This window comes from Melanerpes formicivorus, unplaced genomic scaffold (assembly GCF_026170545.1).
Source record: "Melanerpes formicivorus ecotype bairdi unplaced genomic scaffold, bMelFor1.0.p_v2 SCAF_245, whole genome shotgun sequence".
NCBI lineage: Eukaryota > Metazoa > Chordata > Aves > Piciformes > Picidae > Melanerpes > Melanerpes formicivorus.
Window position 1 is genome coordinate 119,497 of NW_027142597.1, and position 221,633 is coordinate 341,129.

At 54.4% G+C, this 221,633-nt stretch overlaps 2 protein-coding genes across 5 annotated transcripts; both read right to left on the reverse strand.

The window, feature by feature from the left end:
- Nucleotides 1–1,928: 1,928 nt before the first annotated feature.
- On the reverse strand, nt 1,929–7,550 carry TMEM51 (transmembrane protein 51). The gene is given in 4 exon segments (XM_068169923.1): nt 1,929–2,936; nt 2,938–3,091; nt 6,379–6,820; nt 7,134–7,550. Coding segments are annotated over 3 exon segments (756 nt in total). The 5' UTR covers nt 6,723–6,820; nt 7,134–7,550; the 3' UTR covers nt 1,929–2,678.
- A 20,455-nt stretch (nt 7,551–28,005) lies between these two features.
- KAZN (kazrin, periplakin interacting protein) lies at nt 28,006–158,250 on the reverse strand. Of its 4 annotated transcripts, XM_068169927.1 has the most exons (9): nt 158,184–158,250; nt 157,035–157,212; nt 50,664–50,855; nt 39,849–39,985; nt 37,773–37,943; nt 36,702–36,891; nt 35,639–35,769; nt 34,741–34,791; nt 28,006–33,182 (listed from the first exon to the last, which is right to left on the reverse strand). In XM_068169927.1, exons 1-9 carry the CDS (start codon nt 158,247–158,249, stop codon nt 33,015–33,017), a joined length of 1,284 nt encoding a protein of 427 aa, XP_068026028.1. In that variant the 5' UTR covers nt 158,250; the 3' UTR covers nt 28,006–33,014. The 4 variants fall into 4 exon arrangements, with proteins under 4 accessions (XP_068026028.1, XP_068026030.1, XP_068026031.1 ...); XM_068169929.1 differs by lacking the exons at nt 157,035–157,212; nt 158,184–158,250 and adding an exon at nt 141,818–142,120; XM_068169930.1 differs by lacking the exons at nt 157,035–157,212; nt 158,184–158,250 and adding an exon at nt 65,885–65,933.
- Nucleotides 158,251–221,633: the final 63,383 nt, after the last annotated feature.

Consider the following 221,633-nt stretch of genomic DNA (forward strand, 5'->3'; position numbering starts at 1 on the left):
TCATGTCATGCCCCCAGCTCTCCCCCTGCCTGAGACCCTGGGAGAGGTGCTGCTTTGCCACCCTGCTTCCCCATGCCATGACCTCCTGGCACTGAACCTTGATGAACCTTCAACTCCCAGCTGCCTGGACAAGGAGTCTCCCTTCAGCACCCCAGATTTCTTCAGCCAGCTGTCCCCACACACACATAGGAGATGACTTCCAAGGGGCTGCACCACCTGCCCAGCCTCTCAGCAAGAACCACACGGGGCCCTGCACCCCAAATCCCTCACCCTGGGCTGTATTCTTCTGCTGTTTGGGTCCTTGCCTTCAGGAAGGGAGTCCCTTGGCTCATGACACTGTTGTGGCCATCTGAGGGCACAGCAAAGTGAAGTCCCTGGCTTACCCCCACAGATATCAGGGACTGCAGCCTGGGACCCAGGGCCCCCCAGAGCCTGGGGTGTTGGGTGATAGGTTGGATTTGATGATCTCTGAGGTCTTTTCCAATCTTATTGATACTGTGGACCAAGGGCCACCAAGAGCCCAGACCCAGGGCCACAGGTTGGACTTGATCTCTCCTGTCTTTGCCAACCTTACTGCTTCTGTGAGCTAAGGGCTACCAAGAGCCTGGACCCAGGGCCACCCTGAGCCTGGGGTGTTGGGTGATAGGTTGGATTTGAGGATCTCTGAGGTCTTTTCCAACCTTATTGATTCTATGGACTAAGGGCCCCCCCAAGTGCAGCCATCACAGAACCAAGCAATGCATTGGGTTGGAAGGGACCCTTTAAAGGTCATCTTGTCCAATCCCCCTGCAGCCAGCAGGGGACATGCCAACGGGATCAGGCTGCTCAGAGCCTCATCAGGCTTTAAGTCTTGAATGCCTCCAGGGATGAGGCCTCCACCACCTCCCTGAGCAACCTCTTCCAGTGTTCCACCCCCCTCATAATAAACTTCTTCAACCATTCTTCACTGACATCTCTTACTAGTCTTCATTTTGGTCCCTTGGACTCCTCTCACACCTTGTCTCAACCCTGCTGCCAAGTCAGCCTCTGCTCAGCAGCCCAGAACAACCAACACCTCCACAGCAGCAGCCCCCCCACCCCCTCCACCGGCCACAGCAGCAGCCCAGAGGCTGAGGGCAGAATGGCCATGCCAACATCTGCTCCAGATGTCCCAAGAGATTCTCCCCTCTACCAAACCCATCAACATTCAGAGCACAGAAGCCAGCCCCTGGCTGAAGGTGCTGCTGACTTAGTATCATAGAATCAGTCAGGGTTGGAAGGGACCACAAGGATCAGCCAGTTCCAACCCCCCTGCCATGGGCAGGGACACCCCACACTAGATCAGGCTGGACAGAGCCTCATCCAGCCTGGCCTTAAACACCTCCAGGGCTGGGGCCTCGACCACCTCCCTGGACAACCCATTCCAGGGTCTCACCACTCTCATGGTGAAGAACTTCCTCCTCACATCTAGCCTGAATCTCCCCACCTCCAGCTTCATTCCATTCCCCCTAGTCCTATCACTACCTGAGATCCTGAGCAGTCCCTCCCCAGCCTTCCTGTAGCCCTCTTCAGATACTGGAAGGCCACAATTAGGTCACCTGGGAGCCTTCTCTTCTGCAGACTGAACAGCCCCAACTCCTTCAGTCTGCCCTCACAGCAGAGCAGCTCCAGCCCTCTGCTCATCCTGGTGGCCCTTCTCTGGACACCTTCCAGCACCTCCACATCCCTCTTGTAATAGGGGCTCCAGAACTGGATGCAGTACTCCAGGTGGGGTCTCACCAGGGCTGAGTAGAGGAGAATCACCTCCCTCGACCTGCTGGCCACACTTCTCCTGCTGCAGCCCAGGATCTGATTGGCTTTGTGGACCCATTGCTTTGCTGGACGCCTGTGGAGCAGCACCCACCCCGGGACAAGCTTGGAAGCCTTGGGGAGGGCCAACCACACACACACAAGGTACAAAACATTTATTTAGAACAGGTCTGCTCACAGTCATTTCACCTCCTGGCAGTGATGCCCCTCAGCTCCCAACCTCCTTGGACCTCTCCTCTCACCTCAGCCAGCCAATCCCTTTGTGCTGGAGCACGAAACGAGCGAGGCAAGAAATCCATCTCCTCCCCGGAGAGCGCAGGGCTTGTTTCAGTCCGCTTCCCACCAGCAAGCACAGACCTTGGCAGGAGCTGGGGCTGGCCCTGGCCCTGGGCCACCATCCCAGCCCTGGATGGGAGCAGGGGGAAAGCTGCAGTGCTGCTCTGGCAACGCAGTTTCCCTTGCTCAGAAAGAAAAGGCACCGAAACAAGAGGGACGTTGGCCCTTGCCCACCGGTTTGGGATCAGTTGGGTGGTTTGGGACCAGCCTGGCTGGCACAAGGAGGAGAAGGGGAGAAGATGCTTTCACAGAAGCACCACCAAAGACCCCAAACGACCCTTTGGGTACCTCCAGCCTCCACTGACTCCAGAGCAGCAGGCTCGCTGGCGTTCAGCTTTCTCTCCCCGCAGCCTTTTGTCAAGCTCCAGCCTGGGAAAAGCTTGTCCTGGCCCCGTGCCACACAGCCAGCAAGTCCTCCGTGCCACAGCTCCCAGAGAGCCCCGACTGCTGCTCCACCCACACACCAAGCCCCTTCTCAGTGTGCTCGCCTCCAAACCCCCTCCCCCCCTCCCAGCAAACCACCCGGCAGCATCACAGCCCTCCTCTCCTCTCCCTTAAGTCATGTGCTGGCTGCCCGGCACTTTGTCCTGGATCTCCTCGTACTTGGGCGGGGGGGTCAAGGGCTCTATGGTGATGGGAGCGGTGCTGTTCCCTTGAGCGATGTTCAGCCTGATGTCCTTCAGGTGCAGCTTCTCCGACTTGATCCTGCGCACCTTGAGGGGCTTGAGGCGCTTGCTGGGGCGGGAGCCGTGCCGGCCGGGCTGCCGCTCCGCGCCCGGCTCCGCGCCCGCGGCCCCCGGGGCCCTGCCCGCCCTCCTCCGGCCCCGCCAGCGACTCGTAGGAGGGCAGCGAAACGCTGAGCCTGCGGCTCCGGTCCGAGTCCCTGGGCTCCGAGTAGCCTGCGCTCATCACCTCCTCGTAGCTGGGGACGTAGTACTGGGAAGCTGTGTCCTCATCCTCCTCTTGGCTAGAGAGGGGAGAAAGAAAAGAGAAGCAATAAGGTTGGAAAAGAGCTCAGAGCTCAGCAAGTCCAACCCGTCACCCAACACCGAAGGGTGGTTGTAGCCAGGAGGGGGTTGGTCTCCTCTTTCAAGCAACCAGCACCAGAACAAGAGGACACAGTCTCAGGCTGCACCTGGGGAAGTTTAGCCTGGGGGTGAGGAGAAAGTTCTTCACAGAGAGAGTCCTTAGCCATTGGGATGTGCTGGAGGTGTTCAAGAGGGGACTGGAGGTGGCACTTGGTGCCATGGTTTAGTCAGGAGGTCTGTGGGGACAGGTTGGACTTGCTGAGCTCTGAGGTCTTTTCCAACCTGGTTGACTCTCTGACAGATTGCAGCCCCACCTCTGCTCTCCAGCAGGGTTTTATTGTCTCCTGCCACACACCAGACTTTGATCATCACTTTCTCTGCCTACAAACCCTCTTTTCTTTTCCTGATTGTGCAGCAGAGATCTCTTCCTTTCATCACCCTTTGGTTCTTGGGGCATTTGGATGCCTCTTGGGTCAGGTTGGGTATCCACCTCCGGTTTTACTGCAGAGATCCAGCTCCCATCTAAGCCCCCATGTCCCTGCACACTTCCCTGGGTGCATTCCTGGCTGCCAAGGACTTCTCCTGCAGCTTGTGTTTGCTCAGCCCATGCCTGCTGCTCTGTCAGCTTTTGCTCTGCTCACTGGAGGTTTCCCCCTTCAGGCAAACAGGAGAGCCCAGCAGACTTTCACCAGGTCTAAACTCCATCCCCAGCCTCAGGCTGCTCAGCACTGGCTGCACCTCCTACACCTCCTGCCCCTCTCTGGGCTTGCACAGCAGTGCTCCTGCTGCTCCTCAGCGTTAACCATTAACCACTGCTGCCCACAGCTCCCTCTTGGCTGCCTGTGCACCTCCAGGAGCGGCATGGTTGGCAGCACTGCCTTGGCCAAGGCTCCATCCAGCCCTCAGCTGCCAGCCAACCCTCCCTTCCCCCACCAACACAGCTGGAGTCACTCCTTACAACCCTGCCTGCACCTGAAAGCAGGAGGTGTGCTTGCCTTGGCTTCAGCACACACTGCTCTGGAGCAAGTCCAGAGGAGGCCATGAGAATGATCAGGAGCCTGGAAGCCCTCAGCTGGGAGGAGAGGCTGAGACAGCTGGGGAGGTTCAGCCTGGAGAAGAGAAGGCTCCAGAGAGACCTTCTGGGGCTCATAAGAAAGACAGGGAGGGACTTCTCCTCAAGAGACGGGACAAGGGGTGGTGGGTTCAGTCTAAAAGAGGGAGATCCAGACTGGAGAGAAGGAAGAAATTCTTTATGCTGAGGGTGGGGAGACCCTGGCCCAGGTTGCCCAGAGAGGTGGGAGGTGTCCCAGCCCTGGGAACATTCCAGGGCAGGTTGGCTGGGGGGCTCTGAGCAACCTGCTCTAGCTGCAGATGTCTGCTGGCTGCAGGGAGGTCAGACTAGATCCCTTGGGAGATCCCTTCCACCCAAACCCTTCCACGCCTCTATCAGCCTTCCCACTGACCTCTACCAGCAGCTTTTGGCTTCACCCCTGCACCCATCCCCGCTCCCCCCTCGCCTTCACTCCCGCACCCAATCCTGCTCCCCCCTCGCCTTCACCCCTGCACCCAACCCTGCTCCCCCCTCGCCTTCACCCCTGCACCCATCCCCGCTCCCCCCCTCGCCTTCACTCCCGCACCCAATCCTGCTCCCCCCTCGCCTTCACCCCTGCACCCAACCCCGCTCCCCCCCTCGCCCTCACTCCCGCACCCAACCCCGCTCCCCCCCTCGCCTTCACTCCCGCACCCATCCCTGCTCCCCCCCTCGCCTTCACCCCTGCACCCAACCCTGCTCCCCCCTCGCCTTCACCCCTGCACCCAACCCCGCTCCCCCCTCGCCTTCACCCCCGCACCCAACCCCGCTCCCCCCTCGCCTTCGCTCCCGCACCCAACCCCGCTCCCCCCTCGCCTTCACTCCCGCACCCAACCCCGCTCCCCCCCTCGCCTTCACCCCTGCACCCAACCCTGCTCCCCCCTCGCCTTCACCCCTGCACCCAACCCCGCTCCCCCCCTCGCCTTCACCCCCGCACCCAACCCCGCTCCCCCCTCGCCTTCGCTCCCGCACCCAACCCCGCTCCCCCCCTCGCCTTCACTCCCGCACCCAACCCCGCTCCCCCCCTCGCCTTCACCCCTGCACCCAACCCCGCTCCCCCCCTCGCCTTCACTCCCGCACCCAACCCCGCTCCCCCCTCGCCCTCACTCCCGCACCCAACCCCGCTCCCCCCCTCGCCTTCACTCCCGCACCCATCCCTGCTCCCCCCCTCGCCTTCACCCCTGCACCCAACCCCGCTCCCCCCTCGCCCTCACTCCCGCACCCAACCCCGCTCCCCCCTCGCCTTCACTCCCGCACCCATCCCTGCTCCCCCCTCGCCTTCACCCCTGCACCCAACCCCGCTCCCCCCCTCGCCCTCACTCCCGCACCCAACCCCGCTCCCCCCTCGCCTTCACTCCCGCACCCATCCCTGCTCCCCCCTCGCCTTCACCCCCTGCACCCAACCCCGCTCCCCCCTCGCCTTCACCCCCGCACCCAACCCTGCTCCCCCCTCGCCTTCACCCCTGCACCCATCCCCGCTCCCCCCTCGCCTTCACCCCCGCACCCAACCCTGCTCCCCCCCTCGCCTTCACCCCTGCACCCAACCCCGCTCCCCCCTCGCCTTCACCCCCGCACCCAACCCTGCTCCCCCCTCGCCTTCACCCCTGCACCCATCCCTGCTCCCCCCTCGCCTTCACCCCTGCACCCATCCCCGCTCCCCCCTCGCCTTCACCCCCGCACCCATCCCCGCTCCCCCCTCGCCTTCACTCCCGCACCCAACCCCGCTCCCCCCCTCGCCTTCACTCCCGCACCCAACCCCGCTCCCCCCTCGCCTTCACTCCCGCACCCGACCCTGCTCCCCCCTCGCCTTCACTCCCGCACCCAACCCTGCTCCCCCCTCGCCTTCACTGCTACACCCAACCCCGCTCCCCCCTCGCCTTCACTCCCGCACCCAACCCCGCTCCCCCCCTCGCCTTCACTGCTACACCCAACCCTGCTCCCCCCTCGCCTTCACCCCTGCACCCAACCCCGCTCCCCCCTCTCCCCTTCACTCCCGCACCCAACCCTGCTCCCCCCCTCGCCTTCACCCCTGCACCCAACCCTGCTCCCTCCTCGCCTTCACTCCCGCACCCAACCCCGCTCCCCCCTCGCCTTCACTGCTACACCCAACCCCGCTGCCCCTCCCCAGCCCCTCACCTGTCCTCCTGCTGGGAGGGCTCCACGGACACCTGCCGCCGCACGTGGACCATCTCCTCCTGGCTCTGCCTCTTCTTGTCGCGCAGGTTGAGGCAGATGGAGAGCAGCAGCAGCAGCACCCCCGCCCCCACCAGCACGTAGGCCACCGAGAAGGTCTTGCTCCTGAGCACGGCGCCGCTGCCGCGCTCGGGCTTGCTGCTGTTGCCGGCGGGGGCGGAGGGCTTGTCCGGGGAGCCGAAGCCGGGCACCAGGTTCCAGACGGCCATGACGATGCCCAGCACCAGCATGCCCAGCCCGATGGCCGTCAGGGCGTAGTGCGAGCCGTTGGCACGGGAGTGAGCCATGGGGGCTGCTGCTGCTGGGGGCTGCTGCTGGCCTCACCTCCCAGGGCTGCAGCCCTGCTGGCATCCGTGCGGTCCCCTCCCCGGGCTGGCAGCCAGCTCTGGGCACAAGGGGGAGAGCAGTGGTCAGAGCGTGCTGGCATGCAGAGGTCACCCAGGGAGGTTGTGGATGCCCACCCCAAGCCCCACTTTCCTCCCCTTTTCCTTCTTTCCTTAGAATCAATGAGGTTGGGAAAGACCTCAGAGCTCAGCAAGTCCAAGCTGGCACCCAGCACCTCCTGACAGCTAAACCATGGCTCCAAGTGCCACATCCAGTCCCCTCTTGAACACCTCCAGGGACAGGGACTCCACCACCTCCCTGGGCAGCACATCCCAATGGCCAATTCCTCTTGCTGGGAAGAACTTTGTCCTCACCTCCAGCCTAAACTTCCCCTGGCACAGCTTGAGACTGTGTCCTCTTGTTCTGGTGCTGGCTGCTTGCCTGGGAGAAGAGCCCAACCCCCAGCTGGCTCCAACCTCCCTTCAAGGGAGTTGGAGAGAGCAAGAAGGTCTCCCCTGAGCCTCCTCTTCTCCAGGCTAAGCAATCCCAGCTCCCTCAGCCTCTCCTCACAGGGCTTTGGCTCCTTGGCTCCTTGGCAGTCCTTGGCTGCATGGAATCAGAGAATTGTTTGGGTTGGAAAAGCCTCCCAGGATCATCCACTCCAACCAGCAGCCCAACCCCACCATGGCCACCAAACCATGGCCCCAAGTGCCACAGCCACAGGTTTCTTGGACACCTCCAGGGATGGGGACTCCCCCACCTCCCTGAGCAGCCTGTGCCAGTCTCTGACCACTCCTGCAGCACAGAAATTGTTCCTAAAATCCAACCTCACCCTCCCCTGGCACAGTTCCAGGCCATTTCCTCTCATTCTATCACTTAATGCAAGTGAGAAGAGACTTCCCACTGAGCAGAGCAGGATGGGCCACAGGGGGGGAACTGATCCTGCACCTGCTCAGCTGAGTGCTGAGTTGCCAGGACTGGAGGTGCTTGTTCTCCAAGGATAAACCTGTGGAACCACATCTCCTGGCACTCTGCCTCCTTGACCTGAGCTTGAGCTCTTGGAAGCTGTGAGTGCAACCCCTTCCCAGCTGAGCCACCCAGACCCCTGTGAGCAACCCAGACCCCTGCAAGCCATGGCTGAGTAACCCAGACCCCTGTGAGCCACCCAGACCCCTGCAAGCCTCAGCTGAGTAACCCAGACCCCTGTGAGCCACCCAGACCCCTGCAAGCCATGGCTGAGTAACCCAGACCCCTGCAAGCCATGGCTGAGTAACCCAGACCCCTGTGAGCCATGGCTGAGTGACCCAGACCCCTGTGAGCAACCCAGAACCCTGGAAGCCCCAGCTGAGTGACCCAGACCCCTGTGAGCCACCCAGACCCCTGCAAGCCCCAGCTGAGTGACCCAGACCACCAAGGTTGGAAGAGACCTCAAAAATCATCCAGTCCAACCTGTCACCACAGACCTCATGACTAAACCATGGCTCCAAGTGCCACATCCAAGCCCCTCTTGAACACCTCCAGGGATGGGGACTCCACCACCTCCCTGGGCAGCACATCCCAATGGCCAATTCCTCTTGCTGGGAAGAACTTTCTCCTCACCTCCAGCCTGAACCTCCCCTGGCACAGCTTGAGACTGTGGCCTCTTGTTCTGATGCTGCCTGCCTGGGAGAAGAGCCCAACCCCCACCTGGCTCCAACCTCCCTTCAGGGAGTTGGAGAGAGCAAGAAGGTCTCCCCTGAGCCTCCTCTTCTCCAGGCTAAGCAACCCCAGCTCCCTCAGCCTCTCCTCACAGGGCTGTGCTCCAGACCCCTCCCCAGCCTCGTTGCCCTTCTCTGGACACCTTCAAGCCTCTCAATGTCCTCCTTCAACGTCCTGGATCACCCAGTCCAAGCCCCCTGCTCCAGCAGGGCACCCACAGCAGCTCACCCAGCAGCACAATGGTCAAGGCAGGGGTTGGAAGCTCTCCACACCAGGAGACTCCACAACCTCTCTGGCAGCCTGCTCCAGGGCTCAGCACCCTCACACCAAACAACTTTCCCCTCCTGTTCAGATGGAAGCTCCTGGGTGCCAGTTTGTGCCCAGTACCCCTTGGCCTGTCCCTGGGCACCACTGACAAGAGTCTGGCCCCATCCCCCTGACACTCTCCCTTCAGATATTGATCAGCTTTGATGAGACCCCCTCTCAGTCTCCTCACCCCCAGGTTTCTCAGCCTTTCCTCCTCAGAGGGATGCTCCAGGCCCCCTCAGCATCCTCAGTTTGAGCCTTCCCCAGGCAGCAACAGCTGACTGTTTGCCTTACCTCTCTATCCCATCCTCAGGGAAGTTGGCATTCCACAGGCATCAACCAGCTGAAGATTTCATTGGCAAGCCTCTCTGCTGGCTTGGGGGCAGGAAAGGGGCACTGCCCCCACAGCAGACAGACAGTGCCAGTGCCCCATGGGCACCTCACCCCTGGGCCAGCAGGGTTGAAGCTGCTGCATCATCTCTGTGCCTGAAAGTTTGACGTAGCTGCTTGGCTGTGCTGCCCTGCAGCCTGGGCAATCAGATTAGAGCAGCAGACCTGCCCCCTGACTCTGTCTCTCCATCAAATTAGCTCTCCTATTGCTGCTTCAGCCATCACCCTGCTGCCCTGACGTCAGACAAGGGAGCTGCTGCTATCTCTGTCTTGATCAGGCATCCCTGGCGCTGTCTGCAGCAGGAGATGGATGCTGGGACTTGAGCCTCAGCACTGCTGAGGATGCACCTTGAGCACTGGCTTCAGTTTTGGGCCTCCTCACTCCAAGGAGGACATTGAGAGGCTGGAGAAGGGCAAGCAAGGTGGGGAAGGGTCTGGAGAACAGGGCTGGGGAGGAGCAGCTGAGGGAGCTGGGGGTGTTGAACCTGGAGGAAAGGAGGCTTGAGGGGAGACCTGCTGGCTCTCTACAGCCCCCTGGAAGGAGGCTGGAGCCAGGTGGGGGTTGGTCTCTTCCCCCTAGTATCAAGAGAGAGGGTGAGAGGAAATGGCCTCAGGTTGCACCAGGGAAGGTTTAGGCTGGATATTGGGGAAGCATTTCCTCACCACTGGACACTGGCACAGGCTGCCCAGGGCAGTGGTGCAGGCACCATCCCTGGAGGTGCTTGGAAGGCATTTGAATGAGGAGCTCAGGGCCATGCTCCATCAGCTGTGTCCAGGGAGGTGTTAGGTTATGGATGGACTCAAATGATCTTAAGGTCATCTCCAAGCAGGCAGTTCCAGGATTCTGTGAAAGCAACCCCAAATCCCCCTGTGGCAGCCACCTCCAAGGGGGCATCCTGAGCAGGCCACAGAGATGCTGGCCCTCCTGGATGGATGCAGCCAGGCAGGAGCTCCCTGCTCTGGGCTAGCAGTGGTTTAATAATCCACAAGGGAATTTTCCTCCCTGCTCCACTGCAGTCTCCTGCTGGGCTGAGCACCCAACCCTGCTGGGCTGAGCACCCAACCCTCACCCACAGCCCTTACTCCTCTTGGCAGCCTCACCACCAGGCTGCCAACAGCTCCAGCCCCCAGATCCCCTTCCCTCCACTTGCACCACGGAGGCTTTCCTGCCCCCAGCCCTGGCAATGATTTACCTCAGGATCTCCAAACCATTCAACTCCAGCAGCACAGCTGCAAAGCCAGAGGCAGCTGAACCTCTCCACACACTCAGAGAGGCATAGAACTGCTGGGGCTGGAATAGATCTTTGAGACCATCAAGTCCTTAGGGCTCACAGTGCCACCACTACTGCTAAGCCATAAGCACAAACCCACCTCCCCCAGCACCACCTCCATGTGGTCTCCTCAACACCTCCAGGGATGGTGACTCCACCACCTCCCTGGGCAGCCTGTGCCAGGGCTTGAAAACCCTTTCCTGGGAAGATTCTTTTCCTGACATCCAACCTGAACCTCCCTTGGCCCAACTTGAAGCTGTTTCCTCTCCTCCTGCCACTTGCTGCATGTGAGAAGAGACCAACTCCCCACCTCACTCCAACCTCCTCCTCTCCACGCTCAGCTGAGCTTCCTGCACCTCTCCCCAGCTCCACACAGGCTGCCAGAGCCTTTGTGGCTCCTCATGGGACACACCACCTGTTAATTCAGCAGGGGAGGGCTTGGGATAAACCCCTTGAGCACCACAACCTTGAAGGCTTTTGACATGGGCACCCAGGAAGGAAGGCAGCAGACAGCATCTCCCCCTCCTTGGGAGACCCCAGTGCCAACAGCCCCACTGCATAGGCACAGAGCCAGGATCAGGGGGAGAGCCTGGCACAGGCTGCCCAGGGAGGTGGTGGAAGCCTCCTGCCTGGAGGTGTTTGCAGCCAGGCTGGAGGTGGCTGTGAGCAACCTGCTGTGGTGTGAGGTGTCCCTGCCCATGGCAGGGGGTTGGAGCTGGCTGAGCCTTCAGCTCCCTTCCAACCCTGACAATTCTATGATCCCCTGGGCTGCTCTAGCCAGAAACATCCCTGCTGCTCCTGCAGGTACAATGAAGGGCCAGAAAATACTGCCTGAGTGCCCCCCTGCCCTGCTGGGGTTTTGCCTCCATGTGGAGCTTTGGGTTGCTGGGGGGTTGAGCCCTCAATGTAACGAGGGCTCTGTGCAAGGTCACTGCAGGAGTGAGCCTGGGAGGATGCCCTGCAGCCATCAATTAGCAGGGAAGGTGTTAATGAGAAGGCAGGCTCACAGACTGCACTGGGCTGGAAGGGACCCTCAAAGGTCCCCTTGTCCCACCCCCCTTGCAGGCAGCAGGGACACCTCCAACTAGAGCAGGCTGCCCAGGGCCACATCAAGCCTGACCTTGAACGCCCCCAGGGACGGAGCCCCAACCACGTCACTGCTCCAGGGAGCACTTCCCGGAGCTCCTGCTGAGACACCAGCCCCAGAGAGGTGACTCAGGAGGAAGCCTGACACCCATGGCTGCCCAGGGCAGCACCCACGCTCCCCTGTCCTCTGCAACCTTTGGATTTTTCCCCTGCTGTGACATCACCTTCCTGCTCCTGCTCCCGCAGCACCACCTCGGTCACAGGACCAGGAGAGATGAGTCTGCAGTTCAGGGAGCAGGTCAAACCCTACCCACAGTCACAGGCCCTGCACTGAGCTCCAGGGCTTCCTTGCTCCTGAGGAGGAGTTGGAACATGCTCCTGGAACACGGCTTGCAGCATGCCAGCACGCAGAGATCCGTCCCTGTGCATCCCCTGCCTCCACCAGCTGCTGTGCAGCTCCAGCCCCAGGCTGCAGAACACGGAGGAGGAAAAAGCCTTCTCCAAACATCCAAGGAGCCTGGAGCCTGCTGCACATCCCCTTCCATCAGGGGATCAGAGCCACAGCTCATCCTCTTCCCAAGCTGCTCCCAGGGCTGGGGCTGGTTCAGCACCTGCCTACCTCTGCCCACTTTACCCCCACAAGGTCCTCCAGCTCCTTGCACAGAGTCACAGAACACATTGGGCTGGAAGGGACCCTCAAAGGTCATCTTGTCCAACCCCCCTGCACTCAGCAGGGACAGCTCCAGCTAGAGCAGGCTGCCCAGGGCCACATCAAGCCTGACCTTGAATGTCTCCAGGGATGGGGCCTCAACCACCTCCCTGGGCAGCCTGTCCCAGCCTCTGTTTAGGCTGGAAGAGACCTTCAAGGCCACCGAGTCCAACCGTTAGCCCAGCACTGCCAGGTCACCACTAAACCATGCCCAGTCCTGCCCAGCTGCGCAGGCACAGCCTCCTCCAGAGAGCTTTGTACTTTCTGGAGGTGTGGCAGAGAGTCCCAGAGGGCTTGGCCCCAGCCTCAGGTCAGGTGAGGTGCTCAGAGATGGAGTAACACTGCAGCCCAGGTTTCAACCCCTCTGCCTCACCCCAGCTCCTGGGCACAGCCAGCCCCACATCAGCTCCTCAGCAGCAGTGCCAGCACGGAGCCACTACCTTCATCTTCAGCCCTGTGCCCAGCCTGCCTTCTCATCAACACCTTCCCTGCTAATTGATGGCTGCAGGGCATCCTCCCAGGCTCACTCCTGCAGTAACCTTGCACAGAGCCCTCGTTACATTGAGGGCTCAACCCCCCAGCAACCCAAAGCTCCACATGGAGGCAAAACCCCAGCAGGGCGGGGGGGGGGGGGGTCAGGCAGTATTTTCCTCTGTTTCTGGCCCTTCATTATACCTGCAGGAGCAGCAGGGATGTTTCTGGCCAGAGGCAGCCCAGGGGATCATAGAATTGTCAGGGTTGGAAGGGAGCTCAAGGCTCAGCCAGCTCCAACCCCCCTGCCATGGGCAGGGACACCTCACACCACAGCAGGTTGCTCACAGCCACATCCAGCCTGGCTGCAAACACCTCCAGGCAGGAGGCTTCCACCACCTCCCTGGGCAGCCTGTGCCAGGCTCTCACCACCCTCCTGGGGAACAACTTCTTCCTCACAGCCAATCTCAATCTCCCCACTTCTAGTTCTGCTCCATCCCCCCCAGTCCTATCACTCCCTGACACCCTCAAAAGTCCCTCCCCAGCTTGCTTGGAGCCCCCTTTGGATCAAATCCCAGAATGGGTGGAAAAGGTCTGGAAGATCATCTTGAAGATGATCTTGAAGATCATCAAGTCCAACAATTAATAGGTGAGGGGAGAGAAATACCCAGAGCCATCAGGCTGAGCTGGGCACTGCAGCACTGCTGCCAGCTTGGCCAATTCCTGCTTATGGCACCAAACCCCCAGCCCACTTCAAGCATCTCTGCTACAAGAGTGCTCAGGCACTGGCACAGGCTGCCCAGGGAGGTGCTGGAGCCTCCATCCTGACCAGTTCCTGCTTATGAGACCAAACCCCCAGCCCACTTCAAGCATCTCTGCTACAAGAGTGCTCAGGCACAGGCTGCCCAGGGATGTGCTGGAGTCTCCATCCTGGCCAGTTCCTACTTATGGCACCAAGCCCCCAGCCCCTTTTGAGCTTCTCTGCTACAAGAGTGGTCAGGCACTGGCACAGGCTGCCCAGGGAGGTGCTGAGTCCCCATCCCTGGAGGTGCTCAAGAAGCCTGTGGCCATGGCACTCTGGGCCATGGTGGGGTTGGGTTGATGGTTGGTCTGGATGATCTTGAAGGTCTTCCCCAAGCCAAGGACTTCTGTGACTGCTGAGGCCAGAGGCACAGCCCTGTGCAGCCACATCTCTGTGCAGCCACATCTCTGTGCAGCCACATCTCTGTGCTTCAGCTTCCTGCCAAGAGCACGCAGGAATTCCCAGGAATGCACCACCCCCCCCCATCACTCCTGGCGTTCCCCACGGACGTTTCCAGACCTACTTCCCCCCTCTCTTTAATTCACTTCGGGCTTTTAACGACTCCCTTTCAATTACAGCTCCCGCAGACGGCACCGGGCGAGCAGCAGCCTTTGCTTAAAGCCCCGGAGAAGGAGCTGCCCCCACCCTGAGCCGCTGCCAGCCCACCCCGGGAGGGCAGCCCGGGGCCCCTGGCGCTGCTGCTTCCTGCAAAACAAGGGCTGCACGGGAAGGCAAAGGCTTCCTGAGCCGCTCCAGGGCGCAGGATGCTGCCGCAGCCGCGCCGAGGGCCGCACGGCAGCAGCAGCAGCAGGGCTCACAGAGCGCCCAGCGCAGGGAGGACGTGCCACGGCTGAGAGCATCCCGAGGAGCTCCCAACGGTGATCGGAGGGCCGGAGAACCTCCCCTCTGGGGACAGGCTGGGAGAGCTGGGGCTGTTCAGTCTGCAGGAGGCTCCGGGGAGACCTTCGAGCAGCCTTCCAGCACCTGAAGAGTAGAGGAGAGCTGGGGAGGGACTTTTGACAAGGGCTGGGAGCGACAGGAGGAGAGGCACCTTTGTGTTTAGTTCTTTGTTTGGGGTGGTTTCCCCCCCTCCCCCCAGCTTCCCCATCTGCTGTTTCCTGCTGGAGATAAACCCATTGCTCCCAGCAGCCTCCCCATGGCCTGGGAGCCCAGCCTGCCTCCCTGCCAGCTAACACAGGCTGTCCTCCAGAGCCTTTCAGCACTCCCAGACACGAGCTTGTCTGCCCTTCTGATGCCTGCCAAAGCCAAATCCAGCATTCCCCAGGGCACTTCCCAGCCCTCCTGGATTGCTTTGAAGTCATAGAGCATTAGAATGCACCGGGCTGGAAGGGACCTCCAGGGTCCTGTAGTCAGCAGGGACATCCCTAACTAGATCAGGCTGCTCAGAGCCCCAGCAAGCCTTCAACACCTCCAGGGAGGGAGCCCCTACCACTTCCCCAGGCAACCTGTTCCAGCCCCCTCAGAGCAAAGAACTTCTTCCTAACATCCCAAAGTCACACCACAGGAGCCCCCACAGCTTGGCTCCTCTTGCTGCCCCACTGCCAGCAGCTTCACCTTCCTCATCCTCAGCCCGGATTTTCAGCAACATCCTTCCTCCCACTGAGCCCCAGCACAGCATTGCCTCACCCTGGGCTTCTCAAGCAGCCTCCAGGGAGCAGGACCCACAGCCAAGCCCCACTGCAGAGGGTGGAGAGGAGCTGAGGATGTCAGAAGGGCAAGATGGGTGATGCTGAGAGGGACGGAGCTGGCCAGGCAGCCAAGCACAAAGCAGTGCCCAGCAAGGTGGGCACCAGCATTCCAGTAGGGACAAAGGGCTGCTGGGGGAGTGTAGAACCACAGAAATGTTGAGGCTGGAAGAGACCTTTGAGATGATCAGGTCCTACCACTCACCCCGAGCTCACAAGCCCACCACTGCTGAGGCACTGCCACCTGAAGCACATCCCTCAGCACCACCCCAGCCATGCACCTTTCAAACCCCCTCCAGGGGTGGTGACTCCATCACTTCCCTGGGCAAGCTGCTCCAATGCTTGAGAACCCTTTCTGGGAAGGCACTTTTCACTCATCTCCAACCTGAGCCTCCCCTGGCACCACCTGAGGCCACCGAATCACGTCACAGCACGCTCCCTGCGCGGCTCACCCGGGACACTCAGCTGCTTCAGTCCAGCCTCAGCGCTGCCTTCTGCCAGGCAAACAACATGAAAGGCACTGAGCAGCATCCAGGAGGGGCAGACACATACCTGGGCTGCCAGAGGGATGCCTCCTCCTGGGCTCTGGACAGGCCTGTCCTGCTCTCCTGGGATCTCCACCTCACGGCACAGCCACGGCGCTGAGCCCGGCTGACACTCGGCTACCTTCAGGGCACCAAGGGCCAGACACATTCCTCCTCCCCCAGCCATGTCCCTTCCCTGAGGATTGTCCCACCTGTGTAATTACCACAGATGCAATCAAAGGCACCTCATGCACTTCCCAGTCAGTGCAGGGGAGGGTTGGGTCCACCAGCCCCACGCAAATGCCTTCCTCCTTGCCACCTGGGAAGCTTCCTGCCCTGGGCATCACACCCAGAGCTGCAGGATGGCTGCAGGATGCTCCTCTGCATCACAGCAGGATGCATTTGCTGCACCAAGCAGTGCCTGAGGTCTGCACTGGAGGAGCTTTCAGGGGTCTGAGAGCTCAGCAGCAGCTGGAGCTTGCTAACTGCAAGCCATGGCCACGGCTCCAGGTGCAGCTTCATTCCCCCCCCAGGCTCCAGCACACAAAGCTGGGGGCAGCCCACCTCACATGGGGTGTGCTCTTGGAACTGTTTGCTGCTCACACTTCCTCACCAGCCCTCCAAGCTACACCAGGCTTGGAGGTGCTCACTCCCTCCACATCACCTCCAGAAAGCAAATACCAAAGCCTGTGGATGCCACTGGTTTGGGGCACGTGGGCAGCTTTGGCACGGCACAGATGACTGCCCACCCTCCCCTCACACCTCTGCCTGCTTCTGTTCACCCAAACCAGCCCCTTTGCAAACTCAGAGTGGGGAAGACACACCCTGGGCTTCCACCTGATACACACAGGACTGGCTTAGAGGGACAGAACCACCCCAGCCCAAGCTGTCAGCGAGAAAGTCAAGAAACAGACCACCCCCACCCCACCCCCCAGTAGCTGAATTCCAGTGCCCAAAGCCTGGTGAGGAGCTGCAGGTGGGCCAGGACCAGCCAGCTTCCCCCCACTGGGCTACCAAAACACACACAGCCCCCCAGGAAACACCCACCTGATGGGTTCCCCTACCCACCCATACCTTCCAACCCAAGGATCTGGTGGTTCTCCCCTTGGCCCAGTGCTGGAACCTGGGGAGTCTGGAGTTGGGGCTGGAGAAGAGAAGGCTCCAGGGAGACCTTAGAGCAGCCTCCCAGTACCTGAAGGGGGCTCCAGGAGAGCTGGGGAGGGACTTTGTGATTGATAGGATGAGAGGGAATGGATTGAAGCTGGAGATGAGGAAGAAATTCTCTCCAGTGAGGCTGGGGAGACTCTGGCACAGGCTGCCCAGGGAGGCTGTGGCTGCCCCCTGCCTGGAGGTGTTCAAGGCCAGGTTGGATGAGGCCTTGAGCAAGCTGGGCTGGTGGGAGGTGTCCCTGCCCATGGCAGTGGGGTTGGAAGCGGAGGATCTTGAAGGTCCCTTCCAACCTAAACCATCCTGGGAGTTAATCACCCCAGCAGGCAGAGAGAGGAGGTTCCTAAAAGGTCCTACCCCAAGCCCACAGCCCAGGAGGGCGTGTGCCAGGCTGTGCACACCCCAGGTGACTAACCACACACGATGTGGGCTGCTGCCTGCTTCCACGGGGGGACTCCTTTCCAAACCAACACTCAGGACACCTTCAGAGATCCACTGGAGCCCTCCAACGCCCCAGGTCTCCCCCTTGGTGGGAACGGCAGGGCGGGAACAACCCAAACCCCCCTGAGCAGCGCTCAGGTCACAAACCAGCCAGCAGGAACCTGCCTTGTGCAGGTCTCTCTTTCTCTTTGCCTTTGTTTGCTTTCCAAACAGACTCTCACACGCACAGCCCCAACACCTTCCTGGGCACTGACGTCGTCCAGCAAGGAGCTGATGATCCGTGACACCCCTGCCACGCTGCCACCCCTGGGGACTGGCCCCAAACCCACTGGGGGGAGGGGGGGTTGGGGGTGGTGTTATCTCATCCCCTCCCCTCTCTTCCCCTCCTCCTGACACTGATGTTCCTCCAGCTGACCCTTCCCCAAAAGACAGCCACTCTTCTTTCTCCCTGCTCTCCAAGGCCACCCTGACGCCTGCAAGGGCTGAGAGGGTGCCCCCAAGACAGTGACACCGGCAGGTGACCCCCCCGTGACACCACAGCTCCCTGAGCCCTCCAGCCCCAGCTCACCCACATCCTCTTTTGGGGATGCTTTCACCTTCCTGAGCTGGGGCTGAGCTCTGTCCTTTGTTCCCAAGAGCCATGCTCAGAGGTTCCCCTTGGCTCCCCCCGTACAAGGTCCCAGCCTCAGTGCAGGGGGTCCAGACACGCCTGAGCACTCCACGACTAAACTTAACCTGGTTCTGTGCCCCATCCTGCGTCCAAATCTAACCAGGTCCTGTCCCCATCCAAGGTCCGAATCTGTCCGGGTCCTGTCCCCATCCAGGATCGAAATCTAACCCGGTCCTGACCCCATCCCTGCTCTGAGCCAGCCAAGGCTGAGCCTGACCGGTCCTGCCCTTTGTTGTGCTGGGTCTAAGCTTAACCCAGTCCCGTCCTATGGCCAGGGACGGCGGCACCGAGCTCAGCCCGACCCAGTCCCGGCTCCAGCCCCTTCCCGGTCCCGTTCCGCGTACCACGGGACGGACTCCAGCCTGACCGAGACTCTGCTCCAGCCTCTTCCCAGTCCCGTTCCTGGTCGTTGTCCCGGTTCCCGACACAGCAAGACCGAGCCTAGCCCGACCCAGTCCCCGTCCCGACCCCCTCCGAGTCTCGTTCCCAGCCATTGTCCCGGTCCCCGACACGGCAGGACAGAGCCCAGCCCGACTCAGTCCCGGCCCCGACCCCCTCCGAGTCCCGTTCCTGGTCGTTGTGCCGGTCCCCGACACGGCAGGACCGAGCCCAGCCCGCCCCAGTCCCCCCCGGTTCCCGTTCCCAGCCATTGTCCCGATCTCGGTACCGCACGACCGGGTCCAGCCCGCCCCGGTCCCTGCTCCGCACCTCTCCCGATCCCGCTGCCGGTCACTGCTCCGCTCCCCGCCCGCCCCTCCCGGGTCAGAGGGGGTCCCGGCACCCCCGGTCGGGCCCCACGTACCTCCCGGCAGCGGCGGGTCCCGGCGGTGCAGTGCGGGCCGCGCCGCTCCCCCCGGCTCTGCCCTGCCCTCCCGGGGCGGCGCTTGCAGGGCCCGGCCCCGGCGGCGGGGCGGCCCCGGGGCAGCGCAAGGGGCTGCGGGCAGGGGGAGGGCTGGAAGCTGCGGGGAGCCCGGGGCAGGCAGGGGGGGCAGGGAGGTGGCAGCGGGGCAGGCAGGATGCGAGGGGAGCAGGAGGGCGAGCAGGGCTCAGGCAAGCAGACTTCCCTCTTGTCTTCTTTCCTTCCCCATCTCAAGCACTTCCACCTGCGTGCTTCCCCAGCTCTTGCCCTGCTATGGGCGATCATAGCCCATAAATCAGTTTCACCTGTGTGCTTCTCCTGCTCTTGCCCTGCTATGGGCGATCCCAGCCCATAAATCTGTTTCACCTGCATATTTCCCCGGCTGTTGCCCTGCTATGGGCACTCACAGCCCATAAATCAGTTCCACCTGCGTGTTTCTCCTGCTCTTGCCCTCCTATGGGCAATCACAGCCCACAAACCACCCTGATGGACCCCACCTGAGAGCAGGCAGAGAGGAATTTCCTCTCCCGGAAGCCCTTACACATCGCATTAGCCCAGCCAGGGTGATCTTGACCTGTACTGACAGCACCTTCTCCACCCTGTGGCTTCCGCTGGCATCCTCCAAAAGCGCTCTGAAAGCCCCGAGGGAACTGCAGAGGGTGATGCTGGTTCCCCTTCTCCAGGAGGTCTGTGTTTCCAGGAACAAGAGTTTGACCACGAAAGGGCTGTGCTGGGGTGGCAACCGTGCAAAACTGGTTCCTTTTCCCAGGCAAGCTGTGCACGCAGGTGTGGAGGGGCCAGGCTCCAGCTCACCTCCTTCCCGGAGCTTCCTGCAGCCTGCTCCTGCAGCGCCTCCAGCCTGCAGTTCCTGCGCTCCACCGTGCCGTGGCTAAAACTCCCACACCAGACACCAGGGGTGGGCCACGGCTGGGGCTGCAGGTGGTGACCCCAAGCAGGGTCCAGACAGAGCACCCCAGCCCCCATCTCCAGTTTAAAAGCCAGCTCAAGAGCGATCTGTGCTATGAAACCAGCTCATCCCAGCAAGCAGAGCTGCTGCTGCAGCTCCCAGCTCCCAGCACTGGTGGCAAAGCCTCCTTTTGAGGAACCACAACCCCTCCAATCAATCACATCAGGGCAAAGCCAGCTTCCCCAGAATCATGGAACTGTCAGCGTTGGAAGGGAGCTCAAGGCTCAGCCAGCTCCAACCCCCCTGCCATGGGCAGGGACACCTCACACTGCAGCAGGTTGCTCACAGCCACATCCAGCCTGGCTGCAAACACCTCCAGGCAGGAGGCTTCCACCACCTCCCTGGGCAACCTGTTAGCTTGGAGCAGAGCAGCCTGAGGGGTGACCTCATTCCTGCTTATAAAGGTATTCAGGGCAGTGTCAGGAGGACAGAGCCAGGCTCTGCTCAGTGATGTCCAATGACAGCACAAGGGGCAATGGGTGCAAGCTGGAGCAGAGGAAGTTCCATGGGAACAGAAGGGAAAACTTCTTCACTGTGAGGGTGACAGAGCCCTGGAGCAGGCTGCCCAGAGAGGTGATGGAGTCTCCTTCTCTGGAGACATTCAAAACCTGCCTGGATGTGTTCCTGTGTGACCTGCCCTGGGTGGTCCTGCTCTGGCAGGGGGTTTGGAATGGATCATAGCATCACAGAACTGTCAGGGTTGGAAGGGACCTCAAGGCTCTGCCAGTTCCAACCCCCCTGCCATGGGCAGGGACACCTCACACTCCAGCAGGTTGCTCACAGCCACATCCAGCCTGGCTGCAAAAACCCTCCAGGGATGAGGCTTCCACCACCTCCCTGGGCAGCACATTCCCATGGCTAACCTCTCTTGCTGGGAAGAATTTCCTCCTAACATCCAGCCTAAACTTCCCCTGGCACAGCTTGAGACTGTGTCCTCTTGTTCTGCTGCTGGCTGCCTGCCTGGGAGAAGAGACCAACCCCCACCTGGCTCCAACCTCCCTTCAGGGAGTTGTAGACAGCAATGAGGTCTCCCCTGAGCCTCCTCTTCTCCAGGCTAAGCAACCCCAGCTCCCTCAGCCTCTCCTCCCAGGGCTGTGCTCCAGACCCCTCCCTGTGCCCTTCTCTGGACACCTTCCAGTGTCTCAATATCATCTTCCTCTTGTCCCCTTTGGAGCAGACTTCATTCTGCTCTGCTCTCACCATGCTGACTGAGATTGCTTTGCCCATCCTGGCTGGCTGGCTGGTGTGCAGAGCCTGGCTGGCTGGTGTGCAGAGCCTGGCTGGCTGGTGTGCAGAGCCTGGCTGGCTGGTTTGCCCATCCTGGCTGGCTGGTGTGCAGAGCCTGGCTGGCTGGTGTGCAGAGCCTGGCTGGCTGGTGTGCAGAGCCTGGCTGGCTGGTTTGCCCCTCCTGGCTGGCTGCTGATGCACCTCCTTCCCTCTGCCCTGCACTCTGCTGCTGGCCAATGCATTTGCATCCCTTTCTCGGCCTTATTTGCTTTCCTAGCTAGAGCAGCCACCCTGGGCCGGGTATTTATCTCTGGGCAGCTCCAATCCTGCCCTCGCAAACACTCAGCCCCTGCTCCAGGCAGGGCTGGTACCGCTCCCCGCTGTTTATCCAGCCAAATATGCAGGATAAAGGCTTTGCTTGTACGGGAACGGCAGGGAGGGAAGAGGAGCCTCACCAGGAGCCATCAGCAGGCAACAAAAGGGCCTTTCAGAGGGGCATTTGATGCTGGGAGATGCCAGGGGCTCAGGTTACCCTGCTTCAGAGGCAGAAGTTGCTCCCTGGCAGTGTTCCCCTGCTGGCTTTTAGTCCTGTCTTTTTGCCTGCTCTAAGGGAGGTGCTCCACGGGAAGGTGGAAATCAGCACTGCAAGTGCAGCCCCAGCTCAGGGTTCCTCCAAACCTTCCCAAGAGTGAGGCAAACCCTCTGCTCGGGATGACAGCTCACTTGTTGGTCACAGCAACCCCTGGCAGTGCTGCAGGCTGGGGGCAGAGTGGCTGAGAGCAGCCAGGCAGAGAGGGACCTGGGGGGAGTGGTTGATAGTAGGCTGAACAGGAGCCAGCAGTGTGCCCAGGGGGCCAAGAAGGCCAAGGGCAGCCTGGCCTGCAGCAGGAAGAGTGTGGCCAGCAGGGAAGTCCTTGTGCCCTGTGCTCAGCACTGCTTAGGCCACACCTGGAGTCCTGTGTCCAGTTCTGGGCTCCTCAGGTTAGGAAAGAGGTTGAGCTGCTGGAAGGTGTCCAGAGAAGGGCAAGAAAGCTGGGGAGGGGTCTGGAGCACAGCCCTGTGAGGAGAGGCTGAGGGAGCTGGGGTTGCTTAGCCTGGAGAAGAGGAGGCTCAGGGGAGACCTTCTTGCTCTCTCCAACTCCCTGCAGGGAGGTTGGAGCCAGGTGGGGGTTGGTCTCTTCTCCCAGGCAGGCAGCCAGCACCAGAACAAGAGGCCACAGTCTCAAGCTGTGCCAGGGGAGGTTGAGGCTGGATGACAGGAAGAAGTTCTTCCCAGAGAGAGAGATTGGCCATGGGAATGTGCTGCCCAGGGAGGTGGTGGAGTCCCCATCCCTGGAGGTGCTTAGGAAGAGCCTGGATGTGGCACTTGGTGCCATGGTTTAGCTGTCAGGAGGTGTTGGGTGCCAGGTTGGACTTGCTGATCTTTGAGGTCTTTTCCAACCTGGTTCATTCTATTCTATTCTATATTCCAGACACCTGCAGCCAGATGGCTTGTCCTGGAGGAAGCAAAGCCCCACAGCCACTGGAGTCAGCTCATGGGAGCCAGCAGATTGCAGACCTGCTAATACAGAGAGGGATTTGTTACAGTAAATTAGCTCCAGAAGTAGAACCCATCTGGGGCTGGGGAAGATGCTCAGCTTTCCTCTCCATCTTTCTGCTCTCACATCCCTGAGCTGCTCCTACATCCCTGAGCTGCTCCTACATCCCTGAGCTGCTCCTTCCCTTGGTGGTGCAGCCTTTCAGGAGCAGGGGGTTTTGATTTGCCACCCCTAGGCTTGGGGCAGATCCTGTCCTGGGCACTTGCAGCCCTCCCTGAGAAGCAGCTGGCAGCAGGGAAGATGAATGGCCACCAAAGCAGCACCTGCTGGACTCTTTCCAGTAGTTCCCTGTCCCTCTTGAACCAGGGAGCCCAGAAACGGACCCAGGGCTCCAGATGTGGCCTCAGTAGGGCAGAGTAGAGGGGGGGAAGAACTTCCCTCAACCTGCTGACCACACACAGAATACAGAATGCAGAATTAACCAGGTTGGAAAAGACCTCAGAGATCATCCAGTCCAACCTCTCACCCAGCACCATCTGATCAACTCAACCATGGCACCAAGTGCCTCAGCCAGGCTCTTCCTGAACACCTCCAGGGATGGGGACTCCACCACCTCCCTGGGCAGCACATTCCCATGGCCAATCTCTCTTGCTGGGAAGAATTTCTTCCTCAGCTCCAGCCTAAACCTCCCCTGGCACAGCTTGAGACTGTGTCCTCTTGTTCTGGTGCTGGGTGCCTGCCTGGGAGAAGAGACCAACCCCCAGCTGCCCCCAGCCTCCCTTCAGGTAGCTGCAGAGAGCCAGAAGGTCTCCCCTCAGCCTCCTTTCCTCCAGGCTCAACACCCCCAGGTCCCTCAGCTGCTCCTCCCCAGCCCTCTTCTCCAGACCCTTCTCTGGACCTGCTTCAGCCCTTCAAAAGTCCTTCTTGGAGTGAGGGTCCCCAGACTGAACCCAGGGTTCAAGCTGTGGCCTCACCAGTGTTGAGTCCAGGGGGACAATCCCTGCCCTGCTCCTGCTGATCCAAGGCAGGGTGCTGGTGGCCTTGGAGGCTTCTGTGTGCTGGGCTGGGCCATCAGGAAGGAGTGGCTTGAGCAGGACAAGAGAGGGCTTGGGGAACCCAAGAAGCAGGGCTTGAGCTTAACAGGGCTGTGGAAGAGGAGCTGTGGTGGGGTCTCTTGGCTGGCTGTGAGCTGAGCAGAGGTTGAATGGAGCTTGGCAGAGTGAGGAGCATGTGGGGAGTGATGAGAATAGGGGCAAGAGCTCACCAGGGCTGCTAAAGCTCCAAGGAAACCTTGTGAGCTGGGTATGGGGTCTGGCTGCAGCTCCAGCCTCCCAGCTGCATGGGGTGGAGGAGCCCAGCCTGTGGCCACAGGATCATGTTAGGGGCTGGAAGGAACCCTCCAAGGGCATCAGGTCCAACCCCCCCTGCCAGAGCAGGAGCATAGAATCCAGCACAGGTCACACAGGGACACATCCAGATGGGGCTGGAAAGGCTCCAGAGAAGGGTCCCATGGCTGCACCAAGCTGAGGACTGGAGCTGAGGTGGGGAGAGCTTGCAGGGACAATGCAGAGCAGGATGTCCCCAGGACCAGGTGGGGATTCCAGGGGTGAGAGGTGATGTGGGGCACTGCTGGTGCCCTGGGCTGTGTGGGTGAGGGCTCCAGAAGGCAGTGCCAGCCTGGGCTTCATGAGGCACAAAGCAGCAAGAGCAGAAGGGAAAGCACTGCAAAATGGGGCCACAAATGGCAGGGAGGGCTCAGGTTTTCAGTGCCCTCAAGCAATAAACCAGCAGCTGGTGGCCACTGACAGCAGCCTTTGGGGATCTGTGGTGCCCAGCACCCTGGGCCTGGCATCTCTCAACCCACCCCTTCCCCCCATCCCCTCCCCAACCATCCTGGTGATTTATTCAGCTGTGTAGTGTGTGCAGGTTCAGCTCCTGAATGCCAAACATCCAGCCCAGGGAGATGAGGTCAGCTGCCTGGAGGGATGGGTGAGTCAGTGCCAGAGCAGGAAACCTCCCCAAGAGTCTGCCCAGCCTCCTGCTGCAACCTCCCAGCCCAGCTTCACACCTCCAGGTGCATGGCCACAGCAGGCCAGTGTGGGGCTGGTTCTAACATCACCCAAACCCACCTGGGACCGAGAGGCCTTCTTCACACACCAGTAAAGGAGCACAGCAGTCCTCAGGTGCCCCAGCATGGAGCTGTGAGGTTTCCTTCCCTGGGTCTGGAGTCCTGGCTGGGGAATCACCATCTGCACAGCAACATTATGGGCGTGAAGGGCACCAACACCACGAGTCAGACCCAGCAGAAACATGTTGCCTGGGGCTGAGAAACCACCTCACAGGCTGCTTCCTGCATCTCTGAGGCACTGAGGAGACTTTTTCAGCTGAGGGATTGGCTGACTTCAGGCATCCAAAGGCAGCTGGCACTGGAACAGGTTGCCCAGAGAGGTGGCAGGTGTCTCATCCCTGCAACCATCCCAGGTCAGGTTGGTTGAGGCTCTGAGCAACCTGCTCTGATTGTGGCCTTCCAGGATCTGAAGGGGGCCACAAGAAAGCTGGGGAGGGAGTAGGATTCCATCACCTCATGTGGTAGATGTGAGACCACAGCTGGAGCTCTGGGGCCAGGTCTGGAGCCCCTATTACAGGGAGGATCTGGAGGGGCTGGAAGGTGTCCAGAGAAGGGCCAGGAGGAGGAGCAGAGGGCTGGAGCTGCTCTGCTGTCAGGACAGACTGAGGGAGTTGGGGTTGTGCAGGCTGGAGAGGAGAAGGCTCCCAGGAGACCTCATTGTGGCCTTCCAGGATCTGCAGGGGGCTCCAAGAGAGCTGGGGAGGGACTTTGGAGGGTGTCAGGGAGGGATAGGACTGGGGGGGATGGAGCAGAACTAGAAGTGGGGAGATTGAGATTGGCTGTGAGGAAGAAGTTGTTCCCCAGGAGGGTGGTGAGAGCCTGGCACAGGCTGCCCAGGGAGGTGGTGGAAGCCTCCTGCCTGGAGGTGTTTGCAGCCAGGCTGGATGTGGCTGTGAGCAACCTGCTGTGGTGTGAGGTGTCCCTGGCCATGGCAGGGGGTTGGAGCTGGCTGAGCCTTGAGCTCCCTTCCAACCCTGATGATTCTATGACTGCAGATGTCCCTGCTGGCTGCAGTGGGGGGCTGGACAGCCTTGAAAGGGCTTTTCCCACCCAAGTCACTCTATGAGTCTGTGAATCATAGAGTCATAGAATTAATAAGGTTGGAAAAGACCTCAGAGATCAGCAAGGCCAAGCTGTCACCCAGCACCTCCTGACTACTAAACCATGGCTCCAAGTGCCACATCCAATCCCCTCTTGAACACCTCCAGGGATGGGGACTCCACCACCTCCCTGGGCAGCACATTCCAATGGCCAATTCCTCTTGCTGGGAAGAACTTTCTCCTCACTTCCAGGCTAAACTTCCCCTGGCACAGCTTGAGACTGTGTGCTCTTGTTCCGAAGCAAGTGGTGGTGGGCACACGGGTGGCTCACCAGGGCGGCTGTGCTGTCCCCTGCAGTGCTGCAGCTCAAGGAGTCACCACAGGATGGCAGCAGCGCTGCACGCTGCAGGGGGAGGCGGCAGCCACGCAAGGGAGCTGCAGCAACCATGCAGTGTAGCCTTGGTCCTGCAGCGCTGACCTGCCTGCCCTCCCCCTGCCGGGCACGCAGTGGGGATGGAGTCAACAAAGACACAACCCTCAGCCCGGGACATCACCCAGGGGATCACAGAATCATAGAAGCAATAAGTTTGGAAAAGACCTCAGAGCTCAGCAAGTCCAAGCTGTCACCCAGCACCTCCTGACAGCTAAACCATGGCTCCAAGTGCCACATCCAATCCCCTCTTGAACACCTCCAGGGATGGGGACTCCACCACCTCCCTGGACAGCACATTCCAATGGCCAACTACTCTCTCTGGCAAGAACTTTTTCCTCACCTCCAACCTAAACATCTCCTGGCACAGCTTGAGACTGTGTCCTCTTGCTCTGGTGCTGGCTGCCTGCATGGGAGAAGAGACCAATCCCCACCTGGCTCCAACCTCCCTTCAGGGAGTTGGAGAGAGCAAGAAGGTCTCCCCTGAGCCTCCTCTTCTGCAGGCTAAGCAACCCCAGCTCCCTCAGCCTCTCCTCCCAGGGCTGTGCTCCAGACCCCTCCCCAGCTTTCTTGCCCTTCTCTGGACACCTTCCAGCAGCTCAACCTCTTTCCTGACCTGAGGAGCCCAGAACTGGACACAGGACTCCAGGTGTGGCCTGAGCAGTGCTGAGCACAGGGCACAAGGACTTCCCTGCTCCTGCTGGCCACACTCTTCCTGATGCAGGCCAGGATGCCCTTGGCCTTCTTGGCCACCTGGGCATCCTCCTGGGCTTGAGAGCAGCTGCAGAAGCAGGTAAGGCAGCCTGGACCAGGGCAAGTTTGAGCAGGGCCCAAGTGAGCAGAAGCCAACCGGCTGTGGAGCTCTGCCACCTCAGCTACTAATTGAGTAGTAATAGCAATTAAACATTGCATTAAAGCCTCCTTATCGTGGTGCCAGAGATAAGCTGGGCCTGGGCTGTGCCAGGCTTTGGCCATGCTTGGAGCAGTTCTCAGCCAGGATTTGGCTTTGCCCTTCCCTTGCAGCATGCAAGGGATGGTGCTGGGTGCTCAGGGTGGGAGTGTGGCAGCGCTGTGGGTGCAACATTGGTGTCAGGGTGGCAGAGCTGTGAGTGCAACAGTGGTGCCAGACCTGTGGGTGCAACAGTGGTGCCAGGGTGACTTCTGCCACTTGTTGGCAGAACACCTCCAGGGATGAGGCTTCCACCACCTCTCTGGGCAGCACATCCCAATGGCAAATCTCTCTATGAAGAACTTCTTCCTAAGATCCAGCTTAAACTTCCCCTGGCACAGCTTGAGACTGTGGCCTCTTGTTCTGGTGCTGGGTGCCTGCCTGGGAGAAGAGACCAACCCCCAGCTGGCTCCAACCTCCCTTCAGGGAGTTGGAGAGAGCAAGAAGGTCTCCCCTGAGCCTCCTCTTCTCCAGGCTAAGCAACCCCAGCTCCCTCAGCCTCTCCTCCCAGGGCTGTGCTCCAGACCCCTCCCCAGCTTTCTTGCCCTTCTCTGGACACCTTCAAGTCTCTCAATGTCCTTCTTAAACTCAAGAGCCCAAAACTGGACACAGGACTCCAGGTGTGGCCTAAGCAGTGCTGAGTACAGGGCACAAGGACTTCCCTGCTCCTGCTGGCCACACTCTTCCTGCTGCAGGCCAGGATGCCCTTGGCCTTCTTGGCCCCCTGGGCACACTGCTGGCTCATGTTCAGCCAGCTGTCAATCAGCACCCCACAGGTCCCTTTCTGCTTGGCTGCTCTCCAGCCACCCTGCCCCCAGCCCGGGATCTCTGCCTGCCAAGCCAATCAAAGCAGCTGGAGCTGAGCCATACTTTAAAATAAGCTTTATTTAGATTCTTTTATAATTTTATATTTGCATCCATGCCTTCAAAGATCCTTCCCCCCTCCCCCCCCCCACTTCACATGGGGAGGGGTGAAGGGGGGGGGGTTGGAGGGGAGGGGAGGGTTAGGGGTTTGGGGAGATCATAAAAAGAAAGTTAAGTCTACAGTTACCCATAGGTCATACACTAGTTAGACTTAAATAAATCATCCTCTTAGTCAAAAGGTTTCTGGGTTTTTCCTCCTGGTTTTTGAAGAATTCTGTCCTCATTTACAATTGAAACAAGAAAACAAACTGAAGCAAAAGAAAGCAAAACAAACTGAAGCAAAAGAAAGCAAAATAAAATGAAGCAAAAGAAAGCAAAGCAAACTGAAGCAAAAGAAAGCAAAACAAAATGAAGCAAAAGAAAGCAAAGCAAAATGAAGCAAAAGAAAAGCAAAGCAAAATGAAGCAAAAGAAAGCAAAACAAAATGAAGCAAAGAAAAGCAAAGCAAAACAAATCAAAGCAAAATAAACCCAAACCAAACCCAAATAAACCAAACTAAATCCAAATAAACCAAACCAAAGTAAACCAAACCAAATCAAACCAAACCCAAACAAGCCAAAGCAAAATAAACTCAAGCCAAACTAAACCAAACCAAAATGGACCAAACCAATCTGAACCAAGCTAAACCAAAATAAACTAAACTCAACCAAACCAAACTGCACCAAACCCAAATGAACCCAAATAAACCGAACCCAAATTAACCCAAATGGACCCAACCCAAATGGACCAAACCCAAATGGACCCAAATAAGCCAAATCCAAACAAACCCAAAGAAACCAAACCCAAATGGACCAAACCCAAATGGACCCCAATAAACCAAATCGACCCCAAGAAACCAAATCCAAATGGACCAAATCCAAATGGACCAAACCCAAATGGACCCAAATAAACCAAATCCAAATGGACCCAAAGAAACCAAACCCAAATGGACCAAACCCAAATGGACCCAACTGAAGCAAACCCAACTGAAGCAAACCCAACCAAACCCAAATGAACCAAACTAAACCAAACCAAATTGAATCAAACCAAATTGAACCAAATCAAAATGAACCAAACTGAACCAAACCGAACCAAACCAAGCCAAAATAAAGCCAAATGAACCAAACCCAAATGGACCAAACCCAAATGAACCAAACAAACCAAACCCAAATGGACCAAACCCAAATGAACCAAACAAACCAAACCCAAATGGACCAAACCCAAATGAACCCAAATGAACCAAGCCAAAATAAAGCCAAATGAACCAAACCCAACTGAAGCAAACCCAAATGGACCCAAATGAAGCAAACCCAAATGGACCCAAATGAAGCAAACCCAAATGAAGCAAACCCAAATGGACCCAAATGAAGCAAACCCAAATGGACCCAAATGAAGCAAACCCAACTGAAGCAAACCCAAATGGACCCAAATGAAGCAAACCCAAATGAAGCAAATGAACCAAACCCAAATGAACCAAACCAAACTAAAATGAACCAAACCAAACCCAACTAAAATAAACCAAACTAAACTGAACTAAGCCAAACCAAACTAAACCAAACCAGAGCTGAAATGCCAAAGGAAAACTACTTGGTCAGAAGAGGGAGATTTGTTCCTCTGATCTGGGCGAGTTCTGCTTTAACTTAGAACGCCACAGAGAACAACAGCAACGACAACAACAACAGAAACCCAACAACAGAAATCCACCAAAGAAAATGGATTCCAAACAAATGCCCCAAAAAGCAGCCACAGGGCAAACCCTACCCGAGGGTGGGGGTGTCCCTCACCCCTCCCTCCCCTCCCCTCCCCCCATCCCTCTTCTGTGGCTTCTTGTGCATCAATATCCTCTTGGAGGTGGAAGGGGAGGGGGCAGGAAATCCACAGGGTGAGGGGGCTTTTAATTGGGGTGATTTAAGACCACATAAAAAATAACCTCTTCTTTTTTCTTTGTTGTGGGTGGGGTTTTTTTTTGTTTGTTATCAACATATCAGAAGGGGTAGAAAAAAAACCAATAACAATAATAATAATAATAATTATAATACACTATTATTATAGCATCCTTAAATAAATCTTCATACAGTTCCTTTTCTGTTTGTTTTGTTTCTTTCTTTCTTTCTTTCTTTTTAAGAGCTTAAAATTATATGGTAAGCATTTAAAGCATAAGGTACTTGTCTTGGCATAAGCAGAGCACATGGCAGCCGAGAGGGGAGAAGCACCCCCAGGCCCTGGGGGGATAGGGGATGAAAAGGGGGTGGGGGGAGGTGTGTGGGGGGGGTGGTGTTGGAGGGCATTCCCAAGGGATGTTTGGAAGCACAAGCTCAACTTGCACTTAAAAAACTCACACACCCCCCCCCACCTCCCCCACCCCAAGTGCCATGAAAACCAACCCCCCCACCCCCACCCCCTCCTTCCTCCTCCACGGTGTAAGGAGCAGGGGTGTGGGGGGGAGGGAGGGCTTCGTACCGATTGCCCCAACCCTTTCCCCTCCCCACCCCCCCACCCTCCAGAGCAAGAAGACCCCAAATTGGGAGCAGGGGGTGGCTGGTCCTGGCCAAGGAATGTTTTGGGGGGGATATCTTGGCATTGAGATCTCCTTTCCCCTTCTCCCAGCTCCAAATTTTACTTGGAAGCAAAGAGCGAGGACTTTGGGGAAGGGGGATGGGGGTGGGGCAAAAGCAGTGGGTGAAGCCCCCCAGCTTCTCCCCCACCTCTGCTTTCCCAGCATGGATTACACTGGTGTTTTCCAAGGCCTTTTAAGTGCCTCCTGGGACAGGCAACAGCTGAGGGCCAGCAGGAGGGGCCACAGCTCTGCTCTCCTCCCAACCCAACCCCCAGCAGCAGCTTCCCAGGATATTACAGTACAAACACACCCAGTTCTGGTTGGTTTTCTTCCTTTTTGTTTGTTTTTGTGGTTTGTTTTTTTTCCTCCTCCTCTTCCCCAGCCCCATCCCAACCAAAAAATTTCTGCAATAATTTAAAAGTTCTTTTTTCTTTTCTTTTCTTTTCGTTTTTTTTTTTTTTTGAGAATAGCTCCTCTGGGTTTGTGCAAATAAATTAAAAACAACTAAATATGGAACAACAAAAAAAAAACCAACTAAAATAAGAAAGCAAGAGAAAGAGAAAGGAAGAAAAAAGGAAAGGAAGGAAAAAAGAAAGGAAGAAAAAAGGAAATAAAAAAGATAAAGAGAAAAAAATAGGAGGAAAGAGAAAAGGAGAGAGGAGGAAAGAGAAAAGGAGAGAGGAGGAAAGAGAGAGAAGAGAGGAGGAAAGAGAGAGAAGAGAGGAGGAAAGAGAGAGAAGAGAGGAGGAAAGAGAGAGAAGAGAGGAGGAAAGAGAGAGAAGAGAGGAGGAAAGAGAGAGAAGAGAGGAGGAAAGAGAGAGAAGAGAGGAGGAAAGAGAGAGAAGAGAAGGCAAAAGAAAGGAGAAAGAAGAGAAAAGAGCAGGAAAAGAAAGAAGAGAGAAGGAAAAAGAAAGAAGAGAGAAGGAAAAAGAAAGAAGAGAGAAGGAAAAAGAAAGAAGAGAGAAGGAAAAAGAAAGAAGAGAGAAGGAAAAAGTAAGAGAGAAGGAAAAAGAAGAGAGAGGAAAGAGAAAGGAGAGAGAAGGAAAGAGAAAGGAGAGAGAAGGAAAGAGAAAGGAGAGAGAGGAAAGAGAAAGGAGAGAGAGGAAAGAGAAAGGAGAGAGAAGGAAAGAGAAAGAGAAGGAAAGAGTAAGGAGAGAGAAGGAAAGAGAAAGGAGAAGGAAAGAGAAAGGAGAAGGAAAGAGAAAGGAGAAGGAAAGAGAAAGGAGAGAGAAGGAAAGAGAAAGGAGAGAGAAGGAAAGAGAAAGGAGAGAGAAGGAAAGAGAAAGGAGAGAGAAGGAAAGAGAAAGGAGAGAGAAGGAAAGAGAAAGGAGAGAGAAGGAAAGAGAAAGGAGAGAGAAGGAAGAGAAAGACGAGAGAAGGAAAAAGAAAGAGAGAAGGAAAAAGAAGAGATGAAAGAGAAAGGAGAGAGAAGGAAAAAGAAGAGAGAGGAAAGAGAAAGGAGAGAGAAGGAAAGAGAAAGGAGAGAGAAGGAAAGAGAAAGGAGAGAGAAGGAAAGAGAAAGGAGTGAGGAAAAAGAAGAGAGAGCAAAAGAGAGGAAAAAAGGAGAGAAAGAAAAGGCAACAGGCAAAACATGTTTTCCAGACCAGCCACCATCCCAACCAGCCACAGGGTCACCTCCATGGGGTTCAGCCAGGAAGACATCACAGCAAAGGAGATTTTTCCACCCCACCACCCCACCCCCCCTTTTTCTTGTTGGTTTTCCTTTTTTCCTCCTTTTTCTGTTTCGTTTCTGTTGGGTTGTGTGTGTGTGTGTGTGTGTGTGTGTGTGTGTGTGTGTGTGTGTGTGTGTGTGTGTTTTCTCTCCGAGCTCCTTCAGCTGGGCAGGTCCTTGGTGTGTCCCGTCCCCCACCAGCAAGGTGAGGACATCCCCACGGGGCTGGGCTCCGGCAGACGGAGGGGGTGGGTTTGTTTTCGAGGGGAGGGGAGGAGAGGGGACGAGAGGGAGGTCACAAGCACAAAGTGCACGAGAATTCCGGTATTTACAGAGACACAGCAGTCCTTCAAGTTTCAAGTTTTGTCACCGAAGAAAAAAAAAAACCCCAAACAACCCCAGGAACAAAAAAACACCCCCCAAAAAAATCAAACCAACCCAACCCCCCCACCTCCGGCCCGACCCCGGCCGCCGCCAACCGAAGCGACGGAGGAGGAGCTGCCGGCAGGACCCGGGGGAGGGGTCCGGGGGTTGGGGGAGGGGGGGGGAAGGGGAACGGAAAGGAAAGAAAAGGACATCAAAAAAACCAACCCCAGGGTTAAAAAACAAACCCCCCAAACAACCGAAGTGACAACACTGCATCGCTCCCAAGACAACAGGTAACACGTCCACAGGTGGGGTGGGCTGGGCTGGGGGAAGGAGGGTTATGTACAGCAGCGGCATCGCCCGGGGGGGTGGAGGGGGTCACCAGTCCGCGTCCTCCTCGATGTAGTAGTCCGGGGCCGTACCGTCGAAGAGGCCGGGGTCGAGGGATTTGCGTTGCTTGCCCCGGGCGAACACCCTGGAGATGGAGCCAAAGCCCATCTTCTCTTTCTTCTTCTTCCGTTTTTGGTCTTCCAGGTCTTCTAGAGACTGCGGGGAGGGGTTGGGGGGGAAAGGAGGGAGGAGAGGGGAAAAGAAACAACAAAACAAACCCCGTGAGTTCGGTCAGGCAGCAGCTCAGCCTCGGATCGCCTGCGATGGGGGAGGAGTGAGAGGGCTCTGAGGAGGGGACAGGCTGGGCTTGGTGAGCTTTGAGGGCTGGTCCAACCTTATTGATTCTATGATTCTGTGACTGCAGCAGGCAGAGTGTGGCCAGCAGGAGCAGGGAAGTCATCCTGCCCTGTGCTCAGCACTGCTTAGGCCACACCTGGAGTCCTGTGTCCAGTTTTGGGCTCCTCAGTTTAAGAAGGACATTGAGAGAGTTGAAGGTGTCCAGAGAAGGGCAAGAAAGCTGGGGAGGGGTCTGGAGCACAGCCCTGTGAGGAGAGGCTGAGGGAGCTGGGGTTGCTTAGCTGGGAGAAGAGGAGGCTCAGGGGAGACCTTCTTGCTCTCTCCAACTCCCTGAAGGGAGCTTGGAGCCAGGTGGGGGTTGGACTCTTCTCCCAGGCAGGCAGCCAGCACCAGAACAAGAGGCCACAGTCTCAAGCTGTGCCAGGGGAGGTTTAGGCTGGAGGTGAGGAGAAAGTTCTTCCCAGAAAGAGCCCTGTGATGGGCTACAGGGGATGGGTTTCCAAAAATATTTGGGTTTAGGTTGAAGGCAACATTAGTCTTGGCCAAAAAGCCCTCACTCTTGACTCATGGAATGGTTTGGGTTGGAAGGGACCTTCAAGATCATCCAGTCCCAATCCCCCTGCCATGGGGAGGGACACCTTGCACCAGCCCAGGCTGCTCAAGGCCTCATCCAGCCTGACCTTGAACACCTCCATATCTGGTGATGGAATTTCAAGGGATCATAGAATAGTTTGAGTGGGAAGGGACCTCTAAAAGTCATCTGGTCCAAGCCTGTGCAGCCAGCAGAGACATCTGCAGCTAGAGCAGGTTGCTCAGAGCCCCAAACGCCCCATCCCTGGAACCATTCCAGGTGAGGTTATCTCCCTCCTCTCTGGGCAACCTGGGCCAGGCCCTCACCACCCTGAATGTGAACAGAATTTCTTCCTTCCACCTAGTCTAAGTCTTTCTCAAACCATCACCCCTTGCCCTGTCAGTGCTACTGGGCTCCCTCTCCACATTTCTGAGACTTTGGCTTCTCCATTCAAGTTGTGCAGGAGGTGGTGGATGCTCCATCCCTGCTCCAGTTGCAGATGTTCCTGCTCACTGCAAGGGGGTTGGGACTGGATGACCTCTAGAGGTCTTTAAAACCCAAACCAGGTCTGTGATGCTATGAATTTCAGCTCACAGCAAGGGTCTGTCCAAGGCCACCTCAACATCTTAGGGCCAAACACAGAACAACCTGATCTAGGCTGTGCCTTAGAAACACCAAGAGCACAGCAACCACCTATGGCATCAACTGGATTGTGGGTAGAATCATGGAAACCTGAGACATCCCAGACTTGCTATTTGGGATGGCTTCTGTTCTGTGCCCCTGAGCCCCCTCCCCAAAGTGCTTCCTAGCACCAGACAGGGATTTAAACAGGGCTTTGTGTCCTACCTGTACAATTGGGTTGTGCAAGTTCTTCTGTACCGGTCCAGGGCTGTCCCCCTGTGACAGAAAGAGATGGATCCAATTCAATCAGCCCCAACACAGCCCAAGACCCCCACCAAAAGCAGCTTCTTCTGGCAGCCACATCACTGTGGAGCTGGGATGGATCATAGAATGGCCTAGGCTGGAAGAAACCTTAGAGATCATCTACTCCAACCTCCCTGCCATGGGCAAGGAAGCCTCTCAACCAGCTCAGGTTACTCAAGACCCCTGGCCTTGAACATCTCCAGGGAGCAAACATCCACAGCCTCTCTGGGCAACCTGTTCCAGAGTCTCACTATCCTCACACTGAAGAGCTTCCTGCTAAGCTCCACTCTAACCCTGCTCTGCCTCAGCTTCAGACCATTCCCCCTTAGCCTGCCTCCAGACACCCTCATGGAAAGTCCCTTTGAAGCCTCTCTGTAGGAACCCTTCAGGTCCTGGAAGTCAGCTCAAAGGTCCCCTCAGCATCTTCTCTTCTCCAGGCTGCACACCCCCAGCTCCCTCTGCCAATCCTCACAGCAGAGCTGCTCCAGCCCTTGGATCATCTTTGTGGCTCTGAGCAACCTGCTGTAGTATGAGGTCTCCCTGGCCATGGCAGGAGGGGCTGGAACTGGCTGATGCTTGAGGTCCCTTCCACCCCTAACAATTCTCTGATCACTTTTGTGACCCTCTTCTGGACTTGTCCCAACAGACCTACGTCCCTCTGCCCGTGGGGACACCCCAGGAACGCAGCTCTCCAGCTCAGCAAACCTCCAACACCCCTACCCCAACAGCATTAGGGGAAGGGGAGGGCCTGAAGCATCAGGTAGAGGGAGCAAATGGGGGGGAGCAAGACCCCCCTCCCCCCCATCATCTGGTGCCTTACGTTGCAGAGGGAGTGCGTTCGGTGCCGCGGGGAGTTGATGTCGCTGGGCGTGGAGGAGCGGTCGCCCTCGGCCGCCGACGCGTCGGAGATGATGGAGGGCTGCCGGGAATGGCAGGGGCTCACTCTGACAGCTGGAAGGCAAAGAGGGACAGCAAGGAGTTAACACAATTCTCAGGGTTGGAAGGGACCTAAAGGATCAACCAGGTCCAACCCCGCTGCCATGGGCAGGGACACCTCACACCACAGCAGCTTGCTCACAGCCACATCCAGCCTGGCTGCAAACACCTCCAGGCAGGAGGCTTCCACCACCTCCCTGGGCAGCCTGTGCCAGGCTCTCACCACCCTCCTGGGGAACAACTTCTTCCTCACAGCCAATCTCAATCTCCCCACTTCTAGTTTTGCTCCATCCCCCCCAGTCCTATCCCTCCCTGACACCCTCAAAAGTCCCTCCCCAGCTTTCCTGTAGCCCCCTGCAGATCCTGGAAGGCCACAATGAGGTCTCCTGGGAGCCTTCTCCTCTCCAGCCTGCACAACCCCACCTCCCTCAGTCTGTGCTCACAGCAGAGCAGCTCCAGCCCTCTGCTCATCCTCGTGGCCCTTCTCTGGACACCTTCCAGCCCCTCCAGATCCTTCCTGGCACAGAGGCTCCAGACCTGGCCCCAGAGCTCCAGCTGTGATCTCAGCAGAGAGGAGCAGAGATTCTGGGATCACAGCCCCCATGCTACCCCAGGAGAAGATTAGGCTGGAGGTGAGGAGAAAGGAATTGGCCATTGGGATGTGCTGCCCAGGGAGGTGATGGAGTCCCCATCCCTGGAGGTGTTTAGGAAGAGCCTGGCTGAGGCACTTGGTGCCATGGTTGAGTTGATCAGATGGTGCTGGGTGATAGGTTGGACTTGATGATCTCAAAGCTCTTTTCCAACCTGGTTAATTCCAATTCCAATATCCAATTCTACTTCTAATCCTAAATTCTCTTCCAGCCCAACCCATTCCACGACTCCATGGCCAAGGCAGCTCTGCACGAGAGCTGCTGGCCCTGCCCTGCCCCCCCCCAGGCCGTGCCCACCTTGCCTGTCGGCCGAGTGCTGGGGGTGGGAGTGGTAGAGGGTCTGCTGGCTCTGCCGGATGGCGGCGGTCAGCGGGAGGTCAGCCTGCATCACCCACTCCTGGTTGCCGTTCAGCACCGTCTCGCCCGGCATGGCCAAGGAGTGGCGCTTGGGGACGTCCTTGGTCAGCGTGGCCAGGGACTGCTTGGCCTGGGGGAGCAGGTGGGGAAGGTGGTTACGGGGGGAGACGCGGGGAGGTGTCCCGGAGCGGTGGCGCCGGCGCGGAACCCTCTGCCCCCGCCCCACAGGCAGTGCCCAAACTCCTCCTCGCTCCACACCCATGGACAGCCCAGCCAGCTCCTCTTGAGGCGTGGGTGGGGGGTGGGTGCCAGTACTGCAGTAATGCAGCCATGGAGGGAACCACGTGCATGCAGCCATGGGGGCAACCACGTGCATGCAGCCATGGGGGCAACCACGTGCATGCAGCCATGGGGGCAACCACGTGCATGCAGCCGTGGGGGCAACTGTGTGCATGCAACCGTGGGGGCAACTGTGTGCATGCCACCATAGAGGCAATCACATGCATGCAGCCATGAGGGCAATCACATGCATGCAGCCATGGGGGCAATCACATGCATGCAGCCATGGGGGCAACTGTGTGCATGCAACCAGGGAGGCAACCACATGCATGCAGCCATGAGGGCAATCACATGCATGCAGCCATGGGGGCAATCACATGCATGCAGCCATGGAGGCAACTGTGTGCGTGCAACCATGGAGGGAGCCATGCGCATGCAGCCATGGAGGGAACCACGTGCATGCAGCCATGGAGGCAACCACATGCATGCAACCATGGGGGCAGCTATGTGCATGCAGCCATGGAGACAACCACGTGCATGCAGCCATGGAGGGAACCACGTGCATGCAAAGGTGGCAGCAGCCACATGCAAGCAGCCAAGCCGCCAGCACTGGACTGCAGCGCTGCGAGCAACATTTCACTGCAGCAGAACCCGCCGGGGCTGCCCCCAGCTGCCGAGCCCAGAGCAGCAGCTCAGGGCCGCCCCCCGGGCTGGCTGTGGCGCCAAGCTCACCATGGCCAGCTCGGCCTCCAGCTCCTTCATGCGGTTGTCTTTCAGGTCGAGCTGGGAGCGGAGGGCGCTGGCGTGGTCGGTAGCCTCCTTGGCTTGCCGCCGCAGCTCCCACTTCTCCCGCTCCAGGAGGTCCTTCTCCTTGGCCAGGGCTTTCACCGCGTCCTCGCTCTCCTGCCGGGACATGGGGTGGTGCCCATCAGGAAGAGGAAACCTACTCACTGCTGCAAACCCCTCTGCCACCCCCCCCTCGGGGACCAGCCCGCTGCTGCGCTGCCAAGGGGCACCTTGGGCTGGCACAGAACACCTTGTGGCTGGGCTCGTGAAGAAGAGCGTGGCTGGCAGGCTCTCCTGCCCCTCTGGGGGCCACAGCTGGAGGACTGCCTCCAGTTCTGGGCTCCCCAGTTCAGGAGAGACAGGGAACTGCTGGAGGGAGTCCAGCGGAGGCTCCAAAGCTGCTGAGGGGCCTGGAGCAGCTCTGTGAGGAGCAAAGGCTGAGAGCCCCTGGGGCTGAGAGCCTGCAGAAGAGCAGCCCCAGAGGGGAGCTGAGCAGTGCTCAGCAAGAGCTAAAGGCTGGGGGGCAAGAGGCTGGGGCCAGACTCTGCTCAGTGGTGCCCAGGGATAGGCCAAGGGGCAGAGGGTACAAACTGGAACCCAGGAGGTGCCATCTGAACAAGAGGAGAAGGTTGTTTGGTGTGAGGGTGCTGAGCCCTGGAGCAGGCTGCCCAGAGAGGTTGTGAAGTCTCCTTGTGTCTCTGGAGAGCTTCCAACCCCCCCAGGGCATTGTGCTGCTGGGCAAGCTGCTGTGGGTGCCCTGCTGGAGCAGGGGGCTTGGGCTGGATGAGCTCCAGAGGTCCCTTCTAACTCCATAGAATTTTGGGGGTATAAAGGGACCTTTTAAGGTCATCTGGTCCAACCTCCCCACAGTGAGCAGGGCCATCTTCAACTAGTCCTGCTTTTTGACTGATTACAGACTGGATTTTGTGCTGAGGCCACTGCCATCCCCTCTGTGTCATGAGACCATAGAATCACAGAATCATAAGAGAGACCCAGGCTGGAAGGGTCATCCAGGCTGACCACCCTGCAGTCAGCAGGGACATCCCCAGGGCCTCATCGAGCCAGGACATCAGGCTGCCCAGGGCCTCGTCGAGCCTCACCTTGAATATTGGTGGACAAGAAGCTCACCAGGAGCTCTCAGTGTGCATTTGCAGCCCACAAAGCCAATCAGATCCTGGGCTGCATCAGGAGAAGTGTGGCCAGCAGGGCAGGGGAGGTGATTCTCCCCCTCTGCTCAGCTCTGGGGAGACCCCACCTGGAGTACTGCCTCCAGTTCTGGAGCCCCTATGACAAGAGGGATCTGGAGGGGCTGGAAGGTGTCCAGAGAAGGGCCACAAGGATGAGCAGAGGGCTGGAGCTGCTCTGCTGTGAGGACAGACTGAGGGAGTTGGGGCTGTTCAGTCTGGAGAAGAGAAGGCTCTGAGGTGACCTCATTGTGGCCTTCCAGGATCTGAAGGGGGCTACAGGAAGGCTGGGGAGGGACTGCTCAGGATCTCAGGTAGTGATAGGACTAAGGGGGAATGGAATGAAGCTGGAGGTGGGGAGATTGAGGCTGGAGGTGAGGAGGAAGTTCTTCCCCATGAGAGTGGTGAAGCCCTGGAATGGGTTGTCCAGGGAGGTGGTTGGGGCCCTGTCCCTGGAGGTGTTTAAGCCCAGGCTGGCTGAGGCTCTGGCCAGGCTGATCTAGTGTGGGGTGTCCCTGCCCATGGCAGGGGGGTTGGAACTGGCTGATCCTTGTGGTCCCTTCCCACCCTGACTGATACTATGATTGCATGATTTCCAAGGAAGGAGCCTCCAGCACCTCCCTGGGCAACCTGTTGCAGCGTTCCAGCACCCTCACAGTGAAGAACTCCTTCCTGGCAGCCAATCTAGATCTGCCCTTCCCTAGTCTGAATGCCCTGCCCCTCCTCCTGCCACCACGGGCCCTTGTGGACAGTCTGTCCCCATCCTTCCCGCAGGGCCCCTTCAGGTCCTGGCAGGCTGCTGCTGGGTCTCCCTGGCCCCCTGGGAGCCCACACTCACTTTCCTGTGCTGCTCATAGTTCCTGATGAAGTCACGGAGCTGCTCCTCACGGCTCTCCAGGGTGGCGTAGAGCTGCTGCATCTGACTCACCAGGTCTGTCTTCTCCACCTTCAAGCGCTTGCGGTCGGCTTTCATGGCTGTGGGAGAAGAAGAAGCTCCAAGCATGGGGGGCACAGCAGCCCCCTCACCTCCAGCCTCTTTATATCTCAAGGAAAAAGCATCAAAATTAAGCCAGGCTCCAGCTCACCTCCTTCCCAGGGGCTCCTGCAGCCTGCTCCTGCAGCGCCTCCAGCCTGCAGTTCCTGCGCTCCACCCTGCCGTGGCTGAAACTCCCACACCAGACACCAGGGGTGGGCCATGGCTGGGGCTGCAGGTGGTGACCCCAAGCAGGGTCCAGACAGAGCACCCCAGCCCCCATCTCCAGTTTAGAAGCCAGCTCAAGAGCGATCTGTGCTATGAAACCAGCTCATCCCAGCAAGCAGAGCTGCTGCTGCAGCTCCCAGCTCCCAGCACTGGTGGCAAAGCCTCCTTTTGAGGAACCACAACCCCTCCAATCAATCACATCAGGGCAAAGCCAGCTTCCCCAGAATCATGGAACTGTCAGGCTTGGAAGGGAGCTCAAGGCTCAGCCAGCTCCAACCCCCTGCCATGGCCAGGGACACCTCACACTGCAGCAGGTTGCTCCCAGCCACCTCCAGCCTGGCTGCAAACACCTCCAGGCAGGAGGCTTCCACCACCTCCCTGGGCAACCTGTGCCAGGCTCTCACCACCCTCCTGGGGAACTACTTCTTCCTCACATCCAAGCTGAATCTCCCTACTTTTAGTTTTGTTCCATCCCCCCAGTCCTATCACTCCCTGACACCCTCAAAAGTCCCTCCCCAGCTTTCTTGGAGTCCCTCTCAAGTACTGGAAGGCCACAATGAGGTCTCCTGGGAGCCTTCTCCTCTCCATCCTGCACAACCCCAACTCCCTCAGTCTGTGCTCACAGCAGAGCAGCTCCAGCCCTCTGCTCCTCCTCCTGGCCCTTCTCTGGACACCTTCCAGCCCCTCCAGATCCTGCCTGGGGCAGAGGCTCCTGAACTGACTGCAGTACTCCAGGAGGGGATAAGGCAGTACAGACCAGTGTGCATGGGACTAAAAAGGTCCTACCCCAGCTTTCTTGTAAGCCCCCTTAAAACCCTCCAGGGCTGGGGTTTCCACCACCACCTCCCTGGGCAGCCTGTGGCAGTTTCTCATCCTGGGCTGGGCTGGCAGCAGGCTCCCAGTTCCACCCCCAGCGGCGCCCTCCGAAACGCTCACTGCCCCTTCTCTGCAGCTCCTCATCATCACCCAACCCTCCAGGGAGCAACTCAGAACTTGGGGAAAGGCCACTGAGGAGCAAAATCGCTGCTGCAGCCTCAGAGCCCAGCACAGGAAAACCTGCTGCTCCCTCTCCAGGATAAATAAACCACAGCTGGGCTATTTTTAGCGGCCGGGTGAATTCCGGCAGCACTCCCACGAGCCCAGGGTGTCCCTCTCCAGCAGGGACAAAGGGGAGTGGGAGCACCAGGAGATGGGATGGGAGTGGTTCAACAGCTCCAGGTTGAAACCAAGAGCTTCTGTCCTCCTCAGGGTCAGGTGACAGGACAGGAGGGAACGGCCTGAAACTGCACCGGGGGAGGTTCAGGTTGGAGATGAGGAGATGCTGCAGGAGTGGTCAGGCACTGGCACAGGCTGCCCAGGGAGGTGGTGGAGTCCCCATCCCTGGAGGGCTTCAAGAAACCTGTGGCCCTGGCACTTCAGGACATGGTTTAGTGGCCTTAGGGATCCCACTCAGGGATCTGGAATGTGCTGCCTGGGGAGATGGTGGAGTCCCCATCCCTGGAGGTGCTCAGGAGGGGACTGGAGGTGGCACTTGGAGCCATGGTTTAGTCATGAGGGCTGTGGTGACAGGTTGGACTTGATGATCTTTGAGGTCTCTTCCAAGCTTATTGATTCTATGATTCTATGATCTTGAGTCCCCATCCCTGGAGGTGTTCAAGAGGGGATTGGATTTGTTCAAGAGGGGACTGGAGTTGTTCAAGAGGGGATTTGATGTGGCACTTGGAGCCATGGTTTAGTATCCAGGAGGTGTTAGGTGACAGCTTGGACTTGCTGATCCTTGAGGTCTTTTCCACCTTGGATGATTCTGTGATCTTAGAGCACTTGCATAGTGCAGCCCACACAGTGCAAGCAAGCAGAGGGACAAGGGGGATGTTTATCTGCTAAAAAGCAGGAGATGAAACTCTTTGGGCCAAACTCCTCTGCCATTAAGCAGCAGAGATCAATCACAACCCAGAGGACCAACAAAGCACCTGGGAAATCATAGAATCAGTAAGACTGGCCAAGACCTCTAAGATCATCAAGTCCAACCTTCAGCCCAGCACCTCCATGACCATGTCCTGAGGTGCCACTGGGGTGGGGTCTGGAGCACAGCCCTGGGAGGAGAGGCTGAGGGAGCTGGGGTTGCTTAGCCTGCAGAAGAGGAGGCTCAGGGGAGACCTTCTTGCTCTCTCCAACTCCCTGCAGGGAGGTTGGAGCCAGCTGGGGGTTGGTCCCTTCTCTCAGGCAGGCACCCAGCCCCAGAACAAGAGGACACAGTCTCAAGCTGTGTCAGGGGAGGTTTAGGCTGGAGGTTAGGAAGAAATTATTCATAGAGAGAGAGATTGGCCATGGGAATGTGCTGCCCAGGGAGGTGGTGGAGTCCCCATCCCTGGAGGTGTTCAAGAGGGGCTTGGATGTGGCACTTGGAGCTATGGTTTAGTGGTCAGGAGGTGTTGGGTGACAGCTTGGACTTGCTGATCTCTGAGGTTTTTTCCAACCTTATTGCTTCTATGATCTCCTCCTCCTCTGAACACCTCCAGAGGTGGTGACTCCACCACCTCCCTAAGCCACATCAGTGTTGCATGAGTGGCAGTGCTTGTCATTTTCCCTTGCCCACTTCAGTGCCTGTGGCTCCTCCTGGGACAGCTCAGCCCCTTTCCAACCCTGGGACTTTCCTCATTATTATGGGGTGGGTTGTTTTTTGTTTTTTTTCTCCCTGGCTTGGGAAATGACTCCAGAAAGCTTCTAAAAATGACCACAGGCAGACCACATCCAAGTGCTTTTTAAAAGGCCCTTTCCTGCTGCCTGGGTGTATTTAAACAACAACCTTTCCCCTACACAGCTATTTCCCAGGGTCTGACAAACTATGCTGAAAAGCTCATGAGAAGCTGACTGGAACCACACTGGGCTGGGATCTGGACCCTGTGGAAGTGAGTTACTGACCACACTGGCCAGGACTTGAGGACACATTAAGTGATTTGGGGTCTAGAGATGATCTAGGGGTCTAGGGATGTGATTCTCTCCCACACCTTCAGTCCTGGGTTCACTTTTCAGCCTCTCACTCCAAAAAGGACATTGAGGTGCTGGAGCAGGTCCAGAGAAGGGCAGCTAAGCTGGGGAAGGGCCCTGAACACAAGTCTGGTGAGGAACAGCTGAGGAGAGACCTCAGCACCATCCACAACTACTTCAGAAGAGGCTGGAGCTTGGTGGGGGTCAGAGCCTTTCACACACAAGTGACAGGACAAGAGGAAACAGCCTTGAGTTGTGCCAGGGGAGGTTCAGGTTGGGCATTAGGCACAATTTCTTCACAGCAAGGGATCTCAGGCACTGAAACAGGCTGCCCAGGGAGCAGGTGGAGTCCCCAGCCCTGGAGATTCTTAAGAGATCATAGTATCATAGTATCAGTCAGGGTTGGAAGGGAGCTCAAGGCTCAGCCAGTTCCAACCCCCCTGCCATGGGCAGGGAGACCTCACACTACAGCAGGTTGCTCACAGCCACAATGGTCCAAGGGCTGGAGCAGCTCTGCTGTGAGGATAGGCTGAGGGAGCTGGGGGTGTGCAGCCTGGAGAAGAGAAGATGCTGAGGGGACCCTTGAGCTGACTTCCTGAAGGGATCCTACAGGGAGGCTGCCTCACAGCCTGCAGCTGTCTCAGCCAAGCCTCCCAGTTTGGTATCATAGAATTGTCAGGGCTGGAAGAGACCTCAAGGCTCAGCCAGTTCCAACCCCCCTGCCATGGGCAGGGACACCTCACACTAGATCAGCCTGGCCAGAGCCTCATCCAGCCTGGGTTTAAACACCTTCAGGGACAGGGCCCCAACCACCTCCCTGGACAACCCATTCCAGGGCTTCACCACTCTCATGGTGAAGAACTTCCTCCTCCCCTCCAGCCTGAATCTCCCCACCTCCAGCTTCATTCCATTCCCCCTAGTCCTAGCACTCCCTGAGATCCTGAGCAGTCCCTCCCCAGCCTTCCTGTAGCCCCCTTCAGATACTGGAAGTCCACAATTAGGTCACCTTGGAGCCTTCTCTTCTCCAGACTGAACAGCCCCAACTCTTTCAGTCTGTCCTCATAGAAGATCATCTACTCCAAACCCCCTGCCATGGGCAGGGACACCTCTCAGCTAGGCTTAGCTGCTCAAGGCCTCATCCAACCTGGCCTTGAACATCTCCAGGGAGCAAACATCCACAGCCTCTCTGGGCAACCTGTTGCAGAGTCTCACTATCCTCACCCTGAAGAGCTTCCTCCTAAGCTCCACTGTAAGCCTGCTCTGCCTCAGCTTCAGACCATTCCCCGTTGGCCTGCCTCCAGACACCCTCATGGAAAGTCCCTCTGCAGCCTTCCTGTAGGATCCCTTCAGGTCCTGGACTCCACCACCTCCCTGGGCAGCACATCCCAATGGCCAATTCCTCTTTCTCCTCACCCCAGCCTGAACCTCCCCTGGCACAGCTTCAGACTGTGTCCTCTTGTTCTGGTGCTGGATGCCTGGGAGAAGAGACCAACCCCCAGCTGGCTCCAACCTCCCTGCAGGGAGTTGCAGAGAGCAAGAAGGTCTCCCCTGAGCCTCCTCTTCTGCAGGCTAAGCAACCCCAGCTCCCTCAGCCTCTCCTCCCAGGGCTGTGCTCCAGACCCCTCCCCAGCTTTCTTGCCCTTCTCTGGACACCTTCCAGCAGCTCAACCTCTTTCCTAACCTGAGGAGCCCAGAACTGGACTCAGGACTCGAGGTGTGGCCTAACCAGTGCTGAGCACAGGGACACCTTACTTGCACCTTGCTAATGAAGGGGCTGAGGGAGCAGCCCAGGCTGCAGCTCTGTGGTGCCTCTGCAGGAGCTGGGTCAGTTCTTTGTCATCTGGACACATTCAAGTGCCTCAATGTCCTTCTCAAATGGAGTTGGGGAGATTGAGATTGGCTGTGAGGAAGAAGTTGTTGCCCAGGAGGGTGGTGAGAGCCTGGCACAGGTTGCCCAGGGAGGTGGTGGAAGCCTCCTGCCTGGAGGTGTTTGCAGCCAGGTTGGAAGTGGCTGTGAGCAACCTGCTGCAGTGTGAGGTGTCCCTGCCCATGGACAGGACTCCAAGAAGATGATGGCCTTGGGGCATGGCAAGAGCAGATGTTCTCCCATCAACCCCACAGGACAACTCAGCTTTTGGTTCAGCTTTGAGAGACTGGCTAAAATTAAAGCACTTTTCCCAGCCTCCTCCATTCCCTCCCTTTCCAAACAGCTTAGCTCCTAAGCTTCAAGACTTATCAGGCATTTGAGAACTTCATTCCAAACCCAATTAATAGGGAATTAATGGAAGGAGGCAGCAGAACAAGAAGAAGCTGCCAAGGGTAGCCAAGGAGGATTGCAGTGGGTTTGCAATGCCCCTGGGGACCAGCTGAGGAGGTGAAAGGGTTTTGTTTGCCTTCATCCCATGATCCAGGGCCAGGTTTGTGTATCCCACCCCCTCAGGAACAGTTCCATCAATTTAAGAAGGACACTGAGAGACTTGAAGGTGTCCAGAGAAGGGCAATGAGGCTGGGGAGGGGTCTGGAGCACAGCCCTGGGAGGAGAGGCTGAGGGAGCTGGGCCTGAGCAGTGCTGAGCACAGGGCAGAATGACTTCCCTGCTCCTGCTGGCCTAACTACTCCTGATGGAAGGTCAGGATGCCATTGGCAATCTTGGCCACCTAGGCAGCACTCACTTGCCCCACTTAGCCTAGGTGACCTTTAAAGGTCCCTTCCAACCCAAACTCATTCTGTGGGTCTATGATCTTTCTTTAGCAGGACCTGTTGTGACAGCACAAGGGGTGAGAGCTTAAAGAGAGAGATTCAGACTGGAGAGAAGGAAGAAGTTTTTCATACTGAGGGTGGTGAGGTCCTGGCTCAGGTTGCCCAGAGAGATGGGAGATGTCAAGCACAAGCCCTGTGAGGAGAGGCTGAGGGAGCTGGGGTTGCTTAGCCTGGAGGAGAGGAGGCTCAGGGGAGACCTTCTTGATCTCTCCAACTCCCTGAAGGGAGGTTGGAGCCAGGTGGGGGTTGGTCTCTTCTCCCAGGCAAGCACCCAGCACCAGAACAAGAGGACACAGTCTCAAGCTGTGCCAGGGGAGGTTTAGGCTGGAGGTGAGGAGAAAGTTCTTCCCAGCATGAGGAATTGGCCATTGGGATGTGCTGCCCAGGGAGGTGGTGGAGTCCCCATCCCTGGAGGTGTTCAAGAGAGGATTGGATGTGGCACTTGGAGCCATGGTTTAGCTGTCAGGAGGTGTTGGGTGACAGCTTGGACTTGCTGAGCTCTGAGGTCTTTCCCAACCTCATTGATTCTATGATTCCATGCAATCAGGCTCTCCCTGTGCCCACCTGCATGGTGGCACCTGGCAAAACCTCCAACCTCACCACAAGCCCAGCAGGAGGAGCAAGAAACCCTAACCCCATGTCCTGAGTGGAAAAGTCATTCTCTCCCATGCCTCCTTTGCATTATTGATGTTCCCCTCCCACCCAGAGCCCATGGCAGAAGGAGAGGGGTGAGCCAGCAGCCCCCCTCAGGCCCAGCAGCCCCAGCAGGGTGAGACTGAGTTGGGAATGTTGGGGTGAACCCCCTTGCCCTGCCCCAGCTCTCACCCCCCCCTCCCCTGCACAGGTCGACCTCTGATGCTGTTATTTGAGCTTCCACCTCCTGCCACATGATCTGTCCCCTGTGCACTGCTCCTTCAGGAGGAGGATGGACACAGGGCAGTAACAAGACCTGCTCTGTGCTGGGGTCCTCTCACAGCCAAGACAATTAAAAATCCACCCCCCACAACTGCCTTTGGTTTCCAGGTTTGCCTCAGGAGCTGAAATCCAATCCCTCTGCACACACCAACCTGAGCAGAGCAGCCTTGCCCTGGGCAGCAGCACAGATGGAGCCACCCAGTGATGCCCCCACTGAAGGTGCCACCACGCCACACCCCCCAGAGCTCCTGTTGGTTGGCCTCAACATCTAACAGCTTCTGGATGGGGTTTAGCCACCAGGCATCTCCTCCCCTAAGGCAGGGGCTGCAGATACCAACTCCCCTCAATCCCACCCCTTTGATACTCAGTGTTAAAGCAAGAGGAAAGGAGCTCCTGTGGGTTGGCCTCACTATCTAACAGCTTCTGGATGGGGTTTAGCCAGCAGGCATCTCCTCCCCTAAGGTATGGGCTGCAGATACTAAACCCTCTACCACTTTGATACTGTCTTAAAGCAAGAGGCAAAGGAGCTGCTAATGGTCTCCCCACCTAGCCCAGAGCTCCTGGTGCTTGGCCTCAACATCTAACAGCTTCTGGATGGGGTTTAGCCACCAGGCATCTCCTCCCATAAGGCAGGGGCTGCAGATACCAAACCCTCTACCCCTTTGATACTCAGTCTTAAAGCAAGAGAAAAGGAGCTGCTGGTGGTCTCCCCACCTAGCCCAGCTCACCACCTAGCCCAGAGCTCCAAACCAACCCTCAACAAGATGCTCCGTAAGTACTCACAGAATCACCAAGGTTGGAAGAGACCCCAAAGATCATCAAGTCCAAGCTGTCACCACAGACCTCATGACTAAGCCATGGCACCAAGTGCCACCTCCAGCCCCCTTAAGTACTCAGAGTTCTCAAGCCAAACTCACTTCTCCTCTCCACTACCCTCCACAGAAGCACACTGCAGCTTCTCAGAGCACTCAGGGCTTGAGCAACCTGTGCTGGTGGGAGGTGTCCTTGCCCAAGGCATGGGGTTGGAACTGGATGATCATAGAATCATAGAATGGTCAGGGTTGGAAGGGAGCTCCAGGCTCAGCCAGCTCCAACCCCCTGCCATGGCCAGGGACACCTCACACCACAGCAGGTTGCTCACAGCCACATCCAGCCTGGCTGCAAACACCTCCAGGCAGGAGGCTTCCACCACCTCCCTGGGCAGCCTGTGCCAGGCTCTCACCACCCTCCTGGGGAACAACTTCTTCCTCACAGCCAATCTCAATCTCCCCACTTCTAGTTCTGCTCCATCCCCCCCAGTCTTATCCCTCCCTGACACCCTCAAAACTCCCTCCCCAGCTTTCTTGGAGCCCCCTGCAGGTCCTGGAAGGCCACAATTAGGTCTCCCTGAGCCTTCTTAGTCCAACCCAGCAGGGACATCCCCAACCAGATCAGGTTGCTCAGAGCCCCAGCAAGGCTGAGATGAGATGCAGTGGGCTGGGGCTTCCCCATCCTGTGGCTGCTCAGGCTCTGAGGCTGAAAACTTTTGACAGCCTCTCTTGGTAATCCGTGAACAGGAGCTGACAAGTGCAAGCTCCACTCAGCATGCCAGGGATTGGAGAGGATATTTAGAGCTGTGGTGCTGCCAGGGCTTGGAGCCAGGAGGGGGTTGGTCTCTTCTCCCAGGCAAGCAGCGCCAGAACAAGAGGACACAGCCTCAAGCTGTGCCAGGAGAGGTTTAGGCTGGAGGTGAGGAGAAAGTTCTTCCCAGCAAGAGGAATTGGCCATTGGAATGTGCTGCCCAGGGAGGTGGTGGAGTCCCTGTCCCTGGAAACGTTCAAAAAGGGCTTGGATGTGGCACTTGGAGCCATGGTTTAGTTGTCAGGAGGTGTTGGGTGACAGCTTGGACTTGATGATCTCTGAGGTCTTTTCCACCCTTATTGATTCTATGACACAACAGAGCTTTTCCCTGCTCAGGATCATCCCCCCCAGCTCCTGCTCCCAGGCTGTCCTCCTCAGACTCCTTGGCAGCTCCTGTTCTGGGGAGGGAGAGCTGCAGTGTGGCCATTTCCTCTGCACAGCCTGGGCCCAGGGCTTGCAGCGAGCTCCTTGCTGGCAAAGGAGGGAGAGCGCAGCCCTGAAACACCCAAACCACTGCAGGAAGAGAGGAGGAGACCCTAGAACCATAGAGACCTTTGAGATCAAGTCAACCACTCCCCTAGAGCTCACAATCCCACCACTGCTGCCAAGCCACCATCACCACCCTGTGTCCCTCAGCACCAAATCCACACAGCTTCTACATCCCTGCAGGGATGGTGACTCCACCACCTCCCTGGGCAGCCTCTGCCAGGGCTTGACAACTCCTTCTGTGAAGAAACCTTCCCTGATGTCCAACCTAACCCTCCCCTGGCACAACTTGAGGCTGTTTCCTCTCCTCCTGTCACTTGTTGCATGTGAGAAGAGACCAAGCCCCACCTGGCTCCAACCTCCTCTCAGGCAGAGTTGCACAGAGGGTTGATGAGGTCTCCCCCTCAGCCTCCTCTCCTGAAGACTACACATCTCCAGCTCCCCCAGCCATTCCCTCAGCCTCTGCCTTCTGCAGCATTCCTGCCAATTCCACAGGGGACAAGGAAAAGGCACCAGGAACCTCTGAGGGGCTCCACTCCAACCCACCCCCAGCTCACAAACATTTCCAGCTGCACTTCAGCTGCTCTCCTGGCTCTGCTCTCGAACCAGCCATGGAGGAATTACTTTCCAATGCTGCCAACCCTCTGCAGCCCCTTTCCCAGCCTGGTGTGTCCTGGGGAGGGAGAGCTGGGAGAGGGTGTCCTGGGGAGACCTGTTATGGGATGGGATGGAATGGAATGGAATGGAATGGAATGGAATGGAATGGAATGGAATGGAATGGAATGGAATGGAATGGACCAGACCAGACCAGACCAGGTTGGGAGAGACCTTCAAGATCATCACATCCAACTTATCACCCAACACCATCTAATCAACTAAACCATGGCACCAAACACCCCATCAAGGCTCCTCCTGAACACCTCCAACAATGGTGACTCCACCACCTCCCTGGGCACCACATTCCCCTGGCCAATCTCTCTCTCTGTGAAGAACTTCTTCCTCACCTCCAGCCTAAACCTCCCCTGGCACAGCTTGAGACTGTGTCCTCTTGTTCTGGGGCTGGGTGCCTGCCTGGGAGAAGAGACCAACCCCCAGCTGGCTCCAACCTCCCTGCAGGGAGTTGCAGAGAGCAAGAAGGTCTCCCCTGAGCCTCCTCTTCTGCAGGCTAAGCAACCCCAGCTCCCTCAGCCTCTCCTCCCAGGGCTGTGCTCCAGACCCCTCCCCAGCTTTCTTGCCCTTCTCTGGACACCTTCATAGTATCAGTCAGGGTTGGAAGGGACCACAAGCATCATCTAGATCCAACCCCCCTTGCCATGGGCAGGGACACCCCACACTAGATCAGCCTGGCCAGAGCCTCATCCAGCCTGGGCTTACCTCTAGGGACAGGGCCCCAACCACCTCCCTGGAATAGGACAAGGGGCAATGGATATAAACTCCAGCACAGGAGGTTCCACCTCACCATGAGGAGGAACTCCTTCACTGGGAGGCTCACAGAGCCCTGGAGCAGGCTGCCCAGAGAGGTTGTGGAGTCTCCTTCTCTGAAGCCCTTCCAGCCCCACCTGGATGTGTTCCTGTGTGACCTGTGCTGGATTCCATGCTCCTGCTCTGGCAGGGGGGGGTTGGACTGGATGATCTCCAGAGGTCTCTCCCAGCCCCTGTGCCGCTGTGCCAGGCAGCCCTTACCCTGCAGAGCCTCCTTGGCACGCGCCAGCTCCTGCTCCTTCTGCGCCAGCTGCACCTTCAGCTCGGTGGCCGAGAGCACCTCCGGGGCCTTGCTGCCGTGGGTCTCCTCCAGGTCCTTCGTCAGCATTTCCTTCATCTGCCGGAGCAGGTGGACCTCCTCCTGCAGCTGGGCCACCTCCTCCCGCAGCAGCGCTGGAGGAAGAGGAGACACAATGTCAGGAAGCCGCCCGCAGCAAAGCCGGAGCCAGCAGCACCCCCCCGGCCCGCAGCACGGCTGTGCACAGCCCCAGCCCCGCAGCAGGCAGCAGGAGGAGAGGACGCAGCGTTGGTGTGCCTGGCAAAGACCTCCAGGGGGGTCAGATCCAACCACTGAACCCAACACCAGCATGGCCACTAAAGGAGGAAGAGAAGGAGGAGGAGAAGGCAGGGGAGGAGGAGAAGGCAGGGGAGGAGGAGAGGGCAGGGGAGGAGGAGAAGGCAGGGGAGGAGGAGAGGGCAGGGGAGGAGGAGAGGGCAGGGGAGGAGAAGGCAGGGAAGTAGTAGAAGGCAGGGGAGGAGGAGAGGGCAGGGGAGGAGGAGAAGGCAGGGGAGGAGGAGAAGGCAGGGGAGGAGGAGAAGGCAGGGGAGGAGGAGAGGGCAGGGGAGGAGAAGGCAGGGAAGTAGTAGAAGGCAGGGGAGGAGGAGAGGGCAGGGGAGGAGGAGAGGGCAGGGGAGGAGGAGAAGGCAGGGGAGGAGGAGAGGGCAGGGGAGGAGGAGAGGGCAGGGGAGGAGGAGAGGGCAGGGGAGGAGGAGAAGGCAGGGGAGGAGGAGAAGGCAGGGGAGGAGAAGGCAGGGGAGGAGGAGAAGGCAGGGGAGGAGGAGAGGGCAGGGGAGGAGGAGAGGGCAGGGGAGGAGGAGAAGGCAGGGGAGGAGGAGAGGGCAGGGGAGGAGGAGAGGGCAGGGGAGGAGGAGAAGGCAGGGGAGGAAGAGAGGGCAGGGGAGGAAGAGAGGGCAGGGGAGGAGAAGGCAGGGAAGTAGTAGAAGGCAGGGGAGGAGGAGAGGGCAGGGGAGGAGGAGAAGGCAGGGGAGGAGGAGAAGGCAGGGGAGGAGGAGAAGGCAGGGGAGGAGGAGAAGGCAGGGGAGGAGGAGAAGGCAGGGGAGGAGGAGAGGGCAGGGGAGGAGAAGGCAGGGAAGTAGTAGAAGGCAGGGGAGGAGGAGAGGGCAGGGGAGGAGGAGAAGGCAGGGGAGGAGGAGAGGGCAGGGGAGGAGAAGGCAGGGAAGTAGTAGAAGGCAGGGGAGGAGGAGAGGGCAGGGGAGGAGGAGAAGGCAGGGGAGGAGGAGAAGGCAGGGGAGGAGGAGAAGGCAGGGGAGGAGGAGAGGGCAGGGGAGGAGAAGGCAGGGAAGTAGTAGAAGGCAGGGGAGGAGGAGAGGGCAGGGGAGGAGGAGAGGGCAGGGGAGGAGGAGAGGGCAGGGGAGGAGGAGAAGGCAGGGGAGGAGGAGAGGGCAGGGGAGGAAGAGAGGGCAGGGGAGGAGGAGAAGGCAGGGGAGGAGGAGAAGGAGGAGAAAAGAAGAGAGAATTGTTTTGGTTGGAAGAGACCTTTAAGATCAGCAGCAGCACTGCCAGGTCATCACTAAGCCATGGCCCTCATCTCCGTGGCTTTGAAACCCCTCCATGGATGGGGACTCCACCACTGCCCTGGGCAGCCTGGGCCAGGCCTTGACAACCCTTTTGGGAAAGAAATTGTTCCTCATGTCCAACCTAAACCTCCCTTGGCACAAGCTGAGGCCAATTCCTCTTGTCATAGAATCACAGAATCAATAAGGTTGGAAAAGACCTCAAGGATCATCAAGTCCAAGCTGTCACCCAACACCTCCTGACAGCTAAACCATGGCTCCAAGTGCCACATCCAAGCCCCTCTTGAACACCTCCAGGGATGGGGACTCCACCATCTCCCTGGGCAGCACATTCCAATGGCCAATCTCTCTTGCTGGGAAGAATTTCTTCCTCACCTCCAGCCTAAACCTCCCCTGGCACAGCTTGAGACTGTGGCCTCTTGTTCTGGTGCTGCTTGCCTAGGAGAAGAGACCAACCCCCAGCTGGCTCCAACCTCCCTGCAGGGAGCTGTAGACAGCAAGAAGGTCTCCCCTGAGCCTCCTCTTCTGCAGGCTAAGCAACCCCAGCTCCCTCAGCCTCTCCTCACAGCGCTGTGCCCCAGACCCCTCCCCAGCTTTCTTGCCCTTCTCTGGACACCTTCCAGCAGCTCAGCCTCTTTCCTAACCTGAGGAGCCCAGAACTGGAAACAGGACTCCAGGTGTGGCCTAAGCAGTGCTGAGCACAGGGCAGGATGACTTCCCTGCTCCTGCTGGCCACACTGCTCCTGATGCAGGCCAGGATATACTCCCACTCCAAGCTACTCCAGTTGGGTCTTTTCCCCATTAGTCCTCATGCATCATCCAGCCTGAGAATGAAATATGGGGAGTGTGTGTGTGGGGTGATTCCCTCTTATTTTGGCCAAGGTTCTCCCCCCCCATAATGTGTTTCCTTTCTGGAGGGTTTGTGGAGCAGGGAGAAGCAATTCCTCACCCCCCCCCCACCGCCAGCCCCGCCGGCAGCTGCGCCAGGAAAGCATCAAATCTGGGTTTGCATACTTGAAATGCTTCCCATCTGAAACCTGGCAACATCCCACCCTGGAAATTATTCAGCAATAAAGTCACTAACAAGGAACAGTCGAGCTCCAGGCTGGAAGTTTTGGGGGCAGTCCTACAGGGCTTGCTAAAAAAGCCAGGCAAAAAAAAAAACCCAAACCCCAACCAAAAAGGCAAGAGATGAAAGCTGGCCAAGGCCAAAAGCACCTTCCTGGGGCAGGGGGAGGGGGATGCAATTCCCACCCCCCCCCCCCCCTTCCAGCCTCTGGGAATCACAGGGTGGGGAGGGTTGGAAGGGACCTCTGATGATCATAGAGTCCCAACCCCCCGTGCCAGAGCAGGATCACCTAAAGCACATCCCAGAGGAACATCTCCAGGGCAGCCCTGAAAGACTCCAGAGATGGAGACTCCACCACCTCTCTGGGCAGCCTGCTCCAGGGCTCTGAGATCCTCAGAGTTAAGAAGTTCCTTCTCATGTGTAGACAGAAGCTGGGGGAGAGGCGAAGGACTTGTCCACAGTGTGGCATTTACCATGCAAAACCCACCCCATCCCCCCCCCGGCCACAGAAAGCCCCACACCACCCCACCAATGGCTGCTGCTGATTGCTCTTCCCTCCCCCCCACCCCCCTGCTAGCTCTTTCTCACCTCTCCTTGCAAGCTGCTTCCCCTGGGAGATAACAGTGTGCAGTTCCCAGGGGAATGATTAACCTGGGGAGGAGGACCCAGCCAGGGCAGATTGAGCAAGGGGAGAGAGATCCCCAGGGAATTCTGCAGTGTTTGTGGAGTCCTCCTCCCTGGAGGTGTTCACAACAGGAGTGGACATGGCACTGTGGGACCTGGCTCAGTGGCCATGGTGGTGCTGGGTTGGCAATTGGACTCCATGATCATAGGACAATAGACTGTTTGGGGTTGGAAGGGACCTTAAAGACCATCCAGTTCCAACCCATAGAATTCAGGCATGGCTTGAGTTAAAAGGGACCTTGAAGATCATCCAGCTCCAAGCCCCCTGCCAAGGGCAGGGACACCTCCCACCAGCCCAGGTTGTTCAAGGCTTCATCCAGCCTGGCCTTGAACACCTCTAGGGAAGAGGCATTCCAGGGAGAGGTCATTAGGGGAGAGGCATTCCAGGGAGAGGTCATTTCCAACCCAAACAATTCTGTGATATCAGTGGGAGGCCAGAAAAAAAATCCCCTCCTTCAAGAAAGGGAAACAAACCCAAGGATGGGCAACCCAGAGGGAAATCCTGCAGCAGAGAATCCCAGAGGAGACTCCTGGAGCAGCTTTGCAGAGGTCTCTCCCCAGAATCCTTCAGCAGAGAATAACAGAATCATAGAATCAATAAGGTTGGAAAAGACCTCAGAGATCAGCAAGTCCAAGCTGTCACCCAACACCTCCTGACAGCTAAACCATGGCTCCAAGTGCCACAGCCAAGCCCCTCTTGAACCCCTCCAGGGACAGGGACTCCACCACCTCCCTGGGCAGCACATTCCAATGGCCAATTCCCCTTGCTGGGAAGAACTTTCTCCTCACCTCCAGCCTAAACTTCCCCTGGCACAGCTTGAGGCTGTGTCCTCTTGTTCTGGTGCTGGGTGCCTGGGAGAAGAGACCAACCCCCAGCTGGCTGCAACCTCCCTTCAAGGAGTTGGAGAGAGCAAGAAGGTCTCCCCTGAGCCTCCTATTTTCCAGAATCCCAGAGGAGATTCCTTGAGCAGCTTTGCAGAAGTCTCTCCCCCAAAATCCCACAGCAGAGGATCCCAGAGGAGACTCCTTGAGCAGCTTTGCAGAGGTCTCTCCCAAAGCTCCTTCCCATAAGGTGCTGCAGGAGGCAGCATCCCCCAGACCACCTCATGCCCAGTCAGACAACGCCAGAAGAACTCCCCAGCATTCCTCCTCCAAAGCATGCAAGCAGGCAATTCAGTCCCTAGCTGAGCACTTGGCTCCTGATTCAGGCCAGAAACTACTAACAGATTCAAATCCAAGCTCCATAAGAAGCCATAGGCACAACCCAGAAAGGAGCAGGCAGCCAAAGCCTGGGGAGAAAGCTGAATTACTGAGCAGGAAAAGGAGGCTGAGGGGGGACCACAAAGGAGGTTGCAGCCAGCCTGAGGCTCTTTCCCTTATGATTTTACTACAGATTCATAGAATCCTGGAATGGTCTTGGTTGGAAGGGACCTTGAAGATCATCCAGTTCCAACCCCCTGCCATGGGCAGGGACACCTCCCACCAGAGCCTTGCTTTGCCAGAGAGATCATTTAAGACGGAACGAGAGGAAGACAAAAAGTGGACTGGGCTGTGCAACATCCACTGGGGTTTGGCATAGAGGTGGGGATTGCTAGATAGATTTGGTTTATATTGCACTGGTTGGGCCACACCTTGAGTCCTGTGTCCTGTTCTGGGCCCCTCAATTCAGTTCAGGATGTTGAGCTGCTGGAAGGTGTCCAGAGAAGGGCAAGAAAGCTGGGGAGGGGTCTGGAGGACAGCCCTGGGAGGAGAGGCTGAGGGAGCTGGGGTTGCTTAGCCTGGAGAAGAGGAGGCTCAGGGGAGACCTTCTTGCTCTCTCCAACTCCCTGAAGGGAGGCTGGAGCCAGGTAGGGGTTGGTCTCTTCTCCCAGGCAAACAGCACCAGAACAAGAGGACATAGTCTCAAGCTGCACCAGGGGAGGTTTAGGCTGAAGGTTAGGAAGAAATTCTCCACAGAGAGAGGGATTGGCCATTGGAACGTGCTGCCCAGGGAGGTGGTGGAGTCATCATCACTGGAGGTGTTCAGGAGGAGACTTGATAGGGTGCTTGGTTGCATGGTTTAGTTGATTAGGTGGTGTTGGGTGATAGGTTGGACTTGATGATCTCAAAGGTCTCTTCCAACCTGGCCTATCCTATCCTATCCTATCCTATCCTATCCTATCCTATCCTATCCTATCCTATCCTATCCTATCCCATCCTATCCTATCCTATCTACTCTATCCTATTCTACTCTACTCTACTCTATTCTATCCTATTCTACTCTATTCTACTCTATTCTATTCTATTCTATTCTATTCTATTCTATTCTATTCTATTCTATTCTATTTTTATAGAGATATTTTTATATTGATACATTTCAATATACTTTAATATCAATATATTTTCATATATAAAAATATATTAGATATTTACCTTTTATATTGAGATGTTTTCTATAGAAATCTATTTTTCTACATTAGATATTTCTATTTTATTTATATCTATTTATGGTATAGATGTTATTGAAATATTTTTACTATAGTTCTGTTTTTCTCTTTACATTATGTATTTAAATGTTTCAGTATCTTTATCTTTTCATCCTTATATCTCCTTCCACTTCATATAAATTTATATATATATTTACACCCAGAAACACATATATTTATCCACACATGCTATATCTATTTATATTTATATAGCTAGGAGTTTGCTGCATGCATTGCTTCCTGCAAGCTGCATTTCCTTTTTGCCATGTATAGTTGGGTTTGCTATATTCAAGCTTCCTTTATACATTTCTTTTTCCTCTCTTTATTTCTGTGATAGGTAGTTCTTTTATATATCTATCTATATATCTTTTGTAGATAGAGATAGATAGATAGATAGATAGGTAGATAGATAGATATAGAGGTAGGTAGGTAGATAGATAGAGATAGATAGATAGATAGATAGATACATAGATAGACAGACAGGTAGATAGATAGATATAGAGGTAGGTAGGTAGGTAGGTAGGTAGACAGATAGAGATAGATAGATAGATAGATAGATAGATAGATAGATAGATAGATAGATAGATAGATAGATAGATATAGAGGTAGGTAGGTAGGTAGATAGATAAATAGACAGATAGATAGAGATAGATAGATATAGTGAGGGCTGGAGCACCTCTCCTACAAGGACAGACTGAAGGAGTTGGGGCTGTTCAGTCTGGAGAAGAGAAGGCTCTGAGGTGACCTCATTGTGGCCTTCCAAGATCTGAAGGGGGCTACAGGAAGGCTGGGGAGGGACTGCTCAGGATCTCAGGGAGTGATAGGACTAGGGGGAATGGAATGAAGCTGGAGGTGGGGAGATTGAGGCTGGAGGTGAGGAGGAAGTTCTTCCCCATGAGAGTGGTGAAGCCCTGGAATGGGTTGTCCAGGGAGGTGGTTGGGGCCCCGTCCCTGGAGGTGTTTAAGCCCAGGCTGGCTGAGGCTGTGGCCAGGCTGATCTAGTGTGGGGTGTCCCTGCCCATGGCAGGGGGGTTGGAACTGGATGATCCTTGTGGTCCCTTCCAACCCTGACTGATTCTATGATACTAAGATAGTTTTGGGTTATATGGATATATATCTTTATATATTTTAATATATATTTCTATTATATATATATATTTCTATTTTATACATCTACATTTTGTATCTCTTTAGACTTTTATACATATTTCTATTTTACATAGCTACATTTTGTATATATTCAGATTTTTATATAGATATTTCTATTTTACCTAGCTAGATTTTGTATATATTTAGACTTTTATATAGATTTGGACTTGTATATATATTTAGACTTCTATATAGATTTAGACTTGTATATATATTTAGACTTAGCCTTGTATATATATATTTAGACTTGTATATATAGTTAGACTTGTATATATATTTAGACATATATATATATATATATATATATAAAATACATATTTACATACAGGTATACACATATCCCACATCTATTTTATATCTATGAGCTTGCTCTCTCTATTTCTTTTAGCTGTCTGCACTGCTTTTGGCTATCTCTACATCTGGGATTGCTATAGACATTTCCTTTTGCTACCTATCTCTATTTCATTTCTTCTCTACATTTCATTTGCCTACATGCATGTTGCTGTAAATATCTTTGAGTTTGCTACAGACATTTCTTTTTGCTCTATTAATTTCTTACATACATTTCTTTTTGCTCTCTCTCTGCATATTAACTTCTTACATTTCTTTTGGCTCTAGTTTCTTACACACACTTCTTTTCCCTCCTCTGTATTTTCACTTCTTATACACATTTCTTTTCCCCCCTCTATATTTCCACTTCTTACATGCATTTCTCTTTGCTCTCTATGTATTTTCATTTCTTCTATCCCTTTCTTCTTGCTCTCTATTTTCATTTCTTCTATCCCTTTCTTCTTGCTCTCTATTTTCATTCCTCCTATCCATTTCTTTATGCTATGTATTTTCATTCCTCCTATCCATTTCTTTATGCTATGTATTTTCATTCCTCCTATCCATTGCTTTATGCTATGTATTTTCATTCCTCCTATCCATTGCTTTATGCTATGCATTTTCATTCCTCCTATCCATTTCTTTATGCTATGTATTTTCATTCCTCCTATCCATTTCTTTATGCTATGCATTTTCATTTCTCCTATCCACTTCTTTATGCCATGCACTTCCATTGCTTCCATACATTTCCTCTTGCTCTCTATGTATTTCAATGTCTTCTACACATTTCCTTATGCTATGAGTTTTAATTGCTTCTATACATTTACTTATGCTCTCTCCAGATCTGCATTTATTACACACACTTCTCTTTGCTCTCTCTATTTGAATTTCTTATGTACATTTCTTTGGGCTATAGATATATACATACATTTGAATTTCTTATGTACATTTCTTTATGCTATAAAGAAACCTGAGTTTGCTGTATACATTTCTTTCTGCTATATATACATATTTGAATTCCTTACATACATTTCTCTGTGCTATAAAGGCATTTGAGTTTGCTGTATACATTTCTTTTAGCTCTCTCTATATATTTGAATTCCTTATATACATTTCTTTATGCCATAAAGAAAGCTGAGTTTGCTTTACACATTTCTTTTGGCTCCACACATCTTTTAGTTTGCTATACAGATTTAATTTTGCTATAGATCTTTTGCTATGTATAGCTGAGTTTGGGGGGTGTATATACATATATAGATGAGTTTGGTGTGTATGTATCTCTATATAGTTGAGCTTGGTGTATATATATCTCTATAGATGAGTTTGGTGTGTATATCTCTATAGAGTTGAATTTGGTGTGTATATCTCTAGAGTTCAGTGTGGTGTGTATATCTCTCTATAGAGTTGAGTTTGGTGTGTATATCCCTCTATAGAGTTGATTCTGGTGTGTATATCTCTCTCTAGAGTTGAGTTTGGGGTGTGTATCTCTCTATAGAGTTGAGTTTGGTGTGTATCTCTATAGAGTTTGGTGTGTGTATCTCTCTCTAGAGTTGAGTCTGCTGTGTATATCTCTCTCTAGAGTTGAGTCTGGGGTGTATATCTCTCTAGAGAGTTGAGTTTGGTGTGTGTATCTCTCTATAGAGTTGAGTTTGGGGTGTGTATCTCTCTCTAGAGTTGAGTCTGCTGTGTATATCTCTCTCTAGAGTTTGGTGTATATATCTCTATAGAGTTCAGTTTGGTGTGTATCTCTCTCTAGAGTTGAGTTTGGTGTGTGTATCTCTCTCTAGAGTTGAGTTTGGTGTGTATCTCTCTCTAGAGTTGAGTTTGGGGTGTGTATCTCTCTCTAGAGTTGAGTTTGGGGTGTGCATCTCTCTCTAGAGTTGAGTTTGGGGTGTGTATCTCTCTCTAGAGTTGAGTTTGGGGTGTGTATCTCTCTCTAGAGTTGAGTTTGGGGTGTGTATCTCTCTCTAGAGTTGAGTTTGGGGTGTGTATCTCTCTCTAGAGTTGAGTTTGGGGTGTGTATCTCTCTCTACAGTTGAGTTTGGGGTGTGTATCTCTCTCTAGAGTTGAGTTTGGTGTGTGTATATCTCTCTCTAGAGTTGAGTTTGGGGTGTGTATCTCTCTCTAGAGTTGAGTCTGGTGTGTATATTCTATAGTAAACTCAAATATATATAGATCTTTCCTTTATATATACATATATATATTTGAATTTGTTCTATACCTATATACTGGATAATCTTTAAGGTCCCTTCCAACCCAACCCATCTCTGAGGTCTTTTAAACCTTATTGATGCTATGATTCTACACAGGTGGGGGTTGGTCTCTTCTCCCAGGCACACAGCACCAGAACAAGAGGACACAGTCTCAAGCTGTGCCAGGGGAACTTCAGGCTGGAGATGAGGAGAAAGTTCTTAATTGAGAGGGTTGTTGGCCATTGGAACGTGCTGTCCAAGGAGGTGGTGGAGTCCCCATCCCTGGAGGTGTTCAAGAAGGGATTGGAGGTGGCACTTGGTGCCATGGTTTAGCCATGAGGTCTGTGGTGACTGGTTGGACTTGATGATCTTTGAGGTCTCTTGCAACCTTGGTGACTCTGTGATCCCTCCAGAGGAAGGGGGCATCACCTTGCCTGGCTGAGCCCCGGCACCACACCAGCTCGTTCCAGCCCCCCCTTCCACAGCTGTGGGCAGGGATGAAATGAACACAACTTAACCATTTCCAGGACTAATTGCTGAAAACAACCATTCACACCGAAATAATTGGCTGCTAATTGCATTTCACTTGATAGCATTAAAACTTCCACACCACTGCTGGGCCCTTGCAGCCTTTCTGCCTTAAGCACTGATGAGTGTTAACAGACAGTGTCATCCCCTCACACACACCAAACCCCAACCACCCAGATTCCTTCTTTTAATTGCACTGAACATCTCCAGGCAGCATTTTGGGGCTGAAGTTTCCACTCCAGCAGCTCCTTGCAAATCCCAGCTCAAGACTCTTCTTGGCAGCAGCCAGGCAGCAGCAAAGCTTTATTTTCTTTTCACTGGCCTTGGAGTCAGCACTGCTTTAAAACCAGCCATTAAAAGGCTTTCCCCCTCCCTCCCTCATGTAATTCAGCTGACAGGATGCTTGCTCTGTCTTTGGAGGGTATTAAAAATGGATGCAGCCTAAATGAGGAGGGTCATGGTGGTAAGCCATCAGTCTCTGAGGTGAAAGATACCCAGCAAGGCGATTTGTGCTTTGCTGGGTACAAAATCAAGGGGGAGGTTTTGAATCCAGGACATCAGCAGGAAAATGGTCAGGAGATTCTAAAGTGTGCCCTGGCTTGCAGCAGCAGTGATGGTGGCCAAGGGCAAGCAGAGGGCAAAGCCTTACCAGTGGACCAAGAGCTTAAAAAACTCATGGCTTGAGTTGGAAGGGACCTGAAAGTTCATCTAGCTCCCAGCCACTGGGGAGCAGAGAATAAAGCCACCACCCCTCAAAACCCGCACAAATTATTTGTCATGGAATCACAGAATGGTTTGGGTTGGAAGGCACCTCCAAAGATCATCTAACCCCAACCCTTCTGCCACCTTCCACCAGCCCAGGTTGCTCAAGGCCTCATCCAGCCTGGCCTTGAATGCTTCCAGGAATGAGGCATCCACAACTTCTCTGGCCTTAAAAACCTCCAGGGATGAAGCTTCCATCACCTCCCTGGGCAACCTGTTCCAGTGTCTCACCACCCTCACAGTAATGAGCTTCAAATCAAGCCAGGGATCACCCCAAAAGGTGATTTTTGAGAGACTGCAGAGATGTAAATGAAGGGGGGGGAAAAAACTGGCAGAAAGGGAAAAGGCAAAACCTTTGTACTAAGGACATCACCTAACAGACATTCACCTGTCAAGAGAACAGAATCACAGGATCCCTTTGGCTGGAAAAGCCCTTTGCTCATCCAGTCCAACCATTCTGTACCTTTACCAAGGCTGGGGCTAAGCCATGTCCCTCAGCAGCACAGCTCTGTGACTTTTAAACCCTTCCAGGGATGGGGATTCAGTCACCTCCCTGGGCAGCCTGTTCAGTGTTTGAGCACGGTGCAACCCTTCACCCCTCCTCTCCCCTGCAGAGCTTTGCCCCAGAGTACATAAACCCACACACAGTGTACACAGGCATCCACCCTGGGATGGGGAACAGCAGGGGCACAGGATAAAGAACTTCATTAGAAGGAAACAGTGATTGAACCCCTGGGGATGAGTTGAGCTATTCTGAAGAGCATCTCTTCACCTGGGGTCATTAAGAAGCTTGCGGCAAGGTTTGACCAAACTCACACATCTCTGCAAGGAGGTGGGGAGGGAAAGCCCAAACCACCAGGAACCAGGGCAGAGCAAGAGGATCAGCCACAGCCACCTCCCTGCTGTGCAAGCAGCCAGACTCTCTGCAGAGCAAGGGCCACAAACCGAAGAAACCTCCAAGTGCTGGAGTTGCAAGAAGATTCATTTCCCACCAGCGCCCAGGAGCTGCTGCTGCTGCAAAGCCAATGTGCCCAACCTCCCCTATCTACACCTGGACACCCTGATGGACTCGCAGTGGCTCAAACCCACACCCCAGGCATCATCATCTCCTGGTGGGGAGAAGCACCAGGGCCCACAGTTTGTCCATCACACCTTCAGCCAGGTCCTACTGCCGCCCAGCCCAGCTGCGTCCCTGGGTGCTGCATCTCCCACAGCGCTCCATGACCTCAGGGGAGCTGCAGGCCACCACCACTTCCCCCTGGCTGGGCACTGGGGCAAAGCCCTCTTGGGTTAATAAAATGACATTTGGGCTCCACACAGCCATCTTTTAAAGCAGAAAACTTCACACTGCCTCCCCTGCTGCTGCCACAAGTCAGCGAGCTGTCACACCCGGACATGGGCATGGACACTCCTGAGCAAGTCTGGCTTAAAGCTTTCACCCCAGCGCTGTAAACCCTTACCAAGACCGTTTCTGAGCTTCTCCTGAGGTTGGCATCAGTGCTTTAATACAGTCACAACCCCCGGGACCGGACACCCACTTGCACCACCAACCAGCCCTCGCTGGCAGGACATGCAGGGACCACCTGCCTGCGGGGTTTCTCCCTGCATCTTGGCACCCCAAAACACGCCCCCCCCCCCCAAAGGATCACCCTCAGCAAGCTGCAGCTTGCTCCCTTAGCTGCCCTGCTGTCTCACAGTACAAATGAAAGCTGATAGAAACCTCCTGTGCGCGGCGGTGGGATGGGGGTGAGGGGGGCTGAGGGATTCGGGGTGGTGGTGGGGGAGGTTGGAGGGTGCAAAGGCTCTCAAAGCCTCCTGGTTGAAAGGCAGATGGCTGGTGGGCTACGACCTCCACAACAGCTCCCCCCGAGCCGGCGGCGAGCCCTCCGCAAGCTCTCCGGCGCGCTCCCAACTTCTCCGGCAGACAAAATGGACTACGGAACGTGGGCAGCCACCCACCCGCCCTCCTCCAGGCTGCCGCGGGGTGCCCCGGACCCTCACGCCTGCCCTGAGCTTCACGCCGGGTGCGGGAGGATGCCCTGGGCATCCACGGCCACCCCTCCTGCCCGGCCCCGGCCAGCTCGGAGGCGAGCTCGCCAGCCGCCGGCGTTGTTTTGTTTCTCCCAGGAGGAAGCCAGCTCCGAGAGCACAAAGCGAGCCGGGGGAAGACAGCCACGCCGGGCTGCAGCACACACACACACACCCACCCCGCAATGAGAGGCAACAGGAGACACCACCCCCCGCAAGAGCCTCTTACCTGCGTGAGCTAAGCAGGGGCACAGCACCCTGCCCCTCGCCCCGTCGCCGGCCGCCCCTCGCCGGCCCCGGCCCGCCGAACAATAGGCCGGTGGCTGAGCGAAGCCGAGCTCGCAGCGGCACGTCCCCGGCTTGCTCTCCTCCTGCTCCGACTTCATGGCGGGGAAGGGCAGGAGCGGGGGTCCCCAGGGCCGGGGGTCCCCGGGCCGGCAGGCTCCTCCCCGGCACAGCGCGGAAGTACGGCGGACGCTACCTGCCTCGGGAATTTGACCCCTCGCCGGTCAGCCGAGTTTCCCCGGCCTGATGTCACGCCGGCAGAGGAGTGGCTATGCCCGCAGCCCAGCCGAGGGACGCGGGGGCCCGCGGCGGGCGAGGAGCTCTGAGCTCTCGCCGAGGTCCCGCAGCACGGGGCTGGCGCAGGAACCCGCAGCCCGGCCGCCGGCGGAAATGATTCGCCGCTCGCCGGCCATCGCTCCGCCACCACCCACCGGGCAGCGGCACACGACGCCCGCCCTGTCCCCGCACCGTGCCCCCACGGTGACCCACACAGTGTATGTCCCCCCCGCACCGCCTTGGCCACCGCTCCGCGGGCTGCAGGAGCCAGCCATCGAAGAATCAGAGAATCACTGCTGTTGGAAAGACCTCCAAAGCTCATCCAAGTTCAACCAGCAACCTAAGACCACCGTGGCCGCTAAGCCGTGTCCCCAAGTGCCATGGCCACAGGTTTCCGCAACACCTCCAGGGATGGGGACTCCGCCACCCTCCCTGGGCAGCCTGTGCCAATCCCTGACCGCTCTTGCAGGGAAGAGATTTCTCCTCAGCTGCTGCTGGGTGGGGAAACTGAGGCAGGAGAAAGGGAACAGAGAGAGAAGCAGCCAGCACACGTGAGGGAAGCAGATGCAGCGTTTCCTCTTGCAAAGCAGTTACTATTAATTATGATTATAATTATTATGAAGTTGTTATGTAGTTTGCCCGGGCTGGACGTGTTGCAGAACACCAGTGGCGGCAGGAGGACCATTTGCAGACCAGCTCCAAACCACCCAGGGTTGGAGCCACAAGTGAGGAAGGGCAGGGACAGGGAGCTGGTGGGATTGGAGTGAGCTAAACCCAGCGAGAGAGCGGAGTGCCCATCCCCGGAGGGGTTTCAAAGCAGCAGATGCGGTGCTGAGGGAGGTGGTTTAATGGTGACCTGGTACTGCTGAGCTAACAGTTGGACTTGACGATCTTAAAGGTCTTTTCCCAACCCAAACGGCCTGGGGACGCTTTGCAGGCAGCTGCCCCCAGACCTCTCACTCCACCTAAACCAGCAAGACCTGCCCAAAGTTCAGCACACACAACACGAGGCAGAAACCACCATATTCTGCTCCCCAACAGCTCCTGGCATGCAAAGCCTCAGGAAACCACCACAGACCCAGCTCCTCCACCCTGCAGCAGCAGCAGCCCAGGCATGGGGAAACTGAGGCACACCCTGCATGTATGAGCTCTTTGGGAAGTGGGTGTCAGAGTAGAACCATGGGAGGAGTGAGCTGCTCCCAGCTAGGAAGAGATGCAGCCATGGTCATCTCTACCAACAGCCAACCCTTGGTCAATAAACCAGGTCCTCACCCACCTCGTGACCCTGCCTGACTGCATGCCCTGCTGCTGGGCATTGTCCCCAGCCTGCCCTGCTGCTGGAGACTGAGAGGGGATTTCATAGATGTTTCTAAATATCTGAGGGCTGGGGGGCAAGAGGGAGGGCACAGGGACAGGCTCTGCTCATCTGCAGCCTGGGACAGGACAAGGGGCAGTGGATATAAGCTCCAGCACAGGAGGTTCCACCTCACCATGAGGAGGAACTTCTGCACTGGGAGGCTCACAGAGCCCTGGAGCAGGCTGCCCAGAGAGGTTGTGGAGTCTCCTTCTCTGGAGACTTTTCAAGGCCCATCTGGATGTGTCCCTGTGTGACCCTGTTCTGTCAGGGGGGCTGGACTCGATGATCTCCGGAGCTCCCTTCCAACCCCTAGCATCCTGTGAGCGGCTTCTGGTTTGCAACCAGCCCTGTTCCTCATTGCAACGAACTCCAGGGCATGCCCCGTGCTGGCACTGGCAGGGCTGGCGTCGCTGGCAGCAGGCTGCATGACACAGCCAAGGGTGTGTGGTGCCCCTCCGTTGCCCCAAGCTCTGCCATCCACCAACCTCTGCTCCTCCAAGCCCATGAAAGCTCCGCTCCCGGCCGCCGCGTCACCTCCCGTGGCTCCCCGGTTGCACAACTCCCCTCCCCGGGGATCAAGCCGGAGCCCGCCCCTGCCGACTCAGCTTCCAATGCGGTGAGGACACCACCCGGGCTCGGATCAGCCCCACGTGAGCACGGGAGCAGCGCTGGGGCTGGGAGCACCTGAGGATTGAATCCTGCTTTACAGCCAAGCGGGGTGCAAAGGTAAACTGGGAACCTCTTGGTGTGAGCTGCCGCGGCGTGGGGAGGCGCAGCGCTCTGATGCCCTGAACCACAGCAAAGGGAGGAGGTTCTCTGCGTCATGGGTGTTGCACAAAGCCCCAAGCTCCCCAAGAGCAGCTCCTCCGACCTGCCATGCTCATCTCCTGGCAGAGGAAGCCTGGCGAGGGAGCCAATCCCTGCTCCTGCTGACTAATGGTGCAACAAGCAGCACCGCTTGCACCCACGGCACCCCTCCTCGCCCCGGTGCGTGCATGCAGGGAAAAGTTCCAGCTGAAAGGGAGGAGAAACTTTCCACTTCAAGGGTTCTGGAGCCCTGGAACAGGCTGCCCAGAGAGATTGTGGAGTCTTCTTCTCTGGAGAGATTCCAAACCCACCCGGACATTGTGACCCTGGGCAAGCTGCTGTGGGTGCCCCTGCTGGAGCAGGGGGGTTGGAGGGGGTGATCTCCAGAGGGCCCTTCCAACCCCCTCCATCGTGGGATTCTGTGATGAGACAGTGCAGTGCTGCTGCTCTTCAGCCCAGCAATGCTGCCTGAGAGGACTCCCCTGCCTCATGCCCTTTGATTGCAAATCCCTCTGGAAGGTGCACAGAAGGGTGCTGGCTGATGAGAAGCCAGGTGGTGCCTTGGCTGGGCTGCAGGGTGCAGCTGGGCTCAGAGTCTCCCTCAGACAGTGGGGCTTTCAGCTGCAGTTAAATTGGGGTTGGGGTCTGGCTTTCTCCCCCTTGCTTTGGAGTGAGCTGTCAGTGGCTGGCTGGTGGCAGGGAGGGGACAGCAGCCCTGCACCGGGAGGAAGCTGAAGCTGAGTCACTTCCAGCGGATCCTGGCTGCTGGGATCCTGTGCTGGGAAGGGGACAGGCACTGGATGTCGGGCCAGGCACGTCTGGCCCTTCATCCCAAATCCCAGCAGGGAGCTGTTGGCCTCCTTCAGCCATCCCTGACCAAGATCCTTTTGCAGGGGCAGGCAGGATGCTTCCCTCTGCAGCCTGGCTCAGAAGGGCTCTGCAGATGAGACAAGACAGGGCTGACCCAAAGCAGGCAGCCTCCAGCAGAGGACAGACCTGCACAGATTCAGAATCACACAACCACTTTGGTTGGAAGAGACCTTGAGGATCACCCAGTCCAACCCTTAACCCAGCACTGCCAGGTCAGGTCACCACTACACCATGGCCCTCAGCACCACATCTCCATGGCTTTGAAACCTCTCCAGGGATGGAGACTCCACTGCCACCCTGAGCACTCTGTTCCCAGCCTTGACAACCCTTTGGGGAAGAAACTGTTCCTCACACCCAACCTAAAGCTCCCCTGGCACAATTTCAAGCCAGGTACCCCTGGAGAGGATCTGGTCCTTGCAGAGCTACATTTGACCTGGAGAACAGAGCTGTCACAGCTCACAGGATGTTAGGGCTTGGAAGGGATCTCTGAAGATCACCCAGTCCAGCCAGAGCAGGAGCACAGAACCCAGCACAGGTCACACAGGAACACATCCAGATGGGGCTGGAAAGGCTCCAGAGAAGGAGACTCCACAACCTCTCTGGGCAGCCTGCTCCCAGCCTTCTTTGGGGAAGAAATTGCTCCTCATGTCCAACCTAAACCTCCTCTGGTGCAACTTGAGGCCATTTCCCCTTGTGTTATGCCTGGGAGAAAAGACCAATTCCTACCTGGCCCCAAGCTCCTTTCAGGGAGCTGTAGAGAAGGAGAAGGTCTCTCCTCAGCCTCCTTTTCTCCAGGCTTGAACAACCCCAGATCCCTCAGCACCCTCTCAGGAGATGCTTAACCTTTCTGTGGATCTGATCCAGGGCTCTGTGAGCCTCCCAGTGGAGAAGTTCTTGCTCATGGTGAGGTGGAATCTCCTGTCTGGAGTTCCTATCCATTGCCCCTTGTCCTATCCCAGGGTGCAGCTGAGCAGAGCCTGTCCCTGCCCCCTCCCTCTTGACCATACAACCTGCACACTCCTGGACAGGAATGGACAAACCAGGAGACCTTGCACAAGGTTAGGAGTTGGAAGGGATCTGTGAAGATCACCCAGTCCAGCCAGAGCAGAGAATCCAGCACAGGTCACACAGGAACACATCCAGATGGGGCTGGAAAGGCTCCAGAGAAGGAGACTCCACAACCTCCCTCTTGACCACGCACACTGCTGGACAGGAATGGACAAACCAGGAGACCTTGCACAAGGTTAGGGGTTGGAAGGGATCTGTGAAGATCACCCAGTCCAGCCAGAGCAGAGAATCCAGCACAGGTCACACAGGAACACATCCAGATGGGGCTGGAAAGGCTCCAGAGAAGGAGACCCCACAACCTCCCTCTTGACCACGCACACTGCTGGACAGGAATGGACAAACCAGGAGACCTTGCACAAGGTCTTCTCCAGGAAAACACCAACTCAACTCCTTCCAGGAAACCCTGCTGAAGCATTTCCCCACACCCAGGGAAACTCCCTTTTCCTCCAGCCTCATCTCTCACCACAAGGAAAAAAAAAGGGATAATGAATTGAGGAGATCTGTCAGGAGAGCTAACTGCATTTTTTAATCCATTTTTTCACCCCCCCCCCCCACTCTGGATGTCCCTTCCAGGAAAACTTTTCTCCCCAGCTGACACATTTTTGTCAGACACTTCACTGTGACAAATTGGCCTTGTCAGGGAGGAGAGCTCTTGGCTGGGAGTTTTTTGGGGGGGAAGCCTCTGTCTGCTTTTCCTGACTGAAAAACCTGCTGGGGGGGGTGGTGTGGTGTGGGGGGGGAGCTTGCAAAAAGAAAAACCCCCAGAAGGTGTGAGGTGAAAGATGAATTAATACAGATCTGGCTCCAAAAAGCAGAGGTGATGATGAGAATCATCTTCACTCAGGAACTTGGCACTGCTTGGCACCTCCTCCTCCTCCTCCTCCTCTGGCATTGCTGGAGTATTTTAAGCTCCTGACACGTGCAGAGCTTGGAGTTTTTGTGGTGATTCACAGAATCCCAGCACGGTTGGGTTGGAAGGGACCTCTAGAGATCATCCACAGAGGCACCCACAGCAGCTTGCCCAGCAGCACAATGCCCTGGGAGGGGGTTGGAATCTCTCCAGACAAGGAGACTCCACAACCCCTCTGGGCAGCCTGCTCCAGGCCTCCAGCACCCTCACACCACAGAGGTTCCTCCTCATTACCAAGTGGAACCTCCTGGGTTCCACTGTGTGCCCACTGCCTCTTGGCCTGTCCCTGGGCACCACTGGGAAGAGTCTGGCCCCAGCCTCTTGCCCTCCAGCCTTTAGCTCTTGCTGAGCATTGCTCAGCTCCCCTCTGGGGCTGCTCTTCTCCAGGCTCAACAGCCCCAGGGGCTCTCAGCCTTTGCTCCTCACAGAGCTGCTCCAAGGCCCCTCAGCATTTTCCTGGCCTTCTGTTGGACTCTCTCCAGTAGTTCCCTGTCTCTCTTGAACTGAGGAGCCCAGAATGAGGATTCCAGCTGTGGCCTCAGTAGGGCAGAGGGAGAGGAGACCCTCTCTCAACCTTCTGGCCACACTTTTTTCATGCACCCCATTGGGCTGCTTGGCCATGAGGCTGCACTGCTGACTCCTGGGCAACTTAGATGTCCACCAGCAGTCCTAGGCCCTCCTCCACAGAGCTGCTTCCCAGCAGGTCAACCCCCACCCTGTACTGCTGCAGAAGGTTGTTCCTCCCCAGCTGCAGGACCCTGCCCTTGCCCTTGGTGGAGTTCATGAGGTTCCTCTGCCCAAAACCTCCAGGCTGAATGGCAGCCCAGCCTGGCAGGCTGTCACCCACTCCTCCCATCAGCAAACCTGCTAAGGATCCACCCTGCCCCTTCACCCAGGTCACTGATGAAGATGTTGAACAAGACTGGACCTGGTTCTGACTCCAGAGGAACATCACAAAGCTCCAGCTCTCCAGCTGGACTGCACTGCTGAGTCACTAAAGCCTCAAAGGAAACACAAACCCCAAGAGCTGTTCTCTGTGTCCCTCTCCAGGTCACACACAGCCACTTTGCCCTTTATCACAAGCACTTAGCTACAGCTGTCTGCACCATCAAGAGGCCCCAAAAAGCCAAGGAGTGAAGAGCAAACATCCCTGTGCCAGCTCCCACCCTCCTGGCTGCAATCTCAGCCTCCTGAGCTCATCACAGTTCTGTTGTTTTAAACATTTTATCATGACAATTCCAGTTATCATCAGAGGCATTTTCTGCCTAACAACTTCTGGCTTCCTTCTGGTGTTTGCATTCAGATGCTAAAAGGCTGTAATGAGACTCTAGATAAGGGCCCCCAAAAAAATAACTGATAGAGATCAAAGGGAGGGGGAAGAAAAAGGAAAACAAAGGGAAATGATCCATCCTAATTAGCATTCAAGGAGTAAACTTGGAACAGTGTGCTCAGGTGGCCAAGGAGGCCACCAGCAGCCCGGCTTGGATCAGCAATGGTGTGGCCAGCAGGTCTAGGGATGTGATTCTCTCCCACACCTGGAGTCCTGGGTTCACTTTTGAGCCTCTCACTCCAAAAAGGACATTGAGGTGCTGGAGCAAGTCCAGAGAAGGGCAACTAAGCTGGGGAAGGGCCCTGAACACAAGTCTGGTGAGGAACAGCTGAGGAGAGACCTCAGCACCTTCCTCCTCAGGTTAGGAAAGAGGTTGAGCTGCTGGAAGGTGTCCAGAGAAGGGCAAGAAAGCTGGGGAGGGGTCTGGAGCACAGCCCTGGGAGGAGAGGCTGAGGGAGCTGGGGTTGCTTAGCCTGGAGAAGAGGAGGCTCAGGGGAGACCTTCTTGCTCTCTCCAACTCCCTGAAAGGAGGTTGGAGCCAGCTGGGGGTTGGTCTCTTCTCCCAGGCAGGCAGCACCAGAACAAGAGGACACAGCTTCAAGCTGTGCCAGGGGAGGTTTAGGCTGGAGGTGAGGAGAAAGTTCTTCCCAGCAAGAGAGATTGGCCATTGGGATGTGCTGCCCAGGGAGGTGGTGGAGTCCCCATCCCTGGAGGTGTTCAAGAGGGGATTGGATGTGGCACTTGGAGCCATGGTTTAGCTGTCAGGAGGTGTTGGGTGCTAGGTTGGCCTTGCTGATCTCTGAGGTCTTTTTCAACCTTATTGATCCTATGATTCTATGATTTCCTTTCATTCCACCACTTGGTACAAGGAAGAAGAGCAGCCATGGAGTTGCCAGGGCTGGCCCAGCCACCCAGCTTGAGTATTGATCAGTGAAACACAGAGCTCTGAACCACTGAGCCCCATCACAATCAATATTTTCCTTTTAAAACTAACACTGTGGGGGGAGAGGGAGGGGTGGGGGTGGGGGGGACACAACACAACAACAGCTCAGCTGATATGGATTCAGTGTTGTTCTGGGTCTTACATTATTCATTGAACCTCATCCTATGTCATGCTGCAGTGAATGTATTGCCATATGTGATGACAAAGAACTGACCCAGCTCCTGCAAAGGCACCACAGAGCTGCAGCCTGGGCTGCTCCCTCAGCCCCTTCATTAGCAAGGTGCAATTAAGGTGCCCCTGTGCTCAGCACTGGTTAGACCACACCTGGAGTCCTGTGTCCTGTTCTGGGCTCCTCAGGTTAGGAAAGAGGTTGAGCTGCTGGAAGGTGTCCAGAGAAGGGCAAGAAAGCTGGGGAGGGGTCTGGAGCACAGCCCTGTGAGGAGAAGCTGAGGGAGCTGGGGTTGCTTAGCCTGGAGAGGAGGAGGCTCAGGGGAGACCTCATTCCTCTCTACAACTACTTGAAGGGAGGCTGCAGCCAGGTGGGGGCCATGGAGATGTGGTGCTGAGGGCCATGGTGTAGTGGTGACCTGGCAGTGCTGGGTTAAGGGTTGGACTGGGTGATCCTCAAGGTCTCTTCCAACCAAAGTGGTTGTGTGATTCTGAATCTGTGCAGGTCTGTCCCCTGCTGGAGGCTGCCTGCTTTGGGTGAGCCCTCTCTTGTCTCATCTGCAGAGCCCTTATGAGCCAGGCTGCAGTGGGAAGGGTCCTGCCTGCCCCTGCAGAAGGATCTTGGTCAGGGATGGCTGAAGGAGGCCAACAGCTTCCTTGCTGGGATTTGGGATGAAGGGAGTCTCCATCCCTGGAAGGGTTTGAAAGCTGTGTGGATGTGGTGCTGAGGGCCATGGTTCAGTGGTGACCTGGCAGTGCTGGGTTAAAGCTTGGACCTGATGATCTTAAAGGTCTCTTCCAACCAAAACAATCCTACAGATCCATAAATGCCTCCAGGAGAGCATGGAGGGGTCAAGAACATCAATCTCCAAGAGAACACAACTCTTTCACCTGCTCCTGATGGAGCCAAACACTTCACCATGGCTGGGAAAAGGCAGCTCAAGGACCCACTTGGTTTTGAAGCTGCACTGAGTGCTTTTCAGAGCTCCCCAGGACACATCCCGAGCTTCCTTGAGGGGATGGGGTGGATGTGCAAAGCTCTTGACCTCCCACTTTAATTGGTCTTGCTGTCCTTCCATCTCCTACCAGGGGATGGTGACACTGCCATGGGGAGGGGTCCTGGCTCCAGTGTGACATCCTTGATATCCCCAGCATCATTGCTAGAGTGCCCAGAAAGGAGGAGGAGAAAGAGAGGTGGGACAGGAGGTCATGCAAGGAGTGAAGAGGACAAGGAGAGAGATTATTGGAGCAAGATGTGCAGGCAGGGGAGCTGCCAAATGTCATTGTTTCCTCACAAGCCTCCCACTATTTATTGGGCTTGGATTCTTTTCTTTCTTCCCCTCCCAAACTCCAGCCTCTTAACTCAGATGGACTCATCAACATCTCAGCTTTCAGCTTATAAATAAAGTTCATGACTCTCCCTCTAGTGTAAGAAACAAAACCCTGCTGGGTTTCTCCTCATGGACAGCACAGAAAGCAAAGGGACTAGGAGGAAGCTTTCCCTCTTCTGAATTTCCCTTCCTAATCCTGATCCATCACTTTCAAATAGCTGGAGCTGGAAGACATAAATGGGAATAAAGCAGAGAATGGTTAAGGTTGGAAAAGGCCTCCAAGGTCATCCAGGCCAACCATCAACCCAGCCCCACCATGGCCACTAACCATGGCCCACAGTGCCATGGCCACAGGTTTCTTCAACACCTCCAGGGATGGGCACTCCACCACCTCCCTGGGCAGCCTGTGCCAGTGCCTGACCACTCCTGCAGGAAGGAAATCCTTCCTAATATCCAACCTAAGCCTTCCCTGGTGCAACTTGAGGCCATTTCCTCTCAGCCTCTTGATAGTTATGCTGGCAGACAGATCACAGAATCAGTAAGGTTGGAAAAGACCTCAGAGCTCAGCAAGTCCAAGCTGGCACCCAACACCTCCTGACATTTAAACCATGGCTCCAAATGCCACATCCAAGCCCCTCTTGAACACCTCCAGGGATGGGGACTCCACCACCTCCCTGGGCAGCACATCCCAATGGCTAACAACTCTCTCTGGGAAGAACTTTCTCCTCAGCTCCAGCCTAAGCTTCCCCTGGCACAGCTTGAGACTGTGTCCTCTTGTTCTGGGGCTGGCTGCTTGCCTGGGAGAAGAGACCAAGCCCCACCTGGCTCCAACCTCCCTTCAGGGAGTTGGAGAGAGCAAGAAGGTCTCCCTTGAGCCTCCTCCTCTCCAGGCTAAGCAACCCCAGCTCCCTCAGCCTCTCCTCACAGGGCTGTGCTCCAGACCCCTCCCCAGCTTTCTTGCCCTTCTCTGGACACCTTCCAGCAGCTCAACCTCTTTCCTAACCTGAGGAGCCCAGAACTGGACACAGGACTCCAGGTGTGGCCTAAGCAGTGCAGTGTACAGGGGCAGAATGACCTCCCTGCTCCTGCTGGCCACACTCTTCCTGCTGCAGGCCAGGATGCCCTTGGCCTTCTTGGCTGCCTGGGCACACTGCTGGCTCATGTTCAGCCTACTATCAACCACTCCCCCCAGGTCCCTCTCTGCCTGGCTGCTCTCAGCCACTCTGCCCCCAGCCTGCAGCACTGCCTGGGGTTGTTGTGGCCAATGTGCAGAACCTGGCACCTGGATGTGTTCAATCTCCTGCCCTTGGACTCTGCCCTTCTGTCCAGCCTGGCAAGCTCCCTCTGCAAATAGTAGTAATAACTGACAGGACAAGAGGAAATGGCCAGGGGAGGTTTAGGTTGGGGATTAGGGAAAGTTGCTCCCCAGAAGAGTAGTCAGGCCTTGGAACAGGCTGCCCAAGGAGGTGGTGGAGTCCCCATCCCTGGAGTGATTCAAAGCCCTGCAGCCATGGCTCCCTGGGGCATGGTGGTGGTGCTGGGCTGCTGGTTGGACTGGATGGGCCTGGGAGGGCTTTCTCAGCTGACACCATTCTGTGCTCCTCTGATTCAAGGCACTACTCAGGCCAGACAAAAGAACTTGATGTTCCCTGCCACCTGCCTGCATGAAGAAGCTGCTCAGCTGTCATTCACCTTTCCTGCACTGCCCTCACAGGACCTCTCCCCTGAGCTGTGCCCAGCGCTGGGCACTGCCCCAGAGCTGATCCTGTTGTGCTGAACAGATCAGGGCCAAGCACAACAAACCCAGCCAAAGCAGCTCAGGGATTTGGGAGGGCAAAGAAAACAAGCCAGGAAGGAGCACATGCAATTGATCCAACTCAGTGCAACCAGCAGCCTGTGGGAAAACGATGCCCAGCTCGGGCTGCAAGGTGCAGCAGGGAGGGGATGCACAGGGGTGATGGGGAAAAATGGTGCTGCAGGGACAGCCAGGATGGGAACCTGGGAACCTAGAGGGAGCTGCACAACACAATCAATGAGCAGGGATTTCTCAGGGTGTCAGGGAGGGATAGGGCTGGGGGGAATGGATCCAGGCCTGAGGAGGGGAGATTTAGATTGGCTCTCAGGAAGAAGTTGTTCTCCATGAGGGTGATGGACCTGGGCCCAGGATAACCTCATGAGGTTTAACAAGGCCAAGGGCAAGGTCCTGCAGCTGGGGCAGGGCAATCCCAGGCACTGCTAGAGGCTGGGCAGGGACTGGCTGGAGAGCAGCCCTGGAGAAAAGGCCTTGGGGCTGCTGGGGGAGGAGAAGCTCAGCAGGAGCCAGCAGGGAGCACTTGCAGCCCAGAGAGCCAAGCAGAGCCTGGGCTGCAGCAAGAGAAGTGTGGCCAGCAGGGCCAGGGAGGGGATTCTGCCCCTCTGCTCCACACTGCTGAGACCACAGCTGGAGCTCTGGGGCCAGTTCTGGAGCCTCTGTGCCAGGAAGGATCTGGAGGGGCTGGAAGGTGTCCAGAGAAGGGCCAGGAGGAGGAGCAGAGGGCTGGAGCTGCTCTGCTGTGAGCACAGACTGAGGGAGTTGGGGTTGTGCAGGCTGGAGAGGAGAAGGCTCTGAGGAGACCTCATTGTGGCCTTCCAGGATCTGCAGGGGGCTCCAAGAAAGCTGGGGAGGGACTTTTGAGGGTGTCAGGGAGGGATAGGACTGGGGGGGATGGAGCAAAACTAGCAGTGGGGAGATTGAGATTGGCTGTGAGGAAGAAGTTGTTGCCCAGGAGGGTGGTGAGAGCCTGGCACAGGTTGCCCAGGGAGGTGGTGGAAGCCTCCTGCCTGGAGGTGTTTGCAGCCAGGCTGGAGGTGGCTGTGAGCAACCTGCTGCAGTGTGAGGTGTCCCTGCCCATGGCAGGGGGTTGGAGCTGGCTGAGCCTTGAGCTCCCTTCCAGCCCTGACAGCTCTGTGATTCAGCCCCATGGATTTGGTTGCTGGGCCCTACTCCCTCAGCACTGTATATGAAGAATTTCTAGGGGTGGTTGGGAGGCCAGAGCAGCCCCCTGGAGCCAGGTCACCCAACAACAACTCCAGGATGAGGTTTGAAAGGGGAAAAACCAAAGGAATAACTGATCACTGACACACTGGACACACACCACCCCACCCAGAAAGACTCCAAACTGTTCAGAGTTGTTTTTTTCCAGAGCAAGACAGGGAGGTTTTTCATATTTCAGCTGCTTTTGTGCTGGGCCAGGACTCAGGCCAAGTCCTCTCTCCCTGGGGGCTGCCTCTGGGACCAGAAGAAATGAAACAATATCTCCAAATCAAGTTGGGAGGGAAGAGTCTCCCTCTGACAGCTCAGTGATTTCCAACCAGCAATCTCCTCTGGTGATGCTTCAAATACTCCATTAAGAAGCATCAGGAGAGGCAGGGCATGGCCCCAAGCCTTCACAGAATCACAGAACTGTCAGGGCTGGAAGGGAGCTCAAGGCTCAGCCAGTTCCAACCCCCTGCCATGGGCAGGGACACCTCACACTCCAGCAGGTTGCTCACAGCCACATCCAGCCTGGCTGCAAACACCTCCAGGCAGGAGGCTTCCACCACCTCCCTGGGCAGCCTGTGCCAGGCTCTCACCACCCTCCTGGGGAACAACTTCTTCCTCACAGCCAATCTCAATCTCCCCACTGCTAGTTTTGCTCCATCCCCCCCAGTCCTATCCCTCCCTGACACCCTCAAAAGTCCCTCCCCAGCTTTCTTGCAGCCCCCTGCAGATCCTGCAAGGCCACAATGAGGTCTCCTGGGAGCCTTCTCCTCTCCAGCCTGCACAACCCCAACTCCCTCAGTCTGTGCTCACAGCAGAGCACCTCCAGCCCTGTGCTCATCCTCGTGGCCCTTCTCTGGACACCTTCCAGCACCTCCAGATCCTTCCTGGCACAGAGGCTCCAGACCTGGACCCAGAGCTCCAGCTGTGGTCTGAGTTTCTCCTGAGGCAGATGCACTCTTCCCAGAAAGATTAATTGGCCATTGGAATGTGCTGCCCAGGGAGGTGGTGGAGTCCCCATCCCTGGAGGTGTTCAAAAAAGGCTTGCAAGTGGCACTTGGAGCCATGGTTTAGTTAGTCAGGAGGTGCTGGGTGATAGGTTGGACTTTATGATTTCTCAGGTCTTTTCCAACCGTATTGATTCTATGATTCACCTACTTGAGCCACCTTGGCAGAGTGGCTGAGAGCAGCCAGGCAGAAAGGGACCTGGGGGTAGTGGTTGACAGCAGCTGAACAGGAGCCAGCAGTGTGCCCAGGGGGCCAAGAAGGCCAAGGGCATCCTGGCCTAAATCAGGAAGAGTGTGGCCAGCAGGAGCAGGGAAGTCCTTGTGCCCTGTGCTCAGCACTGCTTAGGCCACACCTGGAGTCCTGTGTCCAGGTCTGGGCTCCTCAGGTTAGGAAAGAGGTTGAGCTGCTGGAAGGTGTCCAGAGAAGGGCAAGAAAGCTGGGGAGGGGTCTGGAGCACAGCCCTGGGAGGAGAGGCTGAGGGAGCTGGGGTTGCTTAGCCTGGAGAAGAGGAGGCTCAGGGGAGACCTTCTTGCTCTCTGCAACTCCCTGCAGGGAGGTTGGAGCCAGGTGGGGGTTGGTCTCTACTCCTAGGCAGGCACCCAGCACCAGAACAAGGGGACACAGTCTGAAGCTGTGCCAGGGGAGGTTCAGGCTGGAGGTGAGGAGAAAGTTCTTCCCAGCAAGAGGAATTGGCCATTGGGATGTGCTGCCCAGAGAGGTGGTGGAGTCCCCATCCCTGGAGGTGTTCAAGAGGGGATTGGATGTGGCTCTTGGAGCCATGGTTTAGCTGTCAGGAGGTGTTGGGTGCCAGGTTGGACTTGCTGATCTCTGAGGTCTTTTCCAACCTCATTGATTCATTGACTCTTTGCACTGATTTCCACCCCCAGGATAGGCTGCGAGAAGGATAAACAACCCCAAGAGGCAACAAACAGACAAACAAACCAACAAACTCCTTTTGGTTTCCTTCACCCTCGCAGCAGAGTCCCTGCAGGCTTCCAAATATTTGATGCAATCAGGAAGCAAACAAAAGCAGCCCCAAAATGACAGCTGAGAGGGAAACAGTCTGGGAAGCTTTAACCTCCAAAATCTGTCTCGGAACCGCGGCTGCGATTCCGGCAGGCGAGGGAGGGAGGGAGGAGGGAAAGAGAAGCTGCAGTGGTGTCTGCTTTGGTCTGCCAGGTTTAGGATAGGATAGGATAGGATAGGATAGGATAGGATAGGATAGGATAGGATAGGATAGGATAGGATAGGATAGAATAGACCAGACCAGGTTGGAAGAGACCTTCAAGATCATCCAGTCCAACCTATCATCCAACACCACATAATCAACTCAACCATGGCACCAAGTGCCTCATCCAGGCTCTTCCTAAACACCTCCAGGGATGGGGACTCCACCACTGGACAGCACATCCCAATGGCCAATCTCTCCATGAAGAATTTCTTCCTAACATCCAGCCTAAATCTCCCCTGGCACAGCTTGAGACTGTGTCCTCTTGTTCTGCTTGCCTGGGAGAAGAGCCCAACCCCCACCTGGCTCCAACTTCCCTGCAGGGAGTTGGAGAGAGCAAGAAGGTCTCCCCTGAGCCTCCTCTTCTGCAGGCTAAGCAACCCCAGCTCCCTCAGCCTCTCCTCACAGGGCTGTGCTCCAGACCCCTCCCCAGCTTTGTTGCCCTTCTCTGGACACCTTCCAGCAGCTCAACCTCTTTCCTAACCTGAGGAGCCCAGAGCTGGACACAGGAATCAAGGTGTGGCCTGAGCAGTGCTGAGCACAGGTCAGGCTGACCTCCCTGCTCCTGCTGGCCACACTCTTCCTGCTGCAGGCCAGGATGCCATTGGCCCTCTTGGCCACCTGGGCACACTGCTGGCTCCTGTTCAGCCTACTATCAACCAGCACCCCCAGGTCCCTCTCTGCCTGGCTGCTCTCAGCCACTCTGCCCCCAGCCTGTAGCACTGCCTGGGGTTGCTGTGGCCAATGTGCAGCCCCTGGCACTTGGATGTGTTCAATCTCCTGCCCTTGGGCTCTGCCCATCTGCCCAGCCTGTCGAGGTCCCTCTGCAGAGCCTCTCTGCCCTCCAGCTGATCAACTCCTGCCCCCAGCTTGGTGTCAGCTGCAAATTCATTGATGGTGGACTCAATGCCCTCCTCCAGATCATCAATGAAGATGTTAAAGAGCACAGGGCCCAGCACTGATCCCTGGGGCACACCACTGGTGCCTGGCTGCCAGCTGGCAGTGGCACCATTCACCACCACTCTCTGGATGGGGGTGGGGGGGGGGTCTGTGGTTGAAAAAAATCACACCAGGAGGCTGGAGTTAATGCTGTGAAAATTCCAAGTGCAGAGGGAATTGGATCCCAGGGGAGGAATCACCTCGTGGGACACACAGCCCTGTGGTGCTGCTCAGCCCTATTGATTGCCTTGGAGTGGAGGGGAAGGAAAGAGCAAAGAGTCAACCAGGAACCCAAAACATCTTCAGTAACTCAGCCAGTCCACTTGCATCGACAGGAGCAGCTCTCAGCAAGTGATGAGTGAAACTGAGTCCAGTTCTGGGCTCCCCAGATCCAAAAGGGACAGGGAGCTGCTGGAGGGAGTGCAGTGGAGGCTCCAAAGCTGCTGAGGGGCCTGGAGCAGCTCTGTGAGGAGCAAAGGCTGAGAGCCCCTGGGGCTGAGAGCCTGGAGAAGAGCAGCCCCAGAGGGGAGCTGAGCAGTGCTCAGCAAGAGCTAAAGGCTGGGGGGCAAGAGGCTGGGGCCAGACTCTGCTCAGTGGTGCCCAGGGACAGCACAAGGGGCAGTGGAAACTGGACCCCAGGAGGTTGCATCTGAACAGGAGGAGAAAGTTGTTTGGTGTGAGGGTGCTGAGCCCTGGAGCAGGCTGCCCAGAGAGGTTGTGGAGTCTCCTGGTGTGGAGAGCACAGCCAAGCAGCTATGTCAAACTTTCAGGCACAGAGATGATGCAGCAGCTTCAACCCTGCTGGCCCAGGGGTGAGGTGCCCATGGGGCACTGGCACTGTCTGTCTGCTGTGGGGGCAGTGCCCCTTTCCTGCCCCCAAGCCAGCAGAGAGGCTTGCCAATGAAATCTTCAGCTGGTTGATGCCTGTGGAATGCCAACTTCCCTGAGGATGGGATAGAGAGGTAAGGCAAACAGTCAGCTGTTGCTGCCTGGGGAAGGCTCAAACTGAGGATGCTGAGGGGGCCTGGAGCATCCCTCTGAGGAGGAAAGGCTGAGAAACCTGGGGGTGAGGAGACTGAGAGGGGGTCTCATCAAAGCTGATCAATATCTGAAGGGAGAGTGTCAGGGGGATGGGGCCAGACTCTTGTCAGTGGTGCCCAGGGACAGGCCAAGGGGTACTGGGCACAAACTGGCACCCAGGAGCTTCCATCTGAACAGGAGGGGAAAGTTGTTTGGTGTGAGGGTGCTGAGCCCTGGAGCAGGCTGCCCAGGGAGGTTGTGGAGTCTCCTTGTGTCTCTGGAGAGCTTCCAACCCCCCCTGGGCATTGTGCTGCTGGGTGAGCTGCTGTGGCTGCCCTGCTGGAGCAGGGGGCTTGGGCTGGCTGAGCTCCAGAGGTCCTTTCTAACTCCACAGAATGTTTTGGGTATAAAGGGACCTTTAAAGATCATCTGGCTGCCCAGAGAGGTTTTGGGGTCTCCTTCTCTGGAGACTTTCCAAGCCCCATCTGGATGTGTTCCTGTGTGTCCTGCCCTGGGTGACCCTGCTCTGGCAGGGGTGGGGCTTGGACTCAGCCATCTCTGGAGGTCCCTTCCAACCCCAAACCACTCTGTGATTCATTGGGCCCTTACCAGCACAATCATTCCAAACCCCAGGTAGTCACCAGGGCAATCCACAACCTTCCCTCCTCATCCCCCAGGCTCACACTGCAAGCCCCCAGCAGGAAGAGGGAAGCAGCCTCTTGGGAGCTGCCCTCTCCTGCCTCACCCCAGCCACAGATCTTACTGGATTGATTTATTTATCAAACAGCAGCTTGATTTGGGTGGGGTTTGCTACCAATTAATCCTACAGCCAGCAATTCCACTCTGCTCTGCAACCACTTGCAAAAGAATCCTCCTGAAAGATTGCTGGGGGGGGGGGGGGGGGAGGTGGGGGGCTCTGAAGGGATTATATTGTTTAGTGAGCCAGTTATAATCCCCCTGATAAGAGGAGCTGAGCTGGGCAGAGAGGAAGCAGCTCAATGCTTATTTGCAAATGAAAATTAAAGGAGAGATAGCAGAAGGTTTGCTCAGCCTCCCACCTTATCTTCCAAAGAGTGGCACAGAGATAGAGCACTGGATCCAGCTCTTGGGCTGGAAAACAAAGCAGGGCTCCAGGGCATGCAGCCAAGGTGGGGATCCCAGGAATGGCAACCACAGAATCAGAATGGTCAGGGCTGGAAGGGAGCTCAAGGCTCAGCCAGCTCCAACCCCCCTGCCATGGGCAGGGACACCTCACACCACAGCAGGTTGCTCACAGCCACATCCAGCCTGGCTGCAAACACCTCCAGGCAGGAGGCTTCCACCACCTCCCTGGGCAACCTGTGCCAGGCTCTCACCACCCTCCTGGGGAACAACTTCTTCCTCACAGCCAATCTCAATCTCCCCACTTCTAGTTCTGCTCCATCCCCCCCCAGTCCTATCCCTCCCTGACACCCTCAGAAGTCCCTCCCCAGCACTCTGGAGAAAATCCAAAGAATCAGAATCCAACAGGAATGCACAGTGGGACCTGCATGGGGAGGTTTGGGGACAGAGATGTGGAAATTGGGTGTCCTGGAATGTCTACAACTCCCTGAAGGGAGGTTGCAGCCAGGTGGGGGTTGGTCTCTTCTCCCAGGCAACCAGCACCAGAACAAGAGGGCACAGCCTCAAGCTGTGCCAGGGAAGGTTCAGGCTGGATGTTAAGAAGAAATTCTTCCCAGAAAGAGAGATTGACCATTGGGATGTGCTGCCCAGGGAGGTGGTGGAGTCCCCATCCCTGGAGGTGTTTAGGAAAAGCCTGGCTGAGGCACTTGGTGCCATGGTTGAGTTGATCAGATGGTGCTGGGGGATAGGTTGGACTGGATGATCTCAAAGGTCTATTCCAGCCTGGTTCATTCTGTGTTCTGGATTCTGTCATAGATGGGGAGAAGCATCTCTAAGCCATGCCAGGCCTGCAAAATTACTGTGGTACAAAACCATCAAGTCATAGAATTGAACCAGAGAGCCTCTAAGCTCATCCAGTCCAACCATCAACCCAGCCCCACCACAGCCACTAAACCATGGCCCAGAGTGCCATGGCCACAGGGTTCTTGAACCCCTCCAGGGATGGGGACTCCACCACCTCCCTGGGCAGCCTGTGCCAGTCCCTGACCACTCTTCTGGGGGAGAAAATTTGCTTCCTCTCCAACCTAATCCTCCCCTGGTGCAACTCTCATCCTATCAATTGGTACCAGGGCCCCCACCTGCCTTAAATCACTCAGGGAGCTGCAGAGAGCAATGAGGTCTCTCCTCAGCCTCCTTTCCTCCAGGCTCAACACCCCCAGCTCCCTCAGCTGCTGCTCCCCAGCCCTGCTCTCCAGCTTGGTTGCCCTTCTCTGGACCTGTTCCTCCCTTACTGCAAATCCCCAGGCAGGCTGGATAGGAATCAGCACATCCCCACTGGTAGCTCCCCAGGGATGGCTGCTGTGGTCCCAAGGCAGAGCTGGAAATGCAGGCTGCCCTCCCAGCAACTCCCAGAGAGGGGAGGCCAGCTTCACAGCATCACCAGCAGAGATAATGACAGCACATCTCCAGAGATAAGAAGTCCAAAAGCAACTCTCCCTGGCTAGAAATAGGGCAGGGCTGGATGCTATCTGTGGTGCTTAATGCAGCTGCTTCAGCCAAGTCACCCTTGGGAATTACATCTATGACTCTGAATGGGATAGGATGGGATAGGGATAGGATAGGATAGGATAGGATAGGATAGGATAGGATAGGATAGGATAGGATAGGATAGGAGAAACCAGGTTGGAAAAGACCTTCAAGATCATCACATCCAACCTATCACCCAGCACCATCTGATCAACTAAACCATGCAACCAAGCACCCCATCAAGTCCCCTCCTAAACACCTCCAGGGATGGGGACTCCACCACCTCCCTGGGCAGCACATCCCAATGGCCAATTCCTCTCTCTCTATGAAGAATTTCTTCCTCACCTCCAGCCTGAACCTCCCCTGGCACAGCTTGAGACTGTGGCCTCTTGTTCTGGGGCTGGGTGCCTGCCTGGGAGAAGAGACCAACCCCCACCTGGCTACAACCTCCCTGCAGGGAGTTGCAGAGAGCAAGAAGGTCTCCCCTGAGCCTCCTCTTCTCCAGGCTAAGCAACCCCAGCTCCCTCAGCCTCTCCTCCCAGGGCTGTGCTCCAGACCCCTCCCCAGCTTTCTTGCCCTTCTCTGGACACCTTCCAGCAGCTCAACCTCTTTCCTGACCTGAGGAGCCCAGAACTGGACACAGGACTCCAGGTGTGGCCTAAGCAGTGCTGAGCACAGGGCACAAGGACTTCCCTGCTCCTGCTGGCCACACTCTTCCTGCTGCAGGCCAGGATGCCCTTGGCCTTCTTGGCCCCCTGGGCACACTGCTGGCTCCTGTTCACTCTATCATCAACCACTACCCCCAGGTCCCCTTCTGCCTGGCAGCTCTCAGCCACTCTGCCCCCAGCCTGTAGCACTGCCTGGGGTTGCTGTGGCCAATGTGCAGCCCCTGGCACTTGGATGTGTTCAATCTCCTGCCCTTGCCTCTCTGCCCATCAGAATCCCTGATGGGACATGATTTGCAGTTTGTAATTGACAGGTTGGCCCTGAGGAACAATTTCTTCCCCAGAAGGGTTGTCAAGGCCTGGCCCAGGCTGCCCAGGGCAGTGGTGGAGTCTCCATCCCTGGAAGGGTTTCACAGCCATGGAAGCATGGTGCTGAGGGCCATGCTTTAGTGGTGACCTGACCTGGCAGTGCTGGGTTAATGGTTGGCTCTTAAAGGTCCTTCCCATCCCACCATCCTCCCACACAGCAGTGGCCCTGCAGAGAAGCTGCTGTCCTGAGCTGCTCAGCTCCACCATCTCCCATGCAGGGGAGGAATTTCCCTCCCAGGGACCAGTGGGTTGGACATTCCTTGGCAGCTGCTCTGCCATCAGCAGACTGGAGCTGCCTTGCTGCCTCACTGCCTTGCTTGCCAAGCCCATTTGAAAGGAGTATTTTCTCCACCACAGGAGGAACCCTGCAGGCCTTGCCTCCCTGCTGTGGCTCTGCACAGAGCTTCCCTGCAGGGAAGAGGCTTCTGCTGCAGAGGGGCCACCGAGGCACAGCCCTCCTGAGCACAGCTCACCTGCTAACAGCATCTGGCCAGCCTCACAGGAGGAGAGGAGGGGACAAGGAGCTGTCACCCCCCTCCCCAGCCACCACCTCTGCCAACAGCATCCCAGCCTCTCTTCTCATCTGGGGCCACATGTGGTGGCAGTAAGGAAGGAGCAATGGAGCTGCACCAGGGCTTGGTTAAAGAGCACAGGTTGGGGCATGGACAGAAAAGTTGAGAAGCCCTCTGCCCCCAAGCTGCCACTGCAGCATTGCTCCAGGCAGTGCCAGGCTCCTGCCAGCCACTGAAGCTTCCCCAGTTGTTGCTTTGCTACAGGTTTGGGGTCTCTTCCCTTCCCTTCCCTTCCCTTCCCTTCCCTTCCCTTCCCTTCCCTTCCCTTCCCTTCCCTTCCCTTCCCTTCCCTTCCCTTCCCTTCCCTTCCCTTCCCTTCCCTTCCCTTCCCTTCCCTTCCCTTCCCTTCCCTTCCCTTCCCTTCCCTTCCCTTCCCTTCCCTTCCCTTCCCTTCCCTTCCCTTCCCTTCCCTTCTCCCTTCCCTTCTCCCTTCCCTTCCCTTCTCCCTTCCCTTCCCTTCTCCCTTCCCTTCTCCCTTCCCTTCCCCCTTCCCTTCTCCCTTCCCTTCCCTTCTCCCTTCCCTTCTCCCTTCCCTTCCCTTCTCCCTGCCCTTCTCCCTTCTCCCTTCCCTTCCCCCTTCCCTTCCCTTCCCTTCCCTTCCCTTCCCTTCCCTTCCCTTCCCTTCCCTTCCCTTCCCTTCCCTTCCCTTCCCTTCCCTTCCCTTCCCTTCCCTTCTCCCTTCCCTTCCCTTCCCTTCCCTTCCCTTCCCTTCCCTTCCCTTCCCTTCCCTTCCCTTCCCTTCCCTTCCCTTCCCTTCCCCAAGCTGCCACTGCAGCATTGCTCCAGGCAGTGCCAGGCTCCTGCCAGCCACTGAAGCTTCCCCACTTGTTGCTTTGCTACAGGTTTGGGCTCAGCTCAACCCTGCCCCTGGAATCAGTAACACCAAGGCCACTCCAAGAAGGACATTGAGGTGCTGGAGCAGGTCCAGGGAAGGGCAACAAAGCTGGAAAAATTGCTCTAGAGCTCAAGTCCTCAGAGGAGCAGCTGAGAGGACTCAGATTGTCCAGGCTGGAGAAAAGGAGGCTGAGGGGAGACCTCTAGGACCCCCTGACAGAAGGTTGGAGTGAGGTGGGGATGCCAGGGGACGTTTAGACTCGAGGTGAGGAGAAAGTTCTTCCCAGAGAGAGTTGTTAGCCATTGGGATGTGCTGCCCAGGGAGGTGGTGGAGTCCCCATCCCTGGAGGTGTTCAACAGGGGCTTGGATGTGGCACTTGGAGCCATGGTTTAGCTGTCAGGAGGTGCTGGGTGACAGCTTGGACTTGCTGAGCTCTGAGGTCTCTTCCAACCTTATTGATTCTGTGAAGTGACAGGACAAAAGGAAATGGCCTCAGGTTGCACCAGGGGAGGTTTGGACACTAGGTTGGAGACTAGGAAGAATTTCTTCCCTGCAAGAGTGGTCAGGGTTTGGCACAGGCTGCCCAGGGAGCTGGTGGAGTCCCCAGCCCTGGAGGTGTTGATGAAACCTGTGGCCATGGCACTTGGGGCCATGGTGGGGCTGGGTTGATGGTTGGCCTGGATGACCTTGGAGGTCTTTTCCAACCTGACTGATTCTGTGCTTCTGTAACCCAAGAGCCATGCTCAGTTCACTTGCCTAGGACTTTGTTTAAACAGAGCTCTCTGCAAATGCCCAAAGCAGACAGTTGTGGTTCCACTAGCTGCTGGGTGATCTGCATATCAAATATGCTTCCTTTATGAGAAAGGAGGGGAAAAAAAGAGCCAGAGGAAAGGGCTTGTTTGCCTCCTTTTCTTTTCCCTCTGACCCAGCAAGCTCCTGCAGGCCAGCCCAGCCTTGCCAGCACAACGGGAGGATGCTCCAGCCCTGGGGCTGAGCTGATCCCCGCTGCAGCCTGCCTGGGAATGGCTGAGCGCTGCAGCAGCCACCTGAGAACCAGCTCCTGCTCTTCTCCAGGCTGGCTCTGGAGGAGCCAAACAAATCCCTGGCCTGAAAGTGTTGGCTGCTCTGAACTCCCCCAATCCCCAACATGCTTAAAGACTTCCCCCCCCCGATGCTTAATTGAATTGATTTCCACAGCACCACAGAATGGTTTGGGTTGGAAGGGACCTTAAAGATCATCCAGTTCCAAGCCCCTCTGCCTGGGCATGGACCCCTCCCACTAGGTGCTCAAGGCCTCATCCAGCCTGGTCCTGAACACCTCCAGGCAGGGGACATCCACAACCTCCCTGGGCAGCCTGTGACAGAGTCTCCTCACCCTCACTGGAAAGAATTTCTTCCTCACCTCCAGCCTCAACCTCTGCTCTTCCAGCTCAAAGCCACTGCCCCATGTCCTGTCCCTCCCAGCCCTTACCACAAGTCCCTCCCCAGCTTTCTTGTAGCCCCCTGCTTCCTGGCTGCACCCTGCTCCTGCAGCAGCAAACCCACACACTCCCAGGCAAAACTCCTCCAAAAGCACTCTGGGCACCATTCCTGTGAGGAACTGCAGCTCCTGGAGCCCCAGCTAGGGAAAAACCACCCCAGGGCAATTCACACCCCCAAATACAAGCTCTAACCCCCTTCCCTGGGGGAGAACCCCCCCCTCAGAACCCCCATATTCGGGTAAGGGGGGAAGAGGGGCAGGCAGGACCTGCCAATCCACAGCTGGGAAGCTCCCCAAAGCCCACCAGCAGTTCCCACAGCCATCCCAGTCCCACCTTTCATTTCCAGCTCAACCTTTCCCCTCTTTACTTTGCTTCCAAGTTCCGTTGAAGCCATTCCTGTAATTATCTCTGGCACTGCTCTGACGACCTGGAGCACTCTGCTGGAGGCTCCCACTCATTCCTCCCTGCTTCTGGGCCATTCCTGGCCTTCCAACTTATCCCAAGAGTTCCTGCTTGCTTGAGGCTCCTCTCCTCTCCTCTCCTCTCCTCTCCTCTCCTCTCCTCTCCTCTCCTCTCCTCTCCTCTCCTCTCCTCTCCTCTCCTCTCCTCTCCTCTCCTCTCCTCTCCTCTCCTCTCCTCTCCTCTCCTCTCCTCTCCTCTCCTCTCCTCTCCTCTCCTCTCCTCTCCTCTCCTCTCCTCTCCTCTCCTCTCCTCTCCTCTCCTCTCCTCTCCTCTCCTCTCCTCTCCTCTCCTCTCCTCTCCTCTCCTCTCCTCTCCTCTCCTCTCCTCTCCTCTCCTCTCCTCTCCTCTCCTCTCCTCTCCTCTCCTCTCCTCTCCTCTCCTCTCCTCTCCTCCTCTTTTCCCTTCCCTTCCCTTCCCTTCCCTTCCCTTCCCTTCCCTTCCCTTCCCTTCCCTTCCCTTCCCTTCCCTTCCCTTCCCTTCCCTTCCCTTCCCTTCCCTTCCCTTCCCTTCCCTTCCCTTCCCTTCCCTTCCCTTCCCTTCCCTTCCCTTCTTCTTTTCCCTTTTTCTACTTTCTTGTCTTTCTTTTCTGTATTTTCTCTTTTCTTTCCTTTCCTTAACCCCTTGCAGCCCAAAGCCATGAGAAAGGGAGATGCTGTAGGGGGCTGGGAACAGAACCTGTGCCAAGGATGAAACGAGGGGGAACTCCCTGCACTGTTCTGCTCCCCCAGATGCTGTTTGAGCTAAGGATGAGAGGATTCAGGATGAGAGGATTCAGGAAGAGCCTCAGAGGCATGGAGCAGACCTTTCATTCCTTCCTGTCAGCCTGGAACTGATTTGGGGAGCAAGAAGGCTTCCTCCCCTGTTTGCAAGCCTGGTGCTGGGGGATGTGTGGAGAGCTGGGATCCCACACTTCAGCAGGTCTGAAGTGAAAGCCTGCTGCTCTCCAGCAGCTATTTAAGGGCTTAGGGGGGATTTTCAGAAGCACCTAAGCGGGTTAAGGTGCCCAAATCCCACCAAAAGTCCTTCCTAAATCCCAGCTGGTGTGTGTTAGTGCCATTAGACACTTCAATGCCTTCATCCACAGCCCCTAATCCCATGGCTGGGAAGCTGCTGACCACCACGGGCTGCCAGCTCACCAGCTCACAGCATGGGGTGGGGACCCCCCTGTTTGGGGGCAGACTCACACTCATGCCACCTCCTCCCCCTCCCCTGCTGACCCCAAACACAAAACCTCTTTGGCTTCCTCTTCTTTTTCTCCACCCTTTTGCTCTGGCTCTGTGGGCACCAGGATGAAGATCCTTCTCTGCAAGGCCTCTGTGAAATGGGTGCACACCAAACCCTGCATTTCCTCTGCCCTCACACAAGCTCCAAGCGTGCTCCTGGAGGGGGATGAACCTTTCAAACCAGGGCTAACCCCAGAGGAAGCTGCACAGATGTGGCTGCAGCTTTTGGAGATCCCCCCAGGGCTGCAAATCCAACCCCAGGCAGAGCCACAGAATTGGTTTGGTTGGAAGAGACCTTCAAGAGCATCGAGTCCAACTGTTAAACCCAGCACTGCCAGGGCACCTCTAAACCACAGCCCTCAGCACCACATCTCCACAGCTCTGAAACCCCTCCAGGGATCATAGTATCATAGTACCAGTCAGGGGTGGAAGGGACCACAAGGCTCAGCCAGTTCCAACCCCCCTGCCATGGGCAGGGACACCCCACACTAGATCAGCCTGGCCAGAGCCTCATCCAGCCTGGCCTTAAACACCTCCAGGGCTGGGGCCCCAACCACCTCCCTGCACAACCCATTCCAGGGCTTCACCACTCTCATGGGGAAGAACTTCCTCCTCCCCTCCAGCCTGAATCTCCCCACCTCCAGCTTCATTCCATTCCCCCTAGTCCTATCACTGCCTGAGATCCTGAGCAGTCCCTCCCCAGCCTTCCTGTAGGCCCCTTCAGATCCTGGAAGGCCACAATGAGGTCACCTCGGAGCCTTCTCTTCTGCAGACTGAACAGCCCCAACTCCTTCAGTCTGTGCTCACAGCAGAGCAGCTCCAGCCCTCTGCTCATCCTCCTGGCCCTTCTCTGGACACCTTCCAGCACCTCCAGACCCCTCTTGCAATAGGGGCTCCAGAACTGGAGGCAGGACTCCAGGTGGGGTCTCCCCAGAGCTGAGCAGAGGGGGAGAATCACCTCCCTTGCCCTGCTGGCCACACTTCTCCTGCTGCAGCCCAGGCTCTGCTTGGCTTTCTGGGCTGCAAGTGCACACTGAGAGCTCCTGGTGAGCTTCTCCTCCCCCAGCACCCCCAAGGCTCTCTGCTCAGGGCTGCTTTCCAGCCAGTCCCTGCCCAGCCTGCATTTGTGCCTGGGGTTGCCTCCACCCAGCTGCAGGACCCTGCCCTTGGTCTTGTTGAACCTCCTGAGGTTGGCTTGTGCCCACCTCTCCAGCCTGCCCAGCTCCCTCTGGATGGCCTCCCTTCCCTCCAGCTGTCTGCTGCACCACACAGCTTGGTGTCATCAGCAACCCTGCTGAGGCTGCACTCAGTGCCACTGTCCATGGCACCCACAGGGATGTTGAACAAGCCTGGGCCCAGGACTGATCCCTGAGGGACTCTGCTTGCCCCTGGCCTCCCGTGGGCCATGGAGCCATTGACAGCCACTCTTTGGGTGCAGCCATCAAGCCAGTTCCTTATCCATCTAGTGGTCCACCCATCACACCCATGTGTCACCAGCTTGGAGACCAGGATGTGGTGTGGATGAGGACTCCACCTCTGCCCTGGGCAGCCTGGGCCAGGCCTTGAACAAACCTTTTGGGTTCTTTAAAAGCCAAGGAGTCTCTATCAACAAAAAGCTGCTGCAGCTCCTGTTCCTCCCCACCTGCCTGCCTGTTCCTTTCCCCTTCCTTTTGCTTCTGCTGGATCAAAATAAGCAAAGCAGCATCTATTGATTCTGGCTGCTCTCAGAAGATTTGTGGCAGAGATCTGATGTTCCTTGAGTCATTGCAGAGCGAGAGCTCCGTGCCTGCTGCTTGGAAATGCTTCCTTGGAACAAAGAGGAGATGAAAAGAAGCAGCCAGATCACAGCAGAGGCTACACTTGGCTTGCTCAAGCCTGGATAGAAATGGGAAGCCTGATGGTTTCCATAATTCACTTGGAGAAGTCTCCATCCTTCCTGATCCCTGCTTGTTTTACAAGCAAGGATCCAGGAGCAAAAGCGATGCAGAAACACAAAGAGGGTTTGCTGCTCTGTGGCTGGCAGGCAGCAGAGCAGCTCACAGCCCCTGCACCTCCTTGGATCCAGCACCCCCAACCACTTCAGACAGTCATTAAGGTGGGAAAAGAACTCCAAGATCAAGTCCAGCCATCAGCCCAGCACCACCACGGTCACCTCCAGGGAGGGCGACTCTGTCACTTCCCTGGGCATGGATCTGCTCTGCTCTGTGTCAGCTCCCAGCACAAGGATGCTCATGGAATCAGAGGATTGTTTCAGGTGGAAAAGGCCCCTAGGATCATGCAGTCCAACCATCAACCCAACCCCACCATGGCCACTAAGCCATGGCCCCAGGTTTCTTGAGCACCTCCAGAGATGGGGACTCCACCAGCTCCCTGGGCAGCCTGTGCCAGTTCCTGACCACCCTTAGAATCATAGAATGTCTTAAGTTGGAAAAGACCTCAGAGATCATCTACTCCAACCTCCCCACCATGGGCAGGGAGGCCTCTCAGCTTGTTTTAACCATTGCATCAAATTAAGATCACTTGCCCTTCAACCCCTTTGCACTTTTAGTGCAGACTTCCCTTCCTAGCAGTCATTTAGAAGTGGAGGGGAGAAAAAGCCTACCAACTCTTTTTGGTATGAATGCAGGCAGTTCAGGAGCCATGGGCTTAGAGCTGAGATGTCACCACACACATTTAAAGGTTGTTTGAAATAACAGTGTCAGTGTGAATGAAAAGCAGCCCTGCAGCAAAGAAAGTGTTCCTAATATCCAGCCTAAACCTCCTCAAGCTGTTTCCTCTTGTTCTATCACCTGATACTTGGGAGAGGAGACCAACCTCATCTGTCTCCAAGCTCCTTTCAGGGAGCTGCAGAGAGCAATGAGGTCTCCCCTCAGCCTCTTTATTCTCCACACTGAACACCCCCAGCTCCCTCAGCTGCTCCTCCCTGGCCCTGTTCCCCTGACCCTTCCCCAGCCTTGTTGCCCTTCTCAGGACTTCCTTCAGGCCAACCCCCACCTCACTCCAACCTCCTCTTAGGTAGTAGCAGAGAGAATGTTTGAAGGCCAAGGGCATCCTGGCCTGCATCAGGAAGAGTGTGGCCAGCAGGAGCAGGGAGGTCATTGTGCCCTGTGCTCAGCACTGGTTGGGCCACACCTTGAGACCTGTGTCCAGTTCTGGGCTCCTCAGTTTAAATAGGACATTGAGACTCCTCCACTGTCAGAGTGGGTGAAGACAGAGGATTGGGGGCATAGAATCATAGAACTGTCAGGGTTGGAAGGGACCTCAAGGATCAGCCAGTTCCAAGCCCCCTGCCATGGGCAGGGACACCTCACACTACAGCAGCTTGGCATCTAGATCCATCTCCCCTTCCCCCCTCCAGTACAGAGTCATTAAGATTGGAAAAGACATCGAAGATCATCAATTCAACACCACCAGGCCCACTAAACCATGGCCCTAAGTGCCAGGTCAGAGGCATCAGCTGGGCTGCAGAATCAGCCAAAAGCTCAGTTTTGTTTCCATTGCCAAGAGAAAGAAAAATGTCCTGAAGGAAGGTGTCCAGGGAAGGGCAATGAGGCTGGGGAGGGGTCTGGAGCACAGCCCTGGGAGGAGAGGCTGAGGGAGCTGGGGTTGCTTAGCCTGGAGAAGAGGAGGCTCAGGGGAGACCTTCTTGCTCTCTCCAACTCCCTGAAGGGAGGCTGTAGCCAGCTAGGGGTTGGTCTCTTCTCCCAGGCAGGTACCCAGCACCAGAACAAGAGGACACAGTCTCAAGCTGTGCCAGGGGAGGTTTAGGCTGGAGGTGAGGAGAAAGTTCTTCCCAGCAAGAGAGATTGGCCATGGGAATGTGCTGCCCAGGGAGTTGGTGGAGTCCCCATCCCTGGAGGTGTTCAAGAGGGGCTTGGATGTGGCACTGGGTGCCATGGTTCAGCTGTCAGGAGGTGCTGGGTGCCAGGTTGGACTTCCTGAGCTCTGAGGTCTTTTCCAACCTGGTTGATTCTATTCTAAACCATTGGAAGCTTCTTGCAGCCACCTCCAGATCTCGAGGCAAGAGCTGTGAGTGCTGCTTGGAAATCCTAGCAAGGAAATAGCCTTGTGCCAAGTGCCAGGAGTGCTGAAGGGCAAGGAGCTGGTTTTTGCTTGCTTGGAAAATAAAACAGGAATGAAAAAAAAAGAACCACCCAAAAAATGTGCAGGAAGGTGCCAGCCATTATTTGCAAACTCGTTAACCTCGGTTGGGAAGAACTTGGCAGCTCAGGGCTATGTTCAGGGTAGAATCATTGAATGCTTATCAGAGAATCAGCCAGGCTGGAAAAGATCTCAGAGATCAGCAAGTCTAACCTCTCACCTAACACCTAACACCTCCTGACAGCTAAACCATGGCTCCAAGTGCCACAGCCAAGCCTTTCTTGAACAGCTCCAAGGACAGGGACTCCACCACCTCCCTGGGCAGCACATCCCAGTGGCCAAGCCCACTCTCAGTGAAGAACTTTCTCCTCACCTCCAGCCTAAACCTCCCCTGGCACAGCTTGAGACTGTGGCCTCTTGTTCTGGTGCTGGCTGCCTGCCTGGGAGAAGAGACCAACCCCCAGCTGGCTCCAACCTCCCTGCAGGGAGTTGGAGAGAGCAAGAAGGTCTCCCCTGAGCCTCCTCTTCTCCAGGCTAAGCAACCCCAGCTCCCTCAGCCTCTCCTCAGAGGGCTGTGCTCCAGACCCCTCCCCAGCCTTGTTGCCCTTCTCTGGACACCTTCAAGTGTCCAAGCTGTCACCCAACACCTCCTGACAACTAAACCATGGCTCCAAGTGCCACATCCAATCCCTTTTTGAACACCTCCAGGGATGGGGACTCCACCACCTCCCTGGGCAGCACATTCCAATGGTGGGCAGTAGTGTCCTCCCTACTCCAGTCATGAGGTCTGTGGTGACAGGTTGGACTTGATGATCTTTGAGGTCTCTTCCAACCTTAGTAATACTGAATACTTTCTGGGATGAATTTCTTCCTCACCTCCAGTATAAACCTCCCCTGGCACAGCTTGAGACTGTGTCCTCTTGTTCTGGTGCTGCTTGCCTGGGAGAATAGTCCAACCTCCACCTGGCTGCCACCTCCTTTCAGGTAGTTGTAGAGAGCAAGAAGGTCTCCCCTGAGCCTCCTCTTCAAGAAGGACAGGGAACTGCCTGAGGAGGGTACAGCAAAGGGCTACAGGGATGCAAAACCCTCCCCACTCCATCCCCTCCCTGCCACTGGTTTGGTGCTGTGGCAGGTGGAGGCTCTCACCAGGGCCCTGCTATGCTCTGAGTGCAAAGGGAGGGAGAAAAATCAATTCCCATCAGCTGAGCAGTGCCCTTTGATTCATCACTGCTGGAGGGAGAAATTCTTTATCTCCTTCTGCTGGCAGGCATTGCTTTGCAGGTTGCTATTAGGGAGCAGTACTGTGGCAGCCCCCTTCCTCTGAACCCTGGTATTTTGATAACCTTTAGCATCCTGAGGAGCTTGGCCCTCCTGGTTTTCCTGCAAGAGCTCTCCTCTCTTTTTCACTCTCACCAAACAATTACAGGCATTTAATGACTGCTTGAGTTTGGAGCTGCAAGGCTGGGCAGCCCCCAGCCCTGCAGCAGCACAGCACCTCAAAGGCTGGCTGCTGTCATCCTGGGCTCCCAGATTTGTTTCAGGGGGTCTGGAGGAGGGAACTGAGTGTCTTCTCCCTAAGAACAAGGGATGGGACATGAGGGAATAGGATGGGAATAGGATAGGGTAGGGTAGGATAGGATAGGATAGGATAGGATAGGATAGGATAGGATAGGATAGGATAGGATAGGATAGGGTAGGATAGGATAGAGTAGGGTAGGATAAAGTAGGATAGAATAGGATGGGATAGAATGGAATGGAATAGAATAGAATAGAATAGAATAGAATAGAATAGAATAGAATAGAATAGAATAGAATAGAATAGACCAGGTTGGAAAAGACCTCAGAGATCATCAAGTCCAACCTATCACCCAGCAACATCTGATCAGCTAAACCATGGCACCAAGTGCCTCCTCCAGGCTCTTCCCAGACACCTCCAGTGATGCTGACTCCTCAGGTGGCACCAGGGCAGGTTTAGGTTGGAGATGAGGAAAAAGGTCTTTCCTGCAAGAGTGGTCAGGCACTGGAACAGGCTGCCCAGGGAGGAGGTGGAGTCCCCATCCCTGTTCAGGAAATGTGTGGCCATGGCACTCTGGGCCATGGTTGGGTGGCCATGGTGATGCTGAGTGGAGGGTTGGAGGATCTCAGGGAGCTTTCCCACTCCAAACCATTCTATCATTCTATAAGGATCTCATTTTTCTTTCAAACACAGTGAGACAATCATAGAATCAATAAGGTTGGGAAAGAGCTCAGAGATCAGCAAGGCCAAGCTGTCACCCAGCACCTCCTGACAGCTAAACCATGGCCCCAAGAGCTACATCCAGTCCCCTCTTGAACACCTCCAGGGATGGGGATTCCACCACCTCCCTGGGCAGCACATTCCAATGGCCAATTCCTCTTGCTGGGAAGAACTTTCTCCTCACCTCCAGCCTAAACCTCCCCTGGCACAGCTTGAAACTGCATCCTCTTGTTCTGGGGCTGGCTGCCTGCCTGGGAGAAGAGCCCAACCCCCACCTGGCTCCAACCTCCCTTCAGGGAGTTGCGGAGAGAAAAAAGGTCTCCCCTGAGCCTCCTCTTCTCCAGGCTAAGCAACCCCAGCTCCCTCAGCCTCTCCTCCCAGGGCTGTGCTCCAGACCCCTCCCCAGCTTTCTTGCCCTTCTCTGGACACCTTCCAGCAGCTCAGCATCTTTCCTAACCTGAGGAGCCCAGACCTGGACACAGGACTCCAGGTGTGGCCTGAGCAGTGCTGAGCACAGGGCACAAGGACTTCCCTGCTGCTGCTGGCCACACTGCTCCTGATGCAGGCCAGGATGCTCTTGGCCTTCCTGGGCACACTGCTGGCTCCTGTTCAGCTGCTGTCAACCAACAATGATGATGTATGGGATGGAGCCAGCCCCCAGCCACCCCCAAAGGCTGCAGTGCACACACCAGCAGGCAGCAGGGACATCCTCCAATAGCCCTGTTGGGCCTGACCTTGAATATCTCCAGGGATGGGACCTCAGCCACCTCCCTGGGCAACCTGTTGCAGTCTTCCACCACCCTCCTGGTGCAGAACTTGTTCCTAACATCCAATCTGAATCTGCTCTGCTCTGATTTCGTTGTCCCTCATCCTGTCACTACAGCAGGATGATAGGAGCTGGAAGGGAGGGAGGTCTCTGGAGATCATCTACTGAAGCCACCAGTCAAGAGGGAGGTTGTAAATGAGAAGGGCAAAAGAAATGCCATTTGGAAGAGGGGAATGAGCTGGTTTGGGAATAATTGTGTGGGTGGAAGGAAGCTCCAGCAGCCCTTGGAGGCACAGAGATGGCCTCCCCAGCAGTCATTCAGCTGGTCTGCAGTGGTGCTTAAGCAGAGGGGAGCATCCTCAGGAGCTCTTCTTTGGTACTGCACTCCCCAGTAGCTATTCCTCAGACTTTGGAGTCCATTCTTGCATCTGCCTGGGGTCATCTGGCACAATGGCTTTGGTCTGTGAGCAGCAACCAGCCCCAGCTGCACGGGGCAGAGAGGGTTCTCTCGGTCCTCCTTGCCTTCCACTACTGCTCACCTCTTGCTGTGAATCACAGCAGAGGGCAGATGGAACTGCAGTGATTTACACCCACTGAAGCTTTCCTTTCCCCTTCATCTTCCAGCTGAGGCCTGGAGAAGCAGCAGGAGAGGGGCACACAGCAGAGAGCAGAGCTCAGGGAGCTCCTCTGGCAGGGAAGGATTTTAATCATGGTGACTGCAGGGCGATGTTTTAATTATCTCTAATTGCTCCAGCAGGTTAGTGGCCAAATGAGCAGCTGCAGGTGCACAAGTGGCCTCATCTGCTGGCAGCAAGCAGGAGCTGATGCCCTGGCAAGGGGATTAGTGCTAAGCTTGCATCTCTGCCCCCCAAAATCCCCTCTCTTTCAGGGGTCTGGTGTTGCCTCTGGGCTTGGTCCTCCTTATAGGTTGGACCTGATGATCTCTGAGGTCTTTTCCAACCTTATTTTAGCCTGGAGGAGGCTCAGGGGAGACCTTTTTGATCTCTACAACTATCTGAAGGGAGGTTGGAGCCAGGTGTGGGGGTTAGTCTTTTCTCCCAGGCACCCAGAACAAGAGGACACACTCTCAAGCTGTGCCAGGGGAGGTTTAGGCTGGAGGTGAGGAGAAAGTTCTTCCCAGCAAGAGAGATTGGCCATGGGAATGTGCTGCCCAGGGAGGTGGTGGAGTCCCCATCCCTGGAGGTGTTTAGGAAGAGCCTGGATGAGGCACTTGGTGCCATGGTTGAGTTGATCAGATGGTGCTGGGTGACAGGTTGGACTTGATGATCTCAAAGGTCTCTTCCAACCTGGTCTGGTCTATCCTATCCTATCCTATCCTACTCACTCTAACCTGTTCCAGTGTTCCACCACCTTCACAGCAAAGAACTTGTTCCTGACACCCAATCTCACTCTGCTCTTCTCCAGTTTGAAGCCACTGCCCCTGGTCTTGTCCCTGCAGGCCTTTGCAAACAGTCTCTCCCCACCCTTCCTGCAGCCCCATTAAGGTACTGGCAGGCTGCTACCAGCTCTCCCTGGAGCCTCCTCTTCTCCAGGCTGAACAGCCCCATGGCCAAATTGCTCTGATCAATACCTTCCCTGCAGGGTGAGTGATTTGCAGAGGGCTTGGTCCCTGGGTGGTATCAGGGCTGTGTAGCAGCAGCAGGGAGGATTTAGGGAAGATGGACACAATTCAGACCACCTCAATACCACTTAGTGTCCAAATTAGCTTGTCTCCCCTTTTACTTCCTCTGATAGCTTTTATTTGTGCAGCTTTCTGGGGCATCCAGGTTCTGCATCCTCCACCATCCATCAGTTTAATTCCCTCTTTAAAGCAGTAAGCATGAGCCTTAAGAAAAACAGCAACCAGAAGGGGGAAAGAAACCCAAGGAAACAGTAGCAGGGAGCTTGTCTCCAGCCTCAGGCCATGCAGCTGCAGGCACAAAGAGCTCCTGGAGGAGAACCACCTGGGGTGCTCATGCTCCACCAACCAATAGGTTGGGTAAATCCCACAGGGGTTTGGAGCAGATTTGCACAGATGAACTTCAGGGCTTGGTGAATGAAGAGAAGAGAGAGGCTGAGAGAGCTGGGGTTATTGAGAGAGGAGGAGAGAAGGCTCTCAGGAGACCTTCTTGTGGCCTTCCAGTGTCTGGAAGAGGCTGCAAGAAAGCCCTGAGGGTGTCAGGGAGGGATAGGACTGGGGGGGACGGAGCAAAACTAGAAGTGGGGAGATTGAGATTGGCTGTGAGGAAGAAGTTGTTCCCCAGGAGGGTGGTGAGAGCCTGGCATAGGTTGCCCAGGGAGGTGGTGGAAGCCTCCTGCCTGGAGGTGTTTGCAGCCAGGCTGGAGGTGGCTGTGAGCAACCTGCTGCAGTGTGAGGTGTCCCTGCCCATGGCAGGGGGGTTGGCATTGGCTGAGCCTTGAGCTGCCTTCCAGCCCTGACAGTTCTATGAGCCTAATTTCTTCATCAAGCAGTTGTGGGCTGGTTTGGTATAGCTGGTGGTGATGCCTACCCTGGTCAGCCTTGGATGAAGCTCCTGCTTTCTAGCCTTGAAAGCCTTCCCTTGGGTTCTCTCTTCTTTGTTAGCAGGGAACAGGGCAAGTAGGAACAGCTGAGAGGAAAGGTGAGTCTTAGAACACCTACCCCCAGGGTACAACCCACAGCTCCCCAGCTGGCTCCAACCTCCCTTCAGGGAGTTGGAGAGAGCAAGAAGATCTTCCCTGAGCCTCCTCTTCTCCAGGCTAAGCAACCCCAGCTCCCTCAGCCTCTCCTCCCAGGGCTGTGCTCCAGACCCCTCCCCAGCTTTCTTGCCCTTCTCTGGACACCTTCCAGCAGCTCAACCTCTTTCCTAACCTGAGGAGCCCAGAGCTGGACACAGGACTCCAGGTGTGGCCTGAGCAGTGCTGAGCACAGGGCACAAGGACTTCTCTGCTCCTGCTGGCCACACTCTTCCTGCTGCAGGCCAGGATGCCCTTGGCCTTCTGGAGGACTTCAGTGTTGTTTCATTGGTGCTTTTGGTCCCTGTCCATGAAACATCTCAAATCCCACTGGGTTCACCATGCAAACCCCTCAGAGTGATGAAAATGCTCAGGAGGAAATAAAGCCAGGAGGGTCTGCTGGACCTGTGCAGAGCTTGGCCAAGGACCAGAACACAGCAGAGGTGGTGTGGTGTAGAGCAAGCTCCCTCCTGCAGGCTTTTAGAGAGTAAAGGGAGTCCAGAGCTGAAGAACATTCCTTAAGAAGGCTACCAAGGTCCTCCCAGTTGGGCTGTGGCAGCTCTTGGGTGGATTGGGCTTGACCCAGGTCATCAGCACTGTTGCAGCATTAATTACTCCAAAGGCAAGAGGTTAATTGGAGGTTTTGTGGGTTGCAGGAGGGGAGAGCAAAGCCAAAGCCTTTAATTTGGTGTTGGAGGGTAGATGCAGCAGGAGAATGTGCTTGGCAGGAATGCTTGGCTGGAAAAGAGTGGTCAGGGATTGGAAGAGGGCTGCCCAGGGTGGTGGTGGAGTCCCCATGCCTGGAGGTGCTCAAAAACCCTGTGGCCATGGCACTTTGGGCCAGGGGTGAGTGGCCAGGGTAGTGCTGAGTGATCTTGGAGGTGGTTTCCAACCTTAATTGTTCCACAGTTCTAAACCTATCTCCCCTCACCCCTGTTGGGCTTTCAGCACAGCCCCAAACTGCCAGCAGAGCACAGCTGCTGCTGAGCTGACAGCTGGAGAAGACCCAAGGGCTGTGGGGCAAGATGGTAGGGCAGGAAGAGAGCAAACCAGCTGATCCCCTCTGGAAAAGGCAGGAGAGGGTCAGGCATGGGCATTTGTACAGCTGTAGAGAAAGCTGACTCCTGAAAGAGCATCTCATGAGTGGAGGATAACCAAGAGGAATGGCTCAGCAGACACAAGAGGAATGGCTCAGCTAGGGCAGGAGGAAGGAAAAGAGAGACCCAAACCCTCCCTCCCCCTGCCTGGAGTCCCCTGCCTTAGCCTTTAATAGCTCATTATGGTATTATGAGGGAAGGCTCCCAGGATTATGGTGTTTAGCAGCATCATGATGGATGGGAGCCAGCCCTCTGCAAAGCCTTTTGTATTCCTGCTCTCTACTGACCTGGCCTCAGCCCAGGGCTTTGCATCCCTCACTCCACACCAGGAAATCCAGAGGCAGTTAGGAAAGATGCTCAGTGAATTGTACAGACATTCAAATATCACAGAGACACAGAAGGGCTTGGGGTGGGAGGGACTTGAAAGGGCATCCAGTTCCAAACCCCTCTGCCAGGGGCAGGGACACCTCCCACCAGCCCAGGTTGCTCAAGGCTTTATCCAGCCTGGCCTTGAACACCTCCAGGGAGGAGGCAGCCACAGCCTCCCTGGCCAACCTGTTCCAGTCTCTCCCCACCCTCACTGGAAAGAATTTCTTCCTAATCTCCAGTCTAAACCTCTCCTCTTCCAGCTTCACTCCATTCCCTCTCATCCTATCACTCCCAGCCCTTGTCAAAAGTCCCTCCCCAGCTCTCCTGTAGTCCCCTTCAGGTCCTGGAAGGCTGCTGTGAGGTCTCTCTGGAGCCTTCTCTGCAGAATGTCCAGCCCCAACTCATTCCCATAAGGGAGGTTCTCCAGCCCTCTGATCCTCCTGGTGGCCTCCTCTGGACCCTCTCCAACAGCTCTATCTCGAACACAGGTAGGAGGGAGTTTGAGACCAAGATGTTCTCTGGCTGCTTCCACTCAGCCAAAGAGATTACAGAATCCTTCAGCAGCAAAACAAACAGCTTAGAGCAAACAAGAGGCTTCCTGTGCCAGGATTTTCTGGCTGGGGCTGGCCAGCACAGAGACCACCAAGTCCCTCCCCACAGTCCCCTCCTGCTGCTTCTGCACAGCCCAGAGACCCACTCAGGTCTTACTTGGAGAGTGGCAGCAAAGGAGCTTGGTTCTCAGTGTGTTAACACATCCCTTCTTGTCCTGCTGTCTTTAACATCTCTCTTTTAAACCTGATCCTCTGCAGCAGCCCTTGGAGACCCCAGATCCTGTTTAGACAAAGTAAACCTTGCTGAGGTTGGATCTCACCACACCAGCGTGGTGGCTGGTGTGAAAGACGCAGGAGAGGAGAGCAAAACGCAGCCTCCTGGTGCTCCTGCCACAAAATCCTCTGCTCTGTTAGATGGGATTGCTTGCTGGAACCCCAGAATTCAAGGTTCAGGTAGCAGCCATGTGGAGAGCTGCTTGCCTGACTGCTCCTGTGGGGGCGACAAAGCCATTGGTGTTCCCCAGCAATGTTCCCTCTAGCTCTGTGCTCCTCAGGTCAGGAAAGAGGTTGAGCTGCTGGAAGGTGTCCAGAGAAGGGCAACAAAGCTGGGGAGGGGTCTGGAGCACAGCCCTGGGAGGAGAGGCTGAGGGAGCTGGGGTTGCTTAGCCTGGAGAAGAGGAGGCTCAGGGGAGACCTTCTTGCTCTCTCTCCCAGATTTAAGAACCACCTGAGAACTGCAGGGCCTCAGCTCTTGCCAGGGGATCAAATTAACGTAGACAATCAGAGAATCAGCAAGGTTGGAAAAGAGCTCAGAGATCAGCAAGGCCAACCTGGCACCCAACAGCTCCTGACAACTCAACCATGGCTCCAAGTGCCACAGCCAATCCTTTTTTGAACACTTCCAGGGATGGGGACTCCACCACCTCCCTGGGCAACACATTCCAGTGGCCAATTCCTCTTTCTGGGAAGAACTTTCTCCTCACCTCCAGCCTAAACCTCCCCTGGCACAGCTTGAGACTGTGGCCTCTTGTTCTGGTGCTGGCTGCCTGCCTGGGAGAAGAGTCCAACCCCCACCTGGCTCCAACCTCTCTTCAGGGAGTTGGAGAGAGCAAGAAGGTCTCCCCTGAGCCTCCTCTTCTGCAGGCTAAGCAACCCCAGCTCCCTCAGCCTCTCCTCCCAGGGCTGTGCTCCAGACCCCTCCCCAGCTTTCTTGCCCTTCTCTGGACACCTTCCAGCAGCTCAACCTCTTTCCTAACCTGAGGAGCCCAGAACTGGACACAGGACTCCAGGTGTGGCCTAAGCAGTGCTGAGCACAGGGCACAAAGACCTCCCTGCTCCTGCTGGCCACACTCTTCCTGATGCAGGACTCCACCACTGCCCTGGGCAGCCAATTCCAAGGCTTAAGGACTCCACCACTGCCCTGGGGCAGCCAGGTCCAAGCCTTAACAACCATTTCAGCCTTTTCCTTTCACAGCTACATCTTCCTCAGAGGCAGAAACAGCTCTCCACCACAAGAAAGGACTCGTGTGGGACATGGGCAGCACAAGTCCAGGAATAAGGAACTTCTGTGCAATCTGCATGGGAGGAAACCTCCCCTGAGGTGAAGAAGCTTAATGAGGAGGGACCCAACCCAACTTCCACAGCTCATCACCCCTTCCAGGATGGGATGCACCTTCCCTGGGAGCTGCACTGCAAAGCCAAGGAGGTTCAGTGCTGCACTTTGCTGCACTGTGCTTCTCTTTGGCCTCCTTGGCAGCCAGCAGGACATCTTTCAGGTTTCAAGGAGGCTGTGGGCTGCCTGCAGGCCCCAGCCGCTCGCCTGCGCCCTGTTTACACACTCTGATGGTCCTCCCCTCGGCTTCAAGCCTCCTCATGCAGGAGAGCCTCCACTGAAAGCAGTGGGAGGCTCTTAATTGCCTCAGCTCCAATCAGTACAAGGAGGGCTCAGCAGTGCCAACTGCCACAGCACAAGCTGCCTCCCCAGCAGCAGCCTTGCCAGGCTCTTCTGCCACTGCACAAAGGCAGCTTCAGAGCAAGTGGAGGCAGAGGCAGGAGGAGCCAGAGCTGTTTCATGGAACCAAGGAGGGTGGAAAAAGACCTCAAAGATCATCAAGGCCAATCTGCTACCCAACACCTCCTGACTACTAAGCCATGGCTCCAAGGGCCACAGCCAAGCCTTTTCTGAACACCTCCAGGGACAGGGACTCCACCACCTCCCTGGGCAGCACATCCCAATGGCTAACAACTCTCTCTGGGAAGGACTTTCTCCTCTCCTCCAGCCTAAACCTCCCCTGGCACAGCTTGAGACTGTGTCCTCTTGTTCTGCTGCTGGGTGCATGCCTGGGAGAAGAGACCAACCCCCACCTGGCTCCAACCTCCCTTCAGGGAGTTGGAGAGAGCAAGAAGGTCTCCCCTGAGCCTCCTCTTCTCCAGGCTAAGCAACCCCAGCTCCCTCAGCCTCTCCTCCCAGGGCTGTGCTCCAGACCCCTCCCCAGCTTTCTTGCCCTTCTCTGGACACCTTCCAGCAGCTCAACCTCTTTCCTAACCTGAGGAGCCCAGAACTGGACACAGGACTCCAGGTGTGGCCTAAGCAGTGCTGAGCACAGGGCACAATGACCTCCCTGCTCCTGCTGGCCACACTCTTCCTGCTGCAGGCCAGGATGCCCTTGGCCCTCTTGGCTGCCTGGGCACACTGCTGGCTCCTGTTCAGCCTACTATCAACCAGCACCCCCAGGTCCCTCTCTGCCTGGCTGCTCTCAGCCACTCTGCCCCCAGCCTGCAGCACTGCCTGGGGTTGCTGTGGCCAAAGTGCAGCACCCAGCACTTGGACTTGTTCAATGCCATCCTGCTGCACTCTGCCCATCTGTCCAGCAGATTTTTCCAGGATGAGTTCACCAAACCCTGCAGGCCTCTCTCAAGGACCTTGCTCCAACCCTGAGCAAAGCTTTAGGTGGCACCAGACAGGATGTCAGCCATCAGCTGTGGCCCTTCTGCAGCAGCTGAGGGTGCTGAGAGTGTGGTGAGGGGACAAGGGGCAGTGGTGTGACACTGCAGCAGGGTTGATGCAGCTTGGACATTAAGAAGTTCTCTTCTATGTGGGTGGTGAGACACTGGAACAGGTTTGCCCAGAGAAGCTGGGGATGCCTCATCCCTGGAATTGTCTAAGTGCCAGGCTGGATGCCCCCTCCCTGGAGGTGTTCACTGCCGGGCTGGATGAGGCCTTGAGCAACCTGATCCAGTGGGAGGTGTCCTTGCCCACAGCAAGGGGGTTGGAACTAGATGACCTTTAAGGTCCCTTCCAGCTGAAGCTGTTCTCTCATTCTACAGGCTGGAGAGAGTTGACACTGATCTCTGTACATGCCCAGCTCTTCCCAGGTGCCTTCAAACCAAGAAAGCTCTCTGAGCTCTGGTGCTGAGTGGGATGCAGAGGATACAGGTCAGCCCTGCCCTTAAATGAACTGCTGCCACTGACAAACAGAACCTGAAAGGACCAACCCTAAGTACGTCAACTTAATGTCATCTGCAAAGCAGCTAACCCATGCCAGGCAGGAGGCACAGCAGCTGGAGACTTGAGAGCACTGTGAGGGACCTGAGCAATGCTGAGCCACAACTAAAGGCTGGGGAGCAAGAGGATGAGGCCAGACTCTTGTCATAGGTGCCCAGGGACAGGCCAAGGGGCAGTGGGCACAAACTGGAACCCAGGAGGTGCCATCTGAAGAGGAAGAGAAAACTCTTTGGTGTGAAGGTGCTGGAGGCCTGCAGCAGGCTGCCCAGAGAGGTTGTGGAGTCTCCTTGCCTGGAGAGCTTCCAAACCCACCCAGACATTGTGATTTTTGGGCTACTTGCTGTGGGTGCCCCTGCTTTGGCCAGGGGGGTTGGACTGGATGAGCTCCAGAGGTCCCTTCTACCATGCTGGGGTTCTGGGAGATGCTGGGGAAAATTGAGCTCCAGGCTCTTCTGGAGAGCTTGGAAGTAAGGTTGGAAAAGGCCTCTGAGACCATCCAGTCCAACCATCAACCCAGCCCCACCATGGCCACTAAACCATGCCCCCAGGTGCCCTGGCCACAGGTTTCTTGAGCACCTCCAGGGATGGAGACTCCAGCACCCCCCTGGGCAGCCTGTGCCAGTGCCTGACCGCTCTGGCAGTAATTGTTCCTAATACCCAACCTAACCCTTCCCTGCTGCAACTCCAGGTCAAACTTGTGACAGACCAACACACACAGAGAGATTAAAAAGAGCAGGTTTAGGTGGGAGGATGACTTCCCTGGATCCTGCCTGCCCCATGCCAAATCCTTCCCATCAGCGCAAGCCACAAACCAAACCACAAGCCTCGGAGAGCCCCGAGGAGGAAGCTGCTCACTGGCAGGTAAGGACAGCAGGGGCTCCTCACTCCTTGAGCAGAGCAAGTCCCTGGATGACCCCAGGAGTGCTTCCAAGCAAGTGCCTGACTCTGAGTAGTGCTGCTGCAAGATAACCATGAAACTTGGCACGCCAGAACGCTGCCTGAGGCCTCAGACCTGAGGTGTCCCCGGAGCCTTCTCTTCTCCAGGCTGAACAACCCCAACACTCTCAGCCTGCCCCTAGAGGAATAGAATAGAATTAACCAGGTTGGGAAAGACCTTTGTAATCATCCAGTCCAACCCAACACCATCTAATCAACTCAACCATGGCACTGAGTGCCTCAGCCAGGCTCTCCTTAAACACCTCCAGGGATGGGGACTCCATCACCTCCCTGGGCAGCACATTCCCATGGCCAATCTCTCTTGCTGGGAAGAATTTCTTCCTCACCTCCAGCCTAAACCTCCCTGGCACAGCTTGAGACTGTGGCCTCTTGTTCTGGTGCTGCTTGCCTGGGAGAAGAGACCAACCCCCACCTGGCTCCAACCTCCCTGCAGGGAGTTGCAGAGAGCAAGAAGGTCTCCCCTGAGCCTCCTCTTCTCCAGGCTAAGCAACCCCAGCTCCCTCAGCCTCTCCTCCCAGGGCTGTGCTCCAGACCCCTCCCCAGCTTTCTTGCCCTTCTCTGGACACCTTGCAGCAGCTCAACCTCTTTCCTAACCTGAGGAGCCCAGAACTGGACACAGAGAGGTGCTCCAGCCCCCTGATCATCTTTGTGGCCCTCCTCTGGGCCAGCTCCAGCAGGTCTGTGTCCTTCTTGGGTTGGGGGCCCCTTGGGTGGGCACAGCACTCCATCTGAGGTCTCAGCAGAGGAGAGCAGAGAGGCAGAATTCCCTCTCTCCACCTCTGGCCATGCTGCTTTTGGCACAGCCCCAGGCTGCCACTTGGTAATCACTGGGTTAAAGTGGGAGCTGCAGCTCTGAAGCTGAATGTGCTTCCTTGAGATGCACCTCTCCAGCCTCTCCTCAGGTTCTAAATGTATTCATTCTCTGCTTCCCAAGAACCTGGGGGCTTCCTTTCTCTAATCTCCTGAAGGACCTTGTGGGGAAAGGACTCTGACTTCACAGACTGCACACTTCAGACAGTAACTGATAAGAACCATCAGACACCCACCCCAAGGACTTGAGATGAGCCAATGGGGAGGAGGTGCCACAAGCTGAGAGGAGGTGGAGGACTGCAGAAGAGGCTTTCCAGCACAGAGGAGCTTACACAGCCCCCATCATGCTTGGGGAGCTCTTTTCAGGGGGGGATGAGAAAAACAAGACAGAATCATAGAATCAATAAGGTTGGAACAGACCTCAGAGCTCATCAAGTCCAACCTATCACCCAGCACCTCCTGACTAACTCCTGCCCTCTTTGTACTCTTGGAGGGCTGTTGGAGCCATGCTGAGGTGCCCTCAAAAGCAGGGTAAAGCACAAGGGCATGCTTCCTTAAGCTTTCCTTGCTTTTTTTGGTGCAGAAATAGAGGGTTTGCCCCACTCTGCAGCCCACCTGGTGACCTTGGCATGGTTTAGTGGGCATGGTGGGGTTGGGTTGAGGGTTGGACTTGATGACCTTAGAGGTCTTTCCCACCTTAATGATGCTATGATGATTCTCTGGGGGTGGGGTTAAGCAGGATGCTGAGCAAGAAGACCCTGCTCTGCTCTCACCAGCAAGCCTCCTCTGAATCCATTGCACTCACCAAAATTCCTCCCCTTGCCCTGTGCCAGGCAAGCAGTTCTGGGCCCCTCAGTTTAAGAAGGATGTTGAGATACTTGAAGGTGTCCAGAGAAGGGCAATGAGGATGGGGAGGGGTCTGGAGCACAGCCCTGGGAGGAGAGGCTGAGGGAGCTGGGGTTGCTTAGCCTGGAGAAGAGGAGGCTCAGGGGAGACCTTCTTGCTCTCTCCAACTCCCTGAAGGGAGGTTGGAATCAGCTGGGGGTTGGTCTCCTCTCTCAAGCAACCAGCACCAGAACAAGAGGACACAGTCTCAAGCTGTGCCAGGGGAGGTTTAGGCTGGAGGTGAGGAGAAAGTTCTTCCCAGAGAGAGAGATTGGCCATTGGAATGTGCTGCCCAGGGAGGTGGTGGAGTCCCCATCCCTGGAGGTGCTCAAGAGGGGACTGGATGTGGCACTTGGTGCCATGGTTTAGTCATGAGGTCTGTGGTGCCAGGTTGGACTCGCTGATCTTTGAGCTCTCTTCCAACCTTGGTGATTCTGTAAAGCAAAAGCTGAAGATGGGCATCAGAGAGACAAGGGAATTCCTCCCAGGACAGAAGCAGTGGGAAGGTGGCAAAAAGCCAAGGGGGTCAGGAGGAACTAATGAGGCTTCCCAGCCCTCTGCTCATCTGGACATGAGGAATGTGTGGCATGCAGAGGGCAAAAAGGGCCAACACAGACAGCTGGGGAGGGGGGTCCTGTGGATGGCCACTGGAGCAACAAAACCTTGCTGGATTGAAGCAGAGTTAATAATTCTTCTTTCTCCCTGAAAAACAACCAACCCAAAGTGTCCTCAAACATTTCTCTCCCAAACAAGTGTTGAGCATCAGCCATCAGATCTCCTTCCTTTGGTGCTTGCAAGAAGCCTAGCAACTCTGCAGGCCTGGGAGGAGTGGAGTAAAATAACAGAGGCAAGGCCAAGAATGGAGAGAGGGAAATCCATGGTCTGAAAGGTGAATGGAGTAGAGAGGACCAGAGAGGACCAGAGAGGACCAGAGAGGACCAGAGAGGACCAGAGAGGACCAGACCAGGTTGGAAGAGACCTTCAAGATCATCCAGTCCAACCTCTCACCCAACACCATCTGATCAACTAAATCATGCAACCAAGCACCCCATCAAGTCTCCTCCTAAACACCTCCAATGATGGTGACTCCACCACCTCCCTGGGCAGCACATCCCAGTGGCCAATCTCTCTCTCTCTCTCTCTGTAGAATTTCTTCCTCACCTCCAGCCTAAACCTCCCCTGGCACAGCTTGAGACTGTGGCCTCTTGTTCTGGGGCTGGGTGCCTGCCTGGGAGAAGAGACCAACCCCCACCTGGCTGCAACCTCCCTGCAGGGAGTTGGAGAGAGCAAGAAGGTCTCCCCTGAGCCTCCTCTTCTCCAGGCTAAGCAACCCCAGCTCCCTCAGCCTCTCCTCACAGGGCTGTGCTCCAGACCCCTCCCCAGCTTTCTTGCCCTTCTCTGGACACCTTCCAGCAGCTCAACCTCTTTCCTAACCTGAGGAGCCCAGAACTGGACACAGGACTCCAGGTGTGGCCTAAGCAGTGCTGAGCACAGGGCACAAGGACTTCCCTGCTCCTGCTGGCCACACTCTTCCTGATGCAGGCCAGGATGCAGCTCTGCATGGTCTCCCAGCTTTTGGGGGCAGTGGTGCCTCCAGCCCTGTGGCACCATGGGGATGGCCAACACCAACCACCCCCACACAACCCAGCCCTGCTAAGGTCACTCCATCATCCTACCCTGGAACCAGATCCAAGTAGCTCCAAGGGACTTGGAGAGGGTTAAAAGGAAGGGGTTACCTCAATGGGAAGTGGTGTGAGAGGGGGGCACAGGGTGTCACCTCCCCTGGTGGGGCTGCAGGGTGCTCTTGGCCATGTTTTGCGTCCAGCCAAGTGCAATTATGCAGCAAGGCTGGTTTTAAATGAACACATGTGCTCAGCTGCTAATGATGCCCTGCAGCTGAAGTACTCAGCATGGGGCTATTCTGCTGGAAGAACCCAGAAGCAGCTTCTTCAAGGGTTAAAGAGCAGGGAAGCACTTGAGGAAGCCTCCAGATGCAAACTGGGGAGACTACAGGAGAGTGGAGGGAAGAGAATCAGCAATTGAGACAGATTGCAGAGGATATCAAAGGAGAAAGCCTCCATCCACAGAAGAAATAAAAGGTCAGTGAAGGGAGGTGGTGACTTCCCCACTGTCAGAGTGGGTGAAGACAGAGGTTTGGGGGCATAGAATCATAGAACTGTCAGGATTGGAAGGGACCTCAAGGATCAGCCAATTCCAAGCTCCTTGCCATGGGCAGGGACCCCTCACACTACAGCAGCTTGGCATCTAGACCCATCTCCCCTTCCCTCCCCCAAGCAGAGAGTCATTAAGATTGGAAAAGACCTCTAAGATCTTCACTTCCAACACCACCAGGCCCACTAAACCATGACCCTAAGTGCCAGGTCAGAGGCATCAGCTGGGCTGCAGAATCAGCCAAAAGCTCAATTTTGTTTCCATTGCCAAGAGAAAGCAAAATGTCCTGAAGGAAGGTGTCCAGGGAAGGGCAATGAGGCTGGGGAGGGGTCTGGAGCACAGCCCTGGGAGGAGAGGCTGAGGGAGCTGGGGTTGCTTAGCCTGGAGAAGTGGAGGCTCAGGGGAGACCTTCTTGCTCTCTCCAACTCCCTGAAGGGAGGTTGGAGCCAGGTGGGGGTTGGGCTCTTCTCTCAAGCACCCAGCACCAGAACAAGAGGACACAGTCTCAAGCTGTGCCAGGGGAGGTTTAGGCTGGATGTTAGGAAGAAGTTCTTCCCAGCAAGAGAGATTGGCCACTGGGATGTGCTGCCCAGGGAGATGGTGGAGTCCCCATCCCTGGAGGTGTTTAGGAAGCATCTGGCTGAGGCACTTGGTGCCATGGTTGAGTTGATCAGACGGTGCTGGGTAATAGGTTGGACTTGATGATCTCAAAGGTCTCTTCCAACCTGGTCTGGTCCATTCTATTCTATTCTTCCCCTGCCTGTGTGATGTGCTGTGTGGCTTCACACCTCCTCCACTTACGGAGACCACTCCTGGAGAGCTGCACAGACCGTGGAGGAAAGGCTGCCCCTGCAGACACTGCTGGCTGAGGGCTTGGATGTTGCTTTCTCTACCTAAGCAGGATGCAAAGCCCTCCTCTAGGTGGCAACTCAAATGCTGTTGGGTGATAGGTTGGACTTGATGCTCTCAAAGGTCTTTTCCAACCTGGTTAATTCTATTCTATTCTTTTCCCTTGGTGCATGAGGAGCAGCAGGAGAAAGCCTCCTCGCTTGCTGCTCTGGCCAGACCTTGCTCCTCTCTGCCATCCCAGCCCATCAATAGTCTTTAAATATTGAGCAGGGCTCCTGCTGTGATCACTGCTGCTCCTCTCAAGCCATGTGCTGCTGTTGGGGATGGCCAAGGCCATCAGACAGAGGAGGTGGCAGCTGCCAGCTTGGGCGCAGTTGCTTAAGTGCAGGCAGCAGCCCCCAGGAAGCAAACCCACAGCCAGCCCAAGTGCTTAATTATTAATACTATTTAGATAGCAACCATCAGGGAGCAAAGAGCTTTGCAGAAGTGCAAGAGAAAGCCTTGGGCCCACCACTGTGCACCGTGGCCAGGCCAGGATTTGAGCAGCTCCCACGCTGGAGGGTGGTTTGATGTTGATGTCCAACAGCTGCTCCAGGCTGGGATCAAGGGCTTTGGGGTTTAGCATGAAAAAGTGACTAGAAACATCTCTTGCTTTGCTGCTTTAGCTTGCAGGAGGCCCAAGTGGCTTGCAGGAAAACCTTGGGTGACATGAAACACGCTGTTGGGGCAAGTCTGCATTGGGATCATAGAATCCCAGAGTGGTTTGGGTGGGAAGGGACCTTGAAAGGTTGTGGGGTCCAACATCTGCAGCTAGAGCAGGTTGCTCAGAGCCCCAGACAACCCAGCCTGGAATGGTTGCAGGGATGGGGCCAGCTACCATCTCTCTGGGCAACCCATTCCTGTGGTTGCATCATTTCAGTGCAAGCTGAGCTGCTGAATTGCTGCAAAGTGTGAGCCAAGAGCCCCCAGCCAGTCCAGCAGCAGGCACCACCACTACAGAGCAGCAAACACAGGCATGGGGACTGCAGACTGGGTCTGGGCCCTGCTTCCTTCCCTACAGCCACACAGCACACTTGAAGGGATTGAGCAATGCTCAACCCAAACTGCAAGCAAGCCTGGCTGTGGCTCTTGCTTTGTCTGTAGATGCTGCAGCACGTGGTTGGGTGCTGTTTGGAGCATCACTGGATGGATCCAGTCATTACTGCTACCCTCAGCTAAGGCTGGAGGCTTCTCCACCCAGCTTTGCTGGCAGCTCTTCAAGTCACCCAGGGGACACCATCTCCTTCCCACTGCTGTGTTCTTCCTTCCCCTAGTTTCAGACTCTCTATTTTCTCTTTGTTCCTGGAGGACACCTTTGTTCCCTGCACAGAAACAGGTGATTTAGCAGCTTGTCATGTTCAGGGGCTGGAGAATCTGAAAGCAACCTCTTGAATAAATCTGCTCCTGGAGTCTGATCACATCCAGCTGAGCCAGAAGACGACAGGGCAGGGCAAAAACTCACTTTAACAGCAGCCAAACACCATATGTCCACAGACTGAGTTTGCAGCATCATGCTTGCAGCCCTGAACTTGCCCTCCCAACCCTCCACAGCCAGAGGCTGATCCCAAAGGAAGCTCAAACCCAGCCGAGCACACGGTGTGGACCGGCTCACGTCTCCCACCCGAGGCTGCCCAGCGCTCACTAACAGCCAATTAGTCAGGCAGCTCTAATGACATCTCAATTCCTGGCACAAATGAGATGTTGCCTGCATGGCCACACCGCTCTCAGCTTGCTAATCCATCACCATCCTTGGATTTACCAGCACCTGCCTCCAGCCCAGGACCGACCACCTTGGGTGTCACTTTGATTTTTGCAGGAGAGTAATTCACAGCATTGTCAGGGCTGGAAGGGAGCTGAAGGCTCAGCCAGCTCCAACCCCCCCTGCCATGGGCAGGGACACCTCACACTACAGCAGGTTGCTCACAGCCACATCCAGCCTGGCCTTAAACACCTCCAGGCAGGAGGCTTCCACCACCTCCCTGTGCTGGTCTCTCACCACCCTCGTGGGGAACAACTTCTTCCTAACATCCACTTGCTGGCTGGGAGGTCCTGCCCCAGCCCTGTTTCAGCTGCTAATGCAGGTGGCAGAGCTAACACTCTGCTGCAAGGCCAGCTGATGGAGCTGGGCAAAGAAAAGCCCTGGCACAGGGTCGGGTCTGACACAGAACAGCAAAACCCAAGGGGAACAGAAACCGAAATGCAATTCAGTGAGCACCCAGCAAGCAAATCCACCAAGCTGTCCCGAGGCACCAGGCTCCACACCCTAACCAACTCAAAAACCCCCTCCAAGTCCCAACTTACCCCTCACTCCTCTCCACATTCCGCTTGGCTCTGTCCCAAGCACAGAGCTCCCAAACACAGAACATCCTCAGATGTCAGAGGCAACAAACAATAAGCCCCAGTGGCCACGCACCGGGGAGAGATGGAAGGAAGTTTTCTCCAACCTTAATGATCCTGTGAAGACCCTGCCCCCCAAAAAATCACCACAATTCCTTCACCTTTGGTACCCAAGGCAGGCAGCACTGTCTTGCACTGATTTGAGGATGCTGGGCTGGGAGCCCACCAGCAAAACGAGGCAGTAATTAAGAGCCCGCGAGGTGCGACAGCAAATTGCGACGAGAAAACTCTTCAGCCAGATCCTCCTCCCCGGATTCCCACCTCCCCCCCCCCCCCCCCCAGCATCCTTCTTCCATCTCAACCATCCCCAAGCCTCCAGGCACCTCTCCTTCCCTTGCACAGCCCCAGACACACGGAATCCATCCCAAAAGGACGATGAAAGGGCGAAGGGAACAAAAGAGCAAACCTCGCTGCTGCGCCATGGCTGAGGGACAGACAATGGGGGCCCAGCTGCTCCTCTGGAAGCACCCAGCTACAATGAGACCTGGCTCCAGCACACACACACACACACACAAGAAGAAAAGGGTCCTGGGTCCCCTGGGGAGCAGGAGGTTGTCACTGGAATATGCATCTCATTGGTTACCTGTCAGCTTTGCTGGGCGGTTATGAAGTGGAGCTGCTGCCGGAGGCTATAATGGGATGTCAGAAGGAGACCGGCGGCCCTTTGACAGAGCAGCTTTGATTAGGTGATGGGAACTGGCAGCATCCCCTGGCTAGGAAACACAACACAAGCTCCAAAGCTGGAAAAATAAAGAGGTTGCCCAGGAATGGGGGCACGGAGCTGGGTTTTGTATCCTCTGGGTTCGTTTTGTTGGGGTTTGGGGGGGGCTGGCCTGATTTGTTGCTTACTCATTGCAGGCTGGGAAGGGGAAGAAAGAGAAATGAATGACAACTTGCCTACCTTTACAGAGTTGTTTGGGTTGGAAAAGCCCTCTGAGATCAGTTGCAACCACTGCCCTAACCCCACCATGGCCCCAAGTGTCATGGCCACAGGTTTCATGAGCACCTCCGGGGATGGGGACTCCACCACCTCCCTGGGCAGCCTGTGCCAGTCCCTGACCACTTCAGTAAAGAAATTCTTCCTTATCTCCAACCTAAACTTTCCCTGGCACAACTTCAGGCCATTTCCTCTCATTCTATGGTTTGATACTGGACAGAAAAGACCAAGCCCCACCTGGTTCCAATCTCCTTTCAGGAGTTGTGGAGAGCCAGAAGGTCTTCCCCTCTCAGCCTCCTTTTCTCCAGGCTCAACACCCTCAGCTGCTCCTCCCCAGCCCTGCTCTCCAGATCCTCCCCCAGCTTCATTGCCCCTCTCTGGACGTGCTCCAGCAACTCAACATCTTTCTTGTAGTAAGGAGGAAGTTCTTCCCCATGAGAGTGGTGAAGCCCTGGAATGGGTTGTCCAGGGAGGTGGTTGAGGCCCCAGCCCTGGAGGTGTTTAAGCCCAGGCTGGATGAGGCTCTGGCCAGCCTGATCTAGTGTGGGGTGTCCCTGCCCATGGCAGGGGGGTTGGAACTAGCTGATCCTTGTGGTCCCTTCCAACCCTGACTGATTCTATGGTAGGCCCAAAACTGCAGCCAGCAGCACCATGCCCTGGTTTCCCCAGCACAGATGTCCAGGCTGGTGTGGGGCTGTGGTGGAGCTCCCTGTGGGCTAACAAAAACATGTGCCAGCAAGATGGAGCCCAGAACCCCCTGGGCTTCAGGAATGCCAACTGGAAGAAATAAAACCTGACTAATAAAGCACAGGCTGGGGGAGCTGTGAATGAGGCTGCTGCTGGCAAGGATCCATCCTGCTCCCTACCCTCTTGCAGATCATCTCCTGCTCCTGTGCCCAGGCTGCCCTTGAGAACCAGGCGGTTTGGTGGAGCAGCTTCATCAGAGCTGGGACTGACTGGAGTCACCTCCAGCACATTGCACAGCCCTGGCAGATGTCCTTTCTCAGAGCCATAGAATCAACCAGGTTGGAAAAGACCTCAGAGATCATGGAGGCCAAGCTGGCACTCAACACCTCCTGACAACTAAACCATGGCTCCAAGTGCCACATCCAATCCTTTTTTGAACACCTCCAGGGACAGTGACTCCACCACCTCCCTGGGCAGCACATTCCCATGACAAATCACTCTCTCTGGGAAGAACTTTCTCCTCACCTCCAGCCTAAACTTCTCCTGGCACAGCTTGAGACTGTGTCCTCTTGTTCTGGTGCTGCTTGCCTGGGGGAAAGAGACCAACTCCCACCTGGCTCCAACCTCCCTTCAGGGAGTTGTAGACAGCAATGAGGTCTCCCCTGAGCCTCCTCTTCTCCAGGCTAAGCAACCCCAGCTCCCTCAGCCTCTCCTCCCAGGGCTGTGCTCCAGACCCCTCCCCAGCTTTCTTGCCCTTCTCTGGACACCTTCCAGCAGCTCAACCTCTTTCCTAACCTGAGGAGCCTAGACCTGAACACAGGACTCAAGGTGTGGCCCAACCAGTGCTGAGCACAGGGCACAAGGACTTCCCTGCTCCTGCTGGCCACACTCTTCCTGCTGCAGGCCAGGATGCCCTTGGCCTTCTTGGCCACCTGGGCACACTGCTGGCTCATGCTCCTTGCTCAGCTCCTCAGCAGTACAGCCTCACATTTGCATGGCCAGTGCTGAGCCATCGCAGCACCGCTGCAGCTCTCATCATTAGGAGGCTGCGCTCGTCTGATGGACAGGGCTCCTGACGAGCAGTGCTTAGCAAGGCACACTGCAGGGAGAGCAAAGGGTTTGAGCAGAGAGGACATTAATGCAGGGCCCACGTTTGGCTGCATTAAACATTCCTCTGGGGCTGCCTCCGTGCCCTGGGTTCGCAAGCAGAGGCGAGCGACAGCGGCGTGCAGGGTAATGAAGATGCCAACCCAGGCCCCAGCAAGAAGCAAGTCCAATTCAATCAATCCCTCTGGGAAGGATGAGTGCTGAGACAACAAACAAGACACAGGAGGCAAGAGGGGGAACCCACTGGATGTGTTACTGACTTCTCAGCCCAGGGTCGCCTGGTGCTGTTTCACAGCGCAGCAGGGCTTGGAAGGGAGCCCTGGACATCAGAGGCCAAGGAAGGGAGCCCTGGACATCAGAGGCCAAGGAAGGGAGCCCTGGACATCAGAGGCCAAGGAAGGGAGCCCTGGACATCAGAGGCCAAGGAAGGGAGCCCTGGACATCAGAGGCCAAGGAAGGGAGCCCTGGACATCAGAGGCCAAGGAAGGGAGCCCTGGACATCAGAGGCCAAGGAAGGGAGCCCTGGACATCAGAGGCCAAGGAAGGGAGCCCTGGACATCAGAGGCCAAGGAAGGGAGCCCTGGACATCAGAGGCCAAGGAAGGGAGCCCTGGACATCAGAGGCCAAGGAAGGGAGCCCTGGACATCAGAGGCCAAGGAAGGGAGCCCTGGACATCAGAGGCCAAGGAAGGGAGCCCTGGACATCAGAGGCCAAGGAAGGGAGCCCTGGACATCAGAGGCCAAACCCCCTGCTAAGGCAGGTTCCCCTAGATCAGGATGCACTGGAAGGCATTCAGGCAGGTATTGAAAGTCTCCAGAGAAGAAGGCTCCACAACCTCTCTGGGCAGCCTGCTCCAGTGCTCCCTACCTGGCTTCAACCTCTTTTCAGGACGTTGCAGGGAAGCCTCTCAGCCTCCTTTCTCCCAGCTGAACCACCCCAGTTCCTCCTCACCAGCCCTGTTCCTCAGACCCCTCACCAGCTCTGTTAGCCTTTTCTAGACCTGCCCCAGCCCCTCAGTGTCCTTCTTGCAGTGAGATACCCAAAACTGAACCCAGTACTCAAAGTGTGGCCAGTGCCCAGTCCAGGAGGGACAATCCCTGCCCTGCTCCTGCTGGCCACACCATTGCTGATCTAAGCCATGAGGCTATTTGTCTTCTAGGCCACCTGAGCACACACTAGCTTGTATTTAGCCACCTGTAGACCAACCCCCCCCAGGCTCTTCTTTGCTGAGCAGCTTTCCAGGCACTCTGCCCTAAGCCTGCAGCACTGCTGGGGGTTGCTGTGGCCAAAGTGCAGAACCCTTGGCCTTACTGAAACTCATACAGTAGCTCTTGGCCCATTGATCCAGCCTGTCTGCATCCCTCTGCAGAACCTCCCTCCCCTCAAGCAGATCAACACTGCCACCCAAACTGCTGCCAGCTGCAGGAGCCTTGCTCACCTCACCCAGATTATTGATCAAGATGTGAACCAGGACTGGCCCCAGAACTGAGCCCTGGGGAGCACCACTTGTTCCATTAAGCACAACCCCTGCCTCACCCAGGCAAAAATAGCCCCAGAGGCCATGAGCACTGCAACCACACAGGTATGATGGTCATTAAGGACAGGAAGAGCTCCTTGGCAGGGAGCTCCTCTGAGGTGGACTTGGATGGAGGGGAATGATTGTGTGGGGGATCTAATAAGAAAGTCTGCAGGGAGGCTTTGGGATATTAAACCACTCAGGAAGGAAAAGAAACATTAAAAGAGCAAACAAAATGCAAAGTGTCATTGTGGCTCCTCTCTGGTGGCCATGCAGAAGCCAAGGCTGCACAGCACCTCGGGAGCCCCTGGGCAACAAGGCCAGGGTCTCTCTGCTCTCACTCTGAAGAATTTCTTCCTCACAAGCTCCTGCTTGGACTTTCCACCTCTTCAGAGAACCACAGAATGGTTTGGGTTGGAAAAGGACCTTAAAGGGACCTTTAGATGACACCTCCCACCAGCCCAGGTTGCTGAAGGCTTTGTCCAACCTGGTCTTGAATGCCTCCAGGGAGGGAGCATCCACAGCCACCCTGGGCAACCTGTGCCAGTGTCTCACTGCCATCACTCTGAAAGATTTCTTCCTAATCTCCAGTCTCAATCTGCCCTATTCAAGCCTAGAATGCTCCTGTGCACATAACCACTGCAGATGCTGGTGAGCAGCAGCCAGGAGATGTGCAAAGCTCAGCAGCAGGCTGGCTACAACAGGTTTGGTCCTTTGCAGTGCCACACAGAAGCCAAGGCTGCACAGCACCTCACAAGCCCCTGCTTGGACTTTCCACCTCTTCAGAGAACCACAGAATGGTTTGGGTTGGAAAAGGACCTTAAAGGGACCTTTAGATGACACCTCCCACCAGCCCAGGTTGCTGAAGGCTTTGTCCAACCTGGTCTTGAACACCTCCAGGGCGGGAGCACCCACAGCCTCCCTGGGCAACCTGTGCCAGTGTCTCACTGCCCTCACTCTGAAGAATTTCTTCCTAATCTCCAGTCCAAATCTGCCCTATTCAAGCCTAGAATGCTCCTGTACACATAACCACTGCAGATGCTGGTGAGCAGCAGCCAGGAGATGTGCTAAGCTCAGCAGCAGGCTGGCTCCAGCAGGTTTGGTCCTTTGCAGTGCCACACAAGAAGCCAAGGCTGCACAGCACCTCACAAGCCCCTGCTTGGACTTTCCACCTCTTCAGAGAACCACAGAATGGTTTGGGTTGGAAAAGGACCTTAAAGGGACTTTTAGATGACACCTCCCACCAGCCCAGGTTGCTCAAGGCTTTGTCCAACCTGGTCTTGAACACCTCCAGGGAGAGAGCATCCACAGCCTCCCTGGGCAACCTGTGCCAGTGTCTCACTGCCCTCACTCTGAAGGATTTCTTCCCAATCTCCAGTCCAAATCTGCCCTATTCAAGCCTAAATTGCTCCTGTACACATAACCACTGCAGATGCTGGTGAGCAGCAGCCAGGAGATGTGCTAAGCTCAGCAGCAGGCCGGCTACAACAGGTTTGGAACGCTGCAGCGCAGCAATGCCCTCTTCAAAGCAGCTCAATCAACTCCTCCTTGTTTATGGGGGGGGGGCGGGGCTGAGCCACCAACACATCTGGCCAAAACTTGAGGCTTCCCAGCCCACTGCAAGGAGCCATCCCAGGGCTGCACCACTGCTTTGTGCTGATTTCCATGGCATCAATATTTACACAGTCACCGCTCCCATCCTTCGCCCACCGCTGCTATTGCATTTCAAAGGATCTAGATTGAAAGAGCACAGCACCCTGCTGGGCAAAGCAGCTTGAAGTTTTAACCACCCCTGCTCCCCCTGCCACGTTGCACACGCATCCTGAGCCATCTGAGATGCCCCCCACCCCCCCCCAAGACTCCCAAATTCTCTCCAAAGCCTGCAGATGCTGGTCCCTGCTCCCCAGCTCCCCAGCCTGAGTCTGGCGTTTCCCAGCCCACACAGCTCCGGTGCCAGCAGCATCTGCCCACCGTGGCCAGGGAGGGAAGGGAGGGACAGGACTGCTGTGCAAAAACACAGGTGTTGGAAGGGCACTGGATTTCCCAGCTGCTGGGCAAAGCCAGAAGGAAAAATCATTGACAGAAATGAGAAGCATCAGAATAAACCTTTGTTTAGAATAAGGTTTATCAGTGCCCTGCCTCCTAGAGCACAGCGCAGGGGAGCTGAGGGACCTGGGAGCCTTCAGCCTGGAGAAAAAAAGAGGTTCAGGGGAGACCTTCTGGCTCTCTACAACTCCCTGAAAGGAGGTTGGAGAAAGGTGGGGGTTGGTCTCTTCTCCCAAGGACCAAGTGATGGGACAAGAGGTAATGGCCTCAAGCTGCACCAGGGAAGGTTTAGGCTGGACACAAAGAACAATTTCTGTCTCATAAAGGGTTGTCAAGGACCTGGAATGGGTTGCCCAGGCCAGTGGGGGCATCCCCATCCCTGGAGGGGTTTCAAAGCCATGGAGATGTGGTGCTGAGGGCCAACAGTCTGCCCAGGTGGCCAAGAAGGCCAAGGGCATCCTGGCCTGCATGAGGAAGAGTGTGGCCAGCAGAAGCAGGGAGGTCATTGTGCCCTGTGCTCAGCACTGGTTAGACCCAGCTCCCTCAGCCTCTCCTCCCAGGGCTGTGCTCCAGACCCCATCCCAGCCTCATTGCCCTTCTCTGGACACCTTCAAGTCTCTCAATGTCCTCCTGGAATTGAGGAGCCCAGAACTGGACACAGGACTCCAGGTGTGGCCTAAGCAGTGCTGAGCACAGGGTACAAGGACTTCCCTGCTCCTGCTGGCCACACTCTTCCTGATGCAGGCCAGGATGCCATTGGCCTTCTTGGCAACACTACTGGCTCATGTTCAGCCTGCTATCAACCAGCACCCCCAGGTCCCTTTCTGCCTGGCCGCTCTCAGCTACTCTGTCCCCAGCCTAGAGGTCACAGAATTGCTTTGAAAAGCCCTCCAGGACCATCAATTCCAACCATCAGCCCAACACCACCATGCCTACAGTAGCATTTCAGCTGCAGAAGACCCTTCAAGTCCCACTGCAGCCCAACCCTATCCCTGCCTTCAGCAGAAAACAAACACATTTTACCACCTGCTGTTTGCAAGCTCAGTCCCAGCTCAGCTCCGAGTTCCTCTAATAGAAGTAACACAAATAAAGCAAAGAGGGAATGGGGAGGGGAGGGAAAAAAAGGTCCAAGTGGAAAAACACATTTCCTGAGGCAGGTGGGAACATCTCCTTGCTCTCCTCCTAAAGGAAAAACAACAACAACAACAACAAGGGAAAAGCTCCCTCCCAGCTGCCTCATTCATAAATATTTCACCAGTAAGAACTCAGGGCTGCCAAATCTGAACAACTGCTTTGATGAGCAATAGAAAGAGGCTTCCCCATTAGAGCTTTTGATGTTCTTTGCACACAGAATAACCAAGGCAGGAGATTCAGCTTCTCCCCCCTTGCAGTCCTCCCAGATTTCACAGCCAGCAGAGCCCTGCACAGCTTCCCGGTCCGGAGAGAAATCAGATTGGTGCATGGAGGGCAGAGAGTCAATCAGGTTGGAAAAGACCTCAAAGATCAAGTCTAAGCTGTCACCCAACACCTCCTGACAACTAAACCATGGCTCCAGATGCCACATCCAATCCTTTTTTGAACACCTCCAGGGATGGGGACTCCACCACCTCCCTGGGCAGCACATTCCAGTGGTTAACAACTCCCTCTGGGAAGAACTTTCTCCTCACCTCCAGCCTAAACCTCCCCGGCACAGCTTGAGACTGTGTCCTCTTGTTCTGGGGCTGGCTGCCTGCCTGGGAGAAGAGACCAACCCCCACCTGGCTACAACCTCCCTTCAGGGAGTTGGAGAGAGCAAGAAGGTCTCCCCTGAGCCTCCTCTTCTCCAGGCTAAGCAACCCCAGCTCCCTCAGCCTCTCCTCCCAGGGCTGTGCTCCAGACCCCTCCCCAGCTTTCTTGCCCTCCTCTGAATCAATAAGGTTGGAAAAGACCTCAGAGATCATCAAGTCCAACCTGTGACCCACCACCTCATGACTACTAAACCATGGCTCCAAGTGCCACATCCAAGCCTTTTTTGAACACCTCCAGGGATGGGAACTCCACCACCTCCCTGGGCAGCACATTCCAGTGGTTAACAACTCCCTCTGGGAAGAACTTTCTCCTCACCTCCAGCCTAAACCTCCCCTGGCACAGCTTGAGAATGTGTCCTCTTGTTCTGGGGCTGGGTGCCTGCCTGGGAGAAGAGACCAACCCCCACCTGGCTCCAACCTCCCTTCAGGGAGTTGGAGAGAGCAAGAAGGTCTCCCCTGAGCCTCCTCTTCTCCAGGCTAAGCAACCCCAGCTCCCTCAGCCTCTCCTCCCAGGGCTGTGCTCCAGACCCCTCCCCAGCTTTCTTGCCCTTCTCTGAATCAATAAGGTTGGAAAAGACCTCAGAGATCATCAAGTCCAACCTGTGACCCACCACCTCATGACTACTAAACCATGGCACCAAGTGCCACATCTAGTCCCCTCTTGAACACCTCCAGGGATGGGGACTCCACCACCTCCCTGGGCAGCACATTCCAATGACCAACAACTCTCTCTGGGAAGAACTTTCTCCTCACATCCAGCCTGAACCTCCCCTGGCACAGCTTGAGACTGTGTCCTCTTGTTCTGGTGCTGCTTGCCTGGGAGAAGAGACCAACCCCCACCTGGCTCCAACCTCCCTTCAGGGAGTTGTAAAGAGATGGAGCAGAGCTGCTGGCCTGGTTGCATTCCACACAGCTTCTTCCCTCTGCTGTGCCTGATTCCACCTTAACAGGGTGCAGGCGGCCAAGAAGGCCAACTGTATCCTGGCTTGGATCAGCAAGAGTCTGACAGGCAGGAGCAGGGCAGGGATTGTCCTCCTGCTCTCAGCACTGGGGAGGCCACACCTTGAGCACTGGGTTCAGTTTTGGGGCCCTCACTCCAAGGACATTGAGGAGCTGGAGCAGGTTCAGAGAAAAACCACCAAGCTGGAGAAGGGTCTGGAGAACAGCAGTGGTGAGGAGCAGCCCAGGGAGCTGGGGGTGTTTGGTCTGGAGAAGAGGAGGGTGAGGAGAGACCTTCTGGCTCTCTACAACTGCCTGAAAGGAGGCTGGTGCCAGGTGGGGGTTGCTCTCTTCTCCCAAGGAACAAGAGACAAGAGGAAACGGCTTCAAGCTGCATCAGGGGAGGTTTAGGTTGGACATGAGGAACAATTTCTTCCCCAAAAGGGGTGTCAAAGTCTGGCCCAGGCTGCCCGAGGCAGTGGTGCAGTCTCCATCCCTGGAGGGGTTTCAAAGCCATGGAGATGTGGTGCTGAGGGCTGGGGCTGAGTGGTGCCCTGGCAGTGCTGGGCTGAAGGTTGGACTCGATGATCTCAAAGCTCTCTTTCAACCACGGTTCTGTGATTCTGAAACTGAGGTACCCACAGGCTTTGTGGGTGCTGTGCATACTCCCCACACTGCTTCCACCCATCCTGACAGCATGAAAGCATCACAACTGTCAGGAGTGCCTCAGCAGAAGCTCCCCAGGGGTTTAGAGCCCTTCCAAAGCATTTCACCATAGACAGATGTGCTAAGGCCAGCCCTTGGGTGCTACACCACCTCTGCCCACACAACACAGGAAGCTCCAGCCCAGCTTCCTGAGCTTTATTCACCCTCATGAGGGGTCCCTGCCACCCTCCCCAGTGCTCTGCCAGCTGATGAGCATTTTGTCCTGCAGTGATGGAGTGAAGCAGCTCCCCAGAGCTTCAGCCTGGCTGCCTTCAGCCCTCCCAAGGAAACTTGGAGGAGAAAGAGGATCCTCCTTACAGCACCAGAGAGCAAGAAATGCAATGCAGAGGTAAATCCAAACCTGGGGAAGCAGTAAGTGACCTTTTCCCAGCCTCTTACTGCTCTCAGGAACTTAATAGCTCAACATTTATCTTAACCCACAGCAGAGATGTGCTGAGGATAAAGGATCCATCCCCCAGCACATCAGCACTGCTGTTTCCACCCCTACTGCTGCTGAGCTTTAAATTCCATCTTTCACCATCTTTTCCCCACTCCTGCTGGAGCAGGGCATCCAAAGCAATTAAATCCAACCTATTTCCCCCCCTACTTTTATTCCTTGAAGTGGAGCTTTCTTGTGTGGGACAGAGATGATGGGGTTTGCACTGGATTTGGATTCACATCAAGGGCCTGATCACTCTTATCTCCTCTTCCTCACATGAATCAGGCAATGGTTTGGGTTGGAAGTGGCCTCCAAAGGTCAGCAAGTCAGCAGGGACATCCTTCAGAGCCTTGCTGAGCCTCCAGGGATGGGGCCTCAACTACCCTGCCTGGGCAACCTGTTCCAGCACCCTCCATAGTGCAGAACTTGTTCCTAACATCCAATCTGAATCTCCCCTTCTCTGATTTCAAACCATTTCCCCTTGTCCTATCACTACAGGTCTTTGGAACCAATCCCTCTGCAGCCTTCTTGTAGCCCCCTTCAAGCACTGCAAGGCTGCTCTTAGGTGTCCCTGGAGTCTTCTCCAGGCTGAGCCACCAACTCCAGCTCCCTCAACCTGTCCTTGCAGGAGAGATGTCCCAGCCCAGGGACACCCATTTCATTCAGCTCATTATGTATTCAGGCTCAGCAAACAGAAATACTCCCCCCAACCAACACTGGGATCATGGAAGAGAGAATAGGGTCAGAGACCCTCAAAATGAGCCCCTGGCCCTGCTGTGAGAGGAAATTCCTGCCAGCAGAAGCCTGGTAGCTCAGTGGGTGATGGGCATCCTGAAGGCTCCCAACACAAGAAAAGGAGAATGAATAATGAGCAGTGATAACTCCCCTGCAAACATCAGCATCCTGCTCACTCTGATAAGACTTTGCTTCCTTTCAAGTCCCTTAAAAGGCTCTCTGTGCTCCCAGGATTCCTACTGCAAAGTCAAAACCCTCCTTCTTAAATTCAAGTGGAACCTCCAAGCTTCCAGGTTGTGCCCACTGCCCCCTGTCCTATCACTGAAAGGAGTCCAGCCCCATCCTCCTGACCTGCACCATTTAGATCAGCACTGCTCAGCTCCCCTCTGGGGCTGCTCTTCTCCAGGCTCAGCAGCCCCAGGGCTCTCAGCCTTTCTTCCTCACAGAGATGCTCCAGGCTCCTACTCATCCTCATGGCCCTCTCATGGACTCTCTCCAGCAGTTCCCTGTCTCTCTTAAACTGGGGAGCCCAGAACTGGACACAGTACTCCAGGTGCACCTTTGCTAGGACAGAGCAGAAGGGGAGAGGAAGTTCCCTGTGTCTCTTAAACTGGGGAGCTCAGAACTGGACACAGTACTCCAGGTGCACCTTTGCTAAGACAAAGCAGAAGGGGAGAGGAACCTCCCTCAACCTGCTGGCCACACTCTTCTTGATGCCCCCCAGGAGACCTTCTTGGCCACAAGAGCACATTGCTGCCCCGTGATGAACTTGCTGTTCACCTGCTCTCCCAGGCCCTTCTCCATGGAGATGCTTCCCAGCAGGTCGAGCCCTCACCTGTACTGACACCTGGGGCTCCTGTGAGGGAGCTGGAAGCCTGGAGCAGGCTGCCCAGAGTGGCTGTGGAATCTCCTTCTCTGGAGAGATTCTAACCCCTCCCAGCAATCCTGGGCAAGCTGCTGTGGGTGCCCTGCTTTAGCAGGGGGGAGGTTGGAGTGGAGGATGCCCAGAGGTCCCTTCCAACCTCCACCGTGCTGGGATTGTAAGGATTCAATTTCCCTGAAGGAATTTCAGCTCTTTGAATCCAGCCACCTTCTCCTGGCAAACAGCCCCTTCTGAAGGGCAAGGCTCAAGACACTGCAGGGTTGCAGTTCTTAAAACCATTCATTATGCAAATGGCTCCTTTATTACTGCTGAGCTGAAAGCAAGAATCCCAGGCATGCAAATAAAACTGAGCAGGGAGCAGCAGCAAGTGCGTGATGGCATCTGCTGACTTGGGGAACACAGCACAGAGCTGGCAGGCAGCAGCTCACACTGCAGCTCCAAGCCACAGGGCTGGGGAGGAGCAGCTGAGGGACCTGGGGTTGTTTAGTCTGGAGGAAAGGAGGCTGAGGGGAGAATAGAATAGAATAGACCACACCAGGTTGGAAGAGACCTTCAAGATCATCACATCCAACCACTCACCCAGCACCATCTGATCAACTAACCCATGGCACCAAGCAGCCCATCAAGTCTCCTCCTGAACACCTCCAATGATGGTGACTCTACCACCTCCCTGGGCAGCACATCCCAATGGGCAATCACTCTCTCTGTGTAGAATTTCTTCCTCCCCTCCAGCCTAAACCTCCCCTGACACAGCTTGAGACTGTGTCCTCTTGTTCTGGTGCTGCTTGCCTGGGAGAAGAGACCAACCCCCACCTGGCTACAATCTCCCTGCAGGGAATTGGAGAGAGCAAGAAGGTCTCCCCTGAGCCTCCTCTTCTCCAGGCTAAGCAACCCCAGCTCCCTCAGCCTCTCCTCCCAGGGCTGTGCTCCAGACCCCTCCCCAGCTTCCTTGCCCTTCTCTGGACACCTTCCAGCAGCTCAACCTCTTTCCTAACCTGAGGAGCCCAGAACAGGACTCAAAGTGTGGCCTAACCAGTGCAGTGTACAGGAGCAGGCTGACCTCCCTGCTCCTGCTGGCCACACTCTTCCTGCTGCAGGCCAGGATGCCATTGGCCCTCTTGGCCACCTGAGCACACTGCTGGCTCCTGTTCAGCCTACTACCAACCAGCACCCCCAGGTCCCTCTTTGCCTGGCTGCTCTCAGCCACTCTGACCCCAGCCTGTAGCACTGCCTGGGGTTGCTGTGGCCAATGTGCAGCACCTGGCACTTGGATGTGTTCAATCTCCTACCCTTGGACCCTGCCCATCTGTCCAGCCTGTCGAGGTCCCTCTGCAAAGCCTCTCTACCCTCTAACAGATCAACTCCTGCCCCCTGCTCAGTGTCTTCTGCAAATTTACTGATGATGGTCTCAATGCCCTCCTCCAGATCATCAATAAATTTGTTAAAGAGCATGGGGCCCAGCACTGATCCTTGGGGCACACCACTAGTGCCTGGCTGCCAGCTGGCTGTGGACCCTTCTGGCTCTCTACAACTCCCTGAAAGGAGGTTGGAGCCAAGTAAGGAAGTATCACAGAAGTGTCACAAGAGCAAATGGCCTCAAGTTGTGCCAGGGGAGGTTTAGGTTGGACATGAGGAGCAATTTCTTCACTTGAAAGGGTTGTTCAGACCTGCCCAGGGCAGTGGTGGAGTCTCCATCCCTGGAGGGGTTTGAAAGCCATTTGAGATGTGGTGCTGAGGGTGATGGTTTAGTGATGACCTGGCAGTGTTGGGTTAAAGCTTGGACTTGATGGTCTTAAAGGTCTCTGTCAACCAAAACAATTCTGTGATAGCATAAAATCAGTCTCCAACCTACACCAGTAATGCCCTGGGCTCTGCAAGGGATCATGCAGCTGAAGCATCTCCAGCAAGCTGGAAGGTAGAAGTCATACCAGCAGAGAACCTGCCCCAACACTTTCCATCCCCAAACCTTACCCATCACAGGACTGCCTGAACCAGGCACAGCTGAAATTCAGCAACTCAGGGTCACTGGGCACTTGCAGACCAACAGGAAGAGGAGAGCTACTAGGATGCTGAAGGGACTGGAGCACTGCCCTATGAGGACAGGCTGAGAGCCCTGGGGGTGGTTAGGCTGGAGAGGAGAAGACTGAGAGGGGACTTCATAATTGTCTATAAATATCTAAGGGCTGGGGGTCAAGAGGGAGGGGACAGGGACAGCCTCTGCTCAGCCGCATCCTGTAATAGGACAAGGAGCAATGGACATAAGTCCAGCACAGGAGGTTCCACCTCAGCATGAGGAGGAACTTCTTCACTGTGAGGCTCACAGAGCCCTGGAGCAGGCTGCCCAGAGAAGCTGTGGAGTCTCCTTCCCTGGAGACTTTCAAGCCCTATCTGGATGTCTTCCTGTGTGACCTGTGCTGGATTCTGTGGTCCTGCTCTGACACGGGGGGTTGGACTTGAAGACCTTCAGAGGTCCCTTCCAACCCCTAACATCCTGTGAGCCTGCGGGAAGGGCTTGCAGGAGATTCCACTGGCAGGGTTCCAAACAGTGCCAGAACTCCAAAGCTTCCTCCAAAACCTTAATAAACAACCCAGTGCTGGGTGGGAACAGAGGGTAATTAGCATCTGATAAAGATTTAGAGAGAGAGAGAGAGAGAGAGAATCTGGTGGGAAAGGAGACAGAACTCCAAATTAGCTATGCAGGCGGGAAAGTTTCGGCAGGACTCTCCTGGGAACAACCAACCTCCACATTTCTCTTCTTCCAGTGCCTGGAAGCACAAGGAGAGCTGCCTGTAGGATGTTCCATGGCCAAGGATGAGTTGGTGTTTGGTTTTTCCCCCCCCCTTGTCCCTCCAGGAACTGAATCATGTACAAACATTTCTGAGGCTCGAAGCCTTTCAGCTACCGAATCTCATTCGGGTCCAAGGCCTGGAAAGGACCTGGCAGGGAGGATCCCTGAGCATTGCAGCCATGGGAAATCAGGGAGGAATTGGGAACAGCACAACAAGAAAACACTGAGCTGAGTATTAAAAGAACCTTTCAAGTTCAAACATGGGGAAGCAAAAGAAAGAAGGGGATCCTGAGCCAGGCCAACATCAGCACTCAAGGTCAAAGGGAAAAGGAGAAGCCTCTGCAGATTTGCTCTTTAAGAAGCTGCTGTTAGAGTCGTTCCCTTGGTGTCATTAACACAGATTCATTATGTAAACTCTGGGGCTTAAGCTCAGTAGCTCTCACAGCATGGGGGAGGGGTTGGAAGGGACCTCTGAAGCTCATCCAGTCCAACCTTGGTTTGCCTGGACAAGAGGAGGCTCAGGGGAGACCTTCTTGCTCTAACTCCCAGAAGGGAGGTTGTGGCCAGGTGGGGGTTGGTCTCTTCTCTCAGGCACCCAGCACCAGAACAAGAGGACACAGTCTCAAGCTGTGCCAGGGGAGGTTTAGGCTAGATGTTAGGAAGAAGTTCTTCATGGAAAGAGAGATTGGCCATTGGAATGTGCTGTCCAGGGAGGTGGTGGAGTCCCCATCATTGGATGTGTTTAGGAAGAGACTTGACGGGGTGCGTGGTGCCATGGTTGAGATGATCAGACGGTGTTGGGTGATAGGCTGGACTTGATGATCTCAGAAGTCCCTTCCAACCTGGTGAATCATATTCTATTTGCTCATTTTTATGTACTCCCACATCCTCACACCCCCTCCAGTGACGTTCTAGCTCGATTCACAAGGGAAGCCTCCTTGGAATTCTCTGCTGCCAAACGTGACAGGCGAGCCGCCGGCGGGAGCCGGCCGAGCCTTCATCAACCAGCAGATTAATTGCCAAGACAGAAAGGTCCTGATACACAACCACCCTGACAACAATCAGGGTAATCAGTCATTAAGTGTCTATTACTCCAAAGTCCCAGAGCTGGCAGGACACCCATGTCTGGAGCCACATCAAACTGACGCCCTGACAAATAATCGCTAAACGCTTTCCTGCCGCCGAAGAGCCCAGCGCAGCGCTTTCAGACCTGGGAAATGAAAAGCAGAAATTCACCTGAGCCTGTGATTTCCCAGCCACAGCTGTCTGACATGAAAAGGGGAGGGGGAAGGAATGGAGAGCACTGATCCTGGCTTCAAAGGAGAACAGGAGAAATAATGGAGGGGCCGCAATACCCTGCGCCCGGCTCAGCGTTTCAATAGGCGTTCACACGCGCGGGTCCTGAACAGATGAAGGACAAGTGCTGGGGGCTGAATGGGCTCCATTGAGTGCAGCTAATTAGCTGGATAAGCATATGCAAGACTGGGACCTGAATTTGCTCTCCTGTCTCCTGGGACACTGATAATTTCTCCTTCCCTCCATCCCCCCCACCCCAGCCCGGCCTTGTGCAGCTAGAGGAAGGCTAGGACAGAATAGAATAGAACAGGCTGCCCAGGGAGGTGGTGGAGTCCCCACCCATGGAGGTGCTCAAGAAATGCTCAGATGTAGCACTTCAGGATACATTTCAGTGGCCATGGTAGTTGGGTTATGCTTCAACTCAACCACCTTGAGGGCCTTTTCCAACTGCAATGGTCCTAAGGAGCAGCGATGGGGGAAATGCCACTGGTTGAGGGTTTGTTGGTTGCTTTCTGCTTCTGGCCATTTCTTTGTTTCATCATGACCAAAAAGGCTGATTGCTGGTGTGGACAAGGACCTCATGTGGTGCAGAAATGCTAGACAAGACCAACACCAGCTGGAGTAAGTGGAGGCTTGCTTCGTTTCCCCCAAATCGGCTCAAAGCAGAAACCTAACACCTTCCACCCCTTTCTCCTTGCAATCACCTAGCTCCCCATCAACTACCACTTTTAAACAGAAGCAGTTGCCTTGATCACACTTTCTGGGTCATTCCAGCTCAAAAATCATTCTAATAACTCCTTTCAAGAAGAAAGCCAAGGTCCCATATTGCAGAGACTTCCCTTGCCAGCATCTCCGCTCACGAATGATTACAATAATTATCCCAACTCCCATATAGCACTTTCTGTACAAGAGCTTGAACAATGACAAGTTATTACCAGAGCCTTGACAATGGCAAGTTATTACCAGCACCCTTATTTGTGAGCATGAGGCAAGGAAAGATCAACTGAATTGCAAGAAGATCATTCAGCAACTCGCTGGGAACACCGGGAAGGGAACAAGCAATCTCCTGACCCTCCAGCCAGCACTGATTTGGGTAGGGAAGAGGGAAAGCATCCTTGAAGCACAGATGAAAAACACCAGAAGAAAAGAGAGGAGAGGTTTGTTTTTAGAAGTGCTGAAAAGGAGATTTTCCCAAAGTGGTGGCAAATGTCCTTCTCAGGTTGTGTGGAGTCTGGTAAAACCCTGAAAGGGATGAAACGATGCCACTGATTGCTGCAGGGTAGGGAAACGGGGGAAAGGAGGAGGGAGGATGGGCTTTAGGGTCACAGACTTCTCTCCATGGAGCATCCTGAGGGGGCTACCCCCACAATCACAGGGCTCTACCCTGCAGGACAAGGGATTCATAAAATGGTTGGGTTGGAAAGGACAGAACACGGAATTAACCAGCTTGGAAAAGACCTTGAGATCAGCAAGTCCAATGTCTCACCCAACACCATCTGATCAACTCAACCATGGCACCAAGTGCCTCATCCAGGCTCCTCCTAAACACCTCCAGGGACAGGGACTCCACCACCTCCCTGGGCAGCACATCCCAATGGCTAATCTCTCTTTCTATGAAGAACTTCTTCCTAACATCCAGCCTGAACTTCCCCTGGTGCATCTTGAGACTGTGTCCTCTTATTCTGCTGCTGGTTGACTGCCTGGGAGAAGAGACCAACCCCCACCTGGCTCCAACCTCCCTGCAGAGAGTTGGAGAGAGCAAGAAGGTCTCCCCTGAGCCTCCTCTTCTCCAGGCTAAGCAACCCCAGCTCCCTCAGCCTCTCCTCCCAGGGCTGTGCTCCAGACCCCTCCCCAGCTTCGAGCATCCGTGACACATTCTCCTCTCAGAAGCATCTCACAAGACAATTCGGTTAGGGGAGAGAACAAACCTTAAATCAGCAGAAGAACCATGGAGAAAGAGAATGTTTAGAGGAAGCCACATCCTGATCCCAAGCACAATGAAATCCTCCAAGGCAGCTATTAAGGAGATTGCCCAGCGGAAAGGAAATTCAGCAAACCAGATTATCTCTAACAGGCTTAGCCACTGGGGAAAGGGGGGGGGGAAATCATCAGAGCAGCAATGAGATGTTTTGAGAGACAATTAAGGAAAGGTGAAGTGAGAGGGGAGGCTGTAAGAGGGTGACAAAGAGCTGGGCTCCATAAAGCAGCGATTGTCATGGCTGAGCGGCCGTAAGGACATTACACGACCCAGCGTCTGGCTGGGTGAGGAAAGGGGCGTCAGGATGGTCACAGAGCCTTGTCTCTACAGCTCTGCCAGAGGCAGAGCTGCTTTTATCCTTCCTCACACAGCAAGCAGGAGGATTCCCCTGTTAGCTCAGTTGACAGCCATGAACTGCAACAAAAGTGACTTCCCCCCCAGCAGCAGTGCAAACCTCCACGCAGCACACAGCTACGTCCCGCAGCGGCTGTAGGATGAGTTGGGTTGGAAGGGACCTTGAAAGCTCATCCAGGCCAACATCCCTGCACTGGGCAGAAACATCTGCAACCACAACAGGTTGCTCAAAGCCCCACATGGGACTGTTTAGCCTAGAGAAGAGGAGGCTCAGGGGAGACCACCTTGCTGTCTACAACTCCCTGAGGGGAGGTTGGAGCCAGCTGGGGGTTGGTCTCTTCTCCCAGGCACCCAGTACCACAACAAGAGGATGCAGTCTCAAGCTGTGCCAGGGGAGGTTTAGGCTGGAGGTGAGGAGAAAAGTTCCTCATAGAAAGAGAAACTGGCCATTGGAATGTGCTGCCCAGGGAGGTGGTGGAGTCCCCATCCCTGGAGGTGTTCAAAAAAAGGCTTGGATGTGGCACTTGGAGCCATGGTTTAGTTGTCAGGAGGTGTTGGGTGACAGGTTGGACTTGATGAACTCTGAGGTCTTTTCCAACCTGGTTGATACTGTGAAATGGCTCCAGGGATGGAGCATCTACCACCTCTCTGGGCAGCCTGGGACAGGGACTCAGTACCTTCAATGCAGAACATTTCTCCCTTCTCTCCAGCCTGAATCTCCCTTTTTTTTAGTTCCAAGCCATCACCTCTTGTCCTGTCACAACAGGCCCTGCTGAAAATCTGTGCCCAGCTTTCTGATCAACTCCTTTAAGCACTGAAAGGCCCCCAGAAGATCTCCTAGAAGCCTTCTCTTCTCCAGGCTGAACAGCCCCAACTCTCCATCCTGTCCTCATTGTTGTGGCCTCCTCTGGCTAAACTCCCAAAGGAGAAGGGATGAGGGCTTCTGGCATGAGAAGATGTCCATGCCATTAGCTCTGGCTGGAGAGTGGACAAGCAGTGACAGAGATTAAGAGACTTGGCTGAGCTAATGACCTGGACATCTTTCCCCTGACTTCAGGAGGCTTTGGACCAAACTCCTGCACAAAGAGCTGCACTCAAGAGCTTTCAAGGAGCTTAATTCATTAGCATTTTTAAAGTCCTTTTAGATCCTTGAGTGCATCAAAGTGCAAACTCATTTTTAGTGATGATAACACCCTAAGAACCTGTGAGTTGAACCCTTCAGTCTAAAGCTTTATGGCACAGATGGTTTTCTAGCACAAAGACACCACAAACTCCTAGGAGATACTAAAACTTCCTTTCAGAGGCATCCACTGGATGCCAATTTTTGCAGGTTCCCTTTAACTCCATGACTCTGGGGGTGATTTTTAAAGCTCCACAGAATCAACAAGGTTGGAAAAGACCTCAGAGCTCAGCAAGTCAAATCTATCACCCAACACCTCACTAAACCATGGCTCCAAGTGCTACATCCAATTCCTTTTTGAACACCTCCAGGGATGGGGACTCCACCACCTCCCTGGGCAGCACATTCCAATGGCCAAGCTCTCTTGCTGGGAAGAATTTCTTCCTAACATCCAGCCTAAACCTCCCCTGGCACAGCTTGAGACTGCATCCTCTTGTTCTGGTGCTGCTTGCCTGGGAGAAGAGACCAACCCCCACCTGGCTGCAACCTCCCTTCAGGGAGTTGGAGAGAGCAAGAAGGTCTCCCCTGAGCCTCCTCTTCTCCAGGCTAAGCAACCCCAGCTCCCTCAGCCTCTCCTCACAGGGCTTGTGCTCAAGACCTCTCACCAGCCTCGTTGCAGCAGTGGACCCAAACCCTCTTAGGGCAAGCAAGAGGGTACAAAAAGTCTCTAGCAGCCCCTGGCAGGCTCTCCTGGGGGTCAGCACAGCTGGCGTGCCACGTCACGACAGCGACCACAGGGGACCTCCAGCGCAGCCGCAGCCCCGAATTCCTTCCATCATCCTGGGAGGCAGAAAACAGGCTTTGTGCATGTGGTCCTCCAAAATTATCCAGGGGAACGGCCCAGGGGACACCAGTCAAGCAGCTTGGCATGGCTGCAGGTTGGCCTGGAGCATGGCTGCTTATCCTCCTCCAAATAAAATCCCAAGCCTATCAAAACATTGGCAGCGGGGGCCGGAAGATGCACAGCGCGCTCTTCTATCGCTCTGCTGGTGGAATAGGCTTCATCCTGTTTCCTCTGGCCCCAGATCAAGCAAGGCTCCTCAAAGGAATTTTCCATGATCCCCATGGCAAACATGGCAGGGCAATCCTGCTGCTTAACCGCCTTACACTCTGACCCCTCCTCTCCGGCAGCAGCGAGACCGTGCATAAAGCACCAAGCGCTTCCCACACTGCTCAGCTGCTCCAACAGCACAGCCCAGGGGCTGCAATCATAGCATCACAGAATGGGAGGGCTTGGAAGGGACCTCTGGAGATCACTGAGCCCAACCCCCACCCCCCTGCCAAAGCAGGATCACCCAGGGCAGGTCACACAGGAAGGCATCCAGATGGGGTTTGAAAGTCTCCAGAGGGGGAGACTCCACAGCCTCTCTGCGCAGCCTGCTCCAGGGCTTCAGCACCCTCACAGGACAGAAGTTTTCCCTCATGCTGAGGTGGAACAGGACTATGATAGAGTGATGGAGACATTGTTGGTCTTCTCTTTCACCTCTGCCCTCCTGGCAGACCCTCCTAGCCCCATATTCCCAGTTTCAAGCCCCTAGTTCAGTTCCATAGCCCAACAGACTCGAAAGCAGTGGAAGTATGGAAACCCTCAGTGTCACCTCTCTGTTTCTACTTGGGCAAATCCCCTTCTTGCACTGCCTTTACACTAGTCACAGGATCACAGAAGGGACCTCTGGAGACCATCCAGTCCAACCCACCCCCAAGAGCAGAGATACCCACAGCACCTTGCCCAGGATCACAACACCCAAGAAGGTTTGGAACCTCTCCAGAGAGGGATATTCCACAACCTCTCTGGAGGCCTGGAGCAGGCTGCCCAGCACTCTCACACCAAAGAAGCTTCTCCTCATGTTTAGATGGAACTTCCTATGCAAGCTCACCTCAAGTGCAACCACCCCCCATGTGAAAGACACAGCAAGTGCCAAATTCACCCCCCCAGTAGTAACTCAGGGCAGAGCATCCCAACGACTTCAACTCCCATCCTCAGGCAGAGGTGCTCTGGAACCACATGCAAACCCTGCAGGTACATCAGAGGCCATTAATCAACACAGGCAACCTGGGAACCACCAAGGATGGGGAACTCTTTGCCTCCTGGGGTGCTGGCAAGGGCTTTGCCCAAGGGGCACTCACAGCACCGAGAGCCTAGCCCAGCTTTCCCCACACCACATTTATTTGCTCAAGGGGAGGGGTGGGAGGGAATGTGTCAGGCATCTCCCCATCCCTGCTCATTTCCAATGTGGTTTTTAGCTTTCCCTGGGGTCAGAGGCAGTGACAGGCATCCCAGAGGCTTATTTGTGTTTGAAGCCATCTGCTTAAACCAGGGAGGCTTGAAGAAGTCTGCAGTGCAAAGGAGCTGCTGAAGAGCTCTGTGGTTTCCTTGGTAGGGGTGACCAAGTGACAAAACCGTTTGGTTTACTCCCTCTTCCCAGAGATCTGGTCTGGAATAATGCTGTGGCTCAGCTCCAGCAGCTCTTCCAGCAGCATGGTTCAGATTATCTTGGAGAAGGCAGAAGGCTGCAACTCCAAACCTGTAAGCTTCATTGTGCTGCAGTGAATCAATTCCTTCCCCCGGTCTGCCGTGCAGGAGAGAGGGACTGCTGGGATGTCTCACCTCACAGATAGCTGCACCTGAGTCACAAGTCTGCAGGTGCCCACTCCCTCCCCTTGGCCACCACACCCTGCTCATTAACCAGTCTGCAAAAGGACTAAAAAAGCCTTAATCCTGCAAGCAGCTTCTGGATCCTGACTAGACAATGGCTCCGCTCCCGGCCTCGGGGGGAGGAGAGGAGAGGAGAATCCGTCCCCAGCACAAGGACTGCCACACAAAGCCCACATTGTCCCCTGCTGCCATTAACTCCAGGGGGGAAAGAAAGGCCAAGGCTTTCTATTTGGATAGGGACAAAGCTTTTTTAGGCCACAGCCAGCAAACAGCAGGTTCATGCCCTGCAACAGGCAAGATGCACACCCAAAAGCCCATCTGGGGTAGGCAACCCCCGTGGCTCCTGGTGCTGCATGTGCCCAGATGCTGCAGTTCCCATCTACCAGCCCCAGTTTGCACTCACTGGGGTCTTCCAACATAATTTGGAAAGTTTCCTGCTCTGGAAAGATTCCAAAGCCACCTGGATGCAATCCTCTGCAACCTGCTCTGGATACCCCTGCTTCAGAGAATGACACAATGGTCTGGGTTGGAAGGGACCTCCAAAGGTCATCTAGTCCTGTCAGCAGGGACATAGAATCAACAGTGTTGGAAAAGACCTCAGAGATCATCAAGTCCAACCTGTCACCACAGACCTCAGGACTGCTAGGCCATGGCACCAAGTGCCACATCCAATCCCCTCTTGAACACCTCCAGGGGTGGGGACTCCACCACCTCTCTGGGCAGCACACTCCAATGGCCAACAATTCTCTCTGGGAAGAACTTTCTCCTCACCTCCAGCCTAAACTTCCCCTGGCACAACTTGAGACTGTGTCCTCTTGTTCCCCCTGGGGAGACTGTGTTTTTTTGTCCCTCCCTGCGGAGGGGTCTGGAGCACAGCCCTGTGAGGAGAGGCTGAGGGAGCTGGGGTTGCTTAGCCTGCAGAAGAGGAGGCTCAGGGGAGACCTTCTTGCTCTCTCCAACTCCCTGAAGGGAGGTTGGAGCCAGCTGGGGGTTGGTCTCTTCTCCCAGGCAGGCATCCAGCCCCAGAACAAGAGGACACAGTCTCAAGCTGTGCCAGGGGAGGTTTAGGCTGGAGGTGGAGAAAGTTCTTCACTGAGAGAGTTGTTAGCCAGGTGGTGGAGTCCCCATCCCTGGAGGTGTTCAAGAGGGGATTGGACGTGGCACTTGGTGCCATGGTTTAGTCATGAGGACTGTGGTGACAGGTTGGACTTGATGATCTTTGAGGTCTCTTCCAACCCTGGTGATTCTGTGTGTGATCCCCAGAGATCCCTTCCAACCACACACCCCTTCCCCCCTCTCCCCCATCCCATTCTGGGATTCAGTGATGATGACTTTTACAGGAGGGGGGAAAGGAGATCTGGAGCCTTTCAAAGCCTCTCTGCATCGTTGTCAGCACCTCCCTCCTGCTGTCAGGGATGAAGTTGTTGGGGATGCTGTGAAACAAGTGGCACATCACCTCTTTGAAACACCAGCTCCCAGGGGGACACCCCCCCCACCACATCTTCAAATATTAATCTGTACTTACCAACTAATCAGCACTGACAAAAATAACTCCTCCAATTACCAGAACACTACCACTTAAATAATGAATTCCATGCCTTATTAAAAAGTATAATAGATTGGAGGACGTGAAACAATTGCAATTAGCACAACAAGGAACTGAAGGGGGAAAAAACCACAACCCAAAGAAACCCAAAGCAGCCCCAGCCCTACCAAGTGTGCTCTGAAGGGGATGAGTTCTGACATTGGCCACAGCAACCCCAGGCAGTGCTACAGGCTGGGGGCAGAGTGGCTGAGAGCAGCCAGGCAGACAGGGACCTGGGGGTGCTGGTTGATAGTAGGCTGAACAGGAGCCAGCAGTGTGCCCAGGGGGCCAAGAAGGCCAAGAGCATCCTGGCCTGCATCAGGAACAGTGAGGCCAGCAGGAGCAGGGAAGTCCTTGTGCCCTGTGCTCAGCACTGGTCAGGCCACACCTGGAGTCCTGTGTCCAGTTCTGGGCTCCTCAGGTTAGGAAAGAGGTTGAGCTGCTGGAAGGTGTCCAGAGAAGGGCAAGAAAGCTGGGGAGGGGTCTGGAGCACAGCCCTGGGAGGAGAGGCTGAGGGAGCTGGGGTTGCTTAGCCTGGAGAAGAGGAGGCTCAGGGGAGACCTTCTTGCTCTCTGCAACTCCCTGAAGGGAGCTTGGAGCCAGCTGGGGGTTGGTCTCTTCTCCCAGGCAGGCAGCCAGCACCAGAACAAGAGGACACAGACTCAAGCTGTGCCAGGGGAGGTTTAGGCTGGAGGTGAGGAGAAAGTTCTTCCCAGAGAGAGTTGTTAGCCATTGGAATGTGCTGCCCAGGGAGGTGGTGGAGTCACCATCCCTGGAGGTGTTCAAGAGGGGATGGGATGTGGCACTTGGAGCCATGGTCTAGTAGGCATGAGGTATTGGGTGACAGGTTGGGCTTGATGATCTCTGAGGTCTTTTCCAACCTGGTTGATTCTATGATTCCATAAATCTATGAAACAGACACTTCTCTGATTCCAAGTTGGACCTGAGCTTTCCTACCTGTGATCTGTGAGATCTTACAGGCCTTCAATCCCTCTCTCTGTGCAGCCTTCACACATCAAGAGGTGGCTAAATCCCCCAGATGCTGTGGGTTTGGGTTTCTTCCAGGACTCCTTCTGCTAACACCCTTAGCAATGTTTACCTTCCAAGGGGCTTTAATGCTTGCTGCAGTCCTGGCACTGCTCAGATGCAGAGAGGCAGCACAGGCTGCTAATTGTACCCTAGGGTATAGCAGGCAAAAAGAGAATGTAGCAGAAAAAAGGGAGGGGGGGGGAAAAGGACAATATATGGAGGGGAGAAGGGGGGGGAATGAAATCTATCAGCTACAAAGCATTTTAAGTATAAATAAAAGGAGTGCAAAGCACTGAGTGTGTCTGAGCTGCTAACATAAGAGCTGAATGATGGTAATTGATGGTTAAAATAACATCCTCCTCCTGACCAAGAGCAGAGAGAGAGCGAGCTGGGGAAATTCTTCTTCAGCCCAAACCAGCTTCTTAATAACCTGAGTGCTGCTCCTGTTGTGGACTGAGGTTTGAGACAAGGATAAATTAACTCACTTAAAGTGTCCAGAATTGATTTCACTCAGCCCAGCCCCAAATAATTAATGCCAGCCCTTACAAACAGGTTCTCCAGTTCCTCCCTCTAATAACCCACACCCAGGCAGAGGAACAATGAGCAGCTTTTGGGCAAACCTTCCCCTTGCAGCGCCCAGCACCAACTCACAGCTGGGTTTGCTGCAGTCTCCTCCTCCTGGATAATCCACAGGTGCCTTTATTGCCACACAGCATCTTGGGAGGCAGAGAATTGTTGAGTTTGGAAGAGGCCTTTGCTCCCATCAAGTCCAAACAGCTCACCTAGAGCTTGCATCTTTAGGCTCTGCTGTTGAACACATCACTTGCAGCTTACTCCACGCATGCCACTTAACGTTTGTCCCCAAAGTGTTTGCTGTCTGAGCTCACTGGTGAGAGTTTCAGCCTGGAGAGCATAAAATCATAGAGTGCCTTGGGTTGGAAGGCATCTTGAAGATCACCCAGCTCCAACCCCCCTGCCATGGGCAGGGACACCTCTCAATGAGGCTGGGCTGCTCAAGACCTCATCCAACCTGGCCTTGAGCACCTCCAGGGAGGAGGCAGCCACAGCCTCCCTGGGCAACCTGTGCCAGTGTCTCAGCACCCTCACTGGAAAGAATTTCTTCCTCCTCTCCAGTCTAAATCTCCCCTCTTCCAGCTTCAATCCATTCCCTCTCATTCTATCACTCCCATCCCTCCCCAGCTCTCCTGTAGATACAGGAAGTCTGCTCTAAAGTCTCCCTGGAGCCTTCCCTTCTCCAGGCTGAACAGCTCCAAGTCTCTCAGCCTGTCCCCACAGAGAAGATGCTCCAGACCTCTGATCATCTTTGTGGCCTCCTCTGGTCCAACACAACCCAGGAGGAGGGGAGGAGGTTGTGGCAGAAGCCTTTGGCTTGGAGCAGGCTACACACCAATGCCTACAGAAATGGCTGGGGAGGTAGAACTCCTGCAGGACTCCTTGTATGTGGTGATCCTTCAAGGGAAGCTACTCAACCCTGACTGCAGAGATGTTGCCTTGTGCTAAGGAAAGAAAAAACCCAACATTTTAAATCCAACCTTAAAAGTACATCCACCTGCCTGCTCACAACTGCTACCACTTGTGTTAGCCTGGAAGGGCAACAAGGCTGGGGAAGGGTCTGGAGAACAGATCTGGTGAGGAGCAGCTGAGGGACCTGGGGGGTGCTCAGCCTGGAGAAAAGGAGGCTGAGGGGAGACCTTCTGGCTCTCTACAACTCCCTGAAAGGAGGCTGGGGCCAGGTGGGGGTTGGCTTCTTCCCTCAAGTAACGAGGGACAGGAAAAGAGAAAGCAGCCTCAAGATGCACAAGAGGAGGTTTAGGCTGGACATGAATCATAGAATCAATAAGGTTGGAAAAGACTTCAGAGATCAGCAAGTCCAACCTAGCACCCAACACCTCCTGACTAACTAAACCATGGCTCTAAGTGCCACATCCAAGCCTTTCTTGAACACCTCCAGGGACAGTGACTCCACCACCTCCCTGGGCAGCACATTCCAATGGCCAATTCCTCTTGCTGGGAAGAGCTTTCTCCTCACCTCCAGCCTAAACTTCCCCTGGTGCAGCTTGAGGCTGTGTCATCTTGTTCTGGGGCTGCGTACCTGCCTGGGAGAAGAGACCAACCCCCACCTGGCTCCAACCTCCCTGCAGGGAGTTGGAGAGAGCAAGAAGGTCTCCCCTGAGCCTCCTCTTCTCCAGGCTAAGCAACCCCAGCTCCCTCAGCCTCTCCTCCCAGGGCTGTGCTCCAGACCCCTCCCCAGCTTTCTTGCCCTTCTCTGGACACCTTCCAGCAGCTCAACATCTTTCCTAACCAAGGGGCCCAGAACTGGACACAGGACTCCAGGTGTAGCCTAACCAGTGCAGTGTGCAGGGACAGCTGACCCACACATCTGAGAGCTTTCCCCCTGTCTCAGCCCTGCCCCACTGCAGCTCTCCCACCCCACAGGGGTCAGAAATCCTAATGCCAGAGGTCCACTTCTCACCAGGCTCTCTGTGCAAAAGCAGCTCCCTGCTGCAGCTCATCCTCTGCACTCAGAAGCAGAGGTCTTGGCAATTCAGACACAGCCAGCCAAAAAAACAGCAGAGAACTGCCCCAAAAATTCTCCAGGCTAAACATCCCCAGCTCCATCAGCCTCTCCTCATAGGAACAATTCCTCTCCTACAAGAGTGGTCAGGCATGGGAACAGGCTGTGGTGGAGCCTCCATCCCTGGAGGTGCTCAGGAAACCTGTGGCCATGGCACCTGGGCACAGGGCTTAGAGGCCACGGCAGTGGTGCCGCCGGCTCACAGCTGGCCTGGAAGGTCTTTTCCACACGGGAAAGGGGAAGGTGGCAGGAAGCAGAGTTAAGTACCAGCCAAGGTGAAGCCAAGCTGCTTGTTTTCATTACCAAAACCCACAGGAAAGCAATGCAAAACACGACACAGCCCAAAGCCAGCGCTGGAAACGGCACTCGGGCAGCCGGAGGATTTGCCAAGGGTAAATGTTTGTTTTCCTCCCAGGGCACTCAGGTCAGCTTGAATTTATGGTAATGCCATCAATGGAGCAGAGCCAGAACGCTCAGGTTTGATAACCTGGAGGTATTTTATCTGGGTTTAATATTCATTTGGCCTCCTGAGCACAAACACCCACCGCTCCTTTCCCACTGCACCGGCTTCACGCATTCACCTGGTGCCAGCACGGTGGAGGTTGGAAGGGACCTCTGGAGCTCAGCCAGCCCAAGCCCCCTGCTCAAGCAGGGCAGCCACAGCAGCTCACCCAGCAGCACAATGCCCCAGGGGGGGTTGGAAGCTCTCCACACCAGGAGACTCCACAACCTCTCTGGGCAGCCTGCTCCAGGCCTCCAGCACCCTCACACCAAACAACTTTCTCCTCATTTCCAAATGGAACCTCCTGGGTTCCAGTCTGTGCCCACTGCCCCTTGGCCTGTCCCTGGGCACCACTGGGAAGAGTCTGGCCCCAGCTTCTTGCCCCCCAGCCTTTAGCTTTTGCTGAGCATTGCTCAGCTCCCCTCTGGGGCTGCTTTTCTGCAGGCTCTCAGCCCCAGGGCTCTCAGCCTTTGCTCCTCACAGAGCTGCTCCAGGCCCCTCAACAGCTTTGTAGCCTCCACTGGACTCTCTCCATCAGTTCCCTGTCTCTCCATAGAATTGGGAGCCCAGCCCTGGACCCAGGACTCCAGCTGTGGCCTCCCTAGGGCAGAATAGAGCGGGAGAGGAACCTCCTTTGACCTGCTTGCCACACTCCTCTTCATGCACCCCAGTGCAAACCTGCAACACCTACAGCAGCACTGATTCTGGCCCCAGTGTTTGGGGGCTGCAGAGAGCCCAACAGCCCTCACCCATTCTGAGCACCACCTTCCCATCCTCCACGTGATGCTCTGCTGCTGTGAGGATGACAACATTCACTCACCCCTTGCCTATGGTTCTCACCTCACTCTGGTCTCCCTGTGCTAAACTCCTGGCCTGCCTGATGCTCCCAGCACCAAGTTAATCATCAGCTGTGCATTTAATTAGCATGTTGTTTCTCCCTTCAACCAGATCATTAATGGGAGTTGATAAATCAACTGTGCCACTGTACTTGGTAATACTGCCTTTGTGAGACTCCCCAGAGGACCTGGAGATATGAACTGAGGAATGAAATGCACCAAGGCATAAATCCAGCATCCTGATCAGTGACAGTCAGGTGTGATCAGCCTCCAGAGCTGTGAGCATCAGGGGAGGGAAGGTTGTGCTCTGGCCAGCCCGACTGAAATGCCACAAGACCCAACAGGAAAACATCAAATCTGGCTGACAAGTCACAGAATGACAGCGTGGTGGTGACTGAGAGGCACCTCTGGGGATCATCCAGACCAGCCTCCCTGCTCCAGCAGGGCACCCACAGCAGCTCACCCAGCAGCACAATGCCCCAGGGGAGGTTGGAAGCTCTCCACACAGGGAGACTCCACAACCTCTCTGGGCAGCCTGCTCCAGGGCTCAGCACCCTCACACCAAACAACTTTCTCCTCCTGTTCACATGGAACATCCTGGGTTCCAGTTTGTGCCCTCTGCCCCTTGGCCTGTCCCTGGGCACCACTGAGCAGAGTCTGGCCCCAGCCTCTTGCCCCCCAGCCTTTAGCTCTTGCTGAGCATTGCTCAGCTCCCCTCTGAGGCTGCTCTTCTCCAGATTCAACAGCCCCAGGGGCTCTCAGTTTTTCCTCCTCACAGAGCTGCTCCAGGCCCTTCAGTGGCTCTCCACTGGACTCTCTCCAATAGCTGCTTCTGCTTGAACTGGGGAGCACAGAACTGGTCCCAGGACTCCAGCTGTGGCTTCCCTGGGGCAGAGTAGAGGGGGAGGAGAACCTCCCTCAACCTGCTGACCACACTTTTCCCCATGAACTCCAGGAGAGCACTGGCCGCCTTGGCCAAGAGGGCACATTCCTTTCCCACATCACTCCTCATTCTCCATTCATTTTTGCTGCCCAAGCAGCAACACTTACTTTTGGCTCTCAGAAGCTCAGCTAGAAACCACCACTGATGGGGCAGGATTTGTATTTATATTAAATGGAGGATGGAGACTCAAAATGGGGAGCACAATTTGTGGTGCTGGAGACTGCTAATGGGTTTTTTTTTTGCCCCCTCTTATGACCACCAAGCCAATCCCCTGTGCACAGAGCTGCTCCCTATCACCTCCTCCTTTGTGCACAACCCCAGCACCAATAAAACCATCAGCAGGCTGTGATGAAAACTGAAAATCAGAGCAAAGCAACAGGACAAATCTACCACAAGCTCTGGACCAACCTGTCCAAACCAGCACCGTGCCACTGACCCTCAAGTCTCCCCTGCGGGTGTCCAAGCACATCAACATCTGCAGCCTGCAGCTCACCACAGCCCTCAGCGACTCAAGCCAGGGAAAAGCTATCAGAAAGGGTCCTGAAAACAAGAAAGTAAGAGCAACAAACCTTTTCCCCGTGCAATCATGTGGCTTGGCTCCGAGTCCTGCTTTCCCTTCAGGTTTCTGCCGAGCAGCTGAGCTGGGGAGAACTTCTCATCTCCCAGAGCACCAACAACGCCGAAAGCTCCCAGGGTGAGCCTATTTAAATGCTAATGAAAGGGGCAAGGCCAAGCATGAAGAGAAGAGGCAGGGCCTTCTGGGTTCATTCACCTGCCAGCACTATCAGCACCTTCACCTGAGAGACTTGAAGAATCAACCCCAAACCCACAAGGATCCCAGGGGTCGACCAGGATCTCGGCGAAGGCTCCGGGACAGCAAGGCTGGGCAGGTGAGATGCCTCCCCAAGTGGGGCAGGGAGATGGCGTTGGGCAAGGAGCAGCGCTGGGAACACCCTCGAGGAGCCCAGCTCGGCTCGCAGGCTCCTCCGGAGGTGATGTGATGCAAGCAGAGCAGCCTCCACCAAACCCAAGCAGTCATTAAGGCGAAGCGGTGCCGCAGCCAGCGGCGGAGATTACCAGGCTGGGTGGGATCCTCACACCTCCCTGCCCCGCATCACGCTAGAGCGGCTTGGGGAGAGACCAACATCTCCCAAGGACCATTCGCCTCCTCCCGGGATGTCTACACCACGAGGCGAAAATGCCCTCTGGAGGTACCGGTTCCTGCCCTGCGACTGCGCAGGGAGCCTCAGCGACCGGCCCGGACAAGAGCAGTACCTGTCGGAGGGCTCAGCCCGGGCGTGACGAGGCTCAGCACGGGAGCCCTGCCAAGGTTCAAGTGCTTCACAATTAACTTTCACAACAAACCAAAGCCTCGAGAGCCCTTTTAATCTCCAAATAAGTAGGAGAGGTGGGTCTGCGCCAAGGCTTTTGTGCCCTCCTTTATCACCAAGGTGCCGATAAAGACCTCGCCGCTTTCTTTTGTCTCCTCGGGAGCTCATCCACCACCACCACCACCTCGCCAACCTTCATTTCCATAGCAGGCACAAGGCAGCCGTGCAACAGGTTAAAACACAGGCAGCATTTGCTTAGCAGCCCAGCCTCATGCAAATAAAAGCTTAAAGGAAACGTTTGAAGAGCAGCAGAGGCAAAACTCCACCACAGGTTACCCCTCTGGGGGGGAAAAAAAGCCCCAAACCCCTCCTGGGTTGTGCTGCAGTTCTCCAGCAGAAAAAAATGAAGCTAAATACTGAAAGGTATACATAAAAAAGAAGAAACCTCAAGCACTCATGAGGTCATCAGAAAGCAGCTCACCTTTCCTGCCAGCCATCATTTGTAAGAGGTGAAATAACCAAGACAGCAAGTTGGTGCTTGCCTGAAGGAACAGGCAGGAAGGAAAGTGCCCTCCGCTGATCCCAGGGCTGCAGGAGAACGTGCTGGCAGCAGCTCCCCATCAGGGCTCTTGGTTGAGCATGGAGCTTGTCAGACAGACAAACACTTGTCACACAGACACTTGTCACACAGACACTTGTCACACAGACGCTCTACCCCTGTTCACTCAGTGCCTGACCAGCACCCAGTTGTGACATTGCCTGCATCAGGAAGAGTGTGGCCAGCAGGAGCAGGGAAGTCATCCTGCCCTGTGCTCAGCACTGGTTGGGCCACACCTGGAGTCCTGTGCCCAGTTCTGGGCTCCTCAGGTTAGGAAAGAGGTTGAGCTGCTGGAAGGTGTCCAGAGGAGGACAAGAAATCTGGGGAGGGGTCTGGAGCACAGCCCTGGGAGGAGAGGCTGAGGGAGCTGGGGTTGCTTAGCCTGGAGAAGAGGAGGCTGAGGGGAGACCTTCTTGCTGTCTCCAACTCCCTGAAGGGAAGGGAGGTTGGAGCCAGGTGGGGGTTGGTCTCTTCTCCCAGGCAGCCAGCCCCAGAACAAGAGGACACAGTCTGAAGCTGTGCCAGGGGAGGTTTGGGCTGGAGGTGAGGAAGAAGTTCTTCCCAGCAAGAGAGATTGCCCATTGGGATGTGCTGCCCAGGGAGGTGGTGGAGTCCCCATCCCTGGAAGTGTTTAAAATAAGACTGGCTGAGGCACTTGGTGCCATGGTTGAGTTGATCAGATGGTGCTGGGTCACAGGTTGGATTTGATGACCTCCAAGGTCTTTTCCAACCTGGTGAACACTGTGATTCTGTGGATTGCTTCACACTGCCAACAAGCAGAGTTAATGCCTGATCTGCAGATGGGTTTTTAATCCTGCAAGGTGGTCATTACCAAGTTAATGGTGGGATAATTAACAAGCAGAGCTCTCATGGCTTTTCCCCCCCCTCCTTTTTCTTTTTGCTATGCATGCTTCCCTTCCTGGGAAATAAAACTCACCCAATCACAATCCCACCTCCAGATGGACTGCTGGGTTATACCTAGAAGTGACAGACACAGAGGTGCCCAACCCTGGCAGCACTGCAGACCACAAACCACAAGAGTATCAAATAAACCTCAGCCCAGGCTCACAGAATCATTAAGGTTGGAAAAGACCTCCAAGATCATCAAGTTCAACCATCAGCCCCACACTACCACAACCACTGAATCATGTCCCCATGGCCACACAGTTCTTCAACACCTCCAGGGATTCTGACTCCACCACCTCCCTACACACAGAATCACCAAGGGTGGAAGAGACCTCAAAGATCAGCAAGTCCAACCTGGCACCACAGACTTCATGACAACCATGGCACCAAGTGCCACATCAAATCCCCTCTTGAACACCTCCAGGGATGGGGACTCCACCACCTCCCTGTTCCAATCCCTGACCACTCTGGCAGCAAAGAAATTGCTCCTCCTGTCCAACCTACACCTCCCCTGGTGCAACTTGAAGCCATTTCCTCTTGTCCTATCACCTGATAGTAAGTAGAAGAGACCAACCCTCACATGGCTCCAATCTCCTTTCAGGTAGTTGTAGAAAGCAATGAGGTCTCCTCTCAGTCTTCTCCTCTCCAAGCTGAGCAAGCCCAGCTCCCTCAGCCACTCAGTTCATGGAAGCACAGAATGGTTAGGGTTGGAAGGGACCTCAAGGATCATCCAGTTCTAACCCCCCTGCCATGGGCAGGGACAGAGAATCACAGAATTAACCAGGCTGGAAAAGACCTTGAAGATCATCAAGTCCAACCTATCACCTAACACCATCTAATCAGCTAAGCCATGGCACTAAGGGCCTCATCCAGCATCATTTTAAACACTCCCAGGGATGGGGACTCCACCACCTCCCTGGGCAGCACATTCCAGTGGCCAATCACTCCTTCTGTGAAGAACTTCTTCCTAACATCCAGCCTGAACTGCAAAATTGGTTTAGAATCATAGAATTGTTGGGGTTGGAAGGGACCTCAAGCATCATCCAGTTCCAACCCCCCTGCCATGGGTGTCCCCTGGGCAGGGACACCTCACACTACAGCAGGCTGCTCAGAGCCACATCCAGCCTGGCCTTAGAAACCATCTGAATTGCAGTCAGCTGAGGAGGAAAAGCATCTTTAAGGAGCCTACAAGGCATTCAAAGCTGCGCAGCAAAGTGCTCTCCATGAATCCTGCTCAATCAAAGAGGCTCTGCTGCTGCAGAGCAAATGTGCCCATCAGAGGAATTACAGCCAGAAATCAAACCAGCCCCTAACAAATGTGCTCAGAAGCCACAGTGATAAGCAGGCTGTGGAAGATGTGCTAAATTACATCACTTACCAAAATATGCCTGAAATGATGCCTGGCCAAGGAGGAACAGCACAGGATAAAAAAGGGTTTCTGTGAAGGTTTTTCTCTCCAGAGAAGGAGGCAGAGAGCACAAAAAAAAACCCCAACCCTGTGTTTTCTGACTGTGCTGCTCTCACATGAGATCATAAAGTGATGCTCAGCTCCCAAGGAGCATGCAGTGCCCAACGAGCAACCCAAGAGCTGGGCTCTCTGCTCTTGTGCCCTCAGCGAGGAGTCACTCCAGATGTGCAAGCACATCCCCCAAGGTCTCCTCAGCAGCACCATCAAGCCCAGACCCCCATGCAGCAGGCTCTGATGGCTGAGCCAGAATCTGCTGCATCCTCCTGGCTTCCACATCAGAGGGCAGCTGCTGTTCAAAATTCCACACACAGCTGCACTTGGAGCTTTTCCTACTGACAGTCTCAGTGGCATCCTCTCAAACCTCTACAGCAGCCCTTTAGGTTTCCTCTCAGATCTTCCTTTCCCCCTCCTGCAACTTAAGAGGGTGTCTAGACCCTCTAAATCTAGACATCAAAGCTAAGTTCCCCCAATCAATTGGCTTGGCTTTCCACACCTCCCAGGAAAAGAGGCAAACACTTCCCCCTGCTTCTGTGCCTACAGCAGGTTTTGACCCAGGACAGCCAGGGGAAAGCTCCAGGAAAACAAAGAGAAGTAGAGCTTGATGAGGGGAGGACAGAGCACTCAAACCAGCCCAAGAACCAAACAAAGACCTCTCAAGGCATCCCTGAAGGGTGCACAAGGCTCTTAGAATTCCAGAATCAGTAAGGTTGGAAAAGAGCTCAGAGCTCAGCAAGTCCAAGCTGTCACTCAGCACCTCCTGACAGCTAAGCCGTGGCTCCAAGTGCCACATCCAAGCCCCACTTGAACCCCTCCAGGGACTCCACCACCTCCCTGGGCAGCACATTCCATGGTTTTATAGAACCATAGACCTGGTGAGGTTGGAAGAGACCTTGGAGATCATCAAGTCCAACCACTCACCCACAGCTCCCAATCCCACCACTGCCACTAACCCACATCCCTCAGCACCACATCCATGTGGCCTTTAAACACCCTCCAGCGATGGTGACTCCACCACCTCCCCGAGCAGCCTGCTCCAGTGCCTGAGAAGAGACTGGAAGACATTGTCCTTAATAGACCAGGTTGGAAAAGACCTCAGAGATCATCAAGTCCAACCTATCAGCCAGCACCACCTGATCAACTAAACCATGGCACCAAGTGCCTCAGCCAGGCTCTTCCTAAACACCTCCAGGGATGGGGACTCCACCACCTCCCTGGGCAGCACATTCCCATGGCCAATTATTCTTTCTGGGAAGAACTTTCTCCTCACCTCCAGCCTAAACCTCCCCTGGCACAGCTTGAGACTGTGTCCTCTTGTTCTGGTGCTGGCTGCCTGCCTGGGAGAAGAGCCCAACCCCCACCTGGCTCCAATCTCCCTTCAGGGAGTTGGAGAGAGCAAGAAGGTCTCCCCTGAGCCTCCTCTTCTCCAGGCTAAGCAGCCCAGAGGCATAAGCCCTGTTCCATCCCTGCCATACTTCTCCACACTGCTGTCAGCTCTCTGGCTTTGACTGATGTTAAAGAGCCAGAAAAAAACCTGCAGATAGGCATCAGCACAGCACTGTGCTTGCTTGGCTCTCTTTCCATCCCCCACACCATACCCATTCACACCAAACACCATTCCCCCACCCCATTCTCTGCAGAAAGGAAGATTTCACTCCCCACTGAGGGAGAACTCTTATGAGAGAGGAGGTTCTACACTCCCCTGAAAGGAGGTTGGAGTGAGGGGGTTGGCCTCCTCTCCTGGGTATCAGGTAATAGGACAAAAGGAAATGGCCCAAAACTGTGCCAGGGGAGGCTCAGGTTAGATATTAGGAACAAATTTCCTTGCTGCAAGAGTGGTCAGGGACTGGCACAGGCTGCCCAGGGAGGTGGAGTCCCCATCCCTGGAGGGGTTCAAGAAATGTGTGGCCATGGCACTTGGGAACAGGGTTTAGTGGCCACAGTGGGGTTGCATTGATGGCTGTCCTGGATGCCCTTAGAGGTCTTTTGTAATCTTAATGATTCTGTAATGGAGAGGTTTGGGATTCTCCTCCACCCAGAGAAGCAGGACAATAAAGCAGAGACTGCCCAGGTGAGGAGCACGTCCCCAGGGATGGCAGCAGCCAAGGCTGTGACACAGCAGCTCCCCAACAGGCAGCCCCAAGGGTTCAGCTCCCAGATGCAGCCTGGGAAACCTGTGAAATTTCAATTTAGAGGGAGAAGTGGCATGAAAAGATATGAGGCCTAGAAGGGTGAGAAATGGATTTGCAGAAGCTCCCAGGAGAGATGCTCCTTCCAGAAAACAGAGTTTGCAGCTGCATCAGGAGACACAGGAGATTCTCCAAGACCAGGCTGCAGCCCAGCCCTGGAGCACATGCAGCAGAACATCCCTCAGTCTCTTTCCCTTCCTCAGATAAGGTTGAGCCTTTCCCAGCTACTGAGTGTCCTGGGAGCCTGCAGGAGATCCAGCTTTACTGTGGCAGCACACTCCATCTGTGGGCATCTCTGCCCCTTTCCCTATCATCTGGTGATTCAAAAGCAAACTCTAGCTGCGTGCCCATAGAATAGACCAGACCAGATTGGGAAAGACCTTCAAGATCATCAAGTCCAACCCATCACCCAACACCATCTGATTGACTAAACCATGGCACCAAGTGCCTCATCCAGGCTCTGCCTAAACACCTTCAGGGACAGGGACTCCACCACCTCCCTGGGCAGCACATTCCCATGGCCAATCACTCTCCCTGTGAAGAATTTCTTCCTAACATCCAGCCTGAACCTCCCCTGGCACAGTTTGAGACTGTGGCCTCTTGTTCTGGTGCTGCTTGCCTGCCTGGGAGAAGAGACCAACCCCCAGCTGGCTCCAACTTCCCTTCAGGGAGTTGGAGAGAGCAAGAAGGTCTCCCCTGAGTCTCCTCTTCTCCAGGCTAAGCAACCCCAGCTCCCTCAGCCTCTCCTCACAGGGCTGTGCTCCAGACCCCTCCCCAGCTTTCTTGCCCTTCTCTAGACACCTTCCAGCATCTCAACATACTTCCTAACCTGAGGAGCCCAGAACTGGACACAGGACTCCAGGTGTAGCCTAACCAGTGCAGTGTGCAGGGGCAGCTGACCCACACATCTGAGAAGCCAAACCCAAGAGCTTTCCCCATGTCTCAGGGCAAACACAGCCCTGCCCCACTGCAGCTCTCCCACCTCACAGGGGTCAGAAATCCTAATGCCAGAGGTCCACTTCTCACCAGGCTCTCTGTGCAAAAGCAGCTCCCTGCTGCAGCTCATCCTCTGCACTCAAAAGCAGAGGTCTTGGCAATTCAGCAGGTTTCAGACACAGCCAGCCAAAAAAAAAGCAGAGAACTGCCCCCAAAATCCACCCCCACCAAGTCCAGCCAGGAGCAGCCAGCCTGTGTCACACACAGCCAGCTCTGTGCCCATCTTGATGTCTCCTGGCAGGGCTCTGGAGAAGGACAGGGCCAACAAGCTGAGAGAAATCAGCAATTTATCAGATGATTGAAGCCACAAGAGCCAGGGCCAAGCTCTGGGGCACTGGGATGTCAGGATGCCCCTGGGAGCCACTGCCTCTGGCCAGTGTCACACTCAATCATAATCAATACCTCTGCAAAGTTGTTCTTGCCCAGCAACACATTGTCCTTCACTAAAGCTTCTGTTATCTTAGGTCCCCTTGGTTCACAGCCTGTCACCATCACTCAACCTCAGCCCCAGGGGGGGTGGGGGGGCACCTCCAAAGCCTCATCCGAGCACCTCCAAGTGCCCAGTTACCTCCCTTGGCCGGGGGTGCGTGAGGGAAACCTTGGGAAGAGATTTTTCCTTCCCACTGCACCTCCTGCAAACAAACTGTCCCCAAACAGACAAAAAAAAAAGACTTCAGGCAGCTCTTCCAAAGCAGTTACTCGATGTTGGTGGTGTGGGGAGGCAGCTCAGACCTGCTGCTTCTCTGGCCTTAACCAAAACCTCGACCAAACCACACCACTAACCTGCTTAACACAGCACTCACCTCCAGCCATCAGGATATGCATTGCACAGAACCCCAGCATGGTGAGGTTGGAAGGCACCTCTGGAGCTCATCCAGTCCAACCCCCCTGGCTAAAGCAGGGGCACCCATAGCCAAGTAGCCCCAAATCACAATGGCCAGGGGGGGTTGGAAGCTCTCCAGGCAAGGAGACTCCACAACCTCTCTGGGCAGCCTGCTCCTGGCCTTCAGCACCTTCACACCAAAGAGTTTTCTCTTCCTCTTCAGATGGAACCTCCTGAGTTCCAGTTTGTGCACATTGCCCCCTGGGCACCTATGACAAGAGCCTGGCCCCATCCTCTTGCTCCCCAGCCTTTAGTTATGGCTCAGCATTGCTCAGATCCCTCCCAGTGCTCTCAAGTCTCCAGCTGCTGTGCCTCCTGCCTAGTATGGGTTAGTAGCTTGCCCACAATCACAATGCCCAGGGAGGTTTGGAATCTCTCCAGAGAAGGAAACTCCACAACCTCTCTGAGCAGCCTACTCCAGCACCCTCACAGCAAAGATTTTTTCCTGCATGACCCCAACCTCAGTGCCAGAGAACAGCAATGTCTGCTAACGTGTCTGGAGTACCAAAGAGCAAGCACTGGGAGGAAAGGTTGTCCTTTTGGGGGCTGCCAGGTCTCACCAGTGATTAGCTGAGAGTTTCTCAAGCCAAGAGATACAAAACACCCTTCATCTTCCCCATGTTTTACACTGGCACCTCCTCATCCCTCCCTCTGCCCATCTGCAAGTCTGGCACTGAATGCCTTCATGGTGAACAGAATTAACCAGGTTGGAAAAGACCTCAGGGATCAGCAAGTCCAACCTCTCACCCAGCACCATCTGATCAACTCAACCATGGCACCAAGTGCCTCAGCCAGGCTCTTCCTAAACACCTCCAGGGGTGGGGACTCCACCGCCTCCCTGGGCAGCACATTCCCATGGCCAATCTCTCTTGCTGGGAAGAACTTTCTCCTCACCTCCAGCCTGAACCTCCCCTGGCACAGCTTCAGACTGTGTCCTCTGGTTCTGGGTGCCTGGGAGAAGAGACCACAGTATCACCAAGGTTGGAAGAGACCTCAAAGATCATCAAGACCAACCCCCACTGGGCTCCAACCTCCCTTCAGGTAGCTGTAGAGAGCCAGAAGGTCTCCCCTGAGCCTCCTCTTCTCCAGGCTAAGCAACCATGGTTTAGTTATCAGATGGTGTTGGGTGATAGGTTGGACTCAATGATCTCTGAGGTCTTTTCCAACCTGGTTAATTCTATTCAATTCTCTTCTATCCAAATTCTTCAGGCTCCTCTACAGGACCAGCTCTCAAGCTCTGGAAGAACAAACAGGGGGGAAGGTTTCTGGAGCATTTTCAGCAGCCTGAGATGATTACTCGCAAACCAGCAAGAGCAGAGGAGTAACTGATTGCCTCCTGGGCAAGAGGCAAAGCCTTTGCATTGTAGCTCTGAAAGTGCACAGAGATCAAAGGGAAAATGTGAAAACTCTGTTTGAGGCTGTCATGAGCATAAAGGTCCTCTTGGCCCTTTGGCATCACCAAGACATGACAGAAATCTTTCTTATGCTGCACATGTCCAGAATCACTGCGTGGCAAGGAGGGGGAAATCCTTCCTTCCAGGAGCAGGGTGCAGCTCCTGCTCCTCTCCCAGGGGGATTCGATCTGTGCAAGCACCACCAGCCCCCCACCCCACCACCAGCCCAGCCCCACACAATCATAGTATCATAGTATCATTCAGGGTTGGAAGAGACCACAAGGATCATCTAGTTCCAACCCCCCTGCCATGGGCAGGGACACCCCACACTAGATCAGGCTGGCCAGAGCCTCATCCAGCCTGGCCTTAAACATCTCCAGGGACAGGGCCCCAACCACCTCCCTGGACAACCCATTCCAGGGCTTCACCACTCTCATGGTGAAGAACTTCCTCCTCACATCTAGCCTGAATCTCCCCACCTCCAGCTTCATTCCATTCCCCCTCAGTCCTATCACTACCTGAGATCCTGAGCAGTCCCTCCCCAGCCTTCCTGTAGCCCCCTTCAGATACTGGAAGGCCACAATGAGGTCACCTGGGAGCCTTCTCTTCTCCAGACTGAACAGCCCCAACTCCTTCAGTCTGTCCTCACAGCAGAGCAGCTCCAGCCCTCTGCTCATCCTCCTGGCCCTGCTCTGGACACCTTCCAGCACCTCCACATCCCTCTTGTCATAGGGGCTCCAGAACTGGACGCAGGACTCCAGGTGGGGTCTCCCCAGAGCTGAGCAGAGGGGGAGAATCACCTCCCTTGCCCTGCTGGCCACACTTCTCCTGCTGCAGCCCAGGATCTGACTGGCTTTGTGGGCTGCAAGTGCACACTGAGAGCTCAGTGCACAATGTGAGCTGGGATGTGGTGACCACCACAGCGACCACCCCCTGCCACTGATGCTCTGAAACAGGAAACTAGCTGTGCCAAACCCTGAGCCAAGTATGGACACCAGCACGGAGCTATTGATTGCTCTTTACATCTTCAAGCACTTCACTAACATTAATTAATTAATTAAGGTCTTTCCCATTTAATGCTGGGAGGAGATTTAGAGTGAAAACATGAGGCCAAACCTCCTGACTCAGCACAAGGAGAGCTTGCACCCAGCCTTTGGATTTCCTCACAGGTTTGCTCTAACTCAAGCTACTGTTTCAGCTACTCCACAGCATCCTGCCTTGGATCAGCAGCAGTGTGACCAGCAGGACCAGAGGAGGGATTGTCCCTCCTGTGCTACAAACTTCTGAGGCTACACCTCAAATACTGGCATCAGTTTTGGGGTCCTCACTCCATGAAGGACATTGAGGGGCTGGAGCAGGGCCAGAGAAGGGCAACAAAGCTGGGGAAGGGTCTGGAGAACAGGGCTGAGGAAGAGCAGCTGAGGGAACCGGGGGTGTTCAGCCTGAAGAGGAGGCTTAGGGGAGACCTTCTTGCTCTCTACAACTCCCTGAAGGGAGGTTGTAGCCAGGTGGGGGTTGGTCTCTTCTCCCAGGCACCCAGCACCAGAACAAGAGGACACAGTCTCAAGCTGTGCCAGGGGAGGTTTAGGCTGGAGGTGAGGAGAAAGTTCTTCCCAGAAAGAGGAATTGGCCATTGGGATGTGCTGCCCAGGGAGGTGGTGGAGTCCCCATCCCTGGAGGTGGTCAAAAATTATTTGGATGTGGCACTTGGAGCCATGATTTAGTTGTCAGGAGGTGCTGGTTGGACTTGCTGATCTCTGAGGCCTTTTCCACCCTTATTGATTCCATGATTCACACTCACTCCAAGGACTGCAACAATACACAAGTTCCATTCCTACCTACTCACATCCACCATCCCCCTCCCCTCCCCCCCCCCCCCGGCTCTCCTCCTTTGCTGAATTCATTGAACCAGGGAATTCTTTGGGTTGGAAAAAGACCTCTAAGATCACTGAGTTCAACCATCAACCCAGCACCACCAGGGCCACTAAGCCACATCCTGAAGTGTGGTTTGTTTCCTGAGCACCTCCAGGGACGGGGACTCCACCACCTCCCTGGGCAGCCTGTGCCAATGCCTCAAACTCTTCCAGAGCCTTAAATCCTTCCAGTTTGGGTTGAAATGACAAAACCCAGGCTCTGGAAGCCTACCTGGCTGCTGCAAAAATAGCTCACCACAGCAGAGGGACGTCTCAGGGCGCACAAAGAGGGCAGAGTTATCACCTCCAGCTGTCTCAGGCTGCACCATAATTACATGAACATCACAGTTCCCAAACTCAGTATTAATTACTGATGCAGCACAGCGTGGTGACACACACTGACCTCTTTCTACATAGCTTGGGACTGACCTGCAGGGGTGAGATCACCGAGATCTTTCCTACACCAAGCAACAGAACCTGGTAATTCCAACAGGAGCACAGCAGATCCCTCCTGCAAACCCATCAGCACCAGCAGACCCCCATCAGCCCTGGCAGGTAAGCAGCTGCCCAGGAATCCACCAGCCTCCCACCTTCCTTTGATGTATTGCCATCCATCCACCAGCCTGGCAAGCCTCCCACCGAGGAGACACAGGCAGCAGAGCTATTCAGAGACTCCTGTTTGCACCTCCTGAATCCTTGAGGAAAAGCATAAGGCTCACTGCAGCTATCTTGGGCTTGCCCATCCAAACAGGGAGGGGTGCAGGAGAGATTGATGGCAGCACACAAACAATTGTACCAAACTTGGGGGTTGGGGAGAGACCCAAACCAAAATGATTGAACCAGGGAAGGTTTGTGGAGACCAAGGGCTCTCCCTCCAGGCTGGGAGAGTTGGGGTTGGTCTGCCTGGAGAAGAGAAGGCTCCAGGGAGACCTTAGAGCAGACTTCCAGTAGCTGAAGGGGGCTACAGGAGAGCTGGGGAGGGACTTTTGACAAGGACTTGTAGTGATGGGATGAGAAGCAATGGATTGAAGCTTGAGGAGGGGAAATATAGACTGGAGATGAGGGAGAAACTCTTTAGAGTGAGGGTGGGGAAGAGATTGAAACATGTTGCTCAGGGAGGCTGTGGATGCTCACTCCCTGGAGGTGTTCAAGGCCAGGCTGGATGAGGCCTTGAGCAACTTGGGCTGGTGGGAGGTGTTCCTGCCCATGGCAGGGGGTTGAAGCTAGATGATCCTTAAGGTCCCTTTCAATCCAGACCATTCTAGGATTCTCCCCAACAGAAGGTGTTTTAGATGCAGTTTCACACTCAACTGGGTGGCTTCTGTGACACCAGGGGTACATGGCTGGACAGCTCACACCTTCAGTCCTCAGAGGAAGGAACAAAACCACATCTGCAGTGATGAGACCAAGGAGTGACACCTCATCAGGGAAGTGTCCTCTCTCCTAGCTCCAAGATACCAGCATGCTAAGCCTAGTTCAGGGTTGGGGAGATGGGGTGACCTGACCCCTCCAGCAACTTCAGCAGCCAGCAAAGGTCTTGCTCTTGCAGACAGCCAAAGATGGGACCACTCATCACCACCAGTCACAGGCACCCCACCAGTCCAGAGCACAGGTAGTCAGCAAGCAGAAACACACAGGCTCTGGGGAGCAGAGCAGGTTTCTTCAGCACCAGTACAGCAGAACATTTGTCTTCCAGCATGCTGACAATAGATGAACCCAAAGAGAAGCTTCTCCATCGCTCAAGAGATCAGGAAACCCCTGAGGAAGACCGAAGAGGACGCTTGGAGCCCCACGCACATCCCTCCCGTGCTGCAGGAACAGAGGCACTGCCCCTCTGCAGGAACACACACACCTCTCCCAAACTTTCCTGCAGAGGAAGGGGAGCAGAGCACAGCCCCAGCCTGCTCCAGCAGCCAGAGGGGTTCCCCTGCTTTCCCAGCCGGGACGCTGCACTTCCACACCGCGATGCCCTCCGCAGGGCTGTCACCGGCTGCGGTCCCAAGCCCAGCTCTGCTGAGGGAGGCTGAAGGCATCCTCCTCCTCCTCCTGCCCTCTCAGCTGACTTTTGTAAGAGGAAACGCCTCGGGGGGGGGGAGGGGGGCTTCTTTAAATGATCCCAAAGCACATCAGCCCCGGCAGCACCCAACCACGCACATAACTTCACTCCTTCTGTGCCCACAGCTCTTCGAGGTCCACCTCTGGCCACCCAGCAAGCCCCCACCTGATGATAATAAGGATGATGGCTGAACTTTGTTTAACCAAATTCAACCCCCCACTACCAAAACAGCACACTGGATGGAACAACCTCCTGCCCCCCTCCCCAGTTAATGCCTCTAAATGACTCTGCTTAACAGCACCAAGAGCAGCAGCAGCATCCTGCCCGGAGCAGCGATGCCCACCGAGAGCTACATCACCTTTCAAAAGCTACAGCTCAGCTCTTCTGTCACACCCAACCTCCACGCCGGGAGATCCTCCCGGTGCAGAAGTAATGAGTAAATAACAACACCTGACAGCGTTATCAGGCAGGTGGAGGTTGTCAGCCGGGTGAGGCTCATTGCTTGGCTCTGCTCTGCCACCAAAGGCTGCTGCAAGGGTGAACTGTTGAGCCAGCTCACAGCTATTTGGTAAGTCAAGGCAGATTTCTATTGATTTCAGCCTTTCTCTTGTTATTTAATGGCTTTTTAAAGCCACGGTGATGGCAATGCCACTTTTGAGTGGTGGGGAGCAGCGAATTTCAACCGAGCAAGAGCCAGACCCCGCCTCCTCCTCCCCCCCCCCCCCCCCCCCCCCCCCCCCCCCAAGCACTGCAGGAACATTTGAGACCCTGGGGCTTTTTTAACCTCCATGAGTAGAAATCGCCCCCCCAAATCATCATAAATCGCCCAAAATCAACTCCCCCCTGCACCCTCTTGTCCACTCTCAGCCTCCACTAACCAACAGCTGCTACAACTTTTTAGGGGTTCCAGGATGGGGGGATAGTGGAGGGAAGGAGGGGGGTGGGGTGGGTGCCTGCCGTTCACCCCAGGTTTAATGAAACACATGCCTTGGAGAAGGGCTTTTTGGGGGTCCCCGCAGCCTTGCACGGCCCCAGGCTCCCCCGGGGGGGGTGGTGCAGCGTTTGCCTCCCAGTGCTCCGGGACAAGCCCGGTCCTGGCTCCCCTGGGAGGGGAGCACCAGGATCGCAGCTGCAACATTGCTGCGGTGCTACCCAGTTATGAAACTGGGGAGCTGGGGTACTGGGGAGAGTTGGGGGGGTGTGGGGGGTTAGGGGTGCCAGGGGGAGCAGGGCTGGGGGAGTGGGGCAGGTGAGTTGAGCAATAGGATAGGGGATGCAGGACGTGGATGGGAGGGGCGGGGGGTTGGGGGGGGGTAGAAGGAGAGGATGGGAGGTGCGGGATGGGAATGAAGGATAGGGGAGGGGGGGTGTCCCTGCTCGGGCTGAGGGTGCTGGAGCCAACAAAAAAAGAGATCGAAAGGAATGAGGTGGCAAGGTGGAAAAAAGACCTGGAATTTGAGTGGGGTGGTGGTGGTGGAATCCGGAACTAGAGAATGGAACTGGGAATCGGCAGATACAACCGGGTCCCGGCGGGTGGAACCGGGAACCGGCGGCTGGGAACCGGGATCCGATGGGTGCCAACTGGGAACCAGCGGGTGGAAGCGGGGTCCCGGTGGGTGCAACCGGGAAGCAGCGGCCGGTAACCGGGTCCTGATAGGTGCAACCGGGAACCGGCAGTTGCTAATCTGGTCCTGGTGGGTGCAGCCGGGAAGCAGCGGTTGGTAACCTGGTCCCGATAGGTGCAACCGGGAACCGGCAGCTGGGAACCGGGTCCCGGTGGCTGCAACCGGGAACCGGCAGTTGCTAATCAGGTCCCGGTGGCTGCAACCGGCAGTTAGTACCCACGTCCCGGTGGGTGCAACCGGGAATCTGCAGGCGGAACTGGACACCGGGCTCCCCGCGGCTATAACTGGGCATCAGCGGCGGGTAACCGGGTGGAAGCGGGGAACAATTTGTCTCCGACCACCCACCCCAACAAGCCCCTGCTAGAAAAACCATGCCGACGAACAACCGACACCGCCAGTTGCCCGCTCCCGGCCCCGGTGCGGGACCCACCTTGCGCGCTGTGCGGGCCGTGCTCCATGGCCGGCTCGCTGCCCAGTTCCGCCAGTCGCCGACCAGTGGCGGCCAGCTCGGCCCGCAGCGCCGTCACCTCCTGGCCCGCCGCCTGCAGCGCCCCGTCGATGCGCAGCGCCAGCTGCTTGTTGTCGTCCATCATGTGCAGGATTTTGGCCTGGGGGAGGGAGGGAGGAAGAGGAGGAGAGAGGTGAGAGAGAGGGAGCGGCATGTGCCGAAGATGGGGGGGGGGAGGCGGGCAGGGGGCTGGGCCCGGGGCTGGGGGGAGAAAGGGGCTGCCTGAAGGGGAGCGGAGAGAGGGCGGGAGGAGGGGCTTGGGGAGGAGGTGGGGCGAGGGGAGGGGGCTAGGGGAGGGGGCTAGGGGAGGGGGTGTGTGTAAAGGAGAAGTCTGTGGAAAGGGAGGTGAAAAGGGAGGGGGGGGGGTCTGTGCAAGCGGGGGTGCCAAGGAGGGGTCTGTGCAAGGGGGGATCTGTGCAAAGGGGGGATAAAGGGAAGGGGGAAGGGGAGATGTCTGTGCAAGCGAGATGCAAATAGGGGGAAATCAGTGTAAAAGGAGGGGATCTGTACAAGGGGGGGGCGTCTGTGCAAGGAGGAGGAGGGGGGCTGCAAAGAGGGTGCGTGTGCAAGGTTGGGGGGGATCCATGTAAGGGAGGTGCAAATGAGGGTGTCTGTGCAAAAGAAGGGGGGATCTGTCTTTGCAAAGAGGAGTGCAAAAGGGAAGGTCTGTGCCAACGGCGGGAGGTGTGTTCCTGGGTGGATGTGAAGGTGCAAGGTGGGGGGCAAGGGGGGGTGGTGTGTGTGCAAGGCGGGGGTGAAAAGGGGGGGTCTGTGCAGGGAGAGTGCAAGAGGGGTGTCTGTGCAAGGGAGGGTTAAGAGAGTGGGGCTGTGCTGGGAGAAGCGATGGGGAGGGAGTTCGGGGAGGGGGGTGCTGTGCAAAGCCGGGGGTGCAAAGGGGAGAGGGAGAGGAGCTGCACAAGGGAGTGCAAAGGTAAGAAGCCGGGGGGAGGTGGGAGGGGGGAGGCGTGCAAAGGAGATCTGTACAAATGGGGGTGTACAGGGGAGCGGGGTTGTACAAGGGGGAGCAAAGGTAAGGGGTGTGGGATGTTGGGGAGAGGGGTTCCCCCCTACCTGTTGCCCCCCCCGGCAGCCCGGGCAGGGCCGCAACGGAGGCGAGCGCGGTTCGGCCGAGGGCATCCGCGGCGCTGCGCGGCGTTACGCGGCTGCCGCGGGGGCGGGTCCCTGCTGCGCGGGGCGGGCAAGCGAATGGGGAGGGAGGGGGATGCTGGTGAAAATCGGGGGGGGGACACACTCGACACCACACAGAACCCTGCGGCATCGCTGCGTTTATAGCGAGATTTCCCTTTCCCACCCTCCCCCCCCCCTGCTCCCCGGGAAGTTAAGCGGCGCTGCGCGGGTGCGGAAAGTGCTGCAGTGCCCGCGGCGCGCTGAGCATCCCGCTCATTAAAGTGCCTCTCTGCTAATTGGGTTCGGGTTCATCGCAGTGCATGGCCGTGGCCCAAGCTCTGTGCAGCAGGTGGAGGTGAAATGGGCTCCACAATTCCTTTCCCCCACTTCGGAAGGATTTTGGGGGCGGGGGCGGGGAGAGAAGAGGAATCTGTGTGCTGTCAGAGTGGTTAATGTGAGAGTCCCAGCACTGGGGGTTCCTGTGGCACCAACCCAGGGTGAAACACGCAGAATTATTTGGTATGATCGCTGGGTGGCTGCTAGAGGGAGCGCTGATGTCTTCTCTCTGCCTTATCGATGCCTCTGAGGGATCAGCTCCTCTGCTTGCCATGGCCTGGGCTGCTGCAGCAAGCTGCAGAGCTGTCATCCTCCCCGAGGCAGCCAGGGAGAGGAATCATAGAATTGTTTCAGTTGGAAAAGACCTCGAAGATCATCCAGTCCAACCATCCACCTAACACCATCAAACCACATGCCCAAAGTGCCCTGGCCACACATTCCTCGAACACCTCCATGTGCAGTGACTCCACCACCTCCTTGGGAAGGTTCCATCCCCACCCAGATGAAGGAAGGGCTGCTCTAGAAAGCATAGCTTGCATGGCTCTTCCTCCCTAAATCACCCCCAGCTTCCAAAAGCTACTCTGCCTGTCCCCACCTGAGCCATCAGCATCATTAAAAGTTCACACACAGGGCTAGGCACCAGGCAGGAGACACCCCCACACCACACACACACCCCCAGCAGTGGGTTGGGTGCTCAGACAATCATCATAGAATGACTTAGAAGGGACCTTGAAGATGTTGTTTCAACTCTCCTGCCTTGAGCTGGGATACCTCCTGCCTGAGCAACCTGGTCTAAGCCTCATCCAGCCTGGTCCAGGGATGAGGCATCCACAGCTTCTCCAGCCAACACAATCCAATGTCTCACCACTCTCACTGTAGAATCATAGAATCAATAAGGGTGGAAGAGACCTCAAAGATCAGCAAGTCCAACCTGTCACCCAACACCTCCTGACAACTAAACCCTGGCTCCAAGTGCCACATCCAATCCCCTCTTGAACACCTCCAGGGATGGGCACTCCACCACCTCCCTGGGCAGCACATCCCAACAGCTAACAACTCTCTCTGTGAAGAACTTTCTCCTCACCTCCAGCCTGGCTTCTTTCTAATGCCCAATCTAAGTCTACCCTGCTCTGGTTTCAAACCATTGCTCCCTGTCCTATCACCACAAGCCCTCAGAATATATTCCCTCTCCAGCTCTCTTGTAGCCCCCTTCAGGTGCTTCCCTTCTTAGTGCCCTATGGAAGTGTGAGTGGGTGTGGGAAGCACAGGGAGAAGCCAAGGGAAAAGCCAGGGAAAATCACAATCCCTAAGGAAAGAGGGAAGAACAATCCTTCCCCTGCCCATAAAATTGGCTAAACCCTCCAATATTTGCCTAAACTTGGGCTTTTGGCTGAAGAAGCTGAGAATTTGGGGCAATTCCATCCATCTCAGGATGCTCCTTCTGCTTCACTGCTGGCACTGCAAAGACCTTAGCCAAAAGGTGGTAAAATGACTACAGAAGGGGCTCTGAGGGAGGCTTGACAGGAGATAAAGCAGCAGCATGTCACCATCTCACACCGTGATGGTCCCCAGGGAGTGCTGGGACGTGGCTCTGCAGAAGCAGAGGGGTTTGCTGTGTCCCCAGGCAGCGCTTAGGAACAGAAATTGGGTAAACCTGTCATGTCAGTGCTGAAAAATGATACTGAGATCAGCCTGAAGTCCCTCAGAACCTCAGCCCGGGGCTGGGTGCTACGTTCGGCCAGCCCTTCAGGAGCAAAAAGGACCAAGTCCATGCCAAGTGGCACCAAGACCTTGGAATCTCTCACAGGTTTTTGTAAAACAAAGGAAATCCAGCACCTGGATAAAGGCTCCAGTGGCTTTTTCATGGGAAGGTTGTTTGGGACTGAAGGCTTCCAGCAGCATCTGGGCCAGGGTGCTGCTTAGGTTCCAGTACTGCTTTCTTCGAGCACTGGTTCAGTTTTGGGACTCCCACTCTAAGAAGGACATTGAGGGGCTGGAGCAGTCCCAGAGGAGGGCAACGAAGATGGTGAGGGGTGAGCAGCAGCTGAGGGAACTGTTCAGCCTACAGAAGGAGGAAGCTGAGGGAGAATGGAATGGAATGGAATGGAATGGAATGGAATGGAATGGAATGGAATGGAATGGAATGGAATGGAATGGAATAGACCAGGTTGGAAGAGACCTTCAAGATCATCACGTCCAACCTATCATCCAACACCACCTAATCAACTAACCCATGGCACCAAGCACCCCATCAAGTCTCCTCCTGAACACCTCCAGTGATGGTGACTCCACCACCTCCCTGGGCAGCACATTCCAATGGGCAATCACTCTCTCTGTGTAAAACTTCCTCCTAACCTTGAGCCTAAACCTCCCCTGGTGCAGCCTGAGACTGTGTCCTCTTGTTCTGGTGCTGGTTGCCTGGGAGAAGAGACCAACCTCTGCCTGTCTACAACCTCCCTTAAGGTAGTTGTAGAGAGCAATAAGGTCATCCCTGAGTCTCCTCTTCTCCAGGCTAAAAATCTCATTGCTCTCTACAGCTACCTGAAAAGAGTTTGGAGCCAGGTGGGGGTTGGTCTCTTCTCACATGCAATAAGTGGCAGGACAAGAGGAAACAGCCTCAGGTTGGGCCAAAGGAGGTTCAGGATGGGTGTTAGGGAAAAATGGCTTCACAGAAAGAGCTGTGAAGCCCAGCAGCAGGCTGCCCAGGAAGGTGGTGGAGTGACCATTCCTGGAGGGATTTGAAAGAAGCATGGGTAGCCAGGTAGGGGGCTGGTCTCTTTTCTCCCAGGCACCCAGCACCAGAACAAGAGGACACAGTCTCAAGCTGTGACAGGGGAGGTTCAGGCTGGAGGTGAGGAAGAAGTTATTCATAGAAAGAGAGACTGGCCATTGGAATGTGCTGCCCAGGGAGGTGGTGGAGTCCCCATCCCTGGAGGGGTTCAAGAGGGGATTGGATGTGGCACTTGGAGCCATGGTTTAGCCATGAGGTCTGTGGTGCCAGGTTGGACTCGATGATCTTTGAGGTCTCTTCCAACCTTGGCGATTCTGTGTGAAGCCTGCAGCCTTACCATTTCTGCAGCCACCCCTGAAGGAGATAGACCAAGTTCTTTTAAAGCAGATGTAGCAAGTGGATTCTAATCAAGACAAATATCCTGTTTCATGCCTGATTTGCATGAGGATTTGCTGCAGACTGCACTGGCAGAGGAGAGAATCCTGCGAGGAAGCCGAGCACCCCAACCACGCTGCCGCCACGCGCGCAAGGCTCAGCTGGCTGCGCTGCAAGGAACCCTCAGCTTCAGCAGAGAGGAACTCAGCCACGTTGTTCCTCCTCTCATTAAACAAAAAGAAGAATTAGGTTAGGACTGCTTTGTGCCTTCCAAGAATCCTTTCAGCTGCTGAAGCAAAGTCCAAATCATGCTTCTTAATCTGAGCTTAACAACAGAGCGGTTGAGTCGCTGCGCTGGCAGCGCTGGGCTCTTGTTCAGGTACTGATGGAGGAGAATTGCTTAAGCAGTTCCTGTGCTGGTGAAACATCTGGTTTGTAAAGCTGGCTCTGGCCTCATCCCTAAATTAATAACCTTGCTTTAAAAAAAAAAACCCAAACCACTTCCTTATTATCTTCCTTATTATGTAGAATCAGAGAATCAAGCAGGTTGGAAAAGACCTCAGAGATCAGCAAGTCCAAGCTGTCACCCAGCACCTCCTGACAACTAAACCATAGCTCCAAGTGCCACATCCAATCCCCTCTTGAACACCTCCAGGGATGGTGACTCCACCACCTCCCTGGGCAGCACATTCCAATGGCTAACAACTCTTTCTGGGAAGAACTTTCTCCTCACCTCCAGCCTAAACCTCCCCTGGCACAGCTTGAGACTGCATTCTCTTGTTCTGGTGCTGCTTGCCTGGGAGAAGAGACCAACCCCCACCTGGCTACAACCTCCCTTCAGGGAGTTGCAGAGAGCAAGAAGGTCTCCCCTGAGCCTCCTCTTCTCCAGGCTAAGCAACCCCAAGCAGCTCCCTCAGCCTCTCCTCCCAGGGCTGTGCTCCAGACCCCTCCCCAGCTTTCTTGCCCTTCTCTGGACACCTTCCAGCAGCTCAACCTCTTTCCTAACCTGAGGAGCCCAGAACTGGACACAGGACTCCAGGTGTGGCCTAAGCAGTGCTGAGCACAGGGCACAAGGACTTCCCAGCTCCTGCTGGCCACACTCTTCCTGATGCAGGCCAGGATTTCCTTGGCCTTCTTGGCCACCTGGGCACACTGCTGGCTCCTGTTCAGCTGCTGTCAACCACTACCCCCAGGTCCCTTTCTGCCTGGCTGCTCTCAGCCACTCTGCCCCCAGCCTGTAGCACTGCCTGGGGTTGTTGTGACCAGTGTGTAGAACCTGGCACTTAGATGTGTTCAATCTGCTGCCCTTGGACTCTGCCCATCTGCCCAGCCTGAGACAAGGGTAACCCACACAGCTCAGAGAGCTCCCAGTCATTGCTCCAGGAGCAAATCTGCCTTTAGGCAGGAAGGGTTGGAAGCATCACCAGGCTGTGCATTTGAAGTGTGATACCTGAGGGCTCATTTGGATTGCCCTCCCCCTTTTGAAGGTGAAGATTTTGCTGAAAGCCTCAAAACTGGGATGAAATGAAGCATTGGGAAGGGGATTGAGCTTCCTCCCCTTTCTCCTGCTGGCTTTGAATTAACAAAAAGAAAAGAAATTAAATTAGAAGCTAATTAAACAGCCAAAATTAGAAACCCATTAGTTCCCAAAATGGCTTTGCTTTCATTTTCTAATTCCAGCTTTTACCAGGAGCTACACAGCTATGGAGCAAGTTGTGTCCCTCAGGGCTGGGAATCCCCAGCCCTGCAGATGAGACTCAGACAGGTTGGCAATCACAGAATCAGTAATTCATTTTGGCTGGGAGAGACCCTTAAGGTCATTGAGTCCAACTATTAACCCAACACTTCCAGGTCACCACAGAACCATGCTCTTCACACCACATCTCCACAGCTTTCAAACCCCTCCAGGGACAGGGACTCCATCACTGCCCTCAGCAGCCTGCTCCTTGACAACCCTTCTGGGGAAGAAATTGGACAGCAGCACTCTGCTGTCCAGCAGGAACTGGCTGGAAGGCTGAGCCCAGAGAGTGGTGGTGAATGGTGCCACAGCCAGCTGGCAGCCAGGCACCAGTGGTGTGCCCCAGGGAGCAGTGCTGGGCCCCAGCCTGTTCAATATCTTTATTGATGATCTGGAGGAGGGGATGGAGTCCATCAGCAGTGAATTTGCAGCTGACAGCAAGATGGGGGCAGGAGTTGAGCTGTTAGAGGGCAGGAGAGCTCTGCAGAGGGACCTTGCCAGGCTGGGCAGATGGGAGGAGCCCAAGGGCAGGAGATTGAACACATCCAAGTGCCAGGGGCTGCACATTGGCCACAACAACCCCAGGCAACCCAGCACCAGAACAAGAGGACACAGTCTCAAGCTGTGCCAGGGGAAGTTTAGGCTGGAGGTGAGGAGAAAGTTCTTCCCAGAGAGAGGAATTGCCCAGAGAGAGTTGTTAGCCTCAGGGAGGTGGTGGAGTCCCTGTCCCTGGTGGTGTTCAAGAGGGGATTGGATGTGGCACTTGGTGCCATGGTTTAGTTGTCAGGAGGTGTTGGGTGACAGGTAGGACTTGCTGATCTTTGAGGTCTTTTCCAGCCTTGTTGATTCTGTGATTCTGTAAGATACTGACAGAAGGCAATTTATTGTTTTTTGGGGAGGGGGGGGTTAGAAGTGAGCCACAAGCAGCTGAAGAGCCATCAGCAGAACTTTCCTGAGCCTCCCCCATCAGGGTTCATCACTCTGTGAGCTGACAAGTTGAAATGCAGTTTTATTCAATTCTGGCTGATTATTTAATGGGAGAAGAAAGGATTTAATTGAATCAAGTCAAAGGGCCCTATTAGATTACCTTCATCCTTAACACAAAAGGATTTCCCCCCTCTCCCCCTCCCCCTTCCCCCCCATTTAACTCAACTGCTTCCTTTGCATACTGCACACATTGAAGTGTAAAACTTGTGGTCCTCTGAATGGCAAATGGAAGTGTTTGCTCAGCCCCTTTTTGCACCTCCTGAACCTTCTCCTATTCCCTTTGCTGCACTCCATGTCTTGAAACAAGAGCAAAGATGATGGGTGGGGGTCCTCACAGAATTGGCAGGGTTGGAAGGGACCTCAAGGCTCAGCCAGTTCCAACCCTCCTGCCATAGGCAGGGACCTCTCACTCTAGATCAGGATGCTCAGAGCCATGTCTTGCCCCATCCATCTTTACACTGTCTCTATATTTTTGACCAATAATGCTGCTATCAGAAGATGTTGGCCAAAATTGAGGGGGGGGTTGAGGGGGTGTTGGGGGCTACAAGATTACCCAAGCACTACCTGAAAAGATGTTGACTATAGCTAAGGACACTTGAGACCCCTTGGCATTGACTCAGGCTTCCCACATGTCCTTAGGGAATATTCAAGTTGCACCAGGGGAGGTTCAGACTGGAAATTAGAATAGAATAGAATAGAATAGAATAGAATAGAATAGAATAGAATAGAATAGAATAGAATAGAATAGAATAGAATAGAATAGAATGGAATGGAATGGAATGGAATGGAATAGAATTAACCAGGTTGGAAAAGACCTCAAAGATCATCAAGTCCAACCAATCACCCAACACCATCTGATCAACTAAACCATGGCACCAAGTGCCTCAGCCAGGCTCTTCTTAAACACCTCCAGGGATGGGGACTCCACCACCTCCCTAGGCAGCACATCCCAATGGCCAACAACTCTCTCAGTGAAGAACTTTCTCCTCACCTCCAGCCTAAACCTCCCCTGGCACAGCTTGAGACTGTGTCCTTTTGTTCTGGGGCTGGCTGCCTGCCTGGGAGAAGAGACCAACCCCCACCTGGCTCCAACCTCCCTTCAGGGAGTTGGAGAGAGCAAGAAGGTCTCCCCTGAGCCTCCTCTTCTCCAGGCTAAGCAACCCCAGCTCCCTCAGCCTCTCCTCCCAGGGCTGTGCTCCAGACCCCTCCCCAGCTTTCTTGCCCTTCTCTGGACACCTTCCAGCAGCTCAACCTCTTTCCTAACCTGAGGAGCCCAGAACTGGACACAGGACTCCAGGTGTGGCCTAAGCAGTGCTGAGCACAGGGCACAAGGACTTCCCTGCTCCTGCTGGCCACACTCTTCCTGCTGCAGGCCAGGATGCCATTGGCCTTCTTGGCCACCCGGGCACACTGCTGGCTCCTGTTCAGCTGCTGTCACCCAGCACCCCCAGGTCCTTTTCTGCCTGGCTGCTCTCTAACCACTCTGCCCCCAGCCTGTAGCACTGCCTGGGGTTGTTGTGACCAAAGTGCAGCACACATTATTGCTCATGGAGCTCTGCTTCCAGCAGCAATTCCCAGCGGAAGAGGTTGTGAATAGCACAGGCTTCTTTCAACACATCCTCTGAACTTGACCTTCCTGGGGTTGGAAAGCCGAGCCTTCAAGGTGGGGTTTTGAGCTCTGCTGCTTGTTCTGCTGGGCCCTGGCCTGCTGCAGTGCAAACAGCACAGGCTTGGCCCCTTCCAAATGTCACCAAGAAAATCTGGTCCAAGGCACCAGCAAACTTAACCAGCAGAGAAGGCACAGATGCCCTGAGTGCGATGGTGTCTTGCAGCTCAGCTCCACTGTGGAATTTCCATCCAAGTTGCAATATTGCTAAGCTCAGAATCCCAGCATGGTGTGGTTGGGAGGGATCCCTGGAGATCATCCAGTCCAACCCCCCTGCTAAAGCAGGGCATCCACAGCAGCTTGCCCAGCAGCACAATGCCCAGGGCAGGGTGGCATCTCCCCAGTCAAGGAGACTCCACAACCTCCTTGAGCAGCCTGCTCCAGGCCTCCAGCACCCTCCAAACAACTTTCTCCTCCTGTTCAGATGGAACCTCCTGGGCTCCAGTATGTGCTCACTGCCCCTGGGCACCACTGACAAGAGTCTGGCCCCAGCCCCTTGCCCCCCCCACCCTTTAGCTCTTGCTGAGCATTGCTCAGCTCCCCTCTGGGGCTGCTCTTCTCCAGGCTCAACAGTCCTAGGGCTCAACCTTTCCTCCTTGCAGAGATGCTCCAAGCCCCTCAGCATCTTTGTAGCCTCTGCTGGAGTCTCTCCAGTGGATCCCTGTCCCTCTTGAACTGGGGAGCCCAGCCCTGGACCCAGGACTCCAGATGTGGCCTCAGCAGGGCATAGTGGAGGGGTAGGAAAACCTCCCTCGACCTTCTGTCCACACTCTTTTTGATGCACCCCAGGACACTGTTGGCCTTGTCAGCCACCAGGGCACCTTGCTGGCTCATGGGCAACTTGTTGCCCACCAGGACTTTCAGCTCCTTCTCCTCAGAGCTGCTTCCCAACAGGTCATCCCTTATCTATATTGTTGCAGAGGGTTCTTCCTCCCCAGGGGCAGGACCCTACCCCTGCTCTGGTTGAACTTCAGGAGGTTCCTCTGCCCAGCTCTCCAGCCTGGCCAGGTCTGGCTGAATGGCAGCACAGCCTGTGGTGTGTCAGCCACTCCTCCCAGTTCTGGATCACCAGCAAACAGGCTGTTTGATGAAGATGCCTACAAAGCCTTCCCTCTACAAAGGTCACATATATTTGTGTTCTCAGAACTCCATTTGAGCTCCCTCCTCGCTCTTAAAACCCCGAGCTCCACTCCTATTCCTCTTCAGCCGCAGCATCTCGACCCAAACCTCACTGAGGTGTTTGTGCTGGGCTGCAGCTGAAATTTGCTTTAAGTCATTAAAGGGAGATTTAACAGAGCTGAAGATGGGCAGCTTAAGACTTTGGGTGAGCGCTGTGTGTTTCCCCTGCCATGCTGCAGCGAGCTGTTTCCCCACCTCCATTTCTTTGCCAGCGAAAGGGACCTGGTGACCTTCCCTTGATGCTTATCCCTGGGGACCACGGAAACAAACCCATTCATGTTCATGAAGTGCCTCAGGCTGGGGGAATTACATCACCATGGTGAGATACGAGCTTAATGCATCAAAACAAAGCCCAGACCCAAACCCTCCAAGCTCAGACACATCTCAGTTACCCGACACAAACCTTGAGGAATCCTACTGAGAAAGGGGGGGGGGGGAAGTGATCCCAGATATTATTTTTCCTTCCCCACCCATTTGAACTTTAATAGGAAGCAGATTTCCAGCCCCCCTTGCAAACAAATCAACTTCCCCAGCATATTTCACAGCTGAGCACATCCATGGCACCAGCCCTTCCTAGGCAGCTCTGCTCCAACCCAACCTTTGTTTAATGACTTGCAGCAGCCCAATCAATCTGTGGCCAATCAACCTCTGTTGAAATGCTTCTGGGGGTGACATCAGTAAGCTGATTTGCACAAGCAAGCATGGCTGATGAGCTCCCACTGCAGCCTACCATAAACTCTTTCACAGTCAGTTCTGGAGCCCCTGTTCCAGGAAGGACCAGCTTCAGGAAGCTGGTGTCTCCCAGGGAGCCCCCAGGCACATCAGTTTGTCAATCAAGAAACAAAAAGGTGAAATCCAATTTAGGGATGTATGTTTGCTTATTTAATGGCTCCTTTCCATAGAAATCTTGCTCCTAGTTGTAGCAGAGATCAAGGAACAGACTAAAGGAACAGAGGAGAAAAAGCAAAGGGTGACAGACTGAGGGAGTTGGGGATGTTCAGTCTGGAGAAGAGAAGGCTCCCAGGAGACCTAATTGTGGCCTTCCAGGATCTGAAGGGGGCTCCAAGAAAGCTGGGGAGGGACTTTTGAGGGTGTCAGGGAGGGATAGGACACAGAATTCCAGCATAATGTGGCTTGGATGGGAGACTTTTGGAGCCCTGAAACAGGCTGCCCAGAGAGGTTGTGGCGTCATGTTCTCTGGTGAGACCCCATCTGGAGCTCTGTGTCTGGTTCTGGAGCCCCTATTACAGGAAGGTGCTGGAGGGGCTGGAAGGTGTCCAGAGAAGGGCCAGGAGGAGGAGCAGAGGGCTGGAGCTGCTCTGCTGTGAGGACAGACTGAATGAGTTGGGGTTGTGCAGGCTGGAGAGGAGAAGGCTCCCAGGAGACCTCATTGTGGCCTTCCAGGATCTGCAGAGGGCTGCAAGAAAGCTGGGGAGGGACTTTTGAGGCTGTCAGGGAGGGATAGGACTGGGGGGGTTGGAACAAAACTAGAAGTGGGGAGATTGAGATTGGATGTGAGGAAGAAGTTGTTGCCCAGGAGGGTGGTGAGAGCCTGGCACAGGCTGCCCAGGGAGGTGGTGGAAGCCTCCTGCCTGGAGATGTTTGCAGCCAGGCTGGAGGTGGCTGTGAGCAACCTGCTGTGGTGTGAGGTGTCCCTGCCCATGGCAGGGGGTTGGAGCTGGCTGAGCCTTGAGCTCCCTTCCAGCCCTGACCATTCTATGGCTCCATGTTTTTATGGTGGCTGCTTTTCCTGCCTGTTGTGGGCAGCTGCTTGCTCTTTAGCTTATAAAGCTCTCTAAGTGCAGTCACCCAGGAGTTTCAGAGTCTCTCCTCAACAACAACCACAACAACAACAACAAGTGGATTCAGGGAAAACTTGGAAGGCTTTCTGCCCATGGATGAACCACATCTGCCATCTGAGGGACAGAAACTGTGGCACATCTCCCACTCAGCTTGGCTTGGTCCACACAACTGGATGGTGAAGTAAGCTACCACAATTCACACAGTCAGGCAGGGCTGATGTGCTGCAGCCATTGCTGAGGTGACCTCTTCTTCATCTCATGGTTCAGTGTATAAACCTTGGCCAAAAAACCCCTAACTCTGGTCCACCCTTCTGGTTTAACACATCCCCCACTGCAAACTGCGCCTGCAGTGCTCCTTCCCCTGGCTTGTAGAAGCACAGAGTCACTGAATAATTTAGGTTGGAAAAGAACTTCAAGATCATCCAGTCCAAGCCTTAACCCAGCACTGCCAGGTCCTCAGCACCACATCTCCATGGCTGTGCAACCCCTCCAGGGATGGGGACTCCCCCTCCTCCCAGGGCAGCCTGTTCCAGGGCTTGGCAACCCTCTTGGGAAGGAAATTGCTCCTCGTGGCCAACCTACACCTCCCCTAGTGAATCTTGAGTACATGACCTCTTATCCTGTCACCTGGGACAAGAGACCAACCCCCACCTGGCTGCAACCTCCTATCAGGGGTTGTAGAGAGCCAGAAGGTCTCCCCTCAGCCTCCTTGTTTCCAGACTGAACACCCGCAGCTCCCTCAGCTGCCCCTCCCAGCCCTGTTCTCCAGACCCTTCCCCAGCTTCCTTGCCCTTCTCTGGACCTGCTCCAGCACCTCAGAGCCTTTCCTTGACATGAGTTCCTCTTGGGAAGTCCACAGCAAGCCCATAGAGATGTTTGCTTTGCAGCCCCAACAGCCCAGCTCCTCAGCCAGGTGTAAGGATCATATGAGAACTGGAATGAACAGGGAGCTGGGGTTGCTTAGCCTGGAGAAGAGGAGGCTCAGGGGAGACCTTCTTGCTCTCTCCAACTCCCTGAAGGGAGGTTGGAGCCAGGTGGGGGTTGGTCTCTTCTCCCAGGCAGGCACCCAGCCCCAGAACAAGAGGACACAGTCTCAAGCTGTGCCAGGGGAGGTTTAGGCTGGAGGTGAGGAGAAAGTTCTTCCCAGAGAGAGTTGTTGGCCATTGGGATGTGCTGCCCAGGGAGGTGGTGGAGTCCCCATCCCTGGAGGTGTTCAAGAGGGGCTTGGATGTGGCACTTGGAGCCATGGTTTAGCTGTCAGGAGGTGTTGGGTGACAGCTTGGACTTGATGATCTCTGAGGTCTTTTCCAACCTTATTGATTCTATGACTCTGAAGCCCTCAGAGAGCAGGGTAATAGGTGGCATGGAAAGGATCCTGTGATCAATCAGCAGGCAGATATGTACTTAAATTAGGTGCTGGTGGGCTGGATGCAGGAAAGGTGATTCCTGGGTTGCCTCTGTGTTTCTTTGGCAACAGTGATGAGATGCTAGGGGCAGGTCAATGCACCCTGTCATTAATAGAGCATCAGCATTCCTCTGACAGCTCCTTTGTCCTGGGAAATCAATTCCTATGAGCAGCTGACATCAGCAAGAGGACACAGTCTGAAGCTGTGCCAGGGGAGGTTGAGGCTGGAGGTGAGGAGAAAGTTCTTCCCAGCAAGAGGAATTGGCCATGGGAATGTGCTGCCCAGGGAGGTGGTGGAGTCCCCATCCCTGGAGGTGTTCAAGAGGGGCTTGGATGTGGCACTTGGAGCCATGGTTTAGTTGTCAGGAGGTGTTGGGTGACAGCTTGGACTTGCTGAGCTCTGAGCTCTTTTCCAACCTTATTGATTCTGTGATTCTGTGGCAGGGAATGTGCTGCTGCTTCTAATAAAGTCCCTTTAAGTTTTCATATAGATTACTAAATACAAAACAGCCAACAACCAAGCCAACACACTAAACCCCACCCCACTTCCAAGTGGTCCAAAGGATCCCAGCATCAAATCAATACCCAGGCAATTAGCAGCCTTTGCATGATTCTGGCCTTAAGTCAGCTCATGGCAGAGATCAAAGGGAGGTGCTGTCAGCTCACTTGGGCATTTCACTTGGCTTCTGATTTACCACAGCTAAAATCCCCTAAAATGATTCCCATTATCCCTGTATTTTCTCCTTCTGCCCTGGGAGGAAGCCCCACACAGCCAGGCACTGCTCCCACCCCCCTGCCAGTCTGCATCCTCTCCTCCTTTTGGAGCACAGCCCTGGGAGGAGAGGCTGAGGGAGCTGGGGTGGCTTAGCCTGGAGAAGAGGAGGCTCAGGGGAGACCTTCTTGCTCTCTCCAACTCCCTGCAGGGAGGTTGGAGCCAAGTGGGGGTTGGCCTCTTCTCCCAGGCACCCAACACCAGAACAAGAGGCCACAGTCTCAAGCTGTGCCAGGGAAGGTTTAGGGTGGGCTTGAGGAGACAGTTCTTCCCAGAAAGAGAGATTGGAATTGGAGAGAGATTGAGAGATGGGAATTGAAAGAGAGATTGGCCTTTGGAATGTGCTGCCCAGGGAGGTGGTGGAGTCCTCATCCCTGGAGGTGTTCAAGAGGGGCTTGGATGTGGCACTTGGAGCCATGGTTTAGTTAGTCAGGAGGTGCTGGGTGACAGGTTGGACTTGCTGACCTCTGAGGTCTTTCCCAACCTTATTGATTCTGTGCTTCTAGGAACTAACTGCTCATCATCTGCACCAGCCCAGCTCGCCCCAAGATACAGATCTGCCTCATTTGCAGTTACATAATTAGCAATTACCCTAATTTCACTTACATTAAATGACTTATTCCTGCCCCCTTTCTTTTTTTTCCTGTTGAAATAAATATTCTCTTTCCTGATGATGAAAATAAATCAGCAGCCTGGGTCCCCTTCAGATTGTTTCAGAGAGAGCAGCAGCAGCAGCAGCAGCAGCAGCAGTAGCAGCAGCAGCAGCAGCAGCAGCAGCAGCATGATCCTGTTCTCAGATCTGATGGCTAGCCACTTTGGATGAAAACCTTCATTATTGCTAATTTGCATCTCTCTCACTTCTAGGCTGGAAATCAAATGGAGATGTCAAAACTTTGCTACCTCTGCCTCAGGCAAAGCCAAAGAAAGAAAATAAGGAGAGGTGGTGACTCCCCCCCTCCAAGTCCTTCCAAACCTGAGCTTGGTTTGTGTGAAGAGAGAGCATCCTCCTAGCTGAGGGCAGGGCTAGATGAAGGATGAGCTCAGAAAATCAGAGGGAAAGGATGATGGAAGAAGCTGGATCTGAAATCTGCAGCTTTAAAGAAGGGGGGAAAAGAAAACCCCAGGGAGCTCAGCAGCAAGGCAGCAAACCCCTCAGGTTAGGAAAGAGGTTGAGCTGCTGGAAGGTGTCCAGAGAAGGGCAAGAAAGCTGGGGAGGGGTCTGGAGCACAGCCCTGGGAGGAGAGGCTGAGGGAGCTGGGGTTGCTTAGCCTGCAGAAGGAGAGGCTCAGGGGAGACCTTCTTGCTCTCTCCAACTCCCTGAAGGGAGGTTGGAGCCAGGTGGGGGTTGGTCTCTTCTCCCAGGCACCCAGCACCAGAACAAGAGGACACAGTCTCAAGTTGCACTAGGGGAAGTTTAGGCTGGATGTTAGGGAGAAATTCTTCCCAGCAAGAGAGATTGGCCATTGGGATGTGCTGCCCAGGGAGGTGGTGGAGTCCCCATCCCGGGAGGTGTTTAGGAAGAGCCTGGCTGAGGCCCTTGGTGCCATGGTTTAGTTGATCAGATGGTGCTGGGTGATAAGTTGGACTCAATGATCTTGAAGGTCTTTTCCAACCTGGTTAATTCTGTGATTCTGTGAAATATCCTCACCAAAAGGCTTCTCAAAGCCTGGCACAGGCTGCCCAGGGAGGTGGTTGAATCCCCATCCCTGGAGGTGTTTCAAAGCCCCAGAGGTGTGGTGCTGAGGGCCAGGGTTTAGCCCCAGCCTTGCTAAAGTTAGAGAATGGTTGGACTGGGTGAGCTTAAAAGGTCTTTGCCAAGCCACACAATTCTCATCTGGGTTTAGGCAGAGGCTTTTCCCTGCAGATCAAGCAAGTTTTAACCATGCTCCTTACATGCCAGTAACAAAACATCCCATTAGCAGAAGGAAACAGAGATTACACCTCAGCAACACCTCAGTGAGCCTGGAGAGTGAAGCCAAACCAATTTTACACCAAAATGAGGAGGGAATGCTTCAAAACAATAAAAGAGTTGGGGGAATATTCATTTTGATCTCCTCAGCAGACCTGCTGCTGTCAGATTTGCCTCTCCCTGTCAGATTTACATCTCTCTTCTCTGCTTGTGCAAGGCACTTCTATTAGCAGCAGCACTCCCAGAGAGGGAACGTGCAGCCTGGATGCCCACGGGAAATGAATCCCAAGCTCACTTGCCGTGTGCAGCCACCCGAGAAACTTGCTTGTAATTGTTTATTATGCTTAAATATTTATATTGTGGAAGCACTTGTTACAGGAGCACAGAATCTCAGCCTGCTGGGGCTTGGGAGGGATCTCTGAGGATCGGCCAAGTCCCTTCCCTTGCTCAAGCAGGGCACCCGCAGCAGCTTGCCCGGCAGCGCAGTGGCCGGGGGGGGAGTTGGCGACGGCCAGCAGGGCAGGGAGGTCATTGTGCCCCTGTACACTGCAATGGTTAGGCCACACCTGGAGTCCTGTGTCCAGTTCTGGGCCCCTCAGGTAAGGAAAGATGTTGAGATGCTGGAAGGTGTCCAGAGAAGGGCAACAAAGCTGGGGAGGGGTCTGGAGCACAGCCCTGGGAGGAGAGGCTGAGGGAGCTGGGGTTGCTTAGCCTGGAGAAGAGGAGGCTCAGGGGAGACCTTCTTGCTCTCTCCAACTCCCTGTTGTAGAGGTTGTAACCAGGTGGGGGCTGGACTCTTCTCCCAGGCACCCAGCCCCAGAACAAAAGGACACAGTCTGAAGCTGTGCCAGGGGAAGTTTAGGCTGGAGGAGAGGAGAAAGTTCTTCACTGAGAGTTGTTAGCCATTGGGATGTGCTGCCCAGGGAGGTGGTGGAGTCCCCATCCCTGGAGGTGTTCAAGAGGGGATTGGATGTGGCACTTGGTGCCATGGTTTAGTCATGAGGTCTGTGGTGACAGCTTGGACTTGATGGTCTTTGAGGTCTCTTCCAACCTTGGTGATTCTGTGATTCTGAGTTGGAATCTCTCCAGGCAAGGAGACTCCACAACCTCTCTGGGCAGCCTGCTCCAGGGCTCTGCACCCTCACACCAATGCAGGTTTCTCCTCTTGTTCAGATGGAACCTCCTGGGTTCCATTTTGTGCCACTTGTGCTGACACTGAGCACCACTGACAAGAGTCTGGCCGCAGCCTCTTGCCCTCTACCTTTCAGCTCCTGCTGAGCATTGCTCAGCTCCCCTCTGGGGCTGCTCTCCTCCATGCTCAACACCCCCAGGGCTCTCAGCCTTTGCTCATCACAGAACTGCTCCAGACCCCTCAGCACCTTACTAGCCTCTGCTGGACTCTCTCCAGCAGTTCTCTGTCTCTCTTGAACTGGGGAGCCCAGAACTGGACCCAGTCCTCTGGCTTTGCCCTCCCTAGGGCAGAGTAGAGAGGAAGAAGGTAAAAAAAGGTGAATCCATCCTGTAGTTCAAAAGGCCAAGCTGGGGGGTGCTGGGTGCTGGACAAACACTGTCCCAGGCTCACACAAAGTGTCTCCATCCCCAGCAAACACAAACAGTGCCAAGTTCAACCAGGCTCAGTCAGCTAAGAGGCAAGATGGGGGGCAGCAGATTTGAAGGTGAAGGACAAGCCTTGGGTGGAGGGAGGAGAGAGGAAAACAATTCCTGCCGTTTTCCAAGGCAAGCTGCAGTTCATCCCCTGGCTGGCAGGGCCATGCAGGGGGTGGGGTTGTACCTGGGAAAAAGAGCTGAGCCTTTAAAGTTCATCAGAAACTTCCTCCTCAAAGCTCTTTTACTGCCTGAAGTCCATTGCCATGGACTCCAGCGCTCCCTGGGGAGCTCAGGTTTCGGCTCTGGCGCTGCCCTCAGGGCTTACAATGGATTCTTACAGCCCCATTCCCCTCCCCTGCTCTCCATTTGCATCTAGGAATGCTCCGGTGAGCAGCACCCACTGCTGCACGCCGCAGCGCTGCCTCCCCCAGCACCTTCCAGGCAGGACAGGGCTGGATCCAGAGCAGGAACCACAGCCCTGGGCACCACCCCAGCTGTTACCTTCCCACCCCTCCAAGCCAGGGGCAGGAGCTCGCTGTGAGGAGCAGCATTGCTCCCAGCTCTGCTCCGAAGATCCCTGGGGGGGTTTTGGGGGAGGGGTGGGCAGCACCTTCTGCAGTGGGAGACCCCAGTTTTGCTCAGCCATGCAGCACTCTGCAAAGCATCTGTGTCCCACAGACCCCTAGCAAAGGCCAACTGCCCCTGCTCGAGCCAGCACAACAGCCTCTGGAGAGGAGTTTGCTGCAAGATGCCACAGAAATTGTATTCTCACAGGGCTGGAGGGAGGCAGAGGATGGTCTGCAGTCTAGTATAGTATCATAGTATCAGTCAGGGTTGGAAGGGACCACAAGGATCATCTAGTTCCAACCCCCCTGCCATGGGCAGGGACACCCCACACTAGATCAGCCTGGCCAGAGCCTCAGCCAGCCTGGCCTTAAACACCTCCAGGGCTGGGGCCTTGACCACCTCCCTGGATAACCCATTCCAGGGCTTCACCACTCTCATGGGGAAGAACTTCCTCCTCCCCTCCAGCCTGAATCTCCCCACCTCCAGCTTCATTCCATTCCCCCTAGTCCTATCACTACCTGAGATCCTGAGCAGTCCCTCCCCAGCCTTCCTGGAGCCCCCTTCAGATCCTGGAAGGCCACAATGAGGTCACCTTGGAGGTGGTACAGGTTCCACACCATACAGGTTGCTCCTCTTGTTCAGATGGAACCTCCTGGATTCCACTTTGTGCCCCTTGTGCTGTCACTGAGCACCACTGAGCAGAGTCTGGCTCCAGCCTCTTGGCCCCCAGCCTTTAGCTCTTGCTGAGCATTGCTCAGCTCCCCTCTGGGGCTGGTCCTCTCCAGGCTCAACAGCCCCAGGGGCTCTCAGCCTTTGCTCCTCACAGAGCTGCTCCAGGCCCCTCAGCATCTTACTAGCCTCTTTGGGTGCAAGCAAAGCTGTGGCCAGCTTCCAGCTACCTTCCACCTAAGTGAGGGAGCACAGTGACACAGGAATGGGTCCCTTGATCCCACTGGGGACACACAAAGGTGTCCCCTGATAATTTCCACCTGCTTGTATCCAGTTGGGATGCAGGAGCAGCCTCCTGTGAGAGTCTGCAAACAGCACAGAAGAGTCTGCAGAAGAAGGGGAGAGGGTACCTTGAGAGGCCACTTTCAGACCAGCTGAAATTACTTTCTGAATGAGCTTCTCTCTTGCTGTCTCTTCCTAGAGCACAGAGAGGGAGTGGAATCTTTGTGATGATGGAGCAATAACTGCAAGGTCAAATCCCTGCTGGAAGTGAGGCAGGGCTCTACACATTGCACCCACTCACTGGAGCACTGCCACATTACCAACTATTATTGATGAACAAAAGGGAAAAACCCTGAAATTAAAGCTGAAGCTACAATAATAAGGTGGAACAAGAGAGGGAAAATTGCAGGAGGACAGGCACTGATCTTACACCTGCCCCTAGAAGTGGATTTTCCTGCTGGTAAGAGGAGGTTCAGAGCTGCTCCTGAGAGCAGTGTCAGCTCTCCACCAGCTTCCCTGCTCCTCACCTACAATTTGTGTCTTTTAATTATCAGGTTAGGGCTGCCTGGGTCAATGGGCATCAGTTCCCTGCTCCTCTGTGGAAGCAGTGGGTGTTATTGGCAAGGTAATTACATGGCATCAATAATTATCAAACATTTAGACTGCCCCAAAGATGCCTGTGAGAAAAATCTGATCCAGGGTTTCCTTCAGCTGCAGGCCACTGAGGTGATGCTGGCATCCCAGTGGGAAGCTGTAATCAGATGAACATGAGAGGGGGGAACACAGAATCATAGGCTGCACTGGGTGGGAAGGGACCCCTCAAAGGTCATCTTGTCCAGCCCCCCTGCAGGCAGCAGGGACACCTCCAGCTACAAATCCAGGCTGGGCAGTAACTGGAAGAGAGAGACTTGGGGGTGCTGGTGGACAAGAAGCTCAACAGGAGCTCTCAGTCTGCACTTGCAGCCCGCAAAGCCAATCAGATCCTGGGCTGCAGCAGGAGAAGTGTGGCCAGCAGGTCGAGGGAGGTGATCCTCCCCCTCTGCTCAGCCCTGGTGAGACCCCACCTGCAGTACTGCATCCAGTTCTGGAGCCCCTATGACAAGAGGGATGTGGAGGTGCTGGAAGGTGTCCAGAGAAGGGCCACAAGGATGATCAGAGGGCTGGAGCTGCTCTGCTGTGAGGACAGACTGAAGGAGTTGGGACTGTTCAGTCTGGAGAAGAGAAGGCTCCCAGGTGACCTCATTGTGGCCTTCCAGTATCTGAAGGGGGCTACAGGAAGGCTGGGGAGAGACTGCTCAGGATCTCAGGTAGTGATAGGACTAGGGGGAATGGAATGAAGCTGGAGGTGGGGAGATTCAGGCTGGAGGTGAGGAGGAAGTTCTTCCCCATGAGAATGGTGAAGCCCTGGAATGTGTTGTCCAGGGAGGTGGTTGGGGCCCTGTCCCTGGAGGTGTTTAAGGCCAGGCTGGATGAGGCTCTGGCCAGGCTGATCTAGTGTGGGGTGTCCCTGCCCATGGCAGGGGGGTTGGAACTGGATGATCCTTGTGGTCCCTTCCAACCCTGAAGGATACTATGATACTATGATACATCAGGCTGCCCAGGGCTCCATCAAGTCTGGCCTTGAATGTCCCTCCAGGGATGCCTCCACCACCTCTCTGGGCAACCTGTTGCAGTGTTCCACCACTCCCACGGTGCAGAGCTTCCTCCTGATGTCCAACCTAAGCCTGGCTTGCTCCACTTTCAAACCATTGCCCCTGATCCTGTCCCCACAGGCTCTTCTGAGCAGTCCCACCCTCAGCTTTCTTGCTGATCACAACTCTGTCTCCATACTCCAACAGCTCAGAGTTCCTGGCCGTAAAACACTCATAGCCTTTCATTCTAGATTGCAGTTTGCTTGTAAATACAGCTCCCAGTTGCTTCCACCTGAGCTGCTCTGGCAAAGGTAATGTTGAAGGGGGGAAATTTCAACCCCACCACACACCCTGATGTTTGTCCTCTTCTGACACAAGCTACCTCTGGCAAAGGCAGCAGGGTTAGGATCTGGAAGGAGCTGCTTTATTTCCACTCCACCTGCAAGAAAGGCCACTGTAGCACAGAGTAATCACACAATAAATGGGTTAGAGGAATATAAAGCCATAAAAAGCAGTGGTAATGGTTTGCAATTTAATAGCTGGATTGCAAATGAATTCTCCTCCAGCAGCTGTAATGCAGCAGGCTGCTGCAATTCAGAGAGCATTCTTTGGGGTGTCTTCAAGGTTTTGCTGTTGCTGGGATGCTCAGCATCCCTGATACTCATGTTTGAAGAGGTCAACCTCCTCATGCTGTGAACAGACAACTTTGCCCATCCTGGCCTGCAGCAGGAAGAGTGTGGCCAGCAGAAGCAGGGAGGTCATTCTGCCCTGTGCTCAGCACTGCTCAGGGCACACCTGGAGTCCTGTGTCCAGTTCTGGGCTCCTCAGTTTAAGAAGGACATTGAGAGACTTGAAGGTGTCCAGAGACGGGCAAGAAAGCTGGGGAGGGGTCTGGAGCACAGCCCTGGGAGGAGAGGCTGAGGGAGCTGGGGTTGCTTAGCCTGGAGAAGAGGAGGCTCAGGGGAGACCTCCTTGCTCTCTCCAACTCCCTGAAGGGAGGCTGTAGCCAGGTGGGGGTTCATCTCTTCTCCCAGGCACCCAGCACCAGAACAAGAGGACACAATCTGAAGCTGTGCCAGGGGAGGTTTAGGCTGGAGGTTAGGAAGAAATTCTTCCTAGAAAGAGATATTGACCATGGGAATGTGCTGCCCAGGGAGGTGGTGGAGTCCCCATCCCTGGAGGGGATTGGATGTGGCACTTGGAGCCATGGTTTAGGTAGTCAGGAGGTGTTGGGTGACAGATTGGACTTGAAGATCCCTGAAGTCTTTTCCAACCTTATTAATTCTTCTGCACCCAACAGAGGGATGCACAGGAGGAGGTTGAGTTTAATCCATTGGGCACTGAGGTTTAGAGTGGATCTTAGGAAGAAGTTCTTCAGTGTGGGGGTGGTGAGACTCTGGGAGTGGATGCACAGGGAGGCTGTGGCTGCCTCCTCCCTGGGGGTCTTCAAGGCCAGGTTGGATGAGGCCTTGAGCAGCTGAGTGTAGTTGAGAGAGGTGGCAAAAATAAAGATGGGGGGAAACCCCAAATAGAAAGAGTGGGGAGAGGCAACCCCTAATAGAAAGGAGGGTGAATGAGACCCCTAAATAGAAGGGGGAATCCTAAATAGAAAGGGGGGTGAGAAGGGGGCCCCTAAATAGAAAAGTTGGGGAGGAAACTCCTAAGTAGAAAAGGGAGGGATGGAATCCCTAAGTAGAAAAGGGAGGGGGGAATCCCTAAGTGGAAAAGGGAGGGGGGGAGGGGAAGAGATCCTTAAGTAGGAAGGAGGGGGGGGAGATAAAATACAAAGGCATTTTCTGGGTCTCATTTTCCACCTCTGCAAACTTAATCTGTAAACCCATAAAGAAACTCTGGGGCATCATAAAAAGGAGAAGTGCATAAAGGGGCCTTAAGCAGGGCACACATTCTGCAGGCAGCATGAGTGGCTGATTGTTGAGAGATGCAAATCAGTTCCCATCATGTGCCCTGCTCCTCTTTCTTTTTGTGCCACCCTCGCCCCAAGGAGGGGACAGCGTCGCCATCCAGCTCAGGAATCTCTGGAGCAGCTTAAAGAGCCAATTATGCTGGATTTGGGGAAGCTGCCTGCAGTGGCCAGGCCTCAATCTCTTGTGCTCTGTAAAACCCCCTGTAAAACACTGGGGAGCTCCCAGCCCCTGCAACCTCAGCTCTGTGAAAGCAGGTTGGAGCCAGGTGGGGTTGGTCTATTTGCTTAAGGAAGGAGAGGGATAGGAAGAGGAGAGGAATAGGAAGGGGGGAGGAATAGGAAGGGGGGAAGAATAGGAAGGGGAGAGGAATAGGAAGGGGAGAAGAATAGGAAGGGGGAAAGAATAGGAAGGGGAGAGGAATAGGAAGGGGAGAAGAATAGGAAGGGGAGAAGAATAGGAAGGGGAGAGGAATAGGAAGGGGAGAAGAATAGGAAGGGGAGAAGAATAGGAAGGGGAGAGGAATAGGAGGCGGAGAAGAATAGGAAGGGGAGAGGAATTGGAAGGGGAGAGGAATTGGAAGGGGAGAGGAATAGGAAGGGGAGAAGAATAGGAAGGGGAGAAGAATAGGAAGGGGAGAAGAATAGGAAGGGGAGAGGAATAGGAAGGGGAGAGGAATAGGAAGGGGAGAGGAATAGGAAGGGGAGAGGAATAGGAAGAGGAGAGGAATAGGAAGGGGAGAGTGATAGGAAGAGGAGAGGGATAGGAAGAGGAGAGGGATAGGAAGAGGAGAGGGATAGGAAGAGGAGAGGGATAGGAAGAGGAGAGGGATAGGAAGGGGAGAGGAATAGGAAGGGGAGAGGAATAGGAAGAGAATTAACCAGGTTGGAAAAGACCTTAAAGATCAAGTCCAACCTATCACCCAACACCATCTGATCAACTAAACCATGGCACCAAGTGCCTCAACCAGACTCTTCCTAAACACCTCCAGTGGTGGTGACTCCACCACCACCAAGAGATAGGACAAGAGGAAATGGCCTCAATTTGCACCAGAGGAGGTTTAGGTTGGACCTAAGGAACAATTTCCTCCCCAAAAGGGGTGTCAAAGCCTGGCCCAGGCTGCCCAGGGCAGTGATGGAGTCCCCATCCCTGAAGGGGTTTCAGAGGTGTGGAGGCTGCCCAGGGAGGTGGTGGAGTCACTATCCCTGGAGGTGTTCAAGAGGGGATTGGAGGAGGCATGCAGTGCCATGGTTTAGTCATGAGGTCTGTGGTGACAGGTTGGACTTGATGATCTTTGAGGTCATCTTGGTGATCCTGTGTTTGTATGAGATGTGGTGCTGAGGGCCATGGGTTGGTGGTGCCCTGAGCAGTGCTGGGTTAATGCTTGGGGACTCAATGACCTCTGGAGTCTCTTCCTACCTAACCAACCCTCTGATTCTATGCCCACCATATCGGGAGGGGTCCCAGCTCCTGTGACCATCCCACAACCACAAACCCAACTTTTGGGAAGCAATTCCCTTACTTCATGGCATTTTCTTCCAGCCCAATGCTACCAGCAGCTGCTTCTCACCCCCTTCTCGTGGGGGGTCCACCACCTGGGATGGGATGGCAGCTTGAAGCTTCCCTGCAGGCACAGATGCCCTTCAGGATGCTCTGAAACGGACACCACGATGGATTCAATTCCCTCTGGGGTTTAACACAGCCTCAAAAGGGAAGGAAATGGCCAAAAACCCCATCATTATTCTTGATAATATCCTAGCAGTAATAATAGCCTAACAATATCCTAATAGTAATAATAGCCTAATAATATCCTAACAATATCCTAGTAGCAATAATATCCTACTAGTAATAGTAGCCTAACACTATCCTAATAGTAATTAATAGCCTAACACTATCCTAACAATATCCTAATAGTAATTATAGCCTAATGATACTCTAATAATATCCTAATAGTAATTAACAGTATCCTAATAATATCCTAACAGTAATAATAGCCTAGTAATATCCTAACAGTAATAATAGCCTAATAATATCCTAACAATACCCTGGTAGTAATAATCTCCTAATAGTAATAGTAGCCTAACACTATCCTAACAATATCCTAACAGTAATTATAGCCTAATGATACCCTAATAATATCCTAATAGTAATTAACACTATCCTAATAATATCCTAACAGTAATAATAGCCTAATAATATCCTAACAATATCCTAGTAGTAATAATCTCCTACTTGTAATAGTAGCCTAACACTATCCTAATAGTAATTAATAGCCTAATAATATCCTAACAATATCCTAATAGTAATAATATCCTAATAGTAATAGTAGCCTAAACACTATCCTAATAGTAATTAATAGCCTAACACTATCCTAACAATATCCTAGTAGTAATAATAGCCTAACACTATCCTAATAGTAATAATAGCCTAACAATATCCTAACAGTAATAATACCCTAATAATATCTTAACAATATCCTAGTAGTACTAATATCCTAATAGTAGTAGTAGCCTAACACTATCCTAATAGTAATAGTAGCCTAAAACTATCCTAAAAATATCCTAATAGTAATTATAGCCTAATGATACCCTAATAATATCCTAATAGTAATTAACACTATCCTAACACTATCCTAATAGTAATAACAGCCTAGTAATATCCTAACAGTTATAATACCCTAATAATATCCTAACAATATCCTGGTAGTAATAATATCCTAATAGTAATAGTAGCCTAACACTATCCTAATAGTAATTAATAGCTTAACACTATCCTAACAATATCCTAATAGTAATTATAGCCTAATGATACCCTAATAATATCCTAATAGTAATTAACACTATCCTAACAATATCCTAATCATAATAACAGCCTAATAATATCCTAACAGTAATAATACCCTAATAATATCCTAACAATATCCTAGTAGTAATAATCTCCTAAGAGTAATAGTAGCCTAACACTATCCTAATAGTAATTAATAGCTTAACACTAGCCTAACAATATCCTAATAGTAATAATAGCCTAATAATACCCTAACAATATCCCAGTAGTAATAATAGCCTAACAATATCCTAATAGTAATTAACACTATCCTAACAATATCCTAATAGTAATAATAGCCTAATAATACCCTAACAATATTCTAATAGTAATTATCACTAACATAACACTATCCTAATAGTAATAATAGCCTAATAATATCCTAACAGTAATAATACCCTAATAATATCCTAGTAGTAATAATAGCCTAACACTATCCTAATAGTAATAATATCCTAATAATATATTGACAGTAACAATAGCCTAATAATATCCTAGTAGTAACAATATCCTAATAGTAATAACAGCCTAACAATATCCTACTATTAGGATATTATTAGGATATGATTACTAATATCCCAATAATATCCTAACAATACCCTAATAGTAATAATATCCTAACAATATCCTGGTAGTAATAGTATCCTAATAGTAATAATAGCCTAGTAATATCCTATTAGTAATAATATTCTACTAATATCCTAACAATATCCTGGTAGTAATAATATCCTAATAGTAATAACACCCTAATAATATCCTAATAGGAGTAATATCCTAATAATATCCTAACAATATCCTAATAGGAGTAAAATCCTAGTAGGAGTAAAATCCTAATGGGAGTAATATCCTAATAGGAGTAATATCCTAATAGGAGTAATAGCCTAATAGTGTCCTGATAATAGTAATATCCTGATAATAATGAGTAATATTAATATAATATTAGTCTAATAACAGTAATATTCTAATGACAATACTGTTCTGATTATTCTCTTGGCAGTTTTTGTTTGTCTGGAAGAGGAGGGTCTTTGGGGGGGGGTCCCAAGGGCTAAGGAAGTGCCAAGAGAAGGCAACGCTGAGGCTCTCACCCATGGAGCAGGACTCCCAGCCCGCCCCAGCTGCTGCCAGTCAAAGGGGAGAGGGACAAGGTGAACCCTGCTGCGGTGTCCCAGGGCTTCCCAGCAGCTCCAGGAACCCCCGTGGCACAGCAAAGCCGTTTAGGTATGCAGGAGGCATCTGCCTCAGCTCACAGATCCTGAATGGCCTCTTACAAGGGCTGAAAGGCTCCAGCCTCCCCCTCCCGTGCTCTCAGTTCACACCATGGGAGCCGCTTGGTTTCTGCTGCTGGTGCTAACAAGGTCTGGCTTGGGAGGGCTATTTAATACTTAGCCCAAATCTCTGCTGTGGGTACAATGGCACAATCACCAAGGCCAAACCCAACTGGGTTACAGAAGCACAAATCCCCCCTCCCCACACACCCCACCCCCCCACCCCACCCCCCACTCCCTGCAAGGGGTGGAAGGGAATGAGCTGAGAAGCTGGGATAATTTATTCTGCTGAGCCCTGTGCCAGCACGGCTCAGACTGGCGTGGGATAGACTTACTGGGAGCAACCAGGCTGGGATTTGCAAAGAGGAGGAGGAGTCTGAGTGAATTAGACACCCAAATCTCACCAGATTCAGCAGGAACCAGCTATTCAGGCAGCCTGGGATTGCTTCCCTGCTTGGGTCTGTCTGAGAGCTGTGCGCCACTAAGTAGTGTGTGTGATCTGTGGACTGGCATCAAATGTGTGGGGAGGAGGAGTAAACAACTAGGGGTGTTCAGCGTGGAGAAAAGGAGGCTGAGGGGAGATCACAGAATAGAATCATAGACCTGGTGCTCTAGAAGCATAGAATCACAGACCTGGCACTCCAGGAACATAGATTCACAGACCTGCACACTAGAATCACAGACATGGCACACTAGAATCACAGAATCACAGACCTGGCACTCTAGGATCACAGAATCACAGACCTGGCACACTAGAATCATAGAATCACAGACCTGGCACACTAGAATCACAGACCTGGCACTCCAGGATCACAGAATCACAGACCTGGCACACTAGAATCACAGACCTGGCACTCTAGGATCACAGAATCACAGACCTGGCACACTAGAATCACAGACCTGGCACTCCAGGATCACAGAATCACAGACCTGGCACACTAGAATCATAGAATCACAGACCTGGCACACTAGAATCACAGACCTGGCACTCTAGGATCACAGAATCACAGACCTGGCACACTAAAATCACAGACCTGGCACTCTAGGATCACAGAATCACAGACCTGGCACACTAAAATCACAGACCTGGCACTCTAGGATCACAGAATCACAGACCTGGCACTCTAGGATCACAGAATCACAGACCTGGCACTCTAGGATCACAGAATCACAGACCTGGCACTCTACAACTCCCTGAAGGGAGGCTGGAGCCAGCCCTAGTGTAGCAAGTGATAGGGTGAGAGGAAACGGCCTCAGGCTGCACCAAGGGAGGTTTAGGATGGACATGAGGAACAATCTTGTCCCCAAAAGTGTTGTCAAAGCCTGCCCCAGGCTGCCCAGGGCAGTGGTGGAGTCCCCATCCCTGAAGAGGTTTCAAGCCATGGAGATGTGGTGCTGAGGGCTGTGGTTTAGTGGTGGCCTGGGAGTGCTGGGTTAAGAGCTGGACTTGATGATCCTGGCGGTCTTTTCTGACCTAAATGATTCTGTGACCTCGAGCCTAAGTTCAAAAGGGATTTTCAGTTTAAGTTCATGAGCAATAAACCAAGAAAGAGAGAAGGGGAGGAAAACCACTCACATTTCCCACAAATAAGGCAAGCCCATGTTTACATCCCCACAAACCCCCAAGCCCTTAAAGGATGTTTCCCCTCAGTGTTGCCCCAAATTTTCCCTAACTGTGGTTAATTTTCCTAACTCCTGGGGCCTGTGACACCAAATTTGGGCAGCAAGTTTCTCAAAGCTTTAAGCACCAACCTGCCCCAGGTGGGTCAAGGAGATCTGAGGCTTTCCAGGCAAGGACAAGCCAACTCATCACCATTTCTAAACCAATCTTTTGGATCAACCTTCATCCAATCTCTGCAGAGATGGCAGCAGCCAGGCTTCAAGGGAGCCTGCCACCCAGATTGATAGAGACATAGAATTGTTAGGGGTGGAAGGGACCTCAAGGGCCAGCCAGTCCCAACCCACTGCCATGGGCAGGGACACCTCACACCACAGCAGGTTGCTCACAGCCACCTCCAGCCTGGCTGCAAACACCTTCAGGGATGAGGCTTCCACCACCTCCCTGGGCAGCCTGTGCCAGGCTCTCACCACCCTCCTGGGCAACAACTTTTTCCTCACAGCCAACCTCAATCTCCCCACTTCTAGTTTTGCTCCATCCCCCCCAGTCCTATCACTCCCTGACACCCTCCAAAGTCCCTCCCCAGCTTTCTTGGAGCCCCCTGCAGATCCTGGAAGGCCACAATTAGGTCTCCTGGGAGCCTTCTCTTCTCCAGACTGCACAACCCCAACTCATTCAGTCTGTCCTCATAGCAGAGCAGCTCCAGCCCTCTGCTCCTCCTCGTGGCCCTTCTCTGGACACCTTCCAGCCCCTCCAGCACCTTCCTGTAATAGGGGCTCCAGAACCAGACACAGAGCTCCAGATGGGGTCTCACCAGAGAAGATGACTCCACAACCTCTCTGGGCAGCCTGTTTCAGGGCTCCAAAGGTCTCCCATCCAAGCCACATTATGCTGGAATTCTGTGTCCTATCACTCCCTGACACCCTCAAAAGTCCCTCCCCAGCTTTCTTGGAGCCCACTTCAGATCCTGGGAGGCCACAATTAAGTCTCCTGGGAGCCTTCTCTTCTCCAGACTGAACATCCCTAACTCCCTCAGTCTGTCACTGTTTGCTTTTTCTTCTCTGTTCCTTTAGTCTGTTCCTTGATCTCTGCTACAACTAGGAGCAAGATTTCTATGGAAAGGAGCCATTAAATAAGCAAACATATATCCCTAAATTGGATTTCACCTTTTTGTTTCTTGATTGACAAACTGACGTGCCTGGGGGCTCCCTGGGAGACACCAGCTTCCTGAAGCAGGGCAGCCAAATGCATTTTGCCAGCAGCTGGCAGCCACTGGAGACTTCAAACTCTCACACACAGGTGTGTGCCTGACCCACTGCCCTGCTGTGCCCTGCTCCCAGCACCACCAGGAAGAATTCACCACAAGTTTGCAAAGTGTTTGGGCTCAGCTTTGAAGGGAAGCAGTGCGAAAAAACCCCAGGACAAACCCAAGTGCCTCGTTGAGAGAGGCTTCCAGGCAAGCTGGGCTGCAAAATCCCTTCAGAGAAGCTGCATGAAAAGCCCTTTAGGGCAGCTGACAGCAGAAGCAGGATGAGAAGGCAGGAGGTGGCCTTTGGATGGTCTCTGTAACGAGATCAGGATGCAGAGGCATCCACCCCAGCGGATGCTACAGCAATTAATAACCATTTCCCTGCCTCATTCCAGACAGCCAAGCAGGGAAGGATGGCAACAGTACAAGGACAAGGATTTGGTGCACAAAGAACTTGCATCTCAGCTCCCCATGGGCACCCAGACCTTTGCCACACTGACAACCAGGAGGGAGATAATGTACCAGCGGAGAGCATCCCCTCCAAGCGGGCTGGCCGGTTAGCCGAGCTGGGGTGGGGGGGAGCATGCAGTGCTTCAGCTGGTCTTAGGGTGCTGAGCCCTGCACCCATGTTTGAGGGTATCTGCTCCCCTCATGTGCTGTGGGAAGCCACACGTGCCACAGAGCTGCTGGTTGCTATGGTGACTGTGGATTTTCATCCAACTCCTGCAAAAATGAGGCCAAAGGCCCCAGAAAGTGCACAGGAGGAGCAGCTCCTCGCCTGGGGTGGGGGGTTAGGGCTGTGTACAGATGCTGCACTAAATCCTGAGCTCTGATGCCTCCTCTGCTTGAGCAACTTGTGCCCTGCAAGCTGAGCCCTGGCTGCCCCCTGTGATGGTTCTCTCTGTGTCCTGGGCAGTACCACTGGTGAGCTCTTTGCTGGCTCACCTCTTGCCAGCTGCAGGTTTGCATTCACCAATTATATTTATTTCAGTGCCTCCAAGGGGTAGCTAAGGCTGCAGCTCCTCTGCTGACAGAGAAACTGGGGTTTGGCTGCAGCCCTTTGTTTTCTGGAGGGAACCTTCTTCCTTCCCTGACAGATTCATTATTTCTTTTCAAAGCACCCAGAGAATCATTTTGGTTGGAAATGACCTTGAAGATGATGCAGTCCTGGGCAACCTGCTCTGGGTGGCCTCCACAGGTCCCTTCCAATACTGCCCCACATACACACACAGAGTGATTATGTGGTTCTGCATTTTCCTTTGGCTCCTCCTGAAGATGCTCAGCTTCACACACCCAGGAATAAGATGGATCAGATAGTGTTGGGTGATGGGTTTGACTTGGTGATCTCAAAGGTCTTTTCCAACCTGGTTAATTCTGTATTCTATTCTATTCTATTCTGTCTCCTCCACCCCTTTCACGTGCATGCTCAGAGCAAGGATGCACCCAATTGTTAACCCAGCACTGCCAAGTCACCACTAAACCAGGTCCCCCAGCACCATACCCACAGATTGGAAGCCTCAGGACTGGCAGATGGGGGAGCAAAGCCCCTCAATGATCCACAGTCCAGCCCAGACCCTTCACACCTCGCCTACAGCAATGCCTGCTGGGGTGAGATGCCCAGTCTGGAGCTGGATTCAACAGGCAGCTTGAAGCACAACCACTTTCTTCTGCAAGCAGCCTGCACTTGGGTCACAACAACCCCAGGGCTTGGGGCAGAGTGCCTGGAACGCTGCCCAGCAGGAAAGGGCCTGGGGGTGTTGGTTCACAGCAGCTGAACATGAGCCAGCAGTGCTCAGGTGGCTGAGAGAACCAACAGCATCCTGGCATGGATCAGGAATAGTGTGGCCAGAAGGACCAGAGCAGGGCTTGCTGTATTCAGCACTGGTGAGGCTGCACCTCAATTAATGTTCAGGTTGGACCTTTTACTCCAAGACAGACATTGAGGCACTGGAGCATATGCCCAGAAAAGGGCAATGAAGCTGGGGAAGGGTCTGAAGAGCAGGGCTGATGAGAACCTGAGGGAACTGGGGGTGTTTAGTCTGGATAAAAGAAGGCTGAGAGGAGACCTTCTGGCTCTCTACAACTCCCTGAAGAGAGGCTGGAGCCAGGTGGGGATTGGCCTCTTCTCCCAAAGAATTGATAGGACAAGAGGAAATGGCCTGAAACTGTGCCAGGGGAAGTTGAGATTGGAACCTAGAAATAAAACTGCTTTGCTGTAAGAGTGGTCAGGGATTGGCACAGGCTGCCCAGGGAGGTGGTGGAGTCCCCATCCTGGGAGGTGTTCAAGAAACCTGTGGCCATGGCACCTGGGGACAGGGTTTAGTGGCCATGGGGGTGTTTGGACAACAGTTGGACTCAATTGCAGAGGTCTTTTCAAACCAAACCCAACTCTACAATATTATCAAAGGGCAATATTTGAATGGGATTTTAAAGGGTGGTTTGTCCCTCCCCAGCCTCTAGGAGTGGGGCTGCCCAGGGAGGTTGTGGAGTCTCCCTCTCTGGAGCTTGGATGTGTTCCTGTGTAATCTGGTGCAGGTGATCCTGCTCTGGCAGGTGGGGGTTGGACTAGATCTTTCAAGGTCCCTTTCAGGCCATGAAATTCTGTGGTTCTGTGAATCAATACTCCCTCAATCCATCTCAGCAGCCAAGCTCTGTGGTACCCAACACCAGCGATTTGTATGTGAGTGAGCAGAGCCCTGCCTAGACTATGGAGTGCTACAGGCTGGGGACAGAGTGGTTGGAGAGCAGCCAGGCACTGCCTGGGGGTAGAGGTTGACAGCAGCTGACCATTAGCCAGCAGTGGGCCCAGGGGGCCAAGAAAGCCAAGGGCATCCTGGTCTGCATCAGGAAGAGTGTGGCCAGCAGGAGCAGGGAAGTCCTTGTGCCCTGTGCTCAGCACTGCTTAGGCCACACCTGGAGTCCTGTGTCCAGTTCTGGGCTCCTCAGGTTCGGAAAGATGTTGAGCTGCTGGAAGGTGTCCAGAGAAGGGCAAGAAAGCTGGGGAGGGGTCTGGAGCACAGCCCTGGGAGGAGAGGCTGAGGGAGCTGGGGTTGCTTAGCCTGCAGAAGAGGAGGCTCAGGGGAGACCTTCTTGCTCTCTCCAACTCCCTGAAGGGAGGTTGGAGCCAGGTGGGGGTTGGGCTCTTCTCCCAGACACCCAGCACCAGAACAAGGGGGGACAGTCTCAAGCTGCACCAGGGGAAGTTTAGGCTGGAGGTGAAGAGAAAGTTCTTCCCAGAAAGAGAGATTGGAACTGGAGAGAGAGATTGGCCATTGGAATGTGCCGCCCAGGGAGGTGGTGGAGTCCCTATCCCTGAAGGTGTTCAAGAGGGGCTTGGATGTGGCACTTGGAGCCATGGTTTAGTTGTCAGGAGGGAGTGGGTGACAGGTTGGACTTGCTGAGCTCTGAGGTCTTTCCCAACCTCATTGCTTCGGTGATTCTAATCCATGATTCCAGACGCCTCGACGCGAAGTGGCTGGCAAGATCCCACGGGGATACTTAGTTAGGCTAAGAAACATATAGAAGCACAGCTTTTTTTGGGGGAGCCATCTCACAGCAACTTTTGGTTGCCATGGTGACTAATGTTTGTGTTTATATCTAGCCCCAGTGTTTCTCTCAGAGTTTGCTTCACGGAGCAGCTGTTACAAGTCATTTCACCAAGACAGACGAGCCTGATAAGGAGCAAAAAAAAGAAGAGAGTTGCCATTCTACACAAATGCACATTTATTTACCAAAATCCAGCTAATCCAAGCCCAGGAAACAGATCTGTGCCTCAAAGAAAGGGGGGGAAAAAAGATAAATTGATTATCAATGCAGCTGCCTGGTGGAAAGTGGCCAGGGAAGAGCTGCTGCCGGACAAGAAGGTTGATAGAGGAAATAAACACAAGATGCTGCTGGCTTCGTTAGATGTGGCCATGGATTTTCCCTCCTCCAGGGACAACCTAGCACAAGAGTTGCACCTAAAAATGCCCACCTGCTGATCTTAGGATCATAGAACTGTCAGGGTTGGAAGGGAGCTCAAGGCTCAGCCAGTTCCAACCCCCCTGCCATGGGCAGGGACACCTCACACCGCAGCAGGTTGCTCACAGCCACATCCAGCCTGGCTGCAAACACCTCCAGGGATGAGGCTGCCACCACCTGCCTGGGCAACCTGTGCCAATCTCTCACCACCCTCATGGGAAGAACTTCTTGTTGCAGCTAGCAAGGAAGAGGGTTGAGGGGAGTTGTTGGCTGCTCAGCCTCCCACCTGCTTAATCCCTTCACACAATCATGGATTTGGCCTTAAAGGTCTTTTGTGACTGAAACAAGTCATAGAATCAATAAGGTTGGAAGAGACCTCAAAGATCATCAAGTCCAACCCGTCACCCAACACCTCAGGACTACTCAACCATGGCTCCAAGTGCCACATCCAAGCCCTTCCTGAACACCTCCAGGGACAGGGACTCCACCACCTCCCTGGGCAGCACATTCCAATGGTCAATTCCTCCTTCTGGGAAGAACTTTCTCCTCACCTCCAGCCTAAACCTCCCCTGGCACAGCTTGAGACTGTGTCCTCTTGTTCTGGTGCTGCTTGCCTGGGAGAAGAGACCAACCCACATCTGGCTACAAGCTCTCTTCAGGGAGGTTGTAGTCCAGCCATTCTCCACTCCACGAAGGCTGGTGTTAAACCATGGCACTCAGCACCACATCTCTGCAGGGAGCTGGGAGGAGATGGTTTCTAAGCTCCCTTCCAACCTAAACCTTTCTACGATTCTACGATCCTGTAAACACCTCCAGGGTTGGGGATTCAACCATCTCCCTGGGCAGCCTATTCCTAAGCCCAAGAACCCTTTCAGGGATGAAGTTACTTCTTATTTTCAACCTAAACCTCCCTTGGTGCAACTTGAGGACATCTCCTAAGTAACAAGTGATAGGAGGAGAGGAAAAGTGATTAACCCCAACCTGGCTCCAACCTTCTTTCAGGGAGCTGTAGAGAGCCTCATTGTCTCCAGGCTGAACAATCCCAGTTCCCTCAGCTGCTCCTAACAAGATCTGATCTCCAGACCCTTCACACCACCTCATCCTTCTGCAGAGCAGCTGAGAGCAGCACAGACCACCCTGGGCTTTGCAGGAGGCAGGACCTGCTGGGGTTACTCCTGCAGTTGTCTTCTTATTTCTCTTGCTGCCCAGGCCCTCACCAACCCCCAGCCAGGGAGCAACTATTCAGCCAAGCAACACAGAGCACCAAACCAGCAGCAGTTGGCTGCTGGAAGAGGACATGTCCTGCTTCCCTAGCACTTGTTGCTATATATAGCTGGAGTGCAGGGGCATTGGCAAGGGCTGGGGAGCTGCTTATCATTTTAATCACTCCCAAATCCTGGCTCATCACGCTGCACAACTTGAAACCTAAGGAAATGATTTTCATTGTCAGCCTCCTCCTCCTTCATTTGAAAACTTCCTGCGAGTAATTGCAGTTCCTGCTCTGCAAAAAGCCAGCCAAAGCCTTATCTGCTGCCTTGTTTAGGCAGATTAAGAGAGCTGGGCCTCGACTCTAGATTGGCAATACACCCCTTTTTTTCTCTTCCCCCCCCTCCCCCAAACACTTATTGCATTGCACAAACTGCTTCACACACACACACACACACACCCACACACCCCCCGACGGCTGCAGGAGCACAGTGAATGATTTCCAAGCAGAAACAAGGAGGGAGGGGTGGGGGGGAGCTCAGAGCAACGTGGCACAACAGGAAACCTGGTCCTGCAGGCTCCCTCTGAGCAAAGATTCGAGCTTTCCTCTTCCCTCTTTTGTGACTATCAATCAAAGCCTAAAAATACAGTCAGATACACAAGCTTATCCTGCCATCAGGCCCTGGAAAGCCATCGCTGAGGCATCTGTCAGTGCTTCCACGCTGCAGCTCTCCGTTTCCCAGGTTCTCTAGCTCTGCTTTTCAGCGAGCACCAGGCTGGAACTTGGCACACACCCCTGAAGACACCGCTGAAACAGTTTTGCTTAACAGCAGCCTCTTAACGTTCCTTGGCAGCAGGGCAGCAGGGGGAGGCTGCGCCGCTCCCCCTGCCAGCCCCAGTGATGCCAGCCCCAGTGATGCCAGCCCCAGTGATGCCAGCCCCAGTGATGCCAGCCCCGCGGCTCCCACCCACTGCGGCTGGAGCCAGAGGTACCTGCGGCACCTCCCGCGACCCAGCCCGTGTGCTCTGCCGGCTTTGTTCTATCGTCAGTCCTCCCTTGAAGCCCAAGGGATGCCAACAGTGCTCTTTCCCGGGGCCAGCAGTGCTCCTGCTGATTTGCAAGAGGGTAAGCCAGTGGTACCACCCCCGTGCCGTTCCTTTGTCCCCTGTGCAAGTCTGCAGCACTGGGCTGCCTGTTACACCTCCTCCTGCATCCAGCCTGATACCCAGAGGGATCAGTCCCTGCTCCTGACACCCAGGCACCCATTGCTCTCCTCCCTACACAAGTCCTGGCTCAACATTGTGGGGAAAAAACATCTTCCTTTATTCCCAGTGCTGGACATCAGATCTCCCTTGAAGCACAAGGGATCAGTGTCCCCCTCCTCGAAGCACAAGGGATCAGTATCCCATCCCCCCACCCCCAAGCACAAGGGATCAGTGTATTTCCCCCCGCCCCCGAGCACAAGGCATCAGTGTCACACACACACCCTGAAGCACAAGGGATCACTGTCCCCCCCCACCTTGAAGCACAAGGGATCAGCTATTTTCTGGGCCAACAGCAAAGGTAATTTTATCTTTGTTGAGTCACACCAAGAGAGACAAGAGTTAGTCTCTCACACCCCTCCTCAAAGCCCAAGGCATTGCTGTGCCCCCTCCTCAAAGCCCAAGGGATCGCTGTGCCCCCTCCTCGAAGCCCAAGGGATCGCTGTGCCCCCTCCTCAAAGCCCAGGGGATCACTGTGCCCCCTCCTCAAAGCCCAAGGGATCGCTGTGCCCCCTCCTCAAAGCCCAAGGGATCGCTGTGCCCCCTCCTCAAAGCCTAAGGGATCGCCGTGCCCCCTCCTCGAAGCCCAAGGGATCGCCGTGCCCCCTCCTCAAAGCCCAAGGGATCGCTGTGCCCCCTCCTCGAGGCCCAAGGGATCGCTGTGCCCCCTCCTCAAAACCCAAGGGATCGCCGTGCCCCCTCCTTGATGCCCAAGGGATCGCTGTGCCCCCTCCTCGAAGCCCAAGAGATCGCTGTGCCCCCTCCTCAAAGCCCAAGGCATCGCTGTGCCCCCTCCTCAAAGCCCAGGGGATGCCAAGCCTGCTCTTTGATGAAGCCAGCCAAGCTCCTCCTGATTCACCAGAGGAGAAGGGCAGGGCTAACACCTCAGTGCAACTCTCTTCCCCTCTGCAAGGCTTCAGTGCTGGGCTCCCTTTCACACCTCCTCCTGTTTCCAGCCTGATACCCAGTGAGGTCAGCCCCTGCTCCTCCGCTTTGCTCCTGCAATTCATCACCCATTGCCTTCCTCCCTGCATGAGGCCTGGCTCAGCACTGTTGGGAAATAAAAAACATATAACTTCCTTTATTCCCACTTCTGGCCATCAATCCTGCCTTGAAGCACAAGGGATGCTGAGGCTTCTCTTCCCTGAAGCCAGCAAAGCTCCTCCTGATTCACAGGAAGGTAACAGAGGGCGAGACAGGGCCAACACCTCAGGGCTACTCTGTCTCTCCCATGCAAGACTACAGCACTGTGCTGCCTTTGAGACCTCCTCCTGCATCCAGATTGCTCTCCAAAAAGGCCAGCCCCCTGCTCCTTTGCTCTGCTCCTGCCAACCCACCCCTGACTGCTCTCCTCCCTGCACGAGTCCTGGCTGGGCACCACTGGAAACTTTGCCTTGATTCCAAATTCTGGATTAAGCATTAGGTGAAAGGAATGGAAATATCATAGAAGCAATAAGGATGGAAAAGACCTCAGAGATCATCAAGTCCAAGCTGTCACCCAACACCTCAGGACCATGGCACCAAGTGCCACATCCAATCCCCTCTTCAACACCTCCAGGGACGGGGACTCCACCACCTCCCTGGGCAGAACATTCCAGTGGCCAACAACTCTCTCTGGGAAGAGCTTTCTCCTCACCTCCAGCCTAAACTTCCCCTGGTGCAGCTTGAGACTGAGTCCTCTTGTTCTGGTGCTGGCTGCCTGCCTGGGAGAAGAGACCAACCCCCACCTGGCTGCAACCTCCGTTCAGGGAGTTGCAGAGAGCAAGAAGGTCTCCCCTGAGCCTCCTCTTCTCCAGGCTAAGCAACCCCAGCTCCCTCAGCCTCTCCTCCCAGGGCTGTGCTCCAGACCCCTCCCCAGCTTTCTTGCCCTTCTCTGGACACCTTCCAGCAGCTCAACCTCTTTCCTAACCTGAGGAGCCCAGAGCTGGACACAGGACTCCAGGTGTGGCCTAAGCAGTGCTGAGCACAGGGGCAGAGATTCAAGACAGTTTTGAGATTCAAGGCAGTTTTGCTTTGCAGACTATTTGGGTTTAAATACTGGGGAGAGTGGGAACATATGCAAGGGGGGAGGGGCAGCAGCAGCAGCATTGGTAACTCTTAATTGTCTAAACCCAACAACTGCACATTTCCCATCTTGCTTCATTCAAAGAAATCAGCATTAAACCAGCCAGCCTGGATGCAGATCCACCACCAGCAGCACAAACACCACCAGGATGGGGCACCCTACCCCAGAGATGTCCAAGACCAAAAGCATCATCCCCATCATTACCTGGCAAGGGGACAATATTCATTCGCTCGCCCCCACCCATTTAAAACTCGATGATGGAGCAGAGCAGGTCCCTCCTTGTGTGTATGAACCCTCCCAGACACCATGGAAGAGACTTGGATATGTAAACCAGAGGAGAGTAGATTTAGGCTGGACATGGTTCTGGGCCCTTCAGTTTAAGAAGGACATTGAGACACTTGAACATGTCCAGAGAAGGGCAGTGAGGCTGGGGAGGGGTCTGGAGCACAGCCCTGTGAGGAGAGGCTGAGGGAGCTGGGGTTGCTTAGCCTGGAGAAGAGGAGGCTCAGGGGAGACCTTCTTGCTCTCTGCAACTCCCTGAACGGAGGTTGCAGCCAGGTGGGGGTTGGTCTCTTCTCCCAGGCAGGCACCCAGCCCCAGAACAAGAGGACACAGTCTCAAGCTGTGCCAGGGGAAGTTTAGGCTGGAGGGGAGGAGAAAGTTCTTCCCTGAGAGAGTTGTTAGTCACTGGAATGTGCTGCCCAGGGAGGTGGTGGAGTCCCCATCCCTGGAGGTGTTCAAGAGGGGACTGGATGTTGCACTTGGTGCCATGGTTTAGTCATGAGGTCTGTGGTGCCAGGTTGGACTTGATCTTTGAGGTCTTCCAACCTTGGTGATTCTGTGATCAGGGGGAAGTTCATTTCTATGAGGGTGGTGAAATACTGGAAGAGGTTGCCCAGAGAGGTAGCGGTGGACCCATCCCTGGAGACATTCAAGGTTGAATTTGATGAGGGAACCTGAAGGAAGGGACAGCCTCTGGTCACTTGTGCCCTGTGACACAGGACAAGGGGCAGTGGATGCAAACTGCAGCACAGGAAATTCCACCTCAACATAGAATCATAGAATCAAAGACCCCAGAGATCATCAAGACCAACCTGTCACCCACCACCTCCTGACAACTAAACCATGGCTCCAAGTGCCACATCCAAGCCTTTTTTGAACACCTCTAGGGACAGAGACTCCACCACCTCCCTGGGCAGCACATTCCCCTGGCCTGAGGAAGAACTTCTTCACTGTAAGGGTCACAGAGCACTGGAACAGGCTCCCCAGAGAGGTTGTGGAGTCTCCTTCTCTGGAGACTTTCAAGACCTGTCTAGATGTGTTCCTATGAGACCTGAGCTAGATTCTATGGTCCTGCTCTGGCAGGAGGGGGTGGACATGAAGATCTCCTGAGGTCCTTTCCAACCCCTAACATCCTGTGATCTAGTTGGAGGTGCCCCTGCTGACTGCAGCGGAGGGGTTGGACGAGATGACCTTCGAGGGTCCCTCCCAACCTGACGCCTTCTGCGAGCCTACAGTTTTAACGCCATGGAATCACATCCAGGTTTTCCTCTCCCAGCATTAAAACCCCCTCTGAAATAAGTGAGATGAATGAGGTACCAAAAAAAAAATAGGGAGGGCCAGAGCAGGATTGGGCCCTGTGTTTGAAAACTCTTTAATTTATAGTCTCTCTGGCTACCATTTATTAGGGAAGAAAAATCTCCGTCGCCTCCCAAATGTCACCGGCTCGCTCCAGTCCCTGAATGGATTTCCCAGTGCTGGGGGGCAATCTCATTTTCTAGAAAAACCTCTTTTACTGCCTAATATTCCAAACCCCAGTCTCTGGCTGATCACTTAAATAGGCTTTTAGCAAGGCAGGGCAGGCTGTACGTCTCATTTCCCTCAGACACCCTGCAGCAGGCTCCGTGCGTGGGTGGCGAGAGGAGAGAGGGGCGGGGGGGGAAAAGAGGAGGGAGGAGGGGGGAAAAAAGCCCTCATCACTTTCTGTCAAATTAAAATTGTGATTCATTTCAAACCAGGGCTGTTTGCCCAGAGATTTCTTCAGAAGTTGAGGTTGGGGAGGGGGGAAGGAGAGAAGGCTCAGCCCTCCGTCAGCCAGGTTGCGAGAGGGATGAAAGCCTGCGGCGCCGTGGCACCGAGCGGGGAAGGGATGCCCCTGGCAGCCCCAGAGCAGGGCAGAGAGGCTTAGAAAATAAAAAGGCTGAAAAAATCAGCAGCTGTCCTGAACATTTCCCTGCCTAATCGATCATTTTGCAACGTTGCCTGATGAAAGAGTGACAAAACCTCTGCCTTAGCCCTGCAAGTCCTCAGATACCTCCGGCAGCTCCTCAGGAATTGAAGGCATTGATTAACGGGAACGCAGCTGAGCCGTATGGACAAGCAGAGAGGAAGAGGCTCTGATCCTACCACATGCACACAGCACATCAACTCCTTCAGTTTAGTTTGCCAGCCCCTTAACCTGCCCAGAAATCCCATGTGCCTGTTCACTGAATCATGGAATTGTTTCAGTTGGAAAAGACCTTGAAGAGCAGCCAGTCCAACCGCTCTCTAACTCTGCCAAGGCTGGGGGTAAACTGTGGCCTTCAGAACCACATCTCTGTGGCTTTGAAACACCTCCAGGGATAGAATAGAATAGAATAGAATAGAATAGAATAGAATAGAATAGAATAGACCAGACCAGACCAGGTTGGAAGAGACCTTCAAGATCATCACATCCAACCTATCACCCAACACCATCTGAACAACTAAACCATGGCACCAAGCACCCCATCAAGTCTCCTCCTAAACACCTCCAATGATGGTGACTCCACCACCTCCCTGGGCTCCAGTGTTTGAGAATTCTGTCAAGGAAGAAGTTTCTTCTGATATCAACCCCAAGCCTCCCCTGGTGCAACCTGGGACTGTGTCCTCTTGTTCTGGTGCTGGTTGCCTGGGAGAAGAGACCAACCCCCACCTGGCTCCAACCTCCCTTCAGGGAGATGGAGAGCAAGAGGGTCCTGCACTCCAGGCTAAGCAACCCCAGCTCCCTCAGCCTCTTCTCACAGGGCTGTGCTCAAGGCCTCTCCCCAGCTTTCTTGCCCTTCTCTGGACACCTTCAAGTCTCTCGATGTCCTTCTTAAACTGAAGAGCCCAGAACTGGACACAAGACTCAAGGTGTGGCCTAACCAATGCAGAGTACAGGGGCACAATGACTTCCCTGCTCCTGCTGGCCACACTATTCCTGCTGCAGGCCAGCATGCCCTTGGCCTTCTTGGCCCCCTGGGCACACTGCTGGCTCATGTTTAGGTGGCTGTCAATCAGCACCCCCAGGTCCCTCTCTGCCTGGCTGCTCTCAGCCACTCTGCCCCCAGCCTGTAGCACTGCCTGGGGTTGTTGTGGCCAAAGTGCAGTCCCTGGCACTTGGATTTGTTGAATACCATCCTGTTGGACTCCGCCCATCTGTCCAGTCAGTTGAGGTCCCTCTGCAGAGCCCTTCTACCCTCTAACAGATCAACTCCTGCTCCCAACTTGGTATCATCTGCAAATTTGCTGCTGACTGACTCAATCCCCTCATCCAGATCAGCAATGAAGATATTGAACAGGATGGGGCCCAGCACTGATCCCTGGGGGACACTGCTCCCTTGCAGGAGGGTTGGACATCTAGAGGTCCCTTCCAAGCCAGTCCATCCTGGGAGCTTATGATGTGAGCAGCAATTAAGCTTGTTTCTGCAGAGTGGAACTAATTTTGCTGGAGGACTGACATCCTGGGAGTCAACAGCTTGCAGGCAGCAGAACCAGGGGGGTGTTGGCTATTTTGTTTGGCATGTAGCTGTGTGCTGGTGAAAAAATATTTAGTTAATTGAAGGTTCACCTTAGATCTCATCATCAAGTTCTTAGACACAACACCCAGGAAAGCAGCTCATTGCTCAGAGAGGGGAATCATGCTGCACAAAACAGAGAGGCTGAAAGTTAGGCTGGAAACAGGGAGAGAAATTGCCAACTTCTGTTGGCAACCAGGAATTATCCTGCTACACCCAAACAACTTGGAGGCAGAGCATGAATTGTCTGCTGTCTTGAATGGCATTTTAACAGCTCCTGAAAGAGAGTGGGATTTGTGTGTGTGTGTGTGTGATAAAAACCCTGCCTCAGCTGTGAGAGCCCACTGCCAGCAGCACATCTCACACGTGTCTTGCAAGGATCATAGGATGTTAGGGGTTGGAAGGGACCTCTGAAGATCAAGTCTGAGCAGGAGCAGAGAATCCAGCACAGGTCACACAGGAACACATCCAGATGGGGCTGGAAAGGCTCCAGAGAAGGAGACTCCACAACCTCCCTGGGCAGCCTGCTCCAGGGCTCTGTGACCCTCCCAGTGCAGAAGTTCCTCCTCATGGTGAGGTGGAACCTCCTGTGCTGGAGCTTATATCCATTGCCCCTTCTCCTATCCCAGGGTGCAAGTGAGCAGAGCCTGTCCCTGTCCCCTCCCTCTTGACCCCCAGCCCTCAGATATTGAGAATCATTCATTAAATCCCCTCTCACTCTCTTCTCCAGACTAAGCAGCCCCAAGTGCAGCAAGGATCTGGGAAGAGGAAATTGGCCAAATTATATACTTGGAGGAACAGAAACATCTCACACACTTAGGGACACATGTTTAGCTTTGTTTTGCCCCATTAGATTGATTCTCACATTGTTCACAGGCAGGGAATCAGAGCATTGTTTTGGTTGGAAAAGTCCTCTAAGGTCATCCAGTCCAACCATCAACCCAACACCACCATCAAACCCATCAAACCATGTCCCCAAGTGCCATGGCCACACATTTCTTGAGCACCTGCAGGGATGGAGCCTCCACCACCACCCTGGGCAACCAGTTCCAGTGTTCCACCCCACTCAGAGTAAAGAATTTCTTCCTATGGCCCAACCTGTGTCTTGCCTCCTTCTCCAGAGTTCCCAACAGAGCTCCAGCCCAGAGGGACACTCAGGAGTGATCTGATGAGAGCAAGGGGAAGCTCCAGCAGCCCTCTGCTTGCTGCTCCTTGCTCACACTGTTTCCCATTAATGAAACTGAGAGCTTGTGTTCAGAGTTGATACAGAACAAGAACAAAGGATTAGGCAGAACACACCAAGCCTTCATCAGGCAGATTATTAAGAGCCATCTCTCCCCACCCCACCTCCACCAAACTGCCTCCACACTGCCTTCAGCAGCAGATCTCAGCTAGGGAAGGGGAATGCAGGAGGAGGTGGAGAGAAAGGGAAAACTAAATTGCTTTGCTGCTTCCTCCTAGATTGCACACCCAGCACGTGCAGAGTGTTTTGCACCCCGGCAATGCATCAACATTCTCCTCCTGGAGAAGAGGAGGCTCAGGGGAGACCTTCTTGCTCTCTACAGCTACCTGAAGGGAGGTTGGAGCCAGGTGGAGGTTGGTCTCTTCTCCCAGGCACCCAGCACCAGAACAAGAGGACACAGTCTCAAGCTGTGCCAGGGGAGGTTTAGGCTGGAGGTGAGGAGAAAGTTCTTCTCATCAAGAGTTGTTAGCCATTGGGATGTGCTGCCCATGGAGGTGGTGGAGTCACCATCCCTGGAGGTGTTCAAGAGGGGATTGGATGTGGCACTGGGTGCCATGGTTTAGTAGTCCTGAGGTCTTGGGTGACAGGTTGGACTTGATGATCTTTGAGGTCTCTTCCAACCTTATTGACTCTATGGACATCTTGCTCTTGCCCAGCCTGAGCCACCTAGCCACCAAAGAAGAGAGAGATGGAGGCTTTGCTTGGGGGCACCCAAACCCAGAGGTTTGAGGTTACCCCAGTGTGAGCTGACAGCCAGGGCTACAGAGAAGGGGAATTGTTCCTCCTCCTCCTTCTAGAGGCTGGACTGGAGGGGTGAGGAAACAAAGGAAGGATTTTCAGAGCCAGCAATCTGATTGATGTTGCAATTTCCTTGAGAGCTGAGGTTGTTCAGGGTGGAGAAGAGAAGGCTCCAAGGAGAGCTCCTTTCAGCCTTTCAGCACTTAAAAAGGGCTGATCAGAAAGCAGGGGACAGACATTTTAGCAGGGCCTGTTGTGACAGGACAAGGATTGGAACTAGAAGAGGGAAATTGCTTTCTACAACTCCCTGAAGGGAAGTTGGAGTGAGGTGGGGGGTTGGCCTCTTCACTCTAGTATGAGGTGATAGGGGAGGAAATGGCCTGAAATTGTGCCAGGGAAGGTTGAGGTTGGAGATGAGGAACAATTTCTTCCCTGCAAGAGTGGTCAGGCATTGGAACAGGCTGCCCAGGGAGGTGGTGGAGTGCCCATCCCTGGAGGTGTTCCAAAAACCTGTGGACATGGCACTAGGGGACATGGTTTAGTGACTATGGTGGTGATAGCTCAAGGGCTGGACTCAATCCCAGAGGTCTTTTCTATCCAAAACAATTCTATGAGCCTGTGATTCCAATCTTGGGACTGATAAAAATGACCAATGAGAAGCATCAGCCACTCTGGAAGGCAGAGCTCAGCTTTTGGGCAGCTGCTAATGGACTGCAGCCATCTGATGCTGTGAGCAGTTTAGGTCAGGGGAGGATGAAGCAGAGTGGAGTGGTTGGAGGCTCTCACATAGATAGGAGGGCACCCAGAGCAGTGCTTTAGGAGTCATTATGGAATCACTGCTGCCTATTAGAAAATATCTGCAATTGGCCTGCTAGAAAATGAGGTTTAGAGAAAATTGCACTCAGATTCTCCTGAAGTGTGGCAAGGTGGATTTATCATGCAGCAGGACACAGGAGAGCTGAGGATGGGAACACTGACACAAGCTGCAGCCACCAGCACTGCCATGGGAACTGGTAGAGAGCATCCCAGAAAGCATCCCTTAGCTTCATGGCAAGCCTGAAGGCAAGTGATGTTTGAATCACTCCTGCCTAACCACCACAGTCACTCACCAATTAAATAGGAGCAGCATTAAACCCTCACATAGTCATCACATTTATTATGCTTGTGCCCAAGAAGCACCTCCAAGAGGCAGTTCCTGCTGCCCTTTGGACAGCAGAGCAGCCACAGGCCTGGTCCCAAACGTTTAACAACCTAATGAGGTGTGCAGAGCCCAGCAGACAAAAGGAATCAGCAGCATCACAGTGGCAAAGAGACCTTCACAAGAGACAAAAAGCATCCTCAACCACTTTGGGGTTCAAGAGGTAAGCTGCCAGGAACATCAGTTCTGCAAGGACACCCAAACCACACCAACCCTCAAAGCTAAACAAATCCCCTCCGGGCAACAAAGCTGGGGAGGGGTCTGGAGCACAGCCCTGGGAGGAGAGGCTGAGGGAGCTGGGGTTGCTTAGCCTGGAGAAGAGGAGGCTCAGGGGAGACCTTCTTGCTCTCTACAACTCTCTGAAGAGAGGTTGGAGCCAGGTGGGGGTTGGGCTCTTCTCCCAGGCAGGCACCCAGCCCCAGAACAAGAGGACACAGTCTCATGCTGCACCAGGGGAGGTTTAGGCTGGAGGTTAGGAAGCAATTCTCCACAGAGAGAGTGATTGCCCATTGGAATGGGCTGCCCAAGGAGGTGGTGGAGTCATCATCATTGGAAGTGTTTAGAAGGAGACTTGATAGAGTGCTTGGTGCCATGGTTTAGTTGATTGAGTGGTGTTGGATGATGGGTTGGATGCAATGATCTCAAAGGTCTCTTCCAACCTGGTTAATTCTATTCTATTCTCAGCTCCAGCATGGCTCTAAGCTCAACCCAGAGTTTCATCCAGTGGCTTTGCTGTGATTCCCCAAAAGCTCCTCCCAAAGGAGGAGACCTTCTGCTTGAGGGCAGCTGATGGATGGAAGAATGAAGGCTGCCCTTCTGTGCCACCTTGGCCAGGAGCTCTCCAGCAGGTGAGCAGCCAGGAACAGCCTTACCTGGGTAACTAACAATGCCAGGTCAGCAGCTTTATGGGAAACACTGAAGGGAATGAGGCATTCTGAGGATTAGAGCCTGGAATTGAGGAACACAGGAAGATTTCTGCATGGCAATGACATCTCACTATCTCCCCACCCCCCCAGCTAATTCTATAATCACCCCTAATCAGGGCCCTGAAGGCCAGGGCAGCCTATGCAGATTTGGGATCAATTAAGAGAAGATCCAAAGCCTCCATGGTGCCTCAGCCACAAACCATTTCCCACTTCAAATGTCCTCCATGATACCTGATGTCAACTCCAGCCAACCTCCTGCCTCTCCCTCAAGTTGATTCCCATTAATTTGCTATTTCACAGGAGAGCTTTAACCCAGCAAGATGGAAGAGCCAGAGCTTAATTAGGAAGCTTTTGAAGAAGAAAGGGCTACTTTGGCTGCTAGCCATGTTATCCTGCAGCCCAGAATCTCCCCCAGGAGCTGCTCCTTTCAGCATCAGGGACCCAACCTGGAGGGATGATTTTCATTGTGATGTGTTCATCATCAGCCACCTTTGTTCTTCTCCTGCACTTGAGTTCAGTGTTGCCAGTAAGGAAGCTTTTCAGACTGGCAAACCAGTTCAGCCCTCACCAAGTGGTGGATGTTTATTCACCTATGAATCCATCCTTCAGCACAGAGCACTTTGCTTTGTTTAAAAGGTGTAAACCATGATGATTAGGTTGTAGGCAGGTGGGGGTTGGTCTCTTCTCCCAGGCAAGCAGCACCAGAATAAGAGGACACAGTCTCAAGCTGTGCCAGGGGAAGTTTAGGCTGGAGGTGAGGAGAATGTTCTGTCCAGGGAGGTGGAGGAGTCCATGTCCCTGGAGGTGTTCAAGAAAGGCTTGGATGTGGCACTTGGAGCCATGGTTTAGTTGTCAGGAGGTGTTAGGTATTAGGTCATAGGTTGGACTTGGGGATCTCTGAGGTCTTTTCCAGCCTGGCTGATTCTGTGCTATCCAAATGTATCTGGAATAAGCAGAATTCCTTTCAGAAGATGACAGCAACACAACACTGAACAAGACCATAGACTGCACTGGGCTAGAAGGGACCTCTAAAGATCATCTAGTCCAACCTCCCTGGAGTGAGCAGGGATATCCCCAGCTAGATCAGGTTGCTCAGAGCCTGACCTTGAATGTCTGCACTGATTTGGCCTCTGCCACATCCCTGGGCAGCCTGTTCCAGTATCCCACCTCAGAGTACAGAACTTCTTCCTAATGTCCAATCTAAACCTACCCTGCTCTAACTTCAAACCATTGCTCCTTGTTGCAGCGCTGCATGCCCTGGGAAACTGCCCCTCCTCAGCTCTCTTGTTAGGCCCCCTTCAGGTACTGGAAGGCTGTGAGGAGGTCTCCCTGGAGCCTTCTCTAGGCTGAGCAACCCCAGCTGCCTCAGCCTGTCCATGTAGCAGAGGTGCTCCAGCCCTTGGATCACTTTCACGGCCCTCTTCTAGACGTACTCTATCAGGTTCATGTCCTTGTCTTGAGTGTCCCAGAGCTGGCCACAGCACTCCAGGTGAGGTCTCAGCAGAGCAGAGGGGCAGAATGACCTCCCTCCATCTGCTGGCCTGCACAAGAATAAAACTCAAGGAGTTTTAAAACTGTTAGAAGATCTCCCTGGAGCCTTCTCTGTGCTGAGCCACCCCAGCTGCCTCAGCCTGTCCACGTAGCAGAGGTGCTCCAGCCCTTGGATCACTTTCATGGCCCTCTTCAAGACATACTCTATCAGGTCCAGGTCCATGTCCATGTCTTGAGTGTCCCAGAGCTGGCCACAGCACTCCAGGTGAGGTCTCAGCAGAGCAGAGGGGCAGAATGACTTCTCTCCATCTGCTGGCCGCGCTGCTTTCGATGCGTGGATGGTGAGCGAGAGGAGGTCCCTATCGCCCAGGCTGATTGCAGCAGCAATTCCCAGCCTGCACAAGAAGAAAACTCAAGGAGAGCTTGCTGACATGCTCCACAGATACACCAAATCTGAGTGGGACGCCAGCTGGCTGCAACACAAACAGGATTGCTCACAAATCTCGCCGAGCAGCTGGCGTGAAACACCAAAAGCTCGGAGCGAGAGGAGGGTTTCCCTTCGGGGGAGCTAATCCTGCCGCTCTTATCTGCTGCGGAGCAGGATGGCTGGTGCCTTCAGAGAATGAGCTCATTGCTGCAGTCTTTGAGATGCTAAACAGCCTTTGGTGAGCAGCTCCTTCGCTCTGGTGCGCTCCTACCTTGCCCTTGCGCGCACCGAGGAGCCCTGAACCTGCTGCTAACCTTGATAGCAGACAACGCGCTGGGCTGGGACGCTCCGACACCCCACAGGTTGTCTCGGCACGGCTGGAGAGACACTTGGGACCTCACCTCGGGGAATTTGAGGGCGTTTTCTTGTCTGGAAGATGCTGCTTTTCCTCCTGCAGAGCAGTGGGCAGCAGGGGAGGAGAAGGAAGGGGACTAGAGACCGTTCATCTCGCCTGCCTGCCTTCATCCCCTCCAAGAAAGTTAATGGAATGTGTGATTTTTTTTCCACGTATTATCTGCACTACAACCACAGTCCCACTTCTGATTAAATCTGTGTGCTTGACAATTCTCAGCAGATCTCTGAGGAATCAATACTGATTACCCAAAGAGCTGCAGCCTCTCTAAAATTAGCGCTGAAGGAAGTGCAAGTTTCTTCCTGCGCGCCGTAACTGGGGAGATGTTACTTCTGTGAGGGCCTTTACAAACCATTAATGGCTCCCAGGAGGGCACTAATCATTTTCTACATGTCCTTATCCTCTTAATCCCATTATAAAGACTTGTAGCATGAAAGCCAACCACTCATAAGCCCAAGCTCAGATGGGAAGCTGGAATAACAAGCAAATGACATGGCAGGGGAGAACGAGGTGCATTGTGCTTGCAGCGCCTGGACATTGGTGGGAGGGGTGATCTGCACAAAGGTAGAAAGGTACTACAGAGGGATCTGGCCAGGCTGGGTCAATGGGCTGAGGTGAAGAGGATGAGGTTTAAAAAGGACCAAGTCCTGCACTTGGGTCACAGCTACCCCAGGAATGCTCCAAACTTGGGGCAGAGGGGCTGGAAAGCTGCTCAGCAGAGAAAGAACTTGGGGATGGTGGTCAACAGTAGGTGAAAGGTGAGCCACAGTGCGCCTAGGTGGACAAGAAGGCCAACAGCATCTTGGCCTGGATGTATGTGTCCCCTTGTACTGGGCACACCTTGAGCACTGGGTTCAGTTTTGGGCCCTTCACTCCAAGAAGGCCATTGAGGGGCTGGAGTGTGCCCAGAGAAGGGCAACAAAGCTGGGAAAGGGTCTGGGGAAGAGGGTTGGTGAGGAGAAGCTGAGGGACCTAGGATGGGGTTGAGTCTAGAGTAAAGAAGTGTGAGGGGAGACCTCAGGAGATTTACAGAGGTTACACAAAGATGTTAGCCCCTCAGTTTAGGAAGGATGTTGAGTTGCTGGAACAAGTCCAGAGAAGGGCAACGAAGTTGGTGAGGGGCTTGGAACACAAGCCCTATGAGGAGAGACTGAGGGAGCTGGGGCTGCTTGGCCTGGAGAGGAGGAGACTCAGGGGTGACCTTATTGCTCTCTACAACTACCTGAAGGGGGGTTGTAAACAGGCAGGGGTTGGTCTCTTCTCCCAGGCAGCCAGCACCAGAACAAGAGGACACAGTCTCAGGCTGCGCCAGGGGAGGTTCAGGCTGGAGGTCAGGAGGAAGTTTTACACAGAGAGAGTGATTGCCCATTGGAATGGGCTGCCCGGGGAGGTGGTGGAGTCGCCGTCACTGGAGGTGTTCAGGAGGAGACTTGACAGGGTGCTTGGTGCCATGGGTTAGTTGATTAGGTGGTGTTGGATGATAGGTTGGACGCGATGATCTTGGAGGTCTCTTCCAACCTGGTTTATTCTATTCTATTGTATTTATATCTAAGGTCAGCCCAGCTCAGACAGCAAACCTGGAACCATCATTTAGCTCATAGGGACAGAATTGCTTGTCCTCAACAGCAGTGTCACCACACCCACGCTGAGGGGGAATTTCCAAGCCCCACCCAAGCTTGAGCATGGAAGTGAGGGTCTCCCCACCCTGCAGACACAGTGAAGACAAACCTCAGGCTGCTTGCCCAGTGCCACTGCCCAAGCCCAAACTGGAGGCTCCAGCTCCCAGGGCTCCTCCCTGACTCGGTGGATGGAGTTAAAAGGTGCTCTGTTAACAGCTCATTCAATGGAAATCTCATTACCCAGCCCTCTGCCAAGAATTTAGCCTTCACAAGGAGCTCTGCCAGCAGTTCATTGAAAGGGAATCTGTTATGGGGTCAGATACTATTTTATTCCAGTGGAAACCTAACAAAGATGGACTTTGCTAATAATAGGGTCAGTCCTGACACAATTAATTGAGACCTTCTCTAACAAGCTGAAGCTAAGGAACACATTCAAAGCCATCTTACCTCTGCAAGATGCACTAAGCTGCTGTCCACCTCATGACAATGCAGCCTCCAAGAAATACAGAACTGAAATAGCCTGAAATAAAAGCTTGCAACCATGGTTCCGTTGGAGGCTCTTCAGGATTTTCCATTGCATCCTTTTTATTCAAGCCCTAAAAGCTCCATGAAGGAGGTCCAAGGCTCCCAGCTGACTGCAAGCAGAGCCTGAGCCCACCAGTGAGGTCGAGGTAGCTCTACCTATGTGCTCAGCTTTAGCACAAGCAGAAGACTTCATGCAGTGAGGTCTAGGTAGCCCTACCTATGTGCTCAGCTTTAGCACAAGCAGGAGAAGACTTCATGCAGTGAGGTCGAGGTAGCTCTACCTATGTGCTCAGCTTTAGCACAAGCAGAAGACTTCATGCAGTGAGGTCTAGGTAGCTCTACCTATGTGCTCAGCTTTAGCACAGGCAGGAGAAGACTTGATGCAGTGAGGTCTAGGAAGCTCTACCCATGTGCTCAGCCTTAACACAGGCAGGAGAAGACTTCATGCCATATATCCAGGGAGGTGAAAGCATTAGACCAAGGACTAAAAGACATTTGGGGTTGAAAAACCCTTGGTTATTGACTCTGAGGTTAAGAAAGTAAGGACCTGAGCTGGCCATCACCTCTGCATACAACAGGAGAAAGCTTAAGTTGTGTTTCATCACCAACAACTATCAGCAGGCTCTGATTGTTCATGGTGGGGGGAAGTCAGGCTTAGCTTTGCCAAAGCACAGCTCAAGCAGCTTAAACCTTAAAGACTATTTGGTGCTCTTTCACTTTTAACCTTTCTTAGGGCAGCAAAACTCAAAACACTTTGGAGCCATTTAGGAGTTTGTTTCCCTCAGACAGAAAAGAGGCTCTGAGAGATGCAGATTTATGTCCTAAATAAAACATTTATAGGCTTGAAAATGCCCAACCTGTTGTTGGGGTTTCCCTCCTCCCCACCCCTCCACTGGCTTAAACAGCAGCCAGCAGCAGTCACACTGATAAAAATCTGAGCTTATCTAAACACCTGCTTCTATCCAGGCACAAGGCTATAAATACTAGCAGCACAAAGGTGTTCACTGCTGGGCTGTGAGCTGGGTGCCTTGGTGGCACAAGGAGCGCACAGTCATTTCTCTCTCCAACTACCTGAAGGGAGGTTGGAGCCAGGTGGGGACTGCTTCTCCCAGGCAAGTAGCACCAGAACAAGAAGACACAGTCTCAAGCTGTGCCAGGGGAGGTTTAGGCTGGAGGTGAGGAGAAAGCTCTTCCCAGAAAGAGGAATTGGCCATTGGGATGTGCTGCCCAGGGAGGTGGTGGAGTCCCCATCCCTGGAGGTGTTCAAAAAGGATTGGATGTGGAGCCATGGTTTAGTAGTCAGGAGGTGTTGGGTGACAGCTTGGACTTCGATGATCTTTGAGGTCTATTCCAACCTTATTGATTCTATGAATGCTGGAGCAAGGTCTCAGGGGTCTAGCTGGACCAAACTCCAACCCCAGAGCTGAGAGCCACAACCCTAGATCAGCCTTGCCAAACTCAATCAGCATCCACAGTGGGGCACAGGGGGGATGCTAACATCTAGGCACAAGGCTATAAATACTAACAGCACAAAGGTGTTCACTGCTGAGCTGCGAGCTGGGTGCCTTGGTGGCCCAAGGAGCACACAGTCATTGCTCTCTCCAACTCCCTGAAGGGAGGTTGTAGGCAGGTGGGGGTTGGTCTCTTCTCCCAGGCAACCAGCACCAGAACAAGAGGACACAGTCTCAGGCTGTGCCAGGGGAGGTTTAGGCTGGAGGTGAGGAGAAAGTTCTTCCCAGAAAGAGTTGTTGGCCATTGGAATGTGCTGCCCAGGGAGGTGGTGGAGTCCCCATCACTAGAGGTGTTTAGGAAGAGCCTGGATGAGGCACTTGGTGCCATGGTTTAGTTGATTAGATGGTGTTGGGTGATAGGTTGGACTTGATGATCTCAAGGGTCTCTTCCAACCTGGTTTATTCTATTCTATTGAACTTCTGCCAAGGTCCCCATTTGGCAGAGCTGATTTTTGCCTCACTGAGACAAAGGCTTTGCTACCCTCATCCTGAATTTCATCTTGTGCAGAGCAGCCACAAAATGAGCCAGGGTCAGCCAGAGCTTTGCAGAGGAGTTGCAGCCTCCTCCACCCCCATCGCTCGCAAGCCTTGCGACTGCCTCGTCTCTGATATCATCCAAGCCACTAATGGAAATAAGCAGTGACCAGACAGGGATCCTGGAGAGACCCATCAGAAGCCAGGCTGAGCATGAGCAATAATAACTTGCTTGTATTTCTGGTAATAACCTCTCCTGTGAATAGAGTGACAGCCAGCACACTGCCAAACAGCCCAGAAGCACAGCGGCAGGACAGCAGCTCAGGGGTTCCATGAGGAACAGGAAGCTTTCTCTTTTTTCCAGAGCCAGTTATTTGGCTTAACATAGCAATTCCAAACTGAGAAATTAGGGCTCAACCTCCAAAATAAAGGTGATTCCAACATACCTTAACATGGAGAAGGAGCTGTTCAACCAGCAGGGCTGAGGGATGGAACTTCAAGAGGTGTTGCCTGGATTACAGCATAGCCCCAAATGAGTGCTGGCTCTTGTGCCAAGCCTTTTTCTGCCCATCTCCCAGGGAGCTGCTGCAGCTGCAGCTCGTTCCCATAGATTACAGCTCAAGTCATCTCACCTGCTGCCTGAGAGGACCTCAGGCAAATTAGCATGGAATCATAGAATTGCCAGGGTTGGAAGGGAGCTCAAGGCTCAGCCAGCTCCAACCCCCCTGCCATGGCCAGGGACACCTCACACCACAGCAGGTTGCTCACAGCCACATCCAGCCTGGCTGCAAACACCTCCAGGCAGGAGGCTTCCACCACCTCCCTGGGCAACCTGTGCCAGGCTCTCACCACCCTCCTGGGGAACAACTTCTTCCTCACATCCAATCTCAATCTACCCATTTCTAGTTTCTTTTCTATCCCCCCCAGTCCTATCACTTCCTGACATCCTCAGAAGTCCCTCCCCAGCTTGCTTGTAGGCTCTCCTGATGGAAATGGCTTAGGTAGCCTGACTACAAACCTGCAAATAATGAGTGTGGGTTCTGGGTTTTACAATCTCAAGATCATAGAATCCCAGAATCATATAGCTTGGAAGAGAACTTGAAGGCCATCCTTAAAGGTCTCTTCCAACCCACATGTTTATGGGTGTCCCTGCCAATGCCAGGGAGCTTGGAACTAGATGACCAGTCAGGAGGTGTTGGGTGGCAGGTTGGACTTGATGATCTTTGAGGTCTTTTCCAACCTTATTGATTCTATGATCTTTAAGGCTCCATCCAACTTAAACCATTGTACGAATCTATGACTCAAGTCCAGCCATGAGCCCAGCACTGCCCTGGGGAGGGCAGATTGAGACTGGAGATTAGGAAGAAATTCTTTCCAGTGAGGCTGGGGAGACACTGGCACTGGTTGCCCAGGGAGGTTGTGGATGCCCCCTGCCTGGAGGTGTTCAAAGCCAGGTTGGATGAGACCTTGAGCAACCTGGGCTGGTGGGAGGTGTCCTTGCCTATGGAAAAGGGAGTTGGAACTGGATGATCCTTAAGGCCCCTTCCAAACCAAACCATTCGTTGAACCTCTGAACCCACAGCCGAGCAGCTGTTCAAAACAAGGTGCAGAACCTTCCTCTCCTGCACCAGATTCCTAGCAAAGGAATGTCTATCAGTGCCTCAGCTACAACTGCCATAACCATAGAGCCTAAAAATAGTGGTTTGCTTTCTTCCCCTCCCCCTTTTCCTCCCTGGCTGGCTGGAAATATTCACAGAAGACTAAGAAGATGAACAAATTATTTGAGTTGCATAAATCCAAGACCTATCAGCGCTACCAGAGATACTCCCTGGAGCCCAGCTATCTGCAGAGCATTCTGCTGTTGCACATGACATCAGGACTTTCAGAGCGCTAGCAAAGAGATGAGGCTCTGGGTTTGATGGAAAATGACGACAGCAGGGTGGGGGGGAGGGGGAAAGGGCCATTTTTAGGCTGCTTAGCATCATAATAGGGCTGTATGGGCTGCAAACGTCTCCGGCTGCAAAGGGAGGGAATTAAAGATGCTCAGCATGCTTCCCTCTGAAGTGGCTCTCAGCCATTCCTGGTGCTCCTGGAAATGGATTAGGGGACACTGTGTCCCCCCTTTGGCCAATGCAATGCCACCCGTTCAGTATGCAAGACGCAGGGAGGAGTTAAAAGGGCGAGGAGAGCACAAAAGCAGATCAGCCACAGCAGCACCCAGCCTCTGGGAGAGCTGCAGCTCTGGCCCTGGTTTTTGATCCAGCCAGGATTATCCGTGGCTGTTTCAGACCGTGGAAAAGGCAGCCTGTGATCCCAGTGGATGGCTCTCCACATCACTCCACTTCAAGGGAAGATCTGAAGGACTCAGGGGGTTGTGGACCAGCTGCTTTCTCTCTCTGTGGCAGGTTGGCTGCCCAAACGCCTCGCTTGGTTGGCGCAAGGAGCTTCACAGTTCTGCTGCTTCAGATGGAAACCAAACCAAACCAACCACCAGTTTAAACAGCTGCTAACCTGGGCTCTTCCACAAGCTCTGAGGAAGCTCGAAAGAGGCTGTTTGATTACACAGAAATGGACAAAATGATGAGAGAGAGAGAGAGAGTGAGAGACTATTAACCCAGAGCCAGATAAAGAAAGCCAGCTTTGGACTGCTCGCTGTGGCGAGCTGCAAGCTGAGATCAAACCCATCCCAGGCAGTAAATCAAGTGCAAATTCTGGTTTGAGGACAAAGCACCAAAGTTCAGATACATTCCTGGAACAGATCAGGAAACAGCTGGGGGGTTGAGCACTGTTTCTTCAACTCCTGCTGCCTGTGTGGGTGAGGTGTGAGCCCCTCCAGACTTTCTCCCCCCCTTCAGTGCACTCCCTTTATTTCCAAAGCAGTCTGAGTGTCTGAGGTAGCCTTTAAAGTGCTGTAGGTGTTGTTATCAGCCCCATAGTCAGGCATTGGAACAGGCTGCCCAAGGAAGTGGTGGAGTCCCCAGCCCTGGAGGTGTTCAAGGAAAGCGTGGCCATGGCACTTGGGGCTGTGGTTTGATGGCCGTGGTGGTGTTGGGTTGATGGTTGGGCTGAAGGATCTTAGAGGGCTTTGCCAACTCTAACAGTGACATGATTGAAAAGGTGGAGACAAAGGAGACATCCCATCACTGCAGTGAGTTTGCAGATCCCCCCAACTCTTGCTAACAGGTCTGAGGACATGCCAGGAGCTTTCCTGGCTCAGGCAGCAAGAGCCCTGCCTCTGATTGTAACGGGGTTGAGAGGTAGGTGGTTTAAGATGTGTTAGCAACCTACTTGTAAACCAGTCAGGGGTTTAAGACCCAGAGTCAGTTTCAAGCAAGCCCTAATGGGAAGTCTGCTGTTTGCTTTGATCTATGAAGAGGAATAAAAACGTCTCGAGCTGCGTGGTCTGTGCTGGGGTTTGATGTTGATTTGTTCCATTCAAATCCATGCCCATTTTCCTAACAGAGATGGAGCACCATTGCAGAGGGCACCCTCTACATCACAAGGCTCTTTAAGGACTGCAGAAGTTTGCATGTCTTCTGTGCTGGGAGGAGGAGGAGGAGGAGGAGGAGGAAGAGGCCTTTTGCTTTAGGAATATGGATTGGTGGCTGGCTGGAGCCCTGCCTGCAGATGCAGCCTTGCTGAATGAGTGCATTCCATAACTTTCATCCTACCAAGTTTTGCTTCTCCTGTGGCTGATCAGGTCAGCCTTATTCTTCCATACACCATCACCTACAAAGCATAGAGGAAAACAGAGTGGAGTGGAGTGGAGTGGAGTGGAGTGGAGTGGAGTGGAATGGAATGGAATGGAATGGAATGGAATGGAATGGAATGGAATAGAATAGAATAGAATAGAATAGAATAGAATAGAATAGAATAGAATAGAATAGAATAGAATAGAATAGAATAGAATAGAATAGAATAGAATAGAATAACCAGACCAGGTTGGAAGAGGCCTTCAAGATCATCAAGTCCAACCTATCATCCAACACCAACTAATCAACTAAACCATGCAACCAAGCACCCTATCAAGTCTCCTCCTAAACACCTCCAGGGATGGTGACTCCACCACCTCCCTGGGCAGCACATGGGCAATCACTTTCTCTGTGTAGAATTTCTTCCTAACCTCCAGCCTAAACCTCCATTGGTGCAGCTTGAAACTGTGTCCTCTTGTTCTGGTGCTGTTTGCCTGGGAGAAGAGACCAACCTCTGCCTGTCCACAACCTCCCTTCAGGGAGCTGTAGAGAGCAAGAAGGTCTCCCCTGAGCCTCCTCTTCTCCAGGCTAAGCAACCCCAGCTCCCTCAGCCTCTCCTCACAGGGCTGTGCTCCAGACCTCCACTCCCCCAGCTTTCTTGCCCTTCTCTGGACACTTTCCAGCAGCTCAACCTCTTTCCTAAGTCTGAGGAGCCCAGAACTGGACACATTACTCAAGGTGTGGCCTGAGCAGTGCTGAGCACAGGGCACAATGACCTCCCTGCTCCTGCTGGCCACGCTGTTTCCTGATACAGGCCAGGATGCCATTGGCCCTCTTGGCTGCCTGGGCACTCAGGGGGGACCTTAGAGCTGACTTCCCGTACCTGAAGGGATCCTACAGGAAGGCTGCAGAGGGACTTTGCATAAAGGTGTTCAGAGATAGGACAAGGGTGAATAGGTTGAAACCAAGGGAGGAGCAGAGGTTAGACTGGAGTTGAGGAAGAAGTTCTTCTGGATTGAGGGTGGTGAGAACTCTGGAATAGGCTGCCCAGGGAGGCTGTGGATGTCCCCTCCCTGAAGGTGTATCAAAGCCAGGTTGGATGAGGCCTTGAGCAGCCAAGTCTAGCTGAGAGATGTCCCCTGCCTATGGCAGAGGGTTGGAGAAGATGATCTCTGAGGTCCCTTCCAGCCTGAGCCATTCTGCAACTCTATGATCCTTGAGGTCCCTTCCAAACTGACACTCTATGACTCTGTGATGATTCTATGATTCATTCTTAGGGTGCAAATCAAGCGTGGAGCATTGCAGGGGAAGCAGGCAGCTGCCTGCAGGTCCCCCAGCACCTGTGACCATCCCAGACCTAAGTCTCAGCCACGTGGCCAGAGCCATCAGGTCATCCCAACCTTTCCCCTGCAAAGTGATGCTGAAAGAGGTTCAGAGAAAGACACCCAAGGCAGGGTGAGGTTTCTGAAGGAAGCAGAAAGCCCTGCAGCTTTGGGGACTTGCACCTGTCACTGGGAATAACTGGAGCTGAGACTTGCTTCCCTTTTCTGTTGGGTGTCTAACAGCTGCTTCTATAGGGGTGATGCTTGGCAGTGAACATCTGAACATTAACTGCAGCTCCTGATGTTGCTCCTCCTGCTCAGCCCAGGCTCTGCAGAGCACAAACAAATGCCATCAGAGGGTTTACTTATTTATCTCCCCCCACCCCCCCCCAAAGGGTGAAAGATTCATTTCAAGGGCTTCTCAGATCTCAAGAATATTTACACTGCTCAGAACAAATCTTGCCTGTGTTGACACAACTGAGATGTTCACTTTATTGATGATTCCTTCTCTTGGTTTGAACCAAAAAAAAAGGGGCAGAATAGCTACATTCTTAGCCAGGCAAAGGAGAGAAGAGTGTTGGTGATAACAGGAAAAGCAGAAATGAGAGAGTGGAAAGAGGATGGACAGGGACAGAAAAAGGAAATGAAGATTAGAAAGGGGGGGGGAAAAAGGACAAGAAAAAAGCCTTGTCTAAAGCTCAGGAAATGAATTGGCTCCTCAGCAATATTAGTGCAAGGAAAGAGCTGGGACAGATATGGATGACTAAGGAAATCACAAAGCCCATCAAAGAAAACAAGGAGGTTTCTGACATCTGAGGCACCAGGAAACACAGAGGATAACAAAAGGGAGAGGGCAAGCAAGGCAGAGAGGGTACAGGGAGCACCAGCCTGGGGCTCATGTGCAGGGGATCCTATTCTATTCTATTCTATTCTATTCTATTCTATTCTATTCTATTCTATTCTATTCCATTCCATTCCATTTCTCCTCTCCTCTCCTCTCTCTCTCTCCTCTCCTCTCCTCTCCTCTCCTCTCCTCTCCTCTCCTCTCCTCTCCTCCTCCTCTCCTCTCCTCTCCTCCTCCTCTCCTCTCCTCTCCTCTCTCTCTCCTCTCCTCTCCTCTCCTCCTCCTCCTCCTCTCCTCTCCTCTCTCCTCTCCTCTCCTCTCCTCTCTCTCCTCTTCCTCTCCTCTCCTCTCCTCTCCTCTCTCTCTCCTCTCCTCTCCCTCTCCTCTCCCCCTCCCCCTCCTCCCCTCACCCTCCCCTCCTCCCCTCCCCTCCTCCCGCTCTCTCCTCTCCCTCCTCACCCTCCCCTCCCCTCCCTATTCTACTCCTCTTCTCTTCTCTTCTCTTCTCTTCTCTTCTCTTCTCTTCTCTTCTCTTCTCTTCTCTTCTCTTCTCTTCTCTTCTCTTTCTCTTCTCTTCTCTTCTCTTCTCTTCTCTTCTCTTCTCTTCTCTTCTCTTCTCTTCTCTTCTCTTCTCTTCTCTCTATTCTACTATTCTATTCTATTCTATTCTATTCTATTCTATTCTATTCTATTCTATTCTATTCTATTCTATTCTAAAGGGGGTTGTGGCTCTGGGCAACCAGACCTAGTGTGAGGTGTCCCTGCCCATGGTGGGTGGGGTTTGAAACTGGCTGATCCTTGAGGTCCCTTCCAAGCCTAACAATTCTGTGATTCTGTGTTGTACCGTTACCTGGAAATAAAAACATTAAAGCTGAGGCAGTGGCTGAGCAGCAGCCTGGATGTTCCTCCCTCCTTCCCCCAGGCAGGCACCATGGCTGGTGTGACATCCTCTGTCACATGGGGGGGGGGAGGAAGAAAACCTACAGAGCTGGGACTCTTCAAGTGATTCATCTGCTGCTGGAAGAAGGGCTGCTTGGGGAAGCAAAATCACCACTTGGATCTGGGTGCTCTGCTTGGAAAACGAGAGGGGGACCAAAATGCTGCTGCTGCTCTCCCATCATTTATTTCATAGTTTCATAGTTTCATTCAGGGTTGGAAGGGACCACAAGGATCATCTAGTTCCAACCCCCCTGCCATGGGCAGGGACCACCCCCACACTACATCAGGCTGGACAGAGCCTCGCCCAGCCTGGGCTTAAACCACCTCCAGGGACGGGGCCTCACCACCTCCCTGGACAACCCATTCCAGGGTCTCACCACTCTCATGGGGAAGAACCTCCTCCTCACATCTAGCCTGAATCTCCCCACCTCCAGCTTCATTCCATTCCCCCCTAGTCCTATCACTACCTGAGATCCTGAGAAGTCCTTCCCCAGCCTTCCTGTAGGCCCCCTTCAGATGCTGGAAGGCCACAATTAGGTCACCTCGGAGCCTTCCTCTTCTGCAGACTGTACAGCCCCAACTCCTTCAGTCTGTCACTCATAGGATAGGTGCTCCAGCCCTCTGATCATCCTTGTGGCCCTTCTCTGGATTTGTAGATTCATAGAATAGTTTGGGTTGGAAGGGACCTCAAAGATCACAGAATCAGAAAGGTTGGAAAAGACCTCAAAGGTCATCAAGGTCCAACCTGTCCCCCAACACCTCAGGACTACTAGGACCATGGCAGTCTAGTCTAGTCTAGCCTAGTCTAGTCTAATTTCCAAGCCAGCAGGGCACCAGTCCTACAGGCTGAACAAGAAATAGCTGGATAGGCCACCCCATAAACACGTCTAATTCATGGGTTAGATGCTTCATAAATCATCCCCTGTATCCCTTGGGCATCCTACCAGCTGCCATTAGCACATTCTGATTCGAACAGGCTCAATCTCGGAGCAGCAAAAGCCTCCGTTTTCCAGAGCCTTCAATCACAACTAAAGAGTAAAGATGAAAAAAATCTGCATTTCAAATCCTTGTTTGTTGTTATGACAACATAGCACCAATTTGGTCCTTGCTGCAGCTCTTGCAGTCCCAGGCTTCAGAGCATCTCCAAGGCTTTGATGAGAGAGCACATTTGTAAAGGCGCATATGCCACCGAGCCAAAGGAGGACAGCTTCCTGTGATGGAAAATATCAGGAGAAGCTTCCTGGGAATGTAATTCCAGGGTGAAGTTATCTCAGAAGCTAAGCAGAAAACTTGTCCCACCTTGCAGACTTCCCCCGTAGTACGTCACCTGGCAGCTTGGCACCCAAAAACCCCAAGCCAAAAGGTCTGTGGAAGGTACAACAGGCTAGTGGTGGTCTTTCCTTTCCAGCAGAGGAAGGGTTTGCTCCACAGGATTACTCAGCAGGTGTGGGAGTCTCCTCTTCTGCACCATAAAGAGGGTAGATATACATGATTAGGACTTAGGATATGATGGGATGGGATGGGATAGGATAGGATAGGATAGGTATAGGATAGGATAGGATAGGATAGGATAGGATAGGATAGGATAGGATAGGATAGGATAGGATGGGATAGGATAGGAGAATAGAATGGAATGGAATGGAATGGAATGGAATGGAATGGAATGGAATGGAATGGAATGGAATGGAATGGAAATAGAATAGAATAGAATAGAATAGAATAGAAATAGAATAGAATAGAATAGAATAGAATAGACAATAGTATAGGATAGAATGGGATAGGGTAGGATAGGATAGGGTAAGGATAGGATAGGATAAGATAGGATAGGATAGGATAGAGATAGGATAGGATAGTGAGGATAGGATAGGGATAGGGCAGGGCAGGCATAGCAGGGCAGAATAGAATAGAATAGAATAGAGAATAGAGAATAGAGAATATGAGAATAGAGAATAGAGAATAGAATAGAATTAACCAGGTTGGAAAAGACCTCAGAGATCATCAAGTCCAACCTATCACCCAACACCATCTGATCCATGGCACCAAGTGCCTCAGCCAGGCTCTAATTGAACACCTCCAGGGGATGGGGACTCCACCACCTCCCTGGGCAGCACATTCCAATGGCCAATCCCTCTGGCTGGGAAGAATTTCTTCCTAACATCCAGCCTGAACCTCCCCTGGCACAGCTTGAGATTGTGTCCTCTTGTTCTGGGGAGCTGGGTGCCTGCCTGGGAGAAGAGCCCAACCCCCAGCTGGCTCCAACCTCCCTTCAGGGAGTTGGAGGAGAGCAAGAAGGTCTCCCTGAGCCTCCTCTCTCTCAGGCTAAGCAACCCCAGCTCCCTCAGCCTCTCCTCACAGGGCTGTGCTCCAGACCCCTCCCCAGCTTTGTCGGACTACCATCCATCCATCCAACTGTTTCACCTGGATAAACGAGGGGGGTTCTGGTGGTGTTTGGAGCAGGCACATTTGGGCATGTTATTGATGGAGGGTTTGGGTTGGGGTTTTTTTATTGTATAGATCATTTGGAATGTTAAAGCTGCTCAGAAATCCCAGCTTCCCCTCGTTAATCATGTGCACTGCAGCAAAGAAGCCCAGCCTGGAAACACCCTGGGGATGTCAGCAGAGCCAAGCAGCCATGGCTTTTTATTTCATCAAAATAAAACAGCAGCAGTGGTCTGCTAGCCTGGCAGGGAGTCACAGCAGCATCCAGGGACCTCTTCTTGGCGGGGGGAAGGGGGGGGAAAGCAGGGACTATCTGCTAACAGAGGCTATTTCAAGCTACCAACTTTCTGCAGCTGGAAAACAGTGACCTAGGAGGCTGCTTGCCAGCTCCTCCTGCACTGGTGTAGCTCTCAGAGGGGCTAATCCCATGGGATTCATCCTTACAGGTGCCAATGTCCCTCAAATGGCAACTTAAACATAAAGATAAGGTAGAATGAGCTATATATGGGGAAGGGAATTTGAAAGACAACAAGGCTGAAATGGGAAAGTGCAGCAGTGTGGCCAGAAAGGCCACCAGCAACCTGGCCTGGGCCAGCAACAGTGTGACCAGGAGGACCAGGGAAGTGATTGTTCCCCTGTACCAGGCACTGGTGAGGCCACACCTTGAGCCTTGGGTTCAGTCTTGGACTCCTCACTCCAAGAAGGACATTGAGGGGCTGGAGCAGGGCTAGGGAAGGGCAACCAAGCTGGGGAAGGGTCTGGAGAACAGGGCTGGGGAGCTGAGGGAGCTGGGGTTGATCAGCCTGGAGAAAAGGAGGCTGAGGAGAGACCTTCTGGGTCTCTATAACTCCCTGAAAGGAGGTTGGAGCCAGGTGGGAGCTGATCTCTTCTGCCAAGGGACAAGTGGCCCAGAGCAAGAGGAAATATCCTCAAGTCGCAGCAGGGGAGGTTTAGGTTGGATATTAGGATGAAATTCTCCCCTGAAAGGGTTGTCAGTCCTGGCCCAGGCTGCCCAGGGCAGTGGTGGAGTCACCATCCCTGGAGGGGTTTCAAAGAGAGTAGGTCTGGTGCTGAGAGACCTTGGCAGTGCTGGGTTGATGGTTGGACTTGATGACCTTGGAGATCTTTTTCAAGCCAAATGAGTCAATGATTCTGTGGAAGGGTTGCTGAGGACCAAAGTGGCTGGTGGCAGAAAGCAGTCTTCAGGAGGAGAAGAAAGAGAAGGAGAGATGCAATGTCCTGGGCTAGCGAGGAAGCCATTGTCAAGGAAGAGTCATAGTATAAGTATCATAGTATCAGTCAGGGTGGGAAGTGGACCCACAAGGATCATCTAGTTTCCAACCCCCCTGCCATGGGCAGGGACACCCCACACTACATCAGTCCTGGCCAGAGCCTCATCCAGCCTGGCCTTAAACACCTCCAGGGACGGGGTCTCAACCACCTCCCTGGACAACCCATTCCAGGGCTTCACCACTCTCATGGGGGAAGAACTTCCTCCTCACCTCCAGCTTCATTCCATTCCCCCTAGTCCTATCACTCCCTGAGATCCTGAGAAGTCCTTCCCCAGCCTTCCTGTAGCCCCCTTCAGATCCTGGAAGGCCACAATGAGGTCACCTCAGAGCCTTCTCTTCTGCAGACTGAACAGCCCCAACTCCTTCGAGTCCTGGGGTAGCGAGGGACCAAGCTGCAGGGGTGTTAAGCATCAGCCTCCAACTCAAGTGAGAAGTGCAACAAATTCCACAGTGGTTTGTAGTGCATTAAAGGCAGCAAAGGGTTTGAAGTGAACCATTGGTGGCTGTCTTTAGCTGAACACGCAGCCACCCACCGATGGCAACTCATAAAGAGCTTGAGAGGCTCATTGAAGGGTAGTGAAATCGTCCTGACTCCTTCTCTCTCCTCTCACTGACATCAATAGCTGCCTTTCATTCTGGGGAAGAGAATTTTTTGCTTGTACTGAATCCAAACCCCACCCCTGCACACAATCCCCACTGTTAGGATCTCTTCGCTCTTACAGTTCCTCAGCTACAGATGTTCCCTGCAGCCCCAGCCCGGGCTGGGACTTCACTCAGCACACAGAGTGAACAAAAGTCCCCAAAGCACAGCGAGGGGGTCAGGCAGGGAAGAGCTCTTCCCTTGTTTTGTAGTTCACACTCCCCTGCACACCAGGAACCCGTGGCAGTCCCGTGGGGCAGGCTTTGCTGCCTTTGAAGAGCTGGAGAGCTCGTGACAGGGTGGTGAGGAGCACAGCACAGATGCCCTGTTCACCACCACAGTGCCAGGGGACAGCCCCCAGGACATTTCATACCTGCAACACACAGAGATGATTGATTCTAGAGCTGGAAGCTTCACCAAGTGGTTGCTCAGACAGCAAATGTCACCCCCCTGCTGCACAGAATCACAGAAGAATAGAACCACAGAAACACAGAATCATAGAACAGGGCTGGAAGGGACCTCTAAAGCTCATCTAGTCATAGAATCAACAAGGTTGGAAAAGACCTCAAAGATCATCAAGTCCAGCATATCACCTAACACCTCCTGACAACTAGACCATGGCTCCAAGTGCCACATCCAAGCCTTTTTTTGTGAACACCTCCAGGATGGGGACTCCACCACCTCCCTGGGCAGCACATTCTAATGGCTAACAACTCTTGCTGAGAAGAACTTTCTCCTCACCTCCAGCCTAAATATCCCCTGGCACAGCTTGAGACTGTGTCCTCTTGTTCTGGTGCTGGCTGCCTGCCTGGGAGAAAGAGACCAACCCCCAGCTC

Excerpts from the sequence above, each read along its gene's own strand:
- KAZN (XM_068169927.1), bottom strand. The coding sequence starts at position 158,249 with ATGCCCTCGGCCGAACCGCGCTCGCCTCCGTTGCGGCCCTGCCCGGGC. Across the intron at positions 157,213-158,183 it reads GCTGCCGGGGGGGGCAACAG|GCCAAAATCCTGCACATGAT; the intron begins GTAGGGGGGAAC and ends TCCCTCCCCCAG. Across the intron at positions 36,892-37,772 it reads TGGAGGCCGAGCTGGCCATG|GCCAAGCAGTCCCTGGCCAC; the intron begins GTGAGCTTGGCG and ends CTGCTCCCCCAG.